Raw genomic sequence first — 249447 nt, 5'->3', positions numbered from 1 at the left:
TCCATTCAGAAGGCACCAGACATTCCCATCTCCTGGCCTCTAGGATGTTCTCTGCCCAAATATCCTTCCTCCAGAAAGCCACATGATTTGCTCTCTCGCTCTTTTTTTTTTTTCCCACAGCTACTTATAGTATGCTCACCCAGCCTGCTTCCTCTTCGTGAACACCCAGCACAACTGTATTTGCTGGGTCCCCTGCCTCTAAGTGGGGCTGTGGAATGTGGGCAGCAAAGGCAGCTAAAAGACGGCCTGCGTTCCCTGTGCTCTCTCTCCCTTCGCTGAGGGCCCGTGGGAAGCAGCGCCCAGCGGTGGCAGGGTCAGAAGGTGGGAGGGTTCCCGACCTGAGTCACTGCCTGGAGGGGAGCTGCGAGGGAGTACCCAGCCAGGAGCTTCTGCAGCAGATTTTGTGCAAGAGAAGTAAACTCGTAAACCATTTATTGTGTTAAATCACTGAGATTTGGGGTTTTTTAATAGTGGCTGGTATTATTTACCCCAAACCATATAAACACACGGGAAACAACGCCGCCAGTGGCAAGTGCTCGATGGGTGGTAGACGTGACTGTTTCTCCTGCTACGACATGAGCTTCCATCCAGGTCATCTTTCACTCAGGTTAGAAGAGGACCCGTCACATGTCAGCTGAGGCCGCTCTCTTGTTCCTCCAGAGAAGCAGCCTTATAGACAGGCCTTCCTGACCACGTGCTGTAAGAGTGTGGCCGCCCCAGCCTTCCTGCCCCTCCCTCTGTTCTTCAGGGCGCCCCTGCATCGGACATTGGCTGACTATTTATCTTGTCATCCGTCCCCCCTGCAAGAGTGATGGCTCCGTGAGGACAGGGGCTGTGCCTGGGGCACTGCTCGGTCCCCTAGCACACAGTAGGTGCTCAATAAATATTTGCCAGAAGTGGAATGAAATAAGAAAGCTGGACTCAGGTATCTGCTCTGCCCCTAAGTCGGTGACCACGGGCCAGTCTCCCGCTCCCTCTGAATGTGGATACTTCGTCTGTGAATCAGACCAGTGACTGGCCGTCCAGTGCAGGAGTCCTGTGAGTGATCACACCAAATATTTCTTGTGCGCCTACTGTGCACAGGTGCTAAATGCCAGGGATACAAGGCAAAAGAGAAGGCCAGACAGTGAAGACAGTCTTGTCAGCGACATCATTGCAAACGTAGCGAGGATGCTCCCTGGACATTGTCGCCCACGGGGACCTGTCCCATTTTCCACCATGGCCTTGAAGACGCCCACTCGTCTCTCTTTGCTTGCTCTGAAGGAAATGCTCAGACGAAGGAAGCCAGAGGCTTGGTGGCAACCCCCTGGGAGGACTTCCCCTCTGCAGACATTGTAAAGCAGTCTCAGCCGTGCATCAAGACCATCTCTTAAGCACAAGAGATTGAAAATGCCCTTTGGAAACCTGAAGTGCTTGGAAGAGAATGTCAGAGGCGCAGGTGCCGCCCGTCCCCCAGCCCCGATCCCATCGGCATTTCTGTGACTGCGCCGCAGCTCCCTGCCTTGATTAGAACCCGGTCCCTTTCTCGCCGTGGCCTTTTGATATTTGACTTTGCACTCGATGCCCCTAAAGCTAATAGGCACTGGCCTTTCCTTTCCAAAGGGTAGTTGGTCAAGTTAATGATCGCCGAAAGGCCATAGTTAATTTGCTCTCCTTCCTGTTTCTTTCCATTAGTTTGCAAACCAACAAAATTCAAGAAAACTTCTGAACATAAAAGAGTAGGGATCTAATTAAGAAGCAGGCAGGTAGTTCTAAAACTTTTTTGAGAACTTCGGGGCCATATTTAAAGGATGGTGATGAGATTGTACCAGCAAGAGACACTGAACACTGTGTGGACAAGTCCTACCGGGGGCCTGACACACAGAGGCCTGAGCAGCCTGTCCATGGGCGGATGTGTGACTCTGTTTAACTTGTCTTCAGCCTCAGTGAGGGACCACAGGCCAGGCCATCTGCTCAGGGCAAGGGGGGCCCCACTTGGATGGCAGGGGAGGAGCTGAAGGTGACGAGGGACAAGACCAGCCCTCCAGCTGTCTCCTGTCTCAGAGTATAGCACTGGCGATGCGAGGCGAGCGGGGTGAGACCTGTCTAGTGTGCAGTTGTCCACAGGGAAGGTGATTCATGGCTGAGTCTTACACTCGGGCCTGGGCATTTCCAGCTAAGTGCCTCCCTGCATGAAGGTTGTGGGTTCTCAGGAGCCCCGGCCTGATGGCTGAGTGCCCCGAGGCTGCCAAGTGCAGATTAGGGATGCTGTCCTGTCGTGAGCCGTGTTTGTGAATGGTGCCGGCCCCGTGGGAGCACATGATCACAGGAATGCAGACACCGTGGTGCTGTCACCCTTCTTGGGATAGAACAGGACCTCGCCTTGCCTTTGGGGAACCAGCCCCTGAATGCTTTCATCAACACATGTGCTTCAATTAGATTGTCTCTCAGCCCGCCCCTCCCCATGCCCACTCCAGAGGAAGGAGGTCCTGACCAATCTAGGTATTAGGCTGACCCCTACCAACCCGCACACGCACACGCACACGCACACACATCAGGGATGGTTCAGGAATGGGCATGTGGTCTAACCCAGCCAAACACACACAACTGTCTCTTGCTAGAGTGTAAGAGAAAAGTGCCACCAGCTTCCATTGAACTTGAACAGAGAGGGTTGAGAAGCTGCTGGAACCAGGAGCTGAGGGGCCCCCCTGCAGGAGCCCAGCTCCCTCCTGTGCAGCTTGGGCCAGGGCGGCAGAGGGGAAGGTCCCTTTTCCTGGCATGTCTGTGGGCAGCGCTCAACACAGTGCCAGCAGGGGAGGGACAGCGTGCGAAGGCCCAGACCCGGTGCGGAGACCAGGCGGCGCAGGTGAGCGCGGAGCTGAGCGGCAGCGCTTCGGTGGCTGGCGCCCGGAGGCCCTGGGCATCTCTGAGGTGTCACAGAGGCTCTTCTGTTCCTTTCTGGTTTGATCTTTGCCCACAGGCCATTTTTTGATTTGAATTTTTTTTTTTTTTCTGTCTGGAGGGCTAGGAATGAGAAACAGCTTTATTTTCAAATCCAGCAAGTTATGCCTCCTTTACATTTCCTTTAAAAACTGAGAAGTTTCCTTTTTAGCCCTTAAGAAGCAAAGCAGCTTCTTCAGCAGGGAGCCTGGAAGTCTCCTTCAGAGGATCGTTGAGTCCGTCCAGCAGAATCCTGCCTTCCCCTTGATCACAGGCGACTGCACTGCCAGACTTCCCACCACTGCATGTTGGAGGTCCCCTTCTCCTCCCTCCCCTCTAAGCCTTCGCCAGGGGCTCCTCCAGCCCCCACCTCTAGGTAAGAGGAGTGTCAAGAATGCGTAAGCGTGTTTAGAACCAGGACCCCACCCCTGCTTTTTCCCTACTCTTGCTGTGAGATGAGGAACTGCTCTCTTGGACCATCAGGGCCACTTGTGCAGCACAAGCTCGATGCACCCTAGGGCCCCAGGCAGCCCTCTGCCACCTCCAGGCTTAGATGGACAGGAGAGGAGTGAACTTCTGTTCCAGCCACTGTTACGAGCATCTTCTGTCCCTCGCAGCCTAACCCAGTCCGAACGCTGCCCCCATTCCTGGCTCTCTTGGCCCTGACCACACTGGAGACGGTCTGTTTGTTCATGGAAATGTTTGATCAGTGTCTGACTGCCTGTTACCCCAGTAGGTTATAAGCACATAGTAGGTATACGTTAGGAACCTAGGATTTGAGGGGGGGGGCTTGTTTCATGGTCAGGTGAGGATTAAGATTAACTGCAAATCTTTCTCAAGCCATAGAGCCCAGGGTCCAGACAGAGGACCTTGCAGTGCCTTAAGCTCAGTGGGGGCTAAAATATTGGGGTGCTGAGGGTCAGCTGGAGAGCTGATTACGTGGATGTGGCCAGGGTAAGTCTCTGTTTCCTGTCTGGATAAAGTTTACCGTTTTTACACCGTATAGTATGAATAGCACCATGACTTAATGTCACAGTTTACATGACGAATCCCATGTACTTTTAACATTCTGTCTTGTCACATTCTCCCCCTTCCAGGGGGCTCGAGCTCCCCATCGTCAATCTCCCCTTCCCCTGCACTGCACTCAAGGTCAGTGTCTTGTTTTGACATGAGACGCTGTTTTGATTCGGGCTGAATGTATTCTGACTTCAGGACACCGCAGTCTGCTCTCTGCCTTCCCCAATAGCCACACTTCCATTCTCCCTTCCTAGTAGGGCTCCCAGTTTGAGCCTAGGAGAAAGACTTCATATCCCATCTCCTTTACGGTTAGGAGTGGCCCTTGAGATGTGACTCAGGTTATGTCCAACTGCAGGGAGGTGTTCTTAAGGGGATGGTGAGAGGAGGGAGGTCTTTTCTTCCTCTTCCTCCTTCCTACTGGTGGAGGTGTGGACGTGATGGCTGGCCTCAAGCAGCCAACCTAGACCATGAGGTAGAAGCACATGCTGAGGCTGGCACAGAAGCAGGACAGAAGGAGCCTGTCTCTCTGGCAACTTTGGCATCCATCTCCAGTCTTCTTTTATGTGGGAGAAAACTAGGGTATCTTGTTTAAGGCATCATTGTTCTGGATATTTTTTCACTTACAGCTGAATTTGGTCCTAATTGACACAGTTGGCATCGGATGGAAGCTGGCTTTTTTAAAACAATCCTCAGTATGAGCCTGTTTCCCTCTTTCTCTCTCTCACCTTACCGGGGAGCTAATTGAATTCCAGCTAATTGCCGTTTTTTGCCCCTGATCGTGGTGTTTGTCGCAGCGACTCCCAAGGCCCCACCAGTGCCGAGCGCTCTCCTTCTCCTGGGTCACATTGGCTGCCTTCCCCAAGATCATTAACACCCCGATTCCATCAGCCTCTTTTGAGACCCACACGATTTTGGTTTCTGCTGCTGTTTAACACTGCTAAAGGTTATTGAATCCATCTTCAGTCAAGAAAACCATTTAATTAGCGTGTTTCTGCCTCATGAAGAGCAGGTGGCCGCACACGTGTGTTGTAAGCGGCAGCCGGCCCCAGGGTGCCCCATCTCCTTGCCGGTTTCATTTCTTGGCTGGTGTTGGACAACAGAACAGCTCGGCTCTTCCATTTCCTCCTCCCAGGCCTCCCTGTCCCCTCATGCATTTTTCATCTCGACTCCCGCAACTCCCTCTGCCCGTGAACAGTATCGATCGGCTGATTAAGCCATCAAGTCACAGCAAACAACTTCAATTCTCTAACTCCTGGCCCTCGCTTCCCCTCCTCGCCTTGTACCGCGTTCCTCACTTACCTGTTCCAACAGGCAGAGAATTTTTCTGCATCCTGCCCACCGCTAACCTCCATGTGGCCCTGCCCTTGCTTCGGGGCTGTTTTGGATAATCAAGAAGATGAACTTAAAAGAAGCCAGGTCCTCGATTTAGATGCCATTTCCCTTGTCATGTAAATAGAATACGTTGAGGCTTTATTAAAATCAAGCCTCGGCCCCAGTTCCTCACCAAATGGGCACCTCCACAGGGCTTCTTGAGGGTCCTGCCAGCGTGGTGGCAGACCTCCCCAGGGCGGGGTACCCGAGAGTAAGCAGGAGCCCGCAGTACCTTTATGACCTAGTCTCCCGTGCCATCTCTTCCACCCTTTTTCTCTCTGTTAGAAGGGAGTCAGCAAGTCCAGGGAAGGGGAGCCAGGCTCCACCATCGGAGGGCACGCCGCAGACTTTGTGGACACGCTCTGATGACCACACTCAGCCCTCTGGCCACAAATGGACACACAAAACGCACTCACCCCCCTTCCCACACCCCTGCAAAATCTCAACCTATCACAGCATCAGCTCGAAGTCCCAATCTGGTCACCCAGGGTGACCACGGTAGATAGATAATTCCTTAAGGGCAATTCCTGGAGACCGGTTCTTTCCATCTGGAAAACACTCATCACATCCCCAGCTCCCAGCACGGCGCTGGGCACCTTCGGTACCTACAGTGAGTGAGCAAGTGAATGAATGGCAGTCTGGGACCCTGATGCAAAGAGGCATAACCATGCCTGCTTGTCATCCAAGTGCCAGCTCAGGTGTCACCTCCAAGTCTGTCGCTCAGTCTGTGTTCCTCACTGCTTGGATCAATCTCCAAAGTGGCTTTGCTTGTTGCCTGCTGACTCGCCCTCCGCCACCAGCAGGTGGGCCCCCTGGGAGCAGGGACCTGGGGCCTCTGTTTCACTCTGTGTCCGCTGCGCCTAGAACAGGGCACGGCCACTGACAATGCTCAGGAGTGTCTGTGGGATGAACGGCTGGGGGAGTCACTAACGAGCTGCTGGGAAGGACGGCCCGGATGTCGTCCCGGATGCTGGAGGAACTGGAATAGGGACTGCGTATCAGATCGTGCAGCGTCGGCGTCCGTTTTCTCGGGTGTGACAAGGGACTGTATCCTGTTCTGAGGAGGTACATTCAGGCTGAAGTATTGCGGAGACAAGTGTTAGAATGCCTTCAGCTTGCCTTCAGGTGGCTCAGGAAAATATACATACGGATAGAGAGACCATTCATACAGATGCTGCAGAATGTGAACACCTGGCAGATCTAGGTGAGTGACGGGTACGTGAGGTCTCCTTTAAGCTTGTCCAGAAGTTAGACATTTTTCAAAATAGTTGTGGAAAATGGCACTCCGTGAAGTCTGGGGCCCTCTTGGGAGGGGGGCGTTCTTCATCCTCAGAAACTGGCCATCCCGTCACGGAGGAGATGGGAGAGAGTGAATGGGCACCTGAAGGGGGCCTGGAGGGCGGGGAGGAAGACGGTGCAGAAACTGGGTGGAGGCTGAGACAAGCTGCAGACCACGCACCAGAAGAGCCTCTCCCGCCCCCCTTCCGGAGGAGCGTTCCGTGAGCAGGAGGCTGATGACAGGGACAGGGGCCTGGGGCTGCAGAGGTGGCCGCGAGACTCCCGACCCTCACTCAGGTGCACCAGCCTGCCTCTCCCGCACCCCTTTCTGGGCACCCCTGGGCTGCCCACTCCTCGGCCCTGTCCTCCCCCAGCCGCGCCCCCGACTGCAGCCCCGTCACTCTCCTGCAGTGGCTCCCAGGGCCCTGGGGTCCAGCCCAGAGTGTCCTGCCTGGCATCTGGCCCCACCTCCTCCCACCTCCACCTTCACAGACTGTGCTCCAGGCGTTTGGCTGCTCTGAGACCCTTGTCCTCCTGCCCCCGAGCCCTAGTACGAGCTTCCCCTCAACCTGGCCAGGCCTTCCCAGCCTCAGGCTCTGGGTGCAGTCTCCCTTGCTCTCCCCTCCCCCACGTGCCGGGGTGGGAGAGGGGTGTTTGCCTTCTCGGAACACCCCATCCGCCATGTGCAGGACATCACAGCATTGTCCTGTGTCCCCAGGGACTGAAAGGCAGGGACCGAGTGAGTCCCCGTGTGTTCCAGCACCTCTTTACTGACTGAAGGAGGAGCCCTGGGTCCACCTCTCACACCAACCTTAGTGTCCACCCTATAAACCCTCCATTTGTCCCTTTGCCCCTCCAGCAGGTGACTGGTGCCACGTATGGAGGGATTTAGACACAGGGACAAAGAGTTTGTCCTAAGCGTGGCCTGGAGTGATGTGGTCAATGCAGATGGATCGGACCCAAGCAGGGGCTCCCCAGCTCCCTGGAGGGACCCAGGGGGGCCAGCATCTCTGCCTGGACTCAGAGTGAAACGAGGAGCCACCTCTGCCGTCAGTGGACGTGGTCTTGGAGGGTTTCTGTGGCTCTGCGCCCCGTGAGTGCTCAGCACAGTGGCCCACTCCCTGTCTGAGCTCCTTTTCCAGAAGAGGCCAAGAGAGGGCAGGAAGAGCACTGTGCACGCTTGGGACTGCCCTTGGTTTCCTGAGAGGAAGCAGACAGAGGAGCCTAGCCATTGATTCGCCCCTCATCTGCTCCTGGGGTTCTCCCTGGCGACGTCTCCTCTCCCAGGCGGGTCCCCCAAACACACACTGATGGCTCACCTGTGACCGACCGCGTCTCCGCCTGGAGCTCGTGCTCCCCCCCGCTGCAGCCCTGGCCGTCCCTGCCCTCCAGCGCCCAGAGGAACCGCGGGTGGTCCTCTGACTGTCACCGAGCAAGATCTTGCTCGGCCAGTTTCAAGGGGTTAATGGGAGGGCTGAGTGGAATTTACTTAAAACATCAGCTCCACTTAAATTAGCCCTTCCAGGCGTTTAGCGGCAAAGCCCTTCGATCCCCCATCCATGTCCTTCCTCACCGTTATTAAATACCAAGATATTCTGGTCCAAGTTCCAACTCCCCCAAGCCCTGATTCATGCGGTGGTGCTAGCCGGGGAGTAGGAGACATCGTCACCTGCCACCCGTGAACTTGGATGGGCGGTGACACGGATGAGTGTACCGGCAGGCGGCTGGCATTTGGGCTCAGGAACAACTCCGGCTGCAGACATCGCCAGCGTCCCAAGTTAAACCATCAGAAGCTGCGCATGTGACCAGTGACGTTACCTCCCGTTTAAACCACTTCTTTCTTGAATTTTCTTTTTCTTGCCTCAATTTACACACATTTCTTCCTTTTTTTTTTTTTAATGTAATTTCCCCCTTAAGGGCAGCACTGGGGATTGAACCCAGGACCTCATGCACACCAAGCAGGCGCTCTACCACTGAGCTCTAACCCCCACCTCCAATTCACATGCATTTCTAACGCCGGTTCTGGCTCCTGGACTATCAGAGTTTCAGCCACTTTGAGGGCAGGTGCTCTGAGCCCTCCTCCCCCAGGCAGGACTTTTTATCTGCTCTTTGGACATCTTACCTTATTTTGGCCTCTGGTTTTTCATTTCTGCCCAGTTTTGAACTTAACTACTTGTCTTCCAAGCTGCTATTCGAGTTGGAATAAGCATAATAATAATAACGGTATAAAGGGACACGGGGGCAACGCCACACTGGGGGGGTCCTGGAAGTGGGCGCTGAGACGGGGCGAGGACGCTTGTTAGCCGTCAGCACCTGCGCAGGGGAGCGGGCGGAAGCAGGACCGGGCAGAGGGCAGGGCTGGACAGCGGCACAGCCCCTATGAGGCCTCGGTCAGCCCAGCGGGGAGCTTGGATGAGCACTGTCTGTCCAAGTGTCCCGCGTTGGACCAAACAACCAGACCCCTACGCCTGCCTGTCTCAGTCACTGGATGCCAAGCATCCCCGAGGACATGGGGAAGGCAGGTCTCTGCAGCGCAGGCCCTCCTGAAGGAGCTGAGAGATGGGGCCCCTCTGGTGACCGCACTGCTGCGGCTGGGCAGCATGTCCTTCCTGAAGTTGCGGTGGGCAGCACTTCTCCGCGTCCGCCACAAGCCCTTCATCGGCGTGATCCAACTTTGCCTTCACAACAGAACCCTGAGGTGCCTTTGCCAATGAGGCAGCAGGCTCAGAGAGGTTAAGTCACTCACCCGAGGTCACACAGCTTGCATGTGACTGCACAGCTTCCTGGCCGCAGAGCCCAAGTTCGTAACCACCACCAGGCTGCCTCTCAGGCTGAACAGTAGGATTTTAGAGATGAAATGGAGAGGACTGGCCCTCTCCTATCCTAAGGAGCAGACACCTAAGACGTGGCCTGTCTGATTGCCTGGCTCCCTCCTGGGAGAGAGGTTGCCGTGTTCTGAGTCTCCCTGTGCGCAGATCAGGCCAGCCGGTGACTCCCCCTTCCCTCCTGGTTCGCATCTTTATTCCGCGGCGAAGCTGGGATGCTTGGTTTTGGTTCCTCCCTGCTGGATGACTCCTAGGGCAGATGGCCTGTGGGTCTTTGTCTTGTCTCTTGGTTCCAGACCTCAGGAAGGAGAGAAGGACAATCATTAAGGCCCTTCTTGGTACCAAGAAGTTGGGTTTGCTGTGACTACTGGGAAACACCGCAGCGAGGCACCACAAGGCCAAAACCGCTCGAAGCAGTCCTAAGGCGAGACTCCCAGGGGCCATCAGCCGCCATTCTGGGCAGGCAGCACACTGACGGGCTCTTATCCTGCCCCTGCAGATAACCTGCTGCTTATTATGGAATGTGAGTTGTTATGGCAACAGGAGGTGGCTGTGCCCGGGGAGAAGGGTCTCACGTAAAACTTGGTCCGATGTGACCCTCTGGCCTGGGCCGCGGTGAGCCCAGTTGTTGCCTGGGAGCTCGAATCCACACACACACACCCCTCCCCGCCCAGGGGTCCCAGTGTGGGAGTCCTAGAGGGACCCCGGCCCTTTCTCTCCGCTCCGCTCCCCCTTTCCCTACCCCCCCCCCAGTAGCCAGGCTGTTAGGGCATATGCTGGCTCCGCCAGTGGGAGGCCCCGCCCGGCTTTGGCTTCAGGGGAAATAGAGCAAAGTTTCAGGGACAGTTGCGTGTGCGTCTGGTGGCCACTGCGCAGCCCGCCCGGCTGTGGTTCCAGCTGCCCCGCCAGCCTCGGCTCCCACCACTCTCTGCTCCTCCCACGGATTCTGGGAGCTTCCAGCGTCCCACCAGGTCTACCCTCCCCTGGGTGAGATGCCAAAAGTCAGTTTAGGCCATTGTGGATCAGGAGCGCTGCCATCTGAAAGCAAAGGAGATGCAGCCTTGGCCAGCACTCCTTGCAAGACCCTGGATGCACGTGTCTGGAATTCTCTAAATCAGTGCCTCACGGTGGTGCGTTCCCTGCCGAGAGAGGCAAACCAGAAACGCTGGAGGGCCCTTGACAGGAGGAACACTAGATTTTGTGCAGACTCAACAACGCGTTAGGTAAGTTAGCTGCTGCTATTGTTTTGTTGTGACTGTTGGTCGCAGTGAGGACGGCAACTTGGTATCAGCGTAAAGCGAAGCATTCGCTTTCTCAGCCCCGCCCCACGTTTGGTTTCCAGGATGAAAACAGAATGTCCTTCAGGGGGAAAGGAGAGGGTAGATGTGTCCTTGGCAAAATCAGCCTCATGTAAGCATCGCGGGGGGACGTCGCTCCCAGCGAGTTCAGGGCTGGCTCCATCCAGCGCCACCTCCAGGGCATCCAGGCCTTTGAAACATGTGGATGTTTGGTTTTTTAAAGAAGAGAAAGTGGGGGAAATAGAAAGTGAAATTCCAGATCTGTGTTGGCCACCAGATAAGTAGTTGTCACAAAAGCCAGAATTTTTCAAGACGCTGTTGTGACTGGTTCCCTCCTCGTGTTCAGTATCTACAGCAAAACCAGCCTCCTGTCTCTCGGCTGGCACGGGGAGGGGGAAGGTGGGGGAGGACAGCAATGTGACTTCCGGGGGGCCATGGGTCAAGGGGATGGAGGAAATGAGCCGTACACACAGGGGCCTGACAATGCCCAGGGAGGTTTCATCACCAGAAGCACCATCCACAGGGACTAGAAGCGGGAGGCAGGCACCCCAAAGCTGTACCTGACCTTCCCCCGCAAGCTCAGCTCTGTGCCGGGTCGGAGCAGGACGCCGGGCTCAGCTGACTGCAGCTCAAGGCCTGACTGGCCAGTGGGGGCCACCAGGTACTGAACAGATGGAACCTGGGACTCCTCCCTCCCGTCCCCATCCAATGCCTACAGCCCTACCTGAATTCAGGTCCTTGTTGCCAGGAGCCACCAGCTTCCCCCTTCCCACAGTCTCACCACCCACTAACAGATGAGGGACTTGCCCCAGGTCACAAGCTGAATATTAAGGAGGTGGGGTTTCACCCCAGAGCTGTGTGCTCCAAAGCATTGCCACTTCTAGGACTCAGGAAGCAGGCAGTCCAGTGGGGTCACGAGGACTGCTTCCACTTGTGGGCAGGGAGGAACAGACAAAGGCTACAGGGAATTCAGAAGAGGGTCCTGGGTATCAAGGAGGGCTTCCCGGAGGTGGTGGCATTTGAAATGAGCCTGGAAGGGTTTTGAGCAAGAGGAGCTGAGGTTGTGAGCATCCGTGGGAAACCTGCAGGCTGGTGCAGGAAGCTGGGAAGGGAGCTGCCCTGGCTGAGAGCCTGGCACGCCCATCACCTCCTACCAGAGGCTGAGTCACACAGCAGAGGAGCTGCAATTCAAGATGCCCAGCCTTCCTCTGCTCTGCTGCCTTTCCCAGAGGGCGGGAGGGACAGGAAGGAGAGAAGGTAGGGTAACAGGAAAGCCCTGTGTCCAGTGCCCCGCAGAGTAGGAAGTCATCTGAATCGGGGCTCCATGGACCCCAAGGGTCTCTCCCAGCTCCCGGGCCCCATGACAGACAAGTGGCGCTGTCGGCAGACTCTAGTGGGATGGGGAGTGTCTGCAGCCTCCGTCAACAGGGTCCAGGACCCAGAAGGTTCCACACCCCTGGGATGAGAGAGGGGCCCCAAACACTCTGGAGCATCTCCCGCTAAAAGGAAGACGGCTGTTGAAAGCAGAAAGTTCGCTCTTACACTTTGAGAGCTGAAGGTCGGGAGCTGCGAGTCGTCAGTCACCGCGCACTTTCCCCTGCTCTTCAGAAGCTCGGGGACGGGCGCCGCCCCCACCAGCGGGGCTTCTCAGGCCCGCGGCTTCCCTCCAATTTTCCCTGGAGCCTGGGCCGGTGATGGAGTGACGGGTGATGGTCAGCCCTTCCAACCCCGACACAGCCTCCTTCTCAGAAAGTTTCCAGCTAAAAATACCTTTGCTATTAAGGCCTGCCTCTCCCTCCAGAGCCGGAGCTCCTCTCCCAGGCTTCTTCTGACAAGGCTGCCAGCTGCAGAGAAGGTTTGTATCGATTCCGCTTTGTGCAAGAGGAGGTGGGGAGGGGACATTTCATCTGCCCCCAGGCCGCTGGGCCTGCAGTGGGGAGGACTGGTGTGGCAGGACTGGAAACCTTCAGGTGATCGGAGGCCACAAAGCGAACAGTGAGGAGGTGGCGGCCAGAACGAGCCCAGGGAAAGAGGAGGCTGCCCAGCCTGGGGGCTTGGCGGGAAGGGTGGTCCCGGGCACCCAGGGACCAGCCGGAGGACCCCCAGCTCACCACCCCCAGAGGGGTGAGAGCGCTTGATGTCAAAAAAGTACAAGGGACAAGACGGGCTGAGGCTGTCACACAAGAACTGAAGTATTAAGACGAGGGGTTCAGGCGGTTTCTCCTTCAGCTTCGAGTGGCCTCATCCTCATCTTCATCCTCATCTTCCGCTGACTTCAGCCCCCTGCAGTGCATTGAATTTCTGGTCCCAGTTCCTCCCCACGCTACATCAGAGCCACGTGTCCTCACCTTTGCCCTGGCCTCCTGGTGGGCGAGTGGACGCCCCCCACCCCGTGACCTTGGGCATGGCCACAGGACTGGCTTAGACCTGGGGAGGTCCGCGAACTCACCGCGCGCACAGGCTTGCACCGTGCTTGCACGGCACGGCTTGCCTCTTGTGTCCAGGCGATGCACCTGGCGAAGGGGCTGCCCCCAGAACGAACACGGTGGAGCAGGCCCGGGTCTCCCGAGCAGCCAGCCCGCCCGGAGTCACCTCCTGCCTGTGCCACTCACCGCCTGTCCGTTAAACTGGGCAGGCTGCTTGACGTCCCGTGCCTCACCTGTAATGTGGGCCTACTGATAGCATCTCCCGGATTAGTGAAGGGAGCACCAGCTCCTACACAAACCCCCAAATATCAGGGACGTAACATAATAGAAAGTGATTTCGCATTCATAGCTCTACTCATCTACGACTTTAAAAAAAAAACAACTGAAAATTGTGGCTTAAAACAGCAACCATTTTATTAAATCTCATGATTTTGTGGGCCAGGGATTCAGGCAAAGCCCGGCTGGGTGTCTTATGTTGCACGTGGCTTTGACTGAGATCACACTTGGTCATCAGCTGGTGGCTGAGCTTGTCTGGAGGGTTCACGATGGCTTCCCCGCCAGTCTGGTGCCTTGGCATAGACGGCTGGAAGGCTGGCCTCCTGGGCCTGTCCCCCTCTGTGTGGTCTCTTCAGCAGGGTAGACCCTCCTCCCAAGTCAGCTCGGCCCCGAGAGCGTGTGCTCCAGGACACAGGAAGCGGGCTGAGAGCAGAACTGGGCACAGTGTCGTTTCGTCTGTGTTCTACTGGCTGGAGCAACCACAGGCCCACTCATTTCAGGAGAGGGAATATAGACCCCTCCTTGCAAGGGGAAGAGTTCACAAAATTTGTGATCACGTTTGATCTACTATAGTCATGGAAAGTGCAGTCAGCAGCCAACGGAGCTCTGCCCCAGACAGTGACTCAGGGACCCAGGCCAGGGGGGTGTCTCTGCTCCACTCAGTAACTCAGAGGCCCAGGCTAAAAGGCACTCTGCCATTTTCTACATGTATCTTCCAAGGTTGCCCTGGTGTCCACATCCAGCTAGCAGATGCTGGGGAGGAGAGGGCAGGGCGCTCACACAGGAGGATTTCATGAGCCGGCCCTGGAAGGAGCGTGTGTCACTTCCCCTTGCATTCTGTGGCCTGAACTCAGCACGTGGTTCCACCAGACTGCGAGGAAGGCTAGGAAATGCGGTCCAGCCATGTGTCTGAGAGGAAAGGGAGGCAGGCTTGGCCAGCCCACTGGTCTCCCTCTCCAGGTTGTATGAGAATTGAATGGCTCAGTGCGTGGAAAGCGTCCCTGGCACACCGTCAGCAGCCCCGCACGGTCCTCCTCCGCGCCTCTAAATGCCTCGGAACATGTGCAGGAGTTGCTTCACTGGTCTGCCTCGCTCTGTGGTTTGCTTGGACGTGGTGGTATCTGCCTGCCCCCCAGCATCCTCGGAGGGGGACGTCTCCCTGCGCACAGGCAGCCCTCGGTGTCCATGCCATCTGTGTGTCTCATGACTCCCCCCGGCCACAGCTGAGGGGACAGAGTAGCCAGGCCCTTGCTGGCCACGGGCCCACAAACGGATGTGGTGTAAGAAGCTTAGCCTGGACGGGCTGGACCAACCAGAAGATGAGCTGAGAAGATGTAGGGAGAGGGAGTCCTGAGGCGGAGCGTGGGCCTGGGGAGGGCCAGGAAAAAGCTGGAGCGGTGAGGAATCAGAAACGGTGAGAGTTCGGGGTGTCTGAGCACAAGCCACCCGTTCTCCTCGCTTGGCCCTGCAGTGAACCTTTCAAGGAAGGAAGGAAGGAGGGGTGAAAGCAGAAACCAAGAGCTACAGAGAAAGGCCCTAGAGAAGAAGGTAAGGCAGCAGGGTGGTAGCAGGAGTCGTACTGAGGTGCAGAATGAGAAGCCGAGACCAAGAGACACTTGAGACGTGCTCAGGGCATCTCAGAAAGGTGAAGGCCTGGCTCCCGTCCCTGAGAAGCCATCCGCCACCCACCGGGCATGAGCGTCACCGGATCCCTTGGGCCTCACGAACCAATGCTCAGGATATGGTGTGGCTGGAAGGGATCTTTGTTCCTGGTCAGGGATCAGCAGGCTTCTGTAAAGAGCCTGATTGTGAATGTTCACAGCTTTGCACGTCCCCATCAAAGCTGCTTGACTGCCGTCCTTGTGCAAAAGCAACCGTAGACATTGTAGACACGGGACGTGCAGACAGTGCAGACACGGGACATGGCTGTGTGCCAGTGAAGCCATCCGGACAGTGACATTTTCATTTCATAACATTTTCACACGTCCAGAAAGATCATTTTCCTTGTAATTGTTTTTTTTTTTTTAATCACTGTATTTAAAAATGTCAAACAATTTTAGCTCATGGGCTGTATAAAAACAGGGGTTGAGCTGGATGCAGCCCACAGGCCAGTTTGCTGACCATGCTCTGAGTTCATTAGGGCCAAGGGTGCCATTTTCTTTGGTCACCAACCCCTGAAATGCTTTCCCGGGTCTGCGGAGGCGTCCCCTTTAGGAGGAAAGGCCCACCTTCTACAGTCAAAGCTGAGCTTGGAAGATGTGCCCCTGACTCAGCCCAGCAGCCACATCTGGCCTGACCTCCACCGGAGGTGAGTGGTGAGAGGCAGGGACCTTGGGGGATCAATCCTGGTGCTGGGTGACAACAGCCCCAGTGGGTGTGACGGTGCCCCAGGGGGCAGCGGTGGTGAGGGCACCCGCGACATCGCACGCCCAGCAGCAGTGCGGGGTCTCCACTGACCCGGTCCTGCTGGCTTTGGTTCCTTCCTTCCCAGCTTCACAGGCTCCCAGCTGGGTCCTCGGCCTCCTCCAGAAAGCCTGAGAGCCCCGTACCCTTCTAATGAGTTCCTGTTCTGCTTAAATCAGCTAGAAACTATTTCTGTTGCTTACAAATAAGAACCCTGTCAGTTGGAGTTTCTCTTCATGATTTTCTCTAGTGAAATCCCAGGGCAATAAAATGTGCTATAAAGTTCTTTTTTTAATAGGTTTTTTTTTAAGTTATTACATAAATAATACATGTGCATTGTTTTAAAAGGCAAGAAATTAAAAATATCACAAAGAAGGAGTAAAAATTCCTCATAATCACAACACTCAGAAAGAAGCACAGTTACTACTTTGATGCCAATCCTCCCAGATACAGGTACAGATTTTTTTCCCTTAACAAATACCAGGTTTTACTACCACGTACCATCTTGTAAATGGTTCTTTCACTCGCCAGCATCTTGTGAGCATCTTTAAACATTAACAAGCGTACATTTCTGTCTTTTCAAATAACTACCTGCTGTTCCATCATATGCATGCGCCCCCATTCACTCCACCAGTCCCCCATCAGTGGCTGTGTAGGTAGTTTTCAGTTTTCCGTCACTAGAGACAATGCTTGGATAAGATAATGTTAGGGGCTGAATTGTGTCCCCCCCACCCAATTCACATGCTGAAGTCCTAACCCACAGCACCTCAGAATGTGGCTAGTTGGAGACAGGGACTTTAAAGAGGTACTTAAGGTAAAATGAAGCCATGTGAATGGGCCCTAATCCAATGAGTGATGTCCTTATAAGGAGGAGGGTGGGACACAGCGCAGACGGATGGAGGACCATGTGAGGACACAGCAAGAAAGCGGCTGTCTGCGGGGAGGGGAGAGCTCAGAGGTGGAGTGCGTGCTCAACGTGGGTTCAGTCCCCAGTGCCTCCATTAAAGTGAATAAATGTAAATAAATGATCTAATTACCTCCCCCCCAAAAAATTAAAATCAAATAAATTTTTAAAAAAGAAAGCAAGAAAGTGGCTGTCTGCAAGCCAAGGAGATAAACCTCAGACGTTACCAGCCCTGCTGACACCTTGATCTCGGACCTCTGGCCTCCAGAGCTGGGAGAAAATAAATTGCCATTATTAAAGCCCCCAGTCTGTGGTGCTTTGTTATGGCAGTCCTAGAAAACGAAGATAGCATCCTTTTAGCTAAACCTTTGAGAATGTTTTAATTTGTCCTTAGGTTGGAATCACAAAAACTAGACCAAAGGGTGTACACTTTTTAAAGACATTTTATTTTGAAATAATGACAGACTCACAGGAAGTTGCCAAAATAGTAGAGAGAGTCCTGTGTGCTTTTCCCCCGAGACTCCCCCAGTGGTGACATCTTACACAGCTATAGTATAGTACCCAAACCAGGAAATGGGCATTGGTACAGTGCTGTTAGATGGACCACAGGCTTTATTCAGTATAGTGGTAGGTCTTGTATATCTTTCTATAGATTGATTCCTCAGTGTTTTGTTTTTTATGCTGTTGTAAATGTTGTGTTCTGTTTCATTTCTTTTCTGTTTGTTTCTGGAATAAGAACACTGCATATACTGACGTTGTTTCCAGAACCTTGCTAAGTTTACTCATTAATTCTGGTAGCCTGTTGTAGATTCTGTTGGAATTTCAATGTGTATGATAATATCATCTATAAGTAGTGACAGGTTTGGGGTTTTTTTCCTTTAATCCTTATAATTTTTTTTCTTGTTTTATTGCATTGGTTAGGAATGCCGGTACAATGTAGTATAAAAGTGATGGTAGGGGGAACCTTGTTTCACTTCCAGTCTCAGGGAAGGGGAAGTTACTGTAATCTACGATTAAGTATGATGTTTGCTGTAGATTTTTAATATGTATCATTTATCAAGTTCAGGATGTCTCCTTTTATTTCTAGTTTCCTAAGAGCTTTCTTTTCATGGACCATGGTATCAAATTCCATCAAATAATTTTTTTGCATCAATGAAGATGATAATATGATTTTTTCCTTTATTATATTATGATTGATTTTTTAATGTTAAGCCAACCTTGCATTCCTGAAGTAAATTCCACTTGGTGTGGTATTGTTTTATTTGATTTGGTAAAATTTTGTTAAGTATTTTTGCATCTATTTTCATGACGATACTTGATCCATAATGTTCCCTCATCATAATATCCTTGTTGGGATTTAGTATTAAGGTTATGCTAGCCTCATAAAATAACTTGAGAAGTGTCCCATCCTTTTGTACTCTCTGGGAGATATTGTGTAAAATTGGGGTTATTTCTTCCTTGAATGTCTAGTAGAATTCACCAGTAAAGCCGTATGGGAGTTTCTTTGTTGGATAGTTTTAATTATGGACTTAACTTCTGTAATAGATAAGAATTCTTTCCTGTGACAGTTTTGATAAGTTGTGTTCTAAAAATACTCGGTCTATTTCATTTAATTTTCAAATCTATCTGCATAAAACAATTCCTGAGATCGTCTCCAATTCAGTTTAAAATCAGCCCTCCATATGATCACAGTAGGTTTCTGTGATTATCAATATTACTCCATAACACCACTATCACAGTACTCGACAAATTATATCTGTGTGTTCTCTGTATGTCTGTCTTTGTCGACCCCCCTCCCCACCAATTAGCTGTGAACCCCGCCCCCCCTCCTGGAGCAGGGATCAGATGGAACTCACAGTCTAGACAGGATACATCATAGGCACTGCTGAACTGGGGCAAAGGGAATAATCGCACTTCAGCCCCCGACTGGCTGATGAAGCCATTGACCGCTATTGAATGAACCTCAGACCTCTTTGAAATGAAGCTTTCAAATGTTGTTTGCACTGAAACATCTAAGGGCTCCCCAGGTCCACCCAGCCAGAGAAAGTCATTGATAGATTAGTCTGAATGAAGATTAATCAATAATTTATGCTGATGTTTTTCCCCCTTGCAGCAGGGAGACCTGTTTTGATATGATTTGACAGGGTCAGGCACACCTTGGTTTAATTAAACCTGATACAGAAAATTAAAAGAAAAAAAATGCCACCAATGCACCGGCAATTGGTTACCCAAGACGGACTCAATCTACAATCGATGAAGAGGGGTGGAAGAGCAGATGGGGTGTGGACCGAAAGTCCGGATTCAGCAGATGCTCCTTGTGGCCGCCCTGATGGAGGATGGCAAATGTAAATACGCTTATTGGCATCTTCTCATAATGTGGCCTTTAGGAGGCAAGCCGTTTGCGCAAGATGATGGATGGTTCTGCTGGCGGGAGTGAACGCCATGTCTAGAAACCAACATTGCTTAGTCCTCCTTTGGAGGAGCCAGAGTGCTGAAACCAGCATCCTTGGAGCAGTCATCAAAAGGAGCAGGTAGAAATTAATGACCATTGTCTTCCCCACAAAAGGGAGACCATCCTGAAACCTGGTGGAGAATCATCATCAGGGCAAGCGTCTTGGTAGGAATTTCTAAGTTTTCTAGTCTCCAAGCTCTCAGCAGGCTCTCCTGTCCTTTTGTTATGTTCTGTTAGATTCCAGTGGAATCCTTCAGAGCTTCTGATGAAACCTGTCAGTTTTCCACTCATATCCTTCCAGTCCTCTGGATGTGGGTGTGGATCTTTGAGGAAGTAGACCTAAGGCAAACTCGAAATTTGTTGCTCCATCAGGCTGATCACCTGACGCCCTCTTCCCAGAGGAGAACTTCTCATTCAGGGGTCCTTAGTCCCACCCAGCATTGGCTAGACATGGCCAGACATGTCTCAGAGCCAGAAGTGGATAAGCCCCAGGTAGCAAATGGGTAGCACACAGACCTTCCTCCTCACTGCCGTGTCCATGGCAGACATTACTAATCCATCCCTGCATGTTCTCCTGATGGAGAGGAAGTGGATAGCCTGAAGCCCAGCCCTTCCTGCCCATACAAAGTAGAGGAAGTTCCAGGCAGACAGGAAAGGGCAGGAAGTGGAGGAAGGCACAGGAGAGGTAGGAGGTGAGCACAGGTGTCCCGGGGCCCCTCTCCAGACTTTGGCCCAGAGGGATGCTGCACTGGCTGGTCGAGAGGAAAACTGGGAGCAGGGAGGTTTCTGTCCAAGCTCACCTGTGAGACTCCAGAAAAAGATCACTTCCCAGGCTGGCCCCAGCCAACCGGGAAACCCTGGCCACTGGCAGCACCCCTGTGGCCTGGACGGGCTGCAGAGGTTGCCACATGCATGGGAGCAGCGGAGGGCCTGTGGGACCTGCTCACAGGGAGGTGAGGACACTGCAGCAGAAGATGTGGTGGTTGTTAGAGGTCAGGGGTCACATGGAGGACGTGGGGGAGACACAGAGGGGCTGGGGAAGGGGCACCCCAGAGCCCAGGCAAGAGGGACCCGCCAGGTCATTACCTGCCACTGCACCAGTAAAGTGCTCAGTCCCAAGGTTCCTGGGCCTTCCTTGTGCTGCGTGTCTCCCGCTGGAGTGGGTTGAATGGTGGCCCCCGGAAGATGGGCCCGCTCGGAACCTCAGATTAACCTTATTTGAATAAGGGTTAAGAATCCTTGCAGATGTAATGAAGGTAAGGATCTGGAGATCGTCTTGAATTAATGACGAGTGTCCTGACAAAGGAGAGGCGCAGAGGAGGACGCACCATGAGAAGCTGGAGGCAGAGGCTGGAGAAGCGCATCTACAGACCAAGGCAGGCCAGGGAGCGGGAGCCTCCAGACCCTGGGAGAGGGGCGTGTGGCACACTCCCCCGCCGGCCTCCAGAAGGGATCAGCCCTGCTGGCACTTCTGGATGCTGGCCTCCCAAAGTGTGAGGGGATACGTTTCTGTTGTCTTAAGCTCCACAGTCTGTGGTCATTTGTTACGGCTGCTCCAGGACACTGCCCTCCGGTCCCTCTCCCGCACCCTCCAGCTTCTCCTGAGGACAGTGGTGCCTTGTGGCCCGCCACCCCCCACCTCCGCTCCCTTAGGCTCTGCCCTGCCCTCCCTCATCCAGCTGTTGGGCCCTGGACCACACAACAGAACCTCCTGTTCAGGAGCCCGACGGCCTGGCACTGGGATGGGAGCCTGGGCAGGGAGGGGCTGTCTCGCCAGCTCCTTGGGAAGCTTGTGAGATTGTAGCGGAAACCGTCCCCACCCAAGGTGACCTTCTCATGACAAACCTGGCGCTGGCATCAATTATTCATGAGGAGCATCTTGGAACGTGCTCAAAACATACAGGCCAGGGCTTTTTGTTGTTACCCCCTCCCCTGCCTTTAAAGACATTTGTCAAATCTGTGCCTGGCAGAGAAACAGAGAGATGGGGCATTGGGGAGGGGCGGGGAGCAGAGCGCCCACGGGCTGGGCCAGCGCAGGGCTCTCAGTGGAGGCCCGACCACGGGCCTTGAAAGCTGCGTCTCCACTTCTCTACGCAGAGAGAGCTGTCGGCCAGCCGCTGGGGCCTTTGATTCCTCCCTGACAGGGTGCTGACGGATTGATCTGGTGCCGGTACATAATTCATGAGCCCCTGAGCAGCAGTGAATTCTGAGCAGGCCTCTTCCCAGCGCCGCCGAAGTTGGGCTGGAGTGAGGGGCTTGGGAAGTGGGTGTGGGTGTGGGAGACGAGGGCCTGCCCCAGTCTGTTCCTCCACTGGTCCCCCACTGCTGCGGCCCCCGCTTTTCTTCTGGGGGTGAAGTGCTGAAAGGAGGCTCCGGGGCTGGAGGAGAGTGGTCCTCGGCAAAGTGGCGACCGCGTGTCCCTGGCCTGCTATCTCTGAGACCAGGGCCACGGGACATGGCCCACCCGCTCCATCCCAGCCTGAACTGGCCCTTCCGGAGGGTCTACAGCGTTGGGGCTGCAGCCCCTCAGGGACCCCTCTGTCCTACAGACCAACTGGCTGGGTGACTGTCTGGTCAGGCCACTCAAGATGGCTGCCCTCTTGCTCTCTGCATCCCCTGCCCCACCGGCATCCGCGTCACCCACACCTACTCACAAGACTGACCTTCCTACGTGCTTGCCCCAAGTCTCTGCTAATGACTCTTCTCATCAAAGGGGCAGTGAGGTGTGTGCCCCTCTGCAGGTTTCCCTGGTAACTGAGGAACTAACCTGACGCCAGTGACTGCTAACCTCCCCCTGCCCCCCCAGGGAGCGGAGACTGTCCCCGTGTCCCGTGTTCTGCCCACTGTTCGCCGCGCACAGTAGGGAGTCGCTCCAGGTCCTTGCTTCAGACGTGTAAGCTCCCCCATCCATCAAACCACTGATGTCTCTCACTGGCTCTGGGCTCTTCCGTCTTGAAGCTGGGCGAGCACAGGCCTCGTAGGCCTGCGGGGTGCAACCCAGCAGTGACCTTGGGCAGGTCGCTGGGCCTGCGTGAGCCCCGCCCTCTCCCTGCAGACGCAAGGCGACCGCGGAGTGGGAGACAGGCGCTTTCCCTCCGCGAGTGAGTGCCTGGGCCTTGGCTGTTAGCGGTTCTCCGACACATCCCGCCTGCCCCATCTTGTCTTTTCCACTCGGCTCCCTGGAGGTGACGGCCCCACTTCCTGGGGTCTGGCCACAGGCAGGCTTTAAGGACCTGTTTCACATAGAGATCAGAATCCAAACTAACCAGGAATAGAGCCACCAGCAGGTGGAGAAGGCCTTTTCAAAAGCGGTTTCACGGAACTTGGGAGTATGGGTTCCCAAGCCCAGTGGACCATCAGAACCACCCAGGATGTTAACATTACGGCACCTGGGTCCCCCAGGGATCCTGATTCTGGGGTCTGGGTGGCCAGGAATCCACGCCATCCTTCCAGTCATGATCCAGGTGGCCTCTGCCCGGCCAGAAACAGGTTCCTCAGAAGAGGCCCAGGTTCGCTGCACACAGTATTTTCCATTTGGAGTGTGGCTTGAGGTGTTTTTGTGAAACAATTAGATTGTCCTTGTTTTTCCAATATTTCTGTTTGGTTGAAGACATTGATTTTTTTTCCCTCATAATATTTATCATTAATAGATTTTTTTTCAAGTTGCAAAAGTAATACTCATATAAATGTTTATTTTACTTTTCTCCTTGCTTTTCTGTATTTGAAATTTTTAACCTTAAAAAAGCAGTCTATATCCCATCCCAAAAAACGTGGGAAATAGAAAAGCAGAAAGAGAACTGTCTCCCACAGCCCCTTCAGTGGAGGTGATGGCATGGGTGGGGGGGTTGGTCTGCGCCTTCCCAGGACCGTGGGGATATGAGCCCAGAGACATCCTATTTCATTGCACTTTTTTCATTGTGGTAAAATATATATAACACAAAGTTTACCATTCTAACCATTTTTAAGGTACAGTTGAATCGCATTAATACATTCACATTGTTGTGTAGCCATCACTACCGTCCACTTCCAGCACTTTTCCATTATCCCAAACTGGAACTCCCTCCCCATGAAACACTGACTCCCCCTCCGCTCCGCCTCCGCTCCGCCAGCCCCTGACAACCATCCTTCTGCTTTCCGTCTCTGTGGGTTTGATTTCTCTAGGGACCTCATCCATGTGCCATCAGATTGTATTTGTCTTCTTGTGTCTGGCCTGTTTCACACAGCCTAATATCCCCCAGGTTCATCCACGTTTTAGCATGAGTCAGAATTTCCTTACTTTTTAATGCTGAGAGAGACACCCTATTTATGAAATAGAATTAAACAGTGTGGTACAGACTGCTCTGTCCCCACTTCTCTCTCGCATGATGTTAGACTGAGAACTTTCTCCTATCAGACGCTGAAACGTCGCTTCCTTCCTTCCACTTCTTCCCCCACCAGTCACATCCTCCTGGAAGCAGCCCTGGCTTGGGAGCGGGAAGCTCAGGTCCTCTGTGTCAGGGGGTCCCCAGGACCACCCCCAGGACTAGTGATTCACTGAAAGGCTGACAGGACTCGGCATACAGTTGTACCACAGCTGTGACCTGTTAGAGCAAAAGGGCACTGAGGGAAATCAGCAAAGGGAAAGGTGGATGGGACAAAATCCAGAGGAAGGCAGGTGCGAGCTTCCAAGAGTCCTCTCCCGGGGCATCAGGCAGGACCCGTGTAGTGTTGTCCACCAGGGTAGCTCCTTGGAGGCTCAGCGCCCAGGGTTTTCACAGCAGCTGGTCACATAACCACCTTCTGCCCAGCACGTGCCGAAAATCCAGACTCCCCAAAGGAAAGCAGGTGTTCAGCATAAACCATGTGGTTTACATCAACCGTTTAAGCACAGCAAGCCATTCTTATAACCTAGGGAATGGTGGGGACTCTCCCCAAAACCAGGTTCCCAGGTGCCAGTCCAAGGCCAGTCTTGTAGATGGGTCTTTCAAAGGGGTAGCTTCTCAGGCCTGCTGTGTTAACTCTTTTCTGCACACACAGCAAAGTCTAGGGGGTTTAATGTCTTAAGATCTAAAACAAGAATGAAGACAGTTTGGCCATGATGGGCCCCTCTCAGCTGGGGTAGAACAGCTGTATCTTTAGGGCAGGTGGGTCTAGGATTGGTCATTATTCTATTCTTGTGAATTAGCTATAAGTTTGAAAGTAGGAAGAAGGCTAATGAAGCCATGCAAGACCTCTATGCTGAAAACTGCAAAATGTTATTGAGAGAAATTAATGAGGTTCTAAACAAATAGAGGAATATACCATGTTCATGGATTGGAAAACTACACTACTGTGAATATGTTATTTCCCCCGATTAATATCTAAACTCAGTGGAATCCCAACCAAAGTCCCCATGGGTTTCTTTTTGGTGGAAATTGGCAAGCTGATGTAAAATTTTATATGGAAAAGCAAAGGGTGAAGAACAGACAAGAAGATCTTGAAAACAAAGAGCAAGATATCAGACCTATTCTAAAGCCATAGTAATAAGGACAGCATGGGATTGGCACAAGGATGGACATTCTGACCCATGGAACAGAGCGAGATTCCAAAAACAGAAGCACCTGCCCCCTGCCCAACACAGTCAACAGGGGCAACCCTGCAGTACCATGGGGACGGGAAGGTCTTCTCAAAAACGTACCTCACAAATTACAAAAAACACATCCCAGATGGATTCCGGATCTACACGTGAAAGGCAAAGCAAGAAAACATTAAGAGGACACATCTTTGTGACCTCAGAACAAGCAAAGTATCTTGAACAGGGCACAAAAAGCACTAACTAGGTACAAAAAAATTAATAGATTGTACTATTGTAAGGATGTCTGTTCAGCAGAAGAGCCTGCTAAGAGAAGGAAAAGGTATCCACAGAGTAGAAGTTATTTGCAATGAAAAGACTTGTATTTAAAACACTCCTATAAACCAGTAAGAAAAAGACAGACATCCCAGGAGAAAAATGGGCCAGAATGATGGCCCAGGAAAATGGTCAATAACCATGTAACGAGAGGGTCCACTTCCCTGGCCATCAGGGACATGCAGAGGCCAGCCACAGCGCGACACTGCTGCCCACCCACCGGAGTGGCTGAAAGGAAATGACGGAGAATACCAAGAGTTGGCACGGCTGTGGGGCAGCCACAGTCCTCACGCGCTGCTGGTGGGAGGTGGATTGGAACAGCACTTTGGAAAACTGTGTGGCAAACAATATCTAATGAAGCTGAACGTACGCACGCCTGGTGACCCAGCAGCGCTGCTCCAGCCAGAAGTGCACAAGCGTGTTCAGGAAATGACGTGCGTCAGAACATTCACAGCAGCACTGTTTCTCATTACCCAGAAGCCCAGTGAGAGGAAAATGGGTAAAGCATCGCCTTCCCACCCAGAGGAACACGCCAGCAATGAGAGAGAGCCATCTACCACGACTGGCAACAACACGGATCTCCCAAACGTGACGCCGCATTGTATGAGCCAGACGCGCAGAGGGCACGCTGTGTAATTTCACCTACAAGAAGTGCAAACACAGGTGTGAGGGGCCCTCTGAGGTGCTGGTTACATGGGCGTTCAGTGTGTGCAAACTTACAGTTCACATACCTGTGTACACTCTGGGCACTTCGTGTGTTATACTTAAAAGCAAACAAGCAAAGATTGGGGGGAAAGAAAGATGGGGGATGCTCTGGTTTGCCGTACCCCACCAGAGGCCTTCTTCCTTATTTGGTATTGTCACCTCTGACCTGGGTGACCTCTGAGATACCTTCACCTTGTCCCATGAGGCTTCCAGAATGTATTTGTTCCCAACTGCAATGCAGAATCATGCTGACAAGTCAGTGGATCGAAGTGTCGTCATTTTTTGTTACATTATAAAGGTTCTTGCAGTTCAGAAAGTGTGAAACCTCCCGGGTGAGACCCAGCCCTGGCTCAGCACCCAGTTCCAAGACCAGGAGTCCAAGAGGGCCCAAGGGAAGGAACTGGGGATACCCACCCCCGTGCCTCCCCTGGGATAGATGCTCCAGCCTCCCTGCTGCCCTGGGGCTGGCACTGTAGCCTCCACACCCCATAGCCAGGGCAGCCCAGCCCCACCACACACGGGTCTAGGAGCAGAGGCTTTAGAAGCTGGCGGCACTGGCCCCAGCTCTTCCTGACTGTGTGACCTCCGGCAAGTCGTGTACCCTCCCTGCACCTCCATGCCCTCATCTGGGGCTAACAGCACCCACTGCTGCGTTGTCGCAGAAATTAACTAGAACCGCTTGGCACAGAGCCTGGCACCAGGCAGCCCCCGGCACGTGGCACCTAGCGCTGCCGCGACCATCGTTGTTGCCGTTCCTACTCGTGTGCATTTCCACTTCTAGATTTCACCGCTCCAGAGGAGGGCTGTGCGCTCCCCTTCACTCAGGCCTGGAAGGTAGGACGGACAAAGGTGGAAAGCCGATTTCTGAGATGAACTCTTTTTCACCAACACAGTCAGCACAGCTAAGCAGGTCCAGTGCCGTGTTTGTACACGCGTTCCTCTCTTTCTCTGACACGCGTGTCATATCTACTCGCTGTTGCAAGGACCTGGGCCGCCTCCCAGCACCCGCAGCGGGTCGGTGAGAGGCACCTCTGCAGGTCTCACAGAAGAAGATTTATTATTGCAGCTTTGAGATGCGGAAGCAGCCTGAGGTCGTGGTTTGGAAGCCAAAGGCAGCTGGAGCTTGCATTTCATTTGGCTCTTATGAAAATGGTGCAGTAGCTTCCAAATGGCCTCCCTCGTCTTCTGATCCCAGGGGAGTTCTTCTATGATAATATAGACCAGCTCCAAAAGCTGATCTCTGGAAAGGTTTATTAAAAACCCCAGCATTCTCCCTGCTGTGGCTCAGGCTAAAACCCGAATTGCAGAAAGCCCCAAGCACCAGGGCATCACTGCTAATGTCTGCTGGGCACTCCAGTCAGGTTCTCAGAGGCTGTCACAGTCCCCTGCATCCATCCGTGAAGCCCCCAGACTGTAGCTCTAGGACCGATGAGCAGGTCAGGCCCCCAGGGAAATCAGATTGACTTCTCAGCTGCTGGGGTGGGAAGGCGTCAGCTCGGGGCCAGTGGGATGTAAGCCAGCAGGGCAACATGTGGCAAGCAGGCTGCAAACATGGCTTCCGCATCCTTCCTAGCCCAGGGCTCTAGGCAGCCAGATCGAGTTACGGGAGCTGGCCAGTGAAATGCCCAGTCGGGAAGAACCCCAGGCTTCAGGTCTACCCAGTTGCCCCTGACACCCTGAAGTAGTCATTGGACTCACTGGCCTCCATTTTCCGGTCGCTAAAATGGGGATAAATACAGGGGAGAGGCTGGTCATTTGTCTGGCTTCAAATGCTCCCCCGTTGGCTGAGAGCCAGCTCCCACTATAGCTGCAAGTCACTTCCAGGCCTCTATTTGTGATCATAAAGTGTGGACAATGTTCGGCCAGTCCGGAGGAGCAGTCAGTGCACCTGCATAGGAGAGCCTTAACCTGGTTCCTGCAAGTGAGAAGCTCTCAGAACATGGTGGGCTGCATTGCTGTTTTCTTTCTTTTTTTTTTAAATGGAGGTCCTAGGGATTGAACCCAGCACCTCCTGCCTGCTAAGCATGTGCTCTGCCACTGAGCTCTACCCACTGCCCTTTTTTTTTTTTAATTGAAGGATGGTTGATTAACAACGCTGTGTTAGTTCCTGGTGTACAGCACAGTGCTTCGGTTATATATATACACACATTCTTTTTCAGATTCTTTTCCATTATAGGTTATTACAAGCTATTGAATATAGTTCCCTGTGCTGTACGGTGGGACCTTGTTGTTTATCTATTTTGTGTATAGTAGTTTGTATCTGCTAATCCCAAACTCCTAATTTATCCCTTCCCCTCCCTTTCCCTTCTGGTAACCATAAGTTTGTTCTCTATGTCTATGAGTCTGTTTCTGTTTTGTAAATAAGTTCGGTTGTGTCTTTTTTTTTTAGATTCCACATATAAGTGATATGCGGTTTTTGTCTTTTTCTAACTTAACTTCATTTAGTATGATCATCTCTAGGTCCATGCATGTTGCTGCAAATGGCATTATTTCATTCTTTTTTATGGCTGAGTAGTATTCCACTGTGTATATATACCACAACTTCTTTATCCAGTCATCTGTTGATGGACATTTAGGTTGCTTCCATGTCTTGGCTGTTATAAATAGGGCTGCTAAGAAGATTGGGGTGCTTGTGTCTTTTTGAATTAGAGTTTCCTCTGGATATATACCCAGGAGTGGGATTGCTGGATCATGCGGTAACTCTATTTTCTTATTTAATACACTGAAGAGTGATCTTGCATCATTCATGCCACTAAATCAGCCTAAGAGAAAGTGTCAAAGCGTCTCCCTTCCCTCCCCATCCTTCCCTGCCCGCAGTATGTCAGACACAAGCAGAGGAAATGCAGGTCCCTCACAGGACACTGAGTGGGAGTGTGGAAAGCTGCTTGGACCCTGTTAGGCCATCAGAACTTGACAGTTCGCTGCAAAGGGCCTGCTATTCAGTGGATGTAAAATGACCTGCCCCTCTCCACCCATCCATATGCCTCATGGCAACACAGGGCCCAGAGGGGTAAAGGGTGCTCAGTGGGGCTGAGGGCAATACAGGAAGGCTTCCTGGAGGAGGAGGAGGAGGAGTAGGCCCTGCCTGGGACATGGTCATAGGAGTATGATAGGAGTATGACAGTGGCCACTAGGTCACCTAATTACTTCTTCCACTAGAATGGGGGCAAACCCAAGAAGGAAGTGGTGTTGAGGGAGGGGAGAAGACACCCTGGCCATTCCATGGGAAAAGCACTGGTTCTGGCCATGACAGTGTGTGATGACATCCATGGGGACACAGCCTGGCCACCTCCCTCACTCATTCTTAGAAGCCAAGGTGGCCCCCAACCCCATCTCTCTTTCCCCTCCCGCTTTCCACCCTGCTGCTTTCCCTTCTCATCTTGTCCTTCTGCTTGTCTGGGGGCGTGGGAGGTGGGAACAGAGATGCTTTCTCACCCAGCTCTGCCCTCGTGGTCCCCACTGCAAGCCAGGCCTTGGTCAGCCTTCCCCCTCCATCTTATGGGCAGAGGCGGGCAGGCTCCCTTCCACCAACTGTCAGGGGAGCCTGGGCCGCCTCCCGGTGCTCTCCGCCTAAGAGCAGTTGGAGGCTGCCTCTGGGTCTGTGCCAGGAGCTCTGCACAGATTGGCAGGTTGGCCAGGGTCACTGCTCCTGCAGGCAGGTCCTGGAAAATTCCAACCATCCCATGGCCTGAAGATGCAGGCTGTCGAGAGAGAGCCCTCCCCGCTGCCGCTCTCCACCTCGTCTGACCCGCTCCCCAACGCTCTCACCGGCCAGGGCCTCAGAACACCCAGCAGCCCTGGGAGAAGGCAGCCTGGCTTATGGAGGAACAGAGGCTCTGGGGCACAGTGACCTTGGCCGAGTCCCTCGGCCTCGCTGGGCCTCCACTCCCTCTGGAAGCCAGTCCAGCTGTGAACACGGTTAGCCAATCCAAGGACAAAAAGTGAGGTAGTTTTTTCAAAGCAACCAGGTTGGTAGGAGTCTGGATGTCTGCCCCCCACCCCAGGCCTCGAGCTGTATTCCCACAGCCTTGCTGCTGTTGGGGAGACGAGGATTTGGGACTGATGAATTTTTCGAACAGTCTGCCAAATCCTGGACGGAAAATAAGAACAACGCAGCGGTGACTAAGGACAGATCACGTGCTGCGTGCCAGGCACCGCGCTCAGGGCCGCACGTGCACAGCCTGTGTGGTCCTCAGCACCGCCCCGGGGGACAGAAATCGGCACCGGCTACCACCCACATTTCCCAGCAGAGGAACTCAGAGAGGCTGAGAGGCTTGTCCAAGGTCACACAGCCAGGGAGTGGAGAAGCTGGCATTTAGCGCCTTCTCTTTGGGAGACCCTGAGCCCCCTCTCCCCCCCACCACCCCCCACCATCTCATTTGCCATCAGAAGCTGTTTACTCACGGGCAGAGCAGCCGCAGCCTGATAACCTGTCGCCACAGGGGCCAGTCCTGAACCAGCACCTCACTGCCCGGTTCCCACGGCTCATGGCGTCTCTCTTACCCACACTGCCCCCTGCTGGGGAGGACCCATTCTGGCCTGAACTCTGCAGTCGGGAGGGGGTGGGGATCCTTTTCTAAGACCAGGGAGAAGGTCCCTGCTTCTAGGTTGGAGGTGATAGGGACCAGAAACCCAGGGGAAAGGAGCACCGTGCAGGGAAGCTGTGGGCAGGGAGCAGAGGATCGAGACTTCTTTTTAAATTGAAGTGTAGTTGAGTTACAATGTCATGTTAGTTTCTGGTGTACAGCATAGTGATTCAGTTATACATACATATGTATGTATTCTTTTTCAGATTCTTTTCCATTATAGGTTATCACAAGCTATTGAATATAGTTCTCTGTGCTGTACAGTGGGACCTTGTTGTTTATCTATTTTATATATAGTAGTTTGTATCTGCTAATCCCGAACTCCAAATTTATCCCTTCCCTGCCCTTTCCCTTCTGGTAACCATAAGTTTGTTTTCTATGTCTATGGGTCTGTTTCTGTTTTTTAAATAAGTTTGGTTGTGTCCTTTTTTTAGATTCTACATATAAATAATATCATATGATATTTGTCTTTGTCTGACTTACTTCACTTAGTATGATCATCTCTAGGTCCATCCATGTTGCTACAAATGGCATTATTTCATTCTTTTTTATGACTGAGTAGTATTCCATTGTATTCATATACCACATCTTTATCCGTTCATCTGTCAGTGGACAGTCAGGTTGCTTCCATGTCTTGGCTACTGTAAATAGTGCCGCTGTGAGCACTGGGATGCATGTGTCCTTTTTGAATTAGAGTTTCCTCTGGATATATGCCCAGGAGTGGGATTTCTAGATCAAAAAGTGGTTCTAGTTTTAGTGTTTTAAGGAATAAACACTTTCCATGGTGGCTGCACCAAATTGCATTCCCACCAGCAGTGTAGGAGGGGGGAAACAAGACTATTAGAGAATTGCCCCAGGCAGTTCTGTGAACATCTTCTTGTGCGCAGGAGGGATTACCACCCCCATCCACAGATGAGGAAACTGAGCCTCCAGTGGTTAAGTGAGCCACTAGAGATCGTGCTGCTGGTTTCTGTCCCCACTGGGCATCTCATCGAGGTCTCACAAGAGAAGAGCAGCTTTGGGGAAGCCACTGGCTCCTGGGGAAGTGCCCCGGGCAGGTGTAGGCAGCCTGCACTCAGGGAGGGCTCGGTGTCCCGCAGGGTCCCCAGTCCCTCTCGTTCTTCCTGAAGGCTCTGCTGGCCCTGGACGCAGAGTGGCCGGTGGGGTGGTGCAGCTCCTCGCAGAGTCACTGGGCTGGAGCGGAGCCACTGCCACCAACTGCGCCTGCAGCCCAGAGCCTTCCAGGTCTCCACAGGGCCCCGCCTGCCCTGCCAGCTCGGGGCAGCTGCTGCTTTGGATGGTTCCAGGGCAGCCAGAGAAGGTCCCCCACTCTGGCCTGGGGCAAGAGTGAGCGGGTATCCAGGCCTGCAGAGACAGAGACTTACCGGGCCAGGCTCTACACCTACATCTCCTTGTCCCATATTTTCTCATTGACTCCTCTCTCTACCCTGGACAGGGAACAGGTGACAACCCCTCTCAGAGAGAGAGAGAGAGGTTCTGTGACTTATTTAAGGCCACCACCAAGCCAGTCAATGGCAGAATGGAAACTTGTACCCAGAATTAAGCCTAGAAATACTCTCTAAACCATTCAGTTCCCTTGTCAGGAATCCCAGCCACTCCACATTGCTCTGGTGGGCATCCCGAGCTACTCAGAGTCACTCTTTCCTTTGAGAAAAGGTTTCTGAGAGCCTCTCTGAGCCAAGCCTTGTGCTGACCTCTGGGGATAAAACGGTGACCAAGTGAGATGACATCCGTGCTCCAGGAATCCTACAGTCAGATGGGCACATGGTGCCTGATTCAGACAATCCCAGAAATTAGTGTGGCATCAAACTGGAGTCATACTCTGAGGGACACTGGTGAGGTTTCATGAGAACCCAGGGTGAAGGGCCCTGGGCCATCCTGGGAGTCAGGGATGGCAGAGAAGGAAGTCTTGGGTTGTCATCTAATTATGTCAGCATCAAAAGACAGAGATCAGCGGCTAGGGAAGGGGAGGAGAGAGAGCCCTGGAGTAGGAGGAACTGTGTGTGCAAAGGCCCTGTGGTAAGTGGGGCACAGATATGGAGGATTCAGGGAACCACAGGCCAGAGTGGCTACAGGCAGGGGGAGATAGAGGACACGGGGCCAGAGACATACACAGGGCCAGGCCATGATAGAACACGGTGAGGATTCTAAAAACAGTGTGGCATATTGGAGATTTGATGAGCATGTAAACTGAACGTTCTGCTAGGGGTCTCCTCTGCATAAGTGGCCCCCAAATGCAGTCGTCCTCCACCCACTTCTTTTGTTAACAGCTCTTGTCTCTTTGCTCCCGGGGGCCACCTGTCACAGGAACCAAGACCTCCCCAGTCGTTCATCTGCTCACCCGAGGGCTGGGCTCGGACCCCCTCGTGTCTCTCTTGCTGTAAGAGCTCGGTCTGAGCAACTCACCTGGGTTTTCAGCCACTCTTCCAATCCCCTCCGGGGTTTTGCTTACTCTGCTGAAGTCTAGCCTCTGGGTGGAACCTACACTCCTGAGCTTCACGTCTTCACTTATACACACCCTCTCATGGAGAAGTCAGGTGACTGCTCAGCCCCAAGCATCCCCCTGCCGCCCGCCTGCCCGCTCTAGCGGCTTGTCCAGCCTCAGGGAATCTCAGAGTGCTGTCCAGTCCCACCAGCCAGCTGTGGTGTGGACACCTTCCCCGAACCCCACCAAGAGGCTGAAAGCCCATGGGTGGCCAGTCTTGGTGGCACCCTGGCTCCCTCCCTGGGCACTTGGTTCTCATCCCACAATTATTGATGACAAGTGCCAGGCACTGACCTTGAGGAGCCCAGCATCCCGTGGGAGAGACGTCCAGGCAAAGAAAGGCTCACACTCTGATGCCCCAAGTGCTAAACGTGAAGCGGGCCCGAGTGCTGCGGGATCCTCTGTTCCCATCTTGAACGACGTGGTGGAAAATGGCCTCCTGATACTTAGCTGACATTCATCTCCTTGTCGCTTTCCACCTCCTGATCCTCATTCAGATGCCAAACAGGCTCCTCGGCTGCAGGATTCTAGATTCATCCTGGAGGCAGGACCCAGAAGGGCAGTCAAGAGGCCGCCCTTCCACCGAGGGAAACAGAACACTCACAAAACTAATTGTCAAACAGATTCATACTAAGCTAGTTTGGTTCCTTTATTTGGCTGGGGGCCTAGAATCCGACTGGCAGGGATGGAGCAGACAGATGGGATCCTATATGAAGCTACTGACTCATTCAACTTCGAAAGAGAAGAAAACCTTATTAGTCAATGTTTCAAAGGCTGCGACTTCACAGGAAGCCTTCTCCGGCCCCGCCAGCTGGGGCTGCCTCCCTGGCTGGCACCATCCGGCTTTGCCAGGCCCTGCTAGAGGGCCCTGCCTCCCAGCATCTCAGCCAGGTGCCAGCGGCTGACAGCCGGCCCTGTTCTTGTCCCCAAGAGCTGCTGCTTCCTGAGTCCCAGGGGTTTGTGTCTGCCCACCAGCAGGCTGGACCCTGCCGGGGGCTTCCTCAGCCGTCCTCACTGTCCCATCCTTGCTCTGAGCTCAAAGTGACCTGTTCTAGGGTGAAATGCGCTGCCTTCTCAATTTCGTATGTTGAAGTTCTAACCGCAAGAACCTCAGAATGTGACCTTGTTGGGAGACAGAATCTTTATAGAGCTATTGGTTAAAGTGAGATCCTTAGGGTGGATCCTACTCCAGCACGATGTCCTAACGGAAAGGGGAAACGTGGGCGCAGACACACGCATAGAAGGGAGACAACGTGAAGGGACTCGGGGAGAAGGCGGCCGTCCACAAGCCAAGGAAAGGAGCCGGGAACAGATCGGTAGGGTCCTTGGAGGGAAGCGGAGCTGCTGACACCGTGATCTCCAGCTTCTGGTCTCCAGACTAAGCGACAGTAAATGTGGTCTAAGCCACCAGGTTTGCAGTACTTTGTCACAGCAGCCCTGGGGAAGGAATTCATGACCTTACACAAGAGGCCATCAGTCTCATGGGCTCCACCCCCAGGGATCCCAGCAGGTGGCCTGGACATGGGCATCGCCCAGCCCAGGGGTGCTCACCAGGCCTGTTCTCCTGTCAGGCCTCCCAGGGCCCCTCACCGCCATCCACTGGTCCACGGCTCCCCTCGCCACGGCAGGTGGCAATCTCCCTTCCGAAGAGCTGGAGGAGTGGTCTGGGCTTGGCTTCACCGTTGCCTTCTCAGAGCCAGCATGCTCCCTCTCCAGGCCCGGCCCACGTGCTCTGCACAGGGTGTCATTCTGAGGACCATGAGGGAGAGCGAGCCATGCACAGGCTGGGCGATCCCACCAGGCCTGGGGCTCTGTGGTCGTGCCAACCCCAACTTCTCCCAGAGCACATGGCATTTCTGGGTTTTGCTTTATGAAAAAGTTTCAAGTTTTACAGCCACTGAGCAAATAGAACTGTGGCTTCATTTCACAGTACATAGAGGGAGTTTTATGTACTCTTGACAGCTTTACATCATTTTCCTTTGGGGGTTGGGAGGGGGACATGCAGCCCCAATCCCCCTACTCAGTGTTTATGTTGAACCACAGATGTGGCTAAGCCAGGGACCCCGTCCCCAGCACCCAACATGGAAACCGCCATCAAAGTCCCAAGTCCTGTGGTGGGTGGTGTGTCCAGGTCTGTCGGTGCCCCAGTGGTGGACCTGGACCTTCTGACCACACCTGGCTTCTCCCCTCAACACCAACTTCTCCCCTCACTGGCTCTCCCCGCACCTCGGCTTCTCTGTCCCCCCACACTGGCTTCCCCCACCCATACGCCCCAGCAGCTGGCAGCTTCTCGATACAGAATGGTGAGTGGGAAATGCTTTGAAGGAAGAAGAAGAGCTCAGCTTAAGGGGGATTCCAGTCCAGGTGGGCAGGGGGGCTGGGAGGACCGGGGAGGTGATGAACAGCTTGGGGAGGCCGGGCCCCCCCTCTGACTTGGGCAAGGCTTTCTTGGGAAGCATGGCATTCAATCGCCCCATTAAGAATCGAGGAAAACTGAGGTCTACTGGTCGCGGTGGAAGGTCCTGGGCCAAGCCTGGCGTGGGGGAGACCCCGTCCCCCCGACCCTCCCCAGCCCACCTGCTCACTGGGAGGCTGCAGCTCCCCTGGCCTCGCCCCTCCTTTCACCAGGGTCCCATTTCCCCTGCGCTCGCTGATCCGTTCAGGTCAGAGCCACCAGCCGGAGGCCAAGCAGAGAGGTCACCGCTAACTATATGCTAATGACAGCAGGGACCAATCAATCTCCCCTTAATCAGGCAATCAATGTGCACTGCTGGTGTGTCCGATCCTGGCCTGCCACTGAGTGTGGGGGCAGGAGGAGGGAGGGGAAGGGTGGAGGGCAGAGGAGGGAGAGGAGGCTGGGGGCTCCCGGCCCCGCCCTCTCCTCAGCCCCAGAGAAAGCCAGCTGCAAATTGAACTCACCGCTCAGGAAAAAAACGAGGAGAAAAAGAAAGGGAAAAAAGACAGCATCTTTTTAATCAAGGCTCAGAGCTGCAGCTGCTAATGAATTCAAGGTTCTCGGGAGCCCCAGGGCAAGTCTGGGTGGGTAGATGCCAAAGACCTCCTCCTGCCCCTCCTCTGCGCTCCTTGAATATTTAATTCAGACTGTGGGACCGGGAGGTCCCCTGGTCCTCCTGTCTTTTAGAATTGGAAGGGTCACCCAAGGTCGCAGCCTGGCCCCTCCCACCCTGGGCTCCTCCATCAGGGTCGCTGTCAGACTTGCTGTAGGACGGGCTGTTCTTAAGAGGTGCAAACAGGCTGGTTCCTGGTTCTTTCTCTGACAGCCTTCCTCTGAAATAAACCTGCTGAACTTACCCTTCTTTACTGCTGATTGTGTACCTACTACGCGCTGGCTTTAGCTGCAGCAGTACCCTGAGTTCTCACAACACCCTCGCGTGACCTAGTTACTAAGATTATCCTGTTTTACAGGTGAGAAAACCAAGAGTCGGGATCTTGGAGTCCGCCAACATTTCAGCCCAGGTGGGAGGGCAGGGACACAGCCCTTGGTCTCCAAACTCTCTTCCCAGGAGCCCCACGGCAGTGCCAGCCCAAGGTTCTAGTTAGGGCCACAGCTTCCCCTGGTGCTCTAGGCTCTGCAGCCCTCAGCACCCCCTTACCTGCTGTGGATCCCCCCCTTCTACAGATTAGCTTGGAATTCAGATCTAATTCATGTCCAAAGTGTGACGGCACCGACTTAGGGTGGTTGGGACTTCATCTGTGTTTGTTCCTTACCGGCTGTGTGAGCGTGAGTAAGTTGCTGGCTGTCTCTGGGCTGAGCAGGCAGTGTGTGGCGCGACCCAGATACCAGCCCCTGGCCCACTGTAAGGCCTTCCTCTGCCTCACTTCCCCCTCTCAACCGATGAGTCAGCTGACACCCAGAGAGGTTAGCTAAGTTCCCCAAGGTCACCCAGCGAACCCAGGACAGCACAGGCGCTGAGCATGTCTCCGTGCCCAGAAAGCCCAAGACCCCCTCCACTCCCACCTCTGCTCTCTGCCGCCCCCGAGCTGTCAGATTGAGGAGCAGAACGAAGAGCTGGTCCGAGAAAGAATGGGGTAAATGATGCTGGCTAAGGAATTCATGGCCTGGGAGGCGTATTCCCAGAGCAGCTGCTTTCAAAAGTCCTGCTCTTAAGAGCTCTTACACAGGGAAACTACCCAAAATCTGAGATTCAAGGCTGTGGCCATGGAGGTGGAAGCTTGGGCCTCGTCTGCTCCTCCGTCAGGCCTGCCTGGCACGATCTGTCACGATCTGTCACCATCTGCCTTCCCTCGGGGCACGCTCTCCCACCACGTGCACACACTTCCCACTCCGGTTAACAATAACCTTGGCAGGCCCCGGGCTCCCACCTGAGAAACCCCACCCAGGGCAGCTTAAGTCAGGGGCCAGGGATTGCCAAGAGGGGAGAACTCCTGGCCCCTCAGGCCAGTAAGGGCCTCAGCCTCGGGGATGGCAGCTTGGCACTAGAACTTCGCTGTCCAAGATGACAGCCACTGGACATATTTAAATTACAATGAACTAAATAAATGTGAGTGAAGTTTACATTTATTTCAATTAACTGCAGTTCACTGCCCATTTCCTCAGCTGCACTGGCCACACTCCACGTGCTCAGCAGCCACGTGTAATAAACCAAAGCAGAACCCGAGAGCTGCCGCTGCCCCAGCCCCAGCCCGGTGCAGACACAGACCACCAGAAGGTTCTGTTGGATAGACTGGCCCCCAGAGATGCGGTTTCCTCTCCATCAGTTCACTTCCCTCTTCTCTCTCGTTGGATTCTTCTGTTTGCTCCTCTAGTACCTGGCCTGACATGGCCATCGGCAGGGTTTCATCATGCCCCCTCGGCTAACACATCACTGCAACTCCTCTCAGGTCAGAATCCCAGGAGAGAGACCGTCTGCCGATGGGCACGGCGTCCCTGGTGCAGGCAGCTGTGCCCGGGCGGTCAGGGCTGCGCCCAGGAACCCGGGCTGTGGGCAGAGGGTTTCCTCAGAGGGAGATGTGGGAGTTGTTTGTTATGCAGGATTATTGCAGCAATAGATAAGTGATACACTCTTGTTCTCTCCATTTTGAAGATGGAAAAACTGAGGCTGTTTGCTCAAGGCCTGACCTGGGCCATGGCAGAGCCTCTCCATGAGGGCCAGTGCTTTCGTCTAAAGATTTGGTAACTGCTTGAGCCCCTCAACTGTAGTGGTGTCTGGCATACAGTAGGTGCTAATATTTGTGGACTGAAAGAATTCTGCTTTTGAGTGGTAGCAACTGAGAGGCCCTTCTCTCTCTCAAGGAGCTCATGGGAACATTGATTCTCCTAGAGCAGGGAAAAGAGGAAGCCACTGAACCAGCAATCAAAATTCCCCCATCACCAGGAGCCTGAAATCAGGGCCGACACTAGAGACACGTTACCACTCAGTCATGCACTTTGTTCTCCAGCCGACCCGGGGGAAACGGGCAGAATCAAAGGATGAGGAGAGAAAGGCTCTTTTAAAAGCCCGGGCTTTTGACGTGATGACAGCCCCTTTAGGAAGGATGTCAGGAAGAGGGGGCAGGAGGCAGGAGGCTCAGAGCGGGAAGGAACTGCCTAGAGGGCCATGCTGGGGGGTGGTGGAGGGAGAGAAGCTTCACCAGGCCCTTTCACAAGCATCCTACTGGCCCCTGTTCACCCCCACCTTGCAACTCCAGGAGCTCCCCCAGAGAATCCCTGCACTTCTCAGCATCAGGTCTGAGAAGAGGAAGCAGTGTTTTCTCATTGGCTGGAGTTTTACACACACACACAGGGGAGAATTGATTTTCACTTATCTCATTTTCCCCATCGTGCACCCATGCTCCAGTAACCTTATGATTTCATCATGTTCCTGCTCCTGTTCCTTGTCGGCATTGATATATCTCTAATTGAAAAGAAATGCAGAAGTGCACCGGCATGCATGAGCACCCCTTGGCACACGGCATTCCGTGCGCAGGCTGGAGCCCATCCCGATGGACCGGCTTGGCTCCCTGGGTGGTTTGATGTTAAAAACAGCCTGGCAAAGCAAAGCAGCCACCAGATAAGACGTATCTATGGTTCACTGTCTCCTGGAAACCCTAGAACCCCAGTCCCAAATGTCCCTCCTGTCTCTCCAGGAGTCCATGCCATTTTCAGAATACTCCAAGGTCTTTCTAAAAGCATAGAAGCTGGTGCCACCTATTGGCTGGGCCTCCAGGAGAAAGATGGGGCTGGGCCACTGACTCCTTTCCTAATTCTCTGGATGCTTCTGTCACCAGCTGACAGTGTTAGCGTGTGTTGTACTTATGGCTGCCTAACCCAGTACTCATCAAAATGCATAATGCATGGCATGCAGTAGGTGCTCAACAAAGGTTTGTAGAAATTGATGCAACTCTTAGAAGTGAGGAAAGCTCAGCCTGGTTTAAAACAAAAAACAACCTTACTGTCTCTGATTCTTCTACCATTGGTTCTTTGGGGGGGCAGAGTTTCACCATTAGAGCAGAGCTGAACTGAGCTGGTTTCAGTGTGTTTCTGCTGTGGCTCATTGCTGTGAATCTGATGGACTGGTGGTTGAGAGCTGGACTCTGAGGTCAGACAGACCTTGCCTTGAACCCTGGCTCTGCATGTATGGCTTTGGGCAAGTTACTCAGTCCCTCAGAGCTTCCCATTATAATGGTGATAATCATTGGATCTGCTTCAGAGAGTCATTGTGAGTTTTCAGTGAGGTAAAGCGTGAAAAGTGCCAGCACGGCCCTGGCACAGTGTTAGCGCCCACTTGCGGTGGTTGATGGTCTGCCACCGCTGCTGCTACACACAGTCCAGGCTCAGGTCTTCTGGACTAGAATCGGATCCTCTGAGAGCCCACAGCTGGGTGGTGAGAAAGAGCAAGCTGATGGAGAACACTTAGAGATGCGCTGCTTGCTAAACTTGGCTCTAAGTTCAGTAGGAGGTCAGAGGAGCAAGGGGGCAGCGTGGGCTGAAGTGTTCAAGAGAGACTTCCTGGAGGAGGAGACACTGAGGTTAGGCCTGGAAGGATGGGAGAGGTGGGTGGATGATGAGACAATGGGAAGGTGAGCAAAAGGCCTGGGCCAAAAAGAACAGAGTGAGTGCGATGGTCTGCAAAGAGCTGCCAGCCAAGGAGAATGGGTGTGGGCACAGATCCTAGGTCTGGAGACATGAGATGGGTTTGCTTTTTACCATAAAGGTGGTGTCAGAGCACAGTGTGTGGGGGAGAGGTGCCCAAGTTTCCCGCAGTGAGAGTTATTGCTTAGTGACTGCCGTACTGTGAAAACAAAAGTACCCCCTGTCTGGTGTCACCTCTCACTGTCTGTCCTCTCTCCCCTAACCCGCTGCTTCTTGTCTCCTCTGGCTCAGAATTCCTGAAAGAAGGTGAGCCGGCTTCAACTGAGCCCGAGTAAAGGCGAGACAGCTGGGTCCTGGCCAAGATGGTGGTTCAGCACCATGGAGAGTGTCAGGGCAGCCCTGCCAGGACTTCAGGCTCAGAATGCTAAGGATTTCCATGCCCCCATCCAAGCACCCCTCTCCTCTGAGAGTGGGCTCCTACTGTGCCCACTCTCAGACCTCCACTCCTGGCGTGTGTGTGTGTGTGTGTGTGTGTGTGTGTGTGTGTGTGTGTGTGTACCTCATACTCACAAAGCCTAGTAAACAGTCTCCCAAGAGATCAGTCAAAGCGTCTGCCTCATTCATCCCACAGGCATTTCTGGAGTATCCTGTTTGGGTCAGGCTGTGTATTGACATGAGGCCTCGGTTTACCTGCCAGTGGAGGTAGGCCACAGAGGACCTCTCTGGTATCAGCTAATGTACATTTTCCCCAAGGTCTCTGGAGCCTCCCCGGGGGGGTGGGGGGGCTTTCCCAGAGAAGCAACTCCAAAGACGTGAACCCTAGGAAAGGCCGGGAACAGCCACGCCCTCCCAGTGACCCCAGGAGTCACTGGTTAGCGCTGAAGCACCTGCTGCCGAGTGTGCCCTGGTTTTGCAGCAGCCACTGAGGCAGGCCGTGATGCACGTGGCTACATGGAAGCTGTGTGCCCTCGCTATGCGGCAGTGCCATCAGCACCTGTGCTGGACAAGCAGATGCAGAGAGACATGGCCACGCTCTCCAAGCCGCACAGCTGACAAGTAGCAGAGCAGGACCAGACCCAGTTCCTGACTCCTTTCTCCTCCCCCCACCGCCGCCCACAGAAGCACCTCACCTGGTCCTGTTAGGCTGCATTGCCGTTTTCATGGGTCGACAAATGGCTGAGTGTCAGAAATCTCATATGCCTCGTCTTCATATTTTCTCCTTTGAGAACATCCCTCTCCCTGCCAGGTGTCTGCTTCCTCCCACAGGTTCCAGGCCACTGGGTCTGACTGGTAGCGACCTTCCCCACCATGGGCAGGCCAGGGAGAGCTTCCCTCCAGGGGAACCCTCTGCTCAGAGGTGGCCCCTCTGAACCAGCTGAACTGCGTGACCCATGCAGCAGCTAATGAACACAAGTCACCGGGAAAAGCAGCTTTGTGAAGCAACCCTTGATCTGGGAGGCTGCCTGGCGTGAGCACGCGGCTTCATCAGGATGTTTCTGGAGGGGAATTAATCATGACGCTCGCTGGAGTCACCAGTGCTGGGGAGGGGCGAGGAAGGTGGCCGAGTTTGGGGGTGGGGGGGTTCATCTCAGCAATCAACACTGGAAAAAATTCTGTGAGCATCAATGGTCCAAACGCAGTTTGGAGGCTGGAGGAGAACACCAGAGAGCAGGAAAGACCAGGCTGAGGGAGAAACCACCCATTGTCCTCTGCAGCTGGAGAACAGGATTGCTGGCATTCACTTGTTCATTCGTTCAGCTTCTGTTCAATCAGTCTGGCTTTATGGCGGTCGTCCAGGTGCTGGAGCCAGTGCTGGGTGCTCGGACAGTTACAGGAGTGGCTGGACAGGCGTGGCCCTGCCTTCAAGACTGAACTGAAAAGCTGTTTAGAATCCAGCTCAGAGATCTTGAACGTATTTCCAACTTTCTGCCTTCCCCTACATCTCCCGGATCTCTGTCGTTTATTACCATCATCATTTATTGAGCCCTTCTCTGTGCCAGGCACCGTGTGGTGCTCTCAGGACACCCTGACCAAGCGTTCTAGAAGCAGACACTGTTGTTCTGATGTTACAGATGGGAGAACAAGGCTCAGAGAGGATGAGAAACTCGCCCAAGTTCCCTGAGTTAGCAAGTGGCGATCTGGGTGCCAAACCCAGACCAGTCTGTATCTGAAGCCCACCCTCTTAGCCACACTGGCATACTGCTTCTCAAAAGGAACAAGACCTTTTTACACTTTAACCAGACTCTCCATTTCCCTCGGCCTCTGCATCCCCCCATCCTCACCTCTTCCAGCTCACAGCCCTGACGCAGTTTCCTCTTGGCCCTCCTAATCTTCATGCCCTCTCACTGACTATTAGCCTGAACAATAATTAAACAAAATAAAAAGATTTCAAGGCAAACTGAAGTTGCTTTGAAGACACCGAGAGGGAACCTCTGATAACTGAGCAGGTGGGAGTGACTCCGGCCAGTGGTAGCCTGTCTTTGGCATCTGCCACATCACAGAGCATCTCAGGGCCCCTGCCTGTGCTCCCTCATCCTGTCCTAAGGACTTGCCATCGTCCAGCCAGTCTGTAGAAGCCCTTCTAGCCCTTGCTGTCTGGGGGACCTCCCGGACGCTCCTCACCCTGGAATCAAAGGTTGCAGCAGCAGGCAGGCATGGCCCTGGGTGTGCCCTTTCTTACCTCCTTTCCAAGAGCCTGCCAACCCCATCATCCATTCTGCAAATAGACCCGGTGTGCCTGCGCTGGCTGGGCACTATGGAGGCAGCAGGAGCATCCCAGTCCAGTCCTTGTTCTCTTAGACCTGGAAGTCCAACCAGAAAGACAGACATCCAGCAGACAATCACACCAACCATGGACTATCTCCAATCGTGATGAATTCTCTATAGCCAGGCTAGGGGTTGCATAGGGTCCCCCCGAAACTCTTGTCCACCTGGAACCTCAGAATGTGCCCTTACTTGGAAGACGGGTCTGTACGGATGCCATTAGAGGAGGGATCTTGAACCGAGATCGTCCTGGATCAGGGTGAGCCCTAAATCCAGTGACAGTGTCCTTGTAAGGGGCTGAAAAGAAGGCCCAGACGCACAGAGGAAAGGGTGATGTGAAGACAGAGCAGAGGTGGGAGTCGCGCAACCAAAAGCCAAGGAAGGTCATTGGTTACCAGGAGCCACAGAAGCTGGGAGAGAAGCCTGGAGCACGTGAAGTCGGAGCCTCCAGGGAGAAGCAATCCTGTTGACAGCTTGATTTCGGACTTCTGGCCCCTAGAACTGTGAAAGAATAGATCTCTTTTGTTTTCAGCCACCCAGTTTGCCACAATTTGTTAACAGCCACCCTAGCAAACTAAGACAATGTCCAAGGCCCCGCCCTGGTCTGGAGAGTCAGGGACAGTCCCTTGAGGAAGTGACATTCAGTCAAGACCTGAGGATGTGTAGGAGTTAAAACCAACGAGCGCTCCAGGCAGAGGGCATAGCAGGTGCAAAGGCCCAGCGGCAGGAAGAGGAGCTGAAGGGAGGACTCAGGGAGCCGGTGTGCTGGGGGTGGTGGTGACGTCAGATGTGTCCAGAGAAGGGGCAGAGGTGGCCCCAAAGGAGTGCAGTCTTCCTGCCGAGAGAAGCAGAAAGCAGCTTCAAACTGGGAGCCCAAAAGATCTCAGCTCCGTGGGATCCGAGCCCTGCTGGTTTCTGCCCTTCACACAGGGGAGACGCTGGATAAATACTAGTCTGTGGATTTTGTTGTGTGTTTGGGTGTGTCTGCAGCGTGCCTGCCACGCCGCCTCCCAGGACAGCAAGTCGCCCGTGCACCCTTGCTCACCACTCCGGCCGCGGTTTCATCCTGCCCTTTCGAACATGTTTCCTAGAAGCCCCCTCCCCCTCCCCACAGCCATCCTGGCTCCTTTGTCTGTTAGACGACTCCTCGAGTGCCTGTCACCCCCTCCAAATTCCCGCCCCCCAAGCTCGTCGTGTGAACTGGGGACTTTCTCTCCTTTGGTCATCCTCAGCCTGAATTAAAACAGCATCGCTGTGAAGCCAAGTCAGATGCGCCCAAGGAATTCCGAGTCTCCGGTGACTTCATTAGCTCCAGCGCCTTGAGTCATTCGGGCCATGGTGCTTTCTTGTCCCGGCCCCCTCCGTCCTGCAGAGGGGCCCTCATTAGCTGGGAAATATGAACCACTTAGTAGTTCCATTAACTCAGTGCTTCCAACACGTTTCATCTCTGCCTCTCTTCCTGCTCTGCCCTGTCACCTGTGAGTCTCTGCCTCTCCGCTCATTAGCCGGAGGTGCCTCCACGGGGCGACTCCGCCCACTCTCCGTGTCTCTCTCCCCCTTCCTTTCCCGAGATCCCCCATCTGTTTCAAGTCTGAGCACTTGGACCCCTTGAACCAGGACCTTCTGCAGTGGATCTGAAGTGCCCTCTGGCTGGAGAGTTCAGAGTTTGGGGACAGCATCCTGACTCTTCTCCTTTCCCTCAAGGAGCTCAAGAGAGACACACAGATCACCACGTACCTGCCTCGGGGCCCACTCAGCACCTGGAGCTCAGTGTGATGGAAGAGGGTCTGGGTCAGAAAGGCCAGGGTTCGCATCTTGCCTCTGCCACTTCCAGACTGTGTGACCTTGGGCAAATTGCTTCACCTCTTGGGACCTCAGTTTTGTCATCTGTAAAATGGGGGTTAATAATAGCGCTCACTCCGATGTTGTTGTAAGAAGAAAATGCAGTGACTCGTTGAGGACCACTGCTCAGGCCCAGCACACAGCACCTCCCAAAGGTCTGCTGGAATAGCTGCCTGCCCAGTGGCGTACGTGGGAAATGGGAATGAAAACGTGGACGTGGGTGTAAAGGAGGGGTAACGTTCCGACCAATCTGAACTGAACTTCAGAGGACCTGGAAGTTCCATTAGGTGAGGAGCATTCATGTCCCAGGGTCACAGATCAGCTGGGAGGCATGGCGAGGCTGAGTGTGGCGGCCCGAGCACCCCTCCTGTGCTGCACATTTATTGAGCTCCTACCACACAAGCCCAGGGGGCACAGTTCACACAGAACCGGAGGTGATGGGCGCCCTGCAGGGAGTGCGACATAGCAGCCCTGCCTGTGCGGGCGGTGCTGGGTGGGCACCGGGGACACAGTGACCAGCAGACCAGCCCCGCACGCCTGGAGAGCCGAGGCGGTCTGCAGGAAGGAGGCCTGGGACAGGGTTTCCCAGGTGTTGGACACCGCCCACCCCCGGCGTCCCCGCAGAGATGGCCGTTCTTCTTGTGTTGTGGTTCTGTGGTCCCGGTGAGTCAGGGAAGTAACGAGCAAGCTTGCCCTCCTCTCACTTAGCCCACGGCCCTGCGAGGCCAGTTAGCCCGCATGCTAATCACCTGCACAGGGGAGAGCAGAGCCGGGGTCACTGAAGAAAAGGGTCTCCGTGCGTCATTCTGAAGAGGGGCGCTATGAGCCTGAATCCAACTCTCCCATCTGTACCTTCTGGGCAGGTTTCCTCTGCAGGAATGCGGGCGGCTGAGCCTCCCGGGACAGTGGGGGGGTGTCTCTGTGTCGCTACTGGGTGTTAGCATCCATCCCCCCATTGCCTGTCCAGCCATTCAGCAGATACTGACTTTGCAAGGGCTCCTCTGTGCCTGGCACTGGGGACACAGCCCGGCCACATGGGGCTTGCTCCTATTGGAGGAGGCAGGCATCACTGAGTAAATTAGAGAGAATTTCGGATTCACGCCAGGGAGAGAAAGAAAGCGGGGCCACTGGGTCAGGAGGGTGGGGTGTTGTGCTGCCAAAGAGTGACTCGGGAATCTGAGAATCAAAGTTCTAGCAAATTCTTGAAGGAGGTGAGGATGCTGGCTGGGGGATCTAGGGTGAAGGTATGAGGCGGAGGGGCAGTGGCCCTCCTGGCTTCACAAGTTAGTGCCCTAGGGCCACCGTGACCACGTACCACACACTGGGTGGCTTAACGTGACAGAAAACTGTTCTCAGTCCCGGAGGCTGGAAGTCCAGGATCAAGTTGTTGTCAGGATTGGTTCCTCCGGAGCCTCGGAGGGAGAATCTGGTCCAGACTCCTCTCCCGGCTTCTGGTGGCTCCAGACATCCTGTGGCTTGTAGAGGTGTCACTCCACTCTCTACCTCCGTCTTCGCGTGGCCTCCCCATGTGGCCCTGTGTCCCTTCTCCTCTTGTTATAAAGACACCAGTCATTGGATTTAGGGCCCACCCTCCTCCAGCAAGACTCTTCTGAACTAATTACGTCGCCAAGACCTTATTCCAAAAGAGGCCATGTCCGCGGGTGCCTGGGGGTCAGGACTAGTGTACGTGCACCTTTCATGGGGGCCCAGTTCAGCCCACAGCACTTTGGTTTTCTTGAGTGAGGCTTCAGCTGGAGACTGGCCTGGGACAAGCTGAACATCCTGAACCCCATGCCCCCTGGTACGCCTCGGCCTTGGTCTCAGGGGGTTCCCTGGGCCACAGTGCCCGGCATGGAACCCGCCTCCTTGAGCATCTGTCATAGTTCCTAGTTGGGGTCCCAGAGCAGGTCTCTGCAAGGTGGGAGGAAGCAACCACCACGGTCACCTGGGCCTGGTGGCCCGGGGCCGAGCTTTGGGAGGAGGGGGAGAGCACTGGCTGACCACGTGCGTTATTTCAGAGTCTCCTCAGTGGCTGTGAGTCAGGGGTCAGGGTTACCCCCATACTGCAGAAAAGGGAGCCTAGGCGCCGGGCAGCAACAGCCCACATCCCAAGTCACACAGCCACATCAAACCCAGCGTGGTCTGCCTCCAGCAGCAGCCGCCCCACTCTGTCCCAGTCACAGCCCTGCTCTCACATCAGCCCAGCCCCTGGCACGTAGGACACAGGTCAGGGATGGAAGCTGTCATCATTATTATCAGACACTCTGCTCTTCTTTTTACTGGTGTCCTGTGTTTTAGCTCCTCAGCACCGTGAGGACAGGATCTGACTCGCCGTTACCTGACTCCCACGCCCAGTGCAGGGCTGACACGCAGTGGCCCTCGGAACCGTGTGTCAGTCCCTGTGATGATTTCGTTGGGGCTGCCTACATGCTAAGCCCCTTGAGGGCGGGGCCCTGGTTCTAACCTCACCAGTCTCTCCAGGGAGCCCAGGACAGTGCGAAGTGTTTGGGGGGCCCTAGAGAGCGCCTCGCGGGGTGGGGGCTGCAGAGCTGGGGGCAGTGCCTCGTCTACAAACAGGGCACCGTCTCTGCCCTGCCCAGCCCCCCAGCGGGGACCAAGTGAAACACTGAACTGCCAAACAAACCACTGGGCTGCATCGGGGTCTTCCATGTGGGTCACCCCCACAGGTCACAGTCCATGGCGTGGCTGGACACGAGGCCCCACGTGGGTGCTGACCCCACCTGCCAACCACCCCGGCTCCCTGCCTCCCCAACAGCCGGGTGCAGATACCATTTGCATCTCGTGTTTCTCGCCTCCGCGCCTGTAATGCCCTTTTTCAAGCCCCTCTCTGTCTCCTAAGAAACTCCAAGTTGTGCTGTGTGACCCATTCAGCACCCAGGGGAGTGGCTAAAAGCCAGAAGGCTGACAACACCCAAGGCTGGCAAGGCTGCCGAGCAGCTGGAAATGACATGCGTTCCTGCGGGAGCGTAAGATGCCAGTACCTGGAGACCCGACCGGCCTTTTCCTGTAACGCCCAGCGCCCACCTGCTCTGTGGTTGGTCGTTCCCCTCTTGATATTCACCCGAGACCTGAAGACACGTGTTCACGAAAGACTTGCTTGGCAATGTTCACAGCAGCTGTACTCGTGATAGCCAGAAACGGGGAAGCATCCCCGAAGTCCACCAACGGGTGAACAGTTCGACACCCTTATTACGGGGGATGCCCGCCTGTAAAAAGGCAAGAGCTGCTGGTTCACAGACAGCATGATGGCTCTGGAGTCAGGCCCAGTGAGTAGGGTGGTTCATTTAAATGAAATCTTAGATCAGGCAAACATGGCTTGTGGTGACAGCAGTCGGAACAGTGGAGGGGGGGTGACTAGAGGGCTGGGGGGGACGGTTTGAGTCCTGCTCCGGGGGGCGGGCGCACGGGTGTATAAACCCAAGTGAATGTGTAAGTTCTGGCACTTCGTTGTGCCTGAATCCTACCTCCCTTACACACCGTATGGATGTATCTATGCGTGTGTGTGCACAGGACCGCCCCGAGGGCCTTCCCCTCCCAGGACTGCCTCCTCGATGCCCCCCACACCCCCAGCTGAGCCAGGCGCCCCCCCCCCCTTCGTGCTCTCCCCAGGCAGCATCTCCGTCCTGCTCTTGCTCCTTTGTAACCACCAGTTCTGCTGCTCAGGAGCCCCCAGCCCTGAGAGCGCCCCTTGTGGACACAGGTGGTGCTGCATCCTTTTCCCCTGTGTGTCCCTCTGAGCCCAGCATCCTTTATATAGATCGATAAACTCAATTCCCAGTGCGTCTGTGTCACTAACTCTCTGTGAACTGAATTCAGCTCCTGGGAAGGTATAAGCACCAGTCAACTCACAGGTCCTCGGGTCCCCAGGTCCCTGTGGGCTGACAGATCAGCAGCCTGAACAGAGCCGGGTTCCGTTTCTGGTTCTGCCGTGTGACTTTGAGCAAGGAACTTATTCTCCAGGCCTCAATTTACTCATCTGTAAAATAGACAGTATTAGCAACTGCTTCATAGGGGTGTCAGGAGGACAGGGTGAGGTTTTGCTTACGAATCTCTGAGCTGGTGCTGAAGGGAACTGACCTCTGTGTGCCCCTGAGGGTGGTGTGAGTAGAGTGGGTCTCCCAGACGCAGACCAGTGCCAGCCCCGCCCCACCCCCGGCGCCGGGACGGCCACCAGGAGCCTTCTAAAGAGCATTTTCTGCTCCGACCAAATAGTCCTAAGCTAATTTGAAGATGAGGCTCCTGATGGAATCCCAAATAGCAGGGAAGAGCTGCCGGGAGAGGCAGAGCTACGCTCGGTGGGTGGGAATGGGCCATGTTGATCAAAGGGCACACATTTCCAGTTATAAAATGAGTAACTTCTGAGAATCTAATGTACAGCACGGTGACTACAGTTCGCAATACTATGTTACATACTCGAAGGTTGCTGAGAGAGTAAATCTTAAATATTCTAACCGCAGAAAAGAAACAGTAATTATGAGATGTGGTAGAGGTGTTAGCTAATGCCACGGTGATGCTCATTTTGCAATATATAAGTGTATCAAATCAACACGTTGTCCATCTTAAATTTACACAGTGTTGTATGTCAATTACATCTCAATAAAGCTAGGAAAAAACATTTTAGTGCAACAAATTAGAAGGACATAGGTTTTTCATAAAAGGCTGTCATTTAAATTGAAAGAAAATTAACAAAGAGATTTATATTTTTTCAAAAAGCGGATTAGAGATCGCAGCCCCCACTTCCCTGTCCGCACCCCCACCCCTCCTCACCCAACTGCAAGAAAAAAGGCAGAGATGAAAACTTTGAAAGTGTAAATGGCCAAATGCTGGTGTAAAACTAGATTCTGGGTAGAAGGGGGAACCCGTCCTGAATGTGGCGAAGCTCATTGTTCTTTCCCAGCGGGGGCAGCAACCAGAGTTAGTTACATAAGAAGCCCCCAGCCCACAGCCTGGCCCCAGGCACACCTGGTGGGTCACCTGGCACTGAAGAAGGGCAGGAGGGCAGGGCGATATAATCAGCCCACAAAGCTGGGACTTGAGTTGTTGCCCAGGCTCTGCCCCTTCCTCAAAGCTGTGTGACCTTGAGTAAGTCACTAAACATCTCTGATGTGTTTTTTTTCAACTCCAGTTCCCTCTGCAGGGCCAGCGCAAGTGGGATGCTTGCTACAGACTTGGTAGAGAGGAAAGATAGTCGAGGCTGGACCACATTCTGTGCCAAGGGAAAGGGGGAAACTGTGGCACAGAGGAGTTGCTTAGGGTGACTTCAGAGGAGCACAGGTATGCAATGCCAGATGTCACCCCAGACACTGAAGGCAGCGTTTCCGTGGGTCTTCTCTCTTCTGTGTACTCTTCACGGCCCTCTATTTACCTGCCTGATAATCACACAAGAAATACATGTCCAGGAGAAATTAGGCCAAGGTAATAGAAATAAAAGCAAAAATAAACAAATGAGACCTAATAAAACTTATAAACTTTTGAACAGCAAAGGAAACCATAAACAAAATGAAAAGACAACCTGTGGACTGGGATAAAATATTTGCAAACAATGCAACAGACAAGGACTTGATTTTCAGAATATACAAACAGCTCATACAACTGCATAACAAAGAAACAAAGAGCCTAATCAAAAACTGAACAGAATATCTAAACAGAACAGTCTTCTTCTCCAAAGAAGACATACAGATGGCCAACAGGCACATGAAAAGATGCTCAGTATCGCTAATTATCAAGAGAAATGCAAATCAAAACTACCATGAGGTATTACCTCACACCGGTCAGAATGGCCATCAGTAAAAAGTCCACAAACGATAAATGCTGGAGAGGCTGTGGAGAAAAGGGAGCCCTCCTGCACTGCTGGCGGGAATGTGACTTGGTGCAGCCACTGTGGAGGACGGTATGGAGATTCCTTGAAAAGCTAAAAGTAACTTACCATATGATCCAGGAGAAATTAGGAAATATAAGGACATTCAACAAAGACCAAAAGCACCCAAATCCCACCACCCCGAGCCAGGTCAGGGTGAGACTGCTGTGCACCTTATTGGCATCCTTCCATATACGCCCTGGTGGGCGTGATTTTACATACATGGGATGGAGCCCCACCCTAGCTTCAGGCACAGTACTGGTCACACACAATAATTGTGCACATCTTTTTACGTCAATAAAAATACACCTCCGGCATCATTTTTACTCGCTGTGTGATACTCCGTTGTGTGGACAGATCCTAATTTCATCAGTAAATCCCCAGTTGGGGTAGAGAGCCTTCAATGGTGTTTGTTTTCAGATACAGCACTGGAATCAAGTGCCCCTGGCAGGCAGGCATCCTTCTCTGAAAGACCCCTGGTGACAGTACTTGCTACTCAAGAGGCAGCCTCGTTCCATTGTCAGGTGATCCTGGGGCTAGAGTGTCTCCTGAAATGGAGCCCCAACCTGTCTCCCAAGAACTTCCCCCTGCTGGTGTCAGTTCTGCATGAGGGTGACATGGACTTCCCACCCAGAAGCCAGCGGCACACCCACCCTCTTCACTCACTTGGTTCCAGAGAAGGCTGCCTGCCCCACTTGCCTTGGGAAGCTCCCCAGGTGGGTGTGAGGTTTGAAGGTTTAGAGGTCCAGAGCCCCGGCTTTAGAGCCAGACAGAGCCGGGCTCAAACCCAGCTCCACCACTTCCTGGCTGTGTGACCTGGGGCAGGCCCCTGACCTGCCTGAGCCTCACTCTCCTCATCTGTCAAACGGGTTTAATAACAGTGCCGACCTCATGGGGCTCTCACAAGGGTGTCACAGCGCCGTCCTTGTAAACCGCTTAGTTCAGGGCCAGCTCCTGGTAAGGACTTAATAAAGGCTGGATAATGATGCCGCAGACAGCAGGAGTTCCTGGGCGTGAGGATCCTGGGGACGGGCTCAGCGGGCTGTGGGGGCCTCACCGAGACATCCCAGCCCTGCGTCCCCCACCCCCGGCTGTCAAAGGCCAGTGATGAGCTCGTCTCTCTCAGAGGGGAGGACCCCAGTGTGGCTCAGGGACGGGGAGGGCTGCAGACAGAGAGCAATCAATACATTATTTAACAGCGAGAATGCAAATGAGGAGAAATTAATGAAGGTGCTCCCTCAACCCCGCCCCCCCCCCCCCAGCCTCCACCCTTCCTTGACTGCGATTGCTGACAAATTCTCCAGAAAATATCAAAACAGCCTCCGGCTGGAACCTGCCACAGCGATGCACCATTATCTATTATTGATGTAAACCTTGACGAGTTCTCTTTTTAAGGAAGGCGAGCAGGGGAGAGAGCTGCTAATCCCTGTTTAAAGGGAGAGACTCTCATTTCCCCCTCCCCAGGGCCGGCGGCCCCAGGAGCACCTGCAAACTGCAGCCTCGGTCATCTGCACCCACCCCCTCTCACCCCCCACTGCCCCGCATCCTTGCCAGGCAGGGAGGAGAACAGGGTTGGGGACCTGGAGAGAGCAACAGATAGGGAGGGGCTCTCACCTCTCAGCAACTTTCCCTTGGCTGTGCCTCAGTTTCCCTTTATGTGCATTTTCCATGGCCAGCAATTAATGGCATGGCCTGGGGATAGTTTGGGTGGGGAGAGGGTCATGATATGAAGCCAGAATGCTCTGACTCCTGCCTTGGGCAGTGGGGGACAGGCATGCCTGAGGCAGAGGACTTTTTTGCCGTGAACTACCGTCTTACCCTAAGGACCTAGGACCCTAAGATCTATTCTGCAAAATGGAGTAAGTCCAAAGCTGGTGATGTTTAATGTTTAATATGAGAAATACCTCAATCATCCAGAAATTACTTGAACAACTTGAGTGATCTAGAATATTGAAGACACTCAAAATAGGAAGCTGAAAAAAATCCTTTAAGGGGCCATTTCAAGGTTGTAAAACCCAAGAAGTCAAGTTCTTGCTTCTGACTCACAGGAGAGTTCCTCGGGCCCATTACTCTTATTTGAGACTCATTGCTAACAAGCATGGACTTCTCTTTTCTTCTAGCAGATTTGAAATGGTGATTCTTGGAAATAGAGCAGGGGAACATTGTGGACATTAGACTTTAAACAGCCCAATTTGCCAAGAGGCAGGCAGAGCAGGAGGAGGTGAGAAGGGGTGTGACAAGCAGAGACAAGAGGTGACGTGGCCATTTATGGGGACAGGTGCCCTATGGGACCTCTGGTTTCACAAAAGTTCGAGATTAAGCAGGTCTACCTCACTTGAATTTACAGCAGTTATAAAAAGGGCTCCAGGAGAAATGGCGTCTTTGGGAAATGAGAGAGCGCAGACTCATTGCTGTTTTATAGCCGGGGATCTCAGGAGGCAAAGAGAATTTGAGAGCATATCACCCAGGAGTCACAAACCTGGGCATTTTGTGGGAGCAGATAGGTCATGTAAGGGGAAGAAATGGGAGGGATGTGGTAACAGGGAATGGCGGTGACTGTGGCCAGCTAGGGACCATAGGCCTGGTCTCAAAAAAAGGCAGCTGTCCCTGAGCTCTGGTCACCCCCAGAGTGGAGGAAGTGGGCCCATTTTTCAAGAGAAGGTAGAAATAGAATTTGAAGATGAGATTTCCCAATTTTCCAACCATGGCAACTCATTTTTATTTTCTAAACATCGTGCAGGCTACACAGAACCTGTCCGTAGGCTGAGACAATATATAACCTCGTGTCTTCTCTGATTCAGAGAGTGAGGCTTGGAGAGGTTTGACGATGTCTGATCAACTGCCTGGCATGGTGGCCTTTAAACATGTGGTACCTTTTCCAAATCAAGTCAGAGGAGCGTGGGCCCGCAGCGTCCCACTGAAATACTGCAGTGGGGCAGGCTTGCGCTGTGGCCTGTGCACCCCCGGCCTTGCCCAGCCTCCACAGGAGCCCTGTAGGACGGGTTCTGCTCCCCTCCTGTTACGGGTGAGGAGATACAGGCTCAGAGGGGCCCAGCGGCTTCCTAAGGCCACACAGCTACGCTCTATCACGTCACTCTAAAGTGGAAACCAAGAGCAGGGGGCAAAGACAAAATGGCGTGGTGGTTCTGTTCCTTTCCTGAAGCTGCTCTGACAGATTACCGCTTAGAACAACACGCATTTGTTACACGGCTGTCCTGGGGGTCGGAGGTCCCCACATCAAGGTGTCAGCAGCGCGGTTCCTCCTGAGACTTCCAGAGAGACTCTGTTCCTTGCCTTTTTCAACTTCTAGAGGCATCCCTTGGCTCCCCATCCCTTCTTCCACCTTTCTCTGCCTCTGACCCTCCTGCCTCCCTCTTATGAGGACCTTTGTGATGACATTGGGCCCACCCACATGACCCAGAGTAATCCTTTTTTTTGGGGGTGGGGGGAGGTAATTAGGTTTGTTCGTTTATTTATTTATTTATTTTGATGGAGGTACTGGGGATTGAACCCAGGACATCGTGCATGCCAAGCACGCGCTTTATCGCTGAGCTGTCCCCTCCCCCCAGGATAATCCTTAGCTCATTCCCATCTGTGGTGTCCCTCTGCTGTGCCAGGCAAGAGACTCACAAGCTCTGCGGACTAGAACGTGGTTGTCTTTGCGGGGAGCATTGTTCTGTCCCCACAGCTGTCTTCCCTGCAGAGTGGAGGGCCTGGGGAGGAGACCCACAGCAGAAGTTCCTTTAGAAAGCGTGGACTTCAAGTAGAGGGGAGGCAGACCCCCCGAGAAGCTGCAGGAGCCCCTGTGCGGGGGGCCCATCTCCGATGACCCCCGGGAGCAGCTCAGGGAACGCTGGGGCCAAGGTGCTGGCTCCTCCAGTCCTGCTGAGCCCACCCCCGAGGTCAGAGCACTAGTTACCCAGCATCTGGGTGAGGCCCTGATCATCTTTGACCCCCAGTCAGCCCTGATGGGGTCACTGCCTGGGGAGAGGGGCTGGGACCTAAACCCAGAATTCACCTTTCCAATACCTGCCCTGGGCTGGAGGCCTCCTCTAAGTCCGGCTCCGTGGTCCCGGAGAGCCCCAGGAGTTCCAGGGGTGGGCAGGGGCCACCCAGTCACATCACCCGTTCACTCCATCAATGCCCATTCATCAAGCCCCCCCGCCCCGGGCCAGGCGTTCGGACGCAGCTGTAAGCGAGGCGGACGGGGCCTGCGCCCGCGTAGAACTGTCGGTTTGATGAGAGACCGATGCTAAGAACAGTCATTTAGCTGCAGGTATGAAGGAGTGCTCAAGGGACCTGGAATATTCAAGAAACCAGAGGCCTCCTGCGCGTTCTCTGGAGGACCAAAGGTCCCTCCTTGAAGGAGTGATACAAGGAGCTGGAGAAGGAAGAGAAGAGGTGACCTCTCTCTGAAATGCACCCCTGCCCCCCAGCCCGCCCCCCACCCCTCCCAGGGGGGCCATCAGCATCGCGGACCGGCCTTTAAACTGAGTCACCCGTGTTCCAGGCTGTGAGGGTCTGACTCCCTGCTCTTGTTCTGGGCTCGCTCCAGTTTTTTGGTTCTACAGCTCTTTCCTGGGCATCGTCCCCACTTCTCCCAGGGGAAGGGCTGGCTCTTGGAGCGTCGCCTTTACTGCTCTGCTGCTGCTGCACGTTCTGTGGCCAGGGCCCGGGAGCCAGGTGGGGGACCTGTGCACAAGACCACCCCCCCACCGGGGCAGAGCAGACCCAAGCTTCTCCAGGAGCCCAGGGCCTGGGAACTCAGGAATCCCCTGTCACTCACAGCCTGAGACCCACGTCCCAGGTCTACCTGATGGTGGACAGTCCCACCCCGTCTCTGAGCCCCAGGGTCCCCATCTGAAAAATGGGCAGAATGGATCGGCCAGTGCCCAAGCCCCCTTGCTGCTCCGCCTTGGAGAGCCCTTTCTTGTATCATAAAAGGGACTTCGTGAGTCTCAGGCTGTCTTCCTGGACTGGATGGCAGGCATTTCGGGCACAGAGTGGCTGCCCCGCAGGAACACTGGCGTGAACAGCCTGCATGCTGCTGCAGGGAGTGCGGGCCTCCTGGCGTCCTCCAGTGATACTCGCGGTAGGGCTGGCACTGACCCCGTGGCTGCGGCCCAAGGCTGCAGGCACCCCATAGGGAGGAGCCAGCCTGCCACTCTGTGGGGAACTGCGGACACTGTGTCCTTGTCCAGGGCAGGGAGAGAGCCGAGGCCAGCTTGAGACTCCCAGGGACAACGCCTCCCCTGCACTCCTAAAGGGCCCCTAACCAGTGTCTTCTCATCCCCTCGCACCCAGGAGAGTGGGCTGAGGAGGGCAGCCTTTAAAGCTGGCACTTGGGAACCTCAACTGCTCTGAGTTCAAGTTCACTAAAAAGCGACCTTGGGCGAGTGGCGTAACATCCTTATAGCCTCCATTTTCTCATCTGCAAAAGGGGGATACCACCTGGCAGGGTCATTATGGAGCTAAATGAGATAATAAATGCAGTAGAATGTTCAGCATATAGTAAGTGCTCAGTAAGGAAGGGGTACCTATTTCAGTGGTTAAGCTGACCAGTCCATCTGCTGGCCTGCTCTCACTCACTTGGTGGCCTTGGGGAAGTCCCTCCCCCTTGAGGAGTGGGGGAGGGGTGATGGCCCTAACAGTCTCTCGGTCCCTTTCAAGCTCACATTCTGTGACCTGTACCAGCTGCTACTCTCCCATCACCCCTCTTCCTAGTACTAGATGGTGGCCTTCTGGAAGGCCAGGACCACGCTGCCCTGGGGCTGCCCAGCAAACAGTAATTGCCCTATAAGGACAGAAGCAGGCCGACCTGCTCAGACCTGCTCTCCCGGCGGAGCTGCTGAGGGGGAGGTGAGCAGTGGTTTAGCCAGACAGTAGAGGCAGGCGAGGCCAACCCACAATGAAGGGAGGGGGTGGCAGGGAGGCAGCCCCACCGTCCTAGTACAAAGGTCATCCTTTCTCTTGGTCAGAGGTCATCCCTGTCTAAAATGTCAGAGCCCAACTTTCAGATGAGCCAGAAAAGCTCCCTGGATTTAAGAGCTTATGGAAAGTTTAATTAAGGAACCTCATTGTTACTTTTCAAAAAATCCCTCTGCCTGCATTGATCCTCTTTTGAAAGGTGTTTGCTCCAACAGAGCATCAGGGGAAGTGGAGGGTGAGAGGGAGGAGGGGGGCCGGCGCGTGACATGCATGGACATGAGGCCCAGCTCCCTGCATGCCCCACCCCAGGCCGCGCCATTTGTGGGGAGGGGAGTGGCATGATTTGCCTCCTGAAAAGATGGCTGGGTTCAAAGAGGGCTGGAAACCTCCCTGACCTGCCCCCAGGGCCCGGCCAACTGCCTGCCTTCTCCTGGCTGCCATTCTGTCTGTCCTCTCTCCCCAGAAGGAGCTGGAGTGGCCACGGTGACACAGCAGACAGTCTGGGCCCTGGGCGAGGAGCTCAGAGGCAGCGAGCTCTCTCCAGCGGTGAGCCCCCTGAGACGTCACAGATGGCCCCAGCTCCCCTCGACTCAGCTGGGACGCTGGCTCAGCGAGGCCCTGAGTTGTTGCAGCCCCTCCTGACTCCTCCTTCGGAGCTCCTCTGTGTGTCTCAGGGGACGGGGGCCTTCACAAAGCCGCAGAGAGAGGCAGTGAGACACTGGGGTGCTGGGGCGGACTTCACACGTAAAAAGCGGGAACCCTTGGGCACAGGGGGAGGTTGGAAGTGTCAGGGTATCTCCCAGGAATCAAGAGCAGGAGGCAGCCAGGCCTCCAGACAGGGCAGAACCTGAGACCTGGGGACCAAACCGCCAGCCCCCGGCTCCTTTCTCTGCCGATCCTCCCTCAGGAAGGGCCGCCCTGTTGCCTCTGTGTTCTTCAAACCACTGGAAGAAAAATGGCCACTCACCAACCCCAAGTGGACCTAGTACCCTTTCTTGGTCCCACCTCCAAGCACCTGGGAGAATGAATTGGATTGGTCCTTCTTGGGTCACGTGCCCACCCCATTCCAATCAGCTGCGGACACAAGCTGACCGCCTGGCTGACAACCCAACCCAGAGATGACGGAAGAGGGTTTCTCAGAGTCCCTCTCCTTGAGCAGGAAGTCACTCCCAAGGGAGCCCTGGTGAGGGGCCTGTGGCTGTGGTCTGGGAGACTGGAAGAGCTGGAGTGCTGGGAGCGGGGAGTCTAGCTCAGTTCAGCACCTTGGATAAGACACCCCAGTTTCTCATTTGGCAAAAGGAAGTGATGCCACCTGCCCTGCCGCCCTGCCTTCCTCCCAGTGAGGCCAGCGAGGAGCCACCAAATGGCCGGAAGTGGGGCTCACATCATTAGACTCCTTGCCCAGGGCACAGACAAGAGCAGGCTGTCTACCCGGGGTAGAGACTGATGCAGGCATTCACATAGGGAAGTGTTCTAAAATGTAGTTTTATGATTATTCAAGTGAGGTGAGGCCAACAGAGCAGGAGAAAACTGCCTGGAAAAGACGATCTGTACTGACTGATCCCGGGAGGAAGGGGACACCGCATCACTCAGGGCCACACGGGGAAGCACCGGGGTTGGTCAGGAGGCAGAAGGAGTGAGGGGAAAACATGGGCAAAAGTCTTTGTGGATCCTCTGGGAAGGAAGGGATGAGGCAGGATAAGCAGGCTTGGGATTGGCTAGTTGGAATAATTTCTGCCCGCTGTGGGGCACCTGGGGCTGTGTTATCTGGCACCTGGCCCTGGGGAGATTAGGGCAGGCGGATAGCAGCCTAGAGTGTGAGACCCTGTAAAGGAGGCTGAGGCTGTGGGCTTTGGGCCTTGTATTGCACGATTGCTTATGGAAGGAGTGCTCACAGGTGAGTCCTTTACTGTCTCCAGGAACTGGCTAGCTCTGGGAGGGGCAATCCCTCCAGGGTCAGCAAGGTCCCAAGATGTCAGAGCATCAGAAATACACAGAATTAAAAGGCATGATTAATACAAAAGGGTGGATGTCTGGGCAGAGAAGCCCCCAGGTCCAAGCTCCTGGGCAGTGACTGACCCCCTCAGAGGGTCCCATTTGCCCAGCTGAGGACAGGCTGAGGTGCCCGGAGGAAGGGTGCTGGCATGGGATGAGTCAGCCCCGCCATCCGTCCCCAGGGTGAATTTATCCCACCTGACACACTCTTGTTCAACTCTCCACATCCAGCGCTGGCCTCTCTCTTCCTTACCAGAGCAGCCTGGCCCAGCGGTACCCAGGCCAGTGCTAGTGGGGCCTGGCAGGGGCAGCTCTCTGGCTTGACTTCATATAGCCTGGCCAGGGAAAGTATGGGTTCTGAAGTTGGACTTGGCATTGAGATTAGGCTTCATAGCTGCGGAACCCAAAGCTAATAACCTAACCTCTTCAGACCTCAGTTTTCTGATCTGCAAAATGGGACTAATGATATTTAATCAGTAAGTACTAGGGGTGTGCTGTGACTGAAATGAGATGGTGCTTGCAAAACTCTTAGCACAGGGCATGGCACAGAGCAAGCCCTCAGTAAGAGGTAGTTAGTAACAGGATTATTTTATTTTTCCTTTTTTTTAATATTTTTTTTTTAACTGAAGTATAGTCAGTTTACAATGTTGTGTCAGTCTGGTTTACAGCATAATGCTTCAGTCATACATGAACATACATATATTTGTTTTCATATCTTTTTCACCATAAGTTACTACAAGATATTGAATATAGTTCCCTGTGCTATACAGTGTAAAACTTGTTGTTTATCTATTTTATACATATTAGTTAGTATCTGAAAATCTCGAACTTCCAATTTATCCCTTCCCACCACCTTACCCACCTTGGTAACCATAAGTTTGTTTTCTATGTCTGTGAGTCTGTTTCTGTTTTGCAAATAAGTGCATTTGTCTTTTTTTTTTTTTAGATTATACATAGAAGTGGTATCATATGGTATTTTTCTTTCTCTTTCTGGCTTACTTCACTTAGAATGATCTCCCGGTCCATCCATATTGCTGCAAATGGCTTTATTTTATTATTTTTTATGGCTGAGTAGTATTCCATTATATAAATATACCACAACTTCTTTATCCAGTCATCTATCAATGGATAGGATGTTTTGGCTGTTGTAAATAGTGCTGCTATAAACATTGAGCTGCATGTATCTTTTTGAATTAATGTTCCCTCTGGATATATGCCCAGAAGTGGGATTGCTGGATCATATGGTAGTAATAGGATTATTTTAAAGGCCCTTTATGATCTGCCTGCCTCACCAGCCTCACCTATCTTTGCTGACCACTCATTCTGCCCTGTGCTCACCTGGACATCCTACAGATTCTTCATGTAATATGCTGTCATTTGCCTCCTGACCTTTGCACATGCTGTTCTCTTTGCCCAGAATGCTCTTCCCTCCTTTGCTCCCCTGTCTCCTTCCCTGGCTCACTCCTGCTCTAGCTCAGATATCATCTTCTCCAGGTTGTCTTCTCTGACCCTGACCTCTCACCTTGGGAGGTGCCTCTCTCAAGGGTACCCAGCATACCCTTTCTCCACCCCTGACCCAGCACTGGCCACACTGGATTGTGACCACCTGCCCTCCTCATGGGCCAACTAGACTGAGAGTCCCCAAGTTTGTATTTGGTTTCCTGTGACTGCCATAACAAGTTATCCCAAACTGGGTAGCTTATGACAAGCCCACAGCTAACATCATTCTCAATGGTAAATGGTGAAGCATTTCTTCTAAGATCAGGAACAGGACAAGGATGCCCACTCTAGTCACTTTTATTCAACATAGTGTTGGAAGTCCTAGCCACAGCAGTTAGACGAGAAAAAAGAATAAAGGAATTCAAATTGGAAAGGAAGAAGTAAAATTATCACTATTTGCAGATGACATGGTATTATACATAGAAAATCCTAAAGATGCCACCAAAAAACTACTACAGTTCATCAATGAGTTCAGTAAAGTTGTAGGATACAAAATGAATATATAGAAATAAAATTCTTTACATGAACAACTATCAGAAAGAGAAAGTAAGGAAAACAGTCCCATTAATCATCACATCAAAAAATAAATCAAATACCTAGGAATAAACCTACCTAAGGAAGTGAAAGACCTGTACTCAGAAAACTATAAGACACTGATGAAAGAAATTAAAAATAACACAAATATTTAGAAAGATATACCATGTTCATGGATTGGGAGAATTAATGTTGTTTAAATGACTGTTCTACTCTAGGCAATCTACATATTCAATGCAATCCCTATCAAAATAACAATGGCATTTTTTAAAGAACTAGAATAAGTAATTCTAAAATTTGTATAAAAACAAAAAAGACTTCAAATAGCCAAAGCAATCTTGAAAAAGAACTGTTAAGTATCATGCTGCCTGACTTCAGGCTATACTGCAAAGTTACAGAATTAAAACAGTATGATCTGGGCACAAAAACAGACACATAGATCAATGGAACAGAGTAGAAAGCTCAGAAATAAACCCATGCACTTATGGCCAATTAATCTACTGCAAAGGAGGCAAGAATATACAACAGGAAAAAGACAGTCTCTTCAATAAGTGGTGCTGAGAAAACTGGACAGCTACATGTAAAAGAATGAAATTAGAACATTTTTTCACACCATATACAAAAATAGATTCAAAATGGATTAAAGACCTAAATGTAAGACCAGAAACTATAAAAATTCTAGAAGAAAATATAGGCAGAACACTCTCTGACATAAATGATAGCAGTATTTTTTTTGTATCTGTCTCCTAAGGCAAATGAAATAAAGGCAAAAGCAAACAAATGGGACCTAATTAAACTTGAAAGCTTTTACACATCAAAGGAAATCATCTACAAAACAAAAAGAAACTTACTGAATGGGAAAATATATCTGCAAATGATACGACTGACAAAGGGTTAATACCCAAAATATATAAACAGCTCATACAACTCAATGTCAAAAAAGCAAACAACCCAAATAAAAAATGGGCAGAAGACCTGAATAGACATTTTTCCAGAGAAGACATATAGATGGCCAACAGGCACATGCAAAGATGCTCAACATCACTCATCATCAGAGAAAGACAAATCAAAATCACAATGAGATGTCACCTGACACCTATCATAATGGCTATCATCAAAAAGACCACAAATAACAAACGTTGGTGAGGACATGGAGAACAGGGAACCCTGTGCACTGCTGGTGGGAATGTAAATTGGTGCAGCCACGGTGGAAAATAGTATGGATGTTCTTCAAAAAACTGAAAATAGAACTACCATATGATCCAGCAATTCCAGTCCTGGGTATATATCCAAAGACAATGAAAACACAAATTCGAAAAGATACACGCACCCCAACGCACATAGCAGCATTAGTTATAATAGCCAAGATACAGAAACAACCTAAATGTCCATTCCACAAATGAATGGATAAAGAAGATATGGTGTATATATGTGATGGAATACTACTCAGTCATAAAAAAGAATGAAATTTTGCCATTTGCAACAACATGAATGGACCTGGAGGGTATTATGCTTAGTGAAATAAATCAGGCAGAAAAAGACACGTACTACTGTATCTTAAAACATACATGTGGCATCTAAAAAATAAAATGAGTGATTGTAACAAAACAGAAGAAAAAGACACTTGTGATGCATTTAGGGCCCACCCAGAGAGTCCAGGGTGATCTCTTCATCTCATGATCCTTAACTTCATCAGATCCACAGACTCTTTTTCCAAGTAAAATAACACCTGCTCTTTTGCCAAATAAGGCAATAGTCACAGGTCCCAGAGATCAGGATGTGAATGTGTCTTTGGGGGCCATTTTTTTTCAGCTGAGCACGGAGGGCACATCTTGTTCCCAGCTGGACTGCCAGTGCCCGTCACTGATGCTGAGTAAACACCCAGGCGCTGGAGGGGGTCGAGTGGGTGGCAGACTGGGAGGGAAAGGGCGTTTTCCCCTTGGCCAGGCTGCACGGGGCCCGCGTTACAGACTCAGAAAGCTGGAAAGAGCATCTGCTTCGACCTTTCCATTTTCCTCCTCTTTTGAAGCCCAGAGAAGTAGAGACAGGCCGAGGCTGGGGGCGCTAGTTTGTGCCCCAGGACCCTGGGGAGCAGGTTTCCGATGCCAGGGTCCCCGTCAGCGGCACCAGCCTCGCAGTTCTGCCAGCCCACAGTGCCACAGGCCCCAGCCACTGGCCCCGGGCGACAGAGCAGGGCTGAGCAGGGCCTTCTGCAGCCATTCACGCTGGTCCCCTGGCCACCCTGCATTCTGAACCCCGTTTTTGTGGCCTGACTTTGGAATATTGACTATGCTCCCTGCCGGCTTTCCTATTTGTTAGTGAGGCTTTTGTTTGGACGCATCCTCCTGGAGGCAGCCTTGGGTCACCTTCGCATCCCGCCGGCCCCCGACAGAGGGTCTCCTGGCCACGGAGAAAAGCAGGGAAGAAAGGAAGGACCCTGGGGAAACCCTGACCAATGGGGGTCTTTCTTCCCGCCCAGCAGCCGCCCGGCAGTGCCCGGCTTCCAGGCGGCCTTTGTGCAGCTGTGGCTCTGTTGGCCAGAAACGAAAAGCTGGAGGGGCAGAGCCACTGTGGAGCGCTAGGGCGGAGGCTCAGCACGGGCAGGCTGGAGCGGGGACAGCAAGGGCCAGGGGCTGGAGGCTGGGCGTGAGCTCTCCAAGGGTGTTACACTTGCTGCCCGGCTGCCTCGGGCCAGAGCCAGGCCTCTGCGCCGCCGGGCTGCCCTGGAGCCAGGCAGGCCTGGGTCAAATCTTCGGGCGAGCTACTCCACCCTTGGGTCTCAGTTGCTGCGTCTATAAAATGAGAATAATAACATTGCTTCCCCACAGGCTGTGGGAGGAAGGGATGAAATGAATATACCTGACTCACTGTAAGGGCCCAGTGATGGGGCGTCACCAGTGCACCACCACCTCCAGCTTTCCTGCCCCTCTCTCACCCACACTCCACCCACTAGCCAGGCTCAACTTTTCTCTGCTTCTGGAAGCTTCGATGTTCCCTCACTCCTCCAGGCTTGTGCACATGCTATGGAAGGCTCTGCCTGCTTCTCTTACCCAGCTTCTAGGTCTCAATCTCAGTGTCACCTCCTCCAGGAAGCTCTCCTGGGTTAGGCACTCCTGCTGTGTGCCTTCGGCATCCCAGCGCTCCTCACTGTCAGGGTGGAGTCTCCTAGACCGTCTGTCTCTCTCACTAGGCTGTGAGCTCCCTGGGGGTGGGAGCATCTGAACCATGGGTCCCTGCATCTCTGGCACCACGTGCCCGAATGAACAGAGTTGCATGTTGCAAATGAACACACTTGACCAACTGCGGACCTCCTTCCCCAGTGTCAGAGGTTATCATGACCCAATGGGGCTGACAGGTGATGAACTAATGAGACTGACAAGCCCCTGGTGCCTGAGGCGGGGAGGGTGGGCACTGAGACCTTATCTGCTTGCAGTTTTCAGGGGAAGGTGAGATCCTTCCTGAAAAGCAGGGGCACTTCCCAGAGGCTCAAGAGGCCGCCTCGCACATGGGAAACATGAGACCTCGGAACGCAGCAAACCGGGCTTCCAGGCCCCCTCCCACTGCCTTCGCCGAGGCTGACGGACTCCCTTTCGATAAAAAGCACATACCACAGAGGACTTTCGCGAGAATTAAATGTGATGTTTGAATACCTAGCACAGAGTCTGGCACGGAGCAGGTAATCAATTTTTTAAAAGCAACAAATGCTAATTTTTTAAAAGTCACTATAAATCAAAAAACTTGTTTTACATCTTCTCCCTCTGACTTCTTTCAGCCGATCCCCAATTCGCAGTTCATAATTCCTTCCCCATGACATTATCTTCAAAATAATGCTTTCAATTTATAATTTATTGGGGTTTTTTCCCCCTGAGATAGACAGACATCGTTGAGTTTTGATCTAAAGAATACAATCAAAGAAATTAATATTTAAATCTAGAAAAATCTAAATTTAGCCACTGATCTCAGGGATTTGAAGTAACAGAAAGATTTTTAGACCTTCCGGCTCTGCACATTTTCTGTGACTCTCCTGGGCTAAGGAGGGCAGGAAGCCTGCCTCCTCTCAACTCAACCTCATGGCCCAGCGAGGAAAGATGCTGTTTGTGATCACACCAGATGGCAGCTGGGAGCCAGGACAGCTGTGGACAGACAGGGAGATCTGGTCCCCTCCCTGAGGGCTGTCGTCACTGAGTCACAGCCTCCTACCCATGGAGCCCCCAGCCTCAGGATCCTCTCCCACCTCAGGCAGCCTGTCTCAGTCCACCTTCCTGGCCCGCTAGATGGAATGTTCTTTGTTGTCAGCAATTTACAAACATTTTGTTTGAAGCGTATCCCCAGCATGTGACCAACAACTATGGCTGGGCCGTGGTCAGTGCTCAGTAAATGCAGGTGAAATAAATGATCAAATCAAGGTGGGCACGCAGGATGAAGCCTTTGGCCAAGTCTGCTGCAAATAGTCTTGACCTTTGCCTTAAAGTCAGCATCACCTCCAAGAAACTCTGTATTTCTTTTCTGTGGGTTTTCCTACCTGCACCTTGGAATTTATTTATGAAAACACCCTTAGCAACCAAGAGGTCCTTCAGCAGATGAATGGATGAGCAAACTGTGGTCCGTCCACCCAATGGAGTATTACTCTCAGCTGTCCAGCCACGGAAGTTAAATGCGTATCACTAAGTGAGAGAAGCCAGTCTGAAGAGGCTACATATTATAGGATTCCAACTATATGACATTCTGGAAAAGGCAAAACTAGGCAGGCAGTAAAAAGATCAGTGTTTGCCAGGGGGTGCGCAGAGGAAGGGGTGAACAGGCAGACACAGGATTTTTAGAGAAGCAAAGGTGCTCTGCATGGATACACGTCGGTATACATTTGTCCAAGCCCACAGAAGGCACAAAACCAGGAGCGAAGCCTAATGTCGGCTGTGGACTTGGGGCGGGCGTGGTGATGACTCTCGGTGTAGGTTCATCCGGTGTAGCCAACGTGCCACATCTGGGGGGGCGTTGAGAGTGGCACAGGAAGGGGTATGCGGGAAAATCTCTACTTTCTGCTCAGTTTTACTGTGAACCTAAAATGGCTCTTTAAAAAAGTCTATTTTTAAAAAATTCAGTTCTTATTCTTGTTTCCCAGCGAAAATTGGAATGACTGTAGGAACACTCACCGCATCTGAACCAATTACCTGAGCCCCCTGGCATTTTGAGAAACCGCTCCTCTCCTGCCAGGATGCCCTGAGGCTGGCCTCTCTCCCCCTTTTAAAGTGCTTCTTATCATTCAAAGTAGGAAACAATAGAAATACAAAAATCAATCTCCAATGTGTGTCTCCAGCCCTGACTCTCCCAGAGAGTCAGTCCAGCTCCCTGCAGTGGTCCCCCCCACCCCTCCCGCCACCCTGCGCGCCCTCCCCCTCGCGGCTCCTATCACGGCTTATGTGTGATGTATTTGTTCACTTGTTTTTCTAGCAGCTTTACTGAGGAATAATTGACGTGCACTTACTGAAAGTGTTCAGTTTGATACTTTTTATGCCTGTGAAGCCATCGCTACCATAGAGTGACCATACCTCTTATGCGCTGAACTGTGTCCTTGTAAAAATTCATATGTTGGCATCCTAACCCTCAGGACCTCAGAATGTGGCCGTATTTGGACATAGGGTCTTTATAGAGGTGATTACGTTAAAATAAGATCGCTAGGAAGGACCCTAATCCAGCATGACTGATGTCCTTATAAGAAGAGGTGAGGACGTGGACACACACAGAGGGACGACCGTGTGAAGACTCAAGGAGAAGACGGCCGTCTGCAAGCCAAGGAGAGAGGCCTCAAAAGAGAACGACCCTGCGGACGTCTTGATCTCAGACTTCTGGCCCCGAAGGCAGAACATAGATCTAGGTTGTTTAAGCTGCCCAGTCTGGGGGGCTTGATTACAGCAGCCCAGCAAAGTAACACAAGACCCCTCGTCCCCCTGGAAGTTCCGCCGTGCCCCTGTGCGGCCCCTCCAGGCCCCAGCATCCCCCGACTGCCACTGACCTGCTCTCGCTGGAGACTGGTTTGCATTTTCTACAATTGTACAGAATGAAATCTAATACATGCTCTCTTCTGAACCTGACTTCTTTCACTCAGCATCATTATGTGGCTGTGGGTTTAAGTAGTTTACTCCCTTTTCTAGCTGAGCACCAGTCTAGCAAATTGATACCCTATAGCTTTTAAAGTTGTGGCAGCCAAAAACTGGGGGGAAAATCCAAATGTACATTAACAGATGAATGGACATTTACTTGGTTTAATCTTTTGTTTTATTTTATTTTTATTGATGTGTAGTTGATTTATAATGTGAGTTTCAAGTGTGTTTTAATCTTTTTCTCCACTTGGATTGGACACGCCATGAGAGCAGGGACGCTATGGCTGTACCCACAGCACCCAGGAATGGGTGCCTGGCACACAGTAGGCCCTCAATAAATAGCGATTGCATTACTTATTTAAAGGCTTGTTGCCATGGAGAGGACACACCCTGACCCCAGCCAGGCTGACCTCTCTCCCTGGATCACAGCGCCCACTGGCATGCCAGCCAGAGCCGCCTCCAGGCTGGCTCACTCCATCTCCCACCCACGTCCTCATCCCCCAGATGACAGGCTTGTCACCCCATACTCCATCTGCCCACCATCACCCCCCACCCCTGGGGGACCCAGTCCTGGGCTCAACACAGGGTTTATCCCCCAGGAACCTTTCCGGCGGGTCCCTTCCCATGAAGATGTCCCCTTCACACATGCTCTGCTCCTGTGGTCTGGCTGCTCAATGAGCACGTCTGCTGACATTCTCATTTGTTCAACAGACATTCGTTGGGCATCTGTTGTGAGCCCTGGGCTGGAGGCTGGGAGAGACATGAAACTCACTATCCAATCAGGGAAGCCAAAATTAAATGAGTAATAGATACAATCATCCACTGAAATCTGCTATCTTGTGCCACAAAGGGCAAGGCTCCTGAGACGGGGCATCATGGTGGAGGAACTTAATTTCCTTTTGGGGCTCTCTGACGGGTGACAGTCCAGCCAAGACAAGGGTTGGGGAGAGACCGGGGAGCGGGGTCCACCGACAGAGAGAGGCACGTGGGCAGGGCTGGAGAGGGACACGAGGCTGGCGCACTGGTGGAGCTGAAGAGTCAGTCTGTGTGAGCAGACAGTGGTGGGCACAGGTGAGGGGCCCCCAGGTGGACAGGAGCTCGGGCATGGCCTTGAGGGCCAGGCAGAGATGTGGATTCTATTCTAGACCCCCCTCCTTATCATTCAAGCTGCATTTCATAGCAGTGCCCAAAGCCAAGGCCATGTCACTCTCAAGCCACAATTTTTTGCCTGTTGAGACACTTAGTTTTCTCATGCACCCCCCCCCCCAAGTGCTCCTAACACTACGAGGTCCGTGTTAGCCAGCTGGTGGGCATTTCTGGATTGATGGTTGCTGATGCTACTGAGCATCTCATTCTCATGCAGGGGAAGGGGAGACTGTCGTGAAGGACACGGTGTCCTTCAGAGGACGGCAACATCTGAAGGAGTTCCCCTTAGAAAGAGAGACGCTCCTCGTCAGAGCCGGGCTGTGGGTGAGTCTGGGGGTTTATCTGCAGGTGAGTGGGCTTGCAGCCAGCCTCACTTTCTTCTGCAGTGGGACAGGGGCCGGTAAAGGGGCTCTCAGATGCGCAGCGGTTGACATCCCCCTTTCAAACACACCCTGAAAACTGCTTGACGTGTGGAATTTATTCAAGTAAAATGGCTTCATCTCTGCATTCAAACGAGAAGGTGAGACGTATAGACCAGAAAATGATTTTTAAATGTGCATGTATGAGTGACACTCGTTCTTTTTGTTCTTTCCTCTCTCACTTGTTAATAGCAGATTCTATTCTACCAGACCCCAGTGCCCCGTCCCTGGGAGGCCACATGGACTTCCGGTTGCTGTTCTTTGAGAAATACCCCACATTTGGGCTCAGGAAGGGCCAGATGGATACTGTTAAAGGGTGGTCCTGGGGGCTGCATATAGCTCAGTGGTAGAGCGAGTGCTTAGGATGCACGAGGTCCTGGGTTCAACCCCCAGCACCCCCTTATAAATAAATGAATGTAATTACCTCCCCCCCACCTTGAAAAATTAAAAAGTTAAGAAAAAGATGCCAACCCAGACTGAGAACATAGGAAGAATATGGCTGGAGTTTGTGAGGTCACAAAAACGGGCAGGAACAGGGTAGAATAGAGACTTCTTAGTAGAAAAGCTGAGGATGTCAGACGTGGACATAGGTAGGGGTGGGGAAAACTTTAAAGAAAAACAAAACAAAAAAAGTCTGCACTCAGTCGGGAAAAGGTACATTGAACTTACCAGCTAAAAATAGAGATAAGTTCAAGAAAGGTTTTCATTAAATATTTAGAACTAGGAGGGACCTCAGGAATTATGTAGTCCAGTGGTTTGAAACATTTTGGGGGTTAATTTTAGCATCAGAACTCTTTTTCCAGAATAAAACATCCAAAGCCTGTAAGGGCGGCTCTGGCAGGAAGTGGGGGGGAGGGCTCAGTGTCCCAGGACTCCCCACCCACACTGTCCCTCCGACCCCCAGGACCTTTGAGGAACCTCCAAGGGGCATGGACTGAAAAGCACTGATTTTCTTCTCCGAAGAATGAAGCAGAGGTTTGGGGGCGCAGTGAGCCCGGAGGAGCCAACTCTGGGTTTGCCATCACTGCCCGACGTCACGATGACAGTAGTACCGATGGCGCCTGGGGAGATGTCAGCCTCCTATGCACAGGATGCTCAGGCCTTGCAAATGGCCCAGGCACTCTGACTGGGAGCTCTGTGGCCATGAGTGGAGACTGCATGGCGACTTGGTCAGCTCAGCTCGCCCGTCTCCTCATCTGTCCAGTGGGAATGATTAGAGCACCCATCCCCCGTCGAGGTGGATCGCGGTGTAAAGGGCGTGGCTACCTGCGCTGGAGCGAGGGGCGGGGCCCCAGCACGTGCTGGGGGAGGGGCGGGAGAGGTCGCTGCTGTGCGGGCTCCTCCCCCTCCCCCCCCCCCCCCACTTAGCTCCTCAGTGGGCAGAGGTGAGGATTACAGGAGAGGACGCTCCACTTAAACGTGAGACAAGACACCATGAGCCCCCTGAAAGAGAACACAAGCAAAACATTCTCTGATATAAATCGTAGCAATGCTCTCCTAGGGCAGTCTGCCCAGGCCATAGAAATAAAGGTAAAAAACAAACAAATGGGACCTAATTAAGCTTACAAGCTTTTGCACAGCAGAGGAGTCTATGAGCAAAGCGAAAAGGAGAGAAGGCTTCAAAGCACCAGCCGTAAGTGCCGCGGAGTCCAGCAGAGAGTGGGCTGAGCAGGGCCTGGATGCTACTGTTACTATCATTACCACCACTATTACTGGAACGAAGCCTCACCATAGACCCACAACGTGAGGGAGGCTTTATTATTGCCATCTTACAGGTGTGGAAACTGGGGCACAGAGGGTTGAATGATTTTCCCAAATCCCGAAGCTAGTGTGTGACAGGAGCCAAGCGGGCCTTGGATTTCCTCCCCCGGGCTCAGCACGTCACCCCAGGGTACGAAGCGGGGAGAAAGGTAGGTCCCTGAAGAGTAAAAGTAAAAGTAAAAAGCGGCGAGGTCAGCCGCTCCCCCGGATGCCCAGCCTTTCTCCTCCAGCGCACCTCCGGGTGGAGCCGGGCGCGCTGTCCTTCCGCGGGACTGTGTCTCCCTCTAGTGGTTCCACAGAAGTCCTTGCAAGTCCTGCCTTGCAAGGACTTCCCACCCCGCTTGGTGCTGTGGGGGAAGGACCACATCCAGGACAGATGTCAGTCACCGCCGAGCATCCTGCAAGACCTCACCAGGCACAGGGGAGAGAGTGTGACTAGAAATCGGGCTGAATCAAGGGGCAGCACAAATCCTCGTTCAGGTGCCTTGTGTGAGGGTGTGCAGGTGAGGACGACGTGGAGATAGCATAAATAGGTGAGAAGGAAAAGAGAAGGACAGATTCCAGCGCCTAGTGTGTCCCTGTCGCCTTATGGGGTTTAAGGAAACACAGACTCCTTCCACCTGGATGTTTTGCACATTCTAAAAGCCAAGACACAGGCAGGAGTGTAAACGGATACAACCACTTGGGGAAAATATTTGGCAGGACCTACCAAAGTTAAGAATATGTACACCCTAAGACCCAGCAAGTCCATTCCTGGGTATGTACCTGGACTCGGGAAACATGAACATCTGTCCACCAGACAGGCACAGCGTCCATGACTGCTTTAGTAGTAATAGCCCAAGCCTGGAAACAACCCAGATGTCCACCAATGGTAAAACAGATGAGCAAACTCCGATAGTCATGCACATTTCACATGACGGAATATTAGGCAGCAGTGAAAAGGAGCTAGGCACAGCATAGGTGGATCTCATGGGCATAATGTTGAGCAATGGACAGACTCAAACTGCCCATTGAAAATGAGGCTCAAAATCAGGCTAAGTGAATCTGTGGTGGTAGAAGTCAGAATAGTGGTTGCTTCCAGGAGGTTGGGGTGGGGTGGGCACAAGGGAGCCTGGGAACCAAGGGCTGTGTGTGTAGTGAAATGTTCTAGATTTTGTGTGGGATGGTGGCTGTCCAGGTGTGCACACAAGTAAAACAGTCATCAAGCTGTACATTCAAGATTATCCTGCTCTATTGTATGTTAAACCTTTTAAAAACTCTAGAAATAAAATGGAAGCCAAGAGACATCGAGGGGCAGGGGTAGTGGGCATGGGGCAGAGCAGGGCAGTGAGGATGCTGAGGACAGATGGGCCTGGGGATGCTGGGGGCCCCGCTGAGATGATTCATGTGAAGCCCAGGCAAGCTCCCAGGGGTGCTGGCTTTTCTTCGCTGTTTTCCCCAGCCCCAGAGGATCCTCCTAGTTGGCTTCCTTTCCTAAAATCTACTTAGTTGATTTCCTAGTTCAAAGCTGCAAGATGGGATTGTGGCTTTTTGCCCTTTTCTTTTTGCTTATCTGTATTTTTTACCTTTTTTTTTTTTTTGGTCCCCTCTAATAAACATATGATAGCTTTTGTAATATGAAAAAAGCCCCCAAAAAACTATTTTAATTAAAGAAAAAAGCTGTGAATGCAGATTCTGGTTTGGCGATTCTGCACAAAGGCACGTTTGGTAGCAAGGCCAGAATTCTAAGGGCATTAAAATCACATGGTTTGGAGAAAGAGTGGAGGATGTTGAGCCTTTGGGCCAAAGCTGCCTCTACCTGCTTCATCTGTCTGTGAGGCAGCAGGATTTTTATTGATACAAATGCAAAAGCATGGCATGCCTCCACGAATCACCATGCTGTGTTGTTCCTTAAGCACTCTCTTGGCTGAGTAACTTTCCCTCCCTTAGCTTTACAGCAAAGTTAGGATGCTCAGAGTGGCTTTGATGGCCATGGGTGGGAGTCAGGAGCACTACCTTCTGGTCTTGTCTTTTCCCTTGACCCGCTGATACTTTGTGCATCACCTCCCATACTTGGACTTCCATTTCCCCATCTTTCCTGGGAAGGCATTGAGCTATAGAAGGTACTCCCTGCCTTACAAGAACAGTCACTATTATTATACCCATTTTACACTCAAGGATGGAGGTTGAAAAACAGTTAAATACCCTGACCAAGACCTCCCGACCCATAAGTGACAGCAGAGGGAGTCCCAGGCAGAACTCTCTGACCCAGTACTGAGTTCGCCAACCCAAGCTGATGCTCCCTCTGGTGCTGACCTTCGGGTTGGCTTGTTCTACCTGTCTGGGCATGGAACACTGTAAAAATTAACTTTTTCCCCTCCAGCAAATGCAAGGTTACAGTTTGTTTTTCAGAGCAGCAAACGTGAGGACAGAAAGGATTTCAAGATTTCTCAGGTGAAGACTATGGGAAATGTAATATCAAAGCTGGGAATGGTTGATCTTTTTAAAATCTAAAGCAGTGTCTTTTCATTAAAAAAAAAAAGTCTAAGTGATGAGTTGGTGTATTTGCCTCTTAGGAATCTGTAAATAATTCTGACACCTTGGATTGTATGTAATAGAGAAGTAAAGTTTATCCAGGATTTTTATTGGCTGTGCCCTTTCTTAATTTAAAGTGTGGATTAGTGAGGAGAGAAATGGATTGTTAGAGTCAGAGGGTGAATCTGTCAGGGAAAGTGTAAATTGATACAATCTTTCTAGAGGACAATACAGGCAGCATGTACCAACATTTCACAGGCGAATTTCCTGACCCAGAAATGTCACTTCTAGCAAAGATATCTGCCCAAGGATGTTCATAATGACATAGTTTGTAATGGTGAAAATTAGGAACAGTGTAAACTCTAACAATATGGAATTGGTCCCATAAAATGTGGCACCTCCACCTAGTGAAATACAGTACAGCTTTTAGAAGCAAAGATTTGAAAACTGATCAGTAAGTGCTCCCAGAAAGGGGGTGGGCAAAAACCTACTTTTCATTGCCTTAATACATTTGTGATTTTTTTAAATGTTTTATTTTTGAGATGACTAGATTCACATGTAATTGTAAGAAATAATACAGAGAGATCCTAGGTGTCCTTTACCAAATGGTTAACATCTTGTAAACTCTAGTACAGTATCTCAGCCAGGATACTGACATCCACACAGCCAAGACAGAACGTCCCGATCCCCACAACCATCCTGCCTGTTTTCCTTTTATAGTCACACCCCGTTCTCTCCTGCTCCCACCCCCTCTTCAACTGCTGGCAACCACTAATCTGTTCTGCACCCTTATAATTACTTTATTCCACAGACTTCATATGCATGGGATCATACAACACATAGCTCTGGGGGATTGACATTTTTAACGTCCTTATAGTTCTCTGGAGAGCCATCCAGCTGTTTGCGTGTATCAAGAGTTCATTCCTGGAAGGGGAGGGTACAGCTCAGTGGTAGAGTGCATGCCTAGCATGCAGGAGGTCCTGAGTTCAAACCCTAGTACTTCCACTAAAAAAATAAGTAAATAAACCTAATTACCACACCCCCCCCAAAAAAAAAAGAAAAAAGAAAGTTAAAAAAAAAAGTTCATTCCTTTTTATTGCTGAGTAGAGTTCCATGGTGTACAGGGCTTTTGTGTGAACACAAGTTTTCATTTTTCTGAAACATATGCCGAGGGGTGTAACTGCTGGATGATATGATGGTTCCATGTTCAGGGTTTTTTTTTATGTATTTATTTTATAATATTGTATTTTAAAAATTGAAGCATAGTTGATGTACAATATTATATGTTATAGGTTTCCAATATAGTGATTCACAATTTTTAAAGGTTATATTCCATTTACAGTTATTTTTAAACATTGGCTGTATCCCCCACGTTGTACAGCACATCCTTGTAGCTTATTTTACACCTGATAGTCTGTACCTCTTCGTCCTCCGCCTCCATCTTGCCCCTCCCCCTTCCATCTCCCCTCTGATAACCACTAGTTCCTTCTCTACGTCTGTGAGTCTGTTTCTTTTCTGTTATAGTCACTAATTTGTTGGGGTTTTTTAGATACAGATGTAAGCAATATCCTACAGTATTTGTCTTTCTCTGTCTGACTTATCTCACTTAGCATAATGTCCTCCGAGTCCATCCATGCTGTACACCAGAAACCCACACAGCATGTTCAGTTTTCTAAGAGGCTGCCAAAATGTTTTCCCGCCAGCAACATATGAGTGTGCCCGTTTCTCTGCATCCTCACCAGCAATTGGTGTTCTCACTATCTTTCCGTTTTAGCCATTCTGATAGGCATACAGTGATAGCTCATTGTGGTTTTAATTTGCATTTCCCTAATGGCTAATGATGTTGAATTTCTTTTCATGGGCTTTCTTGCCATTTGTGTATCCTCTTTGGTAAAATGCCTCTTCATGTCTTTTGCTCATTTTCTAATTGGATTGTTCTTTTTTTTTTTTTTAATGTTGAGTTTAGAGAATTATGTATTCCACATATTAGTCCTTTATCAGTTATGTGCTTTGCAAATATTGTCTCTTAGTCTATATCTTGTCTTTGCCTTCTCTTAAAGGACTTTTAGATCCAAATGGTTTTCCTTTTTTTTTTTTTCATCTAAAAGTTTTATAGTTTCACATTTTACATTTAAGTCTGTGATCCATTTTAAGCTGATTTTTAAAAATAAGGTGTGAGACTTAAGGTGATGTTCATATGTTTGCCTATGGGCGACTATTTGCTCCAGGACCATTTGTTTAAAAGGCTATCTTTCCTCCACTGAATTTTTTTTTCACCCTTGTCAAAAATCAGTTGGGGATGGGGGAGAGTATAGCTCAGTGGTAGAGCGCATACTTAGCATGCAGGAGGTCCTGGGTTCAATCCCCAGTAACGCCATTAAAATAAATAAATAAATAGACAAATAAATAAATAAATCTAATTACCTCCTCCCAAAATAAAAACCCCCAAACAAAAAACGTTTTTAAAAAGTTAAAAAGAAAAAAAATCAGTTAGGCATACTTGTGGCTTCTGTTTCTGGATTCTTGATTAATGTTCATTTATTATCCATCAAAATTAACTTAAAAACTGCATTGATGATATAGATCTATCCTTATTAGCACGGAAAAATGTAAAAAAAAATTTACAAAAGGGTAACTTAGTATAATCTGATTTTTGTAAAACTTTTTTTAAGAGTGTACTTTTGTGCATGTACATGTGATCAGCTCATGGGAAAGACCCTGAAATAATATTTTCCCATCTGAGTTCCTGGGGTTACTCTGACGGATTCTAAGAAAGCTGAGTCCAGTGCCTTTACCTTGCTTACGAACTATGACGCTCCCTGTGCATGATACACCTCTTCCTGGGGTCTTCTGACTATGGAATCCCTTTTAGCCCCCTAAGGAGCATTTCTCAGGGCTAGTGTTCAGACGAACACACTTTGGGAAACAGGTCTGAAAGGTTCCCTGCCAAAAGATTAGTAGTGGTTATCACAGCATTGTGGGACTTAGGGTGGTTTTAATTTTTCCCTTCCCCCTTTCTAAGCTCTATTAGCTGAAAAATAATTTTTACAACAAACGTGTTCATTTTATAAACCAGAAATGTAATAAAGATATTTGAGGGTCCAAGGGGTTGGGGGTGCAACCAGATGCCAGAGGACTAGAATGGAGAGGCAGATAGAAGCCAGTGTGCAGAAGCAGGAAGGAAAGCCTGGCTGGCAAGAACTCCTGGGAGGATGGGAGAGGCAGAAGACACACACAGCACTGTCAGGTGGCCGACAGGAGGGTGAGAGGGAGAAGGGGCCAGAATCCAGATCTCACCGGTGCCTCATGGTGATGGTGGGCGTAGCTGTGCACGAACACTCCCAGCACGCCCCTGGGAAGACCTTGCAAGGGGCTGCTGGGAAAAAGTGGTCCTGATGCCACCTGCCCTGTGGAGGGATGAGGAGGAAGGTACGTGTAAGGCTGGGGGCTAGTGCAGCTCTGAGACTTCGTAGTGTAGTATTTTGACTAAGCTTAAAATGAGACTCCCACTAATTATATCCACAGACCATCCTTTTTTCAATTTCTCGTTTATTTATTTGTACCCTGCCTTGTTCTGGGGGAAAAATAACCAATTAAGAAAGGCTGACAGGGTCCATAAAATAAGATGAGACAGTGTAAAATAAAAGCGGGTGGAAGAATCTGAATATATATGTATATACTTATGTATATGCATAACTCAATCGCTTTGCGGTACACATGAAACTAACATTGGAAATTGACTACACTTCAATAAAAAATAAGAATTTTTTAAAAAGCAGATAGAAGAAGAGAGGAGAGCAAGGGTGGGCGCCGAGTGGAGCCAGCAATGAGCCTTATTCTTGATCCACACCTTCGTCCAGGTTAACAAGATGGCACCAGGGAATTCCTCACGGTGAAGGCAAGGGGAAGGCCAGCATGAGCTGGGTCGCCAGGTACCACCATGGGCCCAGGCCCTGTCCAGAATACGTTCTCAGAACACACCTATGGGTGAATACACATTTGACATCTTAAAGTCAAAACTGCCTCAGGTTTCCTTAGGTGACTCTCAGGTTGTCCAGCTGCTGTTGGGACAGAGTGAGATTTCCCAGGATTGAGATTTGTGTGGCTCAGAGACCAAGGTTCTCTCAGGAGAAGACCCTGAAGAGGAAACAAGCCAGCCTTCCGAAGTTGACTTCCCCTCCCAACCAGTCGGATGGCTATTATTTTAAAAAAAGAAAAAGAAAGAAAAAACAGAAAATAACAAGTGTTGGTGAGGATGTGGAGAAATTGGAACCCTTGTGCCCTGTTAGTGAGAATGTAAAATGGTCCAGCCACCATGGAAAACATTATGGTGGTTCCTCAAAATATTAAAAATGGAACTACCACATGATCCAGCAATTCTTGGTGTATACCCAACAGAACTGAAAGCGGGGACTCAGAGATATTTGTACACTCGTGTTCATAGCAGCATTATTTACAATAGCCAAGGCGGAAGCAACCCAAGTGTCTGTCCATCAATGGATGAATGGATGAACAAAATTATATATAACATATAATTACTACTACTACTACTACTACTACTACTACTACTACTACTACTACTACTACTACTACTACTACTATTATTATTATTATTATTATTATTATTATTATTATTATGCCTCAAAGAGGAAAGAAGTTCATCAGCTGCTACACATGCTACAACATGGATGAACCAACCTCGAGGACATTACGCTACTTGAAACAAACCAGATACAAAAGGACAAATACTGTATGATTCCACTTAAATGAGGTACCTAGAATTGTCAAATTTGTAGAGACAGAAGTAGGAGTGACTTTTCCAGAGGCTGGGGTGGGAGGCGGAGGGTGGACTGGGGAGTTGTTGTTTAATGGGTTCAGAGTTTCAGTTTTGCAACATAAAAGAGTTCTGGAGATGGATGGATGTGATGGTTGCCCAATACTGTGAATTTACTTAACACCATTGAACTGTACACTTAAAAATGGTGAAGATGGTAAATTTTATGATAATGTGGATTTTACCCCACTAAAAAAAAATTAAGGGAAAAAAGAAGTGGACTTCCAAAAGGAGGCTGTGAGCCGGGAGCTGTGGGTCTACCAGCTGTCACGGTGGGGGCAGGGGGAGCATGGGCTGCAACAGAAGTCTTGGTGGTCACAAGACCCCTAAAACAGGGATTTCCAAGAAGACAATTTTGTGTTAGCAAGCTAGAAACTCAAGATCTCCTGGATCAAAATAGCTCCTGCCCCAGGGAAACTACCTAAGGTCATAGTATTTATTGATTTAGTCAATGACTATTCATGGAGCACCTACTACGTGCCAGCCCTTGTGCACAGTGCAAACGTGCGTGACACAAACCCTGCCCGTAAGTGTCTTGCACTCTTTGGGGGAAGATGCCCCCAGAGCAAACCAGAAAGTATAAAATGGAGATATGACCCAAAAGTACACACCCATATGATTCCATTAGATGACTTTCTAGAAAGTGCAGAGGAATCCAGAGTGGCAGGAAGCAGGTCGGGGGTTGTCTGGGGCTGGTGGTTGACGAAGGGGTCGACTGCCAAGGGCACAAGGAAAGCTTTGGGAGGGGTGGAAGCGTTCAGTGTCTTGATTGTTGGTGGTGATTTCATGGGTGTGTACATCTGTCAAAACTCATCACACTGTGCACTTTAAATGTATACTGTTGACTGTGCATACATTCTGTTTTGCTTGATAAAATATTGTTTTAGTTGAGTACTCAGCTACAAAGTAGTGGGTTTCTTAAAGGTCACATCTAAGTAACCTGAAGGGAGAGATGGGACCATCTCAACAAGGATGTGGGGGTTGGGGGAGGTAGTATCCTAGCAAAGGGAACAGAATTTGCCAAGGTCAAGAGATGCAGAAGAGCCTGGCACCAAGCGGCTGAGGGTGACCGGGGTCCCAGGTGTGCCTGGAGGGCCTGGTGAAGGAGAGGTGAGGTTGAAGACGAGAGTGGGCGGTTGTACTTGGTGCTGAAGGGATGGGGCGAGGCTGAGGCCTTTTCACTTGGGGACTGACACAGTCAGGTTAGCATTGAGAGGATTTCTCTGGCTGCATTGTAGGGAACAAACTGTGAGACGGGCAAGAAGGAAGGTGGGGGACCACAGGGCGCCGTTGGAATAATGCAGGTAGGAGACATTGAAGGCAGAAGATGATGGAAGCCCAGAGGAAGCGCAGGGAGTGGCGGTGGTGTCGGAGGGGAGAGGGAAGCCCTGGGCCACTTGTAATGCCGTGAATGGGGCTGAAAGATGGCAGAGGCAAGATGGACACCCAGGCTTCTGAATTGGGCGATCCATGGAAGGCGGTGTGGCTTACTGAGTAGGAAACCCTGGAGCAGAAGCAAGTTAAGAGGCTAAAAGACATTTTGAATCTGAGCTGCCTACAAGGCAGCTAAGGGAAGGTGTTCAGCGCGCTGTGGGAGCACAGGAGAAACTCTGAGCTGGAGACTTGAGGAGGCATTCAGGTGGGGCTGGAACCAGGGGCTATGGCAGGTCAATCTCCCAAAGATGCTCACAACACCATCTTCCATCCCACACGGTCCTTTTTAGAGACCTTGCCAGCCCCCACCGACAGGTGCACTCCATTGTTCCATTCCCTTGAATCTGGGCAGATCCTGTGACTGCTTTGACCAATAGGACACAGGGATGGAAGGTCTGACCAGTAGGACACAGGGATGGAAGGTCTGACCAGTAGGACACAGGGATGGAAGGTCTGACCAGTAGGACACAGGGATGGAAGGCATGCCCAGCCAGATCCAGGAGTGGCCCTTGACTGTCTGGTAGCTTCTGTTTACAGCCTCTCAGAGGCCAGCCATCATGTTCGAAGTGCATCTTCCCCAAGACCCTTATTCTGTGAAGAACCCAAGCCACATGGAGACAAAGAGAGCGGCTGAGGAGCACCGAGGCCAGCACGTTCCTGAAGAAGCCGTTTGGTAAGCGAATCCTCCAACCTTGCCCCTAGCTGGTGCCACCGGGATCAGACGCAGGCTGCCTAGGCGAACTCTTGTTGGTACCCAAAAGCTGCACAGATTTAAGCCAATAAATCTGGAGGCAGTTTGTTATTCAGCAAGATAAATAAGCAACCAAGACAGCAGCAAAAGCAACCAAGCAGACAGGATCCTGCAAGCGGGAGACAGAGGGAGGAACGGAAGGTCCGGAGTCAGCTCTCAGGATAATCCCAGAGCCAGGAGAGCAGTCTGAGGTCTGAGTAGTCAACAGTATTGCTTCCTCTTCATGTGACACCACTCTTTCCTTCTGAATGGGGAGAGCTGGAATAGCATAACGCCGCTGGCCTCTCTCTGCCCCACCCCCGACTCCCCAGGAGGACTTGCTCAATCTGGTTGGTGAGTTTAGGAGGAGAAAGTGTGCACACGTGACTACGTCCCTTCCTCTCTTTTCCTCTGGAGCAGGACGCAGTCTGCTCTGTTCTCCCCACACTGAGATTTACAAGGTAGCCGCAGGTTCCCTGTGCATCTTCTTTCTCCGGCACTCTGTTCTTTGAACTCTGGCTGCCTGGTTCTCCCAAGGCTCTCAGCTCTGTCTCCTCAACTCAAGGAGTCCACCAGGCTCTGCCCAGATCCTGCCTCCCTGCACTGCAGCCTGGAAGCTCTCTCTAGGCATTAATCTGGGGCAATCGTAAGGTCCACTTCATTCGTATTCAGCCTTCAGGGATCATTGTCCTTCCTTCATCATTGACCTTTGATCAGTTTATGAGGTTGCTACTCATATCCCCATTTTACAGATACACTAGCAAGAGGCAGGCACCAGCATTACCCACTTTACAGATGAGTAAACTGAGGCTTAGAGGGGTTCAGTGACTTGTACAGGGTTGCTTAGGAAGGAGCAGCAAGTAGCAGGACCAGAGCTTGGACCTGGTTCGTTCTTCAAGGATCTTAAACACTGCACTCTGTTACCTCTCCAAATGCATACCATAACCAAATGTAACTGTACCAGGTCATTCTCCACTGCCTGGGTTATTGTTTTACTGTCTCCTTATCTAAAGTGATAGGGAATAAGAACTTGCCCTGCAGAATAATATGAATGCACAAGGTACACCAACTTTGATATTTATTGCAGTTTTGTCTATAATTTTTGAAAATTGGAAACAGTATAAGTGCCCACCAAGAAGTGGGCACCAGTGCTTAAATACATTTTGATACATTCATACAATGGAATGCTATGCAACTGTTAAAAAGTATCAAAGATTTATATGTATTGGCATGAAAGATGTTGCATCTCTCTCTCTCTCTCTCTCTCCCCCTCTCTCCCTCTCTCTCTCTCTCTCTCTCTCCCCCTCTCTCTCTCTCCAAGTTACGTATATAACTTGAAGATTTGGGAAATGATAGTACATTGCTTTAAAAGAATCAGTCAATTAATCTATCTGATATCTCCAGGACATCTTCATTTCTCGCTCAGGTCCCAGCCCCACAGTCCCATGCAGGTCTATGGGAAGGAGTGATGCTCCACTCCAGGCGGTCACTCAGGGACCCAGACTCCTTCCCTCCTCTACCCTTTGTCACAGCGGAAACAGAAGAGAGTAGAGGATTAAGGGTGGGAGACTAGTTTTATGGGCTGGGCATGGAAGTGCCAATCATTACTTCCACCACACTGCATTGTCTGAACTTGAACACACAGCCACACCCTGCCACAGGGGGCAGCTGGGAGATCCCATCTAGCTGTGTGGGCTTGGCGAGCATCTAGCTCTGTCACACCAACTGATACGTACTTTTTAAATTCATTCTTATAAAAAACTGTAAGTGTGTGCAGAGATATATTTTTAATGGGGAAAAGTCTAGAGGGATACACATTAAGCCGTTACCCCATAAATGAAAGGGAGTTTCACTTTTACATGCCTGTGTGTTATTTTTCAAGATGGTGGCACGAATTTTCTGTGATTAACACCTCAAGATTTGTAAAATGGTAGTACGCTGCTTTTTTTTTTTTTATGCCTTTGAGGAAATTGAGTTTAGAATTCTAAATGTTCACAAGGGGGCAGGAGAGATGTGTGTGCTCACACTATTTGCTAATCACTGTTTCTTTCCCAATTTCCTCCTTCAGCAGGCGACGTGTAACGTTTGCTGAACTGTTTGAGGAAATGACAGCGCCCAGCCCTCTGGCACCAGCGGGCTTCAAGGCTGTGGTTACCTGATGTGTCATGATTGAAAATGTGTCTATTCCATACCAGGTTTTGAGTCCCCTGAGTGACAAGTGTGTTAACCCCACCGGTTAGAGAAAAGGCCAGAGTGCCACCTGCGATCCGTCTGGGAGATGCCACATTTGGATCATGGAGGGATGGCCCAGACATCTGTCCCCACCTCTCCGAGGATGTCTGTGGACATTTCCCCAGTTTGCTGAGCACAGCAACCAGATCAGGAGCAAACCACTTGGGGGCCTGGAACATGGGGGGATGCGGGGGACCCATGATCAGGGGAATGAATAATGAGCCAAATTTCAATGACAACAAAATCACTAACACCATTTAAAGTCACTAAAACATTTGCCGCTTCTGTTTGGACTTTGCTGATGCTCTGAATTGAAATGAGTACCCCCACACACCCAGACAGCGTGGGGCACCCCCTGCTGGAACGTTCATCATAGCCAGTCTCCTAGAAGAGCTGGTTGGGACCTGAGAGGTCCACCCCCCAGCTCCCTTGAAGCTCCTGGATTCCAGCACCCAGGTCTTGTTCCTTGGTTTTTCTCATGAGGCCCCATGCCGCGAGGACATGCAATCTATGTGAATGGAATGGAATTGAGCTGAATTTAATCGAACTGAACTGAATTGGGTTGGACTGAACTGAACTGAACAAAGATGGAGGAGCATCATGTAAAGGACTATGGGGCACCTAAAGATAAGTCTGAGTTCAAACAGGAGCCTATGTAACCCACTCAGCCAAGGGGAGATAACACTCACTGTGGAAAATGGAGGCCTCTGCCCTCCTTCCCGGGATCAGCAGGGTTAGACCCTAGCAGCTGTTTGTGCTGTGTAACCCCGCCCACCTGGCCAGTCCTGATTGGACCAGGGGTGGGCCTCTGACTGGGGCTGGGCCAATCAGATGGTTCCTCCTGGAACTCAGGTCTGGGAATGAGCGACCTTAAAGGGTCTGGTCTGTTGGCTGCGGTGGGAGAGGAAGAGACCTGGGGGTGGGTGGGCAAGTGGCTGTGTGCACAGTTCAGGTATTGCACCTCCTGCCTTCCTGTCTACCTGTGAGGCGCCCCCATGCGTTCTAATTTTTTTTTTTTTTTTTTTGCCGAGCTGTTATTAAATTGGTATCTGGAACATGTGACAAAACAGTCCCTGACCTAGACCCCGCCCTCCCAGGACTGCTGTGGGGATTGCCGCGCACACCAGCCACAGGCGGCCCTCATTACCACTGCTGCTACTATTAACGGCCCCACCTCCCCTTCCGCTCTGCAATAAAGATGCAGTGAGGAGATAACCTCTGTCCTCAGGGAATTGACGACGTAGTTGGGGAGCTCAGGCAAGTACCTGTGAAGCGACTGTCAACAATCCAAGTTCACATGAGCCCTGGAGCCACCAGCCTCACCCTGGCTGTTTTCTACCCTAGTCTCATGGATTCCTGTTGCACAATAGCTGAATGTTGTCTGCAAATGCCAAGAAGAGGCTGTTACCCTTTTGGAAAGGGCCTCATCTCAGATAGGTTCCTGGCCACCTCTCATCCCCTCCACCGTGGAGTCTGGAGAGCCATGTAGTGGTCGTCTGCTCCGTCCTTCCCGGGACTGGTGGGGGAAGGCCCGGCAGCATCCGTGCAAATCCTGACTGCTTTCCTTGCCTGCGTTGCTGCCACATGCGTGAGCCAGACGTGGTCCCAGTGCTCATCGTGTTGTTCATTTTCTGTCTCTCATGATGTTGTGACATCTTAAAAACCTTGCTGGCCGAGGAGAGGCTGCCAAGTCTTAGAGCTGGGAAAGGGAGCATGCCTTTTGTATGTAGACCAAACAGTCCTGAGTCTTTAGCCTCCACTGCCTTACGAGAGCGCCTCCACAGAGTAATTTCTTGTCTCTGTGACTCTCACACACCAACCCAGTATCTCCCCTGTCCTAAACCATCCCAGGGCTGGGCGACTAGAGACCACGCCTACGTCCCGGACCTCACTGGAGCTATTCACACTTGTCTATCCACCCTGCCCTGCCTGTCCTGAAGAAACCCCAGCCAATTTCCTCTCGTTAGTCATTCCCCTGAGCATGAGTCCCCCACATCCCCCCATTCCTGCCTTCTGCCTCCTAGCCACCCTGGTGATCCCCACGTGGCCCTGCATGCTATGTTTGCCCCCTTCTCTTGGGAAATGTAAGTAATAAATTCTTCTCTCAATGGCACTGGCCTCTCTTTGTTGGCACTCTATCACCTACATAAATTAAAATCCCATGGGTACAAATAAGACAGTCCCTGCCTGCAGGAGCTCACAGTGTCCCAAAGGGGACAGATATTAAACAGATACAAGAAATTAAAGAACTGCACGGAGGCAGGTGCCATCAAGGAGAAATACAGGATGCTGCAGGGCTCTTAACCGTCTGGGATGCTAAGATGGATGTCTGTGGACTTTGCCTCATCAGCATCTCTTCTCCAGATATTGCTTTGAGCATCACCCTTTCTGACTCCTGGTTGCTGATTCTATGGCATCCACTCAGGCTTTCTTGCAATTAGTACAATTCCCAGGCCTGGCCAGGCCAGTTTCTGCATCCTACCCCCCCACCCCCACCCCTTGCCCTGCACCTGCAGTCACTGGCTCAGGGATAGCTGTGTGACTCAAACTGGGCTGAGAGTCTTCTGGCACCCAACTCAGCCATTGTGTAGAGAGAGATCACCTGGCATAGAGCCAACCCAGAGGAACAATGTCGTTGTTTCAGAGCCTAGAGGTAGCTGGAGGTCCTGGCTGTATCCCTGGTTTGCTAGTTATGATGTCCTGTTGGACAGTTCCCTTTTGCCCTCACCGAGCTGAACTAGGTTTTTGATAATGAAATCGAGCATCCTGACCAGTACAGGGAGCTGGCCCTACAGGTGGCGTCGAGGAAGGTTTTCCTGTAGAAGTGGCAGTAAACGAAGAATTGAAAGATGAGAATGAATATGCCAGATGGAGAGGAGGGGAGAGGATGTTCTAGACAGAGCAGCATGAGAGAAGGCCCCAAGGTGGGAAGAAGAAAGCCTCAGGAACTTGTTTGCTTCATTACCTTGTCTGTGTTCTGTTATAACTGTCAACACCTTTGATGAATAACCTTTATTAAATAAGCCCCATGACCCTTATATTTACAGTAATGTCCATTGGTAAAGTACTTTATTGTTTGAAAATCACTGTGCTTTGATATGTTATGATTTATTGAATGTTTTTGGTTCAAATCCTCCAAACCCCTGACCGGGCATCCTATTCATTCACACTAATTTTCTGCTCTGCACCCAGGTTTTTGGACCTAAAATACTGACTCAGGAGCCTAGGAGGATTGAGGACAGTTTTGGGAATGTTGGGGAGGGGGGTCTGGGGCCAAGGGCCAGTTTTGCCTGGCGGTGCAGCTGCCCAACAGTGCCACTCTGGTGCAGAGCAGACATTCATCAGCTTGAAAAGAGAGATGAATTTCTCAGTCTTTGGCTTTGCCTTTGACCCCTTGACAGCTGCACTGATGACTCTGGAAATTTGGCTGCCACCTACAGCCAGCTCTCAGTTACAGAATCAGAGAGCCTGCCAGAGAGTACGGGCAAATACAAACAGGAATCCCTGCAGTGTCAGTTATCTTTCCTTCTCCCTGCACCTCTTCCAAATCCTGTCCCATCACCAGATTACTTAATTTTGAGGGAAACAGGAGGGAAAGCGAGCTGAGTTCGTTTTGTGTTATTTCTTTGTAGTCCAGCTTGGGCCAAGAACAGTGAGCAGGTGGCAGGAGATTTTTCCACATGTGAACATCCCTTGTGTGACTAAAATCTGTTCTTATTTATACTTGGATTATACGGTTTAACTTTGACTTCCCAAGTTACAAACTCTTTGGAGTGAAGACTCAATCATGCTCATTTTTGTAGTCTCCATAGCCTTAACACAGTGCCTGGCCCTAATAGGACCTCTGATTCTTAAATCAATGACTTTTACTGAACTCGTCACCACATTAATAAAGGCCCACGGCTGAGGTCCAGGCTGGAGGACACCTTGGTCCCCATTTGGGGGTTGAATGAGTAGAGCAGGCAGGGGTCACTGTGTCCTAATGGGTTGGGTCCCGGCCTGCGCATGGACTATGGGCCAGCAGGGGGCTCTGAATCTTGGCTAGCGGTCAGTCACAGGCCCTGGCATAGAGGCTAGAGTTTGGGAGGGGGCATGGTATTCCAAGTGAGGGGGGCATGGCAGGCCCTGGCAAGGGAGGCAGTGAATCCCGAGTTGGGGTGTCAGTCCCAAGCCCTGGTGTGGAGACTACAGGCCAGCAGGGGGTGCTGTCTCGGGTGAGAGGGTCAGGACAGGCTCTCAGCCAGCAGGGGAAGCTGAGTCCTGGTTGGGCTCAGATTCAAGCCTTGAGGTGGAGACTCTGGTTCCCCAGCAGAGGATGCCAAGGAGGCTGAGGCAGAGGATGCTGAGTCTGGGGTGGTGACCAACCCCAGGCCCTGGCGTGGAGGCTCCGCGCGGGCACGGGACGCTGAGGCCCCAGGAGCAGGTGGGGGTCGGTCCCTCTCCCCGGCGTGGAGACTCCGGGCCGGCAGGGGGCGCTGCGTCCGGGGCGGGAGGCTCAGAACGGCTCCGGGCCGGCAGGGGGCGCTGGGCTGGCGGCGGCGCGGCGGCAACCCGGCAGGTGGCGCTCTGGCCGCGGGCGGGCGGCGGCGGCGCGGCGCGGCGCTGCGGCCGGCTCGCGGGCCCGGGGAAGCGGCGGCGGCGGCGGGAGCGCAGGAGGCGGAGCGGCGGCGGCGGCGGCGGCGGCGGCGGCGGCGGCGGCGGGAGCGGCGGCGGCCCCAGGCGGGCTGGAGCGCCGCTGGCCGAGCGCACAGGCCGCGGCCCGCGGAGCCCGCCATGCCGGCGCAGGTCTGAGGCGCGGCGAGCCAGGGCCGAGGCGAACGGCGGCCGCGCCGGCCTGTGGCCCCGCAGCGGCCCGTCCCGGGCCCGATGAGCGGCGGCCTCGGCCTCCGGCGCAGCCCGGAAATGTCCGGCAAGATCGAGAAAGCAGGTGAGGCGCGGCGGCCGGCTCGGGGCGGCGGAGCCCGCGACCCGCGGCGCGGCCCCTGCCCTGGGCGGGCGGGCCGGCGGCCGGCCGGGCTCCCCGGGACGCGCGGGCCCGTGGCTGCGCCGGGAGCAGAAGTAAAACCGCCGCCGGGCCTGCTCGGGCGCGTCGCAGCTTCGGCCCCCCGGGCCGTCCCGGGCGGCGGGCCCTGCCGCTCCGCGCTCTCCGGGGCGCACGGCCGGCGGGGCTCGGGGGCCGGGGCCGCGAGGCGGAAGCGGCCGGAGCGCAGGGCCCCGCGGCCGGGCCGGTGGGTGGGTGCGCGCCGCCCGGCCCTCGGCGTGAACTTTCAGACAACGGCTGGGACCGGGCGGGAGCGGCGGCCGCGTGTCCGAGTGGCTGCAGCGCCGGAGCCGAGCCCCGGCGGCGGGCGGTCGTCTTTCAGACGGTGAATAGAGCCGAGCCATAAAATGTGTCATTTCCAGTGAGCCTTGAGTTTAAATTTAACCAGAAGTATCCACTTCGGAGGCTTCAAAGGAAGCAGGCAGGATGTGTCTGGGCATTTTTAGGGCGCGGGCGAGCTTTCCTCTGGAATCAAGCTGAGCTCTGGAAACAGGGCGTGTGGGGAGCCGCTTGGGTTCGGGGTCGATTATAAATCTAGAAGCAAACCTCATCTCTTTGTGTGTTCCTAGAAATCTCGGAGACTTGCCTTGCGGTTACAGGGTTTTGCCTGTACTGGGAATAGAGTCTCCAAGATTCAACTAGGGCGGTGCATCTGGGTCCCAGGGCGTAATTAGCCAGCGACACCTCGCAGGGCGCATCCCTGGTCCAAGGGGAGGGAGGCAGGCAGCCCAGGGCTGCGGTACCCGGAACAGCGCTGTTTGTCATAACCTGAGTACCAGATTAGCTTGGCAGCTGAGTTGTGCAAGGCAGGCTTTTAGGGAGCTGTAAAGGGGGAAGGTTGCACTGATTTTGGAAGTTGCTCATTTCCCAGGTTGACCAGGATCCTTTTCTGAGAAGTGCCTCAGACGTGGACCGAGAAGGCAGCATCACTTGCAGGCTGTGACTTCAGCACAGGAAGAAAATGTTGCTACCCTTTATTGAGGGTTTTTTGTACATCCGGCTCTGTGCTGAGCACCTTAAATGTATTGCTTATTAAATCCTCACAGCTTCTCTGTGAGAGAGAGTGTGGTCCACGTATTTGAGGCTCAGGGGCTCCGTGAGTTCTCGCAGGCTGCCAGGCCAGAGGGCAGCGGGCCAGGCACTGATGCCTGGCTCTCTGACCAGAAGCCTGGGTGCTTCCCTCAGGGGCAGGGCCCTTGGCTTCACGTGCTGTTTCTTGGGTATTTTTCTCACTGTTTTTGAGTACCAGGGCTGGGTCCAGTGACCACAAGTTGCTTTCTTGCACACATGCTCTTCCAGAAATATCTCTGGTTAATCTGTGCCGTGTCTCAGAACGGTTTTGTTGGGAAACTTGGATAGTTTGTTTTAAAAATAGCATTAACGGGGTCTTCTTTAACTATAAGGATAATTGTCAACAATTTGAGAATCATGTGAAAGTAAAAAGAGCTTAACGAAAAGTACCTGTCTCCCCACGAGCTGCCTTCCCAGCTCGGCCCTCTCGGGAGGAGTCGTCAAGTGCGTTCTCTGTTTCCTGGGGAAAGGAATAGGCATAGGTTATCCTTGGGCCTTCCCTGGGTACCCTCCTCTGCCAGGGACTGTAGTCAGTGCAAAAGCGGTGTGTGTCTGCCTTCAGAAGGGCTTATCTGAGGGTGGGAGCCCTAGCATAACCCTGGGCTGCCAGGCACAGGAACAGGAGGCAGGGCTTGTGGGCACAGGTGAGGGGGATGGTCATCAGCTGAGGGGTGGGGAAGGCTCTGGAGAGAGGGCCAGGGTACCCCAGGTGGAGATGGGGGGAGGAGCCTGATCAGGGGGTGTGGGAAGCTCAGGAGGAAGATGCGTTGGTTAGAGACAGCTAAATAAGAAAGTTCTCAGGTTGGCAAGACCAGAGCTCATGCGGGGCTAGCGAGAGGGCCATGCTTCTGGTATAAGGTCTTTTCTTGTGATTCACACACAACTGTCAAGGAAGATTGAGACACTCAGGGGTGAAGGGTATACCTTCCTGGTGGTTTCTGCCAGTCATTATAGGTGGACTTCAGCCTTGCATTTTGATAAGATTTCCTGTTAAGTTTCTGTTGGAATTTTCTAAATGGACCTACCCTTAAGTGACCAGCAGAGTATTTCATTTAAAAGAAAGGTCCTTAAGTGAAGCGGTGACTCCTGTTAGTAAGTGAACAGTCTCTGGTGAAGTATAGCGCCTGACACCCAGGAAACAATCATCGTCCTTAGGTTTTGCTGTTTTCTGTTGACTTGAACCGAGGTGTTGCTACCTGTGTTCATAACCTCTTGCCTCTGAAAATAGGAGCAGTGCTTTCACTTTTTAGGGCTTAAGGAATCCGATGCTTTTGAGTGTGAGAGAAAACTCTGGGCATCCTTTATACCCGAGACCCGCCCATTATTCCATCCTGGTGCCTCTTGCGGGCTGCGGCCTCTTTAGCCTCTGGGGGTGATCTTTTAGAGTCAGTCCTGCTTTTCCACACGTTGACTTACTCAGCAGTGCCTGGCGTGGGTGGGGCCTGTAGGAGGGGTCACGCACACTGCACTCCTGAGGGCCGACCATTTCCTACAGACACAGGGAGCCTAGCTTCAGGTCGGGTTGTCCCCAGTCATCAGCTCTGGGCCCAAGGGGCATCAAGACAGTCTGGGTTCCAGAGGGCGGCAGAGGGTCAACTTGCTGGCTGGTTGGGGCCTGTCCAGTTAGGCTTGGTGGAGAAGGGTTGAACTTGGAGGGCCAGGGAGAATGCTGGGGTGGAGGGGGAGGCCTTCCTGGACTCCTTGCTGTCTTCCAGAGATAATGAGGAGGAGAGTAGCGGGGAGCCAGAAGGATTAGGGAGCTCCCAGGGTGAGCTCCCAGGCAAGTCTGGCAAGAAGAGGCTCTTCCCTCGGAGCGAAGAGGGACTTGTTCTGGAAGACCCACACTGGCAGGAGATGTGTGCAGTGCTCAGAGGGCCCCTCGGGGAACCAGTGAATATGGTTCTGGTTGTTCACGCAGTTCTGGTGGGTCTCCTTTTGCTCGCACTTACTTCCAGCAAATGCACTGAGTGAAGGGAATTCATTTCTTAACCTCTCCAGAGTTTAAACACCTCTCTTGCCTGGTGAGTGGAGGTGACAGACTGGTGGCTGTGGGCTGGATTCAGTCCATAGATGAATTGTGTATGATCCACACATGTTCTTGGAGAAAAAAGAAAGATCTGATGGTCAGTATTTAAAAATCAGGAAATCACTTACAAATCTCAGGTTTCTGGTTGTTTTGAAAAATGAGCAGCTCTGGTAACCCTGAGCCCTTGTTCCTACAGGGCACCTGCAGGCGGGGCCTGCTGCTCCTGCTGCCAGCCACATCACTGATTCCCATTTGGACTGTTGACATTTGAGTTTGCAGCCCTTTCCTTGCAGAAACCGCTCGTGCTTGTTAGCTTTTCACCTGGACTTTGAAATCTGCTCCATTCCTTCATGGATCCATCCCTTAACCCCCTCAGCACTGATTCAGCCCCCACTGCCAGGTGCTGCCCGAGCCTCTGGGGAACCCACTAGGAATGGACTCGGCAGACATCTCGCCATTACACAGGCCTTAACTCTGGCAGTGTGGGGAACGCCAGGGAGGTAACAAGGGGCCACGTGAGACTTACGGTGGGAACTACCTCTGGGAGGGATTGAGATTTAAGATGAGACGTGAAGGGTGAGTCTTAGCTGGACACAGCAGAGGGGGCAGGACACAGGTGGCTTCAGTTTTAACTGACTACTCACCAGAGTCTCAGTTGCTCATTCTCTCAGTTCATTCATCAGTTTATCCTGAACCGTCTAAGGGCTTGGAGTTGTTGTAGTGTTTGGGATATAAGAATGATCCCTGCCTCCCCTTACCATCCTGCTGGGGCAGACAATAAGAGTAGATGCCACAAAGACGCAAATCACGCAGATCTGGGGGTAGGGTGGGGTCTGTTTCCCTGCTGTGTGTTCCCAGCAGGCCACTGGGAGTCTGTCTAGGGATTTCATCATTGCCCGAGCCCTCTGGCCTGCTCTCTAGGCGCCCAGTGGCCTCAGGCTGTTCAGAGGGGCTGCTGAAGTGATGGCAGCCTCACTCGGTGCCCTCACTCGGTGTCCTTTATTCTGAGGACAGAATAAATGTAGCGTCTCTGACTCAGGTGCTGTTTTTCAAATGTGTGAAGGTGCTTTCATTATAAATTAAAAGGGAGACGTTACACTGACTGCATTCATTGTAAATGGTTGTCATTATGTATTTTCTCAGAACAAATAAAAAGTGTGAGTACTGTCACGTGAGGCTGCACCTTTTTTTGGCCTAGGAAAGAGTCCTTGTAGGTCCGCGGTCACTGCATTTTGATCGATTTTAAACTTCTTTCAAGTTTTACACTAACACCCCCCCCCCCCCCCCAGTTATCAGTCTTTGTGTTCAGAATGTATCCAGTCAATAAACACAGCACTCTTATGGCTCCGGCTAGTCATTCCCTCCCTCCCCTCCCTGACACGCACGACACTGAGTCCCTCTTCCTTGGCAAGCACTGTGCCGCCCTGCGGTGGCACAGAGCCCGCGGGAGCCTGGGTCACAGGCCAGGGTAACATCAAAGCGATCTTGAAAATGTCGGCAGTTTGCAGAATGTGTGGATAGCTGACCGCATTTCAGTTGATCCTCACGACCATCCTGAGGGCTAGAGCAGGTCTGCTTATCCCCGTTCTGCCCTTGAGGGCAGCTGAGGCCCAGGGAAGTCTGGGGACTTGTGCGGGGTCACAGCCCTAGTGCAGGGAGGTGGGGGCCCGACCTCAGCTCTGACTCCGGCAGCCCCTTTCTGCCTTTACAGAGCACTGCTTAGAGCGGCCCTCGTTGCTGGAGACACAGTAGCTTTATTTTAATTATTGTTTCATGTTTCTAAGTTTCTTTTTTGGTCTTACCAAAAAAAAAAAAAAAAAAAAAAAAAAGCCAGTTAAGTTCGGGTGGGCCCGATGCAGTCTTCAGGCTACAGATGATGCTAACAACAGTGATACCACCAGCAGTGTTACACGGAGATAAGGCGCAGGCTGAGTCGACCACAGCCACCCCAGGGTTTCCTGGTCTCCTGAGCAGCTGTTGGCAGAGGTGGTTTGAATGGGATTCCTTGTAGCCAGCAGACCCGATAGCAGGCCTGTAAAGATGAGTCATGTGTGAGCTTGCAGAAAAATCATCTCCCAAATTAGCCTGGATTGGAGAACGCCTCAAGCTCAGGGCTGGGCCTTACCTCAGTCCAGCTGAATGTGTTCCCGTTGCCATAATAAGCTGACGCACTGGAAGGAGCAGCGGCCTGGCAGGGCTGCCCGCTCCGCACCCACACAGCCTCAACGGGCGCCCGGCTGCCGGGACAGGTGTTCCTGACTCGTCACCCACCTGACCCCAGAGGCCCCCCTGAGGCTGCTTTACAATTTTAAAAAGACAAAGCAAAACAGTTTGTGAACTGTTAAAGGATCTGTCATCCTAGTTTGAGGTCACTTGCTTTAGACTATTTGATCATTTAGACCAGTGTGACCTTGGGAGATTATTTCCCTTTTCTGGGTCTGTTTTCTCCATCAGTGCCATGAAGGCAGGGGATAGGGGGTTGGGCTCTAAAATTAGTGCTTCCCTGTTTTGCTTTGTTTTAAAGCAGTAGGTCCTTTTTTTATATATAAAAAATGGTAGGCTACCATTACTGGGGAGCTGCTTTGGGCCCCGCCAGTCCTTACTGCTCAGCTGTGGCCCCCAAGGCTCCTCCTTGAGTCCTCCACCGAGCACAGTGTGAAAACCCACTTCCTGGATGCGCTCAGCCTCTTCTACCAAGACCTACTTCCTTTAGACTCTTTGTGCCTCTTCTTCTAGCAGGTAGTAAATTCCATGGGAAGGCCGCAGATAAGCCCTTTGGATAGAATGATACTGTTTCACTCATTCAGAAACCAGAGCCCCAGTTTCCTTTCCGAAAGTTAAAAATCAACAAATACTTTCTTAAATAGACTGTTGGCTCCATGAGGGAGTGGGCCTGTGTGGCCCAGCACGGGGTGGCCTTGGCGGCACTTATAACACAGTGGGTGCTCGGTACCACTTAGTAGTGACTTTAGTTACTGTTCTCATGGGATGAGCCTAGGTTTCTGATTCCAGGTCTCAGAATCAACTCTAAATGGGGCTTCTTCTGGGGTTTGAATTGCCAATTAGGTTGTTTCTTGGTGCATTAGTAGGACCGATACCCTGATGCCAGTAGTTGGGATTATGTGTTACTGTACACCTTGGTCAGTGTTTAGTGATTCTTCTGAAAACTGATGATGAGGCTGCGATCAGATCCTAGAACTCTGTTAAGAGAGCTCTAGATGTGACGAGAGGCGGGGGCGCATGCAACCCCGCTGCCCCGGAGCTGTCATCTGCAGTGACTCTGCCTGGTCCTGGGGGCGCACGGGAACTTCCTGCTCTTAGGCAGTGCTCATTCGCATCCAGCAGTTGTGGTTTTGCCTTTCATTTACAAACCAGGGCACATGCCAGCTCTGCTAGCCCGCCCGTGACAATGGCTGTGCGGTGGGAGGCCCTGCTTGTGCTTGTTTTTTTCACTTGGCCTCTGAGCATTAGTCAGGACTGGCTCCCTGCGCTGTCAGCTGTGTGTTCATGGTGCGACTGTGCGGTGCATGGTGTCTCTGAGGGGCTGGGAGGCAGGTGTGGCGCTCTGCTGGCTCCCCCTTTCCTCTGTGTCAAGGGCTTAAGCCAAGTCTCTCATGCCACTTCTTCCTCGTCTGTGAGTGAAGACGCTGTGGAGAGACTGACCTAAATGGATTAGAAATCTGGTGTCAGATGGTCACAGTTCCTCTTTCTCCCCATTTTTTCTTCCAGGCTGTGATTGGGAAGATAGATGATAGTTCTCTGAACCAGAGTCCTGGCCTGCAGTCTGGACTGCATCTGCCTAAAATACTGCTATTTTCTCATAACAGCTTACACCCTTCGTTTGCATCAGTCCCTTAAAGATGATCTGTCTCCTTGCCTTTCATTGGTTTGCTGGCTCCACACAATTGTTTTACTGCAAATTAAGGTTTGTGATCAGGAAGCTCTGCCCTGCTTTTAAAGCATAGAAGAAATGGAGCTGTCAAACACAGGATGGTATGAGGTGTTTCCCGGGGCTGGGGACAGAAGGGCAGAGTTCAGGCATTTGCTTTCTAGCTTTTCAGAAATGTATGCCACTGGTGTGGACTTGACAGATGTGGCTCCCAGCCGCACACTGTACAGTTTTTTTTTTAATTTACCTTAATTTTTTTGAGGGGTAAGGCAATTAGGTTTATTTATTTATTTTTAGAGGAGGTACTGGGGATTGAACCCAGGACCTCATGCATGCTAAACATGTGCTCTACCACTTGAGCTGCAGCCTCCACCCTATATTGTTAAAAATGGCAACCAGGCATGGTTTTCCTGAGCAGAAGTGTGATGCTTGCAATCTTTAAGAGAAGGAAGGCATAGACATGGAATGAGAGGAGAGGAAGTCCAGGGGAACGTGTTGGCTCCAGTAGCCACTTAGTTGACCCAAAAAACAAGCAAACAAAAAAAACCAACAAAACTTCTGATTTGGAAACAGTGGTTGTATTTATTTGCTGGTTATGGATAATCACATGTGCCGTCTTTCCTTCAAGTGACTGTGAAATAAATAGATGAGTGATTGTGCTTGGGTCATGGATTTAGCTGCTCTCAACCCCTCTTTTCAGTGATAAATACAAATAATAGTAGTAGCTAACATTCACAAGTACTTACCACGTGCTGGTACTAGGCTCTGTTCTGGTCTCCTTTAATCCCCTCAACAGGAGAAAGGTACTATACCCTTCTCATTCTACAGAGGACGAAACTCAGACACAGCTTTTTTTGTGTGCATGGGATCCTAAGCTGCAGAGTAGCTGAGATTTGCCTGTGGTCATACCAAGTTGGGGCCAAGATAAGACTAAAGCCCATTTGCCTAAATCACATTTATCCATATTTTCATTGGCTGTGATGACATTGTTCTCATGGCTGTTGTCACTTGGGTAGAAATGAACCTTCTCGTTTCCAGGGACTTCACCACTGAGGTGGCTGCTACACTAAAAGGGCCACTTAATAATGTTGGAGGGGATGCTTGAGATGACAGGGTCCCCTGGCTGTCCTGCTCCAGCTCACAGGGGGCAGGAAGCCCTGCTTCTTGCTGGGTGACCTTGGGCAAACTGCTTACTGTTTCTGAGTCTCTGGTGCCTGTTTTGTACCCTGATGGGGTGGACAGACCCATCTCAGTGCCCTTCCTAATGCTGATTCTCTGAGTCCAGTCTGCAGCATGAAGAGGGGGATGGGATGTATTGGGGTTGTTTTGTGGGGTTTTTATGACACTGGTGTTGCATGGCACGTAACTGATCGTCATCATGATAAAACTTAATCTTTTGTAGCTTTCAGAACACTTTTACAGGCATTGGGTTTTGTTTTTTGTTTTCTGGGGATTTTTTGCTGTTGTTTTAGGTTTTGTTTGCCTGTCTGTTTTATTATTATAAGGTGTCAGAGTTAACATGGCATTTTTCCCCAGTGAGAAGGATGACCGCTAACCATTGTTGAGTGCGTCCTGTGGGGCTGGGCCGTGTGCTAGGAGTTTTACCTTCTGATACCTGTTGATGTAATTAGTTCTACTGTTGTAAAGAGAGAAATGGCAAATGTTGTGCCATTTAACAGTTGAGGAAAGGGAGACAGGAAAAGGGGAAGTAACTTGCCAGGGTCACGTGTTCGATGAGAGGTAGGGCTAGTTGGGGAACTTGGGTTTCACTCATCACTTCTCTTCCCTGCCCCACTGTGTGCTCCCGGCCCCACCGAGAGTCTGGATCTAGGGTCTCCTGCTCCCCACAACAGAGCCACAGGGAGGCTGGCTGACAGGCCCTGTCATTGTCATTGGTTGGAACCTGCCCTGGGATTCCCCTGGGGCTTCCCAGCCTCTCCGCAGGACTGTTAACGTGGCTTCACATCTGCCTACAGATTTATGAAGCAGTTTCTGGTTTCTGAGTTATAGAGGTAGCTTAAAAAACATTTGCCGAAAACGTTGCAGTGGAATCTACTTTGGATATAAACAGTGGGGAGTGGCCCTTAGATGACATAGCTCTCCCCACCCACCTACACACTCACCCACCCACACACTCACCCACCCATCCATTCAGCCAGACACCACCCCTCCCACTCACTCACCCACTCACCCACCCCTGACTCCTCCCCCACGCCCACTCATACATCTGTTCAGCACCTCACCATCCATACAACATTGGCTGAGTGCTCGGTGTCCAGCAGCCAGCCAAGGCAGTGGCTGGCACTGAGAAGTTTGGAGGCATCTGTGCCCTTAGGGAGTGGACAATCCGGCCACCACCTGGGCTACATGCAGAGGACTTTTGACCTAGGCTTTCGTACTTAACACTCATCCACATTGCAGGCAGCATGAGCCTGGGCTAGAGGTCCAAAGACCTGCTTCGTGACCCCTGGGTCCGCACAGTGCGCAGCTCAGTGTCCCTCAGAGCCCCCAGTCTCCCTCTCTGTGAAGTGGGAGGGGGGCTCATGGAGCAGTGACTGGGAGTACGGGCTTCCACTGAGCCCTGGAACTGTGGTTTTGGATCCCCACTCTCCCACGGAACCGTAGGATCTTGGGCAAGTCACTTTGCCTGACAAGTGTCAGTTCCTTACCTGTAAAATGGAATAAAAAATCCTAACAGTGCCTACCCTGTGGTGTTGAGAGGGGATCAAATGAGCTGATGCGTATAGAGCCCTTGAGGGAGCCTTGACACAAGAAACATTAACTTTCGATCTACCTCATGTTCCCTTCTGCTCTAAAATGACCATTTCCTTTCAATGGTCTTATAGTAAGTGAAGTTCAGACCTCAGCACTCACAGAAGGGGAGGTCTCTGGCTATCGCGTGTGTCTGTGTCTCTGTGTGTCTGTCCACCTCTCTCTCTCTCAGAAGTTGAACTCCAGGGAATAGGTTTTTACAGCTAAGTTACAAACCTCCAAAGAAATCACGTACAGGAAGAGTAGATGGCATTTCATTTCAACTACACATGTGGCCCCAGCACGTGTAGTAGGTGGAGGAAAGTCCTGATCATATTCTTTTGTGAGTCTGTCTAAACGGAATGGCCCTGGCAAGGCCCTGTGCTCGGGCAGCGGCTTATCTCAGAGCCAGAACGGGGCTGGTCACCAGTAGGTTATGTTCTGGCTCCATCCCAGGAAACACCACCTCAGTTTCCCGGGGTGACTCTTAGGATTAACTAAACCATCTTTGTTCATCACTGAAGATGAAATGATCACAAGACATTGCCTTTGTTTAGTGACAGCTGAAACACCACAAGCCATTTCAAGATCCTTGTGTTCCAGCAACTTACAAATTGCATTGAACGCCACAAGTGGTATGGTTTCATATCCTTTATTTCCCTTCCTTGGTGAGTTTTCTCAGTTAAGGTGAATTCAGAAATCCTAATGTATTGTTCTGAGTCTTCTTAGTTGTGCTCTCCCGAGCCTTTCTGATCAATGAGAGTAAACGTGTGTAGTCTGCTTACGGGTTTGTCAGTGCAGCTGGCCCCAAAGCACAGGGCTGTTTGCAGAGACCAAAGCCCAGTCAACTGTTTTCACTTTCTTTAATCATTTGGTCCTGGAGCTAAAGAACTTCTCACTTAATTAGCATAACCACACTAATTTGTGCTTCTGCCTCAGCTTGTCAAGAGTACCTTACAAATATTAATTCTCTGAGCTCATCAGAAAAGCAAAGGCTTAGATCAAAAGCATGCTTTCCTGCATGAGCTGTCTTTAGTTTTGTTTGTTTTTTTTCCTGTTTATGGGGCGCTGTCTATTAATTACCCTAAATGTGCAGGGTTGTAGAACGAAGTTTTTATATTTGATCAAGATAGGAATTGAACTAGGGACCTGGACTGCATTTCAGGCCTGTGTTTCAGAGAGCTTATAGAACCATGGTCTCAGCTTCATAGTGAAATGCACCCACTACCCAGGAAGTCACGTAGCCTGAAGTCATCAGGGGAACGTGAGTCACTGTCACCAGGAATGTGTGGAACTGTGGCATCTTTGGACAATGGTGAGAGAACCAGGCTGAGTGTCTGGAGCCTTCCTTTCTGGCCTCACACAGTCACACATCTGCTGTGTCCTCTGGGGCAGGCCCCAGTCCCTCTGTAGACCTTAAACAGGAGCAGTGGATCATAAGTCCCACTGAGGATCTGATGGAAGCTTTGTGGTCCTGTCCCCAGGGAGAAAGATTATATGTGGACATGATTCTACCAACCCTAAATTCCTGCTACTATATGATAAATAATAATTTGCAAACACTTCAGGTCTTGGAGAGATGGAATGGCATCTTGGATATCTGAATAATCAGCACTTGGTTTCTCCTAGTTCAGTCAGACTTGGGTTCAAGGGACAGTCAATAACTAGACATTTCTGGAGTTTTGTAAGGATTCCATGAGCTGATGCTTGTAAGCTGCTCAGCATTATGCCTGTGTAGATAAAAGGAGAAACCTTTCCCCTTCTGCATAAGAATTTCTTAAAATTTTACATATAGTAAAATTGAACTTTTGGGGAGTGTACAGTTCTCTGAGTTTTAACTCATCTGTAGGTTTTTGTAACCACTACCACAATCAGGATTGGGAAAAATTCTATCACTTCAGGGGAAAAAAAGAAAAAACTTCTTGCTGACCCTTTGTCATCAAACCCCTCCTCTGTCTCTGGCTCCTGGCAACAATCCATCTGTTTTCCATCCCATAGTTTTGTCTTTTCTAGAATTTCATATGATATGTCACTTCTGGAAGTGAGCTGCTTTTCCTCAGCGTACTGCCTGTGAGATTCATGAAGGTTTTGTTTTTGTCAGTAGTTTATTCTTTTTTATCACTCAGTATTATTTCATTATATGGACACAATCAGTGTTTGCATAGAATTTAACTTCAGTTAACTAGTTCCGTTTTCTGGTAATAGATAAAGATGGTATTTGATCAACACAAAAATCAAACAACCCAATTTAAAAACTTGAGTCGACATCTCCAAAGAAGATATGCAAGTGGCCAGTAAGCACATGAAAAGATGCTCAGCAGCACTGAGCCCCGGGGAAGTGCATGTCAGAACTGCAGGGAGCTGGCCCCTCACGCTCGTTAGCACACCTGCTCTCAAAAAATCAGAAAATAGCAAGTGTTGGCAAGGATGTGTAGAAATGGGAGCTCTTATGCATTGTTAGCAGGAATGTAAAATGGTGCAGCCACTATGGAAACCAGTGGTGATTCCTCAAAAAATTAAAAGTAGAATTATCAGGGAGGAGAATATAGCTCAGTGGTAGAGTGCGTGCTTAGCATGCTTGAGGTTCTGGGTTCAATCCCCAGTACTTCCGTTAAAAATAGAATTGTCATATAATTCAGCAGTTCCACTTCTGAGTATATACCCAAAAGAAACGAAAGAAGGGACTCAAAAAAGTTATTTGTATACCCAGTTTCATGGCAGCATTATTAACGATAGCCGAAAGGTGTCCGTTGTAGGATGATGGATAGACGAGATATGGTATATGCACCCAATGGAACATCAGCCTGCCTTAAAAAAGAAAGACACTCTGACACACGTTTCAGCGTGGATGAGCCTTGAAGACATTATGCTAAGCGAGATGAGTCTGACACGAAAGGACAGATACCGTATGACTACACTTGTGTGAGGTACCTAAGAGGAACCAAATTATAGAGACAGGAACTAAGTGGAGTGGTGGTTGCCGGGGCTGGGGAAGGGAGAATGGGGAGTTACTGTTGAACATTTAATTAATGTTTGAGTTCAGTTTTACGAGATGAAAAGAGTTCTGTGACTGGATGGTGGTGGTAGCGTCACAATAGTGTGAGTGTGCTTATTATCATTGAACTGTACACTTAAAATGGTTACGATGGTAAATTTTATGTACATTTCACCACAGTATTTTTTTTGTAAAAAAAAACTGGATACCAAATATTTTTCAATATTTATATAATTACTATTAAGTATTTTATAAGTTACATCAAAACATTTAAAAAATGATGGCATATGATAACTGTATTACTAGGAAACAGTGGTTTTGGTAAAATGACCTCTGGTTTAATTAATTACATCTGGGCTGAGAGGCACTGTAGATGGACTGTAAACACCTGGTGGGACGTGACACTTTGGGCTCCCTGAGTGCAGTGACTCTTGTAATTGGGCTGCTTCTCCAGGGAGCCTGTCCAATGAGAGATGCTGGCTCTTGAGGGGCAGGAAGCTTTTAGGCCAGGGTGAATCCCCACCCAGGGGATGTGGAGCTCCTCAGCTGTGCTGCACTCCTTCAGGGACCCTTGCAGAGGGGACTGTCCAGTGCTGCCCTCCAGCAACTTTTGGTTCCCATCCTTTATTGGTCTGAGTAGATCGGTGCCAGAAGTGGAATGGAAGTCCCTGGGCCTAAACGTCTAGTTGAGCCCCAGACCCTGGTGGTGGTGTAGCCTGGCAAACAGTGAGTGCTCTGTGCGTGTCAACTGTTAATACAGATTCTCACAAGCTCCTCAGTGGCTTCCATCTGAGATTCCGCCTGAATACCATTGTCGGCACTTACTCTGAGTTGACAACACAGATGGCATTAACTCCAGCCTTGTTTGGCAGGATTCCAGGCTATCGGCCACAATCATGAGAAGGTATCACGGACTTGGGGGAGGGGAAGAGAGAGGACGATCTATGCAGAAGCAAGATCAAGGCTTTCTCTAAGAATTCAAAGGCTGTGAAGACCCTGTTAGATGGAATGGTGCCCCCACTTGGGAGTTGTCGCCTCAAGATTGTTGCGATAAGGTCCCTGCCTCCATGAGCACCATTAGCACATCTCTCTATATGACTCTGGGCCATTACTGTGTTTTTTTGATACTATGGCATCAACACCTAAGACATATTACTGATTTAGTAACACTTTAAGGAAACAAAAATAAAAATACACTAGCAGGGTTGATTATAAAATAACACACCCTGATTTCTAAAGTTAAACTGTGAAGAAGTATACATTTTAGAATCAAGGAAATACAACATGAAGCATTGATTCATTCTTTCAGCTGGTTTCTTGAGCACCTACTGTCTACAGTTCGTGATGCATAAGCCAGGCTCCTGCTCGTGTGGTGCTCACTGTGATTGGTCCAGGTCTCCCCTCCAAGCCACGTCTAGCCTTTGAGGATTCAGACCCTGGAGTTCGCTTATAAATGTAGCTCTAGTCTAGACTCACAGTTAGATGTCTGGACACCAGAGGAAAATTACTTTGAGGATCACTGGGCTCATGCAGACATGGCAGATGGGGTATGATCACACATCCCGGCTCACACCTGCTGTCCTGGCATAATTATTGATAGCACCCTCCCTGTCACTTTTAAAGTGTCCTTATTTGGATGGGAAAACACTGAGGGAGGAATCGTTTACAGTTACTGAGTTCCACACGTTTGTGTTGGAGAGGGTCTTGGTTTTGCAGTGAGAGAACTATTTCAGAAGTGTGGCCTGTTTCAAGGCAGGATCAAGCCCATAGAGTCCACAGGAGGGTCAGCTGAATTTGGTTTTGGTCCCGTTCTCCCCATGGGCATCTGCCACTTCGCGTGTTCCAATCACTCAGTTCCTGGAAGCATCAAAATCTGGGACAGTTTGGTTTAAAAAACAATAAAGATGTACAGACAACAACCAGAACATGTTTTCCTCATGATAAAAATTAGATTAACCAGATCTTAAATTCATATTCTTTGGAACGATTGGAAAGGATATTAGTGTTTGTGTCAAGTCTTACAGAGAAAGTTGGAAAAATAATCATATAGGAACAGTAATCTGGTTAAGTTGGACAGAGATTTGTTTTTCCTATTGCTATAGAAAGGAGTATGGGGATTGAATTCTTGGAAGAAGTTGCCTTTTGATTCATGTATTACATTCGATGTTTAAAGAAAACAGCCAGAAAGACAGGAAGCTCTGTGTTTATGACAGATGGGTAGCTTGCGGCCTGTTTTATTAGCAGGTATTGATGACCGGATCATCTGGGTCAGGTGGTCCCTCTCCTGAGGACCTCCTGGGTAGCCCCGAATGCTGCCTGCCTTCTCCAGTAGGTCTCACATTTTAGCATCTGGAGGTTGCTGCGCTCCAGCCCTTAGCCTCTGACGCAGTAGGTCTGCAGTTGGGCTGAGAATTGGCATTTCTAACAAGTTCCCAGGTAGTGCTGCTGCTGCTGGGGGCAGGGCAGTGGGGGGTACTGTGTGGTCACTGCTTAGAGTTTAGTATGGAGGGGAATGGAGAGGCTCCTAGCGATCTGACCTAAAAAGTTGCCTTTGGAGGAGGAGGGATATAAAAAAAAAGCTTCTGTGCCCTGATGCCCAGAGCTGTGCTGCATGTGTTTAATCCTCTCAGCAGCACTGCAGGGAGGTATAGTGGCTTCATTTTACAGATGAGAAAAGTGAGGCCCACAGAGGTTTATGTGACTTGCCCAGGTGGCGCATGGAACAGCTGGGTTGCAGCCATTGCCCGGTACTGAAACAAACCCTTGTAAAATGGCTAAGTGGCAGAGACATCACAGACTGAAGAAGATTCTAATAATACAAGCACAGGTGAACCACAGGGGAACGACAGTGTTCACATTTCTTCTGCTTCCAGTATACGGTGTTATCAGCAGTCTGATGAGATGGAAAGCCGTGAGCTAATTAGCTCTGACGAGAAGATGCCGGAAGATTGGTGGTTGTGAAGAAAGCACTGATGAATCTCACACTGAGTATATAGTGTGCCTTGGGGTATTCGCTAGTCAACTGGTTTGATATATTGGTCATCATGATTAGCAAGACAGTGTAAAACTAAGCGTCTTGGACTTGAAGACCAAACTCTAAAATTTAAATTATGTTTAAAGTCACACAGTGGTCGCTTTGGTATTTAAAAGCATTGTGGTAAAGGTGACCGGCATCTTCTGACTGTCTTCATGTGTAAGTGTTGCGGGAACATGCAGACACATCCATCTCAGCCCTCCTTTTCTGCGTCCTCTCCAGCTTCCACACTCTCAATTTTGGAACATCCTAGAGCTAAATCCTCCAGTCTCTTCCTAGGCAATCTGGTCCCATGTCTTTAAATGCCATCTAAATACTGGCCATTCCCATATGTGTATTTCCTGCCCCTAACTCTTCCCTGACCTGCAGACTTAACATTTCCACTTGGATGTCTTGTAAGCATCAGATTCGATGTGCCTAAACCAGAGCTCTTGGTCCACATCTTTACCTCCCGCCTAACTGGCTCCTCCTGGGCTGCCCGTCACGGTAAATGATGCCTTTTTGACCTAGTTGTTCAGGCTCAGAAACCTTGGAGTCGTCTCTGACTCCTCTCTCATAGCCCACATCCCACCCATCAGTAGGTCCTCTCGGGCTTACTTCAAGTATGTCCTGACTCCAGTCACTCTTACCACCTCCTCTGCTGTCACTCACTTCAGGCCACCGACATCTCTCCCGGCACTGCCATGGTGCCCTCCTGACTGACTTCTTGGTTTCCCCTGTCACCTCACAATCATCCAGTCTTCATTCAACAGCCAGAGTGTCAATTACATCAGCTCAGGCCTGATCACGATTGTCCAATGGCTTCGCATTACACTGTGAATAAAATCCAAAGTCCTTGCCAAGGCCTGTGTGTGGGACCCTGTACTCTGCCCCTGGCTCACTCTTACCACTGTCCCCTGCTGCTCTGTACCAGCCACTTAGGCTTTTGAGCTTTTCCTTCGAGTGTTCTTGGCACATACCAAGCACACTCCTGCCTCGGACCTCTGCACTGGCTCTTCCCTCTTCCCGGGACGTGCATCCCCAGGTACTGGGGTCAGAAGCCTGGCTTCAAATGCTGCTTCCACCCTTTGCTAGTTATGTGACCTTGGGAAAGTTGCTCACCCTTCCTCCTCTTAAAAGCCAGTTTTCTCATTAATAAAATGGAGCCAGTCGTGGTTGTGAGTTCACACACAGGAAGCACTTAGACCATGAGAACTTGGGAAACATGAGCTGTCCGTCTGGGTGCATGTTTGCGCCCTAACTCCTTCAGGTCTCTGTTCACATGGCACCCCAGGGAGGGTCTGAAGTAGCACTCCCATCACTTGATTGCCTCACTGTCCCCTAACCCTGCCTTTTTTCTTTTTTAATACAGTGCTTATTTGCTTCTTTTTTATGATCTTCTCTCTTAGGAGGTAAACTCCATGTCAGCTGCCGTTTCACCAGAGCTCAGGAGGGTGCCTGGCGCACAGTTCAAGCCCACTACTTCTTGTTGAGTAAGTGGGTGAAAGCACCTGTTGGGGATGGGCTCAGCTTCTTAATGGAGGCGGCTGTGCGTCTTCCAAAGTTTAGAGAGTGTTAACTGAGTGCATGGCAGTGACTCCCCACCCGGGTCCAGGTCAGGGTGGAGCCATAGTCAGTCAGTTGCTCAGTCAAGTCGGGTGACTGTCTCTGGAAGTGGGAGCTATACAGGGCAAGAGACAACAGGTAAGTGGGCAAGAGGAAGGTGATGGGAGCCTTTCCCCAGCAAGGGCATTGCCTTTTCTGACCTGTCGTGTTCCAGGCAAAGCAGAGAGTGTGGGTCCCCTGGATGGTTGCCAGCTGAGAGTCTGCTGGATGTTGACTGTTCGGTTTCGTTTGCTTCACTGAGGAGGAGAGGGGTGAGATTTGGGGCAGGCACGCAGGTGGGCATGAGAGGGTTCATGCGTGGTGTTCAAAGGTGGGAAGATAGTTGGGGGCTGGGCTCCCAAAGGCCTCCAACGCCATTCCAGACACTTGAGGCTTCCTCCTTTAGGTATTCTGAGGAGCATCAAAAGTTTAAAAAGTGTTCTCCATACATACTTAGACTTTCCCTCAAGTATTCCGAATATCATGAAATAAGTGGCAGAGGAGAAATTTACCATTTTTGTTCACTTAAAAAATAGCTGCTTTCTCTCATTTCCAAGTGGAATTGATAAAACTGGGGTATGAACTTTCTCCCTTTCATGCCCCACAGGCTAGTTCCTGGCCCAGTCCTGGCTTTAAAAAGAACAACAAATAAACAGCTTCTTTGAAAGTCTAGATGCTGAGTTAGCAGCGAGGGCTCTGCCTTGATTACCCCTCCTTTAGTGAACCAGCATCATCTACCGGGGGCCATGAAACCCCAGAAGCTTTCTTGTGGGAATGCCTTGGAATCGGGCGTTCTGATCCCCTGGTATTTTGCTGGTTAGGTCGGACCCCAAGAAAGATGGGCTGGCGGACTTTACAGTTCATTTCTGTGGAGTGTCACTTCTAGGCCTGCCTAGACAAGAGACAGAGCAGCCTTGTTTGAGATACAGTGTCAATACTCAGTGAGGATTAGCACTTTGTTGTTGTTGACACACCCCTGCCAAAAGTAAGGCAGCTGGCTTCCGTGGAAAAACACCAGACTGGGAGTCTGTGATTTGGGTTCTCTGGCCATCTGTGAAACCTTGGAGAAGTGTCTTTCCCTCAAAATGACGACCTCAGTTTCCTCATTTTGGAATGAAGAGGTCGGACTAGCTCTGTGGATCTTAACCTTCTGGAACTTGTAAGACTTTAATGAAAGCTGTGGACTTCTCTTCCCAGAAAAATGAACACATGTGGTTTGGCCAACGCTTTCACGAGATGAAACCCTGGACCTATAAGGCTCTGCCGCATCTGACCCCCACCCACCTCCCCCTGTTCACATACCTCCAGCAGCACAGGGCCTTTGCACATGCTGCGCCTGTCCAGAATGCTCTTCACATGTTTGCTTGGTCAGCTCCCGCTCATCCTTTAGGGCTCATCTTTCCCTGAGCTCCCAGATTAGATTAGGTCACCCTGCTAGACATGCTTCCCCTCCCCTGAACTTCTCAGCACTGATCACAGTGGTAATTAAGTGATTCTTTGCTCGTGTTGTCTGACTCTCCCTAAGCACCGTGTTGGTATTTGTTGGATGAATCTGAGGCCACTGAGGCTGTGACATTCTGAGACTGATCTGTGAGTGTGCAAGTGTGTCGTAAGACAACCTCGGTCTGTTTCCTGTGACACACTACTCAAAATGTGCCTTTGCCTTCGGTGATTTCCTTGGCACCGGGCAGGAATGTCACTTCAGAGCAGGACCTAGCACGCCCAGAAAACTAGCTCCCAGACTTTCTGCCTCAGTGCTCTGCTGGCCTGACCTCCAGGCTGCTCATTCCCCTTTGTTTATGCTGTAAACTGAGCTGGAACTCCCACTTTGGAACATTCCCACAGTGCTTGGCGCTTCCTTGTATTGTTGTATTCTTCTCTGGAGGGGAAGTGACCAACATCAGACTTTCCTCCCAGCAGACAAATTCCATGCGCAAAGCTTCATGTCAGCTACTGGGCACCCGCTGGAGAGCCCAGCTTCCGTCTCCCTGCCTCTTGGGGCGGGGGCGGGGGTGAGCGTGCAGCCGCTGGCCTTCCCCGTCTAGGCCGTGATTTCTGCCTACATCTCCCTTGTGAAGTGAGCAGTGCCTGGCAGGATCCCTGACGCAGGTTTCTTCTCAATCCAGTTGCATCTTGCGTCGGGGAGAGGGCTCTGTAAAATGTTTCAAACTTCAGTAACCACAATATGACCTCCCTGATTTGTGTCGCTTTCCGCAATCAAAAAATTATCTGATACAAACGTCTGTAAGTGAAATTTTACTTGCATAAGAGAACAAGTTATTTACCAGAATGTTGTAGCGAATCTTACTGTGATATGGGGGAAAAGTCCCTTGTGAGGGTGAATAATTTTTCTTTAACATATTGTCCCTTAAGCTGGATATTCATAGATAATAAAATAATAAAAACAGCAACAGTAACTGTTAAGAGTATCTACTATGTGCCAAGCGCCTTTGAAACAACACATCTAAGCTTTAGACTGCCCTAGGAGGTAGGCCGCATTGGTGAAAAAAATCAGGTCTGGGGAAGTTACGTTCTTATCTCAAAGTCGCCCAGCTGGGAGGTGCACGCGACATGGAGACACAGTACTGACCGTGCGGTGAGCTTTCCACCTCTGGTGGCATCTCACTTTTGATTCATCTCATCCGTTAGATCCCGCGTTGTCTCCCTAAGGTGTGGACTGGAGGTGGGTCACTTGCCCACCTTGGGTTGTGAGCGTGTTCACCCTTGGGGACAACTCTTAGACACTTTTTCTGAGCTGGGAATTGGTGAGGAATTCTTAAGAATGGGCTGTTCTATTTCTCTTCGCCTAACCCCAGACCCCACCTGGTTCACACTGAATCATGATTACCTGAGAAGCAGTTGAACCACAGGGTCCTCATTTCAAAGCTGCTCTCTCAAGGAAATTTCTAGTTCATTTGGAGGGTTCACCAGCCAGTTAGTTGTTTGGAACTTGGGATGCTTTTCCTCACGGAGACACTGTTGGGATGTGGCAGAGTCGGACTTGAGCCCAGGTTCCAACTGTGACCAGCTGTCCTGTGTGGGCTTAGGCATGTGGGGACCTGACCCAGACTCAGCTCCTGACTTGAGGGCTTTACAGACTAATGGGGTTAAAAAAGATGCAGACGAAACTCCCAAGTCAGACTTTGCCTGAGCTGAGGGCTGGGGAAGGTGGGAGAAGCAGTGCCCTGGGTTGCGGGGAGCCGGCTCTTGCAGGAAGGAGAGTTTGTCTGTGGATTAGAAACTCTGGTTAACCCACTGTAGGATGTGTGGAGGGGGGGGCTGGGGGAGTAGTCTTACGTGTTCATCCATTTGTTCATTCCTTCATCTATATGCCCTTTTGTTTGTTCTACAGACAGTTATTAAGGACCTACTTTGCAGATACTCTGCTAGTGCTGGGCGGCATCGTGGGCGGGGCATTTGATAAGTGAAAACTTTCTTTAGGTGAAAGGAAACATCAAGGTGCAGGCTCGTAAGTACAGCCCCTTTGATCTATTGTGCTTTTGTAGATATATTGAACTAAATGTCTTGTGGAAGAAATGAGGTCAGATATGATATCTGGCACTGAAAACTTGCCTAAGGAAACTGTTATTGGGAAGAAAACTGAAGTCTCTTCAGCATGTATCAGAAGGACCAGCAATTATTGATGAAGTTGGGGGTGGGGTGTAGAATTTGAATTGGATATTTTTTCAGCTGTTGGTGGGTCCCCCTGGCATGCTGGGGCTTTGGGCCCTTGCTCTTTTCTGGGTTGTGGTTGCAGTTTGATTGGAGGAAGAGCTCGGTGTACGGTGTGAGGGAGCAGGGAGTCAGGGGCCTTCACTGAAGCATTGCTCTCTTTCCTGCCCTGTCATTGGAAGAGTGAAACGGACACGTGCTATTTGTTTGCTTTAAGAAGCTTGGAATCTCAGGCTATGATTTTGTAAAATGATTTCTATGTTAGTAGATCAAAATATGGAGCCTTTATATCTTGTAGAGATTTGGATTTGGCTTCATTCATTTTGCAAACGTGGGCAGGGTTATGTCTCTTCTCCTCAGAACAGAACAGCACTGGTGGAGCCCGAGGTGCCGTGGTAACAGAGCACATTGAACATCTGGAACCCGAGTGTCATTTAGTGCCTCTTAAACTCCATCTCTTTGGGCCTCTAGGTCTTTTGGGGAGTATTGTCTTTAAATTTTTACTCTGGTTCTATAATTTGCTCCCGTATTGTACCTTCCACCCCAATACAAGGAAATTCATTTTGTGTGCCTTTGGCTAGGCTGACTGAAGCCAGATATCTGCCGTCGGAGCTGATATGGTTCCACAGAGACAAGGGATTTACCAAGGAATTCCTGAGTGTCTTTCATCTGATCCTCATGGCGGCTAAGGAGTGGGACTGGCGTTATGCCCATTTAACAGGTGAGGAAACCAAGGCTGCTGTGCTCAAGTGGCAGAGGCAGAATTTGAACGCAGGTGGCTGGACCTGCAGACGGTCTCACCCACTGTGTGTGCTCCAGGGATTCTTGAAGAGCCTTTCTGCCCTCAGACTTGGATCGAAATCTTTCCAGGTACCTTGACATTTTCTTCATTTTTACCGAAAAGCTATGATTTCATGCCCTTCTTTTCTTCCAGGAACCCTGTTGTTCAGAGTTTAGGTGGTGCAACACTTTCCCCAGGAATATTATTTCCAAAATAGAGTGGGAGGTTCGAGCCTGAGGTCACGAACTCCTAGCTGGGTCTGTCCTCCGTGGTCTTTTCTTCTTTGGAAACTGAAGTGTAGCTTGCATTTTGGCATTTGTTTGTTTTTTTCTCTTGGAAACACAGTATTAATGAAATCAGTTTGTTTTCTCTGATGGAACTTGTTAAGTGATGTACACCAGTCTGAGCACCAGAACCTTAAAAAGGAAGTGTGACATTAGGGTCTGTGTGAAAATGTTCCTAGTGGCACACCCCCACACTGGTCCGTTTTTAACTTTCAGCTTCTTGATCACCTGATTTCCTACTCCTCCCCCGAGGAAAAGCAGCGTTGCAAGTGTTTGGAAATAGAGTTCATTCTCTGAGGCGGCTGCTGTGTGGATGAGTAATAGGGTGTCAAAGGGGGGCCGGGAAGAGCTTCCTAGTACAGCCGGTTACCAAGACCCTCCGGTAGGGCCGTAGCAAAGCTTCCTTTCTGATTTCCTCCCAGGGAGTGAAGAGCATTTGAAAGGCAGGAGGCAAAGACCTTTCAGAGTAGAATTCAAGTTTTGCTTGTAAGGGTTTGCCAGGGCTCGCCGCTGGGTGATTGGGATGTCCGAGAGATGAATTCCCTCCCAGCTCCGAGTGTCTTGCTCCTTATTCGCTGTTCAACAAAAACACCTGGGCTTTGAAGGACCCTGTGATCCTCTGGCTTTAGAATGGGCAATGCTATTGAAAAACAGAAGCCCCTGAAACGAAGCCATCTGTGTCCCTGGAAACAAGGTAAGAAGGCCAGTAAGAGGGAAGTAGGCAGCCTTCTGTTGGGATACTTTGGTTCAAAATCAGAGCTGATGCTGTTTGGGGAAATATCTTTCAGATCAGAAAATGCAGTTCAACGTAGTTTCAGGAAATTTAAGTTCCCCTAAGGAATAAAATGATTTGTATCTCAGTGTGGTGGCATGGCTTGGCTGAGAACTTAGTTCAGCTTGAGATTTTTATTCAGTGTAGCATGTGTCCATTGGTTAAATTTTCTCAGCTTTAAAAAATGTCCCCAATAAAAATCTTGATATCCAGGAGTTTGAATCTTTTGTGACAGTTTTGTTGAGAGAATGTTATTAATAGCCTATATAGCACCCTTCTTCCAAAGAGTTCAAAATACCTTCTGTTAAAAAAAAAAAAGAAACTCGTATCTGTCCACCCTAGACGTCCGCGACACGGGACAGCAGCACCTGATGACGCCTACTCTGCGTCATTCAGGAGTCAGCTTTGAGGAAGAGGAGGCCAGAGGGACCACACAGCGGTGTGCTGTGCGCCGGGAGCTGGAGGGCCTTCTGGCAGTGTTCCAGGGCACTCGGCCTTCAGTGCGCTCAGCGGCCCCTTTTCACTGCCCCTAGTGTAGCAGATCAGCGGGCAGACCAGGCAGGGAGCACAATACCAAAGACAGGTGCCTGCGGGGCTCCAGCAGGTCTTGGCTCTTTGATCTCCACTTGCCAAAAGAAGTGGAGGTGTACTTGACCTGTGGCAAGATGGTTGATCACGACTATATGTACAGGTGTGTGTCTGTGAACAGAAAAAATAACCTGGAGGAAAATGTGTGGAAATGTTCATAGTAACTGTCCTTTCTGGTCAGGTTATGGATTTTTTTTTTAATAGGGAAAAGTAGGTGAGATGCTAATTTACCTTCCAGTTCCAGCCCCTCTGGCTTTCCGTCGGTCATTCTTTGTCCAACAAATTACTTTGAAAAAGGTACTTCTTAGTGGTTCTTGACCGAATCCTGCTTTGAGCAAATCAGGAATAAAGGACATCTGGGAGACAGTTCAGGAAATTTGAATATGAACTAGGTGGCTGACATTTGGGACATTTGGAAACTGTTACAATTTTATTACACAAGATGATGGTAATGAGTCATGCAGGAGAATGTCCTTTTTTGGGTAATCGTGCTGAAGTGTTTAGGGGTGAAGGGTTAAGCTAGCTATAGTTTTACTCTAACATGGTTCAGGTGAGGGAATGAGCGCAGACGTACAGGTAAGAAAAACAGGGTCATTTTAACAAGTGTTAGAACCCAGGTAATAGGTATATGGTGCTATATTTTCTTTAACGTGCTTTACTCATTTTGGGGGGAAAACATTAAAAAACCAGTTGCTGCTTACAGTGTCATTGTACCATGTCCTTTAGAAGAATGACTCTTAACAGACGTGGGTATTTACTGGTAGGTCAGAATGTATCACTCAGTACCGCGTGGGCTGGTGTCACCAGCCACCAAGAAGAAAGTTGGCATTGATCCAGTAACTCAGAAGCACGACTTTCATAACAAGAATTTAATATGTTTACTTACCTTCGAGTTGTTTCTTGTTTTCCTTAATATGAGTTAAAACTTCTTAAAATTTCCATTGGAAGCAGCTGGGCTTACAGGCAAGATTAAAGAAAGCTTTTGTGTTTTGTAATGCTGTTTAGTTGTGCTCAGTAATTTAAATGAGAGGAGTTGACAGTAGGGATTTCGGGTCCGCGGCGAATTGGGGAGGAACAGAAGCGCAGTCCATTGCCCGATCTGCGCCCTCAGGTCCCTCTGCCGGGCTGCACGTCTCTGCTGGCGCAGGGTTTGTTGGCCCACCCAGGGGGACACTGGAGCCCCGCTTTGTTCTCCAGTCCAGAATCAATCGAAGCCTTGCTGGGATCCACACTAAAAAGGGCGTGGAGTTTATCTGTTCTTCCTAGTTGTTCTGTTTGTCTTTGTCTTTGAAGGAACATTTTGTAACTGGGATTTTAGAACAATGTTTAGGAACTGGATTTAGTGAATCCCAGGCACCACCCTGACCCTGATCTGAGTGCGGTTTCTGAAGTCCAAGCTCAACATGGTTGTAAAACCTCAAGTGGGTGACTGATGGCTCCAGGCTCTAGGGCAGGCCGCACGCTGTCCACGTCTGCTTTAAGGGCAGCGAAACTGGGGCACGTCCTTGTGTGCATTTGCTCCAGGCTGCCCTTGCCTTCTGTCCAGCCTGTCTGTTGACCTGCGATGGCAGACTTTAACCAGAGCCCGACGATCGCATTTGGGAAGGTCAAACCCAGAGTACATTCTGAAGGGACATTTAAAGGAAATCATTAGCTGCCCTTTAGGTCTGTTACGTTTCTGTTTCCATGTTATAGACCAAAAACTGAGGTGACAGAATACTAGTTGGAGAAGCATGAATCTCACCACTTCTGCTTGCTGTCACCCTAAAGAGCATCTTACACTTAGTAGAGAAATGTTTCTCTATTGATTTTAAACACTGTAGGATGTGCACCCTTTGAGGGGCCCAGTGTTAGACTCTCTGACTCCTGAAGTTACAGCATTTCTTACAGCTCTCAGAACGAACCCAAAACATAAAAAGGCAGTGCTGCTCTTTTTGTTTCTTACAATAATGGTGCTTGCAGTGGTTGATAAATTTGTCATCTGTGTTACCATAGTGAGTTCTAGCAGACTTCTGTACAAAGAGGAGGATGGGAGAGAGGATAAGGCAGTGGCTTCCCGTGATCCTGAGTGGTCAAGCCAGCCAGAGCTCTGCCCCTGACTTGCTCTCTGACCTTGATCAAGTGAATTTTGTAATCCCAGATCATTTCCTCACTGCCCTTCTCTCCAGTGGTCTCCTCCAAATGACTGCATGTTACTGTTATTTATTTCCTTACAGCCCTCACCACAGGAATTCTTTTTCCTGCTATTTACTGCACTACCTGATCACGAACCACCCGAGGGCTGTCTGTTGGGATCATTGTTCTGTCCTCCACTCCAGCCCTTTATAAGGCACTTGGTGCCCTCTGTGAGTGTGCTGCATGAGCAAACTGAGTGTGCCCCGGCTCCAGTGTTCCCACGGGTGTAAATGAGGTGTGAGCGGTGGAGCATGCTTCCCGGTGCACAGTAGGTGCTCAGTGAATGGGAGCTACCGTTGCTAGTGGGTGTATGGTGGTAAGGAGAGGCTTGAAAATGTTCCTTCTGTGCCTTTATCTGACCAAAGTAGAGAAATCGGGATGAAAATATGCACACCTTCCTCTGTCCCACAGCAATTCTAATTTACGAATAGCAAATTTATTGGTGATTGTTCACATTGTGAAAGATTGCTTCACAAAAGGCACTTAAATCATAGTCTACATGTAGTTGTTGATTCATTGACCCAGACACCTAGGGAACCTTCAGTTTAGAGCTAAATTGAACTTCTCTGAAATACCTATAATCCTGCCCCTTGGAAGACTCTTTGTCTCTTCTTTCTTTTTCAGAAGTAATTTGAAGGATTGTTTACAGTGGTCATTTTGGCTTTGGGGAATAACATGGGCTGAAGTTTTTGGAGGAATTAAAAACTGCAGCAGAAATGGCAAGTTGAATTGTTATCTCCTTCAGAAATCTTAGCAGCTCAGGGCCATACCAGCCTGGTTAATGGAAATGTTAATGATTTGCATGTTTGTACACAGCTGGGTGTGAGCGAATGAAATTAACACCCTCAGTGGAAGAGCTGACTATAAAAAGTCTTTCCCAGGTGGGCTGACTGTGGGTTTGCAACACTGAGGAGATTGCCTGGCTGAAGTGGGGATGGGGGTGGGGAGTCAAATATTTGCATAAATTCCACACGCTCCCTGGTGCCTCTCCTGTAGGGATAAATGTATAATTGTTTGGATTCCAGTCAGCAACAGTGTTTAGACTTGCCTCTACAAGCTAGGTAGTGAAGAAGCATCTAGGGCCGCTGGACCTGTGTGGCAGGTAATTAATATTTATGGCTTTTCTGGCCAAAACTGGAGCTGGCCCACCTCCCCCCATCCATTTCCTGTCTTTATGCCATTGCGTTGGGGCCGCGGTGGTATCTGGTGTCAGCCTCCTGCAGCACTCCAGAAAGTGCAGGGGCTGGGAGCTGCCCTCCCATCATCACGTCGCCTGGCAGAGAGTCTCTAGCTGAGTTAAGACAAGCTGCCCGACTTCACATCTCCAAACCTGTGTCCTAGTCTCTACAATGAGATTAATAACAGCTACCTCAAAGGAGTGCTGCACGAAATTAAATGAGATAATTCATATTAGGGAGTTTTGGCCCTTAGCATACACAAGCACTTAATAATAGTAACTCTTGTTGTCATACATCACATTATTCAAAGAATGAACCCTGGGTACACCAGATCGGCGGACTTGGATCATGGGCCTGAATCTTTTCCATTCCCAGCTAGTGGTGTGAATTTGGCTAACTACCCGTTTCCTTCCCTCAGATGAAGGGATCACGTGCCAGATGATCTCCGAGGTGCCTTGTGGGCTGTGAATCAGTGACCATTGCTGCTGTTTCATGTCTGCAGGCTCCTGTGGTGTTCAGAACCTGCCGAAGGCATCTGTCCTGCTGAGCAGTGTGGTCACAGGGGTGCTTCTTCTGGTGTTGAATTTCGTTGAAAATAGTTTTTGCAGGACCACACTTAGTTGAGCTATTCCTCCTTAACTAGAATGTTAAGCTAACCAGGACAGTCCATTTTCCTGTTGTGAGTAGTGTTGAAGTGTTTTTTTTCATAGTTACATAGTGGTTAAGAGCCTGTACTCTGGAGCTCAGGTGCCAGGGTTGAATCTTTGCTCCTCCACTTCTAGCTGGCTGATCTTTGGCAAGTTACTTAACTTCTGGACCTTAGTGTTCTCATTTGTAAACAGTACCTACCTCATGGGGGTGGTGTGATCAAGGAGTTTATACATGTAAAGTGCTTAGAACAGTACCTGGCACACAGTCAACGTCCAGTAAGTGTTTATTGTTGTTATTTTTAGGTTAGGTGCAGAGGAATTACATTTTATTTTAGTTGAAAGGATGTTATGTTGTTAAGAAGAAACTGGAAAAAAACTGACAATGCAAAGAGGGAAGTGCATATTGAGTATCTAGACGTAAAGGGAGTGAGTCGTGAACGAGCAGAAGAGGTAGCTGTACTGTTACTCTGCCCCAGAGCCGCCGTACCACGCATGCATGTTTTTCATATAATGGTAATCATGTGCAAAGCATTTTTTCTTTGGTGTCATGCGTCCCTGTGGTCTTCAGGCCACTGTAATGACTGTGACGTTCCATGTGCTGATGGTCCATATTATTAACTCACTCCTTGCTCCTGAGTATTGGAATTATTTCTCCTTCTTGCTGTCATAGCTAAGGCAACAATGAGTAGCTTGATTCATATAAATTTGTGATTTTGCTGGATGATTTCCTTAGGATAAGTTCCCAATGCAAAGTTCCCTGTCCAGGAACACAGGAATAGCTTTAAGGCTCTTGCCATGTTATTTTCCAAAAGGGATGTATCTGTTAATATTTTCATGAGTGATGCATAAATGTATCAGTTAGCCACAAACACATCAATGTTGAGTATTATCATTTTGAAGTTGTTTCTCTTGTAAAACTTAAACTATATTTACTAAAGCCATCATGATGAGTTACATAATGGCATAGGGCTCAGAGAAGGGTATGGGAAGTTCAAAAGCCATTATCAGGGCTGAGAATCTATTTTTCTTTCAAAATTCTATTTTCCCATGATCCTTTGCATTGGACTTGGCTCAATCTCATTCACATACTGAGTTTCATAGAAAAGAGACATGAGACTTTATTTAAGGGTACTCATTTCCCATCACAACTTTTTGCCTTCTGCCTCCCAGGGAGGAACGATTGTTAAATACTCTGACTTCCTCACATGAAAGGGACAGTGTGAACCCAGAAGTGTTATTGACATTGTTAGTGTAATGCTTACTGTTCTGCAGTGTGACTAATGGCCCAACTCTTCCTCTTCACCATTTCTGTTGACGGCTGACTCGTTACCATTTCCCCCAAATGCCTGGACGTGATGGGGGCACCAACTCAGTTGTTACTAAAATAGATACAGTGCTATTAATTGCTTGCTGCACGGGCATTGAGAATCAAGTGCAGAGCATCAGGGCATTCGCGTTAAGGTGATGGAGGAAGAGGTGTCCATGCCTATTCACTGTGCAGCTCCTAGCCATGCTTGGATGTGACCATAAATAGGCTTCAGGGTAGGAGAAAAAGTCTTCAAAGCAAAGACTATTTAACATGACTTTGGAATCACAGTCTTGAGCTAAAAGAGAATGGTAAAAATCTAAAATGATTCCCTGAGTTTACCAGTGAAGAAATTAAGGCTTAGAAAGAAGTGAAAATGGTGTGATATGATACAATAATATATGTAATAATAATACAGTAGTAATATGTTGGATGTAATTTTTACAGTAATGCTACATATGCCAGGTGTGGAGCTGAAAGGTCTGTATACATTAAGGGCTTCCATAAACCAGCTTTTTGTCAAGTGAAAGATCAGAGGTAGAAAATGGAAACCATAAATGTGAAGGAATTTTTCTCATGAGAAACGTGGGGTGTTGTTTTGGGTGTAGTTAAGAAAAGGGAAGGAAACTTTGCTTTGTCGTCAGATTATTTCCAAATTTAGAACAATATGTATCCCTAGCCATTGGCTTTAGGATATGCTTTACCCTGGGAACATGTGTGAAATACATTTCCGTGTTTGGCTGTTTCTATTCCAGCTGCATAGTGGGTGTCACCAACATTGAAGATAATAGCATGGCCAGTGGCCACTTTATATTTAACTACTTTTTGGCAGTTGCTTATAGGACACTTGATTTTGGAAGTCACTTCATCCTGAAATGCCCAGATGACTGTTTCTGGGGATTTTGTGGTCCGCAGCTGAGGGGTTTGCCCCAGGATGGTTCATCTGTGTCAGGTCGGGGGTAAACTTCTTACAAGAGCCAGATAGTGAATATTGTAGGCTTTGCAGGGGCCAGGAGACAAAATCACAAGTATTGTGTAGATACTCAGATAGCCAGCAAAAATGAAACCATCAACAGGGCACCTGCACAGACAAGCAGGAGGCTGGCAGGGTTGCGGCTGCAGGCGGGGCTCTCTCTGGTTTGATGCTCTCTGCCGTCATTAGTACTTGGGAACTCAGAAGCAGGTCACCCATCGGTTACCAAAAATCTTCACATTTTCAGGGGAGAAAAGGATCTCCTCCTCCAGCTGCCTCATTTTTAAAATTGGAATTACTTAGCTGAACCTTCTGGTTTCTAGTCTATACACACATTCAGATCTTTATGTGTAGAAATAGTCTCTTCACTACAGTGAAGAGAAAATAGATGATGGGAGGTTTGAAGAACCTGGTGCTTTGAATTTAGAGGCCTTAAATAATCTTCCTTTACCATTAAATGGGAAACTGTACTAAAAACATTCCATAGTTTCTATAGTCATTCATTCTTTGATTGATGGTTTTTTATTCATTCAAGAAATATTTATTGAATGGGTCTGATGTCAGGCACTGTTCTAGGCACGGGAAATACCTGCCGAAAAGTGAAGACATCATTGCCCTCTGAAGTTTACAGTTTCACATGAACAGTAAAACATATGGTCTGTTGGATGACAGGCATCACGGAACGAAGGCAGGAAAGAGGATGGGAAGTCCGGGACTAGGGGCGGGGTCATTGGCTTTGAAGAAGATGGAAAGGGAAGAGCGCTCAGCTGTGTGGAATTGGGGTGGGAGGGCCGCAGCTACGGGGCAGGAGCACTCTAGGACAGAGAACAGCTGGCATGGGGGCCTGGGCGCATGGCTTGTTTTAGGACTTCGGACAACCAGGAGGCCCGGGGCCACCAGGAGGCCCGGGGCTGGAGGGGAGGAGCCTGGGGAGAGGCTGGTTAAAAAGGAGGTCAGGGAGTAGCAAATCTTGTAGATTCGTGTGGGTGACTGTCCGGAGTTTGAAGGGAGGGCCGGCGGGATTTGCTGAGGGTCAAGCATGGGGTGTGAGAGTAAGAGAGGAGTCCGGGTGACTGCAGTGTTTTGGCCTGAGCACTTTGCCTACCGGGGGGTGGGATGTCAGAGGAGCAGCCTGGAGGTGGGAGCAGGAATTGTGTTTGGCACAGATCGAGTTCCAAATGCCTCTTAGAGATCTGAAAAGAGATGGTTGTTAGGCAGTTGAGAGTAAGGATCTGGAGTTCAGAGAAGAATTCTAGGCCCTTTTAAATCGTTGAGTTTTGAGACTGGATGAGATTGAGTTGAGAGAGAGGAGAGAAGAGAAGAGAATAGGCTGAGGGCTGAGCCCAGGGCACTCCAGCACATGGCATGGAGGCTGAGGTGATGAGAAAGACCCTCCAGGAAGGTCGGAGGGGGCCGTGGCACCCCAGGAGCCAGGACAGAGAGTGTTGTGAGCATAGGGAGCCGTGCTGACAGGGGATGCTGATGTGAGCCATGACACAGAAGGACTGAGACTTGGCCATGAGGTTTAGGAGGTGTTCACTGGGGACCTGGACAAGGAGTCCCAGCGTAGCGTTGGAGGTGAAAGAAGATTTAAAAGAGAACAGGCAGAGAGGAGTTAGACACAGTGAGCATGGACGATTCTTCGAGGAGTTTTGCTGCAAGACAGAGCAAAGGCAAGGTGATAGTTGTTGAGGGTAGTGGGGTCAAGAGAAAGCTTTTTCAGAGGGAGAAATTATGGCATGCTTGAATGCTGGTGTGAATGACCCAGGAGCGAAGGGAAAATTGACGGCTGGGAGAATTCCTGGAGAAGGGAGAAGTTATAATAGCTACCTTTTATTGAGGACTGCTGTAACAGTCAGTCAGTGCTAACAAATCACCCCAGTATTTAGCGACTTAACAATTAATTTAGTTCCTGCTTCTGCAAGTGGCAGTTTAGGCTAGAGTCCTGGTCTCAGCTGGTGTCCCCCCCGTGTCTGCAGTCAGCTGCTGGGAAGGCTCCTCTCTGTGTTCCGCAGGCTCGTCCGGCATCATCACATGGCAGCTGTAGGTTTCCCAGAGTGCGAGGCACACAGGCCTCCGGAGGCCCAGGGTCAGAGCTGGCAGTGTCGCCTCCACTTCATTTCGTCAGTTAAAGCAGGTCCCAAGCCAGCCCCGACTCAAGAAGGGAGAGAGACCCCAGCTCTTGTTGGAAGGTGCCTAAAATCACCTTGCAAAGAGGTGTGGCTGCAGGGAGGGCATTACTTTGGCCATTTTGCAAACAGCCTGCCACGGCTGTCTGGGAGCCGAGTGTTGCGTCCGAGCCTCACAGGAGTTTTGTGGGGTAGGTTGCATTTTATCTTCGTTTCACAGATAGGGAAACGGGTCCAGTGAGGGTCTGGTAACTTGCTCAAGGTCACTCAGCTAGTGATCAGAGTTGGGACCCAAACCTTGGTCTCTCCGATCTCAAAGTCCCTTTCCCTGTGCTCTGCCTTCCTAGTGGTGGTAGTTTACAGGCAGAGCAGAGTGCTGCTTCCTCTCTTTTCTTGTTAGGCAAGGGAATAATATTTTTGTAGATGATTATTATTTCGTAATTAGAATGGACTGAGGGAGGTGATTATCTTGTTGTGGTTTGCACGTTTACTGTGGGGAGTGGACAACTGTATTTATTAGAACTCCATTGAGGTCACAGTGGTGTATGTAATTAGAGCCTTTATTGACACAAACTCATGTCTCCACTGTCAGCTGGACCCTCAGTGCCCTTTGACAGTCTTTCTGCTTGTCTTTGGTCAGCTGACACTCCTGTTCCTTGTGGCAGCCTGTCCCCATAGTCACCACCTTCTGCTAGGCCCGCTTCAAACCTGTCTTGCCTCCAGGCCTTCTGACTTTCTGTGCCTTTATCCCTATCTCCTTCTGTCCCTGACATAGACACCCTGCCTCTAGTCCAAGGTCAGCTCCCTCTGCTCAGGTCCTCCTCCCTCCATAACCTGTCGTAAGAACATCTATCCCCTCAACCAGCTGGACTTTGAGCTTTCCAAGAGCAGAGTCCAAAAAGTGGAAAAATTAGCCTTAGCATCAGGTACTTTGGCTCTGACACTGGTTTATGGCCTTAGGTGAGCCATTTCTTATCAGGTTCATGAATCGGAGAAGAGTGGACAAGTTGAGCCATCTCAGAGCCACTCAGGGAGAGTGAGGGCTGCTTATGTTCACGTAGGAAGCTCTTAACCTAAGCTCCCGGTGCAGCAGCCACTAGAGTGTCCTGGGTCCTGTGTGTATGTGACGGCAGCAGCTTTCTCTTTGCCCTGTCTGTCACCATTCCCACGTCAAAACTTTGTTGGCCTCACGGCTCAAGCAGTGCCCTCCACTTAGCTCATGAGGACAGCAGCTGGAGAGGTGGCTGGTCTGGGTGCTGCTTCTGCAGTCTCAGAAAAGGTGATATTTGGTTGGAAAGCAAAGCCCACAGTGAAAATGTTTTTTAAAGATCTCTTTGAGTAAAGGGAGCAGAGAAGTAAGTAATTAGATTAAATCAAGCATTTCAAGTCTCTGTAACCTTGCTTATATGCGCACGGGACTTTCTTCTTTAAAGTCCCTGGGCTGAGATTCCAGCAAGCTGCTTGGGATGGGGGAGGGAGTGCATCCCTGGAGAAGCCTGGTGCCGAGGGGTGGGGCGCATCTGCCCTGCGCACAGCTGATGCTCAGGCCTGAGGCTGAGGATGCAGACTTGCTCTCCAGGCTCACGCACTCTGCTGTAAGAGTAATAGTCCTGCTGCTTGTCTACCGTGTAACCTTGGGGAAGTTAGGTAATTTCTGTCAGCCTCAGTTTGCTTGTCTGCAAAAAGAAGACAGCTGAAACCCCTGCCTCCTAGCTCGTAAGGAGGGAATGAGGAGTACTCGACGTGGAGGTAGCTGCGGTCGTAAGTATTATGTAAACTTCACATTTTGTCTTCTGTTGTAAGTCACTGGTTAAAGATTTTTCATGCTTCCATGATTATACTTTCAAGATGTGTCCTGGTAGTCTTTCTTATTTATTCAGTCATTCATTCACTAAGTTGGTACTTACCGACACCTACTTACAGGCAAGGTACCGTGGATTTTCTTTCTGCTCAGGTTCTGATGAGCTGTTCATTTCTCAGTGGCTGACATTGTGATATTCAGAGCTGCAGTTTGCTGAGCACCTGCTTCAGTAAAGTTGCTTACCTGGAGGTTAGTTTCTGAAGTCAGGACATAAGGGGAACATTGCATGTAGTCGAAATTACCTTTGAAAACTCCTTAAATCACCTGTGATAAACAGTCTACGTTAGGGGGTCATCAGACTTTCCATAAAGAGCCATATGGTAAATACTTCGGGCTTTACAGGCCATGTGTGGTCTCTGTCACATAGTCTTCATTTTCTCTTTTATAAAGCTCTTGAAAATGTAAAAACCATTCTTAGCTCTGGGCTGTTTAAAATCAGGCCTTGGTCTGCATGAACAGCCTGTGGTAAGTAGCCTCCAAGACGCCCCAGTGGTCCCCATTGCCTGGCCGTCGCAAGCCCAGCTGCGGTCCCCCATCCCACCACCCCCTCCTCCCCGTGTCAGTTGATCGTGTGACCAGTAGAAGAGTACTGCAGAAGTGATGGATGGTTTGTCGCTTCTGACTGTGGGTGGGTTCTGGGTCCCTGCCTCTCTCTTGGCTCTGCTGCTCCGGGGGAAACCAGCTGCCCTGTCGTGAGGAGAGGCTCATGGGGTGAGGAGTGGAGACCTCCTGCTAACGGCACAGGGATGAGTGGGGAAGTGGCTTCTCCAGCCCTGCTCAACCCCGGGTGACATAGCCTTGGCCACCCCCAAGCTGCAGCTTCATCAGAGACCCCAAGCCAGAACCACCTGGCTTATTTAAATCATTCTGTCTTTAGGTAATTATAAAATCCTCAGCAGTAAAAGAGGGAACAGCAAGGAATTCTAAAGGATGCCTGCTTGCTTGCAGAGTTCAAGCCATCCTTTTTATATTGAGTGTTTATACCAATTACATATGTCAACAAATCTGTCTGTGAATAGGCTAGTTCAGTTACCTGAGAGCACGATGAAGCTCTCCTGGGCTGGCCAGACATTGAAATGCACCTCTTAGTCCCCACAGCTCTCCCCAAGGTCAGGATCGGGAGCTAGATGTCCTTTGATCTGGCCCCGTTGCTCGTGCTCACCGCGGCTCTCTGCCCCCGTGCAGCAGTGCGCTTGCCGTCCGTGGGGAGCCTGGGCTCCCACACTGAGTAGCTCCAGATGGCTCTGCTCTCTTTCACATTTACCCAGAGGACCTTCTGTACTTTATGGCTCATCCATGGGCAGCTGGCCATTGACCTATGTCGTGTGGCCTGCATTGGAAAGATGAACTGGGCCAATTGGTTCAGGAATTTGAACAGGGACTGAGAGAGAGAGTCTAATCACTAGTGGACATTTGACCTAAAGAGTCCTAAAGAATTGAACGTAGGCAGCCATCCCGTGCTCCCAAATTATGTGTAGTATTCTCAGAAGAAGCATGTTCATGCGTTTACTTAACAAATGTTAACTGAGCACCTGCTGTGGTCAGGTATTGTTCTAGTCACTTAAGTTACAGATCTCCGTCCTTGTGCAGCTTACATTCTGAGAAGGGGGAAATAGACAGCAGACAGTGAACACAATATATTAATGGATCACAAAGTATGTGAGAAGGTGACAGATGCTGTGGGGAACAGAACAAGGGGTATCGGGAGTTCCAGGAATGAGGGGTCAGATTGCAGAACTCGACAGGGCAGACACCGATGGCCTCATTGGGAAGGTGAGATTTGTGTCAAGACTTGGAGATGGTGAGGGAGTCAGCCCAACAGATGTGTGAGGGACGGGCATTCCCGGGAGGGAGGTCAGGTAGGCGTGTTCAAGGAATAGTGAGGAGGCGGGTAGGACTGGCCCAGAGGGAGAGAGAGCGAAGATCCTGTCAGGCCTTGAGGACCATTGTAAGGGCTGTGACTTTTATCATGTGGCAAATGGGCAGTTGTTGCTGAGTTTTGAGCCGCGCAGTGAAACCATCTGACTTAAGTTTCACTAGGATGGCTCCATCGTGTCGGGGAGGTGGGGAACAAGGTGGGGCCAGAACAGAGGCAGGGGCCCTGTCAGAAGCAGGTGTAGGAACCCAGGAGTTGCGGAACACCAGGGCCAGCAGCTTCCCTGACTGCTTGGATGAGGACTGTGGGAGAAAAGGACGAGGCAAGGATGACTTGAAGGTTTTTGGCCTGAACATCTGACTGTAAGAATGGAGTTGCCATCCACTCAGATGGGGAAGGCTGTGGGAGAGGATCAGACTTTGTAGATAGCTAAATGGAGATACTGCGTGGATGGTCAGATACAGAAGTCGTGAAAGGAGAAAGAGCTAGATTAGAGGTATAAGTTTGGGAATCTTGATGTAAGGATTGTATTTACAGCCACCAGAGTGGATGAGCTCCCTAAGGGAGTTAGCCTAGGTGGAAAACGGAGCCTGGTGCGGAGAGGCCCCAAAGCAAAGTGGGGAGACGGGGGGAGTGCTGGTTCTCAGAGCCACCTTCTCGGTTCTTACCTTCCTGATGGTTGGATATTTAGCTTTCCTTGGATTCCCAGGAGTCTCCTTCCACTCTTATTTGCCTTAAACCTCCCTTTTTACTTGAACAAGTTTCATAGGGTTTCTGTCCCTTGCCACCACAAGAGCCATGGCTGAAATGGTGGTGTTGGCCTCCTTGGCAGGAAGCAAAGAGGCTCAGAAGTGAAACTTGCTCAAGGTTGTACCCAGTGGTCTAACTGGGATTGGTGTCCACATCCCTCTGGCTCCACAGTGTGCAGCATGTGTGGAATCCCATTGTTCCCGGGGCCATGGGTGGCTGTTGTGCTGTGGGTGGTAATTAGTGTAATTTGAATGGTTTAAATTGTATCATGTAAATGAGGAGGTGCGGCGAGGCCCCAGGGGTGAGACTGTTGTTGGCTTGAGTTTTAAATTTCAGGTGCCCCAATGCAGTGAAAGGAATTGAAGCATTGTGTGGGTGGTAGTTCCCTTTTCTTTTTCTGTCAACAAATATTTGAGCACCTGCTGTGTGACATACTATTAGGCACAGATCTTTCCGAACCTGAACCACAGAACACAGAATTCTCAGTCTTCCGGGATGGGACACAGCTAGTCATCCTAGACGCGAAGGAGAATTCAGTTCACCCAGTGGGCTTAGGGTTTGAGACTTCCTTTTCTCCTGTAGTAGCTCTCCTTAGCTGAGAAAGACAGAAGCCAAAATAGTCCCCAGGGAGATGCTAATTGCAGACTGACAAATACTATGAAAGATCAGAGCTGAAATCTGAAGGGTGAAGTCAGGTAGCCAGGTGGGCTTTTGGGCAGGGGTGGGTGGGGACACAGTCTAGGTGAGGCCCCGAGGCCAAGGTGTGGGAGTGGTGAGAGGCCACTCAGTGGGAGATAACCTGGACCTGCCTAGTCAAAGCCTGGCGTTTAAAAGCATTGATGAGCTAAAAAGCCATTAGGCGTTTTGGGTGGTTATGTGTGTGTATTTGTGAAAGAGATTGAGAGAGGTCACATTTGTGCTTTGAAGACTAACCTGACCTCAGTGGGAGAACACCCCAGAAAGGGCGAGGATGGACTGAAAGGCTGAGTTAGTCATCCCTGCAGACGATGGCCACTTGGGTGAGGGTAGGGGTGGTGGGACAGATTCGTTGCATATTTGGAAAGTAAAATGGACAGGACTTGGTAATGGAAGGGCCCTGGGGATAAAAGGGTATAAAGCAGGTCACAGGTGACAACCAGGTCTCTGACTGGTGTTAACCACCCACTGAAGCAGGTGTAGGAGAAAACCCTTGTTTATTTGGTTTACATATAAACAGTGAATTGTGGTTCTTTCAGGGCCTTTTTAATTTTTATTAACCACAGGAATCAAAACCATTGGTTGCAGGTGTTGGAAACTCAGAATAATTGACTCAGTTCTCCCTGAAGTTCTTGGGAGACTTGGGGGCTTTTAAAGGAAGTAACTTAGAGGGGCAGCGCTCCAGGTCCACCTCAGGAGGTCTTCCTTTTGTCTGGTATGGCATCTCCAGCACATTAGGTAGCTCTGCCCAGGCAGATAACCGCACACGTCCTGACCTTCCAAAGGCCCAAGAGACCTGGCTGGGGCCCATTTGTACCTCTTTCCATGGGCAGTTGGGCTCCTAATGAGCATGGGTTCCATGAGGAGGTCCCGGGAGGCCCCCATCCATGAGTGGCTCACGTGACCTGCTGGAAGGCCTGCTGTGCCGGGTGTGCTCGTGTGGGTAGCCAACCCTTGTGGAAGCAACCGGAAGGGCCCAGCAGTTGGCACCCGTGATGATGGAGTAGCAAGATGGACAAACTAATTTTCTATTTACATGAAAACTTTTTTTATTTTTAAGGCATGGGGGTGGAGAACCCTGGGATGGGTGGCATGGAGGGAGAGAAGACAGGGTCTCCCACTTGGCATTAAGTATTGGCCAACTACATTTAAACTTGTTATCCTTGGCATCAACCCAGGGGCTGGGCAAGCTCTCAGTTGTAAATAGGAAGATGGCTGTACAAATGGCTGAAGTCCTTCCGTCTGTCTCCTTTGCTTATTCCAATTAAGAAAAAACTGAGGACCACCTTACTCTTGAGGCATTTTTTAAAATGAATTCTAAAGGAAACATACTCAGTTGAGAACAGGTTTGTGGAAGGGGTGAATAGAAATCCCTCTGCAGGTTACTTGATTGGCCACTCAAAAATAATTGCTTGTTAATTGAATCCTTCCTTCAGGCTTGCCTTCTCAAATTTTCCAGTATTGTTAAGGAGCCAGTGGCTAGCAGTCTGATTAACATAACTGATACTACTGGTGATTTTACTATCTTTGTATGATCTTGAACCTCAGCAGTTGAAATGTTGTTTATTCTGTATCTTCCTTTTCACCCCCATTCATACCCCATTCATAGTTCAACTAGGTAATTATAGTACAACTGTGTAATTATTCAAGTGCTATGGATAAGAAGTACCCGGGTCCGAGATAGCGTGTAATGGGGCCTAATATTTTACTTCATTCAGCGTATGTTCACGAGGACTTTCTGTGTGTCCAGCACTGTGCTAGGCATTGGGAATGCAGCCACGAGCAAGATGGACACAGATGTGCCTCACAGCCCTGTGGAAGAGAGGGGCAGTCAACCTGCCTGCCGTGCAGAGGGGTGAGCGTCATGCAGGGTCTCTAACTCAGCCTCCTGACTGGTCTAGGAGGTCAGTGAAAGTCTATGAGAAGCAGTTATTTAAACAGCAGGAGCCATGCATGTTGTAGGCAGTCTTGGGGACGACTTCACATTAATTACATTGATGTCAGGGCTGGTGGAACAGCTCTGTGCGTCGATGCCCAGTTATACAGGAGAGTTGCATTTTATAGACAGAGTTGTTGGGTTAGAATAAAAGCACACAGAGCAACAGCTATGTTCAGCCAAATCACCCTGGAAAATCTCTGTTGGAGACCAACAAAGTCAGCTGTCCTTTTAGCATGGAAACAATACTGTTTCTTTAGAGCAGGGTGGGTGAAACCACTTGGTTCCCTGTTTTTGTAACTGGTTTTATTGGAACACAGCCACACTATTCACTTACACATCATCTATGCTGCTTTCCCACTAAAAGGGTAGACCTGAGAAGTTCAACTGAGACTGCATGCCCCACAAACCCAAAATATTTACTCTCTTGCCCTTGAAAGAAAAAGTTTGCTGACCCCAGCTTTAGAGCAAACGTAGGAATTAGTTTTGTATTTGGGCACCACGTGGTAAAAACTGTTATCTTTAGACACCAGAATCCTGTTAGTGAGGTGAGCTGTCGGCACCACAGAAGGCATGAAAGGAACTAAGGAAACGCTCATCTCACCTCTCCCGTCTCTTTCACCTGGGGTCGCGTCCTCATTAACAAAAATGAAGAGTGATTTGCCTAAAATATTTATCCTTCCCCTTTTCCCTTCCTCCCTCCCCCTTTCTGTTTGTCTGTCTAGCAAGTGTACGTAATTGAATTCACCTGGGGTTAATGGAGTCCGTCAGGCACCTGGTGTGCTTCTGTTATGGTGGGTTGCCGAGCAAGGAGCAGGTAGACATAATACGTAGGCGATGCGTTTCTCCTACCTGAAGAGCTAAAAGGATGTCGCTGTGATTTCAATAGAGAAAAAAATGTAAGAATGAGTCATCATTTTGACACAGTTAAGCATCCTGATCCCAGAACACCATCCTGCATGCAGCTCTCCACGCTGTGTCCACATGCAACCGGTGATGTGGCCTCAAGAAACCATTGTCTATGTGTGCAGGCACTGTTGTTAATATAAATGTTTTTTTATTTGCACTGACTTACAGCTGTAATTTGATTTCATAGTTGTATAGAGTCATGAGCATGCGACAGGCAGACTTTCAGGTGTCCCCCGTGATTGTCATCACCTGGTGTTCACACCGTCATCTAATCCTGACGTGCACGGACCTGTGACTCACTTCTAACCAAAAGAATATGGCAAAGGTGATGGAATGGCACTCCCCTGATTATGTTTTGTTATATGAGACTGTCTTGCTGGCAGACACACTAGGGACCTTCTCCTTTGCTTGCTTTGGAGAAGTAAGAGGCTGTGTGTGGCAAGGAGCTGAGGGTGGCTTCCAGCCTACAATCAGCAAGAAGCTGGGCCCTTGTCTTACAGCTGCAAGGAGATTAATTCTGCCACCTGCCTGAGGGAGCTTGGACACGACCTTTCCCTGGTCACGCCTCCAGATGAGACCTCAGCCCTGCCAACACCTTACTGCAGCCTTGGCAGAGGACCCATCTGAGCCGTGCCTGGACCCTGACCAACAGACACTGTGTAATAATAAACGTGCATGTTTTTTGTTATACAGCGATAGAGAACTACTACAAAGCAAAGAAGAATTTACAGCAGTTTTTATTGGTGCAGACTTAACATTATAAAAATCGAAGCTAATCCTCCTGGGAGTCTGCAGCAGGTTTTTTCCTCCTCAGAAGTTGTCCTTAAATTATTGGGTCACTTGACAGACTTGGGACATGAATGGTATCTTAAGTAACAGTATCGTGTCAGTGTTCAGTTTTTTGAAGCTGATTATTGCACTGTGGTGAGGTAGCTTGCCCCTGTCCTCAGGAACTACTCCCTGAAATATTTAAGGGAACTCGCCGTGATGCGTGAAACTTACTCCCAAGTGGTTCAGGAAAAACTGTGTCAAATAAGTGAATGTGTGCAGTGTGTCCCCCTTGATTTTTAAATGTTAAATCAGAGCAGGTGTAGAAAGTCTTCCCTCTCAGGGTGGAGCATTTTACCTTTTGTTTTGCATTTCCTGTATATAGTACCGCCAATGCAAAATGGACCGCTGAAAACGTCACTTGGTGTTTGTTATTTTGCCTAAGCAAAAGAGACCAGCAGATACAGGACCCCTATCTGATGTGGTTGCTTGTGTAGAAAAAGCTTAATTCCCAAATAAGTACACATTCTCTCATTTGTTACTCACCGTGGTCCTTTGTGGTGGGTGCTGCTGTTTGTCTCCATTTTCTAGTGAGGATGTTAGATTAATGCCTAGTGGTGGAGCCAGGCTTGACTGCAGTCGATGTATAGCCCTGTGTCCCTGCCTGGTGACCACAGAATTCAGCCCAGGAGTGCTATTCTGCTCATTTCCCTCCTGACCTGGCCCAGGAAGAGGTTGAGCCGCTCACACGATCCTGAGTCTGCACCCGTTCCCCTTTCAATGGGCACATCTGATCACAGCCCTGTGAGCTTTCAGGCTTCAGCCCCTTTCTTGTCTCTCCAGGCAAATCTAAAATGTGGCTTCTGCGGTCATCTCTGTGGTACTGACAAGATACTTCTGGCAGGACCTAATGAGAGGTGCCCTGCTGCTGGTGCTTCCGCGGTCACAGTCTGAGGGATGGCCACTTCACACCGGTTAGCCCGATGTTCTTTGGCCGAGGGACACGGGGAGGATGAGCCTGCACTGTGAGTGTCCTCCCTGAAGTCAGCCTCAGCTTCCAAGGTGGTTGGCTTGGCACCTGCAGACTTCATAGTCCAGCTCCACATGGCTGCCTACATGGCCCCTTCCTGACAGTGATGAGTTCCCCATTTGGGGCCTGACTTCCTCTCTTAAGGAACACTTGGGGGCCGTGGTGGGGATGGGTTCCGTCAGTGCCACTGCTCCAGTCTGAAGGACCCCGGCATTTTGATCAGTCTTGTGGCTGCTGTCCTTCCTGTCTTGCTACTGCCCTTCTAGACCTTATCTATGTTACTCGTAAAAAGCAGGGGAAATGGGAAAACTGAACCTCCAGCCTCCCTGTGTGATCTTGGCTGCCTGTCTGAGTGTTGGGATTTATGAGGAAGATTCTCTGAGGAGGAAGTGGGCTGCTGGTTCTCCTCCCCCAGCCCATCACCTCCCCTCCAGGGGGCTGGCTGTAGAGGCACTGTTCATTCGATTGGGTTTTCTTTTCCAGCCAAAGTCGCTGCCGGTACCAGGAATGCTGACGGTCCTGTGGGCACCGACGTGTGTCAGGCCTTAGTCATCAGCACTGGAACCACGCTGGGTTTAGGTCTCTGAACTCAGTGTGGAAGTGACTAACATCTCACTTCTGCCAAAAATAGATGGGGAAGGACCGTATTTCCGTTAAGTTCTTTAAGGGTTGTTTCTGTACTAAGTCGGCGCTCCTAAATGTAAGCTATATTAGTAGTGAAATGTCTCACTGATATAAAGTTACTGGGCTATTGATTTGTTCAATAGATAACATATTAAGTGGTTATATAAAGAATATTGTAGATCTTGTAAAACCAAGATTGAAGACTCAATTCACAGTGTTACTTTACATCCTCCTTGAAAATATTTCTAGAGTATGTACCAGGAAAAGTTTCCCTCTTCTGTTAAGTTCATATATTTTCTTTGGATGGTCCAAAATTAACCCATCTTTTTTGCCTTTTAACCTCTGCTACTAGGAAACTTAAGAACCAAATGATCATGGCTCAATCATAGCCACTACTATGTTTCAAGCTTTTGATTCTGTTCTCTTTTAAACTGTCCTATTTGTTATGTGTTTAGTGTTGCCTAAATAAATACCTACCTAGGGCAAAAATTGCTTTGTTCCGCTTCTAAGTAGAAGCAGCTGTGAGGGTGTGTTACTTACTAAGTACGTGTTGACGAGAGCTTGTTAACCTGTGCTCTGGGTGAGAGCCCTGATTTCTGCTTCGACTCAAAGGGGTCAGATCCCCTGATGTCCTATTGATTGAGAATTTCGTTCTGCCCTGGAGTGAGTCCGTGGAATTGGTGCAGACCAAAACTCTCTTCTGCAGCCAGTGTTTCAGGTAAGCTCCGCAGCAGCTGGGCTGTTGGTTTGCCTTCTGGCTGTGTTTTATTTGCCCTCCCTGGTCACTTGGACTGAGGCGAGAGGGGAAGAGCCCTTGGCACTTGGCTTTTAGCAGGACCCTTGGGCATAAGGGAGGAAGCTCGTTTTAATTCTGTTTTTAGTGTTATGGTAGTTGGGTTGCATCTTCCCTCTTAGGGTAGAGCATTTATTTTAGCCTTTGTTTTTGCTTTTGCATTTCCTGTGTGTACCTCCTGAAGCAAAATGGACTGCTAAAAATGTCACTTGGTGTTTATTTTGTGCCTAGAATAACAATCAAGACTTGTGAGCTCTGTGAGTCACTAAAATAGTCTTAGAAGGAAAGCAATGTTGTTAAAATAGTCTTAGAAGGAAAGCAATGTTGTCTGTGTTGCTCTTTTCTATATTTCCTTCTAGAAATTTTCCAGTAGATTCTCCATGCTTTTTTTAATTGGACACACATAATCTAGTTCTTTCATTAGTGGCCAGACAGTAACATTTTACTTACTGGCATGTTGCATCTCTGCTTGTATGCAGAACACCTTACTTTAAAAATGCAGTAAGTTTTGGAGGAGATCGATCATGGTTAAAGAGGAAAGTTTCTGGAAAATACAGTTGTGCTGCTTATCCAGCAAACAACCAGCGAGCGAGCTATGTGCACATCCATTGTCATTAGAGCTACTCGCCTGCCTGCTACAAAGTGCACTGGGGCTTGCTCCCCAGGTGTCCCCAGTGCCTCACACACAGTAGACACTCATAAATATGTGCTGGATAAATGAAGTCAGCAGCCTGACCGGCAGGAAAGAGTAGAGAAGAGTGATCTCATACAACAAGACAGAAAGTAGGGAAATCAGCGAGGCCAGTGGGTCTCAAGCTTGGTGTGTATCAGGATCACTTGGAGGGCTGGTGAAGGCAGATTGCAGATTGCTGGGCCCCACCCCGGGGTCTGATTCAGTGGGTGTGATGTGGGGCCCAAGAGATCGCTCTTCAAGCCAGTCCCTAGGCGTGGTGCTGCTGCTGGTGGTTCAGGACCACATTTTGAGAACCACTGATCTGGGCTTATTGCCCTTGTTCTCCAGATGAGAGAAGAGGCTTTGAGCAATTGTGCTTTGCCTAATTGACAAAACCAGTTAGTGGCAGAACTGACAGTAAAGCCAGACCTTTCCTCCCACTCTCTGACTTCCAAGGGAGGGAAATGTATTCTGTCTCTAAATTGGCCAGCTGCTACGGCGACCACAGTTTCTTTCCTGGGATTACGCCCAGGTAACTGACAACTTTGGGACAGAACAAGAGGGCATGTGGTGGTTTCTAGATATTTGTTCGTTACTCCCGCACACGGTCCCTGTAACAGCGGCCCACTTGTGGCCACTCGCCACCCTTCAAAGGGAGTGATCTGTTTGGGAGCTGAGTAGAGTCCTCTTGTTGCCAGTTGCATCCCTGACATCTCTTGACCGTCTGCTTGGTCAGCTGTGGGTGGGACTCTGCCTCGGGGAAGGTCAGCCCCTGCACAGGTGATGTCTGCGCTGTGTGGCTGGTGCTAAAGCTGGGCGGACCTGGTAGAACTCCGAGTCCCACGCCCTTTGACGCCCAGCCCTTCTCTCTTTCCTCTGGCCAAGATGGTAGGACCCCTGGTGGGCAGCCAGGCTTGCAGCAGAAGCTGTTCCGTTTGGGCAGAAAGAGGTTATTTTAGGCACTTCCTGCTAATACTTTTCTCTTTCATTTTCTGTCACCCTATCACCAACTTCCCACCCGATAAGACACGGTCACTGATGACACTTGAGGAAGACACTTGATTGTCACGATTTAGTCAGGTTGTAGTAAAATAAGCAGAGTCTGAGTTGAGGCTGTTTCCCCAGTTGCTGAGTGACTTTGGGCCTAGTTATTTTCTCTGAGCCTTAGTTTCCTCATCTGTAAAGTGGCCATTCAAATTAATGCCTGTCAGGGCTGACAGAGTAAGTGCTCAGTAAATTCCAGGCCATTTGAGGGAGAATGTGATGTGGAGGAGGTTGGGTTGTAGGCAGTACATGAGTAACACTGACCTTAAATTCCTCTTTCCTCTCTCCTCCTGTGGTCTCTGCCCTAGTGAGGCCAGGACAGCCGTGCCCGCACACTCGGATTTTGCCTTGTAATCGGCTTTAAGACAGGGCTGGGGGAGTGCTTTTTGTCTATAAACAGCAAGACCCCAGTGCGTTGGTGATGAATCTCTTTGTTGAAAGGAGGATGGCTTCAGGGTTAGTTGGCTTCTCACCCTGTTGGGAACCATATTTGTTTCTTTGGGCAAGTGGAGAAACCCATGTTGGACCCTGTGCTGTCTCACCTGCCGTAAGACGCACTTACCAGCACCCTCCCCAGAGGCTCCAGGCTCCTGATCCAGCAGGGCCACCTCCCCAGCCTCGGCCGCCATGCTGACCTCCTCTCAGGCCTCCTGACTCGCCTTGAGCCTACTGGCCCTAGCCTTCCAGACATGCCCTTCCCTCCGCGCGAGACGCTTTTCCTCAGTCCACACCGCTAGCCCCACCGGAAAGAACATGAAAATCTGACCACCTGCAATGTCCCTTTGGGGCTTCAGTTTAAAGCAGTTTCCTCACACGGTTGGTTGTGGTTGTCCACCGTGAGAGAGGGCTTTAAAGCACACCTTTTCCTGGCTCCCTTGCCTTCTGTCTTCCCACCCACTCCCCTACCAGCATTAACACAAAAACTACCTGCACTGGAACCTTGTCCCAGTCTGCCTCTGGGGAACCCCACTCAGGGCTCAGGCATGCCCCACCCTCCCCCAGTTTGGTTAGGGGGCTTTGGCCCTCTTCTGTAGCAGCTGTCACACTTGTAATGGCGAGTTTCGGTCTTTCCTCCCTGTTCCTTTTCAATATTGATGCCATGTCTGTCTGACTCACGGCTGCACCCCAGGCACCGAGTATTTAGGGGTTCAAAAGTGCTCTGTGCCACGTTAACCTCATACACTCATCCTTCTCCACAGGCTCCTTTTCCTCTGAGGAGGAGCAAGCGGTGTGACAGTGGGTCTTCCTTGGCCAGCAGCCGGCTTGGCTTCCAGGGCCTTGGGGAGCAGGTGGGGCAATGTCAGCGGACGGTAACGTTCACCAGACTGGATGCCATCAAACAGTTTACACCTCTCCAGGCTCCTGCCATGCCCAGGCCAGCAGCGTTACATCAGTGCCGTGGCTACAGCCCTAGAAGGAGGAAATCATGCCAGAGAAAAGTTTTTTCCTGAACCACGTGTGGAACTCTAGATTTCTTCGTACCTGCGGGAGAGGGCCAGAGCGGGGGCCTCTCGTGCTTTGGGGAGTTGGCCCAGGGCCAGGTGTACAGCACAGAGATGTGAGTTGAATTTTACGAGGCTGACTTCTTAGGTAGGAGATCAGAATTTCAAAGCCAAGCAGTGCTCCATGAGATAGGACAGAAGAGGCTGCCTGTGTTGGCGTTTCAGAACTGGCCTCTCCACAGTTGGTTTTGGTTCATCACATCAGAAATGAATGTTGAAGGTAAAGTGGGGAGGCCCACACAGACGAACTTTAACCAAGCTTCAGGACATGTAGTTCCTACTAATATTTTTGTTTGATGAAAAATTTAAAAACACTACTCTCAACCTCTACCACAAAGAATACAAAAATATTATTATAAAGAAGCCAAACCTATTTCATCCCTGCTCTGTGGTGATATTTCAGTTTGTAAAGAAAGTTAGAACCAAAAATGTCTGAAGAGGCGGCCTGAAAAAACGTGCCAAGCTTTCTGCAGAGTGTAGACCCATCTACAGGCTCAGCCCCCGGATTTCCATGCATTTTCAGACATGTCCACTAGCTTTTGGAAGCTGCGTGTTTTATTGTTAAGGCGCCATCGGTTCTGAGGACATGGTGGTGGGCAGACGCCACCTGCAGAACAAAAACGATCTTTTAGGAGATTTAAGTCATGATGAATTCACGGTGGGCCTAGGCTTCCCGGAATAAATGGAGTAATATGTTTTTTCTCCGTGGCCTCTTGGTGCCTCTTGGGAACTTTTGGTTGAATGCCACTAGACTTTCTTCTGGCATCCCTTTCCTCCAAGGAAGGGGTTTTTATAGACACCACACGGACAGGGTGATAGGAGCATCCTACTTGCTGTCACATCTGGGGGGACCTGTGCTTGGGGACCCTGGGTCCTGGGCAAAATCCTTTCCGGATTCCTTTTGTTTCCTGTCTAGAAAATATAAGCTTTTCCATCTTAAATATAAAATGTGGTTTTCATCTTAGAATGTGCTTGAACTTTCAAGACACTACATTTTCCGTGGAGGAAACAGTTCATTCATGGGTGGGGGTCAGTGTGGAATAAGGACATGATCTCCAGCCTCAGAGGCCGAACAGCGTGATGCCTTCTCACACAGCCTTGATTGTGGACGCTCTCCTTTTTTGTATTTTGTCCAGATTTGCTTTCTTCTGACTGCAGGTATTAACATGTTTCATTGTCTCGTTCGTCCTTTTTTAGATTGGCCCACCTCTCTACCCTCTTGAGAATCACTGCCTTAGAGCAGTTACTTGAGGACAAAAATCATATTTTTTTCCAGCACAAAGTAGATGCTAAACACATATTACAGCCAAATATAAACAAACACAGCACTGAGCAGAAGGAGGAGCAGTGACCGATCGCTTTGGTCCACCAGTTTTGGGGGAAGTAAGTGTCGTGAGCACTCTGCACGCGGCAGGCCCTGTTTTGTTCATTGGCTTATTCATACTCTGAACCTTGCACTTGAAGAGACCTAGTTCAACCAAATTTTCTCGCTCAGGGTGACTGGTTGGAATTTGTTGGCTGGGACAGATGTCACCCCTTACCCCCAGGCCCCGCAGCTGGGCTAATGCAGGTCTGTTCTGGGTACACCGTTTACAAATCCATTTCCCCATCAGGAGGGGCTTATCCCGAGGGATGTTTTGATCTGAGATGAGACCCGCCCCTTCTGTCAGAGTCAGAGGCTCCACCTGCCTGTCACTTCACACGTGCTCTTGGCTCTGCAGGGCTTGCAGTCAGCCCCTCCCCCTCTTTGGCACAAGATTTGGAGTTTCTTGACAGTTTTACTGCTTTCCCCCCAGATCTCTGTCTTCTAGAACAGTGCTTCTCACAGTTGAGTGTGCTGCACAGTTACCTGGAGGACTAACTAAAGCCCGGGTTCCTGGGTCCTTTCCCCAGAGACCTGGATTCATTAGGTCCAGGTTAGGGTGGAGAACCGGCGGCCTGGGGATGCTGCCGTCTCCCACAGCCCCTTCCCTTCTTCACACTCTTCTCAGCTGGGGGACGGATTAAGATGCTGTTTGGTCATAAAATCAACTCCGTGGATTAAAAAGTGAAGCAGGACTTAAATCTTCTGGATTTTTTATATACTTGGTGTACTTGATCTCAAAATAAATTACATTTCTGAGTGTGGTATGTGGGCAGAAGACGTTTGAAAGCCGTTGATAGCCTCCGCTCAGAAGCGACCCACCTGTTGGTGCTGCACCTGTGCGTGATTCTTAGCTCCAGACGCGGGTCAGGAAGCTCACCAGTGCCCTGGTGCCTTTGGGTAAAGACTAGGTTTGTGGTCTTGATGCCCCTACAGGGCTCCTGACCGACAGTAGCTCCTCTTTGTTCTAGTGAGAGGATTTCTCCACCCCTCACTCCCCAGGGAGAGGGGTCTTCAGCATCTCAACTTGATCGTAACTAAGTTTCATGAACTATTTAGCTGTACTGCCTGCAGTGCCCTCTGATATTCTGTAATCTGTTTTGTTTTAATCCATGAAATTGATCTGGGGACCTGCTCATGGGTTACGACTTGCTGGAAAGGTAGCAGGAGAAGTTAACAATACATCTGCCCACCTGCATGGCCAGGGCTCACTCGGTCCTGTCTCTCAGGGATGCCTTTCCTCACCCAAGTCAACCCCCATCCCTTTGAGTTTTCACGACTGGATTCTGCAGTGTCTGCTCAGCTTACAGCTCGAGGGCTTTATCAACTTTCCGTGAATCTCTTAGGAAGTAAACCCTTTATTTCTTCAGCAGTTGTCTTCGCTCTGCTGTGTGCTGGAGCCCTGGGTGTATGCTTTACTTCCTTGTTAGCTTATAAACCACTGGAGGGCAGGGCCTACGTTCCTTTTCAACCACAGACCCTCTGTGGCACCAAACGCCCAGTATCTGGCAGGTGGAAGGAGCCCCATGCCCCCTGGCCAGGGCCTGAACTTGGCTTTTAACATTGTTTCAGTGGGAACGGGAATTCTGATTCCAACCAGCTGACTTGGAGCAGACAGGCTCTGCTCCTTCTCCCCTGGGCGTGGGCCTGTGTGTCTTCCTCCCTGGCCTCAGGAGGTGGGGGCCTCAGACAGACAGCAGGAGGCCGCCTCCCAGGGGCAGAGCTGGTCTTTGAAAAAGAACTTCAGTTCTAGGAGAGAGACTGAAGGATGCAGCTGCTGAGGAAGAACAAGGGAAAATGAGATTCCTTCTGGAAAAATGCTTACTGTTTCCTGCTCTGAGGATTCTAGAATGAAGCAACTGCATTTTCCCTAAAGCACCACTGGGGTGGGGTGGGTTTTGGAGAGTTCTGAACAAGAGAGAGAATTTGGAGAGACTTAGAGGAATGTTATTTGACTGAGTCCGAGATCCAGGAAAGGGGCTGGCCGCCACTGAAGAACTATCTTTTAGGAATTCATGTCATGAGGCCATTTTGTTATTTGTCACAGGCGGGAAAGGTATAAATTCCATGAGAACTGGGAGGCCTTTCTGACTTCAGAAAACCCCCTTCCAGTGCTTTCTGGCCAAACGTCAGCGACTCCGGCCATCACTGAAATACGTGTTCTTCACAGCCTGTTGTTTAAAAATAGCGTCTCGGTTCCATCATAACCCCGTCTCCCGCGCTGAGGGTGCCAGTGCGTGGCTCTGGCCGCTTCCCTTAGGCCCGGAGACTGTGCCTGAGATGTCAGCACCGAGCATATCTGCAGTCCGGTGCCGGCGCAGCCCCCGCGGGCTTTGATGTGCTGCTGTGGGGAGTGAGCCCTCTTGGTCTTGGACTCTTCCAGAAGGGTGTGATTCCCTCTACGAGCAGCCCTGGCCTGAAAGTCTTTTCTTCTGCTCTTGTGGTGACATGCTTCCCTGGTGATCAGAGTTGTGGACCCATCTAATAAGCAGCATATTTGCTAGGCTTTGGCCTAAAAAGAGGAAGAGCAGCCTCCGCAGGGATGTGCTGTCTGAGTGGGGGCGGGGCGGGGTTGCACAGGCGAGCCCAGAGCCAGGGCGGGCTCGTCCTCAGGGGACGCTGAGCGGGAGGGAGTAAGGAAACCCCCCAGGGATACACAAGCCCTCCTTCCTCTGGCCCCGCTTTAGGTGAGCCATCTTTAGGGGGCTTATTGACTCCTCCGTCTGCTAAGTTAGGAGACTGCGTGGCTGGCGTGTGAAGCCACACTGGGTTCAAATCCAGAGTCTGTCCCTTACTCCTCGGCCTCCATCGTCCTGCCTTGGAGGGTCACTGTGAGGGTAACTGGGACAGACTCATGGGGTGCGGAGGTGGTGCTGGGCACTCCCAGGGCAGGAAGCAGCCCCACTATTGCTGCGTTGCGGCTGCAGTCAGCCTCACGGGTTACTCAGCCCCTGATCCAGTACTTTCTATATGGGGGACCCATACACCTGACTGGAAGTGAACTGGACTGGATTTCAGGTTTTAAGCCAGTAAAATTCGTGCTTTGCAAAACCAGCGTGACTTCAGACTTTTGAGGCCCTTTGGAGCCTCCAGTGGGTGGCTAGACCATCTGCGGCTATAAGTAATTCACAGGGAGGAGAGGAGGTAGATGTCCCCATCACTGGAGTGGGCTTTCTTATTTTCTGGCCCTCTTTGCATCTTTGCTTACTGTGCTGAAGTTGTGTCATGAGGAGGAGAAGTGCCTGGGAGGCAGGGTCACACTTTTTCATCCATTACTGCAGGGGACTTGGGTCCTAGGCTGGGGTAAGTCGGGCCCCAGGGCCTCGGCTTCCTCCTGAGGAGACTCGAGGATCCTCGCAAGCTGTCATACTTTGTAGATGCCGGGAGCCCCACCACTCACGTGGCACTTAGTGGGCAGCAGGCCTCTGAGGCAGGACAGCCAGGACCACCTTGGTGCTTCTGTGGAGAGTTTGGGGTTGATTGCCACGTGGTCCTGAATGTGTAGAGCAGAGTGGGGTTTGTTTTGAGCCCTCGTATGTTTGAACTGACGTAGTAGATACTCTTGCCAGAACAGGCCCTGGCCACGGACACGTTTGAGAGCCAGAAGCAGAGGGGCAGGGTCTGTCAAGTATCTCTCATCAGAGAGCAGCCAAGTAGACCCTTTGCTCATTTTGTTCCAGAGAAAGTGTGCTGCCTCTGGATGCGTGAGAATAAAGGCTGCCTCTCCTCCACCCCCACCCCCTCGGGCCTGGGAAGCCAGACATGTGTCTTTGGAGAAGTGGTCATTTCAGATCCCTCTGTGCCCTTCAGAGACTTTTGCAGCCTTTTCCGAGCCAGCACCTGTTTGCTGACTCTGATGTTTTTCATTAGTCCCGTGTGAAATGTCCAAAGCCTGTAAGCTTAGCCCTTTTCCCTGCCCTGAGGAGCAGGCTGGGTTTTCACGCCTGGACCCTGGGCCGCAAGGTGCTTTCCACTGGGAACCGCAGTCCTCCTCGGGAGCAGGCTGCGAGCGCCGGGAAGCCCTGTCTTACCCTCCGCGCCCGGCCTCCTCCCTGTGTCAGGCCTGAGGGCTGTCCTGGGGCTCCCTCACGAGACTGGAGTTCCTTGGAAGCAGGAGCTGTGTCTTGCTCGTCGTCCTAACACCAGCACTTTACGGATGCCTGGTGTGTAAGTACGTGTGGAATGAAGGAGTGAGCGAGCGAATGAGGCCCTGCTTGCCTGCCTTGCCTCATCTGATGCACCCTGTCTCTCTGAGCTGACAGGGGAGGGAGGGGACTTTACCGGTGACCCTTGTCCCTTCGCGTTCTTCCATCCCCGCCAGGCCAGCACTTCTGCAGTGTCCCGAACTGCTGGGGATTGTCACTCCCAGCTCCTTCTCCTGTTGCCTGGGAGATACAGAAGTGAACATGTGCTTGTTGACAGATGAAAATGTGTTTCCTCTGGAAGCTCAGAAGGTGGCCTGACAAATAATGGGTTCTCGGGGGTCCCTGAGCTGGCCTAGAGCCGCTGAGGTGGATGGATCCGCTGTCCCCTGTGCTGGGGCCTGTTCCCCGTGAACAGGCCTCCCTGCTCCCAGCTCGGCCTGCTTTGCTGGGGACGCGATGCTGCCAAGTAGGCCCTGGGGCCCTCGAGGAGCATTGTTTGTCCCAAACTGGCACCAGTCCTAACATACAAGTTCCTCTGAGGGATGGAGGCTGCTGCAAACAGCTCCACCTAAAGGACAGAGGTCAGGGCGGATCCGCTTCCTCCCGTAGCCGGGACCATGCATGCTGCGCTGTGCTGCGGCCCCGCCTGCCCTCTGCCCAGCGTGTTGGGTGTGTTTACTCACAGTAAACTGTGATCTCTCTCTCTTGTCTCTAGAAATAAAACTCTGCAGAAATGACTAATTTTCATCTCTGGAAGGCTGTGAGGTCTGTGGTTTTAATAATGTCTATGTCAATTCCAAACAGTCATAGAAAAAGAATCCTTCCTTGGGAGTAGGCTGCCCTGGGGACAGGCTGACCTTGAGTGGTTCATGGCACGTGTTAGGGCTGCAGTTGCCTTGTCTGTCACGTGTGTGTGCGCACGCACGCACTCGTGCTGGGATTGAGGGTGAGGCCCCTGTGACTTGGTTTCCTCATCAGTCAGATGGTACTCAGAGTCCTTCTGCTCCGGTGTGAGTGTGAGGACCAGAGATAACTTACGGAGAACACCCCGACAGGGCCTGGCTTCCACTAGGTGCTTAAAGACAGGGGCTCCTGACTTACCCACCTGGGGGGGCTCCAGGAGGGAGGCAGCTCTCAACTCCAAAGAGTTTCCTGTCCTCTCCTCATGTGACATTTGTCTGTTACTGACAAATTTTTTATAATATGAGTAAGTCTTGGGAAAACTTTTGCGTGGATTTATTCAGTGCCCTCCCTGACAGGTAGGGGGCGGGAGACTCCCCAGGAGCTCCTCCTCTCCCTGCTTTGTTCACATGTAAAAGTTTACTTACAGGTAGCCGTGGCTTCTTTTAAATCCTATGGGATACTTGAGTTACTAGATTCTCCTCTTCTTCTTTTTTTTTTTTTTTTTCCCTTGTTGCGAGGCAGCCTCAGATAAAACTGTATCCAGCAGCCCAGGCAGCGTCACCAAGAGTCCAATATCTCTCTTCATCTCTGCTCTACTTTTTTTTAATAAAGCTTTTTTTTTATTAAAGTATAATACACACTTAGAAAAGTGCTCAAATCATAAGAGCACCCGCTCAATGAATTACCTCCTCTATTTTAAAATTCTACCATGTTTAAAAAAATAATAATAATTGCCCAATTCAGAATGGTGGAATTTATCTTGGAACATTTGGGTAGCAGCAGATAACATGTGTTTAATGTCTACGAAGTGCCAGGACTGTGCCAAGTGACTTTACATGGAATACTTTATTAAATCCATGTAACAGTGCAGTGAGGCAAGGATCATTATCCCCATTTTACAAATGAGGAAAGGGAGGCCGCAGGGGCCAAACTTACCCAGAGTCACACTCATGGAGAGCATTTCACTTACACTGAGTTGCGGGTGGAATGGGAATAAGCCCAGGGCTGTCCTTGGCCACGTGTAGAAGTCAGTGTCACTCCTTTTTGCCCACATGTCATAGCAGTAGGACATGATGTCACTGCCACCAGGTACATCCTTGGTCCCTGCTGCCAAAGAAAATCAGTTTGCATTGTGGGATGCTGTGATGGTTAGAAATTTCTTCTGTTGTAACAAAGTCTGCCTCCTCTGCCCAGCATTCCGCCTCCAGGCCATGCCCGGCAAGTTTCCTCAATCTCCCCTCCCCGTGCCATTCTCTGTCCCTGTACCTGGTAGCGGTTAGAATGCGACCCTGAGGTACCTCCCTGTGGAAGTGTTTATGAGAGGGCCTCACAGCCTGAAACTCACGTGCTGCCCTGGAGCCCAGCCTGGGGGTGAGCGGGTCCCCGTGATCGCAGTCATTCTGCAGCTGCGAACAGCCTGCCTTTTCCAGGAGAGGCCAGGCAGCCTTAAAGACCTCAGCGACAAGGGCTTGAAGCACTGGAATCCAACCAGCCCAGGGCGCTTCTTTCCGGAGGCCAATGAACCAGCCGTTTCCCATTTCAGGGGCCTAGAGCTGCAGCAGTGCCAGAAACTTGTCCAGTCCAGGCAGAGACGTGCTAGGAGTGTAAGATCCACACCACGATGTGAAGACTTAGTATCAGAAAGAAGAGAGAAATAGTGGGAGGGTGTAGCTCAAGTGGTAGAGCACATGCTTAGTATGCACGAGATCCTGGGTTCAATCCCCAGTACCTCCATTGAAAAACTAACTAAATAAACATAATTACCCGCCTCTGCAAAGAAAAAAGAGAGAGAGAAGTATCTCATTAATAGTTTTTATTTAATTATATGTTGAAGTTATAATATTGTAGCTAATTTAGGTTAATTTAAAATCTGATACGGCTCTTGTTGTATTTCTGTTGGATGGTGCTGGCCCAGAAAGTCCATTGTCCTCTGGAGACCCCGGAGGGGAGGGGGACAGGTATGGTTTTCTCTTGTCTTTTCCCTGAAAGTGTCTTGAACAACATTCTCTTAACCCAGTTAACACAAACTGACCCACCACACCAGAGAAGGTTCTTGATTGAGCCATCTCTGACTCGTGTGTTGGCATTCTTCAGAGAATTATATTAAAAATCAGTATAAACCATGCCCCGTGCATCGCTAGTCAGATACTACTCTCTGGTGTTGGGTGAATGGAGTAGTTGTTATTGTTGCAGAATTCATTCATTGATTCTTTTGTCTTCGTGTTCACAATCATTTATTTCACTGGCTGTCGGTTTGGGGGCTAAGTGCCAGATTTCAAAATGAGTAAGATTTGATTGTCATCGGGGTTTCAAGGGCACAGGGAGCAGAAGTGCTTTTCTCCCCTGAACTCTGAAAGGTGGAAAGAAGGAAGGCAGTACGAGCTGGGAACCAAAATACTACCTTGATTTCTGATGAGGGCAGAGCTTGCTCTAAGAGCCAATTGAGCTTACTAATATCAAAACCCAAGATTAGACTAATATTTAAACTAACAGTCACAGCCATTTTGCACTTGTCATTTTGACATGGGAGACGTCAGAGAACATGCTTCCTGGGGGCGGCCTTTTTCCAAAGATATGCGTTTATGGGGCTGGCATGGTGTGGGGCTGGGAGGAACACACGAAGGGCGCAGATTGTGTGGGGCCTGTAAGGCCCTGAAGGGCTCGCTGCTTTCTCTGAGTGAGAAGAAATGCCGCGGGATGGTATTGAGCAGAGGGGCAACGTAACAGAACTCACCTGTGACAGGGATCACTCTGGTTTCTGGGTCCAGAAGACTGTAGAAGGGCAAGGGGCAGGGGACCAATCAGAAAGCTGTTGTAGTGGTCCAGGTGAGAAGTGATGGTGGCTTGGGGCAGGTGATGGTGATGAGGTTCTGAATATACTGTTAAGGTAGGACAAAAAGAATTTGCTGAAGGGCTGAATGTTGGATGTGAACCAGAGAGCATAGTTGAGAATTTTGACATGAGCTACTAGAAGGGTGAAAATTCCTTTTTTACCAAGATGTAGTGACAGCAGGTTTGGGGAGGGAGTATCAGGAATACCGTTTTGGACTTGGCTTTGAGCTGCCCGTTAGACATCCAAGAGAATCACCAAGAGCTTGTGTGTAGAAAGAGACCAGTCAACAGTAAAGTGACCTGGGCCTCCTCTCCATCTGCACATATTCCCGGGGTTCCTGCCTGGTCTCTCGGCTTCCTGTGTCTTCCCTGTGCTGACAGCTCCCACATGTATCCCGCCAGCCTCCATCTGCCTTCTTAACTCAGGCCCATCTATCCAGGTTCCCCTGAATGGGGAGGTGGGTTCCTCAGTACTGGTACAGGGCCTGGCACAGATGAGATGAGTATTGTTTTTTATCCTTAGACTAACCTCATAAATAGGTGCTATTATTATTATACAAAACACATTGGTTCAGTCTTAGTTAAAAAATAAAATATGAAAATGAATATATGTATGTATGTATGTATATGCATGACAGGGACCTTGTGCTGTACACCAGAAATTGACACATTATAATTGACTAGACTTCCATTTAAAAAAAGAGAGAAAGGAAAGGAAATTATAGGATACCACTGTTACTTACCTTAAGTTGTTTGAATTTTCCAAACAATAATAAGCAATTAGGAAATATTTATTTACTGGTGATTTGAGATCATAAGAACAGCTACATTTATGTTGGCTCTGTTTTTTGTTTGTTTGTTTGTTTTTAGAAAGGTGAAACAAGAGCTTCCTGAGCTATCCACAGTTTCTTTCTGAGATATTCAATGCAGAATTCTTTGGGAAGATAACTAATTCTGTACAGTTTATTATTAAGTATATTTGTTTCAGGGAATGGGATTTCACTAACTTTTAAATGATCTGTTCATCTAAGCCACGTGGGCTCATTTTTGGAAGAACATGAGACCTTTGTGTCTAGTTTATTTCAACTTTTTCTTGAAGTATACCATGTATCAGAAAAGTACCTCTGGCTTAAGTGTGCAGCTTGCAGAATTTTCACAAGGTGAACACACCAGCGTAACAGACTGATCAAGACTCAGACCTTCACCACTGCCCCAGAAGCTCCCTCTGTTACCGTCTCCCCTCAAGCATAACCACTGTCTTAACTCGTAAAATCATAGTTTAATTTTGCTTGTTTTCATGTTTATATAAGTAGAATCAGACAGAATTTACTTTTTTGTGTCTGGCTTCTTTCTGCACTTGTGGGGTGCGTCCATATGGGGTGTTCATTCTCACTGCTGCACACGTCCCACATGTGACGGTGAGACATACCTGCTCTCCTGCTGATCGGCATTTGGAGAGTGCTGCTTTGAAAATTCTTGTACGTGTCTTAGGATGAGTTCACATAGACGTGCTCTGGGGTATGTACCTAGGAGTGGGGTTGCCGGGCCGAGGGGAAGTACATGTTCTGCTTTCAGGGTCCTGGTTCGCCCTCTGCAGCAGTGGAGGGAGGGCATCCCTTGCACTGCATCCTCACCAGCACTGAGTGTTTCCTAGTTTTTCTTTTTATCCATTCTGGCGTGTGTGTAGTAGTGGTGCTTTATGGTTTTAATTTGTTGTTTCCTGCTGACAAATGGAATTGAGCACCTTGTCTGTTTATGTCCGTTTGGATTTCATCTTTTGTGAAGTGTCTGTTTCATTCTGAATCTATTTTTAATCCTTACCAGTTATGCAAGTAAAACAAAACTGGTGGCTCTGCCAAACGAGCCCAAATCCAGACTGAAGCCTGGTTCCTTCTGTGGGCGGTAGGCCCTGCACGCCAGCCTCTTTCCTGCACCCCACCTCTTCTGCCTCCGCCCGAGCGCCTCACTCTGGCCTAGCCCAGGCTGGCCTGCATCCAGCTCAAGGCGGCTGGATGGTGTCTTACAGGTTTTCCGTGCTCATGCCCTCTGGCCTAGCAGTTCCACTTCTGGGAGTCTGTCTCATGCAGGTGCGCAGGGCGGTGAGCACGAGGCTGTGCATCAGTGTGGTGTTGTTTGAAGAGCAAAAGCTAGGAACCATCAGTCAGGAGACTGGTTAAATGCGTTGTGGTCTGCCTTCAGCAGAACGTTTTTCAGCTGTTAACTGTGCTCACGTGGAACGGCGCCCACAGCATCCCGCTAAGTTAAAAAAACCAGTCAAAAACGTTCCAGCTCTGCCGGACGTGGGGTTATGAGGGATTTTCACTTTCTGTGTTATGTATTTTTGCAGCACTTGGATTTTTATAATGAAGTTGTTTTACTTTTGTTGCTAAAAAAAAGGAAAAGTTACACTTAATAATCCCGTTAGCACGGACAGCAGCAGCACAGCTCTCGGTGGAGCTCCTGAACAAATGGGCAGAAGGGACAGGCCTTCATGTCAGAAGAGTGAAACTCCAGGTACTATTTTCCCTCTGTTTTAACATGAATAGTTCTGTATTAAGTAAGAAAGAGGATCTTTCAATATGGAAGTTTTGGGAAAAATAGAACATGAGGTTACTTTCTGCTCTCCTAGGCTGGGGTTATTTTTAGCTTTTGCCACGCTGAGTGGCCGAGGCCGGGCGGTGTTGCCACGTCACGGTGATGGATGCCACTTACTGAGCATGTGCTGCATGTCAGGTCCTTTGCTGAATAAATGCTCCACACACAGGATCACGTTTCATCCTCACAGCAACCTGAGCAGGTAGATCCCATGGTTGTGCTTGTTCTATAAGCGAAGAACCTTCAGCTCAGAGAGGGGAAAAGATTGTCCAAGTACAGGCCAAGCTCAAGTTAAAACACTGACGGCCTGACTCCAGAGCCCAGGGGCCACCTGCTCTGCCCACGACCTCTCACTCTTACTCTTGTCTTTCCCTTCACATGACATCTATAAAATTCCAGATAAGCAAACACACAGTTAGAAATCTGAAATCCGTACGTTTAGAATGATCCTCCCTAGTGCCCTAATGTCATTTCTCCACTCTAGTTGTCCTTTGAATGCATCTGGAAAGTGGGGGTGTGGGGTAAGTAAGCGGAATTGTACAACTGGAGCTTGTGTAGGCGGACGAATGGAAGCCCTCGCTGCGCCGCAGCTCTGCTCCCCGCACGCTGCAGGTACGAGAAATTAGCAGCCATGCTGTTGCTCAAGATTGGCTGCAGTAACCTTGAAACTGCCTCACAGTGTTCTCCACCATGACCCTGACCCCTGTGGTCCCTGTGCGGGTGATATTTAGAGACTCCCCCTCATCCAAGGCAAAATTAAGCCCTGGCAGAAACCACTGCTAAGTTGGGATCCCAGCTGCTGCTACAAGTGACATTCGAAAGGCAGTTGATGTGTACATTTGTCAGCAACAAGCAGAGAGTGGTGTTCAGCCTGGTCAAGGGGGCAGATTGAAAATTTAAGAATGGATTATTGACACCTGGCAGACTACTTGGAAGAAATTCGTCTGGCTTTGGTGTGTTTTGTGTGTTGTTGAGACGTGATTCTGAGTGGGCTGCATGCCTCTCCTCCAGCCGGTTCTGCCTCTCTGGGTGGAGAAGGGCCTTCACCTGATGGCCAGGTCTGCAGCCTGGGAGGGGCGCCCAGGAAAGTGCCACTCTGGGTGACATCATAGCCGTTTCTACAGAAATGATTTGAGAGGTCATGTAGGCTCTCCTTCCTCTGGAAGAAATGACTAGCGGATTGGTCACTGGCAGCTCCTGACCCTCCTTGGTGTAAACACCTGCGAACTGAGCAGGGGTTGAGGTTCGTTTCCTTCGGCTCCATCTGTGGCCTTTGAAGTTGTTGCAGCAGATTTGCTAGAACACAGTAAGACACACCAGCTTATGGCATTTCCATGAGAAGGAGGGCTTTTGTTTCTTTTGTTTAGGTGTGGCCAGGTCAAAAAGTGTGCAGATCTGGCACCCCGGGGTGGGTGGGGGTGTGGAGCAGCTGGGATGCAGCCTAGCTGGTGGGGCTGCAGAGGGGCCGGACCACTTTGGAGACTCTCTGGGTGGTGTCCCTGAAGGTAGGTGTGGTGTGGACTCCATAGTCCAGCGGTTTCCGTCGCGGAAAGCTCTTGTGTGTGTTCTAGGAGACACGTACGGAAAGGTTCATAGCAGTGTTGTTTGTAGAAGCAGAAAAGCTGAAAGCAGCCCAATGTTCACTGACAGGAAAGCGGATAAATAAAACTGAATGTATGACAGAATACGCGGAATTTCATAGCACTGAAGATGAGAGCACTTACATAGACTTCAGCGTGGCTAATGTCAGGTCGACTATTAAGTGGAAAAGCTAGAACATAGGAATATTTACAGTATAACACCATTTACATAAACTCCGCAGACTTGTACATTAAACTGTAGTTACAGATTTAAACTATCACAAAAAGTAAGGGATGATAAGTGCGGGGCCAACTGACATCTTTCCAAGTCCAGCCACCCCCATTCCTGGGCTCTCAGATGTCTGCCTGGGATCCCTCAACAGATGAAGTACATTCTCTATTGGGCGTGTTTCCCCTAAGAAACTAATAGCCCCAGGTAATGCGTAATCTCACAATAGCTCCGGCTGGCTTGTTTCAGCCCCCCTTATCAGAGTCAAACCCCACCACCCTTCACAGACCCTAAACATCTTACCTCACCTACAACCAATCAGAGCCTTGTGCATCAGCTGATCAGGCACCTTGTGACCTGACCATATAAAACACCCCAACAGCCGGCCCTCGGGGCTCACACGGCACGCCTTGGCTGTGTGGCCCACTGTTGTCTATGGCAGCGCACCCCTAATAAACTCCTTTTGTATTCTCATCCTTCTTCTCTGGTAAATTCTTTTACCAGCCCGCGCATCACCATGTGACCAGTCCCCATTGTGCCCCACAACACCAAGCACAAAAATCAGAATCACGGTTACCCGTCGTTGGGAGGAAAGCTAGGGTTATGAGGGAGCCTGTGGGGCAGCGGTGGAATGGGTAACGTTCTGCTTCTTGAGCTGTGCTGCCCAGTGTGGCAGCCACCAGCCACACGTGGCTGTTTAATTACATTTCCATAAAAGCTCAGTTTCTCCGTCACACTAGTCACATGTCAAGTGCATAACAGCCACAAGTGGCTGCATGTTGGGCGGTGCCGACATGGGACATTTCCATGATTGCTGACAGTTATGTTTGGCAGTCTAGGTCTGTAGATGCATGGATTTGATTAATTCTCTAGAAGTTGTATATATGTCTGTATGAAATCTTTCAAAATGTTTTAATTTCAGTGCCAGATCTCTAAACACACACATAGACAAAATCTGAAGTGTAGCTTCCTAAGTGAAAAGTCTGGGAATAATAAGAGAGTGGTCCTGAACCCGACAGTAGTGTGGGAATGTCGCTTTGGCATTGCCCCCTCCCCAAGATGACCGACACACGTGAGGGAGGTGAGAGGAGGGGCAGGAAGTTGTGGGGGGGGTGTGCGTGCGCGCTGCTCTTGGCAAGATTTCCCTAACGTGGCTGCCACCTTTGCTTCCTTCCACTCTGCTGTCACTGGTCATTACAGTGCTTTATCAGCACTTGAATGCATAGTTTGAGTTACCTCGCAAGTCACCTGAAACCTGTGTTGCTAAGCTGTTGTTTAAAGGAAAAGATGACAAGCAGTCTCCAAGTCAAAATCTGCCCTAGTTAGCGCTGCCCTTGAGTTCCAGAGTTGAGAGTGGTTGTCATTACAAAGAACCTGCTTTCTCCACTTGATTTATCACGTCTCGTGCTAGAGATGGCTGTTTTGAGGCTATTAAACACTCCAAGGAGAAAGATTTATTGTAGACATAACACTTTATTTAAATGCTGGTGTGGATTCCCAGCTGTGCCCCAGGACAGAGTAAAATCTCAGACTGTGCCTGGCAAAGCAGAGGTTTGGAGAGAAAGCATTGTAATGGACTTCCCGGGTTCTGTGTGCGCTCAGGTGGAGGTGCCCTTCCTTAGCCCCTGGTCACAACCAGGGGTTTTTGGAGGCCTCCATACCTTGTTTGCCTACCCTAGTTCTGCCGTGGTCATGAGGGCGGAGATACGAATCCAGTCAGCCCTGGAGCCCTGTGCCTACCCACACAGCAGCTCCGGGCAGAACACCAGAGGAGGAGGAAGCTGGCTCATCCAGCCCATGTCTCAGGCTCTTTGATCACCAAAGAAACCATGCATCCTGCCTGGACTTCCCCATTTGTAGCCACTTTTCTTGCCCTGCTTTCAGTCTTACTTGCCAGGGTGGAAGTCATACCCTAGCCTCTGACTCGGGAACCTGTCTGGTGAGGGATATGCTGTGACTTTAGGGATGCTGAGGCCAGCATCCAAAGGAGTGGGAGGGGGTCAGCAATAAAGGCAATATGGAAGGAGGCACCAAAGAGGGAAGCTGGTTAACAGACTTAAGGCCAGGTTGAGACTTCTCATCAGTACTAAAGGAAGAGGAGAGGGGGATTTGTAAGACCCTCAGTTGCTAACAATCATGAGTCAAATGTTCAGTGCTGCAGAATAGCCCGATTCAGATCTATAAGCAGTGCGAATGAGAGTTCAGAGTTTGGCCAGCCTTGCTACTCATCCAAATCATATAGTTAGTTAGGTTAGCTCTCTGTATTGAGTGGATGCCGTGTCCCAGCACTTGGATAACTACCTTATTGCATTGTCCACAAGCAGCATCTCATTTAATCTACGTCACATCAGCCATCTCAAGAAGAACAATATTATCAGCCCCATTTTCCAGACAAGGGAAACTAAGACTTGGCGAGATGACATTGAAGTGTTTTAACCCAGATAATCTGACTACAAAGCTCACCCTTTTAACTGCTGCATGAATTATTAGACTGGCCACATCATTTTGAAGTGTAGAGAAGGAAGTATAAACTGTACATGTAACCCACCCTGCTGGGGCGGGGAGGAAGAGGGGAGCTGGAGAAATCTCACCGTCCCAGTTTACCTGCCTTGAATCCCAGGGATGACTGCAGCATGTAAGGACTGGAGCTGAGAGTTCCCCCGACTGCCCTGAGCTGTTCCAGGGGAGGAGAGGGGTGCACCAGCTTCCTGCGGGTTTGTGTCCCCCTTTGGGGCTCTAAGAAGGGCTTCCTGCAGTTCTGGCCAGCACACCGACAGCTGTGAAGTTGTGTGTGATTTGACTCCACTTGTGAACAAAGGTCAGACCCTGGCTTTTCTCTTTGGTCCAGAGTGCAGTGGGCGCCTAGATAATTTGCAAAGCACAGATCATTTATCTGACCCTGCCTGCCACCTGGCAGGTCTTTGACAAAAGAATTGAACTTCAGCCCTATTAAGTCACATGCAACACTAGCAGACAAAGTGACTGGCCTGAAATATAAGGTGCTATGTCATTTATTTGGAAGGTGTTTTTTTTTTTTTGTACTAAATTACTGGAAAAATTGAAAGGAGGAGTATTTGTTGTTTTAAAAATACAGATACTTCTCTTTCCATCACACAGGATTGTGATCTGCTCCCTAATTTTCAACCAGTGTCAAGTATTTTCTGTGAATTTCCGATGTGACCAAAAGAAGCAGTCCTTTTCATGGGGTATTTTTTTACTGGTTGGTTTGTTCATTTGTTTAATTCATGTTTCCTGAGCATCTTCAATGGACCAGGTACCGTGTTAGCACTGGAGATGCAGGTGTGAACAAGACGTCAACAGTCTTCAGTGAGTTTGCATTCTTGTCAGGAGGTAAACACATAAATAAAAAGATGGTTTCAAACACTGGAAAGTGCTTTGGTAAATGGCGAGATGCAGGAAGGCTGCTTATTGGTCGTTCTCTTTTTGAACACCTTCATTGAGATACAATTCGTATATCATACAGTTGACTCCTTTAAAGTGTAGAATTTAATTTTGTTAATAGTAATTCACTGGGTTGTGTCATCATCACCGGTTTCTAACGTTAGAATAGTTTGCCTCCACCAAAAGAAGCCCCATACTCACTAGCAGTCTCTCTCCATCCCTCCTCCCTCCCTTCAGTCTTAGGCAACTACTAGTCTACTTCCTGTTTCTGCAGACTTGCCTACTCTGGACATTTCAAACAAATGGAATGATACAACATGTGGTGTTTTGTGACTGGCTTCTTTCAAGATTTATCATGATGATAGCTTATCAGTACTTCATTTCTTTTTATTGCCTCATAATATTTCATTGTATGGATATACTGCATTTTATTTATTCACTCATGGACATTTGGACACTTGAGTTGTTTCTACCTTTCAGTTATTATGAATAATGCTCTATGAATTTTCATGTACAAGTCATGTGGATGTATGTTTTCATTTCTCTTGGGTATGTGCCTAGGAATAGAATTGCAGGGTTACTGTTTGATCTTCTGAGGAACTGCCGGATATTTTCCAAAGCAGCTGCACCATTTACATTTTCGCCAGTAGTGTAGGAGAGTTGCGATTTCTCCAGTCCTCATGAATACTTGATACCTTCTGTCTTTTTCATTGTATCTCGTGGAGATGGAGCGGTGGCTTATGATGGCTTGATTCACGTTCCCTGACAGTTAACGGCGTTGGGCATCTTTTCATGTGCTTATCTGTAGGTCATCTTTGGAGAAATGTCTGTTCAAATCCTTTACCCATTTTTAATTGAATCTTTTACTGTTGAGTTGTAAGGGTTCTTTATATTTTCTGTCTGCAAGACCCTATCAGTTGTATGATTGGCAAATGTTTTCTCTCATTCTGTAGCTTGTCTTTTCACTTTCTTGATGGTATCATTTGTAGCACAAATATTTTTAATTTTGACAAGGCCCAGTTTATCTGCTTTTTTTGTTGCTGTTTATGCTTTTGGTGTTGTATCTCAGGAACTATTGCCAAAAGCAAAGTCACAAAAATTTTACCCCTGTGTGTTCTTCTAAGAGTTTTATGGTTTTAATGTTTACATTTAGGTCTTTGATCAATTTTGAGTTAATTTTTGTATATGGTGTGAGATAAGGGCCCAAACTCATTCTTTTGCATATTGGTATCCAGTTGTCCCAGCACCATTTGTTGAAAAGGACATGAATTCCCCATTGAATGGTTTTGACACTCTTGTCCGGGATGCACGGGTTTATTCTGCACTCTCAGTTCTATGTGTCAATCTGTATGCCTGTGCTTATGCTAGTACCATGCTGTCTTGCTTACTGTAACTTTGTGCTGGTAAGCGTTGAAGTCGGAACATGTGTGTCCTCTCTGTTTTTCTCTTCCCAGGACGTTTTGGCTCATTTGGGTTCCTTGTAATTCCATACTAATTGTAGGATTATAGTGTCCATTATCTTCAAAAACTTCAGCTGAGATTGTCATAGGGATTACATTGAATGTAGATCAATTTGGGAAGTATTGCCATTTTAACAATATTAAGTCTTTTGATCCATAAATGAGATACTTTCCATTTATTTAGATCATCTCTAATGTCTTTCAACAATATTTTGTAGTTCTCAGTGTCTAAGTCATGCACCTCTTACATTAAATTTAGGACTGAGTGCTTTATTCTAGTTGATGATTGTGAATGGAAGCTCTTTAAAGTGTCGTTTTGAAATGTTTCTAGCTACCGTATAGAAATAGAATTGATTTTGTGTGTAATCTTGCATATGATTCTACATATTATCTTGTGTCCTGTGACCTCACTGAATTTGTATATTAGTTTATTAGTGGATTCCTCGGGATTTTTCATATACAAAATTGTCATCTACAAATAGAGTTAGTTTTACATCTTCTGCTCCAATCTGAATGGCTCTTATTAGCGTATCAGAGAACAAAGTTGAGTAACAGTCGTGAGAACAGACACCCTCATCTTGTTCCTGATCTTGAGGAGAAGCCGTTAGTCTTTCACTGTGTCCCAGAGGGTTTTGAACACCTCAGTTCGATTTCAGTCTCCACTGCCAACTCTGAATCCTTCCCCATGTTGCTTGTTGTAGTTCCTAAACCAAAAATGGAGAAGGTTGATTCCAAAGAGCCTTCCTTTCCAGTCCTTACATTCTACACTTCTGTGATTCTACTTTGGTATTCTTTCTTCTTAGCCAGTTCCTTTGAACGTTGGTTAAAGCATCAAACGAACTCTAATAAGGACACTTGGAAATGTTTGCAAGTTCTTTTTTCCATCCCCATTTTGACTGCTTTTAACCTAACCTAGATGGAAGTTGCAAAAAATTGAAATATGCAAGCAGAAATGTTTAATTAGATCCATACTTCCTTTTTTTTTGTAACTCTGAGCCAGGGGAAAAGATATGTTTGAGGATGATGGTTGTTTCCACGTAAGAAAGGTCAGTGAACCACCACTTCTTCCCCCTCTGCCTCTAACAGTCAGTTCCTTCTTTGTTTTCAGACTCTCAGCGTTCTCATCTCTCCTCCTTCACCATGAAGCTGATGGACAAATTCCACTCGCCCAAAATCAAGAGAACACCGTCAAAGAAGGGAAAACCAGCTGAGGTGTCTGTGAAGATTCCAGAGAAGCCTGTGAACAAAGTAAGCTGACTCTCTAGGTGTTTCTCCTGGCCTTCACCTGCTTTGAACAATGAGTTTGTTCTGTTGTTAAGTTCATTCCCTGGGGATTGAGCTTTCAGTACAGAACACCTGTTCCATAGCATTCCATGGTTCCAAGTGGAGCCTGCGGTGCCCTTGTGAAATATGAACCTCTAGGTGGTGAGTGTTTCTCCTGTTAATCAGAGTCAAGCTCGGTTGGCTAGAACAGTTCTTTTCCAGATGTGTCATCCTCTGGGCATTTAAAACAGCTCAGAGCATCATGTTCACACCTCAGGATGCTGCCACCCTGCCCCAGGGGGGCCCACCTTGCCCTGGTGCACGCACGTGCGTGTACACACACACACACACACACACACACACACAGGGAGATTTGTGCCGTCCAGAACATCCGTCATTCGGCTCTAGGGCTCAAACTCTGAAGCTTGCTAAACCCTTGAAATCCAGCCAAGATGTCCTCAAGCACCAGTAACCTCAGCAGGGCCAGTCAAGCCAGATGTGTTGAAACAGCTGTTGACTTTCACCAACCCCCTCCTTCAGCCTAAAACGGCCATTTCAAGCTCTGTAGGAATCCAGGTTTCCTCTCTTCCAGGAGGCAACAGACAGATTTCTACCAGAGGGCTACCCTATCCCCTTGGATCTGGAGCAGCAGGCAGTAGAATTTATGTCCACCAGTGCTGTGGCTTCCAGGTCTCAAAGGCAGAAGGTCAGTGTGATGTTAAGAACAATTGGGTTTGCCTTGCCTTCTACTGCAGAATCCTGGCCTATGGTTTTGGGGATGGAAAAAAAAATCTATCGCAATATCATTGTGTTCAATTGGGTGGCAACTGTGGGCTTAATTGTTCAGGAAGCAATCCATGGGGCCTTGGATAAAAGTAAGAATTTATGCAAGTCCCCATGGTCTTTGGAGAGCTCTGTGCTCCATGGTGAAAGCTTGGGGTTTCTGGGGTTGGTCTGGGTGTGCTGCTTGGGTCCAACGGGTTCGGGGGAAGTGGGTGAGTCTCATCTCTAAAGACCAGCTGTTTTTTCCTTGAGTCGCCAAGATGACCTGGATAGCTGAGAAGGGAAGGGTGTCGGAAGTGTGAGACTCACGGGGTGCGGTGAGACTGCCACAGAACCACTGTGCTCAGAGCCAGGGCCCCTCTTGTGCCGCCTACGCTTAACCAGCCTTTCCCCGGCCCCGGGCTCGAGTGCTTTACACTCGTTCTCCTACTTAATTCTCATTATCACCCTGGGAGGTGGGCGCTTACTCTGCAGGAAAGGCGGCTAACTGAATCTGTGGGGATACTAAGCGTTTAGCCGAAGTCGCACAAAGAGTAGCGAAGCTGGGGTTTGAACACAGGCATCTGACATCCAGGCTGAAACTCCCGCAGTGCTACATTTACTCTTGATGAAAGCAGTTTATTTTTGAATATCTCACAAATCTAATGTTACTGCCACACATAACTAAACATAAAAACAAAATTAAACTCAGCAATTTAAAATAAAAACACGCTTTGTAGACAATTAGATCCTTAATCCTTTAGTGACTGTCCACAGTGTAGTTCATAGTAGAGCTGTTGTCACAGCTGTCAATTTAATGCCACAAGCAAACACTACCCTATTAAGTAAACACATAATTCTTGAATTTTACAGTACATTTACTTATATTTTTATGTTGACCAGCAGAATATCTTAAAATTCCAGCTAAAAGTGGAAAAAACAGAAGTTTCAAACCCAGCCTTATGTTGAATAATCATTTTCCCTGCTCCGTCTGTTAACAAAAAGAGGCTGAAAAGCCAGAATGCAGCACAGTGTGTGCCAGGTTGATCTGAATTCCAGGTTGAAGATGAGTAATCAAGTGGGAGGTTTGGTCTGTAGCACAATTATTTTTTATTACAATCTGTTTAGCAACCTCTTGGAGCTGCGTTTAATATTAAACTCCAAGAAGAGGGTCAGTTGTCATCTCCTGCTAGTCCAGGCAGCCTGGAGTAAGGGGATGTATGACAGCTGTGTTCCGCTAGTGAACTCTGATAGGGAACTGTTTTTGCCGCTCACTTCCTAGAGTTTTCCCCCTTTTTCATTACTCCAAGAGAGGTCATGGGGGAAAATCTGATGCTAAAATACCCTTCCCTTTGTGGGGGATCCTGCAGACTCCGGAGGACATTTGTCGATGTGCACAGACATTTTTCGTTGTCACCACGGGGAGGCTGAAGCAGGTCCTACTGGCACCTGGTGGGTAGAGGCCAGCGATGCTGGTGAACATTGTACAATACACAGGACAGCCCCCCTCCCCCAACAAAGGATTATCTGCCCCAAAATGTCAGTGCCATGGCTGAGGAACTCTGGTCTCTAGGAGGGCGCTCTGGGTGTGATCTTCACCCAAGGAAGAATATTACCCGGGGTTTTGGTCATTGCCCTTTAAGAAGGGGTGAATTACTACGCTCTGCCCCAAGTCACCTGCATGAGACGAAGTGCATACAGACCCACAGTGGAGCCCACAGACAGGACTGGAAATGATGGGGAATCTGGCAAGGTGTGTGAACTTAGCCGACTCTGTTGGAGGAGTCTTACAACAGGTCTGTCATTTGCTGTCATCATTAATTACTACCTGTTGGCTCTCTTAGGACTTAGTATTTCCATAGACATTCTCGTTTTCCCTGGGTTACTACATGGGAAATTGCAGCTTGGGGGGACCGAAACAGATTCAGATTCATCTGCAGCTTACTGAGGGCTCTCTCTTTGCCCAGGCCTTGTCCTGAGTGATTTCACATGCTCTCTTATGTATCTCTGTATCCCTGTGACCATGTGCACAAGCTTTTATTATTCCCAGTATACAGAGCGTGGGCTGGGCCCAAGTTTTCTTAGTCAAAATCTATTTTCCCCTTAATGTTACGAAATACTCGCATGTGCATTGTCTCCCAGTTTCCCGCATCAGCCTCTGTAGATTGCCCAGGGCAGGTGGTACTCTCCCCATCTTGCAGGTGAGGAGCTGGAAGCCCCACAGTGCCTTCGGGTTGAGGCCTCCCCCAGCTCTGCTGGCCTCATGTCGTTTCCAGGCTTGTCTGCACCAGTCATGGCACCTAATCCACAACAGCAGGGGCCGTGTGCAGGTGGATGCACCTGCCTCTCTGAGGTTGTGTGGCTGGGCAGCTGCAGCAGAGCCGCGGCCCGGGGTTCCCAGTTGGAGTGAGTGCTGGATCTAGGTGTCTCATTGTGAACTTTTCGACTGCTGGCTGCATTTTGCAAGAAGCCACAGTTGAACAGCTGAAGGGCTTGGGGAATGCATACCATTCAGAGGCCATTAATTCTGGGAGAGGAATTTGCTGGGGGGGTTAGTAGTTGAAACCTGACTCTGCTGAGTTGTCTGGCTCCTTTATCACAGCCGGGGCAGCTTGCTTTTCGGTGGCTCATTTGATTTCTCTGCAAATGACAGGAAACTGCTCTTTCTGTTGTGAGGGGCCTTGCCCCTTTTGGATGCCTCCCATCTCTGGGTTAGCCCCTTTCTCCCTCGCAAGCCTGATGACACATTTTCTTAAGATGTTTCCCACTTCCTCCCCAAGTTTCATCATCTCAGGCTCCTGACTTGTCCTGATGTGCTAAGATGGCAGCGTCGTAGTCATAGTCCTCTTGCCAGACCAACCATGGTCACATTTAGTCACATGTGATGTCTGCAGGACACCATGATCCCTTCATCCTGAGGTTCCTCCCGGCCCCGAGTAGTCCGTGGCGAAGCAGAGAGCTCCTGTCCACGAGGTGGAGAAACAAGTGCCTGGCTCTTGGAAACAGACAGTAAATAAACAAACATGTCAAGTAGTGAAAAGAGAAAATAAAGTGAGGGCCAAAAGGCCACAGGGATGGGAAGAGGGAGGGAGTGCTCCTTCCTCCATTGGAGAATTCTATCTCGGTGGTCTACAGAACACTTGGGAAGTACCCCCTTGAGGGAAGTTAAGTCAGCTCTTGGAAAGTTGTCTGACTAAAGGAGCATTTACTTCTTGATCCCATTTATATATTTTTCTTTTATATCCCCATGAAATAAATGCTTCCACTATTGATTTTTCTTATTTAAGACGACGTATCTCATCATTTTAAAAGAAAAGAGCTAGTGTTCAGAATCATAATCACTTTTTATAACATATCATTCAGTTATATATTTATAGATTGTTTAAATGGACATTTTCTAGAATTTGCATTCTTGCCCTCAGTGGTTCTTATCTACATGCTCTCTGGACCTCAGAGAGTCCGCAGGGGGCAGTTTTCCACGTACAGAGCACTCTTAGTTTGCCCTGGACATGGAAGCAGTTCTGCTTGAGTAGATAATCCATGTTTTGATTTATCCATTTTATAGATTATTCTTGATTTCCCTTTCCCTGCCGGCCAGCTGGGGCCTGGGTTGTTGACATTAGGGTGGCTATACGGGGAGATTTAGAGGCAGGAACCAAAGGGGTGCGTTTCCCCACTGACTGGCTCCAGGTACCCCAGAGCCAAGGAGGACAGATGCGGTTGTGAGCGCCGGGCAGGCCCTGCATCGTTGTCCCCCCGGGTGGGCTTCCCTCGGAGCAGGGCCCTGAATGCCGTTAGTAGCGGCGTGAGTGGGGATTGGATCATTGCTGTCTGTCCAGCTTCTTCACCTTTTCACCCCGGAGCATCCTGCCCCTTCTGACGCTGGGGTTTCCCGGCCCTTTGGGAGAGCCATATCATTGCATTGAGAGGGGCTGCATCTTTGGGTTGAATGTGGGAATCTAGTGATGAGTCCTGGGAGGGTGGGGTTTGAACACTGATGTCTCTGACCAGTCTCACGCAGGCGCTGGGATCTTTGAAAGGCCTGGGGTTTCTGGATTTGATTTATTGGCTGGAAATGCACAGTGGGACTTAACTGTTGGTTCTCTAAACATCCTACAGCCATTAGCAAATTAGTCCTCATTGCGCTTAGTGAGATTAGCGGCGGTATCTCAGTGCGGTGCAGGAGGAGACTTCAGGCAAAGCAGTCTCTGTTCTGGGAGGGAATTCAGGAATATCGAAACTGCCTTTCTTGGTCCAGCCCCTTCTTCCTTCAAGATCAGCCTCTGTATCCTAATTGCAAGCCTTAGAAAAACAACTTGGCTTGGTTTCTGCAGCAAGAAGCCTTTCCATTGACATCAATCTCCAACTAGTTTACTGGATTATTTATTTATTTATTTATTTATTTATTTATTTATTTATTTATTTATTTATTTATTTATTTATAAATAGCTCCCTTTAATCTCTCTCCTCCCTCCTTAAGCTTAACATTTCCTTTCAGAACCTGAGCTGGCTTGAAGAGAAAGAGAAGGAAGTTGTCAGTGCCTTGCGCTACTTTAAGACCATTGTGGACAAAATGGCTATTGATAAGAAGGTCCTGGAGATGCTTCCAGGGTCAGCCAGCAAGGTGCTAGAAGCCATCTTACCCCTGGTGCAGAGCGACCCTCGAATTCAGCACAGGTGAGTTGCTCTGAAGTCTTTGGCTGTGTCAGAGCAGTAGAGGCTTTTGCTCGGGCTGGAGCCACTGTGTAAGTCTGTGCTTATTTCTTTGTTCTAAGAAACAATATTAGCTCACTGGCAGTGATCGCATTGATTTGGACACATTTTTCCTAGTCCCCTGTGTTAACCATAGTTTATTACGACAGAACATCCTGCCAGTATCTAGCCTGTTAGGGACATTGACTGCCTAGATTATTAGGTCCAAAGAGGTGGAGAAGAACCCTGTTAGAGCTCAGATTACTGGAACATGGAACTGTATCAAGCCAGGACCCCCCGAACACCACCTAGACTCACTTGGAAGCCAGGCGTGGGGTGGCGTCCGCTTTTGCTGGGTGATGCTTGTATTGCCAGAGCTCATCTTCCTCTTCAGTTGCGGAGCAGCTTGCCCTGTGTGTGTGAAGTGCAGAAAGCAGAGCAGTGTTAGCTCTGATCTTAAGTGAAAGCCTTGAGAGGCTGTCAGGCGCCTGCGGGCCTTGTCTTCCTCCCTGGTCCCTGTGCAGGATACACGCATCTCTGCTTCAGCTCCTCCGGACAGTTAGTGTCCTTGTAGCCCCGTGAGGCTAAACTTTCATGAACTGCTTTCAGAACCTGGCCATGACGTGCACAGTTTTCTTCTGGGAGACAAAGCAAACAGTGTCTTTATTTCCAAGATGCTCTCTGCCCTGGGGCTTCCACCCTAGAGTTTCAGCTGACCGCACAGGTCGTGGTCTTCAGCCAGAAGCTAACTGAGCTAGTGGTGGGGAGGACTTTGCCTGGTACCGCCTGCACTTCCATGCCCTGCTGCTGTCCTGTGCAAAAAGCCCCTGAGGAAGTGAGCCCCTTCGGTGCCTCGTTCAGTTGCTGTGGATGGAGCACTTGGTCTCCAAGTGCTGTGTACTTCCGGCAGTGAACCCGTGCCCGGCCCTTCTCCTTCGAGGGAATGTGCTAACAGCATTCCAGGGTGTAGCATATGCTGGCTTTTTATGAAACACTGTCGGATACCTGGTCTCCTGTCCCTACTGTGGAAGAGTTGAAATCTAGTTGGGAAAATTAGCTCCCCCGCTGTATGATAAAGCACTGATTCATGGTACCAGCTGGAAGCTCCGTTGGAGTTTGAAGGAGGGAGAATTACGAGAGAGTTGCGGTGCTCTGATTACGCTTCCTGGAGGAGGAGGTGCTGGAGCTGGACCTGAGGAAAGGGCAGAGGGGCAGGAGAACGAGAAGAGCAGAGGAAGCGAGGCCAGCAGGCCTGGTGCCTTCCTGTAAGGGGGCCGGTCGCAAGAGCGGAGTGTGCTCGCACCGCAGCACGGGTTGGTGGCGGGGGGCGGGCGGGTCACGTCATCCTGCCAGCCGCACCTGCCTGTCCTCTTGGGGAGTCCAGGACAGGGTCACCTTGGCTAAATGCTGTAACTGACAGTGCTGACAGCGTGTTGCTGCTGGGATCGCAGCTTCATGGGGTGTTAGCCAGCAGCTCTGCTCGGGCCGCTACTCCCTAACATACAGGCGCTGGGAGGATTGAGCAGGTAGTATGATCGTGGTCTGGGGGCATCTTTTGGTCTATGGGGAGGTTTTATAATTATTCTGTAGATGACAAAAATTATTTAACGTCTGTAACAGTTTCCTCGGGAAAAGAGAAATGCCTGGGTGTGGCTATAAGGAACAATGATTTTTTTTTCTTGGTAGTCCTTTGACTAATACCATTTAAGGGATTTTTCCTCCTGAAATTCTTCCAAAGCCAAATTGTTGATGTTTTTATTGATCTCCCCGAGGTGATTAAAAATGCTTCCTTGAATGTTTCTCCTAGATTCCTTCCGTCACCTCACTCCTCCCAGTGCAGTTTGTCAGCTGGGGAGGTGTTCTCCTTCTTTCTGCTCAGAGCTGCCCCTGTGGGCTGGGTCCTAGGAGGCAGGCTCTCCGCCACCCTCGCACAGGTTCCGAGGACAGCGGCAACCAGCCTTTGAGCAGGCAGCTGCCTGTGCAGCGTGGGCGGTGCAGGAGGCCCGTCCCACCCGGTGGAGCCCCAGAGATGTTAGACAACCGGGTCTGTTCTTGCCCTCAGTGTAGACGGCTTTGCTCCATTTCAGAAACAGACCAACAGCTGGTCTACTGGACAATGTTTTTATGGTACAGGACCCTCCTTCCTTCCTTAATGTCCTTCCTGTGTCATTAAGACACAGAAATATTCTGCTTCCAAGCTAATAGTGTGATGGGGGACAACACAATCACCAAAAATTTTAGGTCCTTTCAGGGAAATGTCATCCAACACAGGTAGAAATTAAGTACTGCATACAAGTGCCCCCCTCCCTGCTCCTCCCTTCATCTGATTCTGGCCAGTAATTTGACAGTGGGGTACTCTGGGGGAATCCTGCGGGCACATGGGTAGGAGGCAGCAGTCTTTATTAAAGAGGCCTCACCAGGCCTTGCCCGGAAGGAGGAGGCAGAGTTGCTAGCAGCATGTCCCCCCTGAGGACAACGTCATCTCTGACCCAGGCCTTGGGAAAACTGCAGTTTTTGTTTTCTTCTCTCAACCCTCTTTCCTAAGAGAGTAGGTCCAACACCAAATACTTCACATTTGTATTATCCTCTAAGGCAGCCAATCCCTGGCTTTCTTGCCACTCCTTTTGTAAAATTTCCTTATTTGTAATGAGACTCGAGGAGTTTGCTTTCACTCTCTCTGACTCCTCTCCAGCGTAGAGACTGGCTGCGTGGAACCTTTACCTCTCCTGGAGAATTCTTTTCCTCCTTACCTGATTCCGAAGAGCTTCTCATTAGAGCACTGTTTGGTCCAAATTTTTGTTTTAAGTGGCTTTGTTTTTAGTACCTGTTTTAATCATATCTTACAATATTATATTTTTTTCTCAAAATTTTACCTTTGGAAAAAATATATCTTTGGCTCCTAAATGTCTGCCTCATTCTTTTTTTTTTTTTTTAAAGTGGAGGAGGCAGCAGCACATATTCCCTATATTTTGCTCTTCCTCTGTTGTAATACATAATGCTTAAAATAGAAAAATAATCCTTTCCATAAATCCTAGGGGAAATTATCGTTAGTTATTTTAAAACATATGGAAGGTATACAAATTCTTCATTCTGGCCTCCACTCTACAGTCATTGGGCATCCAAAGGTACTCGGGGCTTCTGTCCTGTGTGTGCTGGCATCACAGTGTGACTGGTACCTCCCCCACCACCACAGGTCTCCTCGCCTCTGATTTGTCCTTCTTTAAATACTCTCCATTGGGGCCTTCCTTTGCCACCTCAGCCGTGGTCTACTACGGAGGATGATAAAGCCAAGCCCATGTTAGAAGGAACTCTAGTACATTGCAGATCTGTTTGAGCTCGTGTTTAAAGGCTATTCCTTTAAAGAATCCTGCCTGCTAAAATTCCACAAACCAGTTGATACTTACAACATGAATTTCTATCTGATTCAAAAAAAGACGTGTGCAGCACTTCAACCCATGAGAAGGAGGGGCAAACAGGCACTCGAGAGGTGTTACCAGCATCTTGTGGAGGATGCAAAGCTCAAAAAAGCACAGTGACTATCACGGTGGAGGTTTTATACATTATACCTGAGAAATGGTAAAAATTTCCAACAGACTAGAATATAAAGCTCCACAAAATCTTCATTGGATGTAAGAAAATAGATCCAGGGAGGAGAACTTGATTTATTAAAGGAGGCACAGATTTTATACAAAGAAAGATTGAGAAACCTGGTCACTGAAAAACTAGTTCTGTGCTAAACAGATGACTTCAAGTGATGGTCGTGCTTTAGATTTTTAATGTTCTTTAAAAAATCTTCTCTTCCCTGCAGCTCAGCCCTCTCCTCTTGCTATAGCCGAGTGTACCAAAGTCTCGCCAACCTCATTCGTTGGTCTGACCAAGTGATGCTAGAAGGTGTGAACTCAGAAGATAAAGAGATGGTGACAACTGTGAAGGGGGTTATCAAAGCCGTTCTGGATGGAGTGAAGGTGCGTGCAGGTTCCAGGCCATCCTCATCCCTGCTGGCTTCGTAACACATAAGACCCTGTTCCCAGACTTCATCCACTAGAGTGAATGCTTTCCAGTGTCTCTGCTGCTCTATCTGACAGCGATTTCTCCATGCTACAGATGGCTCTCACGGCAATACAAGCCTTTGGAGTAGTCGTCCTGATAGTCAGCAAAGCTACCAGAAGCAGCCAGCCTCCACTGGGCCTTGTATCAAATCTGCAGTGAGTCTTTATAGCAGCTCTGGCTGTGCATGCTTGCCAGCTCGACAGAGTGCAGGGGGAGTTGTTTTTGCATTGACTTTCAGCAAAACTCTCAGCATGCTACCTTTTCATGTTCTAAAAACTTCTGGGATTCTTGGTAGAAAAGTAGAATTGAGATGAGTAGGAAATGAAGCTGCCTATATTTGAAATCTGTGGTGTGGCCATGAATTACTGCCCAGGGGAGTCAGAGGTGGCATCATAGGAGATGATGACTCATAGTTGAGGTGGGAAGCGAAGTCCTTAGAGGTTCTGGAATTGGGTTCCAAGGGGTCAAGCCTAATTGAGAAAATGAGTCCTGATGGATGAGGAGCAAGACGGAATGTAGAGTGAGAAACGAGTGAGAGAGAGCCTGTGGGTCAGGACTAGGGCTGTGAGCAGTGGGAAGGTGCAGCCCTGCTGTGACGTGAGGCCACGTAATGTGGTGGACAGAGGGCTGGCCTAGACCCTAGCTCGATTTGAATTCCGAGTTCACCACTTACTTGCTAGTCTGAGAACAATGGCAGTTGACTCGTGCTCCGTACCTCAGTTAATTGGCCTATAAAACGGGGACAGTAACAGTGCCCTATATCATCACGCTGTGGGAAGGGCTAACTTAGTTAATACATGTAACACTTCTCGAACTAGGACTAGCACATACTGAGCACTCAGCTCTTAGCTGCCATTTATTATTAATTATATGGTGTTAGACATATGCTTTGCAAACACATCCCTTGGCTTGAATAAACTGTATTCTCCCCCTTTCTGGATCCTCCAGTCCAAAATTATAGCTGAGGTATTTACCCTAGGTTCAAAAAATTCCTTCCCCACTCAGCCATGCTACTAGACACCTGAAGGCTGCCTCCGTGGACTGACGTTCCCCAGAAGCTCTGGAGAGTAGACTAAGGACCCCCACAAAGGGTGAAAATTACAGATGCGAGGCTAAGAAAGCGTTGCTGGACATTACACATTGCTCCAGCGTGCACCGCACTTCCCGGGCCATCTGGGTGGCTCCTGCCTCCAGCACCGTATGAGCAGGGCTGTGGTGTCTGCTCAGGGAGCTTTACTGAGTTCATTTAGAGGGAGGCTGGACCTGGTGACCTCACCGTGTCCTCTGATGGCTCCCAGGGTCTCTTCATTCCCAAAGTTACTGGGTCCTACATGGCCTGTTCTGGCCAGTGAGGCCTAAGTGTGCAGCCCCGGGTGGCTGCTGTGGCGCACCTTCGTCTCCTTCCAGATTTTGGAGCGCGGCCACACACAGTCTCGCATTCAACCTTCCCAGCCGCTCTGAGGTCAGCAGGACAGAGTGAGACGTGGCCTGGGTCACACTTGGTCAGCCTAGCGTATGTGGTTCTGGCCCACCCTCGCCTTGACCTTCCTGTCCAGGCTTCCAGAAATGCTGTTACTAAAAAGTGTTATTTTTCAGTTGACGTTGTTAAGGTTTCTTTCTACCAAATTGATTATAATGAGATGTTCAAAACAAGTTAGAACGTCCGAAATAGAAGAGGGAGTTTCTAAGCATAAAGCCTTGTGCCGTCCCAAGTGGACTTCCTTTATGGAATCATTAGAGGCCACTGTACCAGTTGAAAGGCATGTCTCAGAGGAAAATTTCTCTGGTTTTTCAACTTGAGCAGGATAAGAGGGAGAGAGGGAGACATCTGTTTATTATGAACCTGTCAGTGTGTGAAAGCAGGTCACTTTTCGACAGTTGTTTTTAAAATATTTTAACCAGAACAAAGATTCTCTTGGTGAGGATCTCTGTAAATTCAATTTTGTTTCATTTATTTAAGAAGCATTTATTGAGACTCCCCCATGCGCTGGGCAGCGTGACAGAACCAGAAATGTAGAGAGAGATGAAACGCGCTGGAGCTTACAGTCTGCAGGCAGAAAAGGACGACAGTCAGAAGCTTGCCGCTGTGTAATAACCAGGACCGGTGCTGCAGAGGAAATAGCTCATGTTCTTTTCTGGATGTACGAGTGACCTTCCTTGTTTGGGATTGTCAGAGACGCTTCCCCAGGGGAGAGACAGGCGGACTGAAGGAAGAGCATGAACTGACCCGCGTTGCTGGTAGTTTTTCACAGTTGGAGTCCGTCAAGGCAACGGGGGCGATCTGGACACTATAGCCTTGGCGTTTGTTGTTAAGGTCTAAATAATGATACTAGGTAACATTTATTACACATTTGATGCTTATAACAATTTCAAGGGGGATGTGATCGCCTCATTCCCAGGTATGCAAGCAGCCCCAGGCAGACCAGTAGCCAGTGGCACGGCGATGATGCACCCCCGGGCCTGCTGCTCCCCGGGCTCTGTGCTCACACCTCCGCCCTCAGCTGCTTTCCACAAGGGGAGAGATTCATGGTTTGGCCCAGGGATGCAGTGTGCCTCACCTCCAGGCCAGCAGGCCTCCAGCCTCTCACTGTCCCCACCAGGCTTAGGACACCTTGTAAGCGCATGTCCTTGTGTGAGAGACCCTTAGTCATCTGGGGGCGGGCTGTGCGGGAGTGAAACACACCCACGAGAGTGCCGTCACCCGGCTCGGAGGGGGCATGTTGGCGCGGTCCTCTAAGCTGACTCATCATCTTTCAAGTAACTCATTCACTTGTTAAGTGGAATTTTTTTAAGAGTTGAAAAAGTGTTTTAAAACAGGATTACTTTGTTTTTGTCCCTGAATGAGTAGTACCATCCATCATTTAAACCCCCACATAAATACCACTTGTTAGCTCTGTAACCTTGGGCAAGTTACTTCACTGAGTTTCAAGGAGGTTTTAAAATATTTACCCTGAAGATTTAAAGATAAGTATATAAAGTACCTGGTAAGTGCTAGGTGCCTCGCGAACTGCGGGTAAGTACTGTTAACTGTAGAAACACTAACTTCTAGAACAGCTAATAACATTTACCAGTTCTTGACAGTGATTGTGGCTCTTTTCCATGTGATTTTATAAATCTCAGGTTGAAAGATAGACCTCTCATTATCTGATGTGGCCCAGACAGGTGCTTCACCAGCGGGAGCCTGAGACTCAGAGATGTAGTGACTCCCCAAGGAAGGAATTTAAAGGCCCTCACTTTCCTGTTTCTCAAGGAACCACCTCCAGCCTAGGACTTGCTGCTGGAGGACTGAGCTTCTCAAGGTCAAAACAAATATACCAGTTTGTCGTTTCAAAACCAAGACCCCAACTCTTCCTAACTTTATCTTTTCAGCTTTTCTTCTTATCTCGGATGTACAGCTACTCGCCCATCCCTCTGGGTCCCACTTTGCCCTCTTTGCAGACCGTCTAGGGATCTTCCTTGTGAGACCTAGAGCCTCGCGTGCGTGCGCACACACGCGCGCGCACACACACACTGTTTTTAATTTTAAAAAACATTTTTTTAAGGCTTCTTACACTGACCTTGAGGGAGAACTTTGGAATACCTACATTTCTGTCATTTAACCATCACCACCCAAAATTGGGCTTGTGTACCAGACTCACCTTGAATAACGGGATATTTTGAAAGAAATGTTTTCCTGACTGTATCAGTTAGGAATAGATTTGACTGCAAGAAAATCTAAAATAATACTGGCTTATAAAGGTAGAACTTTATTTTTCCTTCATGTATAAGAAGCCTATAGCTAGGCAGTCCAAGGCTGGTAAGGCATTTTCACAAAATGGCAAGGGATGTGGTCTTCTAGCCTGCTTTCCTGCCATCTTAGCACACAAATTCCACCTCATGGTCCAGAAGGGCTGCTCAGTCTCCATCAGTTATGACTACATCCCATTTAGCAAGGAGGAGAAGAGAGTAGCAAGTTTGCCTCCTCCATTTAAGGGTGCTTTCTTAAAGGCTCACAAAACTTGCATTTTATTGGCCCGAACTTGGTCATGTGCCCAACTAAAATTCTGTTAATAAGGAAGAGCAGGTGATGTGCAACAACTGTCTCTGCCACACTGACATTTCACGTAAGCCATCTCTTTTATTCCTAGTTCAGCCTATTTTAAAGTTTTTTATTATGATAAATTTCAGACATTTGCAAAAGAGAGAACATTACGGTGAAGCCCCATCACACAGCTTGTTTCCAGTCTTGTTTCTTCTAGACCTCTTACTATTCCCTGAATTATTCCCTGGAAGCGCATTCCAGACATCGTATCTGTTCATCCGTAAATACCTTAGTGCCTATCTCTGGAGCAAGGCAAACTTTCTGTAAAGGGCCAGACAGTAAATATTTTAGGCTTCTCAGGCTATCATCGTCTTTGTTGCATATTCTTTGTTTATTTTAATTTTTTTTTTTTTAAACAAAGCATTCTTACCTTCAGGGCCTTACAAAAAGCGAGCCCTGGGCTGGATTTGGCCTAGAGGGTGTAGTTTGTTGTTTTGAAAGTTTGTTTTTCAATTTCAGATCCAAATACAGTCCAGACACTGTATTTCATTTATATGTGTCTGAAGTTGCCTGTTCTCTCTGTTTCTCTCTTTGCAACTTTTTTGGTTTGGTTTTTTGTTTTTGTTTTTGTTTGTTTGTTTTATTTTTTAGAAAGGGTTGTTTCTCCTAAAAGTCTCCCACACTCTCGATTTTGCTGATTGCATCTATGGAGTATGGTTTAATGTATTCCTCTGTCCCTTGAATTTCCTGCAAAACTAGCCTGAACCAGATTCAGGTTTTTTGTGTTTAGAAGAACATTTCCTCTGTGCCGCTCTGCATGTCCATCAAGAGTCATCTTTCTGTTTTTGAGGTTAATAGCCATTGATGGTTGTTGCCTAGATCCACTAGGGGTTTTAAATTATGATGGCCTTCTAATTCTTTGTTATCCTGTGTTGTAATTCTCTGGGGAAAGGCAGGATCAATGCTAATCCCTTCCTTTATTTACCAGTTATCAAAGTAATGAGTGTTTTTAGCACCCTCTAACGTGGCCAGTGAGTGGAGGTTTTTGTTTTCTCTTTTGTTTGTTTTGGAGGGGAGGTAATTATGTTTATTTATTTATATTAACTTTTTTTTTTTTTTAACGAGGTACTGGGGATTGAACCCAGGACCTTGTGCATGTTAAGCATGCGCTCTACCACTGAGCTATACCCTCCCCCCGAGTGGAGGTTTTTAATACATCATTTTGAACTCCTGAATTGAAGCGTCCTTCGTATGTTCCAGCCTACCGCAGTCATCATCCTTAGTGATGCTCAGGTGCCGCCTTCTAGCAGCAGCTGCTTCTTCAGGTGGTTTCCTGAGTTCATGTTGATGTGACCATGGACATCTTTGATGGTTTTCTCACTTTGGGATATGAAAAGATGTTCCAGGTTCATCTTGTGTGCGTGTGCTTGTGTGCTTGTGTGCGTGTGTGTGTGCGTGTGTAAGAGCACTTTCATCACCTCAGAAAGTAACCCTTTATACTCCCTGCGCCCTGGTCTCGTTTCTCCCCACCCCGCACCCTTAGGCAACCACTCATTTACTTTCTGTCTCTACGGATTTGCCTATTCTAGACATTTCATGTATATGGAATCATATACTTTGTGGCCATTGTAATGGCTCCCGTCAAGTAGCGTAATGTGTTCAAGATTCATTTGGGTTTGGGTGTGCTTTCGTTGTTTCGTTTTTTCAAATAATGGGTGGCTTAAAGTAAGACATCTGTCCTCTGATAAACCCTTCCCAACCTATTTTTTGAGCAGTTCACTGCGTATTTTTCTAATAAATGTGCTAACAGGAAGTGCTCCACTGGACATGCCTGCTTCTCCCTGCTCAGGGGTGTCCGTGTGGATGTGCGTCCTGTCTGGGCCGGGAGCCGGAGCAGCAGCAGCTGCTTTGGGGCGCACGTGTGCTTTCTGATCCCGGTGCTCTGCTTAATTACAAAGGTCAAGAGAAGGCCTTTCAGTTACCTGTAAGCTTGTTAAGGGCCTTTTTTGGGGTGATTCCTGCAAGCTTTATTGTTTGAACTTTAGTGTTTTGCCCCAACTCAGTATTTTACTATTTTGGAAACACAAGTGCCCAGTTTTAAGTTACACCCTCCCCTCCTGCTGACCCCACCCGGCACTGCTCTCTGCCGCCTCCTCAGCATCTTGCAGGTGGAATCTGAGATCTCCTCTGGCTGCCTGCTTTCGGGGCTGTTGTAACCTCCAGAAGCTGACTTGGGGAGTCACGTGCCAGCCCAGCCCCCTTTGACACCTGCCTGCCTAGCACTCTGCCTCCTCTTGGTCCCGTGTGAGAAGGAAGACACTTCCTCTGTTCTGTTGCTGCCTCACACTCACATAGGATGTGGGCAGGGAAGGTCCCTTTTTGTCACCACAGAAAAGTCACACTGGGGCTGGACACCCCTGCGATTTCTTTCCCTTCAGCTACAGGAAACTCCCCACTGGCCTATATCCAGTGTCCTTAGTGAGGAACTTGTTTTAGGACAGCTGACCGGTCGAGGGCCTGTGTCACGGCCATAGCGCATCTCCCTGGGCTCTGGTCCCCAAACCCAGGAGGTTCACATGCCAGAAGGTGCCCAGGGATGGGCGGCGGCGGGTCGGGAGGTGGATGGAGCAGGGGCCGCATCCCCAGGGCTGTGGAGGCAGGCGCTTTCCAGTTAAAGTGTGTTTTCTCTCTGTGTGAACCTGGAAGCGGGGGCCTTTCCTCCCGCAACCAGGGTCCCCTCTGCCAGGACCGTCCCGCCCTTACTTGAGCGCCAAGCTGTGCTCTGACTGGTGGTCATCTAAGATGGAAGCATCTCTGTGATCATTCTCAAGACGAGTAAAATGAGCATGGAAATAAAGTACCACATGTTTAGAAAAGCACTTTCCCAGATGGCTTTCTGGCTTTTGAAAACTGCTTTTCAGCAGACTGGTGGCTGTTTGGTTTACAGTCGCTGGCCCTGGGCACACAGGCTAATGCCACAGTCTGCTCAGTCTTTCCTAAAAACCTGTGTCTCAAGAGGGTTGAAGAGTCTCACATCCTCGTAGAAATCTGGCCTTCGGTGGGGGGTGGGGGTGTTGGGCCGTTACAGGTGGTCGGCTCTGAGTGAGGTGAGGTGTTGGCTGGTGGCTGGCTGCGTTCAGTCCTGAGGGGTCTCTTCCTCTCGCAAGAGTGCCGGCAAGTTGAGACTAGAGACCTTCTGGCTGGTCTGTTTGGGCTGGAAGGTCGGAGCTGAATATGGAAAGCTGCTTACCTACTTTTATACCCTCGTCGGGCCGAGGCCAGTGACCTGGTTGGGGGGTGGGGGTCTCTGTCATCTGATGCCGCATTGGAATTCGAGAGCACACTGCACACATGTGCCTCTCGGTGCATGATTCTTTTGCCCTCATTCGTTCATTGAGTTCACACAGCTGCCTCTCCAGAGAGATGACGTTCTAATTATAATTGTTCATGAATCAATGAAGAGTCAGTGGAAGTTTTTTCCCACCTCGCAGATGTAAGTGTGCAGACTTCTCTACTTACTTTTCCCCTGCTTGTGAAGAGGCTGAGTGTGAGCATGGGACCCCCAGGGCTCTAAATCTCCCTCTGGAGCCCTGACACACTTCACTCGTGTGGCCGGGCCGCATGCTTTTAGGATAAACTGCCTTTCCCGTCCTCCTCCAGGCCGTGGGCGCGGGGGTGAGGGTCGGGGCGGCCTCCCTGACACTTGCTGTCCCTCCTGACCACGTCGTCTCTCGTCTCTCCGTCTTGTCTGCAGTCACCAGCTAGGTCGCTGTTCCTGAAATATTGGTGAGATTACATTAAACTTCTAAACTGTGAAGGCAGGAAGAGGCCAGCCTTCTTTCCTCTTCCAGTACTTGATTCTCAGGGATCTCACCTCCACGTTTCTTCAAGAAACGGCGGTTACGGAGCAGGTGACAGCGACTCTGATTATGTGGAGCATGCCTGTGGTTGTTTTTTCAATTAGTATTTCAGAAGTAATACATGTTCATTGTAGAAAATTAAGAAAAAGCAGAGAAACAAGAACAGGAAAATAAGGGGTATTTCATAGCCATATTTTTTCCTGTGCAGGTATCTTGGTTTTGTTTTGTTTCCAAAACATGCTGCACTGACACCAGTGTACCTTCTGGGCTCTTTTCCCACTGAACATTGTGCGGCCTTTCTGTGCTGTCACGTGTCGTTTTGTTATGAGGTTTTTTATGGCAATATAATGGTCCATTGTTTGATTCCATCAGAATTTATGTAATCAGTACCTAGTACTGAATCTTTGATTATGGAATATTGAATAGTCTAATTTTATCTGTTACATGTAATGCTTCAGTGACTTTTTTTTTTTTTTTGACTTAATTTTTGTACACATCCACGACATTTTCCTTGGGCTAAATTACTATAAAATGAATGCAGATATCCAAGACTTTTTATGTCAACACTAACAAGTCGTCCTTTAGAAAGGCTGTCCAAAGCATTGCTTCCATTCATCATGTCTGGAAGTTTCTGTTTTATTGCCATCAAAGCTGGAGAATCTCCGATGATTACTGACCGCAGATCTTTACATTTGTGAATTTCATCTTTGATATTTCTTTTGGTGTGTTCACCTTTTTTTCTAGTTTTGTGTTTTCAAAAGAATCCTTGCTCCAGGAAGGATATTAACTCTGCCTTACCACACTTGTCAGGATTCCTGTGTGCGGTGTTTTGAGTTGGGAGAGGCTTTGCGATCTTGATTCAGGGGCCCACTGCTGTATTGCCCACTTCCTTCCATTGCTGCCTCCTCTGTAGCTTTAGAAACAGACGTTCATGCTGAAAGCCTGAACTCCTTGTGGGACACAAGCAGGTCCTGTCCAGGTGGTCATCAACAGGAGAGCCGATAAAGAAACTGGATTTCTCCATGCATTGGAATACGGCTCGGCAACAGCAGAGAACACATTGCTCACACACATGGAGACGTGGGTGTTACACTGAGCGAAAGAAGGTGGACAGAAAAGAGACAGAGTAGATCGGTGGTTGTGGGACTGGGCGGGCTGGGAGAGATGTGGAGGGAACACTAAAAGGTACAGAGTTTCGCTTGGAAGTGATAAAAAGTCCTAAAATGGATTGTGCTGGTGTTTGCACAACACTGTGAACAGAATAAAAACAACCGAATTGCACACTTTAAATTGTATGACATAAATCTGTTCAGAAAAAGAAGACTGACACAAAAGACTACATACTATATGGTTCCATTTATTTCATGTTCTAGACAAAAGTGATCTAGGAAATACAAGTGGGAAAGTGGCTGGATGGGCAGACTGACCGGAGGGAGTGCTGGAAACACTCTGGGCTTTTTGAGTGCTGCTTACACAGTATGTGCAGTCGTCAGAACTCATCAAACTGGGCCAGGGGCCAGGGGCCGGGGGATGCATTCTGGTTGAAAAAACCAAATAGGCTCCGATCTCTTTTTTTTTTTTTTTTTTTTTAATTAAAAAAAATTTTTTTCTGATGTCATTTTTCTGCTGGGCAATGCGCCCTAAATTTTCTGTCCATTGACAAAACTTCCCCCCAATCATCGCAGGTACCAGCTGCCACCACACCCAGGCCAGCTCACTTGGAAAGCACCTCCCCAAAACCAGGGGTTTGACTGTTGGTAGGCAGCACCCTGCACGTCGTGCAAAGGCGTCAGAGAACTGAAGGGCGGTTCTGCCCCCGCACACTGACTGGGAATCTGTTCTGCCAGGAATTTAGTTTGTGTGATGAACTTAGTCATTTTGAGACTGTGGGGCTTGTCATTTCCCCCTTCCAAGAGGAAGTGCCTTTATGCTTTTGAAACTTCTTGATGTGCCACAGAGGTGTTTTTGGAGGGTGGGGGACATTTTGGGAAGTCACGCGGAGCACCTAAGTCAGCTAGCACTTGCGCTCACGGTGCGTGGGGAATCTGTGGGCGCAAAGCGAGGCTCGGCCGCGGAGGGCAGACAGCTGCACCTGGTGGAAATCCCGCGCCGACGGGCGCGCCTCGTGTCTCACTGCTTCTTTGTTGTGTGCGGTGTAGGAGCTGGTCAGACTCACCGTCGAGAAGCAGGGGCACCCGTCTCCAACAAGCCCAGCGAAACCCAGCCCCCCAGCCTGCAAACCTGATGGGTGAGTGCTAACCCTCCCGTCACGGGCCACATCTGGTTCGCACTGGAGGAGGACTGGGAGCCATGGGGAGCCCGCGTCAGGTCGGCTCTTCGAGGCCCAGGTTCCTCTCTCAGTGACTTCTGGGTAAGAGCCCGCATTGCTTTCAAGTGTGTGTCACTCACACACATTCTGAAGTGTTGCCTGGTCTCCAGGTCCCTAGACCGCACGGCCGTCTCTGAGTGCGCCCAGGGACCCACCCCGTACTTGTCTCCACCAGCTTCCTCTCGACATTAGAAAGCACTTTGAGGGGCTGGGTCTTAGGGGTTTGTCTTGGGAGCATTTAGCTTTATCAAGAAAGGAAACTGGGGGTAATGGGGACAGTTTTAAGGCCTTGCAATAGTTTCTACACAAGCCCCTAGTGAAAATATAAAAGATACACGTGGAGCGTTTTAGAGAGCCTTCAGATCATCTGGTGCAAAGGTTCCTTTTACAGATGAGGAGACTGAGATGCAGAGTCAGAGGGACTGGGCCAAGCTTCTGCTATTTGTTGGCGATGGAACCCGACATGAAACCCCATCTCTGCCGTAGACGGTGTCTGGCTGTGTGCCCAGGGCTCCTGTGTTCAGCCCCCGTCACCCCACACTCCCCTGCCCTGGCCACACTCTGGGTCTCAGGACCTGCATGTGCTCTGTAGCCTTCTTAACACCAAGTCCTCTTCCACTCTCCAGCCAGTCTGAGCTCCCCCTGACAGATCGAGAGATGGAGATTCTAAACAAGACGACTGGCATGTCGCAGTCGACCGAGGGGCTCCCAGACTCTACGGATGAGGAGGTTGCGCCCCCCAAGCCTCCCTTACCTGGCATTCGGGTGGTGGATAATAGGTAATTTTCTGTTTTTCTAGCACCCTTCTCTATTTATGTCATAATTTGATGAATGGATGAGTATGATGAGCCAAAAATAAGACTGTGCTGTTAGGGTCAGAACTCGCTCTTATTCACCTTGGCAGTTGGACCTTCCTCGGGAGGGGCATCTCCAGATGTCAGGAGCCTGGCTCCTGCACCCTCCCCTGCCGCACACCCCGAGAACTCCCAACCACCTGCCTTTTAGCCTTAGCCAAGCAACACTGGCACCATTTGTTACAGAAAGAAAAGCAAGGATTTTCAGAAACTAGTTTTTGGCATTAATGGTTTTTGTTTTGGCAGAAGGGGAGTGGGACGAGAGTTGAAAGTGTAGAAAGTCGGTGTGAAGTATCTAGTGAAAAAATCCCACATTCTGTACCCTAATATCGGTTTAGAGAATTTTTGTTTGGGCTGTCTGGTTTGATAGGGTTTCTCGGTCTGTTCCAGCCCTCCACCAGCATTGCCACCGAAGAAAAGACAGTCGGCTCCATCCCCTACCCGAGTGGCCGTCGTGGCCCCCATGAGTCGAGCCACCAGTGGCTCCAGTTTGCCTGTTGGAATTAATAGGCAGGTAATGTAGCCCCACCTGGAAAGGCAGAGGGAGGCTTTGGGTTTGGGAGTGTGGTCCCTGAAGCTGAAAGAAACCCAGTGGTCTGCAGTCCCTGGTGTTGGTCACTGAGAGCTCTCTTGGGGACGTCCAGGTTTCCTTAGTGGTCCTTCTCTCCACGGGATGCAGTAGAAGCTCCCGGGTGGGGTGGGGAGGCTGGAGCCAAGGGGCATCTCCTGAGGACATGTGTGCCCACCCTGGGCCCTCCCTGGTCGCACCCCGAGCGCTTGCAGAGGCCTCTTTCTTGGAAGTCACAGAAGTGGTGTTTCATTGCCTACAGCAGAGCGCCTTTCCAACCCGTCCCTGAGCCTGCCAGGATTTCTTCTCCTTCTCTAAGTAAAATACCGATGCCCTCCCCTCATCTCTGCCACCGTTTCCCAGCAGTTACTTGGTTTGTTCTCATTTTCTACACGAGGACTTTGACGTGGACTGTTACGCACAGAGACGACTGTCGGGAGGCAGCCACTCGTACGGCGGCGAGTCGCCCCGCCTGTCCCCCTGCAGCAGCATAGGCAAGCTCAGCAAGTCGGACGAGCAGCTGTCCTCCCTGGACAGGGACAGCGGGCAGTGCTCGCGGAACACAAGCTGTGAAACACTAGGTGAGCCGCGGGCGTCTTCGTCACCACTTCTGCCCCAGCGCTGCTCAGTGGCTTCTTTGGGGTTGTGCAGCGATGCCGGTCCCTGCTCTGTTGACCTTGGCCAAGTCATTCAGAATCTGAGCCTCAGGTTCCTCATCTGCAGAATGAGGGTCCCAGTATCTGTCTCTCAAGGGGGTTGGGAGTTTAAATGAAGTAACACTGAAACCACATAGGAGATACTCAAATGGTAGCTGCTTTACAGTTAATCCGTCAGCGTGTCATCTGAGTCCCTTTGCCAAGATTAGGAGCCATCTGCGCTCAGAGCTGTAGATGAAGGCGGAGAGCCCCCGGCGACCCTTGGCAGAGGACAAAGGCGCACGAGCAGCACGCACTCACCTCGTCGTCGGGGGCCACGTGGGGGCCTGAAAGGCAGTCTGGCGGGAGGCTTATGGAGGATTAAACTGTTCGTGTCCCGCGAACTAGATAGTTCACTTCTGAGAGTTTATCTTAAGAACATAATCAGAGATTTATAGCAAGATTTCTGTCCAGAGACGTTAATCTCAGCATTGTTAGGAGGGATGATAAACTTGAAACAGTCTCACTACTCAGTGGACGGAAATCAGACGACTTACAATACATCCATTTGGTGACATAACGTGTAGCTGTATTGAAAGTCAGTTATGATTATTGATCCATGGGCAAACCCCAAAACCACTTACTTAATATTTTCCCAGTAGGGTTTAAAAAAAATCCTAGGGGGGAAAAAAGACTTTTAAGGAAATACATCCATTTGTAAGCAGAGATTATCATTAGAATACGGAATTGTGGGTGATTTTTACTTTCTTGGTAGAGTTTTGGTTTTTTTTAAACCGCTTTTCTATGGTGGCCACGCATTTTTCTTTCTTTTTTTTTTTTAATAAGTAAGCAACTCAAAAAATACAGGAAGGTGCAAAGGATAGGAGAGGAAACCGTCACATTCCCATCTGGTTTGCTTTTATAAGCAGGGAGAAAAGTAAAGAACATGAAATGAAGTGCGAGTCTGTCTGGGTGAGATGGGAGACGTGTTTTTGTCACTGTCGAGTGAACAGGACTGGGTCAAGGGAGAAGGGTGGGGTCTTTCCTTCTAGTGGGGGCTTACAGCTCACGGTGTGCTTTTCCTGTTGTAAATGCAGACCACTACGATCCTGACTACGAATTCCTTCAGCAAGACCTCTCTAACGCAGACCAGATACCTCAGCAAGTGGCCTGTAACCTCAGCCCGTTGCCAGAGTCCTTGGGGGAGTCTGGGTCTCCGTTTCTTGGCCATCCTTTCCAGTTGCCCCTGGGCAGCTGTCCCCAGCCGGAGGGGCCCTTGGCCCCAGGGCAGCAGACAGACATGCCGCCTGCCCTCCCCGAGAAGAAGCGCAGGAGTGCGGCCTCCCAGACCGCGGACAGCTCCGGCTGCAGGGTGTCCTACGAGCGGCACCCCTCCCAGTATGACAACATCTCGGAGGATGACCTGCAGAACCCGGCCTCGGTCCAGCCCGTCCCCTTCACGCCTTTTGCTGCTGTACTTCCCTTTCAGCAAGGAGGTTCCTCGGCCTCTGTCGAATTTGTGGGTGATTTCAGTGTTCCCGAATCAACAGGTGACCCAGAAAAACCACCTCCTCTACCAGAGAAGAAAAACAAACACAGTAAGCTTCTGTGGAGCTGTTGTTGGGAAGCACATGCTGTGACCTAAAGTGGTGTTATGTTTTATTGAAACATTAGGTCAGAATCAAACCAGCCTCTTAGTTTCATAGGCAGTAGGACTGCAGGTACAGGGACTCTCCCAGGAGCCTTGTCTTGTCAGTGCCGGTGCCGTTTCTGAAGCCTGGCAGGCTGAGTGCTCCGCGTGGCCTCCGCGGACCTCAGGCCTGGGCCCCACAGAGCCCAGGTGTTTGGCCTCTTGTAGATGGCAGTCAGTTGACCTGGCCTGAACACATAGTGACATAGGGGAACAAGTGTCACACAGCATTCAGGACGGCACTCCAGCGACATCTGGGTAAAGCAGAACAGATGTTTGAATTTAAGTAGCACCCCCAGGGATTCTCTGAGGAGCCCTGAAAGTATGCGGGGCCACTTAAGGGGAACCCTGGCACCAGTTTGTCTTCTGTTTGCAGACACCAGAATGTTACATGATGACCTAGAATCTGGGATTGCCTGGTTGGAGTTGCTGAGGACACTTCTTGGGCCAGATATTCTAATAGACGATGTTATTAGGGATCAAGGGTAGAGCTGAAATTTTGGATTTTTGTGTTTTGAATATTTCCCAAGTGTAAACTTGCCGTCCAGCTCCTGAGTGGACCCCACTGGAGCTTGCTTTTCCGTTAGCTCCCCTCCTGCTCCGCTCTGCCTGTCTCTGCCCTGCCCTCTCCCCACTTGACTAGCACAGGGCCACTTCCTCTTTGTCGGGCAGACTGGCTGTCACTGTTTTGATATGTGGGTGGCCACAGCAGCCCACAGCCCCAGGATTTCCTGGCCTCAGTGGAAACATCCAGCAGGTAAAACGTCAATGAGCTGGAAATTGAGACTTCATTCCAAATTCCCAAATGAGAGCATCTGATTGGCCCTGCCGAGAGCGGGCTGCGTCAGTGCAGCAGCGACTGCCCTGAGGGCCAGCTGGGCAGGCCGTGGAAGGAGGCAGCCACCGAGGGTGTAACACGCTCCCCAGCTCCTCACGGGGTGTCGCCCGGCTTGTGTAATGGCCTCAGTGGTGTGGTTCCCCAGCTGGAGGGGGAGCTGGCTCTGTAGGGCTTATGATGTCATTCCCATCTGTCACAGAAGTTCACTCACCAGAAACCAGGCCACTGGTGACAACAGGAACGTTTCCGCTGCTCCCCTCTCTCTGTGCGGGCAAATGTCGAAAGAGCTGTGGGCCTCTCCCCTCCACCCGCCTGGCCTTGACTGGAGCGGCGTGCTCTTGTGGGCTCACACCCATCCGTGTCCTTTCCTAGGAATCCTCTGAACCCAGGTGAAGGAGCTGCTCACATCCATGCAAACCGCACCAGATGTGTGGTGCTGCCTGGCTGCGGAGCCGGGAGCCCACCCACAGGTGTGGGGCGGCAGAGCCGAGAAGGAGGAGGGGAGGTAGCCATTGCTTCCTTTTGAGCATCCCCAAGTCTCCAGCGGCTGAAAATATTTCCTGCTAATATAGGCCCCATTTTTAGGCTCTGTCTCATCCATCAGTGTCTGTTGCACTTGTGCCTGCAAACCTTTAAAATCTCAGAGTTTCTGGTGTGGCACCCTGGGCCAAGCCTTACAGGCTCTGTCGTATCTCGTGCTTTGCAACCTCCCGGCTGGCCAGGTGTCCTTAGCCCCACGTCTTAGGTGAAGGAGCTGGAGCTCAGAGGAACCCAGCCTTTGCCCACGGTCAATGAACAGGTGGGTGGCAGACCACTGCTTCAGAGCCAGCCCGTGTTTTCCCCGCACGGCTCACTGCCCGCAGTGAGGAGGAAGGCCTCCACCCTCCTTCCTGGAGCCCGTGCAGGTTTCAGTCCTGACTCTTATGCAGCGGGTAGTCTCTTCTGTGCCCTAGACTTGAGGCTCTTGAGGCGTGGTCCTGGTCTCAGGTCTGCTCCTTGCTTCCCTTGGGGACCCTTGGAGGGCTCCAATCTGTGACCCCTTGGAAAACTCACAAAGTCGCTTTGAGGGAAAGAAGGAGATAGTCATCATCCTTAGATTTGCCTGACGCTGGACAGAGCTCAGACGTGCAGTCCCATGTCATAGAGCGTCCTCAGCCTCTGGGTAGCTCTTAAGTCCTGAGGGCCCCCAGCCCCGTGAGCCCCTCGTGCCAGACGAGCTTCCTGATTACTGCCCACAGCCCCGGCTGCTAGGCCTCCCCGGTGGCACCAGGTGCTCTAGCCTGAGCTCTTGTGCTGGGCTGCCTTTGAAAGGGGCTGGTCCTTCCTGTTTCTGGACGGTCACAAACATCATTGCTGTTTCTCTGTGCTTGGTTAGCAGCTCTCTACAAGGACTTCAGCATCAAGGAGTTCAAGGAACTCCTGCCAAGATCACAGTTGTACTTTGAAGCTTTCCATTTTGTCAGGCAGAGGTGGTTGTGTTCTGGCTTTTTAGGGAGAAGTTGGTAGGCCTTTGGGATCACCTTCCCAGGTTTGCATCTTCCACTGGAACCTGGTGGTGTTGGTTGTAGATGGGGCTCAGACCACTGCCCACCGGAAGTCAGGAGTAAAGTGTACACTGGTGTCCCCCCGCCTGAGGGCTTCATGCCTGCCTCGGGAGCCAGAGACCGCATCTGCGAGGATGAGGTCACCAACACTGACACCAGACGGCTGAGCTCTTTGTTCTCTGGCTTCTCGCCTCTTGGCCGGCGAGGTCCCTGCCATTGTCTGTGCCAGGGTCTGTGGGTGACCCCATGCAGTGCCAGCAGCTCCGCTGTGAGGCAGCAGCTCAGCAGCAGGCGGCAGCAGAGGCAGGGCCGGGGCTTCTGAACGGGCTCTTAGTGGGGAGAGGGTCCACACATTTGGCTCAGAGCACGTCCTTTCTCACCGCTGTCCCTCTACCGAGGATGCTCTGTGCGACCTCTCCACTGGACGGGGAGCACTGAGTTCAGTGACGTATGCTTTGTGTGCCCAGTGGGTGCTGTACAAGACCCATGCCAGGGGCTGCAGCCTGGTGTAGCAAGTCAGTGAGCAGAAACAGATGCTGAGGGATGTTCTCTAAACATTCGTGGACCCCTCCTGTGTGTCCAGCAGCCAGCAGGACAGACAGGGTCGCTGTCCACCTGGACCTTCAGCTCTTGAGTGAGAGGCAGTGAATCCTGTTGCATTTGCTTTGAAAATATTTCCTGAACCAAACCACTCTCACCACCTCCACCCCACCCTGACCTTTCACCTGAACAACCATAGATGCCCTCAGAATTACCTTCTAAAGACAGAGCAGCTCCAGGCACAGCCCAGAGGGGCCCTTTCTGTGGGCTCCGCCAGTTCAGCATCAGGCTCACTTCCTGCCCCGTTGCCCAGCCCCACGTAACCTCCCAGATCACCACCTTGCCTCCTCTGCCCTCCCCTTGCCCGCTGTGCTCTGCCCACCGCAGCCTCAGTGTGGGAGACTCCCACCGTCCTCATACAAATTCTAGAGAAGTGCCCCCATCTCCACCCCACTTCACTCTCCTGCACGGCACGTGTGTACTCCCTCGACCTGTATTTTGTCTCCCTGGGGAGGGTGTGGGCACCACATGGGCAAAGGATTCTTTTTGCTGGCCCCTGGGTAGTCTCAGCACCTGGGCCAGCGCCTGACAAGTAGTAGGTGCTCAGTAAAAGCTGGATGAATGAGGAACACCAGCTAGCTCTTGACACGCCATAGGAAGGGCTCAGAAGGAAGCAAGCAAGGGGCGAGGTGGCCGCGGTGAAGGTCGCAGTTAATCTGAGCTTGATTCCCGAGGGCTAGAGAGTCGGGCTCAGCGAGGTTTGGGGGAAGAGCAGGGTTGGCGCACCGCACGGTGTGGGCAGAGTCCCTGAGGGTGTTCCAGGAATGGAGCGGGCCGCTGGGCCAGCCAGAGCAGTGGGAAGTGGCGCTGGGACCAACCAGCCCAGCCCAGCCCCCTGCGCCCTGTGCAGAGGCCACATCCCCCATCCCAAGGGAGCGGCTGGAAAGCCCCGAGGGTGTCTCCATGGGGGAGTGAAGTGCCTGATCTGCTTTTATAAAATAGACTTTGTTGTTTAGAGTGGGTCTAGGTTCATAGCCACGTTGAGGGGAAAGTACAGGGAGTTCCCACATGCCCTGCCCCCACTGTCACTGTCTCCCCCTGAGTCTGTCATAGTCGTGAACCTGCATGGACAGGCCGACATCACCCAGAGCCCAGAGTTGCCATGGTTTTGACACTTGTGTCCATGTGGCAGTGTCGCACAGAATCATCTCCCCCGGGGCCTGCTCTCCATGGGGCCTACCCTGGCGGCCACGCGGGGGTGGGGGTGGGGGGAAGGACCGCCCCACCCAGCGCCCGCCCTGTGTCCCCGCAGTGCTGGCCTACATGCAACTGCTGGAGGACTACTCAGAGCCGCAGCCCTCCGTCTTCTACCAGACGCCGCAGAAGGAGCACATCTACCAGCAGAAGAACAAGCTCCTGATGGAGGTGTACGGCTTCAACGACTCCTTCAGCGCTGGCGACGCCCCGCAGGAGCTCGCCCCGCCCCCCGCCCTGCCCCCCAAGCAGCGGCAGCTGGTAAGCGGCCCCTCCTGACTGTCCCTCCCTGGACCACCCCATGACCAGAGTTTCCCATCTTGACGGGTCTCTAGGCACTGGGCTGATCCTCGGGCAGGTCCAAGCCTCCCTCCTTCCCGGCGGCCGGGCCCTGGCTGGTGCTGTCACTCGCTGCCGACCAGCCCGTGGGCAGCCTGTCTCCTGCTCTACCATCTCCCCGTCTGGGGGCGTGGCCCCCTTCTTTCCCAGAGCAGCCCAGGCAGCTGGGACTGGCCTATGCTCGGAATGTTTGCTTTCTCTGTCGACAGTCTTTTTTTCTTTCTTCTTTGGCTCCAATATAGACCTCCCAGAAAGGAGGGACTCAATCAGTGCACAGGGCATGGTCTGTGTCCAGCCATCTGTGGACTTGATTTACATAATGGGCCTAACTCTGCAGTGACTTTCACCCCACCCTGGCCGGGGACGGCCCAGTGAAAACCAGCTCTATTGAGCCAGGATGGCTTGAAACAGAGCTGCGTTGTGTCCCAGGCTCAGCGCACCCTTCCTCCTTGAAAAACACCTCCTGTGTAAGGAGTCCCTGTAGGTGGCAGAGCCCAAGTCAGACGGGCAGTCCATGAGACTCGTGGGCCAGGCAGGAAGGCACGTCCGGTGTGCCTCTCAACCCTTTTCTCTTTGCTACCAGTTTACTAACCAGGCAGACAGTGGTCAGGTTTTAGAATCCAAGGGCCCCATCCAGCCATGTCCTCCAGGAAGAGTGCACCCCAGAAGAGGATTCTCAACTGTATCAGAGCTGCATGTGCTGCTTTGCTCACATCCTGGCCAGTCTGGCAGTGCTTTAACCAGAAAGGGCCCCAGTGTGGCTAGCTGGGCCGTCTGTTACCCATTGTGGGCGGACCTGAGGTACTGCCCTGACTTTCCTGGGCGGTAGCTGCCAACCGGAGGATGAGGGTCCTGGGGTTGCTCCTCAAAGCCACCTGGGACTCAGCAGTCCTGGGACTGGGCCTCGAGCCCATGCCTGGCCCCAGGAGTCCCCCAGCCTTCTACATTCAGTGGGCCCTGGGGCTGGCCAGGCAGAACCACAGCCAGCCTCTCGGGAGACAGTCTGGTAAAGGAAAGGACAAGCTCGGAGCTGGGAGTCCTGAGTCCCCGTCCTGACACTGACTAGCTGTGTCTTACTGGTGCACTCAGGGTCTCAGTTCTTCACCTGCCCTACTCACCCCACAAACACCTGAATACGCCCAAATATGAATCTGAGTGGTTCTGAGAAGATTTCAAAAAGGAATCTTCACTACAAAAATAGAAATGCCTGCCCCAGGGACCTCTGACCTAAAATGTGGTTAAACAGCTAGGCCAGTTTTGTTGAGATTTGAAATATTCTCAGCTCCTCCCACCAGAGTGCGCAGGTGCCCACTGCCTGGCATTGGCATCTTCTCTGTACCGTGGAGCCCATGAGCTTCAGAGCATTTGGGGGGAGATCCCTAATGAGCACCCCTGGAGTCACAGCCCACGTTGGACAGCTCACTGGGCCACTTCACCTCGCTGCAGGTGGCCAGGAGGGGAGCTCTGGGGAGAGGCCTGCCAGGGAGCCCTGGGAGGTGGGCAGACACACTGTTGAACACCTCCCTGTGGGAGCACTGGGGGTTTGGTAAGCTGCTACATGGTCTTCACCATGACCCCTATAAACTGAGGCTGCAAAAGCTGGAGAGATGGAATCAAAGCCTACTGCTTAGAAGTGGAAGATCTGGGGACCAAGCCCATCTCTGACGGGAGCTCAGGCATACCACATGACTCGCCCAGTGCCAGCTGCTCCGCACGCCCTCCCAAAGGCAGACGCAGGAAGTGGTGCCCCATTTTACAGACAGAAGTGGGCGTGATAATCACTCACATATTGGCCCACGGACACTGTGGTACGGCTCGAATGCTCCACGTGTAACAGACCTACAGTGTTAGCACATTTTACAGATGAAAACCTGAGGCACAGAGAGCTCTGAGTGCTGCCCAAGGCCAAACAGGGCATGGGTGGCAGTGCTCAGGTTCAACCCCGGCGGCCCAGCTCCAGTCTGCACTCTGCTGAAGCAGGAGAGCCGCACAGTTACTCCCCGCAGAGGAGGAATGGAGGCCCTAAGTCAGCGGCAGAGCTGGGGCTCAGACCCAGGCGGCACGGCTCCAAGCCCAGTTGGCCTTCCTCTACCTTGCCCCACGGCCAGTGGACACAGAAGTGAAGGAGGCACCCGCTCATCCAGGGAGCCTTCAGGAGGCATCTTTACTCCCCAGACTGGGCCGAGAAACCATCCCTCTCCAGGATGTCCCAGCAGAATTAGGCAGCTGTCTGTTCAGCCTTTCTGTGTACACGCCTGACTTCTCTGCTTTTCTCCCTCCTTCCCTGCCTTCTCTCTCGTTCTTCTGTCCAGCAGGCCTCCTATGCTGCTTCTTCCTTCTCCTCTGTCTCCTACTGTGTCCAGCAAACTAAAGTGGCCTTCACCCCCGAAGACGGCAGTGCCACTCAGGGCATCAGTGTGTCCGTCTCTAACTCCTTTCTCAGCCGGCACGGCAACTTGCCTGTGCCCTCGGTGAGTCGCCCCTGCCGCTCTTTACTTGGAGACAGGTGAACACGATCTTTCATTTGTAGTCTGTGCCGCTGCCCGTGACCGACTCTGTCGCCCTGCAGATACCTGCACTAAAAGGGGAGGGTGTGTATGGTTGGTGCTCTGCAGCCCGAAGTCCTGTGTGAGCTGGTGGGGGGGTGTTGGGTAGGATGGGGAAATATCAGTAGCCACACTTGGACTGTCATCACTCAGGCATGAACTGGCAGTGATATTCTGGCCCTTCAATTCTGTTCTCCCACTGGGCCTTGGGTCAACCCTGTCGGTGTTCTGGGTTTAAAAGGAGTATTCCTCACATAGGAGGCACATGACAGAGTCTGAGTTTGAGAGCTGTGTCCGTTAGCTTTTGCTGTGTAACAGACCACCCCAAGACTTTGTGGCTTAAAACAACAGTGACCGTTGGTCATTGCTTAGGACACAGACTGGTAGCGTGTCTGTGCGGATCGGGGCCAGGCATGCCTAACCTGGGCTAGACTCACTAACATCTCTGGACCCCAGAAGGGACAGTTGGGCTGATGTCTCTGAGCCATGTGACCCGTCAGCCCCTATCAGGCTGGCCTGGGCTTGTTGGCAGGGCTCCAAGGAAATGAATAGAAACTTGCAAGGTGTCTTAAGGCCTAGGCTCAGAACTGTCACTGTCACTTCCATGGCATTCCCTTGGTTAATCACAAGGCCAGCCCACGCTGGGGAATGGTCTCTGCCTCAGCTCTGTGGGAGCTGCTGCTAAATGGCTGCACGGGGCGGGGGTGCAGGAGGAGGAGCGGGTGCGGACGCTCCTGGGAACACGCTGCTGCTGACAGTTAGAGGTGCAGCCCCTTAGGAGGCACAGTGATGGTCTGTTGTCTTCTGCTGGGATCTGTGTCTGTCCAAGAGCCTAACAGCCCTGTTTCCCATTTAACCTATTCAGATGAAACTCTGGGTAGCAGAGGAAGGACCTTTGGGAAGGAGCCACATTCGCGTTCCACTTAAAATCGATCTGTCCTTAGGTCCTTCACTTACCCTCCTCAGGCCTCAATTTCTGTCCTTTGGAATCAAATTTGTCCTTGCCTCTTATTTTGTGAGTGGGAGGATCAAGTAAAATCTTGGGAAACCGCCAGGCACATGCTAAGCTTAGAAATTTTATAATTACTACTCTTGCTCTTAGAGTTCTGGATTCTAGTCTTGGTTCTGTTCTGACTCTGTACATGAGAGCTTGGGCAAAGGGCTTAACCTACCTGGACTTCCCTTTCCCCTCTGTAAGTGATGAAGTTGACCTGTGACTGTTAGAGACCTCCCAAGCCCGGGTTCCCAGTGCGGTCTTGCCTGGTTTCCATATTCGGGAGCCGTCCAGCACCCGGGTCAGGATGGTCCTGCTCCTAGTGAAGACCTTGGGATGCGTTCTTCCCTCCAGTGCCAGGGCCTAACTTTCTGGAGCCCTCACCAACCGTCTGTGCCATAGAAAGGCTCAGCACAACCCCTGCCCCCGCCCCCCCCCCCTCCCCGCCCGCCCTGCCCTGATGCACAGATGCCCTCTGTTTCCTCAGCAGGCACCTCTGGCAGGCTCCTTTCACAAATCTTACAAAACTTGGCCTTTAGACAATCCTAGCTCTTGACTGGATTTTTTCCCTCTATGAACAGAAAGTGTGAGTTTTCCTAAGAGTGTCTACAATATCCCTTTTGAGCAGTTTGGGGTAGAAGACTATCAATGAACCAGACTGTTTACTGTAGAATCAAAGAGAATCTGAGGGCACTTTAATTAGTTTGAGTGTGAGTGCGTCATAGTTCTCACCCCTGGCACACAGGCATCTCACTGCAGAAATGCTGCATTCTCAGCAGCAGGCCCGCAAGGGGGCCAAGGGGAGTGAACTCATAAAGGTGCCTTATTTCATTAAAAGGAAAGTCCCCTAGGCCTCAAGAGCCGTTAGGAATGGCCTCACTGTGTGGAACACTCGACATCTGCCCGCCGCCCACCTCCACCCCAGCTCCTGTCCCTCGGCATCAGTGCATCCCCACTGCCGTCGCCTCCCCAGCTCCCTTCTCTGGCTTGCATTTTCTCTCGCTCTGAACCCTAGTGTGCGAATCTTGAAAGTTTGGGGCTGGGTCCGTGTTCCCTTTACCCTTGAGCATGGTATCATTGAGACTCTCAGGAACCATCGGTGTTGCCATTGCCCTTCAGGTGTCACAATGTCTATCAGAAAAATCACCCTCCTCCATCCCCGGGCTCTTTTCTAGTACCTCCTTCCTTTACTCGCTGCAAATGATGGGTATTTACTATCACCAAGAGATCTATCCCGATGCTAGAAATCTGTTGAAATATTTTTCCTTACCACCTGGGCTTCCAGAATGATTCTGGAGACTCGTAGATCCCCACACGCCTAACACACGGCAGTGGGTGTTAATTCAGGCCTGACGGGCCAGAGCCCTTGGCTCCCCATCCCAGTGGTTTCTGCAGATGCTTCCGCCATCCACCGAGTCGCCCAGGCAAGAACCAAGGCTTCATCTTGTCTTTCCGGCCCCACTGCCGTTTACACATGGCACCCGCGCACCCAGTCACCAAGCCCTGCAGTACATCTGCGGCCCCAACCTGTGCCGGGCCTTCTCTCCACCCCCGTCACTGCTCCCAGCACGGCTGCTGTGGCCTCTTTCCCGGCCTCGGCCTTGCTGCCACCACAGCCAATTACCGCCCTTCCCCTCAGAGCACTACAGTGAGACCGAAGTGTCACCTCGTCACTGCAGAGCCAGGTCCAGCACGTCCCCCAGCCTTCCGAGGCCCCGCCCCGTCACTGCCACACACATGTGCTTCTCTCTCCTGCCCCTTCCCTTCCCCATCACATCTTCTCCTTGCTGTGTGGACCTGAGCAGGCCACCCCGACTCCATTTCCTCTTCTGTCAGTGAGGACACGAGACTGTCATCAGGATTAAAGGGAAGACAGGAGTAAGCGCGTGGGGAGTGCGAGGCGCACGAGCAGCGCTGAGCAGACAGGGAGGGGCACCAGCACGTCACCGCGCTGGGAGGTGTTTCTCTGTTTCGTCACGTGCAGGCTCTTCTTCTCTGAGGGCAGGGACTGGGCCTTTTCTGTGCTTGCAGGCTTGGCACAGAGGTCAGGGCTGAGCCAGCAAGCAGCAGGTGCTCTGTGACGCTGAACTGACTGGGGGGGTCTTGGTTCCCCCAAAAGCAGTGAGCAGTGACCTGGGAGGCCCCCGGCCCTGTCCCTCTGCCCTGCCGTCCCATCCATCTCAGTCTGCTTCCCGACATGTCATCAGAACAGTCTGATGCTGATACGACACCTCTCCATTCCCCTGAATCAGATGCACTGATCCGAGGCTCTGGCTAAAGACCCTGTTTCTTCCTCATTTTCCATCTCTGCTGACCCAGGAGGCTCTGGCTGTCTGGCCCAAGAGTTTCACAGGCAGTTCCTGTTTGCTGAGCCCTTGAAATACGGTTTAGCTTCTCTGGGATGTTCACCCTGTGCTTTTCCGTCCTTCCTAAAAGACCCAGCCAGCACTGCCCTGAAGTGTGAAGTCCAAATTCACTGCCACTCTGAGCCTAGACACAGTGCTATGAAAGGAGGTACAGGCAGACCAGCACCCCTTCTGGATTTCTGACACCCTCAGGGGAGGGGCTAGGAGCTGGCCTTCATTAAGGCCCCAGCCTGGGGGAGATGGTTCCACCTGAGCCCGGGAGCAAGCCTGCCTTTCCTACTATGGACAGCACAGACCATGCAAGGAGGCAGGACTGGTCCTAGCCCAATGGCAGGACCAGAGCTGGGGGTCCTTGCCTCGGGGGCTCGCAGAAGCAGCCGCTCTGACTCAGCTGTTTCCGCCCCTCCCTCCTGAAGACGTGCTACCTCTTTGTGGGTGATGCTCACAGCACTGTGGGCGGTCTGCGCCCTCAGACTAGCTTCAGACACAGGAGCTTCACTGTAGCCCCTTGCTGACATGTGTGTCTGACTCCGTCCACTGCAGACCAGCGGGTCAGGTGCCAGAGGACCTCCGGTGCCTGTGAAGGTCGTGTGTGACAGCACCGTTGGGGGTGCGGTCCACACACTGACAGTTACCTTCACTTCCATGTTTTCAAGGTGCTTGTCAGCCTGTCATGGGCCCTTCCTGACTGCTCTGTGATGAGATGTTTATCCCCATCCTAGAGATGGAGGAACCAGAACAGAGACGGTGAACCATTTGCTCAGTTGTAAGTTCAAGCTAAGGTTAGAGTCCAGATCCCCATTGTGAAAAATACGGTGTTAGGGTGACATTTATGAATTGATTAATTGCCAGGAAACACTGAGACCTAGTAAGCTTGGCAGAGAGCAGAGCTGGAGCCTGGGCGGGGCGCGGAGAGGAGGCTTTGTCCCTCTTGTCCTCGCACTTTACAGAGCGAGCTGTAGGCTCTAACAGGGCGCTGGGGATAAGGGTAAATCAGAGCCCTGTCCTGCTGGTTAAATCCCAGCTGAGTGAAAACGGTTGTCAGGTTCCTAGACAACTTTCCACAGAGAGTTGAGTTATTAAGGTGGATGTTAGTGAGTATACAGAGCTTCCTGCAATGTATTGAAGGTGCTGCAGGAGTATGATTAGCCAGGAAACCACTGGGCAAAAATTCAGTGTTTTCAAGGAAGCTCTTGCGATTCAGCTTCAGTCACGCAAGAAGAAATAGTAAATTTCTGCTTTCACCTGTCCTAAAGTTCTCCTGAAAAAAAAACTTCTTTGTTGTAAAATTACAAGTTAGAATTTGGAAATGGATTTTTAAAATAGGCTCTACGAAGAAGTTTATTCAAAGAGAGGAGACTTTTTGGATCCGACATGACACTGGTGTTTCCTTCCTTGCGTGAGCTGAACGCAAGGAAGTTCACAGAAGAGAACCAACGGCGGTGTCTCCTCGGCCTCGAGCGGAGAAATCTTGAATGCAGACGCCTCAGAGTCTGCCACCTGACTCCGGAAACTCGTGTTTCAGTGTTAACTAAGATGAAGTCGTTACAAATTAACACAAGCGCATCAAAGAAGTTCCCTCTGGGCCTAAGAGAGACCCAAAGGATGGCATTCATCAACATGTAGTTAGATGGGCGCAGGACAGAGAGAGGAGGCACAGCAAGCGGTCTTCCATCCAGTTTGCCACATGGAGTGACCAGGTCCTTCCTGGTGGTGACCTAGGAGTCATCATGTCCCATCCCTCTAAGAACCAGATCAAATGGGGTTCTTTCCAGGAGAACTAACTGAGGCCCCACATTGTGTCGATGCTCACAGGCCCTGGTCCAAGGAGGCGTGTTCTGAGCCCAGGACTGGCGCTGGGCTGTGCTTCCCGGGGGCTCTCCGTAGGGAAGGAAGCCCAAACCGCTCTAGAACAGCAGCTTCCCTTGAGCGTGTTTTTTCACCATTGATGGATAAAAATTTAAGCCCCCAAACCAGCTGTCCAGTAGCTTATCTGTTTTGCAAAGTAGCTTCCAAGAACACTGAAGTCATAAGCCTTGCTGGGGCCTGGAGTATACGGTAATGACTGATCTCCGGCCACGCCTGTACTTCCAGGACACTTCCCTGCGGCTGTAAGTCCATTCGCTCAGATGAGCGCATTTCCCTGTGATTGTGGAGCTGAAAGTTCCCTAAAGCTCAGAACCCAGGTCAGTGTGGAGTGGCCGTTCCAGTCAGGGTCCCTCGGCCTGTGGCTCCAGCCCTTTGCCACCGGCCCACTGACTGCCTCCTCTGGTGCCCCTGGTCTGTTAATCAAAGGAATTCAGTGCAATGTCTGCTATACTGAACAATCAGGATTTTCCATGTGAAGGTCTGCTTTCCTGCTTTCTTGCCAACACAGCTCAGGGCCGGTCCCTGGTCATTTTTCATGCCAGGACATAGTGGGAAGGAAGTGTCGCTGAGAGCTGGGGCCTAGCCAGCTTCTGGTGGCCTTCCTTCTTAGTGTGTGAATGGTCCCACATCAAGTCAGCCTCCCTCGTTGTTTATACCCAGAAGACTCTTGGTGGTTTTTTCAGTGTATATTTTCAAAAAAAGCATTTGCTGGTTCCTTTGTCTCTCGTGTGGGCAGATCTTTGCTCTGTATCCGTGGCTTGTATATTAGGCCTCAGCGAACTGCCTTTTTGCATGCTGGTCACCACAGAGCACTCTGCTAAGGAGAGCTCTGAGCAGAGTTAGGCTGGACCCTGCAGAGCTGTGGGATTGCGTGCTTAGGGCCTGACACATGCGCAGAACACTCGGTGAGTGTGAGGTGGGCCTTCCTGACCCCATCTCTCATGAGCTGAGCCATGTGTTACCGGTACTTGGCTTGCCGTTCCAGCCTGTTGCTTCATCTTTGTAGTAAGTCTCAAAGCAGCACTTCCTGCAGATTAAATGAAGTGACTGATGTAAAATCCTTGGTGCCTCCTCTGACCAGCGGGAAGCATGCAGTGAGAGTAGCTGTCTTCATCATCATCGTGAGATGGTCTTTGGTGGCCGGGAGCCTTCCTCCCCAGAAACTTGCACTCGCATTCCTAGGTCTTCTACAGAAATCTGCAGCCTCCAGACAGGCAGTCCCTGGTGTTATAAAATCCTCAGCCCAAACAGTCTTATTCTGGCTATAAATAAAAATTCCTGCCGCAGAGTGCAGCCGCGCTCTGTCAGAAGCAAAGCCGGGCACCAGCCAGATCCTAAAATAAACTCTGGGCGGTGGTGAAGTAGCGTTTCTGTTCAGTGGCCAGCCTGCTTTTCTCCCTGCCTGTATGAATAAATGTGATCTTAAAGGGTCTGGAAATATTTTTCTAGGAGTCCGTAGGGACTGGACTTGTTGACCATGGTATGATAATGAGCCCCTGTGGAGCCCGCTCAGGGACTGGCTTTATGATGGTTAGAGAGCTGCCCCTTGCCTCTCCCTGCTCCATGAAGGTGACTGTCAAGCTTGGCTCCTGTCCCAGCATGACTGCATAGCTTGAATACCAGAGCTGCTCCAAGGCTGGTTGCTGAGGGCGGGGCAGGCCGGGACACTTTGTCCAAGAGATGCCGAACCTCCTTCCCTTCTCCTTGGTGGCTGCCCCTCTCCTCTGCAGTCCGCACTCTTGGTGGCATCCCTGAGCCTCTGTCACCAGTCTCCCACTACGGACCTGCACCTGGGCAGCGGCCGGAACTTGTCCGTTACCTTCCACGCTCTGAATTGAGACAGTTGAGCTGCTATGAGTCAAGTAATATTCTAGGCACTTCAGCTGATAATAACAGTAGAATCAATTCCTAAGTATTCCCTCATTCAGTAAATGGGTATTGAATTAATTAAGTCCCCCGGCTGTTTTTTGGGGAGTTCCCGATGGTATTTTGGAGGGGGTGGGGGTGCTGACACTACTTGTCAACACCAGGACTTACAGGGCGTCTCAGTAAATCTGCACAGAGACCCTGTGAGGGACGTGCTGTTGTTTTCAACCTTATTTTGAAGAGGAAAAGGCTGAGGCTCAAGAACTACATCACCTTCCCAAGTTCACACAGGTACGGGGAGCCCAGGGCCTGAGCCCAGGTCTGAGTGATTTGAGAATGTTCCCTCTCAGCAAGTGTCCCATCGCCCAGAAGGGCGCCCAGAAAGGCACCCGTGGTGTGGAGCCCACCGCACGGTGAGCTAGGAAGGTAGCATCAAGCGTGGTCCTTTGTGTGATGACCCCGACACTGTGCGTGTGTGTGTGTGGCACTTGGTGAGTGCAGGGCCTGCTCAGGTGCTCAGTGCGTTTCCATGGGGCTGGGGTTGGAAGGGTGTCGGCAAGGATGTGTCCGGACTCCGGAGTTGGCATATGTCTTAGTCCGGCCAGGCTGCTGTGGCAGAGTACCGTAGGCTGGGTGGTTTATAGCAACAGAAATTGATTTCTCACCGTTCTGGAGGCTGGCAGTCCAAGAACGGGGTGCTAGCCTGGTTAGGGGAGGGCCTCTTCCCTGTCACAGGCTTCTTGCTGTCCTCCATGGAAGAGGGGTGAGGCGTCCCCGCAGAGCCTCTTCTCTGTGGCATGGGTTCCATTTATGAGACTGGGCCCCGCCTCCCAGCACCATCCTGTCTGCGATTTAGGAATTCCGTTTGAATTTGGTACACAAACATTCAGACCATAACAACCTTGAACATAAATCTTAAACTAGGTGGGTTCATGGCCGACAGAGAGGTATGTGTTAGCAAAGCTCGGGGTAGCGCCTGTACCCTGGAATGAGCATCTGACAGGTATGGGTACTGGGCTCCTTCATGAGGTGCAGCCGCTGCCTGGAGTGGGGTGGTGTGGGGGTCTCTCGAAGTGGCCCCCTAGCACCAGGGCGTCCCATCCCTCATCTGATGCATTCCACTCCAGGTCTTGTCTGCAGACCTTCCCAGCCAGTGAGAGTGCCTCATGGTGGGGGCAGCATCCTCCCGAGGTAAAATGGAAAACCCCCAAAACCGAGCCCTGTATCCCACTGCCATCCCCAACAGGGCCCAGAGTGAGTTCCCCTGGCCTGGGTGATGGCTCCAGGAGATCAGAGGAAACGGGTCTCCTGCCTGGGGAGGGCACCATGGGCGCTCAGGAGTGAGAGCCGCTGAGCTGGGGGTCCACTCCCCCCAGCTTCTCTGGGAAGGAGGGACATGAATGAATCAGAACTAGCAGGAGTCTAAGCCTTTGGTGTCAGTACAGTGTTCCACTAACGCGTTTGACTGTGTGCGAGGGTTGGCCTTGAGTTTGTGCATTAGATGGGGAAATAAAATGTGTAAGAAGGACTAGGTACCCAGGCAGGTGTCCTGGGTCCGATATAAACCAACAGCCAGTGGGGCTGATGAGGGTGAAAGGGCCTTGGCCTCAGTGAGGAGGGAAGAAGAGCTTTAGACTCGGCTCAGGGGAGCCTAGGAGGGCGGGGCTGGTGGCAGCGGGACCGAGGGAAGGCTTTCTTGTCCCTTGAGTTTCAGCAGCTGTCAGTCCAGGTTAAAGTGTAGCTTGACGTGAAGAACGCTTCAGGGTATGAGTGGCTTTGACCTCCTGCTAGCTTAAAATTTAATTTCTTCCTCCTTTTCCTTGTCCGCGGGTTCCAAAAATCCTGTGCCAGAATGGATGCAGAGGATCTTAAGTGGTGTGCGTGTTTGTGCTGGTGGACTTCCGTTAAGTTCCCATATCCATAGTAAGAGGTGAGCCTGGCAGGGACTTGAGACGTGTTCCCTTCCACACACTTCCCCCTGCTTCCCCGTGACAGTTGGCAGGCCCTTTGCAGGGCGTGATGAGCCTGTCGGATCCTTGGCCTGGTGGCTACTGGACCCAGAGCTTCCACCGGCTCTCAGGCGCTGCGGGTCTCTGCCGTCGCTTCCCAGGCCGACTCAGCCTCTCTCTCTCTCTCTCTCTGGGGAGAGAGGGGAGTGTAGCCTCAGGGCTGCGGGGTGGCATCAGAGGCATTGCGCTTTATCTGTTGAAAAAAGAAAGTAAAACTGACAGAAAGGGAAATGAACTCAGAAATTTTGAGCGTTCTGATAGTGCAATTCTTTCAACCATTTTAAAGGCTTATGCCCTCCCCTTCCAGAAGGATTTGAGGTGATGACAGTATTTAACAGGCTGCAGTGTTTGACTTTCAAGGGGTAAAATCAAAGAAATTCATCCCCAGAGCTTGAAATGAGTAAGTATGACCGTGTGTCTGCCGCATACACTGAATTTAGCCACAAGGTTCCTGAAAGGACAGAGGCGTAGACTGGGTTGTGTGGCTGAATTTTCAGACGAAGCAGAGAATGGGACCACCCACACAGGGTGGGGGGCTTGCTCTCCTTTAGGGGCCCCCACGTCCTGCAGTTCAGACACTGAGGACGGCACTGGTCAGTGTTCAGGCCCTTCTCAAGGGAGGACGCACCGGGGTCGGGGGACCTTAGGCCAGAGGACCACAGGGGTGGCCGGGCCTGATCGGTGGTCCTCGCGAGAATGACGTGCACGGCCTGCGACAGCTCTGCTGAGGTAATCTAATTACTTTTTCTTTTGTCTGTTTTCTTCTCCCCATTCTCTCATGTGTGTGTGTGTGTGTTCCATTTTGATTCTGCAGTGTAAGTCTGTGTTTAGGTCCTACTCCCAGGATTTCGTGCCTCACAACCAAGCTTCCGTCCAGCCTTTCCTTCCGTCTACCTCCTCCTCCTCTCCACACTTCCCACCTGTCCACCAGTCTCAGAGCCCTGACTTAGCCGGGCCACCCGTAGCCAGTCCGCCTCCCAGCACCCCGGACGGGCCTCTCTCGTCTTCTCAGGAGAGCAGCTTTCATGGGAACACTGTCCGCCTTCCTTCCGAAACCTCTTTCACTGACTCGCCCCAGACGCCTTCGGTGAGAACTCAGCACGCGCGCGCGCCCACGCGGGCTGCACGGTTCGAGAAAGCCGCTCCCTTCACGGGCTGTCGAGTGTGTTGCCGCACGTGCCCGATCGCAGCAGGGCTGGACTGAGGTCTGTGGAAGGTCACCGGGTGAAATCATAGCCCATCTGTTTCCAGGACAGAAGTTGAACCTTCTATGCAAAGTTCCCATCAGACGAGGGATCTGATTTTCCCCAAGTGGATTAGTGACCGTTTAGAGATAGTTGTAAGCATAAGGTAGAAGGCGCTGCTGTGCTCCGTCTGGTGGGTTGTTTAGAGAGAGAAGAACAGAGATCTCTGACAGCTCAAAGGCAGTTGCACACTTAGTTGCCTGCAGTGCTGAGGATGGAGGGCCTGCTCTCCTGTGCCACGGAATCGGCTGTGTATTTCCCCCGGGCACAGGGAGACGCCGCCTTGCAGGCCGGAGTGGACGCAGACACGCAGATGGGGCAGAGTGAGCGTGGGCATGTGGGGGCCGGCTCTCGGCACGCTGAGTTGTCTTGATGTGTCGCCTCTTTCCCTTCATAATTGCTCCCACCACGCTGGGGACCCCTGCAGTCCCCGCTGCGGCAGAGTGGGGAGGAGTCCCCCTCCTCCAGGACAGTCCGAGTGGCCCTTGACATCTTTGGAGATGCTCCAGCAGGGAACTTGGGTCCCCTCTCACAGTCAGGAGGTGGCAGAAGCCCCTGGGAAAGCATCCCAGGAGAGCAGAGGGCACCCGTCTTCTCTTCTTGGTGAGAGGAGTGTCCGGGCAGGGCCGGCCCCACAGGCTGCCCTCCCTCCCCGAGGGCTGGCTGGAGGGCCTGTCACATGTGCCTTTCCTCTCGTCCTGTCTCCCCCAGAGCGAGCACGCCAGTGAGGAGGCTGGTGAGGGTGAATACGTCTGTCTGTATTCCTCTGGCCAGAGCAGCGAGGAGCTGGCCCCCTCTCGAGGAGTAAGTAACCTCGGGCGCCTCGTGCATGCGGCCGGCCCATCCCGGGTCGGGCCTGCTTCTGCCTGGCTGAGCCTCCAGGTCGCTAGCAGCCTGGCCAGGCGCCGGCTCGGCTCCGCGGGGAGAGGACGTGGCTTGGCAGTGGCGTCTCCTTTTGCTGTCGCTTCAGTGGCCTGGTACTCCTCCAGCCTGGCCGGTGGGGCTGCTGGAAATTACAGGAGCAGCCTGGTGGTGCAGCTCCGGGCTTCCTTCCTGTCCCGTCTTCTGGTGTCGCGGTTCATCTTCTGTCCCTCTGCAGAGGAAGGGACCCTTCTCTCCCACACCGAGCCTTCCAAACCCACACCCCCTCCACCGGCATGCTCCTTCACACCTGCCTTCCCTGCTTCCAGGGAAGCTGGTGACTCTGCTGGGTCTCCCTCCTGACATGGTCACCCTTGTTTCACTGCTGTCCCAGCTCGAGACAGTCAAGGGACAGCAGTTCTGCTGAGCAGTCAGCTTTCCAGGTTTTGCTGCAGCAAAGCATGAGCAAGTTCAGAATCTTCAAAATTACTCTCCCCCAGCATCCTGCGTGGGCTGAGTCCCTCCAGGGGAGGTGCCGTGAGGACTCGAGTCCTCAGGGCTCAGCTCAGAGGGCTGTTAGAAGCATGGTCAGTCTCGCTCAGGGGGCCCCCAGCGGGTCCCCATAGCGTCTGAGGGGCCCGTGCACGGCGAGCCCCGCGTCAGTTGGAGGCAAGCTTAGGGCATCGTGGAGTTCTCACTCCCGTGGGACTCAGCCCCGTCCTTGAGAGCTGAGCCGTTTCTCCCCTGCTATTCCCACCTCAGTTGTCCCGTCCGGTGACCTTGCCCCCAGCATCATCCAGTTCAGCTCTCCCCTACCCCTGGACCCTGTTCAGTGCTGCAGTGCCCCCCATGGAGATGTCCACGTATCTGTGCGCCCCCAGCCCCGCCCCACCCATTCTCTGCTGTGGCCTCGGTGGCAGAGCAGGGATGCTGGAGGGCTGCGTGGCCCCTGAGTGAGGTGAGCCTAGGGTCCTGAGAGGAAGCACGGCTGCTGGATGAGGGGAGGGGTTGCACTCGTGCGCTCGAGCTGCTGGACCCTTTGGAAGCATAACTGGGAAGCGACCGAGCGGGGGCTGTGGTCCTGAGAACGCGCCGTGAGCTGAGCAGGGAGTGGGCAGAGGCTTGCTGCACACCCGCGGGCACGCGGTCAGGCACGGGCGGTGGATAGACAGGCCCTTAGCTTCTCGCAACCTCTGCTTCCATGTGTGACTGAGTGTGGTGATGCCAGCTGACAGGTGGTGTCCTGGTGAGAAAAGGTAGCTGAGCCGTAGCTTCTGTGACAGGCCTCTCCTCCAGGAGGTGTTGGGACGGCTTCCTCGGGGTTGGCAGCTGACGAGGTGATAAGTGGTGGTACTTCTCACTCTCCCAAAGGCAGGAGGCCAGTCTGAAGAGGGCCCTGTGCTTCCTGGGTGATGGACCGCATCACGGTCACCGTGTTCACATCTCAGATCGCTCCGTAGGAACTTGCACTCAGAAGCCTTTTGCAGGCAGGAATGCTGGGAAGCCCAGGTGGGCACCTGTCAGACCCAGCACTGACTTCTCTTTTCAGGAATCACCAGCTGTGAAAGACGGACATCCCAGAGACCCCGCGTCAGTCGGTAGCACACCTGGGAAGGAAGGCCGGGACAGTGGAGAGAGGTAAGAACTTACCCGTGCAGCCGGGCGCCCTGAAGGCAGCAAGCCGCCCGGTGGGAGCTGCCCACGCTGCCCTGCCAGCCAGCATGCCAGGCCTGCTGGTGCTTTATGTTTACAGCTGCGCGGCACGGATGCTGTGTTTGTTGCACATTGAAGGTTTGTGGCAACCCTGCCTCAAGCTAGTCTTTAGCCACCATTTTTCCAACAGCATCGCGCACTCTGTGTTTCTGTGTCACATTTTGGTAATTCTCCCAGTATCTCAAACTTTCTCACTGTTATTATATTTGTTATGGTGATCAGTGGTCTTTGATGTTACATTGTAATTGTTTCGGGGCACCACACACCACGCCAATAGAAGACAGAAGCTTAATCGATAAATGTTGTGTGTGTTCTGACTGCTCTGCTGACCAGCTGTTCCCCGGTCTGCCTCCCTCTCCTCGGGCCTCCTTATTCCGTGAGATACAACAGTAATGAAATTAGGCCAATTAATAACCCCACATGGCCCCTAAGTGTTCAAGTGAAGGGAAGAGTCACAACTCTCTCACTTTAAGTCAAAAGCTAGAAATGACTACGCTTAGTGAGGAAGGCCCTGCGTCGAAGCCAAGGCAGGCCTACAGTGAGGCCTCCTGCACCCAGCAGCCGAGTCGTGACTGCAAAGGAAAAGTTCTTGAAGGAAATTAAAAGCGCTGCTCCAGTGAACACACGAATGGTAAGAAAGCAAGACAGCCTTATTGCTGATCAGGAGAAAGTCTGCGTGGTCTGGAGAGAAGATCAAACCAGCCACCACGTTCCCTTCAGCCAAAGCCTCCTCCAGAGTGAGGCCCCGACTCCCTTCAGTTCTGTGACGGAGAGGGAGCTGCAGGAGGAAAGTGTGAGGCCGGCAGAGGCTGGTGCACGAGGTTGAAGGAAAGAAGCCGTCTCATAACATCAAAGTACGAGGTGAAGCAGCGAGTTATCCAGGAGATGGAGCTCAGATCGTTCATGGAGGTGGTGACACTAAACAGATTTTCAGTGTAGACGAAACAGCCGTCTGTTGGAAGGAGATGCTGTCCAGGACTTAAGTATCCGGAGAGGAGAAGTCAGTGCCTGGCATCCCAGCTTCAAGGACAGGCTGACTCTCTTATCAAGGGCTCATGCAGCTGGTGGCTTGAAGGGGAAGCCAGTGCTCATTGCCTGTTCCCTGAATCCCAGGGCCCTTCAGAATGATGCTGAATCCATTCTGCCTGTGCTCTGTAAGTGGACAACAGTGCCTGGAACGTAGTGCATCGTTTTACAACATGGTCTACTGAATATTTTAAGCCCACTATTGAGAACTACTCAGAAAAAAAGATTCTTTTCAAAGTATTATTGCTCATTGGCAATGCACCTGGGCACCCAGGAGCCCTGATGGAGACAGACAAGGAGACACGTGTTGTCTCCATGCTGATATAACATCCTTCTGCAGCCCGTGGGTCAAGGAGTCATTTCAACTTACACGTCTTATTTAAGAAATACATCTTGTAATGCTGCTGCTGCCATAATTAATGATTCCTCTGATGAATCTGGGCAAAGGAAATTGAAAACCTTCTGAAAGGAGCCACCATTTTAGATTGCTGTTAAGAACATTCGTGATTCAAGGAAAGGGGTCAAAATATTAACATTAACAGGAATTTGGAAAAAGTTGATTCCAACCCTCCTGGATGACTTTGAGGGGTTGAAGACTTCACTGGAGGAAGTGACTGCAGATGTGGTGGAAACGGCAAGGGAGCCAGAATTAGATGTGGAGCCTGAAGATGGGGCTGCATTGCTGCGGCATCGGGATAAAACTGTGACAGGTGAGGAGCTGCTTCTCATGGGTGAGCAAAGAAAGTGGCTTCTTGAGATGGACTGTACTCCTAGTGAAAATGCTGTGAAGACTGTGGAAATGACAACAGAGGATCTAGAATATTCCATAGACTGTTGATACAGCAGCGACAGGGTTTGAGAGGATTGACTCCAGTTTTGGAAGAGGCTTTACTGTGGGTAAAATGCTGTCAAACAGTATTGCCTGTTACAGAGAAGGTGTTCATGAAAGGAGAAGTCAGTCGATGTGGCAAGCTTTATTGGTGTCTTGTTTTAAGAACTTGCTGCAGCCCACACTCCGGCCACCAGCCTTCAGCCCCCGTCACCCTGGTCAGTCAGCAGCATCAGTGTCGAGGCGGACCCCCACCACCAGCAGAAAGATGACGACTCTTACCGGTGGCTCGGAGGGTGGGGAGCATGTTTTAGGAATAAAGTACTTTTTAATTAAGGTCTGCATTCTTTTTTTAGACATGCTGTTGCCCACTTAAAAGACTATAGCATAGTATAACCGTACCTTTTATGTGCACTAGGAAGCTAAAAAAAACTCATGGGCCTCGCTTTGTTGTGCTGTTTGCTTTATTGCAGTGGTTGGGAACCGAGCCCACAGCAGCTCAGATATGCTGGTACGTTCTTTTTTCTGATTCTCAAAATGATACATGCTCAGGGGGAAAGTGTGGAGAGTATAGAAAAGTACAGGAAACCCACGGAAGGCACTAAGAACCCCTCCCCTCTAGGTGCCGTCGCCCCTTGACCATCGACAGCGCGTCCTGTCCACCTGGCAGGTGGCCCACGGCGGTCTTTTCTCTTTAAAACCCTCGGCCACCCTTCCTTTTGCCTCTTCCAGGCTCAGATGTGGTGAAGGAGTGTAAAGATCCCCCTGCACTTTTCGTCGTGAGTTTCTAGAGGCAGGCATCAGGCCCAGGTGGCCGTGCGCGAGGAGCAGCGGGATGAGCGCGTGGACTGGCCGGGCACCTCCCTGGGGTGGAGTCCTCTCTCCGTGAAGGCCAGACCACAGACTGGACGCTGCCGAGACGCACAGCCGAGGGCTCTTCCAGGACGGCCCACCCGCGTTGTCTCACTAAAGGCCCGATTTTAATGTGTCAGATACTTGGGGTTAAAAATGAGGCCTGTGACCACAGGCCAGTCACTGCCTCACAGGATCCGTCATGAGAATGGTGGGAATCGGGAGAAAACGCTGGGGAGCAAGGGGCCTGCGGACCCCGCATCCCTCTGCCTGCTGCCCGCCAGGCTCCCATGTGCTTCCCCCTGGAGGTCTCTCCTCAGCGCTTCCGTCTCAGCTTGTCTGTCCCTCCTCAGGCCTTCCCAGCCCTCGTGCCGTGGCCCCACCTGCTTGTTCTAACGTCTGTCCTCCTACTGAGGACAGGGGCCCGGGTCATGCTCTGCAGTCCCCAGGGAGCTGGCCCTGGGAGTGGCATCAAGATCCCTGCTAGCTCGCTCTCCCGTCCTGCTGGCCCTCAGGCCATTCTCCGCCCGAGTCCTGACCATCCCTTTGTGGGCCTTGACACAGGTGACCAAGACCGTTACTCAGATTGCTCAGCGGAAGCTTCTTGATCTCTGTGTTCAACCCCTTTTGCTTACAGATGGCATGTCTAGAGAGAGCAGAAAGTGCCGAGGCCACACGGCTTGTCAGCAGAGCGGGAAGTCCAGTCTGCGTCCTGGCTTCCGCCCACCACTCGGGCCCGAGGGTTGGGTGGGGAGCGGGCCTGGGCTTCGCGCCAGAGCTGCAGTTCAGGGAGGAGTGGTCCAGGGGGGCGGCCGTGCCGCACAGACCCCATGCACAGGGCTGCACTGCCTTGACCCCGGGCATCGTGGGGCCCAGGGCCTGTTTGACGCGGCACAAACCACGTCTCCCTCCAGGACCCCGAGGTCGCCAGATGCTGAGTCGGCTCAGTCAGAAGAGGAGGTCGACGAGCTGTCCCTCATCGACCACAATGAGATTATGGCCAGGCTGACGCTCAAGCAGGAGGTGGGTGCTTTGCAGGCCTCCACGTGTGGGGTCTGGCCCATAAAGAGGGTGAGGGGGCTTCAAGAATGTCACCTGGAGGCATATCAAACAGAGACCCAAGCAAAATGCTGGCACTCTGGCCTTCCCGGGCCGTGGGCTCTGGCATCGCATTTACCCTGGCCCCTGCCTGGGCCCCTGTAGGGGCTCCCTGATTCTGGGCAGATGGATGAGTTCCAGGAGAAAGTGTGCAGTCCCCTCTCTGACGCTTCTGGAGAGTGATCTGGGGCAAGTGACATGACATCTCCAAGCCCGAAAGGCAGGACTCAGGAGGGTGTTGTAAAAATGAAGTCCACGTAGGTGCTGAGCACAGAGCCCTCATCAGTGCAAGACCTTTTCACGTTGTTAATGACAGAATCACCCAGCTGCAGCTTCAGCAGGGGAGGCACAAGCTGACTGGGAAATTTCAGGCCTGGCCACTGGGGCCACCTCCGTCCTGTGCCTTGTCGGGGGAGCCTCATAGGTAAGCCTGGTCCCCAGACCTGTCACGACAGGAGGAGCTGGCCTGAGAGAGCCTCTGTCGCCTGCCTGCCGTCGATCGTGGGAGCCCAGGGAATGGCTCACTGCCGTAGCCTTGACCACCCTGGAGAGGTGACTGTGCTTCTGGGCTCAGGCTTGATGGCAGCACAGGCAGGCAGGGGCTGCCCCTCACACTCTGCTAGGCCAGCCTGCGCCGGCCTGGCCACGGCAGGGTCACCAGGAAGGCAGGCCTGACTCCTCTGCAGAGGGAAGTGATGTTTTGTGATGCTTGCCAGAAATTTTATCTGAAAAAGCAGGTCCTGGTCATAGCTGCCCCCACCCTCAGCTGGAAATGCAAGACACTTATTACAGGACCCTGAATTCCAGGGGTAAACACATGGGTGCAGCTCTGAGAGCAAGTCCTGGAAACATGAGGAGGCTCGCGGAGTGTTGGTTTCCTCCAGAATCACAGGGTGGGGGAGTGCTGGGGCCCCAGGGCTGGGCCTGGGGGTGTGCAGCCCAGGCATCCATCCTGGCCCTGGTGACAGTGCTTCTTGGCTCCAGGCCAGGTTTATGGGGCAAGGCCTCTGATTGCTCACGTGAAGATGTGACTTTTTCCTGAATTGGCAGGCCTCGGCCGGGGGTCATGTAAGCAGCATCTGGTGTAATGGAGTCTCTGTGACCTCTCTGCTCCTCTGAGAAGGGCTCCCTGGTACAACCTGTGACGGGACAATAATCCCTCCACCTGAGGAGGCAGGTTTAGAGTTAGGGCAGCTTGCCGTAGTTTCAGGAACACGCACACCTGGAAACAGTCGTGCAGCCTCTGTGACCACCCTGGGGAGGCCAGTGCCGGCCCTGCCTGCCTCCTCTCTCCCTGGCCCAGCTTTGTGCTCAGAGCCGTGTGGCCTGGTACCCGCGGTGCCTCCACCAAGAGCTCTGATCTGTCCTCTCTGCCGGGTGTGGTGCCGTGGAAGGGTTGAGTGGGCTCCCGGGCTGAGGGAGAGCAGGGCAGAGAGGAGGGGCATCTCTGCAGTGCGGGGTCTGCATCCCTTTGACTCTGCCTGTGACATCCTCAGCTGACTTCCTTGCGGCTGCCTTCCGCCTCACGCCCTCCTTTGCTGTGGTTTTTGCAGGGTGACGACGGGCCAGACGTCCGCGGAGGGTCTGGCGATATCCTGCTGGTCCACGCTACAGAGACGGACAGGAAAGGTACTGTCTGCGGGGGCATGTGAGCCAGAGCTCACTGTTCGGGGCCGGTCCTGCAGAAGCCAGGCCTCGTCAGCCCCGCTCCCAGGCCTTCCCCAGCCTCATCGGCCCCGCTGCCAGGCCCTCCCCGCCCTCCTCTCCCCTACACAGCCCTGAGCGGGCGGCACAGTGACCCCAGTACAGCTGGGCCACATGGGGAGGGTGCCCGGGACCTCGGGCAGGACGGGAGGGGCCCTGCAGCGCCCACATGCCCCACAGCCTGGCCTGGCCTCTCCCTACTCACATTTTCTTTTCACATTTTTTAAGTTAGTCAAAAGATTATGGAACAGCCATGGGGAAGTAAGGTGTGGAGGAATTAAAGCACTCCAGTCTTGAAACCCTAATGCCAATTTCAGTTTTGTAAATCACCTCGTGCCTGTGTTTCTACAGCCGATTTCCCAAAGTATATTACACAAATGATTCTGGGAACATTTTAAAATTATGAAAGTAGTACAAAAATAACTGTTTACATTGCAGAAAATTTAGAAAATAGAGAAAAGGAAGAAATGGTTCCCACACACTCACCACAGCGCCCTTTTGCCCCTGGGCCCTCTTCCCACCCGAGCAGAGCGCGGCCCCGACTTTGAGTTGAGCCCTGGCGGTGCTGAGCGCAGGCTCAGGCGGCCGCTGGGCACATCCCCTCTCTTCCCAGCCTCAGCTGACTCAGCTTTGTGAAGAGGTTGAAGGTGCCCAGAGGATGCAGATGTTGAATGAGCTCACCTGAAACATGGCAGCTCGGGGAGGGTCCGTATACGTCCCAGGGGGCAGCCCATGCTCTGCTTTTCTGCAGAAACTCTCCTCCCTGCCAGACAGGGCAGAGCTCAGCCTAGCACGAGAGACATCCTCATTTTTGTCCAAAACTAAAAGGCTGACACGGAAGCTGGCTCCAGTCCTCAGCTCTGAGCAGTGAACTCTGCTGTCCTGCCAGGGGCAGCCAGCTGTGGCCAAGGCCAGAGGGAGCCCTGTGGGTAGGGCCGTCTGTGCCGACCATGCCGGGTGAGGAGGCTCCACCGCCAGCTGGGGCTTCTGCCTGACTTTACCAGTAAAAAGATCCTGAGGATCCAGGGAGCCAGAGTCATTTGCACCTGGATGGGTTGTTAAGGCAGCGGCCCTGGGCCCACAGCAAGCTCCTGGGGCAGGTGGCTTCCTGTGGACCAGAGACCACGCTGTGCATGGGAGGCCCCATGGCTCAGGGGCATGCAGACTTGGATGACTTCCTCTGGAAGCAGGCATTGGCTTGTGCTGGACCCATCTCCCCTTCCTTGCCCCTCTTTGAAAAGAGGCATTGAGTGCACGTGGAGCCCAGGAAGGAGCCTGAGCCCAGTGCTGCCAGGCCCTGCTGTGATTCTCTGCCGTGAGCACCCCCCTCTCCGCCCCAGCAGCCACGAGCCAGGCCCACCTGACGCAGGTGCCGGTGTTGCTTCTCCTCACTGTCCTGGGGGATGACTGCAAGGGCGGGGGGCCAGGAGCCAGAGCTCGGGCAGGCCTGGGCCACTGAGCTGCAGAACTGGGCATCCTCGAGATCCCTCCACCCAGCGAGCTGGAGGATGAATGAGACAAAGGGGAAGGTGGTCTATGTCCAGAAAAGGAAACTGAAAGTGTGTGTGTGTGTGTGTGTGTGTGGCAGGTGCTCAGGCTCACAGTGAGGACCGCAGACTTTGGAGCAGAATCAGGACTCAAATCTCAGCTCCAGCACAGAGTGACTCTGAAGGTCACGAGTCTGGCCGGGTCATTTGTCTCTAGGAGTGACTGGCTTCTAAAACATTTCCCCACCCCCTTTTTTCCCTTAGGGTCAGAGACTACATGGTTGGGAGGATGTGTCCTAACCACATATAAACAGGGGGCTGTTGTGAATCGGGAAAGGCTGGGAATCCCTGGCCAGAAACAGCCCCTCCGAAGGGACGGAGTAGCGTTGGGTAGTAGCCAGCAGCCCGAGTGCCACCCGACTGCCGGGGCCCGGCTCCTCAGCTGGCCTCGCCCTTCCCCAGCACCAGCACAGCCCACCCATGTGTGGCCCAGCAGCGCCGGCGTGTGCCAGGAGGAGCCCCTTCAGCCTTTTCTTAGGTCTCTTGATTTGTGGAAAGTCCCAGGGTTTTTCTTGCTGGGCCCTGCCATCTAAAGTATTACCTACAATTTAGCTTCGGCGTCCTGCTGAGAAGTTGGAGCTGCATTCCCTATGCTCGTGATGATCAAGACTCTGAATCGTCAAGTCGCAGGACAAGCAAGAAGCTCTCAGTGTCTGATCAGAGGTGGCACGTCCTTGCAGCAGGCGTGCGGTCTGTCTTTGCCCCTTGCCAGTGGCAGGCATCGCTAACCGCTTGTCCTTCCCTCTAGACCTGGTGCTGTACTGCGAGGCCTTCCTGACCACCTACCGGACCTTCATCACCCCGGAGGAGCTCATCAAGAAGCTGCAGTACAGATATCCTTGCCTGTGTCCCCAGCCCGGCCCCCTACTTTCCACAAGGCCTTCTGGAGTGGGAGGAGGGGCCGTGGGGCCCACTCAGCCCGCATGCCAGGACCATGCGGCCACAGTGGGCAGCAGGGTGGAGGTGCTCAGTCTGCTAGGCCGCGTCCTAGCTTGGGGACCTCAGGCAAGGCTTCTTTGAGCCTCATTCCTGGTCTGTAAAAGGGCTGAATGACGTCAGGTGCAGTGCCTGGAACATCGAGCGTGCTGCCTGGTGGCAGTTGTGATCACTGGTGATTCTGAAAAAGAGTAAGAAAGAAAACACACCCTGAGAGGGGCAGGGGCCGACCCCCGCAGAGACCCCGTCACCGGCACCCACAGCTTCTCAGGGCTGAGTCCCGGGGCACTTGGGGGTGAGGGACACGAAGTTGGCGGGGCCAGAGGGAATCGGGACTCGTACCACCGCAGGAGTCAGCATGGCCACGCCAGCTGATGGTAGGCCCAGCGGTGGACGGACTCCATGTCCAGGACAGAAAGGGGCCCCTCAAGCACGTCCCCCCACTCTCACCCTTTCACACACGACTCCCCACAGTAGTGGCCAAGGGAGGTCCGGAGGCCTGGAAGGATCCCCTTCCATTGCCTCTCTCAGGTCCAAACCCGACCGTGCTGCCAAGGCTGCCCGGGAGCTACTGTTCACAAAGGGGCCAGCCCAGGGTCCCCGCTCCTCGGTGCCCCCAGCGTCACGGCCCATGACTGCCATCTGCTGGACGGCCGCTGTCCCGTGGGGCAGGAAGTCCGGAGCGCTCCCAGCCCTCCCTCCTCTCCCTCCCCGCGCGCCCCGAGCTTGCTCCGCTCTGATACCTTTCACACACGTCACCCCGACTTGTGCTGTGGTGCCCTCCGTTACTTCCTATTGTTTAAGGAAACCGAGGCTCAGGGAAGTTAAGTGACCCATGTGGCTGCTGGGAGGGAGAGTGCCCACCCCCGGCCTCTCTGACTCAGAATCTCAGCATCTGCCGTGCTCGGCCGCTGCAGGCATGCACGTGGAAATGTGGCAGCGTCGAGATCCTGGGCACAGCTGGCGAGTGAGTCCTCTGTGCCGCAGGCCCTGGGGACTGTCCCCGGTGTGTGGATGCTTCCTGAGCGCCCAGGATTTCTAGAGAGCAGGCAGGGTGGGTCTGGAGACAGGTCTGGAGACTCGGTGAACACCAGAGGGCAGCCAGAAACCATGGCCTCAGGGAAGGTGGTCAGGTGTGCGAGGGCTGCCGTGGGGGTGGAGGTAGGTGTGCTTCAGGCGGCCTCCGGAGCTGTGGAGACGCTGGGGACTCGCAGTGAGAGCGGAGGAAGGTTCTCAGGGCTGTGCACCTGACCGGGAACCTGGGGGTCATAGGGCAGGTGCTTTTCAACCACCTTTCTCTGCCTGAGCCTCAGCGATGCAGCCTTCAGTGTTGTAGTAAGTCCTGCAGGCCTGGGCAGTGCAGGGAGACGGGTCTGCAGGCAGGAGAGGGTGGTGGTCGAGGACAGTCCTTGGGGTCTGGCAGCTCTGCCACCCCACACAAGGCATCCCCGAGCCTGTCCCCGGATGACGCTGCCTCGCTCACGGGGCTCGTGACCCGGCAGCACTCAGGACAGTGTCGCTGGAGGCAGGGAGCCCTCCCTCTTATGTCCCCCATCCCGGCCCCACGAGAACGCTGTGTCTTTAACCCGCACTCCACGTACGAGAAGTTCTCTCCCTTCGCCGACACCTTCAAGAAGCGGGTCAGCAAGAACACGTTCTTCGTGCTGGTGCGGGTGGTGGATGAACTCTGGTGAGTGAGTCCGCCCGAGGCATCGTGGGGCAGTGGCAGGAGCCCAGTGTGCCACGGGCATCTCAGGGTCCCCACGGGGGTGCCGGCTCCCCTGCAGAGATCTGGGTGTCCTATCACATCCCGCTTGCCTCTCCCGGGTCGTGTGCCCTCAGAGCCCTGCCTGCTTTAGCACAGCCCCTGGGGAGAATGACTTGTCCCCTTAGGTCAGCCCCAGCCCGGCCCTGGCTTCCTCGTGGGGGCCGTGCTCTCGGCCACCAGCAGTGGTGGAGGCCCTCCCCCGCCCTGCTCTGCTTTCCCTGCTCCCTGATTGGCACTTAACAAACACGCAGCCTGGCACCTTTCCTAGGTCTGGGGAGCCCTTGGTGAAAGAAACCACCCAGGCCTGCCCTCGAGGCGCTCCTCTTCTGCTGGGTGGTGGCGGTGGCCTTAGTGACCGCGGGGCTGTGAAGCCACCGTACGTGGAGAACACTGCAGGGGAAGTTCAGAGGCATCCTCGGGGCATCTAGTTGGCAGAGCCAGGACCTCTTAGTGACTCATCACCCCAGGGGACCAGGAGCGCATCTGGGGCAGGACTGTGCGGCCCAGGCCCCAGCGTGGTTCCTGGTGCTCATCCAGCGCCACCGAGCGTTTACGGAGAGGGTGTCAGTTGTTTGTTACCAGTGGGACCACTGCTGGCACTTTGTAGGATGCAGGCGGCCATCCCAAGACCTTTCCTCTTGCTCTCCTCCCACAAGAGGTTTCCCAGCTCTGCTGATAGGTACCGCATGGCCCTTGGGTGTCTTGAGGGGGTTCTGGCCCAGTGGCAGCAGCCCTCGTCTTGTCCTTGTGCTCCTGGCCCTTTAGCCTTGTGGAGTTGACAGAAGAGATCTTGAAGCTGCTGATGGAACTGGTCTTCCGCTTGGTGTGCAGCGGGGAGCTCAGTCTGGCGCGTGTGCTCCGGAAGAACATCCTGGACAAGGTGGACCAGAAGAAGCTGCTCAGGTGTGCCAACTCTGACCAGCCCCTGGCAGCCAGGGGCGTAGCAGCCAGGTAAGCCGGCAGCCACCCCCCCTGGCCTCTGCGTCCCGCTTCCCTTCGTGCGCCTGCCCCACCCACGATCTCACGTCCTGGTTCTGCCAGGCCCTGTGACAAGGAGCCTCAGGGACAGCCCAGTGGGTCCCCCAGGCTGGGCTTCTCCTCCAGGGTTATGTTGTGTGACAAGTCACCTTTTTCTCAGGAGTGGGGCGGCAGGGCGTGTGGGGGCCTCACTAGGACAGGAGACAGATGAGTGCCTTTCGGGCTGTGGCCAGCACTTACCTTCTTGGCACTACTGTGCCGGCTGATAATCCTCACCCAGCCTCCCCCGGACATCCTGAACCTTCCTACGAACCTGTATATAGACTCCAGCCTGCTCCCTTCGCCCCCACCGTAGCTCCACGGCCCCCTCCCTCCAGGCCTGGTTAATGCTTCAGCCTCCATCCACACAGCACCGCCTTGTCCTCACCAGGCCCTGAGGTGGGGTCGGGCTGTGGGTTCCCAGGACCCGAGCTCGCGAGCAGAGCCGCAGCCCCGTGGTCCCAGGGAGGAGGGCGATCTGGTCCTGACCCCCCACCGTCCCCAGCTGTGGATGACTCATCTCACACCTCTGCCTTCCAGGCCTGGAACCCTGCACGACTTCCACAGCCATGAAATAGCCGAGCAGCTGACACTGCTAGATGCTGAGCTGTTTTATAAGATAGAGGTACGGCGGGCCGGGGGCCGGGGGGTCCTGCCCCAGGTGAGCCGCTGCTGCCCCTCCCAGAGTGAGAGAAGCACCTGTCACAGGAGAGCCGGACGGCTGCGGTCCTCTCCAGTCTACCTCCTTTTCCAGATTCCTGAGGTTTTGCTTTGGGCAAAAGAGCAGAACGAGGAGAAGAGCCCCAACTTGACCCAGTTCACGGAGCACTTCAACAACATGTCCTACTGGTAAGGGGCCGTGTGCAGCCCGCTGCTTGTACGGCAGCACTGCCGTGGGCGCCTGAGTGCCTTTCACAGGGTCCCAACAGCAAGGACAGAGAGGTGCCTCTTTCGTTCCTCCCTGCACCTTCTGAGGCCCTGCGGGCGTTCACTGTGAACCTCCGACGAGGCTGGACAAGGGCAGGGTGTGTCTCCCTCGTTGGAGGGGCCCCTGGAGGGCCGGTTGAGGAGGGCTCAGCAGGGAAGAGCGCCAGGACTGATGAGTGTTGTCTGTCGTCGATGGCGGCAGGGGAGGGTGTGCAGTTTGCCACCCTGCACTGGTCCTCGCCGGTCTCCCCGCTGCCTGGTGATCTCAGGGCCAAGCCCCACACTGACTCTGCCTGAAAGAGAACTGCCAACGAGTGGTTCTGTTAATACTTTCAGCCTTATATTCGTAAAGCAAAATGAAGCTCAAAAGTGCATTATCATATAACATACATCAGAGCTGTCTGCTCTTCCGGGTGTGACTTGAGCCCACACACAGCCTCTCAGCATCAGCTAGAGGGAGGGCGGAGTGTGGTGGCCTGGCAGCCTTGTGCTGCAGCAGGGCCCCCACCGTCCGTCGCCACCACCAGGGGAACTGCTGATAGTTTAAATGCTCTAAGGACTGCTCGTTGGAGGAAGATGGGGTCATCTCCCACTTTCCCGCTTCTGTCCCCACTGTGGGAAGCCATTCCATAGCAACACATGCCCAGAGTTAGTAACCCAACATAGGAGGCCCTGAGCACGGCCTCCCACCCTGCCCCTTGCTGGGCATCGGAGGCTCCAGACACCCTCCTCGGGAGCCCGCCTTGGAGGAAGTGCAGGTGGGGCCCCTTCAGAGCCACGCCCCTCAGGGGAGACTCAGTGCCAGTGCCCTTAATGGGTCAGAGGAGGGGCACTTCCTCTGAGTGAAAGCACAGGGGTCAAGGCCACTGTCAGGTCCTCATGCAAGGCTGGCCTGTGGCTTTGGTTGCTGCTAAGGTCTGAGAGGTGCCCTCCCTCACGGCTGGCAAGGTGGCCCCTTAACCTGCATGCCCACTCGTCTCTCGAGCTAATCCTGAGGCCGCGCAAGGAGCATTTCCTGCCGCCGTGGTGCCTGGGAGCAGTGCTCATCAGGAAGGCTCCATCTGCAGAGTCTCCGCCTGATGTCCAGGTCTCCCTGTGGCCCCTTGCCTGTCCCTGGGATGCCATGAGCCCCGAGAGCAGAGACTGGAGCCATACTTGATGCCTTGTAAGCCCCAGGCACACAGTGGGCCCGGGCTGACGGCCGGCTGGTGCAGAAGTCTGGAGCTCAGCTGTCTCTCTCCTGCCTTGGTCCATGCAGGGTCCGGTCCATAATCATGTTACAGGAAAAGGCCCAGGACAGGGAACGGCTGCTCTTGAAGTTCATCAAGATCATGAAGGTAACTGGACACACTCTCCAGAGCCCACTCCAGGGAGCCCTGCCTGTCCCCGAGCCCTGCCCTCACGGCCCCTCGCCTCTCGCTGCAGCACTTACGGAAGCTAAACAACTTCAACTCCTACCTGGCCATCCTGTCGGCGCTGGACTCCGCCCCCATCCGCAGGCTGGAGTGGCAGAAGCAGACCTCTGAGGTGGGTGGCTCGGAGGGAAGCCAGGAGATGTGAGGCCCGCCTTCCCGAGCCACTGTGGCAGGACACGCTCGGGACAGGAGTGGAGACCTGAGCTCAGGTCGCGCCCTGCCCTGCCTCAGTTTCCCGTCTCTAATGTCCAGTTGTTGGGCCCCGAGGGGCTTTGTGGTCAGTGCCCGGGTTACCACGTTCTGCTGCCTGCATCGCAGGCTCCTGGCTTCCCTTGACCCTTCCTGCCTTCCCAGGCTTCTGGAGGGGCTCCTTTGAGCTGGGGGCCACATCAGGCATTGAGTGTGTGCTGTGAACAGGTCAGGTCCATCATTAGGCGGATTTCCGCAGGATCAGTGCTAAAGGCAGAAGGATGAGGTGCTGAGAAAGCCTTTGCTGGGTGGTCTGGCCTAGTCTGGGGGTCACGGAGCGTCTAAAACACTGGACCTCATCACTCCCAGCCCCAAGCCTGCCTTCGCTCCTCACTGCACTTAAGGCAGAGTCCACCAGGGATGGCGGGTGACCTCTCTGCTCCTACACACAGCACGGGGTTTTTGCACCTCCCCCTTCCCCACCTGCCTCTGCCTCTTCACCCGTCAGGTGTCTCTCACCCTGATGTGTCACCTCCTCCGGGAAGCCTTCCCTGCCTCCTTAGGATCTCTTATGTGTTCCTAGAGCAGGTGGTGTAAATGTCCCACTTCTTCATACAACATTGTCATGACTGTCCCTTCATGGGGCCCTGTGAGACAACCCCCAAATAGCCCAGCTGACACTCAGCCTGCCCTGTGCACTTTTGCCTCTCTTCTTAAGGAACAGCTCTCACACAAGGATAAAGGTCCAGTTCCCTATCAGTTCCCCCAAGGCCCTTGTGATGCAGAGCTGTCCTCCCACAGTGATGTGGCCACAATGGCCTCTGTCCTGCTCAAGGGCATGGAGTTCCCTCCCACCTGCCCCAGTCTGTACACTCCTTTGCCAGTTCCCCTCCCAAGGGAAGGAGTGTCTGGAGGCCGGGAGTGACGTGGTCCAGTGTGTGCTTCAGGGGCTCCCATGGGGCCACAGTGCTGAGCAGGCAGGAGCCCAAGCTGCAGGTCCTGCACCTGGTGGGTGCTACGGGTGCCCCTGGGCCACTGACCAGCAGAATGCCTGGCCTGCGTGCCGCCGGGGAGCTGGGGGCCGGGCCGGGCCTGGCCCTGGGTTGCTGTGGGGGGGGGGGCACCCTCGAGCGTGGTCCGGGGCTCACAGACCCGCATCCCCCTGCCCAGGGCCTGGCGGAGTACTGCACGCTGATCGACAGCTCCTCGTCCTTCCGCGCCTACCGGGCCGCCCTCTCGGAGGTGGAGCCGCCCTGCATCCCGTACCTGTGAGTAGGGCCTCCGCCCGGCCTGCCTCGCTCACTCGCTCCGGGGAAGCCCCGGGGGGCTCCTTGCTGAAAGGTCTCCAGCCCAGACCTCTGTGCTTCTGTTTTAACTTTAAAAGTAAAGCGTGCTCCTTGTTAAAGGGTTTAAACACAAGCGGGGCCCAGGGACGAGGGCCTTGCCTTCCCCACCCTCCTCCTCGCCTCTGCCAGTGGGTGTGCTCATGTGCACATGTGGCCGCACGTGTGGTGTCTCGTTCCCTCACTAGTGGCGTTAGGCTACGTTCCCGCAGTCCTCAAACTGGGCGGCGTGTCACAGCAACCTGAGAGCGCTGGGCGTGAGGCCGCTCAGAGAGCGTTTCCCCCAGGGTGGGCCGCGGGCTAAACAGGCGTTTCACAAAAAAGAACCCCATGCATGTGGGCTTGGGAACCAGCAGGAAAAGCACAGCTGAACAGGTCTTGGGAGCGGGACTCATCAGCGCCCTTAACATGCTGGTGGGCAGTGGGGATCTCCGGGAGGGATGGGAGACGCAGCAGCACCCCTGGCTGCCAGCCCCGCCCGCAGGCCTTCGCCTCCAGAGAGAACGGATCTCGCAGCCAGTGACCCCTCCCTGCTTCCCCGCCGTTCTGCCCCCGCTGACCACCGTGCCCTATCCCACCTGGCTCCTTGGGAGGGTGTCAGCTGTGCCCCTCAGGCGGGACTCTCCCTGGTGGCCTCAGCCCCTCTGTCTGAAAGCATGTTACCTCACCCATTAACAAAGGGGATTTACGCCCCCATCCCTCAAGTGTGGGGTTTTATTTTTTCCTGTGCATTTGTTACTTGTACATAAGCAAACCCCAGCTCTGCCAGGCTCCGTAGCAGCGGGACTGAGCCAGCCTTCCCAGAGCCTCAGGTGCCGGCTCGCCCATAAACCAGCTACCTTCTGAGTCGCCCTCCAGAGTGGTAACAGGCTTCTCCATCCTCCCAGGGGGCTCATCCTGCAGGACCTCACCTTCGTTCACCTGGGGAACCCAGACTACATTGACGGGAAAGTGAATTTCTCCAAACGCTGGCAGCAGTTCAACATTCTCGACAGCATGCGGTGCTTCCAGCAGGCGTGAGTGCTGCCCCGTGGGGACACTGAGCAGAGACGGGTGGTGGCCAAGGGGACCCTCGAATTCAACCCCTGCTTCCTCCTGGGGCCTGCACCCAGAGGTGGCCACCAGCATGTCCTCTGAGAGCCCGCTCTGGGCAGCTAGGGGCTGGTGTGACTCCAGGGCAGGGGGACACAGAGTGCAGTTCATGCTGGGCGCCCCTGCCTCATGAGTTTGCTGGGCAGTGCACGTGGCACTTCCCGGAGTCCCTGGGCTGTCTGGTCCCCAGTGGGCCTCACTGGATGCCCCGCCCCTGCTCCCCAGGCATTACGACATCCGCAGAAATGATGACATCATCAACTTCTTCAACGACTTCAGCGACCACCTGGCCGAAGAGGCCCTCTGGGAACTCTCTCTGAAAATCAAGCCCAGGAACATTACGAGAAGGAAAACAGACCGTGAAGAGAAGACCTAGGAGCAGGTGCCGTGAGCGGGGACAACGCTCAAGAGAGGCTCAGGGCCGCTCCGAGACCAGAAGGGACTTTGGACCTGTTACATGGCGGCACGTGTCCTGGCCTCAGCGCCCCTGGGCCCAGCCAGGCCCCCGCTGTGCCGGGCGGGCATCCGGAGCCCACGCAGTTGCCTGCCGCCCTCTGCGGGAGGGGCCCCTGCGGCCCCCAGCGAAGCCAGCAGGCAGGTCTCATTGCTGATTCGTGAACCGGTGGTTTGGTTTTGACTTGGGTTTCTGCTTTCACTCTGTCTTCCGCTCGCCCTCTCGCTGCCCCCCCCCCCCCCCCAGCCTGGGAGCAGCACAGGGACGTCACCAGCAGACCAAGGGAACAGTGGCAATCTTCTGAGTCTGCTGAAGTGACAAACGAGTAGCAGCCCAAGGACCCTCAGGGAGGGGGGCTGCTCCCCGGTGACCTTGACTGAGGGGGCACTCAGGTGGGTGGGCTGGGAGCAGAGGCCTGAGGGAGACTCCTTCCACTTCCCACGCCCCACTTCTTGAAATGGAGGCTGGCGCGAGTGTCTCGCCTGGCCAGGAAGGTACGCCAGGTGGCCTTGCAGCAGCGTCTGTCACGTGTGGCCCCTTCATCCCTCCCCCAGCCCCCCCTCACCTGGTGCCGTGGGGAGCTGAGAGAAGAGGTTGGAGCAGGGGAAGACATGACCATCCCAGAAACACTTGATCTGAGCTGGGGCCAGTGGCTCTGCGGGGAGTTAGTTAGTTCTGAGAGGAGAGAGTGGAGGGGCGTTTCTGTCCTGGGGGAGGGCCGGCAGCCCCTCCTCTGTCGCTTGCTGGTGCCTTAAACCCCATCTCCTGCCCCTCCTGTGCTCAGGCCTCCCTCCTACCTTGCCCCGAGCCTGGTGGGGCCGAAGGGCTCCTCTTGCGCCTCAGACCTTTCTGCCTGTGCGGTGCGCTCTCCCGTGGGATGGATGGGTTGGGGGGGGGTCCCTGAGAGGCCAGGGGCCTGGCTGCGCAGGCGCCCACCCTGTCCTCAGGCCGTGGCACAGCGTCTTCCGCAGCAGGTGCTCTGTCCAGCCTCCTAGTTCAGGACCACTCTCGCCGCTGAGGTTGACAATCTGAGGCGAGGGCTGCAGGGGTCTCTGCACACAGAGCACCACTAGGCCTGCCCGCCCGCCCGCCCGCCCGCCCGCCCGCCGGGCTCCGTGCCAGCCGGGCGTGGGCCTGTGGGACGGCTGCCTCCCGCGTCCTGTTGTGCATGGCTGAGTGCGCGCTTCTCCCAGGATGGGGACCTGGCCAGCGAGCGCCAGGGTGGATGCGCACTGGCCCCATCAGAGCAGACAGTAGAAAGCAACGGCTGTTAACAAGGTTTTTTGGTTTTTTTGTTTTTGAAGAAACAACCCTGTCAGTCATTTTTGAGTCCTTCACAGGTTTCAAGAAGAGAATTGGGGCTGTTTTTTTCCTCTGTCGTGTACATAGAGGGGAGGAGTCTGTGAGACGCTGCTCATGGCCCTTCTGGCGGCGACCCTGCGCAGCGGGCCGGAGCGCCTCACTTTATTATTTAAAGAGTGTGTGTGTGGACTCGCTGGTGATGAAGAGTATTGGAGAGTATTGGTTTTCTGCTTTTTTAAGTCCTCTCATTTCAGTCTTTTCCTCCTCCCACCCTCACCCCGGCCCGGCTCTGCTGAATGCTGCTGTGTGCACCTGGTGGGGGGGGCCACTCTGCGCTCAGGGGTGTGTGGGCAGAGGTCCCCCTCCGCCCCACGGGCACGAGCCAACGCTGTGTTTGGGCCGCAAAGCCAGGTGCTTGCACGTGTGTCTGGGGTCGAGGTCTGTCGGTCATGCTCAGCCATGAGCTGAACGGGGTTGAGGGGCTTCACCACCCCCCCCATTCAGAACAGACCCTGTGCCCACCTCCCCTCCTCGCCGGGAGCCCTGGTCTGAGCCGAGCGGTGAACCAGGGGCCAGCGTGGCCAGGTGACCCCAGCAGGAGGACAGCAGGTGCAGTGTGGGTTTTAACTTACTGGCTAAGCGGCTTCCCGCCCGGGCCTGGTTTAGACACATGCCTGGCTCCTCGGTGGTTTGTCTGTCATGGGGCCGGGTCAGGTGTACAAATCTAATGACAGACAGACACAACTGGAGGACACGGGTCCCTGCAGCCTCAGTTCCCACCTGCAGGGGTGGGTGGAGCCAGGGAGGGGCCAGGCACGTGCCCCGCGTCTGAACTGAACCCCACTCTGAGTCGCGCCTCCCTCCCCCCACGCCCCCCCAATGTTACATTGTAATATATCCCCGACTAACCTGGCTGATAGCGGCATCTTCCTGCAGACGTTTCAAACCTGTACTTTTATATGAAAGGAAAATAAACACAGAGGAAAGCCGCGGCCAACTGTGTGAACACCGCATGCCGCGTGTCAGTGACGGTCTGAGCTGTCTCCTTTCTGTGACCTCCTCGTGGGCTGGGCGCCTGGCACGCTGCGGGCACGGGTCATTTACCCCAGGCCCCACACTTGCTGCTGGGTAGTTCTGACAGAAGTGGGCTGATGGTCCAGAGCCCCCGCCCCGCCCCCGGTGTCCTGGTGAGAGCACACCCCCAGGGTGGGATTCAGGGGCACACAGGTGTCTAGAGCTGCTTTTCAAAGCCCCTGACGAACTGTCCCCGAAAGCATGCCTTCTGCAAGTTCCCGTCCCGCCTGGCCTGTCCAGGACCACATGAGGCCGCCCCGCTCTGGGTGAGCCACTGGGCTCAGGCACGGCCCACTCGCCCCGCCCACTGTGCTGCCCCTCCCCCTGCAGTGAGACTGTCCGCCGCTCTGAGCCCTGCAGGAGGTGCTCAGAGGTGGCCTCGGGAAGCGGAGGGCTCTGCACCCAGGAAGCTCGGAACCACGCTTCCCCAGCCATCCCCCTGCGTACCGACCTCAGGTCTGGCCGGGGGTGTCACGCGCCCAGGCTTCTGGGTTGCAGCGGCCACCTGGCGTACCCGCAGCAGGCTGAGAGGTGAACCCCATATGTTCACTTAGACCATCATCCGTTTGTTCACTAGTCCCTTCTCTGCTCCCCAGTTTTTCCACCTGGAAGTGGGGGTAACAACAGCTCTACCTCCTCGTAAGGTCTGTGAGGACTCAGGGAGTGACCTGGAACAGTCCCTGGGGCGCTGTCACCACTGTTCCTACTTAACATGTGGGGAGCACCAGGCACTCTGCAGACAGCTTCACCTCGCTGAATCCTCAATTAAAAATCGTACAAGTGAAATACTACAATGAAGAGGCACTTGGCATTAAAAATCCACTCTCACGTCAGGTCCAGGCAGGCCTAACAGGTATTTTATGCCAAACAAACGGGCAGCTTCTGCCTTAAACGAGTGCCCCTGAGAACAGAAGGGGAAACACTTCTCAGCTTGTTTTGTGACTAGAATACTACCTTGACAAACCCAGACAAGGACAGGACAAGAAATTTACAGTTACTGATGTAAAAATTACAATGTTGTATTAGCAACCCCAAACCAGCAATATATAAAACAGCAACACTCCCCAACCAAGTTGGGCTCATCTTCAAGTGCAAGGAGAGAGTGACAGGAGAAAACCGGTCACTGTACTTGCCCCCTTATCCTAGGCCCTGATTTGGGCGTTCCCATCCAGCACACCTCCCCCTCCTGGGGAGCTCAGGCCAGGTGTGCCACCGCCGTGCTCACTCTTCCCACCGTGACACACTTGGATTCCAGGTGTTGAGATGGCAGAGCCCTACGTGGAGAGTGCCCCACGAGGGACCACTCACTGCCCCACACTGGACTTTCCATGAAGGAAAAATGAGCTTGTGCTAGATAAGCTGCTGAGATTTGGGGGTTTATAAATTTTTACATGGCCTAGCCTCTCCTGAATAAACCATGTTAACAGATTATAGAAAGAGCACCACATATATAATCATCTCAGTAGTCAGACTATTTGTTAAAAATAAAACACCCATTTATAATTTGTATTTAAAAAATAAGTAGCAACTGAAAACTTCTTAATCTGACAAAGGTTACTTTCTCAAATCCTGTGCAAACGTTGTACTTGATGGTGAAACGTTCAAAGAATTTCCTTTAAAGTAGAATGAGGTAAGGGTCCCACTGTCACCATGCCTTCCACTGGTGTCCCAGAGATCCTAGCCAACGCTACAAGAACAGAAAAATAACTTAGAAGAGGTTACTAAGAACAGGTAGTGAACTGTACAGTCAAGTAAAAAAGTAAACACGTTCCTGTATACAGTGAACTGTTAGAAAACAGTTCTTGAAGTACTCGATTTACACCAGCACCACAAGTCTTACTGACGTCACAGTTCGTGAGGTACTAGGAATACACCCAGCAGAAGGTGTATAGGACCTCACAGGTAAGAGCATAATCTAGCAAGAGGATGTAACATCAGTAAATGTTTACACACCTACATATACAAATATTAACAGACTTAAAGGGAGAAATAAACAGGAATACAAGAATAGCAGGGGACTTTAATATCCCCACTTACATTAACGGACAGGTCATCCAGACAGAAAATCAGTAAGGAAACATCGGCTTTAACACGTTAGACTAGACGGACTTAACAGATACACACAGAAGGTTCCATCCAAAAGCAACAGAATGCATTCTTTGAAGTGCACATGGAACACTCTCTGTGATAAATATTATGTTAGGCCACAAATTTTAATAAATTTATGAAGACTGAAATAACAGGCATCTTTGCCAAACACAATGGTATGAAAGTAGAAATTACAAGAAAATGGGGTAATCCAAAAATACATGGAGATTAAACAATATACTACTGAACAACCAATGAGGTCAAAGAAGAAAAATCAAAAAATACATTGAAACAAATGAAAATGAAAATACAACATAACAAAACTTAACAGCTGCCTTTGCTGCATACCATAAGAGGGAAGTTCATAGTAACAAATGCCTGCATCAAGCAACAAAGCTCACTCTAACTTTAAATATCAAGGAACTAGAAAAAGAACAAATGAAGCCCAAAGTTAGTAGAAGAAAGGAAATAAAGTCTGCACTTCATTTATTTCCTCTCTGATCTAAAATCACAATAGAAAAGATCAATGAAACTAAGAACTGGTTCTTTGAAAAGATAAACAAAATGGATAAACCTAGCAAAACTCAACAAGAAAGAGGACTCAATCAGAAATGAAAGGGAATCCCAGAAACACGAAGGATCGCGAGAGTACTGTGAATCATTACGTGCCAACAAATCTGACAACCTAGAAGAAATGGGTAGGTTCCTAGAAACACACAACCTATCAACACTGAATCATGAAGAAAATCTGAACAGACTGATTCCTAGCAAGGAAATTGAATCAGCAATCAAAAACCTCTCAACAAACAGAAGTCCAGGACCAGATGGCTTCACTGGTGAGTCCTACCGAACATTCAAAGAATAAACACCAATCCTTCTCAAACCCAAATGCTAGAAGAGGAGGGGACACTTCCCAACTCATTTTTACAAAGCCAGCATTACCCTGACACCAAAACCAGACAAGAATGCCACAAGAACAGAAAATTACAGGCTAATATCCCTGATGAACACAAATGCAAAAACCTTTGACAAAAAATATTAGCAAACAAAATTCAAAAATACATTAAAAGGATCATACATCATGATCAAGTGGATTTATTTCAGGGATGCAAGGATGGTCAACATCTGCAAATCAGTGGGATGCACCACATTAACAAAATGAAGAAGAAAAATCATAATCATCTCAATAGATGTTGAAAAAGCATTTGACAGAATTCAACATCCATTTATGGCAAGCCCACAGCTTACATCATAGTGGTGAAAAGCTGAAAGCTTTTCCTTTAAGATCTGGAACAAGACAAGGATGCCACTCTCACCACTTTCATTCAACACAAGTATCAAAAAGTCCTAGCCAGAGCAATCAGGCAAGAAAAAGAAGTAAAAAGCATTCAAATTGAAAAGGAAGAAATAAAACTATTTGCAGATGACATGATATTATATATAGACAGCCCTTGACTCCATCAAAAAAAACTGTTAGAATAAATGAATTCAGTAAAGCTGCAGAATATGAAATCAATGTACGAAAATCTGTTACATTTCCATATACTAATAGTGAACTACCAGGAAAAAAAAAATTAAGAAAACAATCCCTTTTACAATATACAATTTACAATTGCACCAAAAAGAATAAACTACCTAGGAATAAATTCAACCAAGGAGGTAAGAGACCAGTACACTGGAAATAAGACATTAGTAAAAAAAATAAAAAAAAAAAAAGATGACAATGACAAATAAATGGAAAGATATTCTGTGTGCATGGATTAAAACATCAGTGTTGTTAAAATGTCCCTACCACCCAAGGCAATCTGGATTCAATGCAATTCCATCAAAATTCCAGTGGCATTTTTCACAGAAATAGGAGAAACCTGAAATTTGTATGGAACCACAAAAGACCCCAGGAATAGCCAAAGAAACCTTAAGGATGAAGAACAAAACTGGAGGCATCACACTCCCCAATTTACTATACGAAAAAGCTACAGTAATCAAACCCATGGTAGCAGCATAAGACAGACACACAGATCAATGGAACAGAAAAGCAAGCCCAGAAGTAAACCCACGTACATATTGTCAGTTTACCACAAAGGAGCCAAGAACGCACAACGGGGGAAGGACAGTCTTTCCAATAAACTGTTGGGAAAACTGGACAGCCACGTGCAGAGTGGACTAAAGACTTGAATGTAAGACCTGAGACCATAAATGTTTTCAAAAGAAAATGTATGTGGTAAGCTCCTTGACATCAGATTTGACAAATTTTTTGATTTGAAACTAAAAGCAAAGGCAACAAAAGCAGAAAGGCATAAGCTGGGACTCCATCAAACTGAAAAGTTCCTGCACAGCAAATCAGGAACCATCAACAAAACGAAATGGCAGCCTATCTAATGGAAGAAAATATTTGTAAACCATATATTTGATAAGGGGTTGATAATCCAAAATATATATTTTTTAAAACCCATACAACTCAATAGCAAAAATAAATGATTAGAAAGTGGACAGAAGATCTGAACAGACATACATTCTAACAAAGATACACAGGTGGCCGACAGGCACATGAACAAACGCTCAGCATCACTCACCATCAGGGTAATGCAAATCAAAACCACACAGATGCAACTTGACACCTGCTAGAATGGCTATTATCAAAACAAACAAACAAAAGCAAGTATTGGTAAGGAGGCAGAGAACAAGGAACGCTTGTGCTCTGTTGGCGGGACCGTAAACTGGTGCAACCACCATGGAAAACAGTATGGAGACGCCTAAAAAAATTTTTTTTAATAGGACTACTGTATGACCCAGCGATTCTGCTTCTTGGTATTTATTCAAAGGAAAAAAAACACTAACTCAAAAACTGCATGCCTCCGCATGTTCACTGCAGCATTATTTACAATAGCTAACACATGGAGACAAGCTACGTGTCCACCAACGGACGAACAGATAAAGAAAATGTGGTGTGTGTGTGTGTGTGTATATATATACACAATACAATATTATTCAGCCATAAAAAATGCAATCTTGTTATTTGCAACAACATAGATGATCTTGAGGGCATTATGCTAAGTGAAATGAGCCAAAGAAAGACAAACACTGTATGATCTCGTTTACAGGGTAAGCTGGAAAAGAAAAAAAAATGTAGTTCATGGATACAGAGAACAGACTGGTAGGAAAAGCGGGTGAAATGGTAAAAGGGGTCAAAGGAGCAGACCTGCAGTCCTGCAGTAGCTAAGCCCGGGTGCGGCGCAGCGCGGTGCCTGTGGGGAGTAGCGCCATACTGCATACTTGAACGTCAGTAATAGGGTAGGTCTTAAAAGCTGTCATCACAAGAAGAAAAACTGTGTGCCTGTGTGTGGTGACGGATGTCAGCTGGACTTACTGTGATCACTTCACAGTATATCCAAATAACAAATGAAATGGATGCTCTATGTCAATTATGCCTCAATTAAAATTATGTATTTTTAAAACAAAAAAATCAGACTTTACTTAAAAATAATAAAAACCTTAAGAGTTGAGAAATGCACATTTGTCGATAGGAAGATTAAGTTTCTTAGAGATGTCAATTATCCCCCATATTAATGTATCTATTAAAACTATTGCAAAGAAAATTCCAGCAGGATTTGATAGGTTGCTTATTCTAAAGCTTATTCTTAAAATGTGTAAGAAGGAATTTGCACTTCTGGGAATGGTACACTCGGTATAATTCAGACCAGCCTGCCTGCTAGGAAAGCTGCACCAAGTATTTTTAATTCCCTGCTTGAATTTATCAGAGAGCTAGCAAGAGGAAGAGGGATCGGGCCAGGATTCAGGAGGAGGCAGAAATCCAGGAAGGTAAGCCTGACATTTGGGGCCATATTCCTGCCAATTCCAGAAGAGGTGTCAGCACTTCCAACAAAAGATTAAAAAAAGAAAAAAAGGTCCAGAATTCTCTGTACTTTGAGACCCCAAGGAGGTACCTTCCAGGAGTAAGTGCGTCTCCAAGTGTACCAGCCTCCCCACTGCGGACTGAGCTCGTCCCCGACGGCGGGATGCCCGCCCCCGGGCAGCAGCCAGGAACAAATGCAGAGGCTCACCGGAGGAGGCTGCCATCGCCCGAGGCCTCAAATTATTTACCTTTTCATATACAACAAAAAATAACCAGGGACACAAGCAAACAAGCAGCATGAACGGAGAAAGGCCAGGAACGATGGGCAGCATCAGCGGCGCAGGGGCCGGCGCTGAGGAGGTGCCAGATGTAAGTGTGAAAGCAGTGCTTACGCTGCCCCAGGCGCGAGGCCAGACTGCGAACGGGGGCAGGTAAGTGGAAAACATAAACAGAACAAATGGAAACTCTAGAGCCAAAAGGTACATTAACTGATGGAAGGAACTCAGTGAGTATGCTTGACAGACGGAGTGAACTGGATGTGGATTAGGCGCTATCAGCAGCACGAAGGCAGGAAGAGCCACGAGGACGGCAAGTCGCTACGTGTAACTGGACCAACAGAAGAGGGAGAGGAACGGAGCAGAGGTGACGTTCATAGCAGGAATTATTCGCCACCGGTGGAAATAATCCAAATGTCCATCCACCAGTAAAAAAGGTAAAATCCACGTATTTCCACACAGTGGAACACTGGCGATAAAAAGGAACCTCAAAAACGTGGTGTCAAAGACGCCAGATGCAAAAGACTATTTCATGCTTCTGTTTAAATGAAATGTACAGAAAAAGCGAATCTAGAGGCGGAAAGCAGGCCGGTGCTGCCGGCGGTGTAAACAGACCACGGGGGCATGCGGGACCTGTCGGGGAGATGGGACTTTTTATAAACTGGGTCACACTGGTAGTGGCACAACTTTGCAAATGTATAAAATATAAGTGTACATGCAAATGAGTGGCTTTTGTGATACGTAAACCATTTCTCAATAAAACTGTTTAAAAAAAAGTTTTCCAAAACTGACCGTGCCGTTACCAACCTCGGGTTCCTCAGGCCCAAGCCCACTGTTTATCTGCGGCCCTGGGATGAGCACTGCCTGTTTGCAGTGCGCACAGGCTCCGTCAGGGGAGGAGCACGGCAGGAGGAAGCGGTTCTTTCTTACTCTGACCGCAGGGCTACCAGAGGCAGGTGTCTGGAGGCACCCTGTGCGTCCTGCCCCGGCCACGCACCCCCACCTGCAGTCTTGGCGAGCTTGCAGCCCAGCCAGCCCGGCCCTGACCTGGTGATCATCTCACTGCACCCAGACGTGGGTACCTCACGCCCCAGGCCTTGTGCCCCCTCCACGCATGCCCACCTCCATCTCCAAGGGGCCATCCCTGCTCACCCAGCTTGGAACCAGCTCTGGCCTGGGTGACCAGTGTTTCTCTGCCCTGCAGGGAGCTGTAACCAGACCCTCTCCAACGAGTTCTGAATCCTGGCCTTGGAGACGTGGGCCGTCCTTTAGCGTCCTCTCTGCACCCTCATAGCAACTCTCCTCTCACAGTGAATAATTCTTTATATTAATCTTCCTCGGTCCCAATTATTCCACAGTTTGTGTCTTCTGATTGGTACTTGCCTGAAAAACATCAGGCCCTAGATTCAAAAAACCTTATGAATCCCCAGCAGAATAATTAAAAAGAAAGGCAATGGTCCCTCAGCACCGACAATGGAGTGATTCCAGGACCCGCTGTGGATCCCACAATCCACTGAAGCTCAGGGCCCACAACCAGCCCTCTGTCCCCAGGGTCAGCACCACAGAGTCAAACGCAAATCTTACAGTCTGTGATCCACAGCTGGTTGAGTCCGCAGATGGGAGGACTGGCTGTGTACACCTGAGCACAGCATGGTTAACACTCTGAAAGTCAGAGACAAAAAGAATGTCTTTAAAGCAGAGAAGAAAAAAAAAAAAGACACATTGCCTTCCAAGGTACATTGAATGAGACTCCCTAACAGAAGCCTCTGGGGACAGAGGTCGAGGGAGTGAGACCGTCCACGCTGGGAGAAGTCACCGGCCACACTCCTCTGGTCACTTTAAATCTCTTTCGAAAATGAAGGTAAAAATCAAGATACCGTCAGACAAAAACAGAGAATTCTTGACAAGCAGAACTGCACTAAGACTAAACTGTTATCAGAGGGGAAATAGTCCCAAATGGAAGGTCAGACACGCAGGAGAGCAGGAGAGCCACAAAACACGGTCCATATGGGGGTAAACCTCCACGAGCGGGAACCGTATCAACAACCATGTGTCATGGGGCTTAACATACAGAGGAAAAACACGTATCGGCAGTGCGTGGGGTCAGGAAGAAGATGCATGGAGTGAGAGTATTCTTGAATTGTCTAGAAAGAAGACCCAAGTACTAAAAATACTGGACTTTCAGAAGTCAAGAATGCAAGTCTGTAGTCTTGAGGGAACCATGACGCCGTGAAGGAATGCGTGATCATGAAGCCAACAGAGAGGATGAAATGGAATAATGAAAAATAACTGATTTAAAAGAAGGCAAGAAGTAGTGCTGTTCTCCTAGGGCAGTCTACCCAGGCAACAGAAATAAAAGCAAAAATAAGCAAATGGGACCTAATTAAACTTACAAGCTTTTGCACAGCAAAGGAAACCATAAACAAAAGAAAACAAAAAACCTATGAAATGAGACAAAAGATTTGAAGATGATGAGACTGACAAGGGATTAATTTCCAGAATATATAAACAGCTCATACAACTTAATTACAAAAAAAAAAAAAACAACCAATCCAAAAATGGGCACAAGACCTAAACAAGCAGTTCTCCCATGAAGACACAGAAATGGCCAATGGGCACATGAAAAAGATGCTCAATATCGCTAATTATCAGAGAAATGCACATCAGAACTACAATGAGGTATCGCCTCACACCAGTCAGAATGGCCATCATTAAAAAGTCCACAAACGATAAATGCTGGAGAGGCTGTGGAGAAAAGGGAGCCCTTCTACACAATGTAGTTTGGTGCAGCCATTGTGGAAAACAGTGTGGAGATTCCTCAAAAGACTAAAAATAGAGCTACCATATGATCCAGCAATCCCCCTTCTGTGTATATATCCGAAGGGAACTCTGATTCGAAAAGATACATGTACCCCAATGTTCATAGCAGCACTATTTACAATAGCCAGAACATGGAAACAACCTAAATGGCCATCGACAGATGACTGGATAAAGTTGTGGTGTATTTATACAATGGAATACTACTCAGCCATAAAAAAAAGAATGCCACCATTTGCAGCAACATGGATGGATCTGGAGATTATCATTCTAACTGAAGTCAGAAAGAGAAGGAAAAATATCATATGAAATATCCATTTATATGTGGAATCTAAAAAAGGAAAAAGACAAAATAAACTTATTTACAAAACAGAAACAGACTCACAGACATAGAAGACAAACTTACACTTACCAGGAGAGAAAGGCGGTGGGAAGGGATAAATTGGGAGTTTGAGATTTGCAGCTAGTAACTACTATATATAAAATAAACAAGTTCATACTGTAGAGGACAGGGAATTATATTTACTCTCTGGTCCTATAATGAAAATGAAAAATATGAGAAGGAATGTATGTATGTATATGTATGACTGAGGCATTATGCTGTACACCAGAAATTGACACAACATTGTAAACTGACTGTACTTCAACTAAAAAAACTAAACTAAATCATGACTTCAAAAAAAAAAAAGGCAAGAAACAAAGAAGCCCAGCACGGGTGGGACCACTGGAAAGCAGAGTGAGACGGTGGATTCAAACCCAAATATATGTGTGTATATATATTTGCAACTACATTAAATAAATGGACTAAATTCCCCAGTTGAAAGGTGGACGGTCGAACAAACACCTGCATGCTGCTAATGAGACGTACCTACCTAAAACAGAAGGTTCAGAAAGACTGCAGTCTTACCTTTTCCATATTTTGACTTTCAAGTACAGCTCCCACCCCAAAAGTGAGTATAGCTATGGTTGTTGTTTTTTTTTTTTTTAATGGCGGTACTGGGGATTGAACCCAGGACCTCATGCCTGCTAATAAGCACACGCTCCACCACTGAGCTGTACTGTCCCCACCAGCATAACTATGTTAATGTCAGAAAAATAGACTTTAAGGCAAAAAGCATTACTAGAGTTAAACGAGACACTTGAAACGATATAAAGTACACTCAACAGAAAGTTAACAATTTCTAAATATGCATGCATCTAATTACACGGCCTGAAAATAAGGTGAGGGCTGACTTGGAGAAATGGACAGATCTGTGACCCAGTGGGGGTTTTAACCCCCCCCCCAGAAAGATGATAAGAAATTACTCTAACCCCACACAACACTTCCAAAAAGAAGAAAATGAGAAACCCTTCCTAACTCTTACAATAAAGTCAACATCATAGCCCCGCTACCAAACCCGTAACAAGAATGAAAATTACAGACCAATTTCACTTGTAAACACAGGGGCCAAAAATCCCAAACAAAATATCTACAAACCAAATCTTCAATATATACAAAGGATAGTATGTCACGATCAAGACAGGTTCATTCCAGGAATGAAAAATTACTTTAACATTTGAAAATCAACACTAAGTCACCATGTTAACAGAATAAATCGGATAATTTTCTTAGTAGATGCGTGAAAGTAACTTAATAGAATTCAACATCCGTGCATGACTGAAAAAAGGAAAAACCTCTTAGCAAAACGGGAACAGAAGAGCGTTTCCTTAATGTGAAAACATTTTTTTTAATGGAATGTTGACGTCTTCCTTTTGAGACAAGGAAAAGGGTAAGTCTGCCCGCTGCCAGCACTGCTATCCAGCATTGCACTCGGGTCCCAGCCAGTTCGGGAAGGTAAGGAAAGCACACAAGAGAGTAGGGAATGGAAAGGGAGGCAAAAAGCTTATTACATATAGTTGATAGTACTGTGTAAATACAAAATTCAATAGAATCTGCAGATAAGTTATCAGAATTAATAAGCAAATTTAGAAAGAGTGCTGGGTTCAAAGTCAATCATCCAGAATCAACTGTACTTTTGTACACTAGCAAGTAACAAAAAATATATAGAAGCGATCATTTTATAATAGCATCAAAAAATCAAATACCTAGGGAATACTAACAAAATGCACAAATTTATGCACAAAAAAACTAAAAAAAAAAAAAAATCAAGGGAACTTTTTTTTCCGTTTGTTTTTTTGGGGGGGAGGTAATTATGTTCATTTATTTATAGAGGAGGTACCGGGGATTGAACCCAGGACCTTATGCCTGCTAAGCATGCGCTCTACCCCTGAGCTGTACCCTCCCAACAAGGGAACTGTTTTAAGCGACCTACTAAACAAATAAGGAAATTCATCATGTTTGTTGGCAAACTCAGCACAGTAAGGATGTCTGTTGTCCCCAAATTAATCTATAGATTTAAAGCAATCATACCCAAAATCCCAATGCTTTTTGGAAAGTGAAAACTGACAAGTTAATTCTAAAATTTATTATAAATACAAATGATACTGATGAGGAAAAGGCCATCCAGCATAAAAATGGGCACAAGGTTTGAACACGTACACTATAAGGAGAGCAATCCAAATAGCTGACGGGCATATGATTGGCAGAAAAATGCAAATTCAAGCCACGCTGAAATACCGTGACAGTTCTCACCACCAGAAGCCCTAAAATGTCAAAGAGTGACAAATACCAGGGACTGATGACTGTGTGGAGCGACTGGAATGCCTCTGCTGGTGGGACAGCAAAATGACACAGCCACTCTGCAACGGCAGCATCTCATCAAAGCTTTAAATGTTCCCAGCCTTCTCGGGAAAGCCTGCCTTTCCCTCTCTGCCAGGTCAGACACCTCCACGCCACACCAGAGTGACTCTAAGGCACACACATTTTAACATCTCTGAAATCAGGGTGTGCCCTGATGTAATCAGCGTTTTCCTTTCAGATTTGCCCCACCCACCTCTCCTCCAAGGTACTTCAGCATAGTCGCTAACCACACTGATAAACGTCTGTTGGAAACAGACTGCCTTCTTCCCCACAGTGAATTCTAAAACTGGAATTACTGGGTCAAGAGGCATGCACATTTTCCACTTGTTTTTTAATTACACAACACGAGTACATCCGTATTTCTAAATTCAGCAATGTTCTGCACAAACCGTCCCAGCCCCAGTCCCTCCCCAAAGGCTCCACTCCCAGCAGTTTGGAATATATCCTTCCAGACTCCGTTCTTCGCACTTACATGCATATTCGTGGTGCATATGTTACTAACAGGTACCAGCAGTCTCCTTTCCAACAGGATTGTGGCGAAACACAGGAATAAACAGGAGGGCCGGGCCGTCACCAAATCTGGAATCAGTCCTCATTTCTTCCCAATCCGATAAGTAAAAATCATCTCATGGTCTAAGGCTGTACTTTCCCCATCTACACAGAACTCAACCTATCAGTCTTTCCTTTAAGGTTTTCCAGATTTTAAGAGGCTGCCCCTCCACGCTGCCCCAGCACCCTGAAGTTACACGAATATTCTCCTAAGCGTTCATCTGTTACTAGCAGAGCTTGACTTTATTACCACCTGGCTCTTGCATCCATCTGGAATTTATGTTTATGTACAATATGAGAAGACTGTTTTCCCAGCCAGGTAGCCAGCTCTGCTGACTGCGAGCCCTCCCGGGTGCACTGGATTCAAACACCATTTCGGTCAGACAGTAACTTCCCATCCCTACCGGGGCTGCTTTCTGGACGCCCTGTGGTCCACTGAGCCACCTCTGGGGCAAAGCCACACCACGCCTAGATTATCGGAGCTTTATGGTAAGTTTCAGTGTCGGGTGAAGACAGTCCTCCTCATTCAACTTTTAAAAACGTATTCGCAATTTTTGCCCATTTTCCTTCCATATTAATTTTTTAAAACGTTTTTGTCAGTTTTAAAAGCTTGGCTTTCTTGCTGGAATTTCATTAAATCGCTGTAAGAAAGCCAGATACTTTTATGACATTATATCTTCCTATCCAGATATTCTGCTCAGTCTTTTTTCTTCTTTGTCTTTTGCCAATTGTTTAAAATTGTTTTCTTCATGTGAATCTGGACCTTTCTTGTTTATTCTGAGGTTTTACTGTTTATCACTATTGTGAGTGGAATTTTAAATTTTTTCCACTTTTAACCGAATATTGCTGTTGACTGTTGTACATTTTGTATCCACTTTTCTGAGTTCCTTTATTCTCGTTTTTTCATTGACTCTTGGATATTCCAGCTAGATACTCATTCTGTCTCTTCTAGTTTTCACACTGCGAATTTCTCTTTGCTGTGTTTCACATTAGCCAGAACCTCGGGGTTGAACACAGACACTAGGGGGCGTCCACGGCTTGATCCTGGTTTTAGAAACTTCCCACTTAGCGCACCACAGGCTGTCAGTTTTTGCAGCTCCATGCATCACCTGGGGAGCTCGTCAGAAATGCACAACCTTGAGTCCTACTTCCTGAATCAGGATCTGCATTTTAATAAGATTTCCCAGGTGTTTCATATAGACTTTAAAGTTCAAGGAACATTGGTCTAGTCGATTTCTATTGTGATTTTGCTTGAGAGTTTGGTAACAGGAATAGCTGTGACTGGGGAAGACTACCACATACTTCCTGGCATCTAAGGATGCCTACAATACGCTTCCCTCCTCCTTGCCTGCGGCTGTCATGCATTTGAGGGTTTGCTGTCCTCACTCTGGACCAGCCCCATGTCCTAGAACTCCCAGGTGTTGTCAGCCATCACTTACTTCCTCATCCAGGTCCCTCCAGCTGAGGGGGGATGTCGTCCTGCTTCATCTCCCGCTGTGGGTGCCAGGGCCACAAGCAGCGCACAGTGGGTGCTCAGAAAGCACCTGATTTGACTTGAGCTGTCAATTTTTTATGGCTCAGCCTGGGTGGGGGCACCTTCCTCCTCTCTCTGTGCAGATGGATCTCCCTGCTCCCCCACCATCTTTGGCCATGAAGGACCCTACAGAAATCCCCGCCCTCAGCACCCAGCCGCTCCGCTCCCCACGTGCTCCCCACCAGCCAGACACCGCACTGCCTGGTGTGTGCAAAAAAACAGATCCCCGCCAGAGCTGCCCGTGTGCGAACAGCATCTCAGAAGGGCGCCCTGGAGCCCGGTCGCAGGCGGACAGACCTCCCGCTCACCCTCAAGCAAGGGCCCCGAGGCAGCAGCACGAAGCTCTGCGAAGCTCTGCCCAGGGCGTTTTGCTCTTTGTTTACTGATCAGACGTCTTGGTTTCTGGACGTGGGGTCAGCAGGAGAGCCTGCCTCCCAGACTCGGCTGGGGCCCAGAACGACCAGCCAGGAGTGAGCAAGGAGAGAGGAGGCCGCCCCTCTCCACCCCGCTTCAGGGAAGGAAAAACACCAGCAGCCCTGCCCTGCAGTCACAGAGCCGGGCTGGGGGTGGGGAGGCGGCGGTTGCGGTGTCCTCGCTGGTCCCTCTGATGGGCTCTAGGGGTAAGGTGAAGGCAAGGGCCCTGGGGGCGCTGCCAGCGCGGGTCCAGGACGACCTCAGCCACCACCCCACGGCGGGGCCTGGGTCCGGGGGCCACCTGCAGGGGCGGAAGCCCAGCCACCAGTGTGCCGAGGGCTGCAAAGCCCACCTTCCTCTGGTCCCCGGTCCCTTCTGGGTGGCAGATGGCCACCGGTAGGGATCGGAGTCCGCAGGAAGAGTCTAGCCGGGTCGGGAGTCCCTGGGAGTCCCTGGGCGTCCTGGCGTCCCAAAAGGACCCACCAGCCGTCAGGGCAGGTAGAGCGCTACCACCACGTAGATGACCCAGCTGGTGGACACGAAGACCCCAAAGAGCAGGCTGAAGAGCACGAGCGAGCGGGCCTTGCGAGAGGCGTCCTCAGCCTGGGCCAGGTCCCCCCTGCGCAGGGCCGCACGAGTCTGCAACGAGACGGGGAGGGTGAGCGACACCGTCGGCCAGGCCCGGGCACAGTCAGGGAAGCTGACCCGGGAGACGGTCCGGGGCCTGCCTGGGCCACAGCTCGCAAAGGAGCAGGAGTGATGGAGCTGGTGGCTGCCAGCTCTTGGGAACCTGCCCTGGGCCTGGCACAGATCCACCCTGTGTCCCGTGTCCTATGAGCCTCACAACCCTGAGTTGGGTGTCATCCTTGCAGATGAGGAAACAAGGCTCAGAGAAGTGACCCACCCTGGGGCCACACAGCTGGTGGTGGAGCCAGAATTTACAGGCAGGTGGCAGCCTCCAGGGCCCCACCTCTGAGCTGCCCTGGGAGCGGCTTTCTCCCCACAGTCCTGTCCTGCTTATGACCGGAGAACTTGACCACAGAAGGGAGTCAGGGCTGTTGCCAGGTCAGTCTTGAGCAGAAGCCCAGGGACTTCCTACTCTGTCTCTCAGGATGTCCTCACACTGGCTTCACACACTGAGTTCCCAGGGCCTAACCCCTTGCCTGGTAATGGTCAGTAACAATTAGGAGGGAGGGAGAAGAAAGGGGAGGTGGGTGGATGGATGGATGATAGGTGGACAGACAGGGAGGGGTGGGTGGATGAGTAGCCGGATGGGTGTGTTAACAGATGAATAGAAGGGTGGATGAATTGATGGAGACTAGAGAGGTGGTTGATGGATGGGTGGATGGGTGGGTGAGTAGACGGACAGGCAGCTAGGTAGGTGGACAGGTGGAGGTGATGGATAGAAGAAATGAGTGGATGGATGGATGGCAGTCTCTACCCCATTAAACACAAGACCCCGCTGGATGGCCAGTTCCTTGGGCCTCATCATTCACACCTTCAATGTGAATCGTTTCAGCCAAACTGTCTACAGCAGATCTGGAGTGGGAGGGGACAGAGACAGGAGAGAGCAAGGTTTCCACAGACAACTGGGCAGTGCCTTCCCAGTGCCTGCCACCCTTCTGAAGGGGAAATATCAGAGACCCAGTTGCTGGGGAAGGGGCTGTGTGGACCCCACCCAGGGCACCGGCGGCTGCATGCCCGGGGGCGGTACCCAGCTCTCCACCTACCCACACCTACCTCATGGGAGTAGACGATGGCAATGAGCCCGGTGAGCAGGCAGCAGAAGAGGGTCACCAGCACGGACTCCATCATGTAGTCCTTGGGCAAGGGCCTGTGTTCGGCCGTGGCAGGGGCTGGCACACCGGCCACAGGGCTGTTGTACTGTAGGGGCAGAGGCCACGGCTTGGTAAGGGGGCCGGCCCCAGCCTCCAGACACCGCAGTGAGGGCACAGCCAGCCAGCCATGGAATGGTCACTCCTCCCCCTTCCAAGCCCCACCCAATGAGGCTGCAGGTCGAGAGGGGCTGGGTCAAGGCCCCCCTTCTGCCTGCTCCCTTGGCACCCTCAGCCTGTCACCCAGCCCCCAGGGGTCCACTCTACAGATCGCTCTGTCCAGGGTCCGGTGTCTCCATGCCCTCACTGGGCTCCCCACCGGGAGGGCCTTGAAGCTCTCCTCCACAGGCAGCCAGGTTTTGTTTTGTTTTTCCTAAAAATCTAATCAAATCATCCCCTCACAGCGGATCCTACCTTCCCATCCTCCCCTCCCCACTAAGTGGAGCAAACCACCATCATTCCTAGAACACACCAGGCTTCTCATCCTGCACACTGTGCTGAGCCCTCCTCTTCTCTGCCTGAACTCTCCTATTCATCCCTCAGAACCCAGCTCAAGTGCCCCCACTTCTGGGCAGCCTCCCTGGCTGGCCCACTCCCCAGGCTGAGGGAGCGCTTCTCTACTCCTCCTCTGGGCGCAGAAGCGTCCTCAGCAGGAGCCGTTGTGACCTGTCACCACCTGTATGCCAAGCTCTCCCGCCCAGGGAGGGAGGGAGGGAGGGGTGAGTGGGCAGAGTGGCGGGGGTGGGGGGAAGTGAGTGAGCAGAGAGGGGGACGGCGAGCGGGGTGGCCGTGGACCGACTCACCACGGGGAAGGGCGCGAAGAGCGCCGGCGCGGGCGGCGCGGGGAAGAGCGGCGCGGGCGGCGGGTACAGGGCCGCGGGCGCGGGCGGGAAGAGGACGGGCGGCTGCGGGAAGGGCGGGTAGAGCAGGGGCACGGCCTTGGGGTCCGGCGGCGCGTAGGGCGGGGGCTCGCCCACGAAGCCGATGTTGGCGATCCCGCCGGCCGCGGCCCTGGGCGCCTGCCGGGCCTCGCCTGCGGCCTGGGCCTGGTCGGGGGGCGCCGCGGAAGCCTCCGCCGGGGCATCGGCCAGGGGCTCCGCCGGGGCATCGGCCAGGGGCTCCTCCGGGCCCTGCGTCGGCGGACTGTCTCCGTCCGCAGCCGCTTCCTCGCTGGGCCCTCCGTCCTCATCCAGGAGCTGCGGGCGGCGCGGGAGCTGCGGGAGCTCAGGGCATGCGGGGCTCCGAGGGTCCTCGGGGGCCGCAGGGCTGCCGCCCCCTTTCGGGTCCACTCCTGGTGAGACATGGCAGGGGCGGTGAGCCCCTGGGGGGCCGCCGGTCCAGGTGGGAGTCCTCCCCACGAAACCCCAAAACACAGCCCCTCCAAGGAGAAAGTCACCACCACCAGGCCGGTCCTGACCCTTCCTGCACCCGGGCCTCGGGCCTCTCCAAACGGGGCTCTTGAATCTTTATCCAAAGTGAAAAACTGGGACAAGAAAACCGAGGCCGAGAGATGTAAAGTTCCTTCCTAGCAGTCACACAGGTAGTACCTGGCCAGCCCTGCCTGCCTGCCTCTGTTGCAGGTTGCCTCTGAAGGGAGGTGGTCCTGCCACCAGGCCCCGCTGTGGCCCCAGGCTAAACCCAGGAAGAAGCTTCAGCCCGGGGCAGCCCCCTCATTGGCTGTCCTGAGACAGGCTCCAGTGGGGGCTGGTGTGAGGAGATGAGCTGAGCCAATCAGATTCTTGGCTCTGGAGTTGTCAGACCCTGGCTTACTGAGTGACCTCAAAGACCCGGGAGGTCACTAAGGGCCCAGTGCCTACTGAGGCAGAGAGGGAACAGAAATATGAATGGGGCAGGGGAGGGCCAGGGAGAGGCGAGGGGCAGTGGATGGAGAGAAGCCCACCCAGCATCTTAAAGCAGGGTCTCCTGGGCCCTCAGCTGTCAAGCTGCCTTCCGGCCCTGGCCTCCAGCATCCACACGACCAACTCTGGAAGCTGGTCCCAGCAAGTCCTGAAGGTCCACCTGCACCTCCAAGAGCGTCCTGACAAGCTGAGCACCTTAGGCCTCAGGCAGGTACTGGAGGAAGGGCCTGGAGGGGTCCTGGGGCAGACACCCTGGACCTGGGTGGGTATTCAAGGACACACACAGGAGCAGCAGCTCAGGGCCCGAGGCATGGCTTCAGAGGTTCATTTCCGAAGTGTCTTTAAGGGGTGTACAAGGTAAACAGACAACCGCGACAGCGCTGGTGAGGGCGGAGGAGCCTTGCTGGAATTCCCCCTCCCATCCCCACCCCACCCCCACCCCCATACAACTGGTAGGTGGAGTCAGAGGCCAGGGATCTGTAGGGGAGGTAACCACAATGGCAGGGAGTACTGAGCCCCTCAGAGCTCCCCACCCCACCTCCTCCCAGCAGCCAGGGTCTCACTCCGGGCTTCCGCTCCTACAGGCCTGTGGTGGTGTTTATGCCCCCACACCTCCACCCATGCTGTTCCATTTCTCTACCCCTTGAATCTGCGCTTGGCCGTGTGACTTGCTTTAGCCAATGGGACCTTAATAAACATCTTGCAAACAGAGGCTTTAAAAATCTGTGTCTCTCCATGTTACCGGGGCTGGTGAGGGATGAGTTAGTGTTGAGTGGGGACAGTTTCAGTTTGGGATGATGATAACGTTCTGGAGGTGGGTGGTGGTGATGGTTGAATAACAATATGAATGTACTTAGTGCCCCCGAACTGTATACTTATAAGTGGTTAAGATGGTAAATCTTATATCTTTTTTGCCAGTGTTTTAAAAGCCTGTCTCTCCTGCTGATCACTAAAAATGCTAGACAAAATACAAAAGAAACCACCCAAAGACCCCAAAAAGTGAACAAAACAGGTAGATTACAGAGTGGAATCAAAATGCAGAAATGACCATAAAGGGGGTGAATTTCCCCTTTTTTTCCCTCTTGTTTCCCTCAAAGCTCGGAGCGCCAGCCCCAGAGCCACAAGACAGAGCAGCAGAATGGGATGGGCAGCTAACACTCCACTAGAAACCCTGTCATTCTGGCCAGAGGAACCAGGAAAGGGCCCCTGCAGAGTGGAAAGAGTGGGGAAATCCTAGAGAGGAAGTAGCCTCGGGGGGGAATCCCCTCGTTCTGTATGTGAATTGGGGCGACCAACATACTCAGTTTGTCCAGGACTTCCTTGAGTTCACTGCTGACAATCACACGTCCAGGGAAAGCCCTTGGTCTCAGGCCAACTGGAATGATTCGTCATCTCAGAATGAAGCCACACAAGTCCTAGACTCACTCCCAAGCTGCAGGTGTAGGGGACAGATTTAGACCAGCATAGGAAAGACTCTGAAAACTGGACCGCCAAAACAGCCAGAAAACAATGAAAAAAATGGCAGTAACTGCATACCTATCAATTACTTTAAATGTAAATGGACTAAATTCTACAGAAGACACAGAGTGACTGAATGGATAAAAAGATCTGTATGCTGCCTGCAAGAGACTCACCTCATTTTTTTCTGTTTAATGGAGATACTGGGGATTGAACCCAGGACCCCAAGCATGCTAAGCATGAGCTCTACCACTGAGCTGTACCCTCCCCACTAAGACTGACTTCAGATGTAAGCACATGTACAGACTAAAAGGAAGGAATGGAAAAACATATTCAGTGTAAAAAGAAACCAAAAAGTGTGGGGTAGCTATACTTATATCGCAAAAAGAGACTATAAAACAAAGACTGGAATAAGAGACAAAGAAGGGCATTACATAATGATAAAGGGAGTCAACCCAAAAGAAGACATCACATTTGTAAATATGTACGCACTCAACAAATGGGCACCTAAATCTAAGAGCAAATATTAACAGACCTCAAGAAAGAAAGCAGTAATAGGAGACTACTTTAATACCCACCTTACATCAATGGATAAATCAACAAGACAAAAAAAAAAATCAATAAGGAAATACACCTTAAGGACATGTTAGACCAAATAAACTCAACAGAAATGTACAGAACATTACATCCAAAAGCAACAGAATACACATTCTTATCAAGTGCTCATAGAACATTCTCCAGGATAAATCGTCGAAGACCACAAAGTAAGCCTTTAAAAACTTAAGAAATCATATCAAGCATCTTTGCCAACCACAACTGTATGAAACCAGAAATCAATTACAAGAAAGTTGGACAATTCACAATATGTGGGGATTAAACAACGCTAGTAAAAAATTGAATTTAATTTAAAAATAAAAATTCAAAAGATAAAACAAGTACAAAAATAAAAAATAGAAAAAATGAAAAACAGAAAAAGGGAAAAAATAAAAAAGAACCTCCTTCCCCCCCACCAAAATGCTACTGAACAACCAGTGGGTCAAAGAATAAATAAAAACAGAAATTAAAAAAATACCTTGAGAAAAATTAAAATAGATACAGGATAGTGAAACTCAGGCGATGCAGCAAAAGCAGTTCTAAGAGGAAAGTTCCTAATAGTAAATGTGTGTCCAACAGCAAAAATCTCAAACATTCTAACTTTACACCTCAAGGAACTAGGGAAAAAAATAAAGCCCAAAGTTAGTAGAAGGAAGGAAATAACAAAGATCAGAGTGGAAATAAATTTTAAAAAGACTATAAAGACAATAGAAAGTATCAGTGAAAGTAAGAGCTGGTTCTTTGAAACGATAAACAAAATGGACAGATCTTTAGCTAGAATCATCAAGAGAAAGGATTCAAATAAATAAAATAAAAAATGAGGGGGGAGGGTATAGCTCAGTGGTAGAGCACACGCCTAGCAGGCTTGAGGTCCTGGGTTCAATCCCCAGGACCCCACCCCACCCCCCGCTAAAAAAATAAATAAATAAACCTAATTACCTCCCCTCTCCAAAAAAGAAAAACAAAGACAAAAAAAACCTCCCAACAAACAAAAGTCCAGGACCAGATGGCTACTAAACATTCAAAAATTTAATAGCAATCCTTCTCAAACTTTACCCAAAAAATAGAAGGGAGAGAACACTTCCAAATTCATTTTATGAAGGCAGCATTACCCTGACACCAAAACCAGAAAAGGACGCCGCAAGAAAATCAGAGCCCAACATACCTGATACACATGGATGTAAAAATTCTCGACAAAAAAATCAGCCAATACATTTCAGCAATACATTAAAAGAGTCATGCCTCATGATCAAGTGGGATTTATTTCAGAGATGCAAGGATGATTCCACATCTGCAAAAATCAATTACTGTGGTACACCACAGTAACAAAATGAAGGACAGACATCATATGATCATCTCAATAGGTGCTGAAAAAGCATTTGACAGAATTCAGTATCAATTTATGATAAAAACTCTCAACAAAATGGGTATAGAGAGAATGCACCTCAACATAATAAACGTCACATGTGATGAGCTCACAGCCAATATCATATGAATGGTAAAAAAAATGAATAGCATTTCCTTTAAGATCAGGAACAAGACAAAGGTGCTACTCTCACCACTTTTATTCAAGAGTATTGGAAGTCCTAGCCACAATAATCAGACAAGAAAAAGAAATAGAAGAAATCCAAATTGGAAAGAAGACATAAAACTGTCACTACTTCAGATGACATGATATTATATATAGAAAACCTTAAAGATTCCACCAAAAAACTGTTAGAACTAATAAATGAATTCAGTAAAGTTGCAGAACACAAAATCAATATACAAAACTCTGTTTCATTTCTATATGCTAATAATAAATTAAGAAAATTAAGAATTTCTTAAGAAATTTTTAAAAATCCCATTATCAAATAGAATAAAATAACTATCAAATAGAATACTTAGGAATAAATTTAACCAAGCAGATGAAAGACCCGTACACTGAAAACAATCAGACGTTACGGAAAGAAATTGAAGATACAAAATAAATGCAAAGATATTCCATGCGCATGGATCAGAAGAATTAATGTTAATTAAATGTCCATGCTACCCAAAGCAATCTACAGTTTCAGTGCAATTCCTATCAAAATTCCAATGACATTTTTCACAGAAATAGGAACAATCCTAAAATTTGTATGGAACTGCAAAAGATCCCACAAATAGCCAATGAAATCTTGAAAAAGTCCATTGACAGATGACTGGATAAAGAGGCTGTGGTATATTTATACAATGGAATACTACTCAGCTATAAAAAATAATAAAATAATGCCATTTGCAGCAACATGGATGGACTTGGAGAATGTCATTCTAAATGAAGCCAGAAAGAGAAAGAAAAATACCATATGATATCTCTCATATGTGGAATCTTAAAAAAAAAAAAGACAAACGAACTTATTTACAAAACAGAAACAGACTCACAGACATAGAAAACAAACTTATGGTTATCAGTCGAGGAAGGGAATGGGAAGGAATAAATTGGGAGTTCAAGATTTGCAGATACTACTATATATAAAATAGATAAACAATAAGTTTATACTGTATATCACAGGGAACTATATTCAATAACTTGTAGTAGCTTATGGTGAAAAAGAATATGAAAATGAATATGTATGTTCCTATATGACTGAAGTACTGTGCTGTACACCAGAAATTGATACAACACTGTAAACTGACTATACTTCAATAAAAATATTAAAAAAAAAAAAAAAAGGAAGAACGAAATCTCGAGAAAGAACAAAGCTGGAGGTATCATGTGCCCCAACTCCAAACTATATTACAAAGCTATAGTAATCAAACAGTATGGTATTGGCATAAAAAACAGACACATAGATCAATGGAACAGAAGAGAGCCCTGAAGTAAACCCATGGACGTATCATCAATTAACTTATGACCAAGGAGCCAAGAATACATGATGGGAAAGGACAGTCTTTTCAATATATGGTGTTGGTTGCGGGGAGGGGATAGCTCAAGTGGTAGAGCTCATGCTTAGCATGCATGAGGTCGTGGGTTCAATCCCTGGTATGTCCTCTAAAAATAAATAAATAGATCTAATTACTTACCCTCAAAAGTTAAAAAAAAATTAAACAGTGTTAGGAAAACTGGATAGCTACATGCAAAGAATAAAACGGGACCACTATCTTACACCATACACAAAAATTAACTCAAAATGGATTAAAGACTTGATCCATTTTGATCCATTTATATACATATATACACATTTATAATAGAATATTATTCAGCCACAAGACCTGAAAGCATAAAACTCGCATAAGAAAACAAAGGCATAAGCTCCTTGACATCAGTCCTGACAATGATTTTTTTAGATACGAAACCAAAAACAAGCAACAAAAGCAAAAACACTCAAGCTGGGACTACATCAGACTAACACGTTTCTGCACAGCAAAGGAAACCACCAACAAAATGAAATGGCAACATATCTACTGGGAGAGAATATCTGCAAGTCACATATTTGATAAGGGGGTTGATACCCAAAATACATTAAAAAAATATAACTCAATAGCAAAAGATAAACCCACAATTAAAAGTTGGCCACAGGGTCTGAGCAGACATTTCAAAGACATACAGAGGGCCAACAGGTACATGAAAAGATGCTGAGCCTCACTCATCATCAGGGAAATGCAGATCAAAACCACGCTGAGCCATCACCTCACACCTGTCAGAATGGCTATCATCCAAAGAAAACAAAATTACAAGTGTTGGTGAGGAGGTGGAGAAAAGGGAACCCTTGTGCATGGTTGTGGGAATGTAAATTGGTACAGCCACTACGGAAAACAGTATGGAGGTTCCTGAAAAAATTAAAAATAGAACAACTGTATGATCCAGCAATTCCACTCCTGGGTATTTATCTGGAGACCAAAAAAAAAAAAAAAAAAAAAAAACCCTCAAAAAGCTATATGCACCCACATGTTCATTGCAGCATTATTTATAAAACATGGAAACAACCTAAGTGTCCACCAACAGATGACCAGGTAAAGAAAATATACACACACACCTATATATATATACATTCACAGTTAGAATAGACTATTATTCAGCCAAAGAGAAAAGAATGAAATCTTGCCATTTGCAACAATCAGGTGAGAGTTTGGAGGCAGCCCCTTCAGCTTCTGCTAAGTCTTAAGGTGGCTGCTTCCCGACTGTTGACTTGAATCTAACCTCTCGAGAAACTCAAGCCTCAGTGTTGAGAGTACAGAGCTTCGTCGACTTACCATGGGATTATATCCTGATAAACCCATCAAAAGTTGAAAACACCTTAAGTCAAAAATGCATTTAGTACACCTAACCTCCCGAGCATCATAGCTTAGCCCAGTCTACCTTAAACATGTTCAGAACAATTACCTTCACCTACAGTTGGGCAAAATCATCTAGCATAAAGCCTATTTTTAGAATAAAGTGGTGAACAGCTCATGTCATTGATGGGATATTGTACAGAAAGTGAAAAACAGAATGGCTGCCTGGGTTCAGAAAGGCTGTAAGTGTATCGGCGGTTTACTCTCATGATTTCGTGGTGGACTGAGAGCCGTGGCACAGCCACTGCCCAGCATCACGACAGAACATCCTACTGCACATTGCCAGCGCGGAAAAGACCAGAACTCAAAACTCAAGGTACAGCTTCTCCCGAATGCTTATCACCTTCATACCATCATAAAGTCAAACCATCAGAAGTTGAACCATCCTAAGGTGGGGGTTGTCTGTAACTTGCTGTGCAGGGATCAGTAAGTCACAACTACTCAGCAATAGAGAGGAATGAAGTCTTGACACACACAACAGCCCGCACGGAAGGATAGCTCAGTCACGCCGAGGAAGAGAAGCCAATCAAAGAGAGAGTACGTGCTACACGATTCCGTTTATATCAAACCCCAGAAGATGCCAGCTCTCATGACAGAAACCTGGTCAATAGTTGCTGAGGACGGGGGTGGAGGGAGGGATTACCAAGAACACCAGAAAAACTTAGGGGTGATGAAGATTAGTATTTTGATGTGGTGATAGCTTGACAGACACATAATATGTCAAAACTGATCAAAAGGCACATTCCAAACACGGGTGGTTCCTTATACAATTCTACCCCAACTAAAGTTAAAAGATTCTTTAAAGAAAATAATGTTTTAAAGCACCTGCACATTGGGGTTTGCTTTCTCACTGCCGGGAATCCTCCTGCCTCCACTGTGAGGAAGCTAAAACCAGCCCGCAGGACGGGCCACAGGGAGGAGAACGGGGGCTCCCAGCCAAGGGCTCAGAGATCCCCAGCCCACCCCACCCCCGTGACCTGGCCCTGACCAACAGAACCACCCCGCTGACCTACAAAACCATGAGAAATAAAAAATACTTGTTTTAGGCCACTAAGCTTTGGGTTGGTTTGTTACACAACAAAAGCCAACCAGTAACTGACACTGGAAGGTCCTCTGGGAGCTGGTGCTGGGAAGAAAGTGACCAGGATGAGGGCAGGACAGTGGGAAGGAGGCAGAGGCTGAATGAAGGGAGAGACAGCGCTGACCTGAGCCAGAATGGAGACAGAGGCCAGAAGGGACTGGACACGTGGACGGATGGGGCAGCAATGAGGAACCGCACGGGGCCGGCATCCGGAAGGGAAGTGGGGAAGGGAGTTGTCCAGAGCGATAGGGCAGACCAGACCCCTCTTTCATCACCTCCCTCAGTGCCCAGGGCAGAGCTGGGGTGGTGGTTACCAGATGAGGAGCTGGAGCCCAGGGGCGAGATGGCCTGGGCTGTGCCTCCTCAGTTTCTTAATCCTTAAAATGGGGATGAGGTGGTTATTGCGGGGATGAAATGAGTGTATGCATGTCTTGGGCGCTCAGCTAACACTGGACTTCATTATCTGAGGTTAGGAGAAACTGGCAGGGTGTTCTGGCCAGTTTGTGGAATCTGTAAGCCGCAGAGGAAACCGCAGCCAATGAGAAATGAGGTCACAAGTAACATTGGAAAGGTTTGTGACTTCTAAGTTTGAGCCAGAGAACTGGGCTCTTCCAGGAGGACCTTGGGGCAGGGAGGGGCGGGGTGGGTGGTGTTCAGGCCTGCTCATCAATTGGAGGGTGGGGGTAGCCTTAATATCCCTGGGGGAGGTGCCAGGGCTGCTTCCAACCTCACCCACCCAAGCACTGGAGGTTTCCTTTTTTTTTTTTTTTTTTTAATGGAGGTGCAGGACCTCCTGCGTGCTAAGCATGCACTCTACCACCGCTGAGCTATACCGACCCCCCTGGGCTGGAGGTTGTAAATCATCAAGGCAATAACCACCAAAGGAACACTGTTTTCCAACCATACCAGGGGGCTTTCCTCTCAGCCCAAACCCACCACCCCGGTGCATAAAGCCCCCAAACCCCCCTCTGGATGTGCGTCTAAGCAGAGGCCAGCTGGCCAGTCATTCCACGCCCTGGAGACTAGCGTTCTAGGCTCGGAAACACAATTCCGTACACAAACCCTACGAAAATACCATGATTTAACCGGGTCAGGCGCCTGTGGGACTGCTAAGTGGATGAAGCTTTGCTGGTGAGACATGCAAGTGCGTAGCGGCCACGGCGCTCTAAACAGCACAACCATTAGGAAGCGTTCATCAGGTGCCAGGCCCTGAGGACCAGACATCACTTCTCCGCCAAGCCTGAACCAGCTTTGCCACCCGGTGACCTCTGGCTGTACGACCTTGTAGGCATGTGACCTCAACTGCCCATGCCTCCCCTTCCTCACCTGTAAATGAGGATAATAATAGTAACAATCATTTAAAAATAATAGCAGAAACAGGGGAGCTGGCTCTGTTCTGAGAGCTCTGTTACAGTAGCTCAGGTTCAGCCTCAGGGACACCTTTTTTTTTCTGACGGGGTTTTAACAGGAGAGAACTGAGGCTCTGAACAGGTAACCTGAGCCTGGAAGGCGCTCCCTGTGGGTGCCGGCGTGGGGGTGCCCCGCGGGCCGCCGAGCCCCTGCCCCAGTTATCATAACAAAAACCGCAGCTACCCCAGGCCGCCAGGGCAAATTCCTGGCCCGATGGCGAGGAGATAGGGCCGCAGAGTAAATAAATTTGCTGGCGAGGCTGCGCGGCCGTGGCCTCGGGTTCTCGAGTTCTCGATACCCGAGCCTCGGCGGGACATTCCAGCCGGGAAGGGGGGCGGGGAGCGCGGTAGGGAGGTGCCCGAGAGTCTGGGGGGCTCCCGGAGGCCGGGAGTGGTGGCGGCAGTTAGCGCCAGGCAGGTCCGGTCCCTTCCCGCAGCAGCATTCCCTGGGAGCCGGCTGCAGAAGAAATCCAGGTGCACCCCCGCCCCAGGTTCTGGTGGGTTGTGGGGAGTGGCTGGAGGGGTCAGGCTAGACTCTGCACCGTCCGCCGCTCGGGGTCCCGCCACTGTCGCCACCACCCTCTGCCCTCGTCAGCTTGGGACTCCCAAGGGCAGAGCGGCGGGGTGGGGGGCCTCGGATCACCAACCCCTGCCCCCTCCAGCGCCTGGCTGCGATGCGGGCCGCCGGAGCTGCTCCACTGAGCCTTTCCGCGGTCACACCCCGTCTGCCCATCTCTCCGGCTCGCCCCCCGCCTTTCGCGGTCTGGTTCGGTCTTTGGGGTCTCCTGTCTCTATCTCCCTCCCTGGCCCTGTCTCTGCTCCTCTGGCCAAAGTCGTCACCTACCCCGACCCAGACTTCAGCCTGGCCAGATGGGGGAAGGATGGGGCGTGGGGAGAGGAACACGCCACCCCCAAATCGTCACTGCTGGGCACCTGTTGCCCGCCCGGGGCTGCCCCTCCCCAGCTCTCCCATAAGGGCGCCGGCCGAGCAGAGAGTGGACACGGCCACGGTGCCTGAATTTCCCGCTGCAGCCTCCCGGGCCCCCAGTTCCGGGCGAGAGGGAGAGGCGTCCCAGGGCAGGGCCGGGTGGGGGGCCCCACGGAGCGAGTCCATAGAGCGAGTCCCCGGGCCGGCGTCGCCCCCACCTTCCCCGCCCGCCGCCCCCCGCCCCCGGGAGCCGGAGATGCGCGCCCCGGGCCCGCCGCCCCTACCTGCGTCCATGGCGCGACGAGCGGAGCTGCGCGCCTCCCGCCGCCGTCGGGCCCAGCTCCGCTTTCGCGGGCGGCTCGGGTTTCCTGGTGCCGGCTGCGAGGCCGGTTAATCATTGACCGCCTGGATTGCCCGCGGCTGTGTCAACAGGTCGCTCCCCGCGCGCCGGGGCGCTGGGGCCCGAACCTGCGCGCGCCCCGGCAGGACCCGCGCCCCGCGGCCCCCGGGGCAGGAAGGTCGGCGGGCGGGCGGAGGGAAGCAGGCGGGGCCGAACTGGGACAGGGCAGGTGGAGCCGGTAAAGGGGCAGCGGAGACCGGGGCCGACCGGAGAACCCAGCTGGATGCATTTGTGGCCAATGAGGACCGTGGGGAATCAGAGTTGCCGAATCTTCCTTTGTATTTTTCCCAGCAAGAGAAGCCAAAAATATAGATTTTCATGTGATCTCCTGAGTTTTAAAGCAATGTTTATGAAACTTCTGTTCCCTGAAACTTGCCAGACTGGAGAACTTAAAGCAAGTCGCAATCCAAACACCTAGAACTGCTAGGGAGACTACACCTGCGTGCCAGACAGCGTTTCAAACGCATAGCTCATGGGGGAGGGAATAGCTCAAGTGGAAGAGAGCGCGCTTAGCATCCACAAGGTCCTGGGTTCAATCTCTAGCACTTCCACTAAAAATAGGTAAAGAAAGAAACCTAACTACCTCCCCCCCTAAAAAAAAAACACAAAGCTCAGCTCCCAAGAGATTAAGGGAGAACCCCAGGGACCAAGGAAGAGGAAGCCCAGACCAGCCCTGGGGGGGACGCTACAACCCAGGGCCTGTCTGCGTGGGGTGCACGTGTGGTGGATTAGTGGTCTCAGCGGGCTAGGGCTTGAGTGTTACACTCAGATGGAGACTGGAGATGAAGCCTTGGGTCTGTGAAGCAGGGATTTGGGGTGAATAGAAATGAACAGAAAATAAAATCTGCCCAAGGCTCATAGAGGTGACAGGAAGCTGGTCTGACCCAGCCTAGGTTCTGGATGAGGAAATAAAGTCTCCCCGGGAGTTATAACCACAGGCCTGTTCTTCAGATGGGTCTGGGGTTCAAAGTCAGCCTATTGTCCAGAAACCCCTACTTTAAAAATTAACATTAAAAAAAAGCGGTTCCAGAAAAGAGCTCTGGGATGTATCCAAAGCAAAAGTAAAACTGCCCTGGTGGGACAACCCCCATCCCAGCTGACAAGATTCCCACGGAAAAAGCGCCCCTGAAGATGAGTGCACAATCCCCAAAGGCAAAATGCAAAGGGAGACAGTCCACCACGAGCCAGTGTCTCCAGACACCAAAGCAGGACTTGCTACTGGGACAATCTGGATCCAACCAGGAGAAGAGAAACCACTTGAAATATTTAAGAGACGCAGAGGACATTCAATGCATGGAGCTGGCTTCAGAGGTGAGAGAAGAGGCAACAGCTACCAGAGGGAGTGAAAGAACCCAGGTATTTTGAAGCTCTAACGTATATACCTCCCAAGAACGCATCAACTCAGACCCACAGGAGAAAACTTGAGACAAACCACAGTGAGAGGGGATCTGCAAAACATTTTGAAGTCTTTGCTTTTCACAATTAGAATTTTCACTTGGTTCCTTTTAAAAGCTGCATTTTTTTTCATAATGCCTTTTCTGTGGTGATTGCACTCAACTGCATGTGCTTTCTCTTCGAATTTTTTTTAAACTTTTGATGTGAAAATAATTTCAAACTCAGAAAATTTTCAAGAACAGGACAAATGACCCAATAATGTCTTTTCTAGCATATTTTTTTCACCAAGACAGAATGCAATCCAGGATTATGTGTTGCCTTTGGTCGCCATGTTTTCAAACACTTTCAGAGACCTATTTGGGGTGGGGGTGGGGCAGGAGGTAATTATGTTTATTTGTTTATTTTTTAATGGTGGTACTGGGGATTGAACCTAGGACCTCGCGAGCACTAAGCACGCACTCTACCACTGAGCTATACCCACCCCCACTTCAGAGACCTATTTTGAAGTCTTTTCCTAATGGCTGGATTATGATGATCAGATGCAATTCAGCCCGTTTGCTGCACCTGCTGACCGCTGCAGGTGCAGGTGATGTCAGGCCCAGAGTTCCACTCCTGCAGGGAGGACTCTACCCAGAGCCACTGGGGTAGCAGTTTGCTCCAGCTCCACAAAAGGGCAATCCCTTTCAGACTCCAGCCATAAGCAGAAAGCCAGTTCCAGAACCCTGCTGCTATAGGGCTATGGCTTTGAATCCCACCCCCGAAGGTCCAGTCTGGTCCTGGCCCGTTTAAAGGGCAACTCAGCCTTAACCACTGGATACCTTATTTCCCTCTCTTGTCTTGGAACAGGCACTACCCTGTGTCTGACCGTATTTCCCTCTCTTGTCTTGGAACGGGCACTTCCCTGTGTCTGGAGTGTGTGTGAGCCGACATGGGGCGTGTTCTTGTACCTGCCAGCTCAGCTATCTTGACTGGAGGTTCATTTGCAGCTGCAAGCCTTGGTGGAGCCGTGTAATCTCTCTGCTCCTCAATCTCCTCAGCTCTGCTCCTCAATTTTCTTCGGGAAAGCGGGCTTGTTAAAATCAAGAACAAATAAAGACCAGCCTTGAAAATTCCCCGAGCAGACAAAACCAGTTTAGCCATACAAATACAACTTAATCTAACTTACTTTGCAGGACTAACTTGGCCTGTGGTCAACTAATCTTCGACAAAGGAGGCAAGAATATACAATGGAATAAAGACAGTCTCTTCAGCAAATGGTGTTGGGAAAACCGGACAGCAGCATGTAAAACAATGAAGCTAGAAGACTCCCTTATACCATATACAAAAATCAACTCAAAATGGATCAAAGACTTAAACATAAGACAAGATACAATAAACCTCCTAGAGGAAAACATAGGCAAAACATTATCTGACATACATTTCAAAAATTTTCTCCTAGTAGAAATAAAAGCAAGAATAAACAAATGGGACCTAATGAAACTTACAAGCTTCTGCACAGCAAAGGAAACCATAAGTAAAACAAGAAGACAACCTACGGAATGGGAGAAAATTTTTCCAAATGAAACCGACAAAGGCTTGATCTCCAGAATATATAAGCAGCTCATATGACTCAATAAGAAAAAAATAAACAACCCAATCCAAAAATGGACAGTAGACCTAAACAAGCAATTCTCCAAGGAAGGCATACAAATGATCAAAAGGCACATGAAAAAGTGCTCAGTATCACTAATTATCAGAGAAATGCAAATCAAAACTACAATGAGGTATCACCTCACACCAGTCAGAATGGCTGTCATTCAAAAATCCACAAATGACAAATGCTGGAGAGGCTGTGGAGAAAGGGGAACCCTCCTACACTGCTGGTGGGAATGCAGTTTGGTGCAGCCACTATGGAAAACAGTGTGGAGATTCCTCAAAAGACTAGGAATAGACTTACCATATGACCCAGGAATCCCACTCCTGGGCTTGTATCCAGAAGGAACCCTACTTCAGGATGACACCTGCACCCCAATGTTCATAGCAGCACTATTTACAATAGCCAAAACATGGAAACAGCCTAAATGTCCATCAACAGGTGACTGGATAAAGAAGATGTGGTATATTTATATAATGGAATACTACTCAGCCATAAAAACCGACAGCATAACGCCATTTGCAGCAACATGGATGCTCGTGGAGAATGTCATTCTAAGCGAAGTAAGCCAGAAAAAGAAAGAAAAATACCATATGAGATCGCTCATATGTGGAATCTAAAAAACAAACAAACAAACAAACAAAAACAAAGCGTAAATACATGACAGAAATAGGCTCATAGACAGAGAATACAGACTTGTGGTTGCCAGGGGGGCGGAGGGTGGAAAGGGATAGACTGGGATTTCAAAATTGTAGAATAGATAAACAAGATTATACTGTATAGCACAGGGAAATATACACAAAACGTTATGGTAGCTCACAGAGAAAAAAATGTGACAATGAGTGTGTATATGTCCATGTATGACTGAAAAATTGTGCTGAACACTGGAATTTGACACAACATTGTAAAATGATTACAAATCAATAAAAAATGTTAAAAAAAAAAAAAAAAAGACTAACTTGGCCTGGGTCATTCCTTCCTTCTGCCGCTGGAGTTCAAAAGCACAACTTCAAATGTTTCCCAAAATTGACATGAAGGATCCACTAACCAAGCCTCATCATTTAAGAAAATTCTAAAATTATAACCAGTCATGGTGAAGAATAAACAGTCACTGCATCCTCACGATATGAGCTGCTTAATATGCCCTGAGCCTTACTCCATATTTTGGTTTGAGTGCTCTCGGTTCAAGAACTGTCTTTTCAGTGTGGACACAATCAACTTTTACTAACGACCACTTTGGTGATTCACTGGTTTGACTCCTGCTATTTGTGCACTTTTGACAGGTTCTGTGAGGCTTCATTGCTATTCAAGGTAAGTAGCCAAAACTTGTTTTCACTTCGCACTATCTGGCCACAGCCATATCAGACCAGAAGAGCAAAGACCAGAATACAAAGCCACGGTTTTCCCTGGTGCGGGGTTATGGATGATTTTAGTTTTATTTGTGTGTATGTGTTTTCTGCAACAAGCATGGGTTACTTCTGTGATTAGGACAATGGCAATAACTGCTCTGAAAATATCAGACACCTGGTCAACTCTTTACGTGCTGAGTATCAGCTTGTGTTCAATACAAGTTTACAGACCTGATCGGAATGAACTGGCATTTTTGCCAGTGGTGGGCTGGCTAAGGAAATGCGGGAGGGCAGCATTGGAGAGCTGGGTTTCCTGTGCTCCTTGAACTTGACCTGGTGGGGGCACAGTGAAGTTAGGAGCAGAGAATCCCAGAGTCCTGCCTCACCTGGTTCCAAGAAAACCAAACCTATGGGTCTCAAACCTATTGCTCATTCGGCAACAACAGATGCTTCCTGTGTGTGACAGATTTGGCCGAATAAGCCAGCCCCCACCTGCCTTCACGGGGCTTGACCCTAGGAGCAAACATCAAGCAGGTGATTGCAGAACCTGCTACTTCATTGCACCTGTGTTCCGTGCTTTCCAGAACTCTGACAAGGCTAGTCTGGTCCAGGTCCGGGGAAGGGATGCTGGGAAGAATCCACCAGGCAACGGGTTGGGCGGAGGGTCCGGGAGGGTGTCTGGGCCTGGGGCTTGATGGGGATCAGAAGAGAGGTGATTAGGGACTGGCTGGTTTGCACATGAAAGACGCTCTCCCTTTGCTACTCCTAAGAATTGGGAAGCTTTGGGAGGGGAAGGGTCTGTAAGGCCCCCAAATGCCAGAGCATAAAGGAAAGAAAAGAAAAGAGAAGATAAGACAAGACAAGACAAGAGAAGAGAAGAGAAGAGAAGAGAAGAGTAGAAAATCTAGTTAATATAATTGGTCCTGTGAGGAATGGAGGCCAAATAGACCAATACAGAAATGAAGAAAACACAGAACAGGCACCTCCTCTGGGCCAGGCCGTACGCCAGGCCCTTTGTTGGCCGTCCGGCATGGAAGCCTCATGGTGGTGTCTCCCTGTCGAGAGTTCAGCTAAGCTACCCATGATATCGCTGCCCTGGCATCCATTTTGTTTGGCCAAGCAGCCTGCAGAGACCTTAAATGGACACTAGCGCCTTCACACACACCCTAGGTAGCAGCCCACGTGTCACGAGCAAACATCCGATCTTGTGATCGACAGACTCTCCTGCCTTCCAGTGCCCGTATGCCTTGTGCGCCCCTGAGATAAGACCCCTATAGGGGCTTATGAAAATCTCACTCTTTTGGCTTGAATTAACCAATCCAGCCCTAGCCTGGGAACCCCAAAGCACCCCACCCAGAGATCCTGACAAAGGCATATGCCCCAGGTCCTGCCTCTGTCTGTACTCTGCCTTGACCTCCTGTGTGGCTCCTCCAGGCATGCCGTGGACCTCCTCCAGGACCTGTGAGTAACAAATTTCTCTATTTCAGTTGCTCTTGTGGTCTGTTGTTAAACCTCTGTCCACCATCGGGTGCCCTGTGCTCCACCTACATGTGTTAATTTCACAAAGTCATAACATTTGGGAAGTAAGGAAACCTCCCCATCACATCACTGACCAAGGATATGGAGCAGGGGCAAGGGTTGAACCCAGCGCTCACTGCCTGGTGCCTAAACTTGCCATGCTGTGAATATGTGTTTTGAGCCTCCTTGTAAGGTCCTCTCAGTTAGTGGGTGGCTTTCTCATGCTGATCCAGCTGCTCCTTCATCAGCTTCTTTCTGTCCAGGTCCACAGGGCTCAGGAAGCCCAGGTCCCCTTGGACTGTCTTCCCCTGACCAGCAGACATCTTCCTTTAATGGGTTAATACCTCTGAAGTTACATAAACAGTGACTTCGCCTGATGTCTGCTTGATACTCTAGTCTCTCCTACATCGTATTTCAACATAATCAAATATTCACGCTGTGCTCACAATGCATTAGGAGCTGGATCTGCAAAGAGAGTCTTGATGCCTTGGGGAAATATGCAATTTGAATCAGTCGCTATTTGCCTTCTCTGTGCCAGGCACTGGGGGCATAGGTGGAACCCAGCAGACATCATCTCTGTCTTCTTGGCTAACAGCCGGCCTCCTGTTTGTCTAAGAAGTCATCAGATGACTTCTGCCCACCACGCGCTGGTGAGGTTGAGGAGGCCAGGAACTTGCTGCCAGAGGCAGCGGGGAGCCACTGAAGGCTCTAGCTGGGGAGTGGGTGGGTGACACGATCAGGTCAGTGTTAGGAATCTCAGGTGGCCAATGTGGAGGCTGGG

General features: G+C 50.8%; 2 protein-coding genes and 1 non-coding gene across 7 annotated transcripts; 2 read left to right on the top strand and 1 right to left on the bottom strand.

Moving 5' to 3' along the window:
- Positions 1–68313: 68313 nt before the first annotated feature.
- Positions 68314–68390, top strand: TRNAP-AGG (transfer RNA proline (anticodon AGG)). Its single transcript has one exon. It is a non-coding gene; the product is annotated as a tRNA-Pro (tRNA).
- A 17872-nt stretch (positions 68391–86262) lies between these two features.
- RAPGEF1 (Rap guanine nucleotide exchange factor 1) lies at positions 86263–214604 on the top strand. 5 transcript variants are annotated; one of them, XM_031450747.2, is made up of 27 exons: positions 86263–86421; positions 152473–152612; positions 153220–153333; positions 157888–158066; positions 161890–162046; positions 172172–172260; positions 172968–173120; positions 173586–173709; positions 174161–174344; positions 175496–175996; positions 180323–180525; positions 182916–183074; positions 193068–193340; positions 194209–194301; positions 195908–195996; positions 199693–199801; positions 201430–201505; positions 203876–203960; positions 205661–205753; positions 206597–206782; positions 207389–207473; positions 207603–207697; positions 209034–209112; positions 209201–209302; positions 210550–210647; positions 211610–211738; positions 212040–214604. In XM_031450747.2, the coding sequence occupies exons 1-27, from the start codon at positions 86361–86363 to the stop codon at positions 212188–212190; spliced, it is 3807 nt and encodes a 1268-aa protein (XP_031306607.2). In that variant the 5' UTR covers positions 86263–86360; the 3' UTR covers positions 212191–214604. The 5 variants fall into 5 exon arrangements, with proteins under 5 accessions (XP_031306607.2, XP_064346704.1, XP_064346705.1 ...); XM_064490634.1 differs by lacking the exon at positions 153220–153333; XM_064490635.1 differs by lacking the exons at positions 182916–183074; positions 193068–193340; positions 194209–194301 and having other exon boundaries at positions 86264–86421.
- Positions 214605–226731: 12127 nt separating this feature from the next.
- PRRT1B (proline rich transmembrane protein 1B) lies at positions 226732–242702 on the bottom strand. The gene is made up of 5 exons (XM_064490632.1): positions 242656–242702; positions 231850–232040; positions 231556–231795; positions 230655–230843; positions 226732–229553 (listed from the first exon to the last, which is right to left on the bottom strand). The coding sequence occupies exons 1-5, from the start codon at positions 242663–242665 to the stop codon at positions 229404–229406; spliced, it is 780 nt and encodes a 259-aa protein (XP_064346702.1). The 5' UTR covers positions 242666–242702; the 3' UTR covers positions 226732–229403.
- Positions 242703–249447: the final 6745 nt, after the last annotated feature.

The sequence above is a fragment of the Camelus dromedarius genome, chromosome 10, assembly GCF_036321535.1.
Source record: "Camelus dromedarius isolate mCamDro1 chromosome 10, mCamDro1.pat, whole genome shotgun sequence".
Lineage (NCBI taxonomy): Eukaryota > Metazoa > Chordata > Mammalia > Artiodactyla > Camelidae > Camelus > Camelus dromedarius.
Note: the sequence above shows the minus strand (reverse complement) of the source record. Positions and strands in the feature narration are given on the sequence as shown.

Bases quoted from the DNA above. Each gene is read 5' to 3' on its own strand.
- RAPGEF1 (XM_031450747.2), top strand. From the start codon at position 86,361: ATGAGCGGCGGCCTCGGCCTCCGGCGCAGCCCGGAAATGTCCGGCAAG. The intron at 194,302-195,907 runs GTAAGTAACCTC...TTCTCTTTTCAG, and splicing joins AGCTGGCCCCCTCTCGAGGA to GAATCACCAGCTGTGAAAGA. The intron at 209,113-209,200 runs GTAACTGGACAC...CTCTCGCTGCAG, and splicing joins AGTTCATCAAGATCATGAAG to CACTTACGGAAGCTAAACAA.
- PRRT1B (XM_064490632.1), bottom strand. The intron at 230,844-231,555 runs GTGGTGAGTCGG...CGGTGTCTGGAG, and splicing joins CGCTCTTCGCGCCCTTCCCC to GCTGGGGCCGGCCCCCTTAC. The intron at 229,554-230,654 runs GTAGGTGTGGGT...GTCTCGTTGCAG, and splicing joins CCATCGTCTACTCCCATGAG to ACTCGTGCGGCCCTGCGCAG.